Source organism: Diabrotica undecimpunctata, chromosome 6 (assembly GCF_040954645.1).
Source record: "Diabrotica undecimpunctata isolate CICGRU chromosome 6, icDiaUnde3, whole genome shotgun sequence".
In the NCBI taxonomy this organism is placed as follows: Eukaryota; Metazoa; Arthropoda; class Insecta; order Coleoptera; family Chrysomelidae; genus Diabrotica; species Diabrotica undecimpunctata.
In genome coordinates, this window is record NC_092808.1 from 134839269 (window position 1) to 135051648 (window position 212380).

Genomic DNA, 212380 nt, shown 5'->3' on the forward strand with positions numbered 1-212380 from the left:
TACGGATGTGGGATATTTATCTTCCTGTGTATTATGGTATGGCGCAGTATCTAACACTATTACACTATTCGGAGGCAAGTTACACAAAATATGTTTTTCCAACCATTTTTTAAAATTTGCATAGTTCATGTCATCATGATAGTCTCCAGATTTTGACGTCGACTTCCACCTCAAAAAAGAACCAGGAATAAAACCTTGTTCATTTCTTGCCCCAACAATAATTAAACGTTGCCCTTTTAACACTATTCTTTTAAGTTCATTATTACTGGTATCACAACAATTATTTTTGCAATATGGCTCGTTAGTAAATAAGTTTCGTCAGTAAATACCTACTATAAATTTATTTGCATCTCTTACTTCCTTGATTTTCCTCAGATATTTCAGACTTAAATGTCTAATTTCGTGTTTCTCTATTTCTTTATATAATATAAATATACAATCAATTTACCTGTCAAAGCAGCCATTCGTTCTTGCACTTTCGATAACTCAATAAGAAGAACATTTCCTTCTGCTTCCTGTTGCGTAAATTTTAAAACCGAGTATATAATTTCACGAGCTTGTGCACTGAGAATCCGATTTTTTACGGCACTTACGTGAATCATTTTAATAAAAAATTATTTCAGCTCTTAGTTTTTAATAAGAAAATTCAACAAAAAGTAACTATTTCACGAATTACGAAGTTATCTGACAACGTAGTAAACGCACTAAAATGTATCTTCAATGCTAAGTATACTATTGACTATTGGCTCCTCCCTTTATCGATGAAGTGACCTTGAGCGTTGCAGTTATATCTGTTGAGTTATCTTCTTCTTCATGTACCCTGTCCTTTCAGAACGTTGGTTACCATCATAACTAACACCACACCAATCTCGCAAGTTCTTCAACCATGAGGTTCTTCTTCGTCCTGGACTGCGTTTGCCTGCTATTTTTCCTTGCATGATATTTTGTAGCAACCTATATTTGGGACCTCTCATTACATGTCCGAAATACTCCAGCTTTCTCTGCTTGATGCTTTTTATGATCTCAGTAGTCTTGAGACGTTCTAGTATTGTGAAGTTTCGAATCTCCTCCACCAAGGAAACTTTTAAAATTCTTCTATAGCACCACATTTCGAAAGCCTCAAGACGATTTAGATCGATTTTATTCAGTCTAGGACTCCACACCATAAAGTAAGACCGAGAACACGTAGCAGCGAAGTAGGCGGATCCTCAGTGCCAATTTTAGGTCTCTGTTACATAACACCTTGGACATCCTTCTAAAAGCCGCTCTAGCCTGCTCTATTCTAGATCTAATTTCGCCGTGACTTTCTGCGTTACAATTTAATTCAAGGTAAACGATTTTATCAACTTGCTGAAGTTTGGTACTATTTACATATATAGACGGTTTTATATGCTGTTGTTTACTTATTACGAGTATTTTGGTTTTCCGTATGTTCAGATCGAGACCTGCCTCCCTACAACTCTCAACGACTCTATCAAGTAGTGTTTGCAGATCTTCTTGACTAGAAGCTAGGAGTACTGTATCGTCCGCATATAGCAAATTATTGATGACTTCACCGTTCACAAGTATTCCTTCTTGTTTTTGAGAAAGTGCTTTTCTGAAAATTCTTTCGGAGTAAACGTTGAAAAGCAGGGGTGATAAGAGGCATCCCTGCCGTACTCCTCTTTTAATATTAAGAGCCTGTGATTCTACACCATCTACTAAGACTGATGTTGTTTGATTCCAATATAAATTTGCAATTATTCGAACATCTCTGCCATCCAAGCCAATGTCTTTGTTGAGTTATAACTACACAAAACTTCACAAGATGGTCACCCCTCACATTGCTCTACCCCAGTGCATTTTTTTTCCTAATACCCCTTCAATATTTTAGTTAGTTGATCCTACTTTGGCTTTTAAAATATTCTAGGATTCTAGTTCACGATTAGGAATAGCGCTTATAGTTTCTTCTATACAACTATAGAACCTGGCAATGTCTTCATCTTGTGCAGCTGTTGTAGGAGCATATATCTTATATAAGGTGTTGAGTATTGGTAGATATTCGCATTTTAATAGATATTATTCTAATTTTTCTATTATAAGGGGTGGTTATTTTAATTTTTTATGGCAATGAGTGGGTGAATGTGTTTTGTAAAGAAGTGGGTAGTTTATGTTATTAGTGTTGGAAGACAATCCGGCAGCATAATTTAAAGAAATGTGTTGTCTTGGTATTGATAGGGGGTTCATCTAGGATAACCTGAAAATTTAAGAAGAGGACTAGTTCGGTAAGCACCCAGAACAAGTCTTAAACATATGCTTTGTATAACGTTTAGTTTTTTAAGAATATGATTACGCGCAGTTACGTAGCATATTGTACCAGAATCCAGTTTACTTCGGATTAATGATTGGTATATATGCAGCAATTTTATTATAGCGTCTGCTATCAGTTAGATAACTTCTTGCACAAGATTCTTGATTGCTTCTGAAAAGGTAATACAAACGATGATACCGTCTTCCAATGCCCGACGCTGAAATTCATGTCACTTAAACATGAGCCGATGTAATCTATTAAGGATGGAACTCAGATCTTGCCATCAAATTGAAAGTACTCGAGCTCCCACTGCTTTTCAAACGTCTATCATTTTCTTGAGTCTTTCTAATTTTGTCCATAAATGTATATTAAAATTTACTTTAGTCTTCCAGTTTTTGTAAATAAAAGAAAACATCGAATAAAAAGACTTTATTTATCGGTTTATAAAACATATTAATAATAAAATTTAAATATAAAAAATTACAAGATGAGTTCAAAAAAAATTAACGACTAGATTAATAATTACAAATATATGTATAAACAGTATACTATAAAAACAAACGGCTCAATGGATGGAATAAAATTCTATATACACATACAATAAATTTCAAATTAATTTTTGGCAAGAATTCAATAACAACTATTCACAACAAACGTAAACGTATATATTTTTATTTTCAACCTCATTTAAAAACAAACACCAGTGTATTGAGTGATTTACAAAACGAATGAGAGGGCTGCATATTATTTTTTGTAAGTTTCAAATCCATTCAGAATAAAAAAAACCAAAGTAATCGTTTATTTTTCATTAAATTATTTGTGTCCGTTAATTTATATCACACATATTTGCTTGCTTGCTTGATTTGTATAAAATGTCCACTGGAATGTTGGGAATAATTTTTGAGCATCCTTTGTTTCCTCCAACTGGCGTACTAGTTTAACGGGACGAGCAGGGCGAGTTAGCAGTAGTGCTAACGATCCTATTCTGTAAAAAAGACACCTAAATTGATTTAGGAATATACACTTAGTTTTAAGTTAAGTATTATCAAAATAAAAAGCACACCTGATCATCCTACAGGAAGTGAGATGATCTGGACAAAGGATAAAAAGAGAAAATTTTGCATCTATACAAAACAAATTCAATCTTAACAAAAAAGTAAAACATATCCTAAAACCAATAAGCCCACGAATCAGCTACTTACATAAGAATAAAGGGCAAGTTTTCTATTGGCCTCACACATGTAAACGTTTTAACAGAAGACAAAGATGATGACAAGGATCAATTGTATGTCGAACTGAAAATCGTATAGGACGGATTCTCCAGAAACAACATTAGGATCATGATTTAAGATCTTACGGCAAAATAGAGATGGAAAATGCAACTTTAAAAAATATGATAGTGTAGATTACTTTTTATGATGACTTCTCCAGATGGGACAACAAAAAAACTACTTATTTTGTTGCTAGCTGCCAATGGCATATAATGTCCTCGGAACAGAAGATCACATATCTCTCTTAAAGGACAAGAAATTAACACACCATAAAACTCCTTCAGATCTGGAGGTAAGAAATGCAATCAGATATGTCTGTATCCAGGAATCAGGATACAGAAACTTTTCATAAGAAAATAATTATGGTATAATCCAGGAATTCCATTAATAAATAAAAACTAATTAATTATTCCCATGTAATAGTTAGTATTTTGTAAAAAAAATTTGACGAGGTCATTTAATTTTTTTTTCAAAAAATAATCTCATTATTCCCTATGTAAGTATTTTTTATAAAAATCTAGGAAAGAAAGTTTGTAGATCTGTAATAAACATAACTAAAAACGGCTGTACAATTTAATCTTTCTTGATGTTAAATGCCACATTACTTGTATTATTCCTTTAGCTCTCTTGTTGTAAATCACACAATATAAATAGAAAAACTTTATAAAACTGTGAAATAATCTTTAAAATGTTAATGTAATATCACAAGGTGTCCGCTGTTTGCCTGAGAAAACTCCAAAGACACACTGTGCATTGAATTTCGATCATTTATTATTGCACAAGCGTTCAAATACAATCGTTTTGCATTTTTAACCCTTTCAGTCATCATGTTTGTACACAGCTCTGCATATTTGACAGTTAATGAAGTATTAAAAAAGGAAATAGTCATTTAGACAACTTCAATCTTTCGTGGCGGTATTGCAGGATTCTCTAAATGACAATAATCATCGGTATTACCATATGTGTCCTTCAATATTTGAACCACTCAGTCATAGTGGCATAAGTTAAAAATTTAAATTTTGATTAATACCACTTTTTCACTTTATTAGGTTGCTATCATTTGACAAAGTGATTTAAGTCTATCTTGTGTTATGACCGCTAGAGAGATCGTATGTTTTTAATAGAGACCGAATCTATGTATTTACAACTGGAATAGTGATACAAGTCTGCCCGGTCTTTATTCAGACGGTGTCGAAATTTAAAAAAGCAAGGTTTGTAGCCCGGTCGATAGAGGCGCTAATAATCATTTATTTATGTCATGTACAAGCTTGTGGCGTGGTTTCTAGATTGATCTAGCCCCCTCAGCGGAGCTAGGCTCAGCGCAATTTTAGCCCGCCGCAGCGCGAATCGATCTTAAATCAATAAAGTTCCAAAAAGGAAAAAACACAAAAGGAAATCCTTTGAACCTTTCATATAATATTAACACATTTTTTACCTTTGTACTGTATCACATACTTTACATCAATAAATAAACTATTCCAAAACAGTCCAGTTTTTAACTCTGCTTAGAAGCATCGTTTTCACAAATGTAATGCCAAAAAGGATTCACTGTCCCCTCTCACGAACGTCGGCACTAGTGAAAGCATGTACGATCCTTTGCATCAGGTCACAGACCATGACGACAGCCACTTTTTCTGTCCTCATCTCCCGCATTACCGAGTCTACATAGTCCTTGTATGCCCAAATGCCCAAAACGGGACGTTTGGTAAAATGTAGCAATTGTAAACCACGGTCCCGTTCCTCACGACTTGCCCAGTGATGCCTGCATTCTGGTTCACCACATATATTGCCACATTAGTGCTTTTGTCTCTTATAATTCCTTGTCGAAAAACTATGTTTACATTAGATTCCTGATGTCTTGTCCCTAGCAGCTTTAGAAAGTTTCACCCTCTCCAAAGGTCCCGGATTTCGTTATCATGGCTATGTCTCCTTCCTATTGGAAACCTTTCAGTGTCCGTGTGTTCTTATATTGTTGATTCTGCCACTCCATGTAAATAATTCCTTTCAACTGTTCGTACTCCTTGATGTTTGTGCTTCTAGGGCTTTCGAGACAATCTCCATCCTCCTTCTAGTTCAAGAACAAGTATATACTGTTTGTTTGGTCTACCAGACAACAGCTGCACAAAAAAATAATGTTTATACGTTTCTACATAGTAAAGGTCGTGGCGTAGGTGTAATTAAATTTAAATTTAAAACATATTCAAACTGAATCCTATTCATTCTAAAATATCGATAATATTTTCGTCATCAATAAATTCTTTGTAATAAAGTCCAGTATTCACCTTTCTTCTTCCTTTCTCTTAGCATTGGATGTACTTCAAACCTTCTTTTTATTACAGTTTTTCTTTCTTCATCGTTAAGTAGAAGAGCAATTGTACATAATTTTTGTCGAGAAAAGAGAGATCATATCTGCACCGAACCAAACTGAAACGTTCTATGTAGAAAAATGTGAACGCGCAGTCCGATTGCTGGACTGGAAACGCTACGTGCCGGAAACTATACGTGCATGATAATATGCCGCGACCTTAACAAATTGAGAAAATACATTTCAGTGCTGCTAACAACGTGATAACCGAAAGGGTATTTCGTAGATTACATAATGATGGCGTTTTTATACATTAGCGCCTAAAATGTAGATAAATATGAATAGTAGTAAAAATGTATTTATTGTAATCGTTATAAAAAGAGTTTGAGCAGCTGCCTGTTGAAAAAATTTAACAATGCGTTTAAGATATCACCATTCCCCAAAGACATTGGAGAAATAATTTAAAATTACGCTTTAGAAAATATTTGACATTCACTAGCTACTTTTGTTTTCCTAAGGATTACTATGTCGTGAACTACTTGGAGACTTAAATAATCGTCTTAGGGTTTGTAATGGTCAACACTAAGACAACTACCACGTATTGTAACCAACATAGTAATACGTTTCTCGTTCCTTTAAAGTTTAAAACTAATTTTATATATATTATAAATAATAAGTAATTTAGCAGCCAACGAAAGCAAGTGAGATAAATCGATTTCATTCTAAACTAACTTTACCAGTTAGTCAACATATTCCTTATTAAACAACTTTAGAAACAGATTAAATCAACTTATATTGATGTGTCGTTTCTACTTATATTCAAAACTATCTTTGGTCTACCTCTAATGAAAGAAATAATTCTGTATCGTCGGTTTTCCTACTTTATCTTTGCAATGACACATTTACGTCAATGACACAAATTATTTAAGCCCTCTCGTGCTTAGTTAGTTGTACTACTTTGATTTTGTAAGCTGGCATTTGACCAGCATCTTTTGTCTCCTTTTGGTGAACTGAAATATTTATATAGAAAAGCCTAAACTCAAACAGAGATCTCAGACCAAATTAATGGTTGGATTATAGCCACAATTTTCAATCTTTATAGCTGGCATGATTGCTCAATGGGTTAACGGATCCGTTTCGACTTGAGAAGGTCTTTTTCAAATGCCGCAATATATCCAAAGTGGATATGCGGTTTTGAATTGGCCAATCAATACAACTGGTCAATATAATAAAGAAACGCAAGCTGGAATACTTCGTTCACATTATGAGACCTCTTTCAACGAAATATCCAAGGTAAACGTGGTCGTGTAGTACGTGATCGCACGTACTACACGAGGACTTAAAGAGATGACTTCCACCTTCTTGACAGCCGCACAAAATATGGGCCTTAAAATAAACGAGGAAAAAACCAAAATGTTAGCATCTATTCCAAATAACAGAGATAGAGCTAGAAACGCCGAAGAAAACTTCAGTATAGACCAATATAATTTTGAGGTAGTAAATAAGTTTACATATTTGGGTTCTCTCATAACAAACGATAATGACACATCTGAAGAAGTAAAACGGAGGGTACTGCTAGCAAACAAATGTTATTTTGGACTAAGCAAGCAGCTAAAAAACAAAAATTTAAGCCAGAAAACCAAACTAATAATATATAGAACACTCATCCTACCAGTGCTGACATATGGGTCAGAAACATGGACTATCTCCAAAACAGACGCAAATCTTCTGCTCGTCTTCGAAAGGAAGATACTAAGAAGAATAATGGGCGCATTCTGTGAGAATGGTATTTGGAGAAGGCGATATAATTTCGAATTGTACGAGAAGTATAAAAAAATAGTAAATGGTAGAGATGTAATATCCTTCATAAAAATAGGTAGGCTTAGATGGGCTGGACATGTGTCAAGAGCAAATGAAAATTACCCACCCAGACGAACTCTATTATCGGTCCCAGTGGGAAATAGGAGTAGAGGCAGACCACGACTGAGATAGAGGGACGGTGTGGACGAGGACGCAAGGAAAATCGGCGCGGCAAATTGGCAACGGTTGGCGATGAACAGAAACGACTGGCGAAATAGACTGGGGAAGGTCAAGGCTCAACTAGAGCTGTAGCACCACTGATGATGATGAAACGTGGTCCTGGTAGGAGAAGAATATCATGGCTAGTGAAAAATCAAAGAGAATAGTATGGAAAATCGACTCAATCATTATTTAGAGCTGCTCTCAATAAAGTTACGATAGCGAATATGATAGCCATCATGATATTTAACGATCGATAACGGTCATGGAATTAGAACAAAAAGATCGATCGTTTCTCAGCGAGCTTCACCTGCTCGCTTAAAGTATTAGAAGCATCCTAGCGCCTTCTTAATTGTTTTGTCCACTTATATTGCTTCTTAGTGTCATATGAATATGATACTCTATTAGAGCAAATATAGCAGCTTGGACTTCTTGGACGCCATGTTCATATAGCATAGAATAGTTGATCTAGCGAACGTGTTAGTGATCTTGCTATTGATCATTTGCCACCCAAGTATGCTTCTATTATATCTTTTGATTATTTGTATGTAATTACGTGGCTAAAGGTTCTAAACCAAGGCTAGAATACAAAAAAATATCTTTTGATGCTTGATCTTGATTTATAATTTTGACACCATTACGAAAGGTTGGCGATAATTATAGCAAATATCTGGAGCTGTTCCTAATAATTAATGGTCCATGCCTGTCTAGTCTCTTGCATTCTTCAGCTACGAGCATTTTCTTTTTCCTGTAACTATGTTTCCTTCCACTTTCACTTCCATTATGAGTCGTAGGAAGCTATATTTTTCTTCTCTGTACATATGTCTCTTATTTATAAATTATTTTTTCTCGTCAGACTCTAGCTATGCCCCAATAAATTCGTCAATGACTGACTGATACTAATAAATTTTTTCATAGTTATAAAATCGACCACTTTTACCCGTCGGACAGGAAAATCGGAAAACAAGTTCCGTCAGACAATATGGAAAAGTTGTTTTTGCTGCTGTTAACGAAAGGATCATGAAAAATTAGCTGGTTATCTATAAATTTCGCCACAGTCGTTTTTTCGATATGTTCGAGTTGTAAGACGCATTGAATGGTCCATATTTATCATCAGACAATTTTATTTTCGGTTTTCTTATAACTTTTAAGCTATTTAATCAAAAAGAATAGCAGTATTTATAAATTTTCGATGTCGTAAAAGCGATATATTTCGGGAAAATTCGAGAAATAACGTCCCAGAACCAACAAAAGTCGTAGAGGGAAACCGTGTCAGACTCGGCCCAATGAAACGATACTCAAAGTTTGGAGAGAGTATCTCTTATAAACTTTTTTGCCAACGGGCACTTTAACTAATACGAAAAGTCCGCTTTAATGTCTTTACAAAAGAGTCGCTTCTTAAATCGAAACAAATATTGCATTTTGAACTAGTACCAATCTCACGGACATGAAAATGTATGCTTTTATTTAACAGAAAAATTCCCGTACCTGGCCGAATTCTAACTTGCGATCCACCGAGCCAAAGACGTTAAAGAAGACAAGAAAGAATAGCAAATTGCTACTACGCCTCTGGTCCTGCAATTCTGAAGAGTGCTTCCACTTAAACATTAACAACAATGAATATGACATGAGTTCGTAATATGTTTGATTGAAAATATTCCTGATATATGGGAGAAAACCTCGGCATAATCAACAGTCGACGAAACCACCGAACTGGTAGAAAATCTTATGTGTATACAAGAATACCCGCTTACTGAGTTAGCTATCTCAATAAGATAAGCTATCTCGATTGAGACAAGATATCTTAGCAAACTTACTTACTGTGCAAATTTTCTTCTTCTTCTTCTTTTTATCTAGACACGACTCTGTCTGTTTTTCAATGTACCTCCAGTAAATTGTCGTTCCATAGTATAAGTGGTCTTCCTACTGATCGTCTTCCTATTGGAGAACCGTCTCTTGCCCTCTTTACTACTCTATTTGTTGTCATTCAACTTAAATGATCGTTCAATGCTACTCTTCTATTTCTTATCCAGCCTTTGATGTTCTCCATCTTACATCTAAGTCGTATCTGCACTTCTAGCTCTGTCCCGTAGTGTTCTACTATCAATTTTTCATCTCTGCTGTTTCTAACATCCTTTTTGTCCTCTCTGTGTCAGGTCGTGTTTCTGTAGCATATGTGACTGTTCTGTAAATTCTGCCTTTCATTTGTTTTCCGGTATTTTTATTTCTCCATATTGTTTCATTCATGCAACATGCGCTTTGTTTGCAATATTCACGTGGTCGTCAATTACATAAAATTAATAAATAAATAGTCGGTCCCATAGCTCAGCGGATTGGCAACACTCACTTTGTTGTAAGTTGGTAGTTGGCTCGTGCACCATACCAGCCAGAATTTTTTGAAACGTTTTAGCTTGCAATTCAAATTGAGTCTGTAGTTGTGTGCGCGAAATCGTGGGTGAATCAAGTTGGTTAATGCATAAATATTAAGATGATGGATTTTCATGGCTCGGCTGTGCTAATTTATTGTCCCCTTGAAGCCAAGAGACTCAATGACCTGTAGTGGCGCTACCTTATAATAAATAATCGGTAATATAATAATATATCAAGGCAGTCAGTCTGTTACGCTACTAATTTTATAACTATATTTTGTGAATTATTACAAACTCTATTAATATCGTGTTCGACAAAGTAAATTCAATACCTATTCTAAAGTTTTTGATGTTCAAGCAGCTTTCAAACGCTATAATCCTCTTCACTGAAAACTCATAATTTCCTAATTTGTCTGTAAAATTGTTATTTATTCTGGATCGAAGAAATGCATATACAGTGTGACCCATTTAGATTGGAAACACCTCTATAAAATTTGAAGTTGTTAACCGATTTTAACCAAATTTTTTTTTAATGTCATGTAATAAAAGGTCTATTGCGGGACAAAATATGAAATATTTAATTAAATTTTCAGGGCAGTCTACGATACTTCTTCTTCGTCGAAAATGGAGAATTTGTATTAGCGATTTTTTTATTAAAAAAATTTCTACGCCACTGGATTTACAGTGGCTTCAAATAGCTATGACAAAAATTTTATTAAAATATATTTATTAATAACGAAGTTATGACAACTTAAAATTTTAAAACTCACTAAGCTACGAGTCAAAAAAGAACACCCTGTATCAATAGATAACCATAAAACTAATTATTTTTCAAATAATTTTAATAATAAACCACTACTAGACAAAAAAATGTTTAAAATAGCATAAAAATTTAATGCAAGTAATGCACTTACATTATTATTAACTTTACATGCTACAACTTAAATCTCAGTTGCCATGACAACGATATTACTGTTGACATTATTTGTGTCATACAAATTTCAGTGCTAGCATAAATTTATGCATAATATCTGCAACAATATTTACTTCAAATTCTTTTAATAATATTTTGTGTCATGGCTGCAAGATTAAGTTTGAGAGAAAAAATTGAAATTATTCTTTTGGGAGATAACTATAGAAGTGCCAGGGAAGTTTGTACAATATTTAATGACAGACATGTGGATCGTCCTAATATTAGCTGCGGTACGGTAAACAAAATAAATAGAATATTTAATGAATATGGTGCAGTATCAAAACTAATTTTAAAAAATAACCCATTACAAAGAAGAAGAGGAAATTATCAAATCATTTTAGATCATTTCAGAAATAACAATAATGCCAGTTTATATTTGAATGTGCCTCGAGAGAGTATTCGACGATGTCTTAAGGTAAATAATATTAAACCTTTCAAACCAAAATTCTTACACACATTACAAGAAGGCGACGAAGCAAAACGTTTAGAATATTGTTTATGGGCCCAAGGGGAATATTTAAACAATATAAATTTTCTAAAAACGTGTTGTTTACCGACGAAGCCACTTTCACTACAAATGGAGTAGTATCATCACAGAATTGTCGCTATTGGACAGCAGATAATCCCCATTGGGTAATAAACTGTAAAAGCCAGTATTCTCAAAAAATCAATGTCTGGTGTGGTATACTGAACGAGCGAGTTATTGGGCCTTTCTTTTTTGAAGAAAACTTGAACTCACAGAACTTTTTAGAATTTTTATACACCGACTTGTGAGATGCTATTCATGAGCTCCCAATTAATGAACGATTAAATTTGTATATTCAGTTGGATGGGTGTTCTATTCGTTACGCCAGAACCGTGAAGCAATGGATAAATGAAAATTTTCCGAACCGTTGGATAGGCCGGGGTAGTCCGTTGATAGATTGGCCACCCAGATCTCCAGATCTCACAATTTTAGACTTCTTTCTCTGAGGAGTTATCAAACAAAAAGTTTACCAAACCCGTGCAAGAGACGTAAACGAACCCGTGCAAGAATTCGACAGGCATGTGCAGAAATTACTCCCCAACAACTAAGAAATGTAATAAGAAATATTCATAAACGCTACGCTCCACCATCTAAATGTATCCAATTAGATGGTGGATTGGTAGAGGCAACTAGGATTAAACTAAAATTATGTTTCCATGTTTCTGTTAATACAGAGTGTTTTTTTTTAACGTTAATACAGAGTGTTTTTTTCTTAGTGAGTTTAAAAATTTTAAGTTGTCATAAGTTTGTAATTAATAAATATATCTTAATGAAATTTTTGTCATAGCTATTTGAAGCCACTCTAAATCCAGTGGCGTAGAAATTTTTTTAATAAAAAAATCGCTAATACAAATTTTCCATTTTCGACGAAGAAAAAGTATCGTAGAATGCCCTGAAAATTTAACTAAATATTTCATATTTTGTCCCGCAATAGACGTTTTATTACATGACATTAAAAAAAAATTTGGTTAAAATCGGTTAACAACTTCAAATTTTATAGAGGTGTTTCCAATCTAAATGGGTCACACTGTATATACTTTGACAAAGTTTAAGTTTCTTATGCGTTTCAAATATTTACACAAAAAGATCTATTTAATAAAAATGTCTATAAATTAATAAAAATCTTACATATTCATTATACCTGTATTAAATTGATTTAGTGCGATTTAAGTACCTGGGTTATTATTTTTTTAGAGAAAGCTACCCAGAGCATTTTATGAAACTTAAGCATGTTTGTCGGTTATATCAAATCTAAATTTATACATTTGGAACCAAAAATAATTAAACAATAGAAAAAAAGCAAAGTATCATGATTGATAACATATTTTTAACAATTAAAATTCCAAATTGATTTGTCATTCACCATTCAGCTCTGATTTGGCATCAAATGACTTCTTTTTATTCACGTCTATCAGAAATAAACTGCATGGATGTTCCTCCAATCACACTGAAGTACATCTCACTTGAAGAAGAACAAATATTTACAAACTTTGATAATATTCGTTGTAGTATCAGACGAAACGTCGGGACAAAGCAATTCCAAATGATTGTTTATAAGTCACAAAAACATTGTGCTGTTAAATAGTTATTGTTTTCTATTATGTATTGTCGATAAGGCTCAAATTTCATAAAGTACTTTTAACTTTCTTTATCATTACAGATATATTTACATTTTCACACCTTCGAAGCATGTCCATAACAATAATTCATCTTATATATTCGAGAGTATCGAAACCCTTAGTTATAAAATTTTATAAATATATAAGTACATACGAGTTTATATAACCAATGTGAATAATACAAAATCGTTACATGTCTTTATTATTTCCCTACACGTGCTATGAAAATGATGAAATGAAATATAAGAAAAAGAAAAGAAAGGTATGTATCAGAAATTGTCAGTTTTATTAATTAAGTCTTTAGTATTAATGGGTTACTATTAAATTTTTATTATAACATTTGCGTCTTATTCAATTATACTCTTTCATTAATAATTAAGTCTAACACTTTTTTAACGTTTCACTTCTTTGCATTTCGCCCTTATTTTGTTTATTGCAATAATTCAATTGTCGAATAAAAAAAAGTCTGAGTGCCGTCTACAGCTAGCGCCGATTATGATGAGATCTTATTAACTTTGCGATCAAGTATCGATTCTCAACTAAAAAATTAACAGTCTGACCGACAAACATCTTTCTCAGTGCATATTATTTACGGGACTGCACTTAGAACAGATATATTTACTTTCTGTTAAAATTTATAGAATATGTGATTGAATTTCGTTATATGTATGTATACCAGAAACTTTAATGAGATAATATAAAGAAATAATTGAAGATACAAAAGATATCATACAGTAGAACCTCGATAAATCGAAAGTCTCCAAAACCTTAACCTCCATTACTCTAAATATCAACCCTCTATGAGTCGAAATAATATAAGCCCCCGCCAAGTCATTTTGGTACATATTTTTCCTCTGTATATCCTCGAAAAATTAAATTGAACCCTTGTATCTCGAACATTGCAATGTTTCATTTTACAATCTTTACAACTCGGTTATTATTTGAAAGTTATGACCTCTATAGCTCGAAGAAAAATAAGTTATTGACTTTAAAATTTGACTACAATGTAAGTTCACCGTTTTATAACCTTTACAACTCGATTATTTGAAACTTATTGCCTCTATAGTTCGAAGAAAAATATGTTACCGACTTTAAGAATTTGTCGACAATGTTGCTGAACAATTTGGCCTACAAATGAGTACTCTGGCAACAATATTAAAAATTTAATAAACGTGACTGTTTTTTACATGTCCTTCCGATAAGACTTTTAAAAATGATAAATGCCATGGTATGAAGCACAGTAAGAAACGTTAGACTATTCTGCTAACATGTCAGGAACATAAAGATTCTCACCATTAGTCATTGGCAAATTTAAAAAATCTCGTTTTTTTTTTTTAGATATAAATTACTACCTTTAAAATGTAAAGTACATTCAAAAACAGGGATGATTTCTGCAATTTTGATAACAAAATGGCCAAAGAAACAAGTAAAATCCTGTTATTTATTGATAATTGTACAGCCCATAATAATATGAATGAAAATTAAGGCAGTTAAAATCTAATGGATGTTAATTAAGGAGTTAAAATCATACAGCCTATGGATCAACATATTATTAAACACTTCTGTCTAAAAGAAGCTGTCAGGAACATAATGGATAATATAGAAGAAAAAAAATAATTCTACTATAGATATATTGCATGCCATGAGGACGGCTGATAAAGCTTGGCGAAATGTAACTATGACTATTATAAAAAAACTGTCTTTACACTGTACTTTTCCATCGTCGTCAATAGAAGAAGCTGAAACCGAAATTATTTCTAGTTCACCTCCTACAAAATGGAACACCCTGATGTCTGAATCAGGAATATCTTTGAGGACTTTGTTACAATCGATGATGGATTTATGACTGCTGAGACATTATCTGACGACAAAATTACCGATTCAGTAGCTCAAAAAACTGATACTAATAATTTAGATGACATAGAAGACTTGAATAATATTATAAGCGCTCCATGGGTTTCCATCAAAGACTCAAGAACAGCATTGAATACTTTACGGAACGATAGAGAACAACCGAATTATTTAAAGCAAAAAAAATTACTGATATTTTTGTTTACTCGAATTTGTTGACGTCTCTCATGGTATTTAACTAATAGAGGTCTTAAACAGGTTCTATTGTATATCACGAACAATATGTCATCATTCAAAAATTCAGGGCCTGACATATAGATGGCATCATTATAAAAAATCCATCCCGCTTTAAACGGCACGTATCAAAAGGATCTACAAAACTTTTTCGACGACCGTACCAATAAAGTTACTTGAGATAGCAAAGGAAATTAATATATCAGAAAGCTCTGTAATCAGCATTATGGTGTTTGTCACACTAAATGAAATATTTAACAATCGGCTGCTGAGTAAAACATCCAAAATTAAATTTTATAACGAAAGTGGTAAGTCCTATAGAATTGCATGGGCAGAAACACTGTAAGAAAGGTTTACAAAACTTTTGTTCTGTCGTGTGGTAAAATAAGAAACAAGCATATGGTCATGACTCATGGAGAAACTGACCTGTTAGCGGAGATTAAAGCAGATAAGTGAAGATGAGCCGATCGTATGGAAAGTTCGATCGGCTAAGCAACTCTAACAAATAATCACAGAAGACAGAAAACTTTGAAGAGGTCTTCGTCTACACCGGATCAACGGTGTGGAAGATTTGAGGCAGCTGAGAGTCAGAAGATTGCAGAGTAGTTCAATATCAGATACTTGGTCAAGCCCACGGAGTGGATTCACCACTTTGCATGACCATTTGTCATAAGATCATTGTCAAAAGCTGTGTTTGACGCGTTTGCACAGTTCAAAATAATAACGCATCTTCCAAACCGACCAAAGACTAAAATATTATCCAAGAAGGTTTTGGTAACTGCATTTTGGGATGCACAAGTACATCGACTATCTTAAAAAAAGGAAGAACCACCAATAGCGAATATTATATGGAGTAATTGGTGCAGTTGGTGGAAGAAACTATGAAAAAACGGCTACGCTTACGAAAGTGCATTAATTGCTACTAGGTGCACCGCATTCTACAGATCCAGCTCCCAGAAATCATAGAGATTTAGAACAAGATAAATTGGTTACTGCAGAAACTCGGGCATCTAAGAACTAATCATTCTTAAATGGACATCGAATTGTTAAGGAGTGTCGGAATCAGGATATCACCCTAAAAGGAGACAATTTTAACGAATTAGTGAAAATTTTAAGCCTAAAAGTTTTTTTTATTCAGTATTTTTTAGTTTTATTCACATATTCAAGATCCTGTTCAAAACCATAAAAGGCAGCGCCAAAAACTTGAAAATTGATTTAAATAAGCTTATCCAAACCATAATAAGAGAAAAGAATGAAATCCTAAAAGTTACTCAAACATTTTAGCGTGATTTATATTCCTCAAACAAGAACCCAGATAACACTGAAAAGGAAGATCAACGAATGTCAACTCAGAAATACTCCCTAACATAGAATCCTTCGAAATAAAACAAGCTATGACACAACTAAAGAATAAGGCTCCGGGCCAAGATGGAATACTTGTAGAAATGTTGAAGGAGGGGAGTGAAATTATTCTCGAAGAATTGAAAGTCCCAGATGATTGGAATGAAAGTTTGACAATACTTCTCTTCAAAAAAGGAGACAGGGAAGATCTGAAGAACTATAGGCCAATCTCCCTGCTGTCCCAAATGTACAAACTATTTATGAGAGTAATAACTAACAGGTTAACGTCGAAGCTCGATAGCTATCAACCTGTAGAGCACGCAGGATTCCGAAAAGGTTACAGTATAGCGGATCAGTTTCTTACAATCAAAACGCTAATAGAGAAAACCAATGAATATCACTTAAACTTATACATTGGCTTCGTTGATTATGAAAAGGCATTCGACTCCATAGAACTTTGGGCAATAGCACAAGTGCAGGATAGACTACCGATACAGAATGCTCATATATAATATTTACAAGAAAGCTACAATGAAAATAAAAATAGATGCGAAAACCAAAGCTATACCAATCAACAGAGGAGTTCGCCAGAGAGATGCTATCTCACCAAAGCTATTCACTCTTAGACTGGAAGACGTGTTCAAAGACATTAACTGGGCAGATAAAGGAATAAATGTTAATGAAAGAAGTCATTTGAGATACGCTGATGACATTGTAATATTCGCTACAAGTTTCGAAGAACTACAGACCATGATGACGCAACGATTTGGAAAAAGTAGGTCTTGAGATGAACTTAGAAAAAACAAAAATAATGACAAATACACCGAACATTAGAGACATAACGTTGAACGATATAAATTTAGAAACAGTAAGCGAATACATCTACCTGGGACAGATAATGAAAGTTAACAAAGAAAATCAAACTGTCGAAATTACCAGAAGAATAAGGTTAGCATGGGCAGGATTTGGAAAACTGAGTTGGATCTTGAAAAGCACTAAAATAGAACAATATTTGAAAACCAGAATTTTTGATCAGTGTATCCTCCCTAAAATCACGTATGGCTCACAGACATAGACACTCATCAGGTCTAATCAAGTCATTTTTTTTAATGTTGTAAAATGAGTGAAAACAATAATTAAATTACACAAAAATCAAGGTTTTATATCATTTTTCTTTCTTTGTGTTCAAAGTATTATGTTTCAATTGCTGACCGAAGATAAAAAAACCTTAACTTTCTATAATCAACTAGAAAACGCAGAAAGAAATTAGGATGTCAATACAAAGATAAAGTTTAAGATACAAAAGAGAGTGAAATGCTAAAAATTTAAAAGGATCCGGCTAAAATAAAACGGAAATCAATCAAATTCAACCCATTAATTACCTTCAAATTTATCTAATACTATGTACTTATATTAATAAATGTATAAACAATAAAAGTATGAAAATCTCAGACCCTTATATTAAAGCTGTTCGTTAATGTGTTGTGCGATGTTATCCTCCGGTGATTTCTTGTGTCATTCCGCCATTTCGTCCATTCTACATCTCACTGCCATTTCTACCACTTCTAAACTGGGATAATCCAATTCTTTAACCAGGCATAACACTGCCGAAAGAATATTTGAGTTCTAAAAATAAAAAAATGTGTCATTTAGAAAAAATAGTATAATTAGTGCAAAATTAATTGATGTTTAATAAAATTACGTTAAAGAAAAATAAATTTTAAGTATTCTGGGGCGTAAAGAATACGAACCAAACAACTGTATATAGGAACAAATCAAAATATTTAACAAATTCAGTTGTTTAACTGTTAATTTCTTATAATTTTAATAACTATGATAATAATGCTAAATTAACAATATTTTAAATAATAAGTAGTAATTAATATTTTTTTACAATCCATATAACGTATTAATGACTTAAAGATCATCAAAATATGTAAAAACTATGACAACTAAATAATGGGACAGTATGAAGTAACTGCTAAAAACCAAACAAGGCTGTGAAAACAATGCTTGGTACTCCCATAAATATCACTAGATTATACAGCTAATTTGTTGTCAAATTGAGTGAATGGCTGTATTATTTCAATAAAATGATTGAGCGGTATCTCCACAAATTCAAAAATTCGTGAGTTGTTAAGTAAAAATTATTACGTTAATAAACCAATCTGTGAAGTGGATGAACATGGGGAAACAGGAAATATCTTAAATAAAACAAGTAAAATCCCGGGTCGACCAAAACTATATTTCTATAGGACTAGAAGAATATTAGTAAAAGTTTGCAAGAAAGGTCGAAGAAATACTCTATGGCAAGTTAAGGTTGGAATAAGAGTTGGGCAAGCGTGCAAGGTAATAAAGTCTCTCCGGAGGGAAGGAAAGGAAAAATCTACATAAAGTAAAACATCATTATGAGGTCTTACTGACAGATGATAGATGTAAATTCCAAGAGATCGAAATGAAAGAAATATCCGAACATACACAAATAATTGAGATAACAACTGGAGAGGTAAGCGATGCCCCCAAAAGATCGAAAAACAGTAAAGCAGCAGGACCTGGAGACATCCCAATTGAGTTGGACCAAATAGAATCAGAATACGAAGACATAGAAGAACAAAATGGATTTCGTGCAGGAAGATCGTGCACTGATGGTATATTCGTTCTGCAGCAGGTAATCGAAAAACGGAAGGCAAGGTATCTATCTACCCACCTATTGTTTGTAGATTTAGAGAAGGCATACGATACGGTACCTTCACCGTATCCGGAATCCGAATAGACATAGGAAGTGGTAAATGTCTAACAACTTTATTTTTGGCAGATGATCAGGTAGTCGTAGCAAATGATGAGGAAGACATGGATTACATGTTTAGAAAAATAAAGAAAAAATATGAAAAATGGGGCCCCAATACGAATATGTCAAAGACAGAGTGTCTTAAAATAGGAGATGATGAAGAAGATCCAGAGTTAGAAATTAGAAACACAAAAACATGCAATGAATATAAATATCTCGGATCTATAATATCTAAAGAAGGCACTACAAAAAGAGACATCGAAAACAGAACGCAGCAGGGAAAAAAAAGCGGTAAACATTCTAAACTCTCTACTATGGTCTAAAAATATTAGACAAGAAAAGAAGTTGACATCTATCGAACCTTGGTAGAGCCTATTATGGCTTATGGGGCAGAAGTTTGGCAAATCACGAAAAAAGATAGAAAAAGAATAGAAGTAGTAGAAATGGATTTTCTAAGGAGAGCGTGTGATGTATCCAAAAATGATCATATCAGGAATGAAGATATTAGAAGGAGGACAAATACTGTATATTCCAGTGTAGACAGAATTGAAACGAGACAACTAGTGTGGTATGGTCACGTGAAGCGAATGAATGAAGATATATGGCCAAAGAAAGCTTTAAATTACATACCACAACAAAGAAGAAGAAGGGGAAGGCCTTCAGTTGCCTGGGAAGAAAATGTACGGCACATAATGAAAGATAGAGCCATCAAAGAAGACGAATGGATGGACAGAAAACGATGGCGGTCGAAATGCGAGAAGCGGCAACAAAAATATAAACATGAAGCTTTCAAATGGATTGTCTAATAGTAAAATTTCCTAAAGGAGTGATGGTTTGGGGTTGTATGGCAGTTTCAGGGTTAGGATGTTTTGAACTTGTTAAGGGCACCGTAAAATCCTGCGAAATATCAACAAATACTTCAAAGCAGAATACTACCAAGCATTGTGAAATTAAATGTTGACGAGAATTATATTTTTCAGCAGAACGGAGTGGCCTGTCATTCGGCCAGAACCATAAAAATATGGTTTGGAAATTACAATATACACGTACATTCTTGATCTTCTTTCTAATAGTATTGACTAAATGGCAACGGTATGCATAAAAATGATACATAAAATGAAACAGACACTAAGAAACAACTCACAGCGGACATTCTTCTTCTTCTTCTTTTGGCATCATAACCCTGGCTGGGTCTTTGCCTGTCTGGCTATGCTAGATCGTCTTCCACGTCATCCAACCATCTCGTTCTGGGCCTTCCTTTTTTTCGCCTTCCTATGGGCTTCCATTGTAACATTTTCTTTGTTGTTTTTGCATCGTTTTGTCTCTGCACATGTCCCAGCCATGACAGTCTTTGACTTTTCACAAATCTTACAATGTCATAACCTTCATTTAACTCATTAACCTCGTCGTTTCTCCTGATTCTCCATGTGCCATCTTCTTCTTGTACCGGGCCATATACTTTCCTCAGTATTTTTCTCTCGAATGTCCTGAGTTGGGCTTCATCTTTTTTCGTCATTACCCAAGTTTCACATCCATAGGTTACTACGGGTCTAATCAGTGTTCTGTAGATAGTCATTTTGGTTCTTTTGTCTAATAATTTCGATGTCATCAATCTTTTATTAGCATAGTATGTACGATTCCCGCTGGAAATACGTGCATTAATTTCGATACTTACGGAGTTCTTCTGATTGATTTCTGTGCCGAGATATGTAAAGGCATCCACTCGTTCGATAGTATAGTTGTCTATTGTGATATTATTTTCATTGTCAGTTATTCTTTTGACTGTCATATACCTCGTTTTTGCTTCGTTTATTTTGAGACCTCTTTTTCTTGCTTCAGGATCAATTTGTTTGAACACTTCCATTAGTCGTGGCTTATTCCTACTAATGATGGCTACATCGTCTGCATATGCAGTAATTTGTACTGATTTGGTGTTTATATGGCCGGTTATATTGGTTTTTCTGATGACTGCCTCAAAAACTAGGTTGAATAGCATGGTTGATAGGGCATCTCCCTGTCTTACTCCCATGTTGATGTCCACAGCGGACATTACATGAACTTAAAATGAAGCCAAAATAGAGCAAATTTGGAAAAAATTTACTCATGAAAAGATTCTTAGTCGAGTCAATGCCCAACCGTATTCGAGGGGGCGATGCTACTCCGTTTTAAAAATAAATATTCGTTCGAAATGTCCTAATATTTAGTCGCCAACAAAATAAACATTTTTTATTATTAATTAGTTCCGTTAGAGTAAGTATATTTTGTTTTGTGTTGCTGATTGAACCTATATTATGAGTAATTAACTAATTACATATTACTACATCAAAAATCATTATTAGCAAAAAATTAACTGTAAACTATTTTATCTGAATTGTGCATGTATTTTAGTTTATCCCAATAGAAAATATAGTTGTTAGGGCTCGTACTTATTTTTTCCTTTTATGTGTCACGTTTAATCTGTAACTATTTTCTTGTATTACGTTAAGTCAAATATTGTTTTATATTGGATTAAAATACAATTGATTGTAATGAGAATTACATTTTAAATATATTTTGTCGTTTCGATTTCCAATGCTGAAATGGCTTTTAACAAATTTTAAATTAAGAAATTATCAGATTTAACCTGTAAACCAATTTGACAGTTTACTTACTTGGCCTAGATCTTGTAGGCTAATAGTCATATGCATGAAATTATAAAGCTACCGATTTTATTTTTTTTTTATTTTTTTTTTTTCGCATAACATACGATCAGCATCTTGTGTAGTATTATATATCTTACCCTTGTAACAGGTCTCCTCGTAAAATGTGATCGATGTGCAGCTGGACAAGTATACCTCTCTCTTCCCCCTGCCCTGTCTCTATCTGCAGGGACTTGGGTTACGCAATATTCACTTCCTGAATGATAACTGTATCTTTCTCCATTTCCATTGGTATATTCCTGGAAAATATTTAGACAAATAATAATAAACTCACTACGCGTACAAATGAATAGATCGTAGTGATCATAAAGATGAAAAAGATGTAGTATAAAAATACAAATAATGTGATTAATGTTATACTTCTCACGCAGTTTAATGTAATTAACTTAATTAGTTAATACAGTTAGTAATTAATACTGTAGTTTAATACAGTTAATTTTAATACTATTAATCATATTGTAGTATGCTCAAAAAATCAAGTATAAACTATTAAGCTTTATATTTTTTTAATTCTTCTTTTTTAGGTGCCAATCGCTAATCATCATCATCATCAGTGGTGCTACAGCTCTAGTTGAGCATTGACCTTCCCCAGTCTATTTCGCCAGTCGTTTCTGTCCATCGCCAACCGTTGCCAATTTGTTGCGCCGATTTTCCTTGCGTCCTCGTCCACACCGTCCCTCCATCTCAGTCATGGTCTACTCCTATTTCCCACTGGGACCGATAATAGAGTTCGTCTGGGTGGGTAATTTTCATTTGCTCTTGACACATGTCCAGCCCATCTAAGCCTACCTATTTTTATGAAGGATATTACATCTCTACCATTTACTATTTTTTTATACTTCTCGTACAATTCGAAATTATATCGCCTTCTCCAAATACCATTCTCACAGAATGCGCCAATCGCTAATATAATATAAAAATACAACTACTTTCATCTTATTTCAATGGCATATTAGGTCCTCTTAATGTTGGTTATTACATAGGCGAGTTTTCCACGGTCTTCAGCTTATCGAAATAGTTGTCCGGCACCGTGTATTCCGGTCCGATCGTGAATGTTATTGAGTTATGACATTTGCTTGTTCCCAATTCCACTGCAGCCCTCGATTTTACTTTTTATGACCCGCGGAAGAATTATTACAATTACCTTACATGAGGTAATTTATGACGCGAATCCATCCTTCTATAATTTTTGTATGTCAAAAAATATGTACTCGACATTGTAAGTCATATTGTTGCAGTTTCGCAACTGTATATAAACATAGTTAAAATATTAACATACTTTTTGTTAGTTTTGATTCTCCCCGTATAGTTAGCCAAGATTCCGTTTAGAACAACACACACACACTATTGAACAATTAGATGGTTGTTAATACATTGTTGTAAACAAAAGACTGCTCTTTTATACATTGTATGTTAACAACGAATCATAGCAAAATTAGAGGATTTCGTTAAAATCCCCGATCGCTTTGGTAATTATCGCCCACACGTAGCGTCAACTGGTAAAAAACAAAACAAGTACGAAGACAGTCGTTCCATCGGCCAAACAAGACAGTCGTGTTTTAGTTCGGGTGGAAACCCGCTCCGCCATCATCAATACTTTTGTGGTTGCTGTATGTAAGAAGACATCGTTTTCGATAGCGGGTGCTATCATTCTATTGGGGTAAAGTACAACCTACACAATTTTTTACCAAAACTATTTGCTGCTATATCGAGTACCGTTTACTCCTATATGCATTTTGTTGATGTTATATTTAAATAAGTTTATTTGCTACACACTCATCATTTTCTGTGCTGAACTTTATTATTGAATTTTTTAACAGCTTTACTAAAATACCGGCGATAAATACATTGTAATAATTTACATTTTTGCGAAGTAAGGAAATTTACAGTGCACTGTTCATTTGTAATTAAATATGAAAGCCTTGGAATACTTTTAACCTTAACAGCCGTCGATATTATTTTGATAATTGTATCAGCTGTTTTTAATATCTTTATTATAGTCTAATAAACCGAACGGTTTGAGCTTTTCAAGAAGCGATTCAGCTTTTATAAATTTATAAATAAGGTGTCAAAAGCCAAATTAAATTGAATTCAATATTCGTAGCAAGTGACACTTCTAGGTTTATCTGTTAGGTTTTTAAATTATCGTTAGTTATCGCCAGTTACAAATAAAGGTTTACATCTATCTGTGTTCTTCTCATCATTCCGATGTCACCGAAGAACAACTTTAATCTCATCCTTTTACATTGGTCCTTTGAGCCGAATTTGAACCAGCGACCTACGGATGATGAAAATGGACAAAAGATCGAATATTGTAGAAGTAATTTAATTTAGCCTTTGGCACTCTATTTGTAAATTTGAAAAAGCTGAAAAACAACTTTAATCTCATTCTTTTACCTTGGTCCTTTCAGCCGAATTTGAACCAGCGACCTATGGATGATGAAAATGGACAAAAGATCGAATATTGTAGAAGTAATTTAATTTAGCCTTTGGCACCCTATTTATAAATTTGAAAAAGCTGAATCGCTTCTATGAATGAAATATAAATTTTTCATTTCGCAAAAATACAAAATCTTACAATTTATTAATCGCCGGAATTTTAGAAAATTGTTAAAATGTTTCAAGACATTTTGAAAGTCATAGCTTTTATTATTTCTTCTATATATTTCACTTGGTTACGTGAAGATTGTAATTGACATTGCGTTGTGAAATTTTTGTGTAACTTCTGTCATCTTCATATCGCAATTTTATTTAATGAGTTATATACACTAGTGGCCAAAATTCTGGAAACTTTTCAAAAATTTTAGTTTTGTTATCAGCATTCCTCTTTTTCACAAGACTTATGTTATTTATAAGTTTATCTATAATTTTATTACATCGTTTTGTGCTTCTACTTAATATTTAACATCTATTTTAAGGGGGAAAATCCTCTAATATAAATAAAACAACAGCCGTTAGCTATTAGTAGATATATTTTAAAAAAAATGGTACAATGATTATTATCAACAAAATTAGTATTTGGTAGGATAACCTTTGTTTTTTAGGACAGACTCAATTCTGCGAGGCATGGAGTTGACGAGACGAGCTAAATCTTCTGGTGTAATAACTCTAAACCAGTTTTGGATGATGGCTTCTATCAGTTCTCTCTTGTTGCTTGGGTTTCGGCGTGATACTAAGACTTTCAGCCTTGACCATAAATTTTCTATTGGATTTAGATCGGGACTATTTCCAGGCCAAGGCAGAACAGTAACATCATGGTTTCCCAACCATTCCATGGAAGTCTTAGCCATACGACAAAGCGCTCCATCCTGCTGGAAGAAGCAATGTTGGGCATCCCCTTCGAACAAATCTCTGCTGATAGTCGGAAGCAGTTTGGCTTGCAGTATCTCTTCCTGATATTTTTTTGCATTAATATTGCCCTCTATTACTGCTAAACGTCCAACTCCATTAGTGGTCATTCAAGCCCATACCATGACACTCACAGGATGCTTCATAGTGACCGTAGTACACTGGGGCAAAAGGTCTTCTCCCGGTCGGCGGCGAACAAACTTCACTCCGTCACTCCCAAAGATCGAGATTTTGGTTTCATCACTCCAAATTACTTTACTCCATTGTTCTTCTGTCCACCTTCTGTGTGCCAAAGCCCAATCAATGCGTTTTTGCCTCTATTTTTTGTTCAGGAACGGCTTCTTTCTAGTCATTCGTGCTCGCAATCCATTTTCACACAACTTTCTTCTGATAGTGCGGTCCGATATTTGTAATCCAGTTGATTTGACAATACCGTTAATATCTTTTGCGGATCTGCGACGATCTTCTAAAGAAAGTCGGCATATTCTACGCACATCGTAGTGACTAACTTTGGGTTTTCTGCCAGATCTTTTTGCTGATTTTGTCGTTCCACGTTTGCAAACTTTCATTACACCTGATTTTGTGGCGCCACCACTCAATTTGTTTGCTATTTCTTGATAAGTGTAACCTTCTTCTCGAAGGATAATTGCCTTGGCTCTCTTTCCTGGCGACCAATCAACACGTTTTGGTTTCTGGTTGCCATTTTCGTTGAATCGACGCTGATGAATTCCTCTCCGACAATTAAACAATATCACCTTAGTTACAACTACCTGATGTCACTAATAAACACTGGAAGCCGCACGAAACTGTACTAAAGGCCACCTAACTGCTTATAGTTGGATTGTTGACTGACTAGCAAAACCCTGACGCAATACAGTATTGCCAATGTTGCCATTCACAAACCTCGGATTTTCGGCGTTTCGCTTGAATCTGGTTCCATATTTTATTAAATAATAATGTTAATAAAAAAAAAAGAGTGAGAAATACATAAAATATTATGCAGGAATATAAAACAATAAAATAAAAATGTAATTGTAATGGTAAACTATATAAATCATGATCATGAGACAAATCTTGCTAAAAAAACGATAATTTTTGTAAAGTTTCCAGAATTTTGGCCACTAGTGTAGACTTGTTGACGTTTATCCTCTATTAATTTCTTCCGCATTACTTTTATTATTTACTTCACAGACTCCGTCTCTAACGGTTCCGGTGTTTAACTTGAAGATTCTGGTAAGAACCTAATTCTGGTATAGAAAAGTATAAAGTACATTTATAAATATTGACTATAATCAGTATTTTTTTTAAATACGGTTAAACATTATAGTTCAAACAATGCTACAACCTTCGAACGGTTAAATGTGTAAGTAGTGCGGTGCTAAGAGTTTACGATAAAGCGGACAATTCGTGATTATTTACCAAAGATATTCATAGGTGTAAAGGTCATACAGTGATATCAAAAATAAGTAGTTTCGAATGCAATATACTTACTAAAAAGACAGGAGATTTATTATACTTGCTCACATTAGAATAATAAGTTACCGGCATGGCCATGAGGAAAATATTAATAAAATATGAAAGTGAAGCATCCTGCAGTGAGGACGCTAAGAGGAAGAGAAAGATGATGAGGAAAATAATGATAATCCTTTCATTAAAAGTAAAAAAGCGTCCAGATATCCAGATAAAGATTAGTCGTCTGCGGTGGGCCGGAATTCTAACCAGAGCAAGCTCAAACACTCCTCCACGATGCTTTCTAGTGGCGAAACCCGAGGGACCTAGATGGCTGAAATGGAGGGATGGTGTAGATGAGAATTCCAAGAAGATCAATATTGCCAACTCGCATCAAGCTGCAAAGAGTAAGACCGAATGGATGAATACGTTTAGGAAGGAGTATACTCAACTTAACTTAGGTTGTAGCACAAATACTAATGACGGAGTACAATGCAGCTTCTAAGTATATATAAGCGTTTTAAGTAGTTCCTCGTCTTTCCCAATGATTATCTGAACCTGAACTGGCTATGGAAGTACAATATTATACTCCAAACCAATGGTTTTGAATCATGTTCAATAAAGAGATGGAACTCTTAAAATAAATTCTTCAGTAATGTTTAGACTTCCTAATCGAACTCCATTGTTAAATACAATAAAATAGATCAATTTAATTACTGACTTCCAAATCCAACGATTTGGAAAAAATAGTTGATGTGAAATAATATTTTTTCCAGAAATATATTGCTGGAATATCCTGGTATACAAAAGAAGATAAAAAGAAGAAGAGAAACAGTAAGAGTTAGCTCTAAACTTGACGATGTAGAATAGATTTATTGTTCACTAGTTACCATATCAACATTTTGACATTTACCATTTAATGAGAAATGCTAACGTGAGATATTTTAGTATGGTCGTAGAAAAAATATAGTTTACATATTTGTATACCCACCTTGATGCAGCTGGCCGACTGACTATTAACTAACTTCGTTTCGCGGTAAGTAGTTGTGACGTCGTTGGATTCCCCTTCGAATGATGTATTAGTAGGTGATGATTTCTGTTAAACAATTAGTAGAAACAATGAATCATTACGACAATGAAAATAATTATTTAGCCAATTAGTAATCATGTATATATGAGATAAAATGACTAATTTTAAAATTGGTGATAATATGAAATATAAAATAATGGTTCTTACATAGTAGTTCCTTTTGATATTTGGAATGTTCGGAAGTTTTTAATCATCAGTTTCCATAAAAAGATTAAATATATCAAACAAACTGGATTTTTTATTATCTTTATAATGTAAATTGTGATTATTATAATTTCTATAGATCTTAAAAATCATAATATGTATTACCATTTAAAAACAAATATTTGTTGGGTTTAGAAGATAGTACATCAATCAACATGCAAAATTGTAAATTCATTCATTATTTTTGCTTTATCTTTGCTGAGTCTACTACCAATGAAAATTTTAGTTATTTCTTATTTACAAACTTTGCTTTCAAAAAGTTAGAGATATTAGTCATTTCTTCTTCTTCTGTGCCCTGGTGGTTAATATGACTTCATTGACTACTGCCCTAAAAGTCCGGTAGTGGTCAAGTTAAACTATTTTTGTAGGTTATGTAATCAGAATATTCTTCTTCCTGGACCCCTTTTTCCATGCACCTTACCTTGAAGTATGGTCCGAAGTAGGTCGTATACTTGTTCATTACACATTATGTATATGGTCCAAATATTCCAGTATGCTACGTTTTATGGTTATGACCAGCTCGTATTGTTTACCCATTACAAAACTTCTTTGGTAACTTTGTCTATCCAGGAAATCCTCAACATGCGTTACAGTACCACATTTCGAATGCTGCGAGTCTCTTCAGGTAGGGTCCATGACTCCACTCTATATAGAAGAACCAATAATACGTAGCATTTTAGCAAACGAAGATTTATTTTCAATTTTATATCGTGACTGTTAAAGATTTTTTCATTTTGAAGAGAGCTGATCTTGTCTTCTCGATCCTTATTTTAATTTCGTTGAGTGCTTCTACTGTTCGTTTAAATCCGCACCCAAATAGCAATAGTTGGTGATTTGTGATAAAAATAAATTTAACACATGAACGATATGTGTGACTCAAGTGTTTACATGCAACATATACAAATATGTGTAAAAAACTGAGTTTAAACAAACTAGCTAAACTTACATCATAATATTGTTGTTGCCTCGGAGACTCCCTATCGTATGCAACTGACCTCCTCTCAACGTATTCTTGTTCCGGTGAGTAGGTTCGTCTCTGGACCTCTTGCTTTTTCGGCGAAGACTGTACAAAATAAAAATAAAATCAAATCTTATATTAAAATATAAATTTTGAATAGCTTCTTCAAATCTACAAAGCTTACTTGAAATGAAATCCTGATTATTATCCACTAAATATTTTAGTTTTAGTAGTACTAAATAGTTTGTATAAATGCATTCCAAAAAGCATATACGAGCCCCTTCCCATATTAGTAGGCCCACCTATGGAATTTGCAGTTTAAGTCATTACCATAAACAAATTATACTCTGCATGTTTTTTATAAGTTCCCATATTAATTAATATGGCATTTTTATTAATATTTATTAAAAAAATTACCCTTATGGTTTTTTATTTATTTTCTACAATAAAAAAAAAATTCACTAAACCCTGGCTATGCATTCGCTTATGTCAAGATACGTTGATTTTTTCATAATTACGTTAAATCCAGAGGTAGCTATGAAAAAATGACATCAAAACAATAATCATCTTCGCTTATCCACTGCTAGACATAGATCTCCCTCATAATTTTCCATCAAAACAATAATATTGTCAGTTAATGTCAAATTTATTTTGTAGAATTGTAAAACTTTTTGCCGTTTGTGGATTGTACAATGGGTCGAGGTAAAGTTATCGATGAGAAAATTTGTTCAATCATTATTAGATTTTTTAATTCTGGAAAATCCAATTCGGAAATATAGTTAGAAGATACAAAACTACAGATTCGGTCGTCACAAAACCTAGAAATGTACGAAAAAGTACAATAATCGAAGCAGATCGAAGAGCATTAAGACGCGTTAATTAAGACTGCGCGGTCGAACAGGACCGCGCAGGTTGTCATACCTCAAAAAAGAGTTTAAAATTGATTGAAGACCATGGTATACCACTTCTGCAATGGGTTTCTAACAGTCTCGAATTGTCCCCGATAGAGACTTTGTGGCGCGAAATGAAAAAAGCTTTGAGAAAACATCCTGCCAGGTCCGTCAGCGAATTAAAGGAAGAATTGCAAGAAATATGGGATTCGTTTACATTAGAATTTTGTCAGAACTTGGTAAAAACTATGCCTCGAAGAAGTGTGGATGTCATTAAAAATAAAGGGGATATAACTCAGTGGAAACTTTCACATTTTTTTTTTGTTAATATTACATATTCTATGGGTTTTTTTTAATGCAGGTATTATTATTCTGTTTGATCAATAGTTTCCATTATGTTATAAAATATTTTCTATAATTGGGAAATTCAAAAACAAAGCTGCGCTTTTATTTTTGTTCTCTAAAATTTAATTTTCTTATTAATCTAACGTTGGGCCAACTGATATGTAAGGGGCTCGTACGTATCTTTATGAACACTAGCGAAAAGAACTTTATACTACACTCGCGATCATAAAATCCGGGTCACCTCGAAAATTTCAAGTTTATTGAATATTTTTGCATCTAGTGCAGTAATAACCTTTTTTTAGGCTAATGTACTTTTTATTTGTTATAAATGTTTGTTTTGAAAGAAAAAAAAACGGTTTTTTTATTGTTTTTATTGAAAAAGCAGAAAACAAACCAAATTGTTGATAAAACAGACATACGAAAAAAAGAATGAAAAATACAGAACTTGGTAAAACAGTGGAATTTCGATGACTAATATCGTGTATTGCCTCCCCTTGCTCTAATAACCTCTTGAGGACGACGGGGCACACTCTCAATTTTTCTCCGGATAACTTGTTGTGGTATGTTATTCCACTCTCTCACTAACAGATCCTTAACCTCCTGTGCGTTGTTAGGAGGTGGTGTATGGGTTTCAATACATTTTTTCAAATCGTCCCAGAGATGTTCGATGGGATTCAGGTCCGGAGACCTAGCTGGCCAGGGTAACCTCGTAATTCCAAACTCGTCTAAGTATTGCATACTGATCCTGGCAACGTGCGGTCGCGCGTTGTCCTGCATAAAAACGGCGTCTTCTCCAAGCCCTGTCATGGTGGGCATAACATGTTCTTCCAGAATCTCCGTAATGTACCTTCGTGCAGTTAAGGACCCATTTTCGATGCAGGGTAATTCTGTGCGGAAGTCGGAAGATACACCTCCCCAAACCATAACCGAGCCTCCACCAAATGGCATTCTTGGAGCAATGCAAGCTTGTAAAAATCGTTCACCGGTTCTCCTCCAAACTCTTATACGTCCATCGGATCCAGTTAGGCAGAAACGGGATTCATCTGAGAATAACACTTTGCTCCAATCATTAATTCCCCAATGCGCGTATTGTCGAGCAAAAGCTAGTCGTGCAACTCGATGCGCCCGGCGAAGTGGCGGTCCTGTAGCCATTACCCGAGAAGATAGTCCAGAAGAACGAAGTCTTCTCCTGACTGTTGTAACGCTAACATTGCAATTTCGTACTTCCTGTAGACAATTTCGATGCATAACCGCAGTTGAGGTCCAGTTTCGTAATGCCTGAAACGTAAGGAAACGGTCATCTCGTGCCGTGGTCGTTCTTCTTCGTCCAGATCCAGGTCGTCTGGTTAGCAAACCCATCTCCTGAAAGCGTTGAAGCACTCGTTGCACCGTTGAAAGGCTTACGCCAACAGTTCTTGCGATTTGCCGTTGAGTATAACCGTCTTCCACAAGCGCAACAATGCGTGCCATTTAAACAACATTCAAAGGCATTTTTGGCAAAAAATAAACAATAATAAACACTAATAATGGCACTAATACACACTAATGGTGGCAATAATAAACGTTTGTTTGTTGCGTTTGAACAGAAAGTCGAATCACAAATGAGACATTTAAAACAAGCGGCAGATACAGGTACCGTTCATTTTGGCAAGTGTATAGTTTTCCGCGAAATCGGCATTATTGGAATTCTTTATTACAAAGGAAACCAATAAGGCGACAACAATTCTTAGAAACATGCATTAGTTTGTATTTGTGTTATTATCATTTACGATAAAGCTCGTTAAAAATGAAATAACGGTGATTTTCAAGGTGACCCGGATTTTATGATCGCGAGTGTATATACAGAAAGTATACTGAGTAGACCACTGTAAACATTTTATCCTGATACATGTCGAGTTTTATGATACATTTTAAAGATGCAGGTATCTTTTATTTGTCAACGAATTAGACACGTATTTAATTTTCTTCTTCTTATGGTGCCTATCCGTTACGGATGTTGGACACTAACATGGCTATTCTTACTTTGTTGACTGCTGCCCTGAAAAGTCCGGTAGTGGTTAAGTTAAACCATTTTCGTAGGTTATGCAGCCAGGATATTCCTCTTCGTCCTGGACCTCTTTTCCCATGCACTTTACCTTGAAGTATGGTTCGAAGTGGGTCATATATATTTAATTCACATTATATATTTCATTTATTCATCATATATTTAATTTTATATAATCAATATACCGGGTATGATACATCAATAGAGAGCAACTTCTATGGATTATTCAGGAATTCATGATTTTTCTGTCTATATTAACACCATTTTTGTGAAGCTATATTAATTTATTAAAAGTTTTATCTCAATAATTAAAAATAAAGTCTATGTTTTGTTAATGAGTCAAATTTTTCCATCAAATGAAAAAATAAACATACTTAATTCAATTTTGGCAAACAGTTTGTAAGTATTAGAAATTTGTATTCAGAAAATTAAAAAACCTTACAGTACACGATTATGTATTATAAGTGTTCTAAATTTTTATAAATTTCGTTCGCCATTTAGGATCTACAGTTTAGAATATTCAGATTTTTATATCATAATTCGTATTTATGTCCAGTACCGATTTATGACCAATCAATTAAAATTTTTTGAAATTTAGTCCGCCATATTGGATTCGCCATTTCGAATTTTTCAACTTTGACATCAAATTCATAATCAGCAAGGTTGAAAACCTTATAGTAGGTACACATTCATATCCAAATTATTACACATTAAGACTTTTGACCACGTTTTCAGCAATTCGTCCCACTGTGCGACAGTGTTGTTAGGTGACCTATGATAATTCGCAGATTATTTCCATCCATATCTAGTAAATCTTTAGATCTCGTCTTCCAAGGTTCATGTATAAAAGCCGTTCATCAAAAAAGTTCGTAGAAGCCATGCTTCATGTATTTTATTTAGACCCGTAAACTTTTGTTCAGTACTGAGAATTTATTCTGAATTGATTGACTTTCTTTACCTATTTTGTTCCCAATTAAAAAATATATTTTCATGCCGCCTTATTTTAAGTGTCGAGAAGAAATATCTTAATATTTAAATTAATTATTCTTTTTATGTTTTGTCTTTTTCTATATTTTTTGTTTTTGAAATACTTCTTTTAAGATATATAAATTAATACTAAACTAAAACAGAAACTAAACACATCAATTACAAAAAGCAGAAAAAGCTCAGTATTAGAAGTGAGAGGCTGTTAAGATGATTCTTACCGTCCGAGGCGGTGTGAAATCCCGACTTCCTTCAGATGCATCTTCACCTGCATACAATTCTTCACTACCTTCAACGTCTTCATAATCTGAAGGTTGAACTCTTGTCTAAATGGATTGTTAATTTTAAGGTTAATTAATGATATAAGCATTGTTTTAATATTTGAATGATAAAAATGTTGCAAACTTATGATAGTCTATTAGTATATATAAATTTAAAAAATCGAAAAACATACAGGATATCCCAATTTTGTTCTACAATTTTTGTTTAACAAACAGAATAATAGAACAAAACCGAATACCACAAGAATGGAGATTAAGCATCCTAATACTTCTCTTCAAAAAGGAATATAAATTAGACCCGAGAAACTACCGATGTATTAAATTATCAAACACAACACAACAAAAGTAATAACAAATAAACTGAATGAAATTATAACACTAGCAGAAGAACAAGGTTTTAGGTCTGGAAAAAATTAAAGGACGTTATCCATTTATTGTATGCAAGAGAGTATAATAATCAAAACGATTGAACATATCTACCAGAACAACACAATAAAAGTAAAAGTAGAAGAATAACTAACTGACCTAATTGAAGCTGGCAGTGGTATAAGATAGGGGATTTCCTGACTCCTCTTTTGTTCAACCTGATCATGGATGAAATAATAAAAAAAGTAAGAACGAAAAAATGATACCAAATAGGGGTAAATAACTTAAAATCGTGTGCTATGCTAACTATACAGAGGACGCAACAACAATTTTGCAAGCTAAAGATGATTTACACAACGCATGCTGCACCAATTTAATATAACCGCCATAAAATTTAAGATGTTAATTTTCCCAAAAAAAAAAGACAAAATGCATGGTTACAACAGGAAACCTACTAAGATGTAAATAGGTGCTGGAGGATCAGATAAAAGAAGAAGTGATGGAGTTTAAATATCTAAGCATCACAGTATCGAGCTTTGGAAAGCTCGAAAGAAAAGTGGAAGATCAAGTGAATAGAGCAAACAGAGCCCTAGGATTTATTGAGAAATAAAAATATCGCGATGAAATGAAAGGCAGAATTTACAAAACATTCATCAGACCAATAATGACGTACGCGGCAGAAACAAGACCTGACACAGAGAGAACAAAAAGAAAGCAAGAAACAGCCAGAACAGAGATGAAAGCCCTTAGAAAAATCGATGATAAGACACTATGGGACAAACCTAGAAGTACAGTTCTATCGCTGTATAAATATTCTTATAAAATAATTCAAAAACGTATGTAATGCAAAAAATATGTAAAATATTTCATCATAATATTTTTAAGTTTCCATGTACATGTTGGTTATTATGTACTGATGTGTTATTTGCAACAAATACGGCACAATATTGGATGTTTGCATAAGAAAAATACTACAAAATAATTAAATAATAAATATATAATATGTATAAAACTCTTATTTAGAAGTAAAGTTGTCTGCTTTGTTGGATTCAAATATGCATTTTTACTTATGTAAGTAGTTGAGGAATGTTAAAATAGCCTTGGACTGAATATGTGACAATAGAAGGAGTGATGAAAATTGGTGTCGAGATATATTTCCCAGTTAGGCGATCTTTCTCATCTTGATTAACGTTAACAGTTCTTTGTTTTTCTCCATTTGTCTAAAATCTTCGTCATTTATGATGTGATCCATCCAAGATATTCTAAGCACACTTGGGAATATCTACATTTCGAAGGCCTCAAGGCGATTTATTGTATAGACTTTTAAGGTGAAATCCTTTACTCCATACAATAAGACAGAGTACACGTAACTTTTGACAAATCCGAGCCTGATGGTTGTTCTATGGTCTCTCAGCAAGGTATTCATCTTAAGAAAACTTGCTCTAGCCATTCCTTCATTGCTTTAATTTCCAGGTCTGGGTCTAGGTTATCAGTTAGCCAGCAGCCGAACTATTTGAATTTTGTCACTTGTTCTATTGGCTTGTCGGAAATGACAATGACAATCTATGATCATGATCTTAGTTTCATTCGCGCTAATTTTCAAATCGAACTGGTCACCTCTGGCTAGTTTGTTTAGTAGGAAGTCTACTGAGCTGCAATATGGCCTAAATATTCTAATTTCTTCACTGGCAAAGTGCAATTAGTGAATATTTTTATCATTTTCAAAAATGGTTGTCCCTAAATTTCAATGTCCATATTTCTCTACTTTGGTCATTGTTCTCATTTATCCAGGTTTCTAGATATGTCTAGTTGTTAATCCTTTCGATTTGTTTTCCTTCAATGGCTAGACTCTTTGGTATATCTCACTTTTTAATGACCTTGTTATTTAAAAAGTGTAATGCAAGACTGTCAGCTAAAATATCGGTGTCATTTGTAAATTTTGTTCAAAATACCGTATTCTTCGCTCATGAAAAAACTGAAGCATTCAAAATGTGGGTGTACCGACGCATTCTTCATAGGATAATACACAGAATTGGAACAGAAAAATAAATCGTAGGCATAATTAAACAAAGAAAACATAAACATCCAGGCCACATATTGTGACACCATAAGTACCACCTACATCACACCATCCAGCGTCAAAAGTCAACTGCTGAACATTCACCCCTTCCTCGCGTTTCCAACCCCGTCTACTTTGTGTCGCTCTCATCCAGTTTTTGTTTAGTGTTTATAAATATTCAGCCCATCTTGTAGGCGGTCGACCCAACTTTCTCTTGTCTTCTCTTGGTCTCCATTCCAATAACCTCTTTGTCCATCGCCCATCTGTCATTCTAGCTATGTGTCCTGCCATCTCCATTTTAGTCTGGCTATCCTTTCGATGGCGTTAGTCACCTTGGTTCTTCTCCTGATCACTCTTCGTTTTTTATTTTGTCTCGCATAGTTATTCAACACATGGATCGCTCCATTCTTCTCTGGGTAACTCTCAGTTTGGTAGCCGAGGCTTTTGTTGGAGTAAGTGTTTCTACTCCGTACGTCAACACTGGGAGGACGGGCGGCTGACTTTTAAAAGTTTCTCTGTGATCCATATGCTGCCCACCCAAGACCGATTCTTCTCTTGAGTTCATGGGTCTTATTATCCCTATCAATCATAATTACATGTCCTAGGTATTTATATTTATCTACTATTGCTTGCCCACCAATACTGATGTCCTGGATGGGTACCAAATTTGTCATTATTTTTGTTTTCGAGATGTTTATATTTAAACCTACATTTTCTGCCGCCACAAAGAGTTAATGTACCATCTCTCTTGCCATTCTTAGATCCTCAGCTATTATGACTATATCATGATGATTTTCCTTGATTTAGGATATATGTTGCAATTAATTTGATGCTTAAGTAGATCACCGTTTTTGAGATTTGGTTTGTTGGCAATTCTTTTGTTAATAAAGAAACTGACACCTCCGATTTTTGATTCTTCTTCTCCTATGTAGTACCATAAATGGCCTGATGGATGTGTGATAAGACTCTCACCCTTTTTTCCTAACTTCACTGATACCCACAATATCCCTATTCACTTTTGATAGTTCTTCCTCCATTTCTTGGAGCGACCATGCATATGTGACGATGTTGACCTTTTTGGCATTTAAACACCGTGCTTGCCTTGGATGTTGGTGAGTATTCATACTTATTCCCACGAGTAGCTGGGAACCGTTGGTCGATTCCTGTAGAGTCCCGCGTACAGGAAAAAGGCTGATATTCAATGGGATTACGCCCACTGTCCGCGAGAGCATCGTAAGCGGCTGCGTGACGTGCGACCCTTCAGTTTTTCGCACAATAGATTCCACCTTAAGTTAAGGATTTTTTGCATCTGGTTTTCTGGTTTTGCATTCTTGTTGGGTAGGCTGTGGAGGGAAAGAAGGTGTAGGTGGGAATTTTATGGGTCGTGACGTAGCTTCCACGGGAGTAAGGTATTTAAGGGCAACACCATGAGCTCGCGAGGACAGGTTTGCTATTCCTGAAGTAGATTTGTCCTTTGAAAGTAGAGCGCAAAGGAGTATATACCCGCTACCCATACAAGTAATTATCCAGAGAAAAATAGACAGCAGGCGAGAGCAAGATAGAGGAAGACACTCGACACAAACTATTCAGAAGTGCCATAAGCAATATTAGAATTGCCTTGTTAATCGCCAACGTTCGCAGCGGAAAAGGTACCTCAAGAAGAATATATCTCTACTGTCCACGTTCTCTTTTGTTACTAGTTCAACAAATTTCTGATGTCAAACTCTATCGAACACATTAATAGATTAATTGAGAAACACAAAAAAGAAGAAATCATTCTTAAAATAAATTTTCTAATTTTGTGTATTCATTTTTCTTTTATGCAAACAAACATTAGTGAAATATGATATTATTGTGTTAAAAACTTACTTAATATAAAAATTAGCAAAAACATTTTACCTCCTCTCTTCTTCGTGGACTAATATGCGGTGGACTATTTTCGTTTTCTGAGTAATGATCCCTGGACGCCGATCGCTGAATAGGCATTGTGTGCTGTACATATTCCTCCTCGCTTTCGTCTTGACTATCTTCGGGATGAACTAGAATTTTACCATTACGCTGAGCCTCTCTAATTTCTTCCGGGGTCACTTGAACGTTATCTAGTTTTTGTAATTGAGGTAGAGCTCTAATTACTGCTAGCCGATATCTAAAAATTAATTACAAATGTATAATACTTAAATAAATCTGACGAGCATTTTATTATGATTTTGCATGGGTTCGAATAAGTGAAGATATACCTTGAGTAATACAGAGTTTTATACGATATCATCTTATGAAACGCAAAGCACAACTTCATTTCCTCCACATCCTCAATTTTTTAAATATAAATACAGGTGAGTTGTTTGCAATACTTAAAGCAATGTACTCTATTTTCCATACTAACAAATAACGAGAAAATAAGGAGAAAAGAAGGCATCATATTTTTTTGGCAATAGTAATTCCTATACACGGTTCACAATTTGTTGATAGCTCACTACAAGTTTAACCCTAATTAGAAAACGGAAATACAGAGAGGATAGGTAATACGATATAATAGTAAAAACCAACCTAAAACTGACGGTTTAAGACGTTTTCGACTAACCCACCTTATATCTGAAGGAATACAATACCTTATAATCCTATTACGGGGGTATTTTGAATGGTTAGAAATGAACGACCAGTGTCGTAGAGTATATGATTGAAACATTTATTTAAACTAAATAAATATATTTTTTAAATTGTACTTATGTAAATTGTATTTTTTAATAAAACTTATTTATTTTATTCAAAAATAAAAAGTTTCTTGCCATTTGTAAAAGATACATTTATTTAATTAAGGAAAAAGGCGCCAAATGTCGCCTGGCAAAATTTCCAATGTGTTTTAAATGTATCCATTATTTTCGAATCCGGAGAAAACTAATAAATATTTTTGAAAAATTTAAACGCAGAATGAAAGATTACATTATTACTCAGGGCAGAAAGTCCCTGAAAACTTCTACAATATTTATGTTAATATGTTATGTAACAGGGGTGAAAATAAAAGAGAAAATATAGTATAATTTTTAATTGAAAATATTGCATGCAAACGAAACTTTTTATTTATTCTAAAAAATATTTCATTCTGCCTTTAAATTTTTCAAAAATGCTTTTTAGTTTTCTCAGGATTTGAAAAAAAAATGGATACATTTAAAACACATTGAAGATTTTGACAGGCGACATTTTGCGCCTTTCCCCGTTAATACCTTACGATTACAACTACTATTACTTACCTTATATAATTACGATTAGAAAACTATTCAAATTCAAAATAAATATGACCAACTTCGGAATCCGAGTCGTCTTGAGGGTTAATAATTAGGTTAATAATCTCTACGGTCGCATCAATTATGTTATCAAGATCCCACATTTTTTGTTCTTTTTCTATTACCTGTCTTACTGCATCTTTCCAGTTTTGTTTTGTAATATGTTATAAAGACTTGTATAACAATTCACGTACAGCTTGTATTTTATATGACGTATTTTTTCTAGCCAGATAACTTTTCATTTGTACCCAAATGAGTTCAATTGGATTTATTTCGCAGTGGTAGGGTGGAAGTCTAAAGAGTGTGATGTTTCGCCTTTCCGCCATTTTGTCAACTACGTATTTCTTGAACTTAGATTTGTGTTGCCGAGAAATTTTTAAAAGTTCTGCTTTTACCATTCCATCTTCGTAAGGCAGATACTTATTCCGCAAACAGTCAAGAATATCCTGTTTCTTCCACGCATTCGTTAGAAGTCTTTCTACTAGTCGTGAATGATAAGGTGCATTATCTAATGCTATAATTGAATTTGGTGGTATGTGTTCAATCATTTGCTCAAAATACTCTTCGAAAACATCAGCTGTCATCTCCTCGTGATAGTCTTTTGTGCTTTTGGAATGAAATTCCAACAAACCATGCTTAACAAATCCTTTTTCACTGCCAATGTGAGAAATTATTAATCTACTGCCTTTACCAGAAGATGGGGAGATACCAGTAGACCAACCTTCCATAAAGGCTTGCCTGGAGCTTAATATATTTTTATCTGACCAAATTTTTTTTAGAGTATGACCTGAGTTTACCCACGTTTCATCCTGGTAGAAGATGGGCCTTTCTTCAGCCCGGAATTTTCGTATGAATCTTAGATAATTTCTTCTCCAACATCATCTTCCTTTCCCGATCAATCAAAAATGATTTTCGGTCTGATTTCTCCCACCGGAAATTTAATTCTTTTAAAACTTGCCACAATTTAGTTCGTCCGATATGAGGCAAATCCGGGTCGTCTCTAACTTCTTGTAAAATTTTGTTTAGGTTTGGTATTTCTTTTTTGAAAAAAAAATCCATGAATTTTCCTTCGAATACCATTTTTGGCAAATTCATCAATTTCAATAGGCTTTTTCCCTCTCATTAAGTTTTCGTTTGTGTTTGGCTTAGCTATACCGTGTTTTTTTCTTTCTGATAGGAACCTATGTAAAGTTGACTCTCCTACGCCAGTCATATTGGCATAACTTTCGACTATGTTGCGAACAGTGTTTGTGTGATTCTGAGAAACCAGAGCATCGTGAACATTCAGGACAATAGTCTTCTCTCTTGGTGAATAGACAGACTTACTGACTGTACGCAACGGTACCGGTGTAAAACTTGATGATGAAGCCATCACAAACAATCCAACAAAACGAGCACGAGCGAAAGGTACGTATATGTTCGTAGGTATATGGAATAAAAAATCAGTCACGCACTGCATATAATTCGCAAAAGAAATATTCGAGACGCTAATTACTGCCGTAGACGCGGAAACACCGACGAGCCGTAAATTACATGCGATCAAAAACGTACTAAACAAAAAAATTGTTTTCGTTCGTAATAACTTCACCCTTTCAAGTTAAGTTTCGAATATAATTATATTATTAAAAATCTGGGGAATTCCATCTTAATTATCTTGCAACGAATAGTACATTCGGATATGAATTCCAGGTTTTCTAGTAAAGTGATTAAACGCGAAGATTAGTATTGAAATATCCAAAGATCTAAGGTATTCTTATTTACAAAATTGTTAAAGGTTAAATTCATATTTTTATTAATATAATATAATAACCAACATTAGTCGTGAAAGTTTTAACTGTTTTTTTGCTAAAATATTACTATTACAATATTATCAATATTATATATAACAGTATTAAAACATTACATTATTATTTAATGAATAAACACCTTAGGAACGCCTATGATTTACAACCGTTTTATGAGTTTGAGGCATATTTCGTGCTCTCAACAATTTGTGAACAGAGAATAGTTAGTTTTTCTTAGTCTAATTAGTACTTACCCTTCACTATTGGCACATGGGTTTTCCCCTAACCATAAATTTTTCAGGTTGGGCAGGCACTGCAGGTACATAACTTGGCAAACGTCTCGTATATCATTTTGTCGTATATAAAGTTCTTCTAACCGCTGGCAAAACTGAAAGTCCACTAACGTATTGATTTTATTTATACTGAAACGAAAAATATAATATAAAATATTTGAATATAAAATTAAAACATGTGTGTATTTGCTTTACTCATTAAGCGAAAGGAATGTTCTTATTTATTATTTTGTTATTGAACGATATGTAGCTTGGTTTAATATAAAAACAGAGTCATGAGGATAATAAAGAGATTTTAAGAGTTTCGTTTATAAACTAAGATATGTAACAAAACTATAAAATAAGTCTTGATGCTAGTTATTTCATTCCCTATAATAAAAGCTGTGCAAATGACCATGAATTCACAGACCATCAAACAAAAGATAAAATATTGGATGAAAGTTAAAACATAAAGACTTTTTCAACGATTTATTACAAAATTAAATTAAAATTAAGAGACAGCAACAGGAAAGCCGAAAAAAAACTAATCCCTATCTTAAAAGGAATATTTTGTTGCGACAAACAAGGATAGCCCTTTAAGAGGTAAAACTGATTCGGGACTACACCAGTGTCTGAACAACCACTTCAGAATGATCAAAATTTTCGAATGCTGTTGCGGTACGCAACCTAATCTAGGAATAAAGATCTTTCTGAGCATTTGGCCACTTCTCAGAAGACAGCCCTGAAATCATAAATCCAAAATCAAATAATTTATATTTGTGGTGAAATTATTCAACAGATCATCGGTGAAGTAAAGCATGCTAATTTTTTTGCTGAATTTTCGCTGACGATACGACTCAACATAAAGTTAATCATCCAATCAATAAACTCAACATTCAAATATTGATGTGACAGGATCCAGTCTTGCAAATCTCATAGTTACAGTTCTGAAAAAATATGAACTTGAATGTCCACGAGTATGGACTCGTGGTTGCTCAAGGTTACGATGGGACTGCAGTACGAAATATTTTTAAAGGAATCAAGTACCATTACTACAAATTGCAAAAAACTAAGGAAATTTTCCCGGCTGATTATGAGCAACGAATTCTGTTTTGTGAGAACATGATGAAAGATTTCATGAAAAAAATCTTGTTTACAGATGAGTCTTCTTTTTCTTTAACTGGTCATCACAATCAATCTGTTACCGTAGAGTACTCTACAGAAAATAGGCACATAAGTGTTCCTTACAAAACACAATAGCATCAAAAAGTCAACGCCCTGGCTGATATTTTAGGTAACAACGTAATTGGCCCTTTTTCATGGTTGGCACTTAGTGTCGTCTTAAATACCTAGATCTCCTGAGAAATAACATATTTTCAGCAGTCGAGCATAACCTATTAATATGGATCAAATTTGGTTGTAGCAAGACAGCTGTATAGCTCACAATCCGTGGGAGGTGTTAAATTTTTTTAAACACGCCATTTCCCGATAGAGTTATTAGTACAAAAGGTACCATAAAATGACCACCTTGCTCTTTTGATCTTGCACCTTTTGACTTTTTCATATGGGATTACGTAAAGCAACAAAGTTACCGACATGAGCATGAACGTGCCGGAAATATAGATGGATTACGTCAAAGAATCATTCAGGCCTTTCAAAGCTTAACATCCGAAATGTTGAACATCCAAAGGCAATTATACAATAGGTTGGGCTATTGCTTAGCTGAAAGTGGTGGAATTTTTGTAAATTTAATTAAAAATAATTTTTTTTTTTTAGAATAAATTGTTTTAATTTATGCCGTTAAAATTTATTATGTTATTTTTTTATGAACTTAGATTAAAGAAACTGTTGATTTATTTTAAGATATGAACCTGCTTTTACAGGTCTGTGATAGACCCGTAAGCACTATGGGCAGTCTTGTTTTTTTTTTTTTTTAGATGGTCTGGGGAAATATTTTAACGATGTGATTTCAAGAATATGTTATTTATTGTAACAGTTTTACATTTGTAACCGTTTTCGTCTAAGTGGCCTTTGTCGCCGAGCACGTTAATTTTCAATAAAAAAAAAATCTTGAAATCACATAGTTAAAATATTTCCCCAGACCATCTAAAAAAAAACAAGACTGCCCATAGTGCTTACGGGTCTATCACAGACCTGTAGTTACATGTTATTCCCTCGGACATACAAGTCTATATATTTTTTCTCTATACTGTCCCACTGCTCGAAAAGGGGTTCCCCAATTTCCTCCAGAAGCTTTTTTCGGTATCCATTTTTTTAAATCTTTAATATTTTTTGTCTTATGAATATAAGTATTATTTTATGTACTTTTAGTGGTTTTATGTTTTTAAGCCCCCCTTCCCCCGCCCAAATCAAAAACCCGTGAAAAATTTTACACACAAAAAATTATTAAGAATTGAAAAAATCAATTAAAAAAGTTAATGTTTTTCGGATTTTTTTTGGGCATGCGTATTTCCAAGGTTCATGAAGTTTTGAAATATTCCTAACATCCAATATTATTCCGGGTTCTTCTTCTTCAGTGCCTTATCCGGTCTGGATGTTGGCGATCATCAAGGCTATCATGTTTTTGTTGACTGCTCTGCGAAACAGCTCCGCGGAGGTCATCCCAAACCGTTGTCGGGGGTTTTCAACCATGAGATACGACGGCGTCCCGGTCCTCTCTTTGCCAAATACTTTACCCTGCATAACGAGTTGAAGAATTCCGTTGTTTCACTCAAATTAAGCACTTCTTTTCCTTTTCTCATGCGCTGTACAGGACCTCTAGGACCTAAACGTTAGTCCTGTTATTCAGGGTATCTGGTCATAATTCATTAACATAAACCAAGTTGTGGTTTATGTTAAATAATTTATTAATCCCGTTTTTTATTCAGCAGTGTATTTATCATTTTTACTAAATTATTAATTACATCTCAGAAAATTGAAAATTCAACCTAGAGTTATGAAAACTCTCGTTAAATCTAGTGGAAGAATCAACTTCGTTTCTCTACACTATTTTAGTACAAGTTATATTTGTAAACTTTTACTTTTACCTTGAAATACTCAACTGATCCACATAATATACAGGCAAGAGTTTTATTTACATTCTTCGATCTAGTGGCCCGGATTTGTCGTGACATAATCGAAATTCAGTAGCTACCTATCAAGTAAAGGTTGCCTAATATAGGAAGTGCAGGTAAACTAATAAATAGGCCAGTATAGGTGTTAGTAGACATTTTTTGTATATAAAATGTATGAAACATGAAACATTATTACTTTTAAAATAATATATGGTTGAAGGCTCGAATATATGGATTTAAGGATATAAGGTCCAAAAAATATTTGTTCCAAAATGTTTGGTTATTTTTGTAACTTTTATATTTTCCATTTCATGATTAAAAGTAATAAAAATAAAGTTGTACGTAACTTTTCGTTTTCAAAAATATTGGCTATAATCTGATGTGACAAACTGTACTTCTTGCCTACAAACTATTTGTCTCATAAATGCCTTATAAAGGTGTTATAACCACTGACGCCGGCCTGTCTACACTTTTAGATAAAAATTGGTTCAAGCCAAAAGGCAGAGAAACCTACTTCCCATTTCTTCGTCTCAAAAATGCAGTGAAAAGTGCATTAGTTTTCGCTATATTCGCGCGCCCCAAATACCGGTAGAATAATGAACAATGTGATGAAGCAGCTCTTTAATTAGTAACAGTGGTTTTGTAAATATTCTCTAGTTATTAGATGTGTAGTATTTATTGATTACGCTTTATTTTTCTAAGTACAACTCGATAAAAACAAACACATAAGGAATCATCGCCGTGAAGTCTGCTTACGTATATCGAAGGAATCTCTTAAACAGTCCATGGTCCTAAAATATTTGGTACTGTTCACGCTGGGGAAATGAATTTAATAAGCTTTCTCCCAACAATTGGTGGAGATCAGACAAAGTTCCATCACTAACCACACCCACACATCAAAAAAATAAAATTGCGCCCTCTCGAAAATGTAACTCTCAATGTAACTTTTCACTGGACTAATATTTTTAATGGACGTAAAAATAAAATGAAATATTGCAGTACCTGAATACGATTTTATGTTTATTGTATAAAAAGAAATCTTCCTAATATTTATGGTTTCCCACGACCATTGGGCTGGCCTATGCAAAGACAATGTATTTATGAAAATTGTGGGTATTTATTAAAAAAGTGACTCATATAGGTGGGCGGGTGTGTACACCCTATATGGTTTGCGTGCAAGTCAAATCGTCAAGGTCGGATATTTATTTATCTCGGAGTAGTCCTACGCTATTTTTCTTTAAGGTATTCTTGCGATATTTGTTGTTTTTGGATAGTAATATTAATTAGCAGACGATCAACATAGACTGCTATGATTTCATTTTTTTTTTTTTTTATTTATTTACGCTGTAACCACCAGGGTTATTAGCGACCTAAATATATAATACAGATAAAGTTTGAAAAAATTACAATAATTGATACAGTCCTGAGTCTTTAAGATAACTTATTGTGTTTTTAATGTTCATGTTTTTTCCTAGAGCTTCCTTTATATTATTTGGTATAGTGTTCTTCTTTCTTGCTGCTTCATATGTTTTGCACTGAGTTAGTATATGCTTCACGGAGAGTGTTACTTGACAATTTTCACACATTGGCTGCACAGTTCGCGTAAAGAGGTGTTTATGTGTAAAGTTACTGTGTCCTAGTCGCAAACGTGTTATTCTCACTTGGTCCTGTCTATTCGCTGTTGGTTGGAGCCACGGTTTCACTAATTGTTTGATTTCCTTGAGTTTATTTTGTGATGCACTCCACTTATTTTGCGACGCACTTAACACTTTATGTTTTATTTCTGACTTAAAGTCATCTGAAGAAACCTCATTAATAAGAATGGAGTCCTGGCTGAAGGATGCTAAGCGTGCTAGTTCATCTGCTTCTTCATTTCCTTGTATACCTGAATGTGATGGAACAAACATGAAGTCAACAGTGATCTTATTATTATTTAGAATCTCTATTTCTGATTTGATATAATTGGCCAAGTACATTAATAACTAAGAAGTAATTTTATCTTGCGTAAATATATATATATATATATATATATATATATATATATATATATATATATATATATTAAAACCACCATCATCATCATTATCATCCCTTACATAGTCGTTCTTCATTTCTGCCCACGATTGTCTAATATTCGCTTTTCTGTACCATGCTGTACCGGCTTGTTTCTTTATGTCATAGTCCCATCTTATATTTGGACGTCTTCTTGGTCTCTTGATGCCTCTTGAATACCACAGTTTAATTCTAGTGGACCATCTATTGTCAATTCTCGCTAAATGTCCTGCCCACTGCCATTTTAAATATTTAATTCTATGGATTACATCAGTGACCTTGATTTTTTGTCTGATTCGTTCTATTCTTTTTCGATATATCTTTGTTATACCTAGCATGATTTCTGAGAGTAAGGAGCCAGATTTATGTATTAATTGTCCCAGGTATACATACTCGTCTACTGTCTCAAGTGCAGTGTTGTTTATTATTATATATTGGACATCCACTAGCTCTTACATGGTTTTTGTTTTACAAGTTTAGTTTTAGATCAACTTCATACAAGTTCTTGTAGTTCTGCAGGATTATTAGCAATCAGAACAATGTCATCTGCATATCCTAGATGGCTAAGGTATTCTCCATCAGTGGATATGCCCTTTTTCTGCCAGTTTATTTTGCTGAGTATTTTGTAGTAAAGAACTTTGGCGATATTGCATCTCCTTGTCGGATGCTTCTGGTAGTGGGAAATTCTGGAGTGTTTTCATAAATTTTACCTTAGCTTTTGCTTGTCTGTATATATTTGCTAAAGTCTCTATGTACGGTTTGTCAATGCCTTGATTGGTCAAAGCTTCTATTACTGCCTTGGAATATATAGAATCGAAATAATCTCGAAATCTATTAAGGTTAATGCTGGCGATATTTCATGTTCGTTAGCTCTACTCATTAGTTGTCGAAACTGAATGAATATTTCTGAAGCCAGGTTGCTCTCTTGGCCGTGCATCATCTAATGCATTTGTTAATCTGTTGTTAATGTTCTTTGTGAATATTTTGTATATGATTGGTAGTAGACTTATCGGTCTGTAGTTTTTAATACTCTCTTTGCTACCTTTCTTATGAATGAGAATTATGTTTGCTGTATCCCAGTGGTTTGTCAGGAAGTTCGTAAATATGTCTGCTAAAATTGTCCAGGTTTTTTTGCCAGTGTATTTAAGCAGTTCCCCTGTTATACCATCTATTCCACCTGCTTTACCGCTTTTAATATTTGTAATTGTCGATTCTACTTCTTCCTGAAGGACTTCTGGTACATCTTCTGGGTTACTAATTGCTTCTTTAAGTGTTTCAGAGGTATTGTATAGTTCGCTGTAGAATTTAGTCCCAAGTTGTATTTTATTTCTGTCTGTAATTCTGGTGCTTTCGTTTATTCGAGTAACGATTTGCTTCTTTCCAATTATTTTTTTAATCTTCTTTCTCCTCTTTAATTAATTAATCTCCTCCCTCACGGTCGATCCCCAAGACATTCTCGTCAGTTTCGATGTATCCTCCCTATTTACTAATATCCCCATACATGACTCTCTAGTTGTTCTGCGAGATCACTTGACCAATGATAACCAGTCTTTGGTTTTGGCAGATCTTGCGGAAAAATGCCTCCTTTCAACATATTTTTCCTTTAGAGGCAATTTCTACAAACAAATATCTGGAACACCAATGGGTTCTCCCCTTTCCCCTGTCATTGCTGACATTTTCATGGAAGCCTTTGAGTCTTTAGCCCTAGAATCTTACCCCTTAAAACCAAAAGTCTGGTTCCGCTACGTTGATGATACATTTATCATCTGGCCCCATGGTCAACATACCCTTTCTCCCTTCCTAGATCATCTTAACTCACAACATCCGAGTATAAAATTCACAATGGAAGTAGAAAATAATCGGTCCCTTCCCTTTCTCGATGTGTTAGTCACCTCCAAGCCCAATGGCCGATTGGGCCACTCTGTTTATAGAAAAAAGACTCACACGAATCGTTACCTACATGCTTCATCACACCACCATCCTGCCCAAAAGAATTCTGTGATCAACTCTCTCATCCATCGGGCCATTTCGATTTCTGAACCTGACAACCTTAGAGAAGAACTTGGCCATCTGCAAAAAACCCTTGTCGCCAACGGTTACTCCAAGTCCACAATTCAAAATATTACACACCGACATCTACATCCCCCTTTACACCCTAGGACGACAAATTCAGAATCTTCGGGTAATACTCCCGTGGCTTTTCTTCCGTATATTCGAAGTGTCACTGATAGGATTGGCAAAATTCTTCGCAAAGAAGGTATCAGGACTACTTTTCGACCACCCAAGAAAATCTCACAATATCTACCCTCTCCTAAGGACCCATTACCGCCCCTATCTTCCTGTGGTGTCTATTCTATTCCTTGTTCATGTGGACAAGTGTATATTGGCGAAACTGGTCGTTCCGTCAAAACTCGGATTCAAGAGCATCAAAGATGCATTCGATCAGGTCTTTTCTCCCATTCTGCAGTTGCAGAACACTGCCAAGAAACCGGTCATTCCATATTGTTCGAAAAAACTCATATTATTTCTAAGAGCCCCTTCTTTTATTCCAGGAAAATCCGCGAATCTCTAGAGATCCGAAAAAATCCACATAATATCAATCGAGAGGAAGGATACTACTTGTCTCCCATCTGGAATCCCAGTCTAGAGCCGCCGTCCGGTCCCGCTACCACGATGCTGCCACATGATTGGCCAGCGCGCGCTTCTTGACGTTCGCGCCACGGAGTGTGCCGATACGTCCCGACACGACAGGTCACCGCGACTATAAATAGAGCGGTAGCGGAGTAATCGTCGGATTCACTCCCTGCCTCTCGACGCGTTAGTGTTCTGAGCTGTTGGACGTGAATCCCTGTCCTGGCATTTGGTTTTCACCTCTGGCTGCGTTGAGTAGTTGAGTTACTGTGACCAAATGCCCATCTTGGTAGTTAGTATTCGCCTCTGGTTGCGTTGAGTAACTGAGTTACCGTTGCTAACTACCCATCTTCCTGTCTTTTGTCTCTTTTTCTTTTTTGTTCTCCTGAAGAAGCTACATACAATTGTAGCGAAACGTCGAGATGAACCCACTTTTGGGTCACTCACAAATGACACGGTCCAAACCCGGAAGACGAATAAACTATAAGTGTAAAAAGTTTTATTTTAATAATTATAATATTGTAAATATATTTAAGTGAGCCATGTGATTAGGCAACCGATTATGCCTACTTGGAATAAGTGTCAGTTACAGAAATTAATAATTGCGAATGTGAAATAAGGTTATATGTTAGTTTAAAATGTTTAGTTTACATATAGTTACTGATTTAGAAGCTGATAATTGGAAAAAGTAATTTCACAAAAACAAGGATAACCGAATCTGAGAACGAAGACATTGAGTGGTGATTAAAATCTATATAGTGGAAAACAGTTCATTTAGGCATTCAGTGACAGAAAGGTACAAAATTTTGTTAATATAATTTAGTTAGTGTCATAAGAATTTCAATTTTAAAGATAGTTTGTTTAAAATTTACATTGTCTATATAATTTAATTAGTTTCATAAGAATTTTAATTTAAAGATAGTTTATTTTAAATTTTACATTGGTTATGTTAGATATATATGTGTGTTTCATAATAGATATAATGTACTTACAAACTAATTTTTTGAGAACCGCGATAAAAACCCTAGATATATATATATATATATATATATATATATATATATATATATATATATATATATATATATATATATATATATATATTATTATTATTATTATTATTAAAAAACACTCATTGCTCATCATTCACAAATAATACATCATCACAATATATATATATATATATATATATATATATATATATATATATATATATATATATATATATATATATATATATATATCGCAAACGAAATAAAGAAATCGCTAGTGTTTATCAACAAATCCATTTTCATCAAACTCAAAGAATAAAAGTAAGATATGATCGCCCCTGTAAGGTTCGTCCTATATACCAGCATGCTATATTGGAATTTGAGTAAGAATTAACATTTATCCGTGACAATATATTACCCTAAAATTCTTAAACGTATATAATATTTGACAGAGTTAATTACCCAGTATTTTCGATATACTCCTATAATATATAGTTGGCTTAGATCCAACTTATAAATAAATTATCGAGTCTCCAACTCATAACTATGGTAAATCAAGGTGATCAAAGATGTAGGTCTTTGTCTAGTTGTTTTATAATATATTATTTGATACAATATATTTCATACAAATCAAGATGTACCCGTAACAAAAATTAATTTTTAATAGAAATTGATTTAACAATCAAAAGAATAAAATCTATCGTTCTCAAGGCTTCAAATGCTTAATTAAATTAAAACTCCAGAGCGGTTTTTTAAGAAAACAAAAAGAAGCAATCGGTAATCGATACAAAAATGACCCGTTTACACGGGTAGAGTAATGATGCAAGTACTTGGTAGAGTAGAGTAACTCTACCCGTAAAAGCGCTCAGCGCAGTAGAGTAGCAAGTAGAGTGCATAGTACGTGGTAGAGTAGAGTGACTAGCAACATGTGACTAAGTAACTCTACTCTACTACCACCACCACCGCCAAAATATCCACTCGCCTGCGCACTCTACCCATGGAACGCGGTCAATTCTGGTAGAGTAGAGTAGGTAGGAGAGTGCATAGGGACGCTGTCATTCCGTCTGGAGTTGTGTTTTGTGTAAATAGTGAAAATGAAGTTCACCGAAGATGAACTTCATTTCACTTTCACTTTAAAACTTGTAGAGATGTATGGCGAATACCAGTGTTTATGGAATTTAGGTAGTGTACACTACAGAAATAAAAGTATGAGGCAAGCTGCGGAGGATGAAATCGTCGAAAGAACGGCAAAAGAGGGCTTTGGAGAAAACGAGCTCAAGCAAAAAATTAAGAATATAAGGTGCACTTATAATCAAGAGTGTTTAAAAATACAAAAATCAAAAAAATGGGGTTCAGGTTCAGCCGATGTATAAGTTCCGAACGTGAAATGGTTCACTCCTATGGAAGCAATCATGAAAGGTGCAAAAAGAAACAAAAAAACTGAAGGCTCACGGGCAAGTTACAGGTTTTTATTACTTGTTAATAAAAAACACAATAAGAAATAAAAAATGTATTCTTATCAAGATAAAAGAGCTGAGGCCCCGTGTGTATTCCTTCTTTTAAGCCACTCTCTCATCCACTCTTTTCTTTGTTACAAAGCGACCTCGGTTACAAATGCATTTGCAACAGTAGCTAAACAATTTTGAATTAACAAGGAAAAGACAGTTAAGATTTTATTTCACGTATAGGGAGCTTGCGCATCCGTTTATACGTATTTCAGCCCAATAGGCATCATCAGAAGGGCTTTCGCAAGCGCTCTGAACGTGAAATAAATCCTTTCTGTCTTAGGAAGCAACTATAACATGGCTTCGTATAGACGCAATGTAGCGACATCTGATAATAAAATCGTAGACTAATTTTCGAAACCAAATTCAAGAATTCCGCTTTAATCTGTGCCTTCTAAGAATTGCAAGGCAAAAACAGACGTTGATAAAGGTGTTAAGAGAGACATGGGGAATCTAAAAATTGCATTCCACAACATATCTCCTCAACTAAGCAAAATTCTTAGCGAATTGGTTTCTAGTACTCGTACAGAGTATATCGAAATAACAAGGAAAAGACAGTTAAGATTTTATTTCACGTATAGGGAGCTTGCGCATCCGTTTATACGTATTTCCGCCCAATAGGCATCATCAGAACGGCTTTCGCAAGCGCTCTGAACGTGAAATAAATCCTTTCTGTCTTAGGAAGCAACTATAACATGGCTTCGTATAGACGCAATGTAGCGACATCTGATAATAAAATCGTAGACTAATTTTCGAAACCAAATTCAAGAATTCCGCTTTAATCTGTGCCTTCTAAGAATTGCAAGGCAAAAACAGACGTTGATAAAGGTGTTAAGAGAGACATGGGGAATCTAAAAATTGCATTCCACAACATATCTCCTCCACAAATTCTTAGCGAATTGGTTTCTAGTACTCGTACAGAGTATATCGAAATAACAAGGAAAAGACAGTTAAGATTTTATTTCACATATAGGGAGCTTGCGCATCCGTTTATACGTATTTCAGCTCAATAGGCATCATCAGAACGGCTTTCGCAAGCGCTCTGAACGTGAAATAAATCCTTTCTGTCTTAGGAATTTTGAATTAATTTTCTTTTTCTTGAATTTATTTTGTACTAAACAAACACCTACTCGACAGTATACTAGCATAAGTACTATACTTGAAACTCTCCTCGTGTGAACGGTATCAAGCCATTTTTGGTAGAGTAGCGAGTAGAGTCGACTCTACTCGCTACTCTACTCTTCTCACAACTTTACTCGTGTAAACAAGTCTTAAGTTATCATCATCACCTCAGTACCTCACATTATACCTCAGCTTTGGTCTGTCTCCTCTTCTTATTCCCACCGGGCTGTGCCGTTGAAATCTTTTTTATCATGTTCGTTCCGGGGCCCGGGCTACATGTCCTGTCCACTGCAGACGGTTTCGCTTGATTATAGTAATATCTATTCCACCAAACGTATGCTTGTAGACATTCTGCAGTTCAAAGTTATATCTACACTAAGTTAATAAATGAAAATACTAACTCTATAATCCAGGAAGACACCCAGAGGAATCTAAGCGAAAAAGCAAAAAAACAGCAGAATCCCAGACGACAAATAGAAGAGCAGCAAAATCATACTGCAATATGTTAAGAATAATACCTCAAACAAAATTAATAATTTACCATGGAAAATCAACCGTGGAGGACTGGGAAAATATTAGATATTATAGAAAAAAGGCGAAAATATAAAGGAAAAAAGAAGTAGTGTATAGCTTGTCTCAAAATGTATCTATCGTCTTGGCTTTCCCGTAGTTAAAGGATTAGAGTTCAATATCATTTTAAAGTCGTCTACTTTAAAATGTATAAGGTATGTCTGAATCGTCAATATAGATGAGTCAGATAAAATTAAATTATTAGAAGAATTTTTCACTTAGAAGTGAATTTTCACAAATTATTAGAAGAATTTCAAGTAACAACAAACAAAATGTGTTTATATTTTGTATTTTGGGAACAATTTCTGAAGTGGAAATCGAAACGTCAAAAATAAACTTTTTTAATATTAAATTGTGGCTTATTCCCAATAAAAATAGTAATTAATAATTTTCTCTCTAAAGAAACATATTGCAACGATGCATATTCATGTATATCTGCAATATGTTTCTACTAGAACTAGCAAAAAAACAGAAATGAAACTTATGTTTGTTGAATTGTCTACAATTTGAGTGATTATCTCCTCACGAAGCGTACGGTTGCGAACAACGGAACTACCGTTCGTTGTGCGTTCTCGTTTCCCTGATCTAGCTTTGATCTGAAATGCCTACACTCTTTACTTTAACTTCACTACTTAGTTGATACATGTTGGGAAACCGGTGTTTTACTGTTATAAAAATCACACGTAATGACAAAAGAAACGAATAGGTACATAAACTAGTTGAAAATGATGTACAGTTTTATCACGTAAATGATGGAATCGGCAGATGAAAGTTGAGAAAAAGACTTTTGAAAATTTACCTACCTAAATTAATATCATGTGTTTATTTTCTAAAAAAAAATTATATATTTTCTAAATAGCGTTTCATTTAAAAAAAAATATCCTGTATTATAATACAGAACCCTAAAAAATTGTTTAATATTTTATACAGAGCTAGTAGAATAGATACTGCGGATGTGGATAATTATAACCAGATTATATATTTAAAGGTTTAAATAATATATTTAAAATTAAATAAAGTAATTTTGATATTTATTTATTTTTTATATTTTAAACAAAGTCAATAAATCTTTATGATTGCTCCTAACGCCACCTGTTAACGTATTAGCAAAGCATACGTTGTTTACTTCAAACAAACGAACCCGTCAAATTCAGACCAAATATTAATCAAAAACATAAATATCATTTGATAGTAAATATAAGTATTATATAAACTAAATGATATATTTAAAAATAATAATGGTATTTAAGTATATGAAATTATTTTACAGATGATCCAATGTTGTTATTAATCGGATGACATTTATGACTTTTGTTAAATTTTGACATTCGTTATGCGGGCTTTACACCAACAATAAATTCACGAAGAAATTTATGAATTTATTCACCAATTTCTGTGTCAATAAATTTGTGAATATCGTGGATGTAAAAGTTTCTTTGACTTCAAATAAATGTTTACATCAAGTGTCATTATTTCATTAGTACCAATGGTTTTATTATTGGATGTTATTTATTGTTGTTTGCTTGAATAAAGATATATTTGGAAATATAATCTGAAAACAATAATATTGTTTTAAAAATAAAATAGTAGTTAAGAAGTAATGATTGTACAAAAAATTATGCTGAATGTAGTAAAGAGTAAGAGCTTGAACAAGAGGTGGAAACTGTTAATTTTTAGACACAGAAGATAATTTCAAATAACTTAAATAAGGACAACATAGCTAAAGAAACAGAAAAAGTGGTAATTTTATTGAAGTTATACTTCTATACGCGCACTCCACGTTGGAAATTTGTACGGGAGTGAATAGGTGAAATCATTACATATGTAAGATAATGAGTAAGAGAGAGACAGAAGATATATTTTCTCTCTCTTCCTCTCTCGAGAATAAAAATGTTCCTTTTGTATATATATTTAATATTATATATTATATATATATATATATATAATATATATATATATATATATATATATATATATATATATATATATATATTATAATATATAATACTATAATATTATATATATTATATATATAATATAATATTTATTAATATTATTATTTATGTGATATGTTTTGTATTATTTATTAAATGTTCATAATTATTTTAGTCTTTTGTATTTCAAAATAATAATCTCAATAAATCACTGTATGACCGAGAACTGTCAATTTTGAAATACGTTTGTGTCATGTCTAATTGGCAAATATTTTACGTGTTTGGTTCATACGCTGGTGTATGTGAGTTCGAATCCCAATATGAATTTCCTTTTTTATTTTTGAAATATTTAAAAACCAAACGTTAATTTTATTAAATATATGTAATATACGCAAAAATGCTAAATTTTAAAATAAAACGAAAATTTACAACATAATCCGGGTTGTTGGTTTTTGAAGTTATACTTCTATACGGAAATCTGCACGGGAGTAACAAGCCTCGTTAGGCATGTTAAATTATAAATTAAAACTTGTAAATATCTCAAGAAGGTTCAAATGTGTACTTATATACAGAACAAACAACAATTAAATATTGTATTTCTCAATATCAGATAAATTGACAGTTGTATCACCAAACAATATTTTTTGATTAATATTGTTATCATGGTAAATTATTTTAAATACTTATGAATATTGCATTTTAATTTGTATTGTATTATTTAATTGAATTATGTTGCAGTGTATTGCATTGTATTTTTATATTAATAAAAAATCAACAATGAATTTTACTGCAGAGTATGTGTAAAAAAAATTTTTTGCATTCAACTCCTTTTATACATATATGAAAATAAAAATATATAGTTTCATTAAAATATTGATTCCATCCTTCATTTACTTACTATACTCCTATTACAGGTCAAATGTTTATATACAGCAAAGATGCACCATATACCTGTATACCTAATTCTTTTTCTCTTTCTGCTCTCTCTTACCTATAGCATTACATATTTAATGATTGTGCAGATTGACTCCCATATAAATTTGTAACGACGAACGCGTGTATAGAAGTATAACTTCTACCGGCAGTCCCACTGGACTGCCACACCCGTTTTATTTTTTCTATATGATAGAACAAGAAAATCTAGCATTCATTACATACTAAAAATTAACTGTAGTTAGTAGAAATGTGAATCAATTCATTGTGACTTTTAGAATAATAAAAGCATTTATTTAAATACAATACCTGCCTGCACCAAGTCGAAATAAAGAAGAAAGAAAGGAACAATACTTTTTAAATCTTTTAACCACTATTCATAATATATTCTCAAGAGATACCTAATATAAATAAATATTTTTATTGTTAGAATATTGAAATGTGTAGAATTCTAATCAAAAAGTAAAAAGTTTTAAAGAAATAAATACTTAAAAATAAATAAAAAACGGAAATAACCAGTAATACTTTACCACTAGTTTGTGAGCTGATTCTTTACAATTTTAATGATTTGTCTTCAACATATTACAATTTGCTATATTGAATAGTAGGGTAGGATAGTTTTATTTAAATATTATATAATTTAAATGGTCATGGACATGTGTCAAGAGCAAATGAAAATTACCCACCCAGACGAACTCTATTATCGGTCCCAGTGGGAAATAGGATTAGAGGCAGACCACGACTGAGATGGAGGGACGGTGTGGACGAGGACGCAAGGAAAATCGGCGCGGCAAATTGGCAACGGTTGGCGATGAACAGAAACGACTGGCGAAATAGACTGGGGAAGGTCAAGGCTCAACTAGAGCTGTAGCACCACTGATGATGATGATGATAATTTAAATGGAAATGAAGAATCATAATAACAGGAATAAAAGCTAATTTTAATATTTGTCATACAAACAACTATGACTTTATTCTAAATAAAAAAAATCATATTTACAGATTTTATCCTTAAGATAATTATGGAATCCTGTAGTTAATTGAGTTAATTAGTAAAAGAGGAGAAAAAAGCACAACGGAAACATGTCAGAGAAATGGAACTGACAGAAGACATGCACGAAAAAGAAATAGATTTATTAGATTTAAAAATTAAATTATGTGAAGAAAATTTTAAGAAAAAGTAAAAAAAAATTATATGTATATTAATGATCCTTCTGAGGTTTTCCCATAACACAAAAATATTCTATAGGGCTTTCAAACATCTTCTACTTAAGGATGTTCAATAATTTCTTTATTTAGCAATTCATCTTCAAAATTGTCTCCACCTTGATTTTTTAATTGAATCATTTCAACTGTACAGCCACTTCAATTGGTTAAATTGGGAAACTTTCTCTTCCATACACATTCTGTTACATATCTGGAATTCATTATACAAATTTTCAGGATGTCTTGGTGAATTGTTTTAGTGGACTTGATCTGAATGTGAATTTAAAATCTTATCAAAAATAAAGAATTATCCATAACTGGTTCAAAAAACTAGACGAGTGGACTCGATCTATATCTATAATCTGAATTTTAAAAATACTATATTCGCGCCAAATCTACACAGGTTGGTGTACACATTGAATTCACGTCTAATAAATGAAAAAATTTGTCCTTGGAAGCGACTTCATGAATTTCCTCGTGAATTTATTGTTGGTGTAAAGCGGCTGTTACGAATCGAATCGTTTAGTGGCAGATATTCTTGTAATTTTTTACTTCTCATTTAATGTCTATATTCATTTAGTTAGTTTTCATGCAGTTTTTAATTTAAACCTGCTTACAGTAAATATATGATGACTAGAAATTAATTTATCGAGAGTAGTGAATCGATGTCAAGAACCGCTAATCTATGACGCTACTCGTGATGGCGCCACATTGTGGCGCTGTTTCGTGACGTTGGCTTCAATATTTTACTGTAGAGAAAAATTAATACAACACCAGTATAGAAGCTTCGCTTCAAAAACTGTTTAGGAAATAGTAAACACGATAAATCTATTCTATTTCGATAATTTTTGATATGAACCAAAATGTATACACTAGTGATGTAACGAATATTCGCATATTTTTGCATATTCGCATTCAAATTTGTGCGAATGTTTTGCGAATATGAATATAAGAAAAAAAAATTTGAAGATTCGGTTAATAAAATAAAAATCCATTCACTTCTCAGTTTTTTTATTAAGAAAACTCACTTTATTTTACAAGCTTAGAAAACCATAAAATTAGAAAACAAAAAAATAAATGATGCAATGTAAACAAATAAAAACAAATTATTCTCTGAAACTGTTATTATCCTGAAGTTTTTAATTTCAGACAATCATCTTGAAAAAGCTAAGAATTATTCAACTACAAACTAAAAATAGTCTGTGTTTTGATGTAAAGAGTTTAAACAAACAAACATAAACAGTTCGACTTCAGTTAGATAAGTTCAGATAAATTTAGTAATTGTAATTCAGCAATTTTCGGAACAAAATACATATATATAGTGTACACTACACTGTAATGTAATACAGTACATGATTTGTATAATTGTTCTGAAAATTGCTGAATTACTAAATTTATCTGAACTTATCTAACTACACACCTCGCCCAAATGAAACTGCCGGCAGTGCCGGAGACAATTAAAATTGCCAAATTAAAAAAAAAACGGAATATTCCCATTCGCATTCGCGAATGTCGGTGGCATATATTCGCATTCGCATTCGCGAATGTTCAAAAAATGACATTCGTTACATCACTAGTATACACATGCCTTATTGATTTCGAAAAATCAAATTTACTGACAAAATTAAAAGCAGAATAAGAAGAAAAGTTCACGAATTTTGCAGCGAAGCTTCTATACTGGTGTGGTATTACGTTTTTCTCTATAGTAAAATGCTGAGGCGAGCGTCACGTAACTAGCGTCACGAGTAGAAGTCACGGGTAACGTCACATCGATCTACTACTATTTATTCTAAGTAGGTTTAAATTAAAAACTGCATGAAAAACAATTAACAAAATACAGACATTAAATGAGAAGTAAAAAATTAAAAGAATATTATTATGCCAATAAAAGGTTCGATTCGTAACGGTTGTCAAAATTGAAAAGGCATAAATGTCATCCAATTAATAACAATATTAAATCGTCTGTTTAAATTTGTATAACACTTCTCGTTTTAAAATAATTTCATATAAATACAATTATTATTTTTAACATCTTTAGTTTATATAATAATTAAATTTATTATCAAATGATATTTACTTATATTTTATTATTAATTTGATATTTGAATTGATATGATATGATATATATGATTGATATCTGAATTTGACAGGTCTATCAGAAGTAAACAACGTAGTCTTTGTTAATACGTTAACAGGTGGCGTTAGGAGCAAACGAGAATTTATTGAATGATTTTAATATAATTTATTTAAAACATTAATAATAAATAAATAATAAAAGTACTTTATTAAATTTTAAAAATATTTAAATTTTAAAAATACAGAGTTTGGGATGCAATTAATAAAGATCCGTATCTTCTTAAAATGGGACAGATAAAATTATGGGAAGCTCTAACAGAATTGACGTTCAAGTAGCAAACATGATAGAGAAGTAATTCTTATTGATACTAAAAAATTATTTGTTGGTGACGGAGAACCATATTTAAATTACGTGCAAAAGGTAAACCAATATTTTATTTAGAGGAATTTAAATTAAAATTCACACAGAATATTGATTTACTTTACATGCATTAAGATTTCAAAAAAGTTTGATTTAAAAAGCTTAAGAGAGAGGACCTGGCACATTCCGCTTAGGAGGCTGTTCAAGTATTAATTAAGCACTATAAGGGACTTTGCTTTGCTTATTTTTGATGAGATAAGGGCGGGGGGTTTAAATGGTGATTACGTCAGCAGTAGTTATTTACTTTTTTACAAATATTGCCACCCATACATGATATTTATCTTTGAATTAGACAAATATATATATTGGAACGTGGCGTCAGGCGTTACAATTAATAAACATGTAGAAATATCCAATTTTGAGTTTGCAGGACATGTGTTAGCTGACGTATAAAGTTCAATGGAAATTACTGGCTATAATGTTACTGCAAAATATGTTTGGCCAGGCGAACAAGATCTTCCTGATTTCTCAAACATTAAATGGTATTCAGAACATGAGGGTGAAAGATAATTTTTGTTTCAAATTGTAAAATGTAGAAATAGAATGCTGTCGTCCAAGAAGTGGTCTATTTAGTTTACTAGACAATAGGTTTCATCCACCACCAGTAAAAGTTAAAACAAACAGTTGATAACTTGGTTTTGGATTATAGAGGGTAATTTGTCAATCTTCCAGTCAATTTGGCTCTACGTTTAAATGCTTCATTCAAAGATTTCCTGTAAATACTCTACAATTATTTTTGTTAAACTATAAAATTGAAGCTATTAAGTCTAACATATATAACGTGTGGTCTTTATGATAATTCTGTCAAATCACTAAATCGCCACATCGAGAACATCCATAAAAAAGTTAACACGCGCACTGATATGGAATTTAGGCCTATCAGACTCGCTGCTCGTCGTGCTAATGAACTGCTGTGCATTCGGATCACCACGATGTTGAATGACTCGAGGAGAACGACGTATACATTCCAAAAACTAATGAAAGTGAGCAGAGACACAATATTGAGCAGCAAACATCTAATACCATCGAAAACTTATGGATTCGGATGTCACGGACTGAAGACTGCTGTTAATTGGAATTAAAATTTGTACCACAAATTTAAAAGAAATTTGTTGTGTTCGTAATACTACTTAAGATTATAATATTTGTACTTTACTCTATGTTGAATACCATGTCAATAAAGTTTGTTTAATTTAATAGCATGCGCGTTAAAATCCTCTATCCTGTCTATTTTCTTATTTCAAGAATTATAACTGCTGCTCATGAATCACTACACAAACAAAATACAATAAAAGAAAATTGCATATAACAATGTTTACGTAACATGGGAGGAGGGTAAAAGCTTTGTTTACGTTTAATGACAAGGGAGATGGGGGAGGGTATATAATTGTAATAAATCTGCTTACGTAATATTTGAACGCCCCCTTAGAGTTACGTTTGGCGCCTTTTTTGAGCCAATCCGGCCCTGATAACGTCCTCTACTCTTTTTCCGCTGAAGTTTTTTCTTTATCATTCTTTTCCATTGTGTAGAGAATACTATTAATATTTTATATAAAAGTGAAATGTGTTAAACCCACTTGTAAGAAATAGATTTTCACACGAACTCGATAATAAATCATTAAGTGTATTATACCAACCAGCTGGTATCTAGACCGACGTGATTAGTTCTTATTAGAAATTATAAATGCGTACAAGATAACGTTGCGAATCCACGCTTTCAACGAAATAAAAGAAGTTTTTATTTGTGGAAACAAATTGAAATTCTTTGAACTCTCTATTAGAAGGCAATATTATTAATGAAGGCTGATTTCAGTCCATGATACCAATCGGAATATATTATGGGTGAAACGATTGCTATCGGTGTTTTCGTTGCTATGGAAAGATATTGCATTTGTTTTTTGCTTATTAAGTTTAATAGCAAGTAACGTTTCACGTTAGCGAATTAGTTTAGTTTTGATTGATATATTATATACCACTTTAATGGTTCTGTGTACAAATAAAAACTTTCAGCGTCTAATTAGTCCGACATCTGGGTACCTTTCTGTGTGCATGGAATGGTGAATAGTTGTAACTATTCTATCATGTAAAATTTTTCGTTGAATACGAATATGTACAGCTAGTTCCTAAAAAAAACTGATACGACTCTTAAAGCGTATTTTGTAGAAAATTGCGCAGTGTATTTTGAAGGATAAACACTTTGTCACTTGTCACTGTCACTGCCAAATCTTAAAATTTGTCAGATAACTTATTCTGTTCAACCTCAAAAAATGGCTCCACATGCTAGCAAAGAATTAAAAGCAAGAATTAAAACGAAATTAGAAGATGGTTAGTCACTATCTGTCGTAGCGAACCATTTTAACGTGAGCAGAACAACAATTTTTAACATTAATAAAAGATGGAGAAAACAAGAAACTCTCGAAAGAAAGTAAGATTCTGGAAGACCAAAAATATCTACCGCTCATGAAGATCGTACGCTTTTGGAGAGATTAGAAGATAATCCTTTTAAAGATGCAAAAACTGCAAGAATTGTCACAGTTTCCGGGAAGAAACACAACAACTTGGCGCAGAATTAAAGCTTCGCTATATGTTGATGGATATCGAGCAGCTGGTCATTTTAGCGCCAATGTATGGAAATGGATTTTATCAAGGAATTCAACAAATAGGAATGGTATGGCGTATTGATAGATGGTTTGTTGGGCAGACTTATCTGAATATTCTAGGAAACATGTTTCCCAGTGTAGAACAGTTGTATCCAGAAAATAATTTTATCCTCCAACAAGATAATTTCATTGCTGTTCACACTGCGAATATAATAAACCAGTGCCTCCAGAATAACAACGTCGAAACCTTACCATGGCCCAGCTACAGTCCAGATTTAAACCCAATCGAGAATGTGGGGGGGGGTTATTATAAAACGGTTGTATCGAGGTAATTTTATACCTCAAGATGCTGAATATATGTGGCACGGTATACAAAAGGTTTGGGAAGTTGGGAAGAGCTCTCTGAAGGGGACAATTTCATAGTTCCTTTCACGCAGATGGACCGAAGACTACAAGTTGTATACTGATGGAGATATTAAAAAATATTAATTTTATTTTTGCTTTTGCTTCTTTTGCAAAAGCAAAAATAAAAGCAATAAAAGCAAAAGCAGCATTCGTTAGAATGAGAACCACTTTCAACAGTCGAGACATATCATTAAAAACAAAATACCGTCTATTGAACTGCTACATATTCACAGTTCTGCTCTACGGAATGGAAGCATGGACACTGACTGTTGCATCTATGAATCGGCTCGAAGCTTTCGAAATGTGGTGTTATAGGCGCATCTTACGTATATCCTGGGTTGACAGAGTTACTAATGTGGAGGTCCTGCGTAGAATGGGGAAAGAATGTGAAATTCTCATGACCGTCAAAACTAAAAAGTTGGAATATCTAGGACATGTAATGAGAAATCAAGAACGTTACGGCCTTCTCCAGCTGATTCTCCAAGGAAAAGTAAATGGTAAGAGAGGACCGGGAAGAAGACGCATTTCCTGGCTTCAAAATTTACGAAAGTGGTATAACACGACTACCACTGAACTGTTCCGCGCTGCAATAAATAAAGTAAAGATAGCCGTGATGATCGCCAACATCCGGAAAGGATAGGCACTTTAAGAAGAAGAAGAATTTTATTTTTACATACCTAAATTTAGTATAGTTTTGGTCTTCCAGACCCTCGCTTTCTTTCGAGAGTTTATTGTTCCCTCCATTTTTTATTAATAGAAAAACTGTGGTTCTGCTTATGTTAAAATGTTTGCTGCCTCTGGTAATGCCCAGTTATCTTTTAATTTGGTTACAATTCTTGCTTTAATATATTGTTAAGTTAAGTCGTTTGTTCTATTCCTTAATAATAATAAAAATAATAACAACAACCCTATTTTATGTAATAACTATCTTTTGTATACTCTTTATAAAATGCAGGAATTGTTTGTTTATTTTATTATTTGTCTGTCATAATAAATATAATATAATGTCAAACCAATCAAATACACTGCTCAAAATACTCAAATTTTACTAAGAGTCGTATCAGTTTTTTTAGGAACCAGCTGTCGATCCCCCACCTAAAAAAGTCGTACCAATTTTTAATAAACATTTTTTTATAAACAAATATTCGATAATTTATTTAAAAGATGTGTATTTTTTATAATTTTGTATTTTATATGTGTCATTTTTATTTGCAAATGATTGTATATTATTTAATAAAAATTTTGACATTCCACTACAAGAAGAATTCATAATACTACAAATAGGTCTAAGTGGTGTTTTAGTTTTATGAACCTTCCGTACTCCATAAAAATGAGGTGTCTTGCTGTAATAAGGTGTAATTAATTTTCTTACGTACGAGGATAATTTGTTTAATAATCTTTAAACTTGAATAAAGTTCTATATATTCTATTTTCCAAAGGCTTCGTTGGACCCTCTGTTAATTTTATATAAAATCCGTTTGTTATTAGGTTTTTAATTTTGTTTTCATATTGAATTTTATCCATTATCACAGTTGCATTCCTCTGCTGGTAGGACAGTTATGGAGTCCTCATTTTTTAAAGTTCTTATTGCCTTTAGTTCCTCAATTGTTTTTGTTTTGTTTAATTTTATTAAACTTTTCCAATTCAATTTTACATAATACTTTACAGTCCATTTAATTTACTTACGTTGCACGTCATTATCATTGACAGAGATCGAAGTTGACATAATTGCCAAAGTATAAAAAAAAACATAATTATTGCAAAAGCGGATTATACAACAAAACAAATTAATATTTAATGTAAATAAATAGAAATAAAACAAGAGTTAAAAAATAATCTTGTTAAAAACACTTTGAGCCGCTTGTATGTGTCGTATAAAGATGTAAAATGGAATACTAAAACAAAAACAACACTTTTTTCATTACTTATTAACATTAGTCAACACCGCAACTGTCAAATAAGTGTTACCAATTTATGCCAAAATATCACCTTTGTTGGATTACAGTTACAGTGTGTTCCGAACCAATGTTCTTCATAAAAACGCTTTATAATGCATTTATACAAATTAAATGAAACATATTACTGTGTATTTCTCTAAGTTAACATTAATAGAAATCTTTAAATATTAACTCGGTTCGCTATTCCCAGTCCGAACTGTCTAGTGAATTTAGTAATTATTTTTTTGCGAAGTTAGTTACTTTTTGACGGACTAAAAGTGGCTGGAAATTACTATACAACCAAGCACACGTACTCATAGCCAATATTAATAGTAAACAAACTAAATAGTAAATAAAATAGAACTTTGCTAATTACCGACAATCAATATTATCTGCACCATATAATAAATAGTTATGTTAAATTATAACAACTAAAATATATTTTTTAAATATATACTACCCAAAATTTGATGGGTTTAGTATACACTTCCACTATTTAGAATAATTCTTCTTTTTTTTTAAGAAAGAAGTCTGCAATAGTAGCATACTTGAGCTATTGGAGTTTACAATATTGCCAAAAATATAATCTAATATCATTGTTTAATAAATTGTGTGTACCTATCTTTAACAATTTGATTTAAATCATAAGTATTTTTTGGAACGCCACTGCTTTGTATGGCGAGGCTTTACTGTTCCTAGAAATTTCCGCCAATATAGTTGAAACATACTTTTTTCTAGTAGTTATTTTAAAATGTTAATAACACCGCTCGAAGCAGGCACAATGCCGATAACGTACTATCCCGCTGTGTGCCTTTTATATTGTAAGGGCGGAAAGCTATTTGCTAATTGCTTGTTAACGCAATGAAAAAGAAAGCTCCTTCCATTTTTTTCATAGTACATTGCCAAAAAAGTTTTAAACGTTATATTTATGTGCAGCTTTTACAGAAATATGAACCATGTAAAAAGTTATGAGGACTAAAAGTTAGACTAAATCTTCGATTTCTTGTCTTAACTCTTAAACTATAAACTTTTTATATCATTTTTAATGTATTTTTAACCGTAAATTTATTTAATGTTACATACGCAACGTCAAATTAGCGTTTCTTCATTATTAAACTTTTAGTTTTAATTTACTATAACTTTTTACTCTTTTTTTTACTTCTAGTTTTACCTTTTCCTTGTTTTTTTTATTTTCCGATGTATTTTTGAGCACACGATCTAAGGGCTACTTTCGTTAAACTGCTACAAATGTCGACCGCTTGGCTAACATTTGATGCCGTTTTTCTGCTGGCAATCCCTTCATATCGTATCACTACTCTTCTGACGTTAACATTTTCCGTCTCTTTTGCGGCTTTTCATTTTTGGAATCAACATCAGAATTTTGCTGCTTTCTCTTGGAACAACTTGGTTGTTCGTCCATTGTATTTCAATAATCACTGAATGTAACTAAAAATTCGCTATAAAACGACAAACTCCAGTAACACTCGGTTTATCACCACAAGCTTCAAACGCACAAAATATATTCACAAAATACAACACAAGCACTCCCACCAGCACCACCTATGTAAAATAATGTTTCTTGCTTCAGCACGGGCGGTAGTGATACCGTTGCGATGCTTTACAAATACCCAAGTTTCCAAGTCTTTGAAACAGAATGGGAATAAAATCTAAAATATCGATCTTTATTTTATACACTTAGGTATGTAAAACCATGTAAATAAAATTATTTCATTACAATGTTTGCTCAATTTTTTAGTACTAAAAAACTATTTTTTTTGGTATTTTTATGACGGTAATAATCGCTGTGTCGAAGAATTCAGGTTTGTATGACCATAACTGCTACTTGTGAACAAGAATCTGCTACAATGTGGTCAAGTCTGCTATAGAGAAGCACAAATAAATGTAATAATTATACATTCTGTGATTTCTTATGAGAAAACGCAAATTAAACGGGTAGTTTTCGACGGCCGCTGTGTACATTTAAATTTGAGGATACTCTGCGTTTAAACGATGAAATCACTCTTCCAAATAGTGGAGTTTTACTATATAGTATTATTTTTAGAAATTTCTCAACGATTTTATGCGGAGTTGTATCCAGGACGTAGGGTACCCCGTTACAAAATTAGCTCGTCTTCGACGTTTGCGTCGAAGACGAGCTTAAGAGACGTCGTTTGCTTAAGCTTCTGAGGTATCTATAGAGCGTTTCACGTTAAGAAAATAACATTGCGGAGATAGGGCGATGTATTTCTTATGGACGATAGAAGCGCAGCGATGCCACGATGAACGAAGACAAGCACGATTCAGGGTTGTATATAATTTGTATTTTCGTTTTCACAGACATGAATTAAATTAATGTTTTTTAACGTAATTTACCAAAAGTGCCCATTCGAAACAAGAGATGAAAAGTAGGGAAAATGATTTTAATTAAATAAATAGTATTTACAAAAGATAATTTTATTTTATCTTATTTTAATTATAGTAACGACAGTTTATTTGTTTTTCGGTAAGAATATCATATACTGTTCTGAAGCTATTTTCTTGTGGCATTTTTATAATATTATTCTCAAAATACAATGTTTGTATTTTGAGAACGATTTCCGAAGTGGAAATTGAAACGTCAATAAACGTATTTTAACCTTTAATTGTGGCTTATTCCCAGTTAAATAGTAATTAAATATCATATACCATGAATCATAGAAATCAGTAGAAAATATTGCTTAGTTAAATCATCCACTTTGCCGGCTATTAAAGATTTAAAAGCAAATAAACGGACCGCTTGGTATGCATATATCTAATTACTAATTGCAACTTAAAATAATACGGTGTACGTATGTCAGCGATTTTATGTCGTTCTCTGAGACTACATAATGATAATAAGGCTTTGTAGTTCTTCAGTTGTTATTCTGACTTTACAGTTAAATGTTAATTGAAAATGGAAATTCGAAAAATATATCGACAATCTAGTAAACCGCATGCCTGAGAGTTTTGGCAACACTGATCTCCATAAGCCTAATGTTATTTTCTTAACGTGGAACGCTGTATAGTTTTTTATAATCTTTACATGTTTATTAACCTTTCTTGGTTGCATCAAGGTTTTATATATTTCTGTACAGTATTTATTTTGAGCATAATTATGTAAATAGATACATCATCATTAGATCGCCAACAAATTATAATACGTTGTTTTTATAAATAAAAAAGGCGTACTACACCCCGTATATTAAAATTACCATTATGCGGAACTTAACAGTTTCACAAATGGACATACACATACATACAATCTAGAATCGACCCACCTTACCTGCACACAATACAAGTCGATTAGGTTTCGATGACCACAAATCGCTCCTAATATGCATAAACATGCTATACAGAAGCATGATATGATAATTCATAATAATAGCTCTGATATTGATTTACAATTTGTCCTTGCTTAAAATACTTGGAAAATAGCTAGCTCTCTTATTGACATTTTTATTATTATTATTTACAATGACGTCTTCATCATTTCTTTAAATATTTATAGAGAAATGTCGCAGGCGCGCAAAAAATATGACCTTGATCTCTAAAGAATTACTTTGCTCGAGTTAGTCGAAAGTTAGATTTTTATTAAATCTATTTTTAATAAAATATCTTAATTAATATTACATAGAATATTAAAAAATTAAAAATGCGGTTGGTCCGTATTTAATCTAAGCTTTAAAATAGTATCCTTTATTCTATACGATATTGATAATAATAATTATAACAAAACAAAGACAAACTACTCGATTCTGTCAAATAGGGGCAATAATTGCATCATAATAATCTGCAACAATGAGATTGGAAAACTAGAGAGAGAGCGAGGGGGGAGAGAGATAGAAAGAGAAAGTGGGAGAGAGTGAGAGACAGAGAGAGAATAGAGAGCGAGAGAAAAGACGGCAGAAAAATAATGGAAACAGGAAGTAACGGAAAAATAATCGCTATTAGCGAAGAACAACAAGGGTTTTGAAAGAACAGATGTCATCTTCATAATTCGTCGGGAGAAAACCCATTAGTCCAGTCGGCATAGCATTTGACCTTGCATGGCACATAAACACGGCGCTTTTTAGTACAGTCAGGTTAGACGAAAAAAAAGGCCTAACCTTGCATGACGAGCTGCCCCAAATTGTATTATTTGAACCTTGGTGGGGGGGTTCAACAGTAGCGTAAATTTACGCGACTGAATTCCGCCGTTGCTTTAGCCGACATCTTGATTTTGAACCAACACCGTTTTTGCTCAATATCTCCGGCATTAATAACTTTTAGACAAAAATGGTAAGGACTGAAATTGTTGCAAATGCGATTTCCTTACAATTTTTTCCGTGGGGTCGATATTTTCCGAGTTAAGAGGGAAAATGGTCCCTCTTATCCCTCATAAGTACATTTATGTCGTAAGTTAGTAATACACGAGATAATCCAATAATTATACTCGGTCACTATTTTCCCCTTAACTCGGAAAATACTGACCACACGAGTCCATACGATTTTGTCGATCACTACAAGGTCCGAAGCTAGCACCTCTACCGCATACGTACGACGCCAAATATTTATTTCAGCAAAAAAATGAAAGAGATCAAAATTGTATAAAATATAATTCTCTTCATTTTTTCTTATATACATTCATGTCGTAAAGTTAATAATAAACGTGATAATTCGATAATTATGTTCCCCTCCCCCCACCCCTTCCACTATTGTCCAACTTAACTCGGAAAATATCGACCACACGAAAAAATGTATAAGAAAGAATATGTAGAAAATTGCAATGCAAGATGGCGTTTAATGTAACGGTTGGATTCAGTCGCGATTTTTAATTTACACTACTATTGACCCCCCTAATATGGGGGTCAGAATAATAAAATTTGGGGCAGCTCGCCATGCAAGTTAGGTTTTCGTTTAACCCGACTGTACTAAAAAGCGCCGTGTTTATGTGCTTCGTGAATCTAATTAAAGCATCTATGACAAAGCGACGTAGAAAACACACTTAAAGTCCAAATATATCTCCCAAAATGATAACGATTATAGAACTTAATTCTGACTGCTTAGTGCGTAACTAAACCAAAAGCCGATGCTACCGTAACTGAAGAAATATCAATAAATACAAATATGATACAAGGGGGCATAAGGATTACTGAGACGAGCAAACAATTTCTTACATAATTTATCCCCTTCCTTGTCCCCAGTTTTTCAGTTTTCTCAATTACCACCGCATGTTATTTGCTTTCTACAGAATCGTGTTTATTTTTATTCGAAACTTACCAACCAGTCGATTATGGCCAGACGAGATAGGATCCCACTAATTAATTCTGATTAAAGTTTATGGTTTGGTTTGAAAACCATAAAAATATTCACGAGCAAATCATAAAATAATATATAATAAAACCAAAACACAAAAGAGAAAGTGGACGGTGCATATCGCCGGCGATAAAATTAAAGCAAACTTCTGTGTTATGTGTAATTACCTGTTAATTATAAGATCTCACTTTTGTTGAACACCGCTTTAAATAGGCTTTAATAATGTACGTGGACGTCTTAGTTAAACTAATTAGCTAGGCATTTAAACAAATTAATTCTACAGTCTACTGTGCTTGAAAAATCATTTAGCGCAAACGAAAGTATTTTACGATTTTAAGAAGCTTTAAATATTACAGTTTATATTAAAGTTATCCTGTCACTCAGTTATTTGGATAACCAACTATTGAGTCGTCGAAAAAAATCGTAATTAGAGTAGACTATGCAATAAATCTTCCTCCGCTTGGTTGTATTTACTTATAAAGGAATAGTCAAATTAGCACGTATACCATCTCTCAAATAACTACATACTATGACGACGGAATCTTATATACTAAAACGCTAAGCCCTTTTCTTGTCCACCACTTTACTCAAAAACCATATTAGATAATTAAAATATTTTTTCGGAATATTATTAGTATTACGTATGAGATTGTCAAGATATACTTTTGGTACAAAAATTAACTTCCGGTTTTGAGATGACCGGAAGTTAAAATTTACTTTAAGTTTTAGACCCCACAATGTATATATGGATCGAAAGGTCTCGTCGAGACGAATCTAAATATGTACTTCCGGTTGCGATCCGACACCGGAAGTGACCCGAAACGCGCATAAAACGTCAATATAGAGCAAATCTGACACCGGATTCGTGATCAGCATACAAAATTAACTGCTAAATGATATCCATGTCGACATTTGATGAACTAAAAATTGCATTCCGGTTTTGAGGTCGACTTCCGGTTTCGTTTTTATTAGTCAAATCAATAGAGAATTCAACGTAGAGTTCAAAAATGTAAGTTCACGAAATTATCATTTATAGTTTTTGAGTTATTGATACAAATATTTTTACTTCCGGTCATTGTATATATTGTATATTTTTCTCGCAAAATAAAAATTTCATTTAAAAAACTCGATGTCGAGTTGGTCCGCTAGTTCTCACTAATTACATCACATTTTCAGTAGAAATTTGAAGAAGTTTCCAGGCACTGGCCCCGATCATGTCAAGAAAGTACGTAAATAAAACCCACCATGAATTTTTACCTTTTAAACTTAAATTGAAACTCCAAAGAAATCTTTAATTGATACAGGCAAGGTTTTAATATTTCATTGATATTCAAATTCTACTTTTCAATGTCTTCAATAAAGTATTATTATTAGGCATCAGTGAATAAATTGTTTTTATGATTAGAATTATATTCTATTTATGTAATTAATTTATAAGTTGCCTAATAAACATATTTGAAAACAGTATTTGTTTGTGTTTATAAAAAATGGCGGCAAATATTTAATTGTATTCGCTTCGTGCGTGACTGACGCGACACCTACCGCCTTCATCTGACAATTTTGGACCTACCAATTTTCAGGTTAAACATATGACATATGTTTGACATTGTTAGATACATGCGAAATTGACAATTATTAATAATTAACTTTTTAATTATATTTTTTTAGTTTATGTACAAAATAAATGTAGTATTAAAAACTGGGTTTCTCAAAATTCATCATAATATATATTTTCAACCACAAACGGAAAAGAAAGGGAAAAATCTAGTACTGGCAAATCAAGTTTTTCACGTGAAAGAGCATATATTTAAAAACAGTAATAGTAAAAGTTATAATATAAAAGCTAAAGTCATCAGGCACTCTGCAGTTAGCTTGAAGCCTTATAAAATATCATTTAAGGTAAATTATTTAAATTTTTCCTATTTCAACTGCATAAAAATGAAGTTATGTGATATTTACTTTTTCATATTAATAGCACGGATCCATCTTTGGGAACCTATAAAAACTACACCTACTATTTTTGCTATTATTAGCACAATTAAATACACAATATGTATTTGCACACATTTTTGATAAAATTTATGCGTAAAAAGGTAGGGTCAATTTTGTCATATTTCGCCGCTACGCACGCTGGCATCGTTTCAAAGTACCCCTACCATGGTCACGCACGAAGCGAATAACTACGAACTAACTATGCTTGTATTATATACTATTATAAAATAAACAATAAATGGATCGTTCTGTTGTCGTTTTTAAATGTTTCATTATTTATAAATTTAATAAACAATGTTGTTTACTATTTTTAATCCACCTTGCAATAAAAGTAAGTACGGTTCTGGCAGCTGTCAGAATTCTCAATAATTACATGAAATAATTCTCGACACATCCAATACAGTATATGACGTCACAATTAATGACGCACCGAAAAAAGGGTCTGATGTCTACTTTTAAAATTTGAATGTGGATACAAAGTTCTTCTTCTTCTTTTTATGTAAGGCACAAATGTATGATTTAGAATTAAAAATATATTACATAAGGATCCTATTAAAAACACAAGAACAAGAAATGAAAAAGAGTATGGTAAGCTCGAGCAGAAAAACTAAACGCTTACAAAATCATAAGGATAAACAAAAAGAAAACCAATTTTTAGAATTTAGTGAAGTACCTTTTATTGACGTACACCACACTATAAATGTTAACATAAATGTTAAGCAACTATATTTCCCATTTTACTTAATAAACACCAAGCACTTTTCATTATTTTTAATTTGTCTAGTCAAATAATGTGGGTATCTAAATTGATTAATAATGTTAATGTTCATTGCCCACAAAATTAACCCTAATTGCTCCTTAATCAAATTAAAATTATCATTATATTTCATGGTAATAGAAATTTATTGTTTTTTTCTTAGCATATTTTGGTACCAATACATATACAATTATGGGATTCAAAAAATTTCAAACATATCTTACGTTTTTTATCACAACAGATTCTGGTACATGTAAGTTGAATGGCTTTGCAAAAATTCACAATATTCCCGAACTAATTACATCATTGAAAAAAGTCAACTCTTTTCTGTCCTCCTTGAATCTGAGATAGCACTCCTCCAATTACCACATGACTTGCATCTGTATCTAAGATCACTGCCTTCTGGCAGTGGATAAAATGACATTGGTGCTGTGATTAAATGCTTCTTTCTTCAAGGTTTCAAAGGCAGTTTGACAGTCTCCATCCCAGCAGTAATCTCTTGCTTCCTCTGTAAGTCGCGTTAATAGTTTAGCGATTTCTGTAAACTTCTTAATAAACCTCCGATAATAAGTACATAGCCCAAGAAAACTTCTCACTTGATGTTTGTCAGTCGGTTCTGACTTGTTGGGGTATAACATCAATTGAGCAGCTTTAAGTCGATTAAAAACGCTTTCTAAATTCTTTACATGGTTTTCAAAGGTCTCCCCCAAGACGATTATGTCGTCTAAATAAACCAGGCACGTTTTCCAAGATAATCCTCATTAATACATTATCCATAAGCCTCTCAAATGTCGCAGCAGCGTTACAGAGTCCAAATAACATATCGTTGAATTGCCGCAATCCAGATCCTGTGGTGAAGGTTGTCTTCTCTTTATCTAATGTGTCCACTTCTACCTACCAATGTCCAGACTTTAAATCCAAAGTAGAAAACAATTTACTTCCAGCCAATGTATCCAACATGTCGTCGATACCAGGCAGATGATAATTATCTTTCTTGGTAACATTGTTCAACAAACGGTAGTCCACACATAACCTCGTCGTTCCGTTTTTTTTCTTGACCAGGACCACCGGAGAGACCCATGGGCTGGACTATCACGATACTGCCGAAGAAATTCCCTTAATTTCCTTTCCTTCACCTGATTTAGACTCTGGCCAGCAACTGCAACCATGTGGTTGAATTTGTCGTTGTAATTATCGGATGTTGTTTTCTGACGGATTATGGACGTTCCTACTTTTGTCTCTGTCTTGTTGGTCACTGGGTAGTCATTGACATTGATAAGTCTTACAGGAATTTCTTTAGCAGAAGTCACCAATTCCTTTCCAATTATGACTCCACGGCCAATCTCCTCGTCATGGTTCCAAGGCTCCATCATAACAACTGTGTCTTCTTTAACAACTGCTTGCACAGTGCTGTCATCATGTGGCTGAAGGAATGCCTGCTCCTTGCCAACTTTGATTACCGTATTCTTAAAATCCATGCAAATTCATTACGTCAATTCCTAATATAACATCTTCTTCGATGTCAGCAACTATGACAGTATGGACGAACTTTTCTGCTCCAATTCCTAATTCTATCTGGATTTCTCCATGGATGTTGGTATTTTCACCTGTGGCGGTCCGCAGTAGCAACATCGTTGGTAAAAGTTTCTTACGGCTGTTTATAACTGTCGGGCGTATAATGGTCCTGGTCGCTCCGGTATCCACCAACAATGTAAAGGTTTTTACTATTTATTTCTCCATCCACATATGCACTATCTTCACGACATTTCAAAGAAGCTATTAGTTTGAGAGGATCTTTGGTAAAAGTTCCGGGTTGAAACTGCCTATAAGGCCTAAGGCCAATATAAAGTAATTATTATAATCGACACAAGGACTGTTCTCGGACGTCATAAAACAGTTCTAAAATAGCCTGATCAATCGCAGTAAATATATGTGAACACACCTTTTACTACGAACTTTATATGAAACGTAAAATGCTCAATAAACATCAAACTATAAGTACCTAATACAGAAATAACACGAAAATCAAAGATAACAGATGGAATCCAAAAAATTAACATGTTAAAATGGAACTGGGCAGCAGATATAGGAACAATGAAAGACATTCGATGGACAAAATAAATTATGGAATGGCTACCAAATGGACCGATGACATCTAATCAATTGCTGGTCATGAATGACAACGATGGATGGAATGGATGTTAACGTTGATGATGTAGGTACTCAGTGAATATAAACATATCAATAGAGTCCAATACTCTCAGAAGTATCTTCCCTGTCGTCCATGGAAATTTCCACCATACACAAAAAAATACACTTCTTTTGACATACTATATTTCTGCCAATTTGTTTTAATCTTATACTAATATAATATACAGTGTTAATAATTCCTTGAAGTTATTTTTATGTTTTTTAAAATAAAACTGTTTTTATATTTTTAATTATGCCGCTGCTTTAGATTTCAACTTTTGACGACAAACATGAAGATAAACTATTAATAAAGGTCATTAACATTCATCGTATCCGTTGCAAACCCTACGGAAAAAGATCGACGATCGTAATTCATAAAGTATTAATGCAAAAAGATTGTGCCAATTTTAATCATATTATCACTATGTAAGTAAATATTTATTTTGTTGTCTAATCTGAATAAAATGAAGATTAAAATAATTACTATTTTATAATGAAAACTACCATCTAAGCATAATTTTTACTTACTGTTTTATTGCATCAGGCCTTGTGAAATGGATTGAATAAGAATAAGAATAAATATTTTGGACAGTTTTATAAAATATAAACTGAAAGAATGGATTATTAAAGAACACAATGAATTGATTAAGAGGGTGGTTACCTCTGAGAAAAAAACAAATGATCAAGTCAGTAGATATATTGGGGATTACGTAAATGAAATACAGAGTTTGTTGATAGAGGATGTCGCAGCACTGAGAAGATATTTGACGAAACTATCAGCTCGTACGATTTTCCGAATGATTCAAAATAAAAAAAAACTTGAATAACCAATTCACAAAGCGCGTACAAAAATTTAATTGGACAATATTACAAAAAATATAATCGGAGGAAAAATTCACGGATTTTATATTAGGGATGCAGATGATGCTTTAAATAAAATATCCATAAGCGTATTACCTTGTAGGTAATACCTACAAAGAACACTACATAAACCGACGGCTATACAGGGCGTTTCACGACGAGCATACACTATCTATATATCGAAACTACTTTATTGGAATTAGATTTATGGGAATTACAACTTATGACGTTCTTAAAGAAAATATTTTGACAGACGTGCCACTTCCGGTTATACCAGAAGTAAACAGCAACTTTGTTACTTTAAATGGTACACCCTGTATATTATTACAATTTTAGATTCTCCGTAAGATTCTAGATAAAATTTGTATAAGGTAGCAAACACTTTTGACAGATAGAGACAAACTTTTCAAAGTTATTATCTCATCCATCAAAACTTAATTGAACAAATTAATTTATCGTCTCTTAAAATGTCTCAAAAAAATTAATAAATGAAAATAAATGAAATATGAGCTATAACCTCGTAAAAATCGTAAAGCTTTTCGTTTCTGCCTAAAATATTGTACACAAAAGAATGACACGTAACTTTCTTTTCATCACAGACATTTTTTTCGATTCTCATGAGATAAATAAAATTGATCACTTTCATTGGTCAGTTGTAGTAAAATTTCCATTTTTAGAGATCAATTTTTAAAACCTATGACATGAAATTTTAATTTTATTTTGTGGCAACAAATATGAGACATTTGAAATATAAATAAAAAAACGCAGAATTTAATGTTTTACATTATAAACGATCACACGTCATGATAAATGCATTTAAGAAGGCGGTTTAGGGTGTAGTTTATTGCAGAAGATTTGTTCCTCTGAAAAACGTACTATTGTAATTGAAAAAAAAAGTTTTAAATGTTTTATATCGTTTGTTGTGTGAAAGTTTAAATCCAGCGATTTTAAAGCATATTTCAAATGCCTCACATTTGTTGCCAAAACTCAAATTTCATGGTATAGGTTTTAAAGGTTAGGCTCTAGTAATTGAAACTTCATAGTGGACAGTCAATGAAAGGCATAGATTGTATTGATCTCGTGAGAATCATAAAAAATGGCAAAAATCGTGCCACGTTTATTTATTTATAACCTGTATAAAATCTGAGTTTAGGTGCAGCAAAATACAAAAACTGCATACGAAAGCTGAACTCTTTACCTTTAAAAAGAATATTGATTTTTGTCAATAGGTCACTTGAATCAAAAGATATCGAATTTTTACCGTCGAGCTGATAGAAATTTTATTGAACATTGATTTCGCGTGCGTAACTGGCATGCAAAATCGACGGTCGTTTCAAGGGTTATTTCTAAGAGAACGGTTCATTCTACACAAAAAATGCTTTTAAACATTTTTGTTTAAAATTATCTCAGCTACATTTTATATTTGAAACATTTTTTTCGACGGTGTACAGATTCTTGGTAAATCGATTTTTTTGATTTTTACCCCCTGCGTGGGGGTTTTAGAGGGAAGCCCGGGGGTAAAAGTGGTAAACTTTTTTTCATCTGTTTTGGGGTCCCAAAATTAATATGCTCGGCAAAATTCAGCTTGTTCGTATGATGTTTAGAGATTCAGTGGCATTTTCTTCTCTGACGACTGGAGTAGTGGGAGAATGATCAACTTACCACATGTGTGAGTAAACAAATCTGTTAAAAAACGTAAATATCAACGTCAGAATGCATATTGCTCGGAGATTAAAAACGGACTGAACCAAGAAAAGTTGTATTATTTCTTTTTATAAGTTAGCCCTAATCTAATTGATTTTTGAGGAGGGGAAGTGTAGTTTTGATCAAAATATATGTTCCCTTGAGAAAATATTTACACTTTAGCTAAATTATAGCCCAAAACCAATAAAACTCTAAGAGGGGTTATGTAAAATCGCTCTCAAGTGGACTAAATTAAGAGAGAACCGTGCAATTGTGCATTGGAAATTGAATACTCTAACCCCAAACATTATTTATTACGAAATAAAGCCTTCGAAGCGATAAAAATAATAATTTCTAGACAGAGTCAACTGAAAATACAGTCTCGTCAAAAGTTTTAGATTCAAGAAATTCAAGAAAAATTAACATGCGATAGCAGTAATTTATAAATGTTATGACACTTGAAATTATGACATTTAATGAGTTGTTAAAGTGTGCTAAATTTCAGCTAGTTCTACCAAATAGGTGGTAAAGTTATTCAATTTGTTTATCACGGAGAGCGATTATTTAAACCAAACGATGACTCTAGAGGTCTTAGTAGATTGCAATCGTTTCTTTGAGGATTCAATTTTAAGATATATTAAAAAAATTTAAATATTTTATCAAAATTGTTATTAAAAAAACAGTTTGAAAAAGGGCATTTTACCTTATAAACAGTTATATTAACTCTATGATATGTTAACAGTTATATATAAAAAAACCGTCTATGACCAATAGGAACCAAGATGGCAATTTTGTTTCTTAAATTCATATTTCCATTGTTTATTAACATTAAGAGATGAAAATTGAATAGATGTTAAACGAAATCTCTAAATTTTATTATCCATTTTATAGATGGCATATACCGAGAAGGAGTAAAAAATTATAACCTGTAAGAAGTGATGGTACTCGTAACTCGTAAAATACCGCCTACAATGGCACGCAGAAGTTTGATTTATTTTAAATTGCTGTAGTTCGATAAAAATAATAAGAATTGTGCTATTTTCGCCTCCCGGAACAATCAGAAAATTCCGGAAAAATCAATTGGTTATATTTTGCCATACAAAAGTTAAATTTTATTAGTATTTCGTAAGAAATATTTAAATTTTATTGATTAATGTGTATTATTTATATAAAAATATAATAATTATTATTAATTCTTCTTGTAAAGTACAAAAAGATTCGTTTCAAAATTTATTTTAAAACCTTTTATTCAGGGAGTGGTAAAACTTCTTAAAAAATAAGTCGTATCATATTTCAATTTAAATAAAGCCATTTGGAGTACCTATTAATTTATAATTAATATATATTTATATTAATATATACATTAATTATTAAAATTTAAATATTTCTTACGAAATAATAGTAAAATTCAATAACTTTTTTATGGATAAATAAATTTATTTATTTTTCCGGGATTTTCCCATTTTTCCAGGAAGTGAAAGTAGCATAGTTATTTTTATTTTCGCGACCTACCCCAGTTTAAAAAAATAAATGATCTGTGTGCCATAGAAAGCGAGATATTTCAATTTTTATAGGTGCGCTTTAATTTACAGTTCCATTCTAAAGAAACGGAGCTCAGAAAGTTCTCTGTAAGGTTACTTTAATGGTTTATAACTTTTTACACCTTCTCTGTATATGCCATCTATAAACTGGATCATAAAATATAGATCTTCACTTATTATCTGTACAATTTTCAGCTCTTAACGTTAATAAACAGTGGAAATATAATTTTAAGAACAAAAATGCTATCTTGGTTCCTATTGGTCACAGAACGTTCGTTTTTAAGATTGTGTTCTTCTTTACTATTTTTTCAATAAGCCTACCTACAAGCGCGTGACATAAAATATATCAAAGTTATTATAAATGTTTATAAGCTAAAAAGTCAGCCCTTTTTCAAGAAGTTCTTAAATAACGATTTTAATGAAAAGTTAAAAATTTTTTAATATATCTTCAACTTGAAGCCTCAAGAACCGATTACGATCGGTTTGAGCAGGTACAGAATTTTTAAAGATTTAGCTCACTTCAGCAACTCATTAATTGTCAAATTTCAATTATTTATATTACACACAAGTATTCAACAACGTAATGAACATTTATAAATTACTGTAAAAATAAGGGTTTTTTGCAATTATCTCGGTAAATTGTTTGTGTATTTTAATTTAGAATCTTTCATTTTAAAGAACTTTTTAAGATCTAAAACTTTTATTTGAACCATTTTTCTCTAAAATGTATATAAGAAACGTTTTATGGTCAAAAGATGTTTTTTATTCTCTTTTTATGATTGTTTTATGATAGCTCCCTCATATACCGTTTATAACCCTCACAAACCTTACAGGTTTTAGGTGAAATCATGATTTTTTCACAAATAGCCTGGGGTAATAGGTGGCCACTGAAGCAGCCTCATCTAAATTAAATATTGAAAAATTTCTAGTGTGTTTGCAGAGGATCTAGATTATTCCTGTGCAAGATTCTCTTTTGCGTTCTTTCTGATACATGAATTTTGTAAATAATTCTGATATATTTTCAATTTTAAAAATTCGATAAACACATAGACACACGATCTAGGAAACGACATAAATATGCATTGCAAATAAAAAGAACAAACAATGAAACCGAACTATGTGAAATAATCTTCTTTTTAAAATCGTCTTATAGCCATAGCAAAGGATTGTGTAAGTAATATTAATTTATAGCGTTAACAGAACTATTCCAATAAATTAATCAAATATTTTGCTTAAGTGTATAACTTGTTCAACATTAAATTACGCAAGATGTAATGATCAACCACGAGAAAAAAGTAAAAGTTGTTTGAGATTTTATATAATAACTGTAATTAGATATGCGCTAAAAACAAACCTTACCTTAAAGACAGCACTTCAACTGAGGGCATTCTTCTTAATAAAGTCACATCTTCAAGTTCACTGCCCCTGGAAGCAATAAATTATTTTATTAATACTGTTAATGTTCTAAATGATAACACGCTAGTTAATTTCAAAATTAATGTTTATACCTATTATATTACTCACCAACAATTTAACCTTTTAATTTTTGAAAGATCTGATATTTTCGTTCGAGCAATAACCATTTCTTCAGTTAATTTCTTTCCCATTTTGAATGGGTTATTTATAACAAGTCAACAAACCGAATATTACTGAACCATAAATTTACACATTTTTATTGAGCACTGCCTTAGACTAACATACCACACGAATGTTGCAAACAAACTGATTGATGTTGATGTGATTTGACATTGTCCTATTTGACAGCACAAAAACAACAAACAAATCGGTTTTTGACATCGATTATTATTATATCGATAGTTTTTGACGATTCAAAACTTCACACTACAGTATCCTTGTATCTTCTATGCTCTCACGGAACACTAAGTTAAATGACGTCATAGTATGAAAAAGAAAGGAGAATATTAAAATTTATAGTATAAAGACCTAAAAAGTATACACAGGTTACTACAACTAGTCTTCTTAGTTATTTTGAATGCCGCTAGAATAATTTTTTAAACTCATAAAAAATATTTTTTTCTGTAGGTTAATGAAAAAATAGGCTATGCAGCTAACTTTAATTGTGTTCTGATTTAATATATGGTTAATTTATTCCACAAATTGTCAAGTGGCATTAGTCATTAGTTTACAATTTATTGCTAATGTAAAAACATAGTCGTGTTCTCCATTTGAAAAATTTGTTACATATATTTTTTTTATGTAAAATTTGATGGTGCTGCTTGTAAAGTCAACATTGGTTTCTAAAAATTAATTTATGTACAGTATATTTACGGTTTATTTTCGTTTGAAAGTGTAGTTGCTCCTAACGCAAGCGCATTCTTCATCAAATCCGAAGTCACTCGATTTTCTGGGGTCGGCCTGCAAGGTGGCAAGGTTAGTAAATTTTTTAATTTAATTTTTCATTATCCTAAGATATTTAGATAGAATTAACTGCTTATACTATTCCGCCTGAATTTAGTGGCTCTAGAATATAGCAAGTTGACGAAATCTAAAGTAATTGCAGTATATAATCATTTTCTATATCTTACATAATAGCTAATCTAAAGGTTATTTTTTAGGCTAAGAGATGTTGGTAAGATTCGGCAATTTTGGTAATGTGGTCCCTTTGTTGGTCCAAAATGGACAGCAACAACAGCAAAGGGGTATGGCCACCCTAAAGGCAATTTCAATTCGATTGAAATCAGTTAAGAACATCCAGAAAATCACACAATCCATGAAGATGGTGTCAGCAGCCAAATACGCCAGGGCAGAAAGAGAACTGAAAGCTGTACGCCCCATCGGTGACGGAGCTAGCCAATTTTATGAAAAAGCTGAAATTCAACCCTTGGCTGATGTGCCTCAGAAGTTAGTAATTGCTATAACTTCAGATAGAGGTTAGTGACAAATTGTATAATATTTAGTTGTAATCTTTAAAAAGTAATTCATTTAACTACTTTAAATAGAAGCAATTCTGGTAATGTATATTGTAGATGGCAATGTCAAACTTTGACTCAAGTAACAAACATTCACTATACTATGATTGATGATGAACAAAATATAGTAGGTATATCTTCTTACCTTACCAACATTTTTAGTGTGCCATTTTACTTAAATATATGTATGGCATAAATTTTTAGCTTCTAATAGCCTATCCTTTTGTTGACTATGAAATGTGTTGACATAAAAAAAATTAGCATTAATGGAAATAAGAGATGAGAGAATAAAAGTTTACAGTAAAAAAAGCCTATGCACAACATAAGGGATTCAATTAAACTTTCTAAAGTTGACTTTTTAACTGTGGATTATTATGTATGGACCAGATTATTTAGGTGGCAGCTAAAATCTTAAGCTTTTTGGAAAACCTTGATTTGAAAAAAGATGTATTAGTACAAGTAAAAAGATGTATCATAAAAAAGTGAAAGCAATATTTGTGTGACTGCAGAAACTGTTTTTGTTATAAGAATTAATTGTACTTGACCTGGTATCTTTGTCTTGACAGGAATTATTTCTTCTAAGATGTAGTTTTACATAATTGTGAGAAAAGCGTACGTGTAATACATATCAGTTCAGGCAGACAAGGAAAATCTGACCTTCATAGTTTCAGTTATTATTGAATTCAACATATGTTAAAGTTGGGACTTCAAAGTAAGAACCCATTGGAAACAATCTATTTGTCACTAGTTACAGGCTGATAAAGATAACACCTCAGGTCCCATTTTCTGAGTGCAATTTTTTTTAAATTGCTCTATTATTGGAACAATTAATATTTTGTCATTTTTTTATTCAAACAATAACAATTGTTAGGATAAAATGATATTCTTAGTTTGGGAATATGTGCCCCAAGATATTTTCATTCCACTGTCTGATGTTTTTTTAATCCAAAGAAATTATTTCCAAAAATGCCAATCCCAAAAATTTTGATACTGTTAACCAGTATATGCAGTACTACATTTCCTAAAAAGGTGAACATCTACTGCTCAGATTAGTGGGTTTTATTACAAATTGAAATTTTGCCATACTTACATTAGTATTTACTGTTACAACATTAAATTTATACACATGTTCCATAACATTATTTGCATGGCATTTTAATTCTTTTTAAATAACATTTAGGCTAAATTATTTAATAATAGTAATTATTTATATGTTTTCCCTATATTAATACCTGACACAGGGAAGGTAATAATAATAATAATATCGTATTGCATTTTTGCCAGGGAGATCCTTTTGTATAGATTCCGGCGCCATCTTTAACCCTGTTTCAACTAACAAGTGATGCACACACTATCCCAGGGGGACTAATATTTTCTTCCTGTGATTTCAAAGGTTGAATTCCATTGTAAATAATGTGGAAACCCTTGGAAAAATCCATTATCTATCATGGTAAATAATTGGACATACATTTAGTTTATTCACAATATTACTAATATTAGTGAAGACAAACTTGTGTATTATATTATAGTTTGACCATATATGTTTTTTATTCAGATGGCTGCTTTCTCGATATAATAAATATAGTTATTCATGGCTATTTAGTTAACTTATTAGGAATTAAAAGGAAACTTAACCAAATTACCCAAAAATCTACCTAAACGAACCAATAATGGAACTAACAGTACCTACGATGAGTTGCTTGAGATATCTTTAGTTTTATATATAACCAGTCAACTTTCTTCTTTGTTTGGCAAAATCACTGTCAGAATCTGTGTCACTACAATTGATTCAATATTATTTGTGAATTGGCAGTTATGTATTGCCAAATACACTACTGTAGCTTTCTTTCTCAGATTATACTTCATTTAACAATGTATTAAAGTATATTTGGTCTCATATATCGCATTATAAAAGTTGACAGTGTGTTGACAACTGTATGGTACCTCCTGCACATTACTTAATAATACACAACACTCAGAGATGCTGCAAGAGAATCTTGACTTAACAAGTAAAACATTATGTGACATCAAAAGGTACATTGATTTAAGAAATCACGCGAGATATAACCAACACCTCAGAAAAAAAAAAGGAAAAACAATCAGCTGTACATCCAGAAAGAAGCAAATTTGATAATAATACTGGGGGTACCATATTCTCATATTCTACAGTAGTGCTTAATGTGTTAAAATTGAACATTATCTATTATTATGTTAACTTAAACTTGACTAATCATAATTAATAAAAATGCTTTTGCCTTGACGATATTAGTATATATGATTTTTTTCTTTTAGGTCTATGTGGTGCCGTTCACACCAGTGTCTCCCGTTACATTCGTGGAGAATTAGGCAAAGACGATCAAAACATCAAAGTGGTTTGTGTCGGAGATAAATCCCGTTCAATCTTACAACGTCTCTATGGCAAAAACATTATGCTCGCCTGTAATGAAGTTGGACGTTTGCCTCCCACTTTCATCGATGCTTCTAAATTGGCTGATGCCGTTTTGAAGTCTGACTACAAGTTTAGCACAGGAGAGATTGTGTATAACAAATTTAAATCTGTTGTATCTTACAACACACAGACGTTGCCTATGTTCAGCTTGGCTGCTGTTACGGTAAGCTTTAAAATCTTTGAATTGAGGTTTGATTATTGAAAATATTTATTTTTACGTGGTTGGCCTGTGTAATTGTAAGGACTTCATCATATTGTCATTGAATGTGATTGATTCAGCGACAAATGGTCCAAGCAAAAAAATTACTAACAAACATTAATACATTTATCAATCTCAAGTTTTAACATATTTATGATATTTAGTTCATAAATCCCAGTCTGGGATTTATAGTCGCCATAAGTCTGGCGAATGGCCCACTTTGAGAAAAAAAGGCATTTTTTTTTTGTTAATATGTTTTTAGAATTAACTTGTTAAAAGTCTTATACATATTTTTCTTCTGGATGGTATTTTAAAGATATAATTAAAATTTATAGTAAATAGAATGAAAATTTTTTTACTTATATGTGGCATAGTATTTTGAAAAATTGTGTTTTGAGAAAAAAGTCTTGTAAGTTTTGAGGTGGGCTATGAATGCAAAACTAGACAACATACTTTCGTTTCAGAAAGCTTCAACTCAACACAAACTCCTTCTAAAAATATATTTAGTGTATTAGAGAAACTAGACATCAATAATAAAGTCCTTGTACCCTGCACTCTTCAAATAAGCATTTAAGTCTCATATTTAGCCAGTTCTGAATATTTGTATGTGCCCTGGAAAGAAAATAACTGTGACTGCTTCTTGGTGGCCTAAGGTGACGGATCAACTTTACAGCTTTGTCATATTAGCAGTATATATTATTTTTGTCATATGTTATGGGTTATAAGTTTCAATTACAAAATTTCTCATTTTGTAATTGACTTTGATTTTTGCCTTTTTTTATTAATAAAATGTGAAATTTGACAAATAAATCATTAAAACATGTGATGTTCATATATGTATAGTTAAAATTATTCCACATGTTTTAAAAGTATTGTTTGGAGACGTTGAAATGCAGGAATAATTTGATTTTGCAGTAATTTGAGAAATTTGACTGCATTTAAATTACCTTCAATGAAAAAAGGACCAATAATATGGTCTCCCAAAATTCCAGTCCAAACATTCAACTTTTGTAGATACTGCGTACCCACAAACACACTCAAATGCGTATTATCCTGAGGCCAATAACGTACAACGGATGGATTATGTTTCTTATGAATTGTGATGGAGGACTCATCTGTAAACAAAATATTTTTTAAAAAATCATTATTTGCATGGCATCTCTCCATCATAATTTCACAAAATTGCATCAGTTTAAATTGATATAGAAGGAAATATTTCTTGAGTTGTCTGCACTTTATAACAATGGTAGTTGTTTCTTTTCAAAATATTACTTACAATTTTTGCATTCAAATCAAATTCATCGGCAATTTGTTTACTTGAACACGGCGTCGCTTCAGCCAATGCACAAACTTGAATTTCTTTAATTTCTCGTTCTTGAGAAATTTTCTTTTCGCGAGGTCGATCTGATGGGCAACATTTTTTACATCTGCCATTAGTACAGTTAAACTTGTCAAATTGATGAATAATGGTCAATACAGTTTTTTCTATAGGTATTGGCCTATTTTCAAAAGCCATAATAAATAAATTAATAGTTTCTCGTACTGAATTGCCCCCAAAGTACCATTTTATTATTTGTACCGTTCTTCTGTTGTATAAACAGTCAGCATATCAAATTTTTATGTTCACACCTACGCGGTTACCTCCAAAAAGAAATACATAGCATAGCGTTCGGATTGCCTCGTATGCAATTTACCATTGAAGAGAACGGACGAATGGCGATGTTGCCAAAATTATTTATTTATTTTATTTATTTATTAACGGGATACCACCCAATTCAATATATACACAAAGTATTACAAGTATTATCTAGTGATACAATAATTACAAAGATATAGCAAATATGTATGAAAAGAATTGGCGATGCAGCCATATAGAAAAAACAAAACAAATATTAAAACTATATAAAGCACATAGCAAATACAAATCACATAAAATTACAAAAATTTTTTTAAACACATTCTACAGACATTTTCCGAAGCGCACAGCAACAAATCAAAGTCTATTCTATTTCCATTTAGAATGATTCTACTCAGTGGAGAATGCCTACCAAAATTAGAGCGATGAAATTTAATTGCAAAATTATGAGATGTTCTAGTAACTCTAGAGGGAACATTAAAGTCGATTAGAGACAGTAGATCATTGCAATTAATTTTTGAATTCAGTAGTTTATGAAGAAACAAAACATCAGCATACATCCGTCTGGAAGATAGCCTAGGAAGGTTTAATGTATTTCTAATTTCTGAGTAGGAATGGTCGCTTAAAGGTTTGTGTAATTTTAAACTTAAGTACCTAATGAATTTATTTTGGACATTTTCAAGCTTGGCTATATGGACTTCATAAGTGGGTGACCAAACGACTGAGCAATACTCAAGAACAGATCTCACTAGGGAAATGTAAATCAGTCTGATGGAATTAATGTTATGCAAACATCTAGAGGTTCTAATAATGAAGCCTAACATTTTAAATGCCTGGTTATTCACATAATCAAAATGAGCGCAAAAATTTAGTTTGGAATCTAATTGAACACCTAGATCTCTTACAGTTGAGACAGCCTTCAGTGGTTCTTCAGCTAATTTGTAATTATAAGAGAGGTTGTTAATTCTTCTACAGAAACTAATAAAGTGACATTTTCCAACATTAATGCTCATTTGGTTCCAATTGCACCATGCCATAATTTTGTTAATATCAATTTGGAGTTTTTCACAATCTGAGATGTCTTCGACAATTCTATAGATTTTTAAATCATCAGCAAATAGCAAAAATTTAGAGTTAATTTGAGATTTAATGTCATTAACAAATATATTAAAAAGGAAAGGCCCTAAGTGGCTTCCTTGTGGAACACCAGATGTTACGGAGATCTCATTAGATTGAAAGTGTTTAATTTTAACAAGTTGTATTCTGCTAGTTAGGTAACTACATAACCAGTTATACAGATTGCCTGTAAATCCAATAGTTTGAAGCTTGTTACACAACAATTTATGATTCACAGTGTCAAATGCTTTGGAGAAATCTGTATAAATAGCATCCACCTGTAGTCTCCTTTCCAAAGCATCAGATATGTATTGCGTGAAAAGTAAAAGATTTGTCGAAGTTGATCTACCTGAAAGAAAACCATGTTGCTCTTCAATTAGTACATTGCATAAAGGTGTTTTAATAGAGTCACATATTATACTCTCTAGTATTTTAGGAATAGAAGAAAGAATGCTTATTGGTCTGTAGTTAGCTATGTTACTCCTGTCACCTGATTTATGAATAGGAACAATAAAACTAGATTTCCACAAACTTGGACAAATACCTGAATCAAGTGAATGAGAAAACAGAAAATACAAGGGATGGGTTAAAGTACATCTACATTTTTTTAATAGTATGGGTGGAATTCCATCTGGCCCTGAGCCCTTATAAATGTCCAAATTGGCTAATTTTTCAAATATGATTTCAATAGATACATTACAAGAATTTAGACTCACTGTTTTCTCATACTCTAAGATGGGCTGTATTAAATCATCATCATTTGCTCTGTAAATATTTTGAAAGCATTGCGCAAAGCTATTAACGATATCCGCACCATTATTAAGCATTGTGTTTCCAAAAAACATTGTGTTTGGTATACCATTATTTTTGCGTTTGCTGTTAACAAAATTCCAAAAGTGCTTTACGTTTGAGCTAATTCTAGATTCAGTTTGACTTATATAAATTTCATGACATGACCTGCTTAGTTCTTTGCATTTGGTTCTCAAGGAAGAGAAAAGTAGATAATCGTCCCAAGAATTTGTTTGTTTATATATCTTGTGAGCAATTTTTTTCCTAAATATTAATGATTTTAGGTCATTAGTCATCCAACGAGGAAATTTGGGATTTTTTAATCTTATACGTGGTATTGAACAATTGACACCAAACTGCAATATGGAGTAGAACAGTTCCGTGGCTTCGTTAATATCTCTGCAAATACCTAAAACGTTCTCCCAGGAGATACTAGCAAGATACATATTAAGAGCAACATAGTCTCCTCTCCTAAAATTGAAGGCAAAACTATCATATTGAAGCTCGGGCATATTATCTTTTATAGCTAAAGAAATTGATAACGCAGGGTGATAACGATCACAAGGCAATAAGTAATCGTTAGCAATTTCAACTGTTACATTTTCATTATCATTTGCAAAAACTAGGTCAAGTAAAACTCCGTTGCAATTTGTGATTTGATTGAGCTGAAATAGGTTATGAAATGCAAAAGTATCAACTAAAGTATCAGTAGCAGTGTTACTATTATTACTAAAGACACCTCTTTCATCATGGTACCATTCGCTGTTTGGCAGATTGTAGTCTCCTGTTAGAATGAACTTGTGTTCAGGAAAATTGTTACAGACAGATTCTACACTAATACAATGATTCTCATAGCATATTAAGGCTGAATTAGGCGGAAGATAAACTGTACCAAGTATATAGCATTGATTCAGAGTGCAAACTTCGACAAACAGTTCCTCCAAGTGAGCATGTGGTAATAGAATAGACCTCGATGAGTAACATTTTTTAACTGCAATAAGGACACCCCCTCCAATTACTTTAACACTAGTTAATGGAGAGCGGTCCTTTCGATATATATTAAAATCTAAAAGTCCCAATTCGTCACTACTGATACCATCACACAACCACGACTCAGTAAATATAAGCACATCATAGTCAGTTGTAGCAGCACTTTCTTCAAGAGCACCAAGCTTAGTTCTAATTCCTCTAACATTCTGATAATATACTGTTAGTTCATTAGACACAATGTGGGAGGTACCCCTGGAATTCAGTTTTTTTTCTGGATTACTATTTTTGGTACGCCACGAATGTACCTAATGGTAAGATTTTCTTCACCTTTTGAAACCCTATCTGCCAAATTAGTACGAAGTTCACTAAGGTATTTTCTCTGTAGATAGGTGGAATCGGAGCTAATCTTAATATTGGATGCAGCAAGTTTATTTTTATTTTTTAAAATTGATTATCTTGTTTTATCGGAAATTAGGTTACAATTTTGTCAAATAAAAATGCGAATCTGTAAATTTCTCATGGATTTAAGAAATTTTGTACTAGTATTTGTGTCAATTAGTGTTTCATTTGTAATATCATCATCCAGTTTGAATGGAAATATAACCGCACCACTGATTGCCAATTTTTTACATCAATTCAATGTTTTAATTCAAATATGTAATAAGACAACCCTGCCGCTGTTTCTTACGTATAAGCTGGATCGGAAATAATCGTCTGGCGTTCACTAATGGGCGTGCATGAGGAATGTGGAGGGGAGACTAAGGGAAAATATGATTGTTATCTTTGTCTATTTGCTGAAAATATGATTTTGTATGTGTGTTGGATATCCTGTTAAATTCTACTATACCGACCATAAACTTTTACCTACACCGTATATATCTTCTTCAGTAAGGTCTTTTTTTCCATTGCTGTTTTTATTTTTCCATTCCACTGTAATCTAGGATGTCCTCTTTTTCTTCCTCTGTTTGGTTTCTATTTCCAAGGTTTCAGCTGTATTCTTGTGTCATTTATCTTTCACATATGGTCATACCATAGTAATTTTCGTTTTTCTATTTCGTCATTTAGCGTCTTCTTCACTTTAATTAATTTTCTAATTCGTTCATTTGGCACTTTGTCCATTAGTGTTAATCTGCAACTTCTTCTCCAAAACATCATTTCCATTGCATTTATTTGGTTTTCCATTCCTTTATTTGTCACCCATGTCTCTGAGCCATAAAGTGCGCAGCTTTCCATTATTGTTTTAACGATTTGCTGTTTAGTTTTGCTTGTAATATCGTCGCTACATATAAACAAGTGTAATACTGTCGTGTTATTGTCTTTCCTTTCTTTATTTTATTTTTTATATTTGTTTAATGCTAATGTTATATGTGCATTTTATCATAATTTTAATTTCTCTGATCATCAGTAAACAAAAGACTATGGATATAGTTATCGTCAATCTTTATTTCCATCTCTCCACATTTTTTGTTGAAAGTTTTTTAGTGTTTCATTTAAATACGGTTTAAATAAGGTTGGTGACAGGCAGCATCCTTGTGGAAGTCCTTTATTGACTTAAAACGGTTCTGAGTAGTTTTTTATTTATTTCTGTTCACTATATATAAATATATGGATGATCGACATTGATTTGTTTGCTTTCCTGCATTTACCAACATGAGTTACATACAACAATTATTACCGGAAGTTTAATTTTATTATAATTCATACAAATTGCATTATTAATTGAAATCATAATATCAAAAATGATTATTCCTATAATATTGAAATTAAACATAAACTTTTTTGTTTTAGGCCGCGCCAAAATTATCAGTCTATGATTCGTTAGATGATGAAGTAGTCCAGAGCTACCTTGAATTCTCCTTAGCCTCTCTTCTGTTCTATTCCATGAAAGAAGGTGCTTGCAGTGAACAATCATCCCGTATGACTGCCATGGACAACGCCAGCAAGAACGCCGGAGAGATGATTGACAAGCTCACATTGACATTCAATCGTACTAGACAGGCTGTCATCACTAGAGAACTTATCGAAATTATTTCCGGAGCTTCGGCTCTTTAAAATTAAATCTGGAAGGGTTATTAATGGAAGTGGTGATATCTATATATTTATCTTTAAATTTTAATGGGTTGGAGAGTAAATTAAAACAAGATAAAGACCATAAAGTAGATCAGAAATGCTCTAGTTGCTTTTACTTTTTTTAATTGGTTAACCAAACATGGATGACAAACGAGTAACACTGGCTGTTACTGTAAGTTGTTGAACAACGTTAAACTATTAAAGAAAATACTGGCTAATTAAACAGAAGCTTGTTTTTGAAACTAATTAATTTTTTCTAAATTCTAAAATGGCACTGAAATAATTTTTCAAGCCAGATATAAGATAAGAACTTGGAATTAAGCCCAAATTCTCTCGAAACAATTTTTGTCTCACATCCTGTAATAATTGTTGAAAAGTAATGGTGGAAATTCGATATTTTTAGATATTTTTATTAAATAATAATTCTTAGGTGAATGCAAGTTATTATTCAGAAAATTTGAAGGTAACGATATAGTTTCATTGGAATCTTTCAGTAACTCTTTTCGCAATTTTTGTCTTAGAAATAATTGAGAAAAGCTGTAGGGTTAAAAATTTAAGTTACAAGAAATTAGATTTTAGGTGTAGGCTTAATGTTTTGTTTTAAATACTGCTCTGGATGTCACAGTGAAGATGAACGTAAAAAGAAAGTAAGCCCAAATTCTCAATTGATAAATTTTTACTTTCGTATTCGCTGTGGCATTGAGTTGATGTGAAGAAATGGTGGAAATAAAATTTATAATTGTATATACTCCAAAATGTTTTCTTTATTTTTATCCTTCTTATTCTATTTTGTAATAAATACATACTAAATATTTAAGTTATACGCAGCAACAAAAAAGTGTTTGACAACAGTAAAAGATTATTAATACTTTGAGCAGGTTCACATGACAAATGCGTAATCATAATCACTCTGGCTTTACAACCCTACGTGGGTCCTAGCCTCCCCAAGAATTTCTCTCCAGTCGTCCCTAACCATCGCCTTTCTCCGCCAGTCACGTATTCCCATATTTCTTATGTCTTCATCGATGTTATCAAGGAACCTTGTTCTAGGTCTTCCTCTTCTCTGATCAATGGGTCTATCAAGGAGCGTTTTTCTAGCTGGGTCATTTTGTTCCATCCGCATTACATGTCCTATCCACCTCAGACGTCCTATCTTAATATTTTTTACGATATCAGGTATATTCTATAATGTTCGAAGTTGTATAGTCTTTTCCACACTCCATTGTCATTCACTGCTCCATAAATTCGTCTTAGTACTTTTCTTTCGAAACATCCTTACATGTTTTCATTATTTTTTGTTCAAGTCCAGGTCTCTGAACCATATGTTAGGACTGGGCGTATTATTGTTTTGTCGAGTTTTTTTTCTGTATTTCTCGATATAATTGTGGATTTAAGGAGGAGATTGAGCCTAAAGTAGCATCTGTTGGCAGTGCAAATTCTGCGGTAGTATTATTTTCAGTGTTAAGGAGCGGTCCCAGGTATACAAATTCATTCGCTGCTTCGATGACGTCATTTTCTATAACAAGTGGTCGTAGTATTTTTATATACTTCGTTTTGTTGGTGTTTATTATTAAACCCATTTTTGTAGCTAATTCCTTTAATGCTACATACGCCTCTCTTTTTTCGTGTGTGTGTGTATATATATATATTATATATATATATATATATATATATATATATATATATATATATATATATATACAGGATCCAACTTGTAAATACAGTACATTTTGGAGACGGCTATCGCCGTATTCCCATTCTCCTCCGCCAATCCTCCCGGTCCAAGGCATGCTCCTCCTCCAATCCTCTCTATTACATCACCGTCGAGGTCTACCTTTTTCTTCTTCCAAAGGGCTTTCATCTGTGAAGTTTTTGGGGCCAACGTTCGTCAGGCATTCTCAATAGGTGTCCGAACCATTTTAAACCTCTTCTTTCTATTCTGTCAATGACCGTTTCTGTAGCATCCATGTTATTTCTTATATATTCGTTGGTCTTCCTTTCCAGCCTTGATGTTCTAGCACTTCTTCTCAAATAATCCATTTCAACTGCCAACAATCTTCTCTTCAAGTCTGCATTAATTGTCCATACTTCAGAGCCATAACAGAGAACTGATTCAACCATGGTTTGCCCTATTCTTTTTTTTGTCCCTTTTGGAAATGTTGCGATCCCACCATAAGGAGTTCAGACAACCTACAATTTTAGTCCCTGATAAATTCGGTGTTTAATTTCGGTTTCTCCCAAGCCGTTCTTATCAATGAGTACACCTAAAGATTTAAATTGTTCCACTTGTTTGATTTCCACGTCCTCGTCTATCAACACTTCAAACCTTGCATCTGCATTGGTAACTAAATATTCTGTTTTCTTCATGCTGACTTGTAACCCCCATTTTACATATTCTTTGTATAGACGCTTTATCATAAATTCTAGATCATAAAAATCTTGAGTTAGGACGACTTGGTCATCCGCAAAGTTCAGGGAGAACAGTATACTATTAATACATATACAGAGCTGCCTCAATATATAAATTAAACAGTAAGGTTGACATACTACATCCTTGTCTTAGTCCTTTAGTTACTTTTATTGGCTCTGATAGTCTATTTCCGATTTTTAGGTAAGTAGTATTATCCCTGTGTACTTCTGTGATTATTCCTAAAAGGTATGGACTAATCTCGAGTTTTTATATAGCTTGCCACAATTTAAGTCTTGGAACTGTATCATACGCCTTTTCTAGGTCGATAAAGGCTAGATGTACTTCGGTACCAACCGCTATTCTTTTTTCTATTAATTGTTGGGCCATAAACAAGTTATCAGAGCAAGACCAGGCGTAAATCCACTTTGCTCTTCCCTAATTAGATGCCCTACATCATCTTGTATTTTTCCTTTTATTATCTTCCGTTCTCCCAACAATATTAATATCATCAGCGTAGGCCAGAATTTGCTCTGCTTTATTATATATTGAACCAGTGGTTGTGATTTGTGTTAAAAGGTTCAGACAGTTCCCCCTGAATTCGTACTCTACATTCAACTGTTTCAAGAGTTAGTTTTGTTAAATTTACCAACTGATTTGGTATTTATATTTATAGCTCTTTCATTGCCTTGAACATTTCTCTTCTATTCACAGAATCGTAGGCGGCTTTGTAATCTATAAATATGTGTTGAGTATGTTGAGATTCCAATCATTGGAGAGGGATTTCTGTGTCCATATTTCTTTTATAAGCTACTGTAATGCTATTATGGTACCATGGTCACCTTCTTTATATAGTTCAGCTGGGAGATTATCTATTCCGGATGATTTGTTTCTGGCTAGTTTTTTAACTGCATCTTTAACTTCAAGAATCGTTGGTGGATCCTCTTCCCTCTCGTCTGTTCCCCTTACATCATCTTTTTCGTCTTCCAGATTTGCTTCTTCCTCTATATTAAGTGCCTGGTTAAAGTATTTCACCCATCTATTCAATACACCTTTCCTTGTTAATAGGTCGCCATTATCACTTCTGCATTGTCTTGTGGTTGCCTTAAATTCTTTTCTGTTGATGTTAACTTTCTTATAGCATGCTTTGAATTCTTTCTCTCTTGTTCTTGTTGTAACCATTATCGCTGCTACTGATGTTGTGTAGGCTATGCTTTTCTATCGTGGGCATGAAAACTCGCTCTCGTCCTATTCTTGCATTCATATCACCTAATAAAATCTTAATGTCATTTCTGGGATATCTCCTGTAGGCTTGCTCTAGGTCTTCGAAGAACTATTCTTTTATTTCCTCTAGTTTGTCATCAGCTGGGGCATGTGTATTGATCAAACTGTAATTAAAGAATTTTCCTTTTAAGCGCAAATAGCACATTCTTTGACTGTAGGCTTTAAAGTCAATAATAAGTCCTTTTGTTCTTCGGTTTACAATAAATCCCACCCCATCTATGTGTTGGTTTTCATTGCAGCTGTGATGTATGAAATGGGTTCTCTTGTCAAGAGTGCCAGTTCCCGTCCACCGCATTTCTTGTAGTGCTAAAACATCTACTTTGTACGTGGTCACTATGGCTACTAAGGATGTGAGTGCTCCAGTTCGGTAAGGGTTCGGGTATTCCATGTTCCTAATCTTAATTCCATTTTTCGTTTGCAGAGTCGTCGTCGTGAATTCCGTCCAGCTAATAGTTCCTGAGGTTCCGTAACATATGTTTTTTACAGGAAGAGGTTGTCAACCTCTAGCCCAACCCCCAACCTGGAGGGCCAGAGACTCTTTTGTTAGGGTCGCCATACCTTAGTCTGTCTTGGTTCGCGGTTGGTATTTTTATTTCCCAACTACCCACCGGTCCTATGACCTTTTAGGGCGTTCCCCTATCCACCACCTGGGGACGCGTCCGATGGGAGACAGACAACTCCCCACGGAGACAAGTACTTAATGCATGCTAAATTTTTGTGTAGTGTTTACACGGTGCGTGCTTGTCAGACGTTGAATGTGCGTTTACGCGACCGCCCTGGTTCAGTTTGAGTTCTATATTTGTCGAAGACGAAAGTGTAGAAACAGTTTTAACAGTGATTTTATACCGACAGCAGAGAAGACGGAGATATTGGGTACACCCAGTTTTTTCGTGCAGGTTGACTGAAAGCCAGTATATTATTTTTTGTATCTTAAGCTGAGGCAATACGGTCCCAATTTTTTTAACTTCTTCAGATTGTCCAGGTATTTGATGTTTTACTGGCTGGTCATGACACTACCTGGAGTAAATTATGCGAACGACATTGCCGTCGGGGATTCCGCGTTATCCCGACGGCAAGCTGTGTTAGTAGCGTGCAGTTCACGCGTTGCACATACTGCGCATCAAGTTATACGCAGCACTAATAACGACGCGGATAACGGAAAATATTCTTAAATTATAATAGAAATATTTCACTATTAATATAAAAAGAAATATGTTTAATGATTGATCGCGTTGAGATCACTTTGTCAGCGCTACCAACACAACTGGTTGCGCTAGCAACGCTTGACGTCGGTCGGGATAACGCGGACTCACCGATTTCGTATATTCGTATAGTTCGTATAATTTATTCCATGGTAGTCCCATTGATTGTCCGAGTGGGCCGATGCTAACGCGAATACATTAGCGCTCGTATTTGCTATAAGCAAGTTCGGAAAAGTGACACCTAGTGTCATAGGTCAACGAAATTTTTAGCGCTTTTAATATATTATAATCTGGCAAAAATATTAAATAAAACTACTAAATCGATTGTATAATTTTAACTTCGCTCGAAAAGATATGCACAAAGGCACCTAGAAATCCCCAGATGGACTTACAGTAAATATGATAGATCATTATAGACTCGAGACACCAATCGAATATAATAAACGTCCGCACCAGAAGAGAATCAAATGCGGATTCTGATCACTACTGGGTCGAAAGTAGGGTAAGGACCAGAATTTGAAAGTTTAAAAAAGGAAATAGGTTCTAAACATGAACGATACAATGTAGAAGGACTCAAAAATATAAACAAAAATAGAAAATATAAACATCAAACTAGAAAACAGACTAAAACATAAATAAAAAGTGCAGAAACATCATGAAAGAAGCAGCTGAAAAATTACTATGCATGAAAAGTAAACAAAGAAGAACAAGATTGATTGACTGTTTTGAAGAAGAATACCTATCAGATTATAACAGAAAGAAAATCAGAGCATACTTGTTTATGCAACAGGGGCACAGAACCCGACAAGCAGAGAAGGAATATAAATAACTACGCAATAAAGAAAAGAAAATCCACCGCAGAAAGAGGAGAGAAAATATGAACAAAGAATTAAGAGAACAGCCGTTTCGACTTTGTTTTAACACGACCAGGTAAGAAAACCAAGGCACAGTATATTGCTAATCAAGGCCAGGCTTGTATTCACATAAAATTTGACATTAGAATAAAACAATTAACAATTATTTAAATGCTGATAAGTTGTCATAACATTAAGAACATTAAATTATACTGCACTTTGTATTGTTATTTCTTGTATCATTTTTATAAATTAAGATTTTATTCTTTTAATTTTTTTAACCACTGGCATTTTACTCCATTCCATTACACTTTTAACGTAACGGAAAATAAAAATATAACCTCCACATAATAAGAAAACCCAAATAGTATACGAAAAATATATGCATATTATCGTATAGAGGTTTTTTTTGTTATTTTAGGATTATGTTAATTTTCCATTACTTCCAGGTGAGTACAGTCCTAACAGGTAATTTTACGTGCCCTTTGAATTTACCGTCATATATAATATAGTTACGCACCCTGGCACTAGGCGATGCGCCAATCGTTGTTTTACTCTTTAACAACAGTAACAACACAGACCACGTGTTTAACACGAGACGTCGACGTGACGACTGACGAGACTGGCCACATAGATAAGAGCCATGGTAGATAAGAGCATGATAAGAGGGTTAGGGACTGGCACTGCTAGGAGGTGAGAGTGTGTTGGGCTGCTGTGGTTTCAATGAATTTTTAAGTTTGTGCACATATTTGCGATATTGTTTTGGATAATTCCTATTTTATTAGCTATGACAGAAAAAGTTAAAATTAAGGACGAGTTTGTTCTAATTGACTCATATATAAAAAGTCAGCCATCCACATCCCTTGACTATCTGGGATACTTCAGGAATGAACCAGAAGGTAATTCAGGTAAGACAAGTAATAGAATAGTAGTCAATAATGTGGTGTCATTCCTATTTTTTATTAGTTATGGTTGTAAAAGCTGAAATTAAGGAAGAATTTGTTGAAGGTGCCCCAATATATATAAAAAGTGAGTTATCTACATCTCTCGATCTGGAAGACTTGAAGAATGAACCAGATGATTATAACTCAGGTGAGATAAATAATAAAGAATGTAAGGTGAACTTTTTATTCTATGTGATTTTAAATACATTCAATAGATTTCATCTAAGCCTGATTTTTTCTGTATTGTTTCTATTTATTCTATATATTGCTATACATGTCACTACAGTTTTATTGTACATGCTAGGTCATTTCTGTTGATGGTATTTATTTAATACACGGGATAAACCCATTAACAGTTTAAATTACAATATACAATATCACAGTTAGAGTTCAAATCTTGAAGTTACTGATAATATAAAATGAATATCAAAAATGAGATTAAAAATCTTACATGCTAGAAAAAAACAAACAAAATATAACAAGAACAAAATTCAACAATAACAATATACAAATCACAAAGCAAGAGATCTTTTTAACTGAGTTAAAATTATATGTTATATGTAACATATCAAAAACGAGAACATCTATCCAATGGGTTGAATACCATCATAGCTTGTTCTGTGGAAAGGAATATTGAAAATGTTGTGATAAAGTAGAGATTGATGGGAAACACTAAAGTTAATCTGGCTTAACAAGTTTGGACAATCAATAAATCTATGTATGATCTTAGATATAAATATAGCTGCTGATATATCACAAAGGTTCTTAAGTGAGGTTAAAGATAATAACACATAATTGTTGTTAAGGTTAATTTGCTCAGCTCAGGCATATTTTGACAGATTCATAGCTGGAAACCTACAACACAAAAGTTCCTAGTCCTATTAACAGCTTAAATAAACTTTTATTACAGCCTTACAGCCTTTTTTCATTGAAAAAAGAAGAATTATTATAGATAGTGGAAGTGTATACTAAACCCATAGAATTTTGGGTAGTATATATTTAAAAAATATTTTTCAGTTATAATTTAACATAACTATTTATTATATGGCGCAAATAAATAAATATTGATTTTGGTAATTCGTAAAGTTCAATTTTATTTACTATTTAGTTTGTTTACTATTAATAGTGGCTATGAGTATGTGTGCTCATATAATAATATTTGTATAATAATTTCCAGCCACTTCTAGTCTGTCAAATCGTAACTAACTTGGCAAAAAAATAATTACTAAATTCACTAGACAGTTCAGACTGGTGAACCGACTATAGAGAGGGGAATAATCATGATTTTCAAAAGTGGTGTGGACTTAGTAATTACAATATCTCAAAAAAATGCTGGACTCTTTCTATGGTATCAATATTGTTCTGAAAATAGGATGACCAAAATAGTATTCCAAAATAGTTCTATCTAAGCAAAAATGCACTAATATTGTTGAATCAATGGAGAAATGCCTGCAATTCCTAGTAACGAAACCAGGAAGTTTAGATGCCTTTATTGAAATAGTGTATGTGGTCATAGAAAGTAAGCTTCTTATAACACCCAAAATATACTATATAATCAAAATAACACCCAAATCCCGAATAGAAGAAACATAATTCAGTGGCTGATTATTAATAGTATAGCTTGTTTCAATTCTATTGACTTTATAAGAAAAACATTTAAGTGGAGTTTGCTCTAATTGCACCAATTTTGTAGCAGGTCTAAGTCATCTTGCAAAAAGGCTTGATCTTTTAGGCTATCTATAAATTTATAAAATTTCAAGTCATCTGCGAACATTAGACATTGGCTATGTAGAAAACAGGAAGAGATGTACTATTTCAGTTTTCCATGTATTTACGTAAGGCTATATAGGCTCGCAGTACTGGCATATGACTTTCAATTAAAGCTCTTCAATGATCACCTTTTTTAAATTTAAAACCCAAATCTTTTAATATTTTACTGAAGGATGTTTTACTTTTAGAAACAATTACATGTTTCTCTAAAAAGTTATTTATTTTAATATATATTACTGTAACATGTTAAGTCATACTCGTAATTCTTAACAGAAAGTTGGTTTACATACAATCCTGGTACATATTATATATTGTATTTCGAATTGCCAATTTATTGCCCTTGGGTAAATCGGTAGTTTTCTCCTTTTTCTGGAGAAGATAAAACAGGATTTTTTTCTTTTTTTTGTATATTGTAGTATACTGTTTTTCTCGCCAATTTAAGTGCAGCTGCTATCCTCTAAAACAAAATTAAAATATCAATATTTTTAATTGAAATTGAAAAAAACCAAGAATAAAAAGTTTCAAATTATAAATTTTGTTATGTAATAAAGTTGTTAAATAAATAATAATAATATATGCTTCTCATTATTGAAGTCATTTCTTTCACTTTTAAAATAAAATACACTAAACATAAAATTTCAAATATACAATTAGTGTGAAAAACAACTAACTGTTTGTGTAATATCAAAACTTGTAAATTCAATATTGTTCTGAAGCTATTTTCTTGTGGCATTTTAAAGTAATTACTATTTAAATGGGAATAAGCCACAATTAAAGGTTAAATTACGTTTATTGACGTTTAAATTTCCACTTCGGAAACCGTTCTCAAAATACAAACAGTAAATTGTTAATTTAATAGTCAATTAACTAATGTTTGTATTTTGAGAACGATTTCCGAAGTGGAAATTGTAATAATCAATAAACGTAATTTAACCTTTAATTGTGGCTTATTCCCATTTAAATAGTAATTATTGTAAATTCAAAAACAGGACAAAACTGACAGCCACAAGTAAACAAACCAGAAACGTCACAAATTGTACTTAAAATCTGATAATGTCCCCAAGCGTCTTTTTTGTACCTATCTTTTTTCTATGTACTGAGTCTAGAGCGATAATAAAAATAACATGTGTCTTTACTTAATAAAAACAGGCTTTTGATAAAAATTATGTGTTTTACCTCGACAGCTATTAATGACACACGAGTAAAGACGTAAAGAACCATGGACTCAACTGTATATTTTATTACAGTTTAGTTAAATCATTTTATACTATTATACCATCATTAATTTCATTTCATTTGATATTGTTGTTATTGTCATTCATTTCGTTTCATTGCTTAATGTCAATTTTCCCTTAAAAAATATATATTCTAGTTTTTTTTTTAGGCATTATTAAAGATGAGAGCATATCGGAAACTATGAAAACTATACCTGTACATTCGTCAATTTTAGAACAACTTATGAGCCCAGTTGTTAAAGAGAAAATATTAAGATGTGAAATTTGTTTTAAGCAACTTGCCAATAGGAGTTTATTAAATGTACATATGAGGATTCACACTGGAGAAAAGCCTTACAAGTGCGAAACTTGTTTTACCAAGTTTACTAGACCATCTCATTTGAAACGACATATGAAATTGCACACTGGAGAAAGGCCTTACAAGTGCGAAATTTGTTTTAAGCAGTTTATTACAGCAGGTAACTTGAAAAGTCATTTGAGATTTCACAGTGACGAAAAACCTTGCAAGTGTGAAATTTGTTTTAAACAGTTCACACAAAGATGTGATTTGAAATGTCATATCAGATCGCACACTGGGGAAAAACCTTACAAGTGCGAATTTTGTTTGAAGCAGTTTCGTGATTCGAGAAATTTAATTAGGCATTCGAGATTGCACACTGGAGAAAAACCTTACAAGTGCGAAATTTGTTGTAAAGAGTTCGCACAAGCAAATCAGTTGAGGCGTCACATGAGATCGCACACTGGGGAAAGACCTTACAAGTGCGAACTTTGTTTTAAGCAGTTTAGTACAGGAAGTAACTTAACAAATCATTCGAGAATACACACTGGCGAAAAACCTTACAAGTGTGAAATTTGTTTTAAGCAGTTTTCTCAGATAAGTCATTTGAAGAGTCATAGGAGAGTGCACACTGGAGAAAGGCCTTACAAGTGCGAAATTTGTTTTAAACAGTTTATTACAACAGGCAACTTGACAAATCATTTGAGAGTACACAATGGCAAATAACCTATAAGTGTGAATTTTGTTTTTAAGGTATACTCTCACACAGTTAATCTAAACCACATTTGAGATCGCATACTGAAGAAAATCTTAAAAGGTGAACAATGTGAACTCTTGGTCAAGCAAATCACTTTCTGAATAAGCACCTGAGGTCGATTTTTTTTCTAAAGATTTAAATTTGTTCTTGAAGAAAGAATATGAAAGATGAATAAACGCTGCTAAAAAAAGTTAAAACTTTTGTATTAGAAAAACAATAAATTTGTTTAAATAATAAATGTATTTATTTTCTCAAAACTTACATACCTAAACCAGTAAATTATTTTTGTTGATCTATTGAAATGTGTCATAATAATAGTAATGCAATTTTTAGGGATAACTGATAATAGTACGTCATCCCGAATAAAGTATATCCCAATACTGCTCAATTTATTGAAGCGATACTCACCGCTAGATATTTTAAGGCAGATGAGTCGGGATTATTTTTATTTCGACGAAAGCATTATCTAACATAACTTATAACCTAAGAGAAGAAATGATCACTGCAAGTAAGGCTTCCAAAGATGGACTCACAATAATTCTGTTTTGCACCTACTATAAAAATAAAAAACACAGAAAAGCCACCAGTAATCAAAAAAGAAAATCTGTTCTCCAAGTACAAAAACTAATTCCTAAATTATTTAAACTAACCTTATTCTATTTTTTGTTATTAGACTTTTTTATTTTGGATAATTATATTAATGCAAATAATTCAAATTATTAAATTATAATACTGATCAATTATATAGTATACCTACTATTAAATAATAATTCATCTTCTTCTTCTTAGAGTGCCATATCCCTACGGAACGTCGGCGACTACTATGCTTATAATATTGTTATACTGATCTCGGTCTTGCGCTACGTGTAGCAATTGGTCCACTGCCAATTCCTCAACCAAGAGAGTTTCTTCCGTCCTATCCATTTCTTTCCTTTGATTTTACCGCTGAGAATTAGCCGAAGGAACTCATATCTTGGTCCTCTGATTATATGTCCAAGATATTCTAGTTTACGCCTCTTAATAATATTTAATAGAATTCGTTGATGTACCATTCTTCGAAGAACTTCTTCGTTTCTGGTTCTGCTAGTTCATGGAATTTTTAGTATCCTTCGATACAACCGCATCTCAAACGCCTTGATTTTATTCATGATATCGGCGTTTAAAGTCCAAGTTTCACATCCATACAAAAGTACAGACCACACGTAACATCTTGTAAACTTTTCACGGATTTCCAAATTTAATGAGTTAATTGGATAATAGAGGCTTGAATTTTTGAAATGAGTTTCTTGCCTGTTCAATTCTACATCGAATTTCGAAGGATGGATCCAGATTTTGGGTAATCCAACATCCAAGGTATTTGAATCTCTGAACTCTCTGCAGCGGTTGTTGGTTTAATATCAGTTGGGTTGCGCCGATATCCACTTTACTGGTCACCATGTATTCAGTTTTATCGATATTTATCGACAGTCCCCAATTTGTGCATTCCATGTCAACTCTATTAATTAGCTCCTGCAGATCGTCGATGTTTTCAGCTAGAATCACAGTATCGTCGGCGTACCGTATATTGTTAATTATTTCTCCTCCTATGATAATTCCTTTTTGATCTTTTAAAGCTTCCCCAAATAGATTCTCAGATAAATAATTCATCTTGTGAAGATGAATTCAGTGAATCCAATAATAGTGTAGGTAGATCTGTCAGATGAAGATACAGGTATGTTTATAATAAAGTACAGATATGATTCCAATACGAGATTTAAGAAATGAATTCAAAATTATATCAACTTCATTTATATACATGTTTTGAAATGTTTATTTTAATGTCAACCTTTCAGAATATTATCAACAGAATTATTTTACAGCATTCGATTTTCTTGTAAAATTGCCTTATTTGCTTTTTTTTAGATATTGAAGAATAAAATGACAATTCTGAATTGGTTGAAGCCTTACATGGAAATGCAGATAGGAATGAAAATATACAGGAGGGGCCAAATTTAAGTGAGGATTCGTGGAAAGACGATCCTATTGTAATGCAAAATTTTAATTTTACCTAATCTTCTGGGTTATTAGTAGATGTTCCAGGGACTGGTCTTCCATATGATTTTTTTTGACTTCTTGTAGAAGATATGTTTTTGTTGAGATGATAGTGCAGGAAACAAATGTTTATGCCGAATCGTTATTTTTATCCGGTGTTGCAGAACATTCACGTATAAATCAATGCAACCCTGTGTCTGTCAACGAACTTAAAACATTTTTTGGACTTACATTACATATGGGAACATGGAAAACCAATAGACTACTGGAATACCGATCCTCTTTCTCAATTAAAATGTTTCCATAATAATATGAGCCGAGATCGTTACTTGCTTATTTTGAGATGTCTACATTTTGCCAGAAATCCAGAAGGGGGTATAATAGAAGATAAACTCTATAAAATTAAACCACTTTTAAATTACTTTAATAATATAATGGCTGAAGTATATCAACTAGGAAATAACCTATCCCTTGATTAAAGTATGGTATTATGGCGTGGTAGATTATCTTTTCGAATATATATGAAAAGCAATTAAATTGTTTGTGTTGGCAGAACCCAACGGCGTAGCGCTTTGTATGAATTATATACAAGACGTTATGACTCTGCACGTGGAAAAGGCCACTCTGAAAAAGTAGTCTTAGAACTAATGCGAGATACACCTAACATTGGGCATTCTCTTTTTATAGATATTTTTTATGGAAGTGTTGATTTAGCAAAAACGCTTTTACAAAACAATACCTTCTGCATAATCTGCATAGGAACTTTAATTTCCAAGAGAAAAGGTAACCCTAAAAAAGTTTTAGAAGCTAAACTAACACAAGGACAGACAGTAGAGCAATAAAAAAGATGATATTTTAGTAGGAAAGTGGAGAGAAAAAGAGAAGTTATGTAGAGGAAAGGCACCGAATTCGAGACAGGCGCCTAATTTGAGACACCGTCGTATATTTGTGTACGATAGGGTGACATCTAGTGAAAATATTGAAAACTGATCATTCTGTGCAGTAGTGGTAGATCTGCTGTTAGTTGACGCTTAGAAGTGACCTTTGTTGTTTTGTCGACGTTAATTTGATTTACACATTACACAATTTTTTTTCGGAATTTATAAAAACTTACAATACATCAAGGTAAGATGATAACATTTACTCAAATTATTTTTTTTTGTTAGTTTAATATTCGTTAATACATTTTATGCAAATTAAACGGTAATTGTGTGGCACACATAACCAACAAAAATGCGTTTTATTTTTAACGGAACAATCCTAATTTGAGATACCTGTAAAATTTTTATTTTTATGTGTTTTTTGTTTGTAGATGTCGCCAAAAAATAAAAAATGGAACGCAAATGATATGATACGGGCTGTAAATACAGTAAGAAATAGAGAGATGGGCTATTTGAAAGCCTCAAAAGTTTTTGGGGTACCAAACGGTACCTTAGAACGATATGTAAAATCAGACAAGACTCCAGAAGAACTCGTCGGGATATCAATTGGCCGTCGACCTATTCTTCCTTTGGAATTAGAAAATGAGTTGGTTGAGTATGCCCTAACTATGGAGCAACGTTATTTCGGGCTAAGAGCGCGTGATATAAATCGACTGGGATTTCAACTTGCAATACGAAACTCAATACCACATCCATTTAGAGGAGTCAAAAAATCAGCCGGAAAGAAATGGTTGAGGCTCTTTCTGAAAATGCATCCTACGCTTTCAATGCGTACTCCTCAGGGAATGTCATGTGCTCGAGTAAAATCTTTTACTCCTGAAAATGTATCCAAGTTCTTTGACCTGTATGAACCAGAATATCTTAAGCTTACTAACCCTGCACAACGTATATTCAGTGTAGACGAAACGGGCCTTACAATTGTTCAACATAAACATAGCAAAGTAATTTCCATGAAAGGGAAGAAGCAGGTTTCGTCCCTTACTTCAGCAGAAAGGGGCAAGCTGATTACTGCTATTACATGTATGAATGCTGCAGGAGTTTTCGTACCACCATTATTAATCTTCCCTAGAAAAAATATGAAAACAGAGTTGATGCTAGGAGCTCCCACGGGAGCAGTCGCAGAATGCCATGTGTCAGGTTGGGTACAGGCTGATATTTTCACTAGATGGCTTCAACACTTCATAAAATTCACTAAACCTTCAGCTGCAGACCCTGTTCTTCTCGTCCTTGATGGTCACTATGCTCATACGAGAAACGTTGCTCTAATAGATTTGGCCAAACAAAATCATGTGACGATTATTTGCCTCCCACCACATTCTACACATAAAATGCAACCGTTGGATGTTGCTTTCATGGCACCGCTGAAAACTTACTACGCACAAGAAATAGAAAACTGGCTTAGAGAAAACAGTTAAGTGTTGTGTCGTCTTATGCCGTTGCCAGTATTTTTTGTAGAGCGTATAACAAAGCTGCGACGATGGAAATATCTTGCAATGGTTTCCGAAAAACTGGACTGGTCCCTATTTGTCGCCATATTTTTTAGGGACTTTGAATTTGGAATTCAAGAGCACTTAGAAACACAAAACGAAAGGGACGAACAAATAATAGAACCAAACCATGAACAACCAAATCATCCAATGCGAGAACATAGAACTCTTAGTCCACCACTACCTCATCAACAACTTGTTTCTCCGAAAGACATCTGTCCAATCCCTACATATAAGAGAGATACCACTAAAAAACCACATGCCAGATCAGGAAAGGCTTCAGTAATTACTCTAACACCCTACAAAGAAGAATTAGAGCAAAGTTTGCAGAAGAAAAAAGCAAAAAAAACTAGTACCTCAGCTAAACTTGGATTGTGCATTTGCTCCAGAAAAAAACATTTCAACAAAAGGTGTTAGATAAAAAAAAACAGCAACGCCCGAAGAAGAAAGAGCAGATGAAGACGTAGGTCAACCTTCTACATCAAAAGGCAAAACATCAAGAAGGAAGCGGAAAGTTTCTTCGAGTTCAAGCTCAGATAGCAGTGAAGACTTTCCATTAGCTGATTCATCGTCCAACGAAAGTGGAGAAGACGACCCGGAATGTTTATTTTGCACCGGCAAATTTTCCGACGATAGATATGGCGAACGATGGGCAAAGTGTTACCAATGTGGCAGGTGGGCACATGAAGACTGTGGAAAAATAAAGTCCAGCACATTTATTTGCCTTTTCTGCGAAGGAAAGGGCTTTTTTGAATAGTATCTCAAATTAAGGTATCTGTCTCAAGTTTAGATACGTGGCTATTCCAAATTAGGGCACCTTTTATTTTTAATGTTAAATGTCGCAAAAAAAATTAAATGTATTGTTTTGCAAAAATATATGTTTTATTCGCTTAATTTTTTTTTGTTGTTTTCTAGAAACATTAAAGTTTTTGAAATAAATGTTTTCAAAACTTTTGAATATTCTGTATTATATTTGTTTTTCAAAAAAAGTGTCTCAAATTTGGTGCCTTTCCCCTACCTACATATCCAAGGAAATTAAAAAATGAACTTATCGAAACTGAAAACAAAAGAAACCAAATAAAAAATAACCCCTAAATATATCCAAATATAATGAATTTATGAGTGTCGTTGATCGCAAAGATAAAATGCTCACTTACTATCCATGTGAGCGAAAGACGCTCAGATGGTATAAAAAAAAAATAGTTATTCACATATTTCAAGTTTTGTTATTAAATTTCTATTATTTTTACAAAAGTTTATATGAATATCGTTTAGAAATTATGATCAGACATCTTTTAAAAAGTTCTGAAATAGTATTGGTTACTCCAGCATACAAACAACACAAAAGCACAACATTTCAAAAATTTTAAATGTTGGTAGTAAAAGTCGGATAAAGAGAAAAAGATGTAAAGTATGTTCAAAGAATAATTTAAGAAAAGACACGATATTTGAGTCACGATATTCTGTCCTGAAAAACCTGGCCTTTGTGTTGGAAATTGTTTTGTAGAGTTTCATAATTCGTAATTATTAATATTATTATTGTAATATGTTTTCTATTAAAATTTCCAGTAAATGTTTCTTTTGACAATAATAACTTTCTACAATTTAAAAATCAAAGACAGACATGTCAGTCTCTTAGCATATGGATGAAAGATTAATGATCTAGTACTGACGACACCCATGAGCGTTACGCGTTAAAAAAGACAAAATTTAGCAAAAACTTTATAAATGTATTCTGCCAACATGAAACCAACATAATCACAGTTATAACGATTTACAAAAAAAAATACTCTCAGCACCTATCAATAGCATTTCGTTAGGCTTTAAACATGCGATGTGTTAATAATAATTCCCCAATTTTAACTGCTGTGGACGAACTAAACGCATGCCCAACATCATCCAAATTATTGCGGTATTTAAGGACGCTCCAATTGACAAATAACATTCGAGTGTTTTTACAAGATCAAAGTGCAATTGTGTTTTCGAAGCAGTTGTTAGATGTTGGAAATGCTAAAGTTGTTTTTGATACCTCGAGCACATTCCTTTCATTACCCAGAGATTTATGTTACTTAATAAACTCGAAATAGGAGCTTATTGAACTTTGGTTCATTATTGGATTTTAAGGCGATACGAAGTTCGGCGATATTAGTGAATAATAGGAAAAGGAAATAAAATGTTCTCAACAATTTATCAAGTTTTATTAAAAAAAGTTATAAAATGTTTTTTTACCTGAATAAGCAAACAGCACATGTCTTATTACAAATAACAAGGCTAAAATTTATATTTTATAAATCACTATCACACAATTTCAAGTTTTTAACAAAATCATTTGAGAATGTATAAATAATGTAAAGTTCTATTCCTTTTCTATCAATTTGTTACAAATAAATCTGACTTCCAAAACCTTAAGTTAACAAGTCATTTAACAATTTGTTCAAGAAAAAAAATGAAATAGTGGAGTAGGTATAGAAATTCATGATGAAGAAAAATGGCTGGAAAAACATTATTACAGAGGCTGTAGATACTGTAGACTGTGTGAAGTTTTATACTGTGTTTTCTGTATTTTTAAAATTGAATAAAATACTTTTATTATTTAATATCTTCCAAAGTATAGATATGAAAATTTAACTTAAAATATTGTACTAATAACTCTTTTTATCACACTTTAACACAATAGTTGAACTGATAATTGTAAAAATCTTATGTTGTATTTACAATAAATTGTTTTAAAACGAGAAGTCTCTAGAATAAAAATTTAAACAGATGATTCAATATTGTTATTAAATGGATGACTTTTAAATTTTGACACCAGCATAGAAGTTTCTCTTCAAAAATCAATATTTGACATATGTTAAAACATTTAGTATTTCTTTCAGATTGTATAAATATATTATTTTATTTTTTTGAAATTAAAAGATAACATGGAAAGTTGCAACTGTAAAAGGTAGAGTACACAACTCATTTAATATAAATAAAAATTTTGAATGACACATAAAACTAAGAAAGTTTCAACACTTGGAAGAGGAAATTACGCAGAATATTTGGTGAAATTATAGATAAATGTCAGAGGAGACCTTGAACTCTACTGCAAAACATCAATAAGGAGCCTTATTAAAAAGAGATGACTACAAAGGATGGAGCACTAATAAATAATGGACCAAGAGACAGAGGTCACAAAACTAACAGAGTGATCACTGAAGTATACTAGAACTAAAAAAAAAACAGAAAGATAGGGGGTCAAAAAAGAAGTGTCCATAGAACAAGATGCACGATATTTTCAATTTTTAAGAAAAATAATAGTTTTCTGTCTGGGGAAATTTTGGAATATAATTGATACCAAAATAAAAGCATTAGTTAGATGGTTAGGTCATATTCAAGATCAACATGATAATGGTGCAGTATGAAGCATTGCTGAGTTGCATTTTCCTGAAAGTAGTAGGAACAGAAGAGCAAAGATGACATTTAAGCAGGATATATCTGTAAAAGGCGGAGAATAATGAAGAATGTATATTTTACTGGATGCATAATAGTTAATTGGATTTCAGCAATCACGTTAATTTTGGCTCTATTCGTATGTCTTACTAGTTTTATGTTTTCAAAAATCCCAACAAAAATAGGTAAGAATCAAAATTGCACATTGCATCATCAACAAATTGTATATTAAATGCCAAAAATTTTTCTAAAATCTCATCTCTTGAAAGATTAAAATAAAAATGTATATATGGGAAGATAATGATGTAAAAAATTTTCTATATTTCTATGAAGAAGACCCTTAAAACATTCTCCAGAAGAGCCAAAATTGGAAAAATGACAACACTACTATTAAGCAAAATATTTGGCCATAGTTTTTTAAAGATCACTACAGGGATAGTGTTCTATTAAATTGATTACAGTTGTGATTGGATTTTTTAGTTACTTTACAAAACAATTGGTAAAAAGTGTTCAGTTAAGTTATTTTTTTATTTATAAAACTATATCACAATTCTTGGATTGGGTTTTTGTACAGTTAAGTATTTAATATATGTAAATCAGCTACTGTCTCTTCATCATCCGATTCACTTTCAGCTTTATCAACCCCACTCTCACTGTCCTCATCCTCTTCCTCTTGTGCATTCTCCTCCTCTAATTGCCTTTCTAGAAGTCTATGTTTAAACTTAATTTGTTCTTCTTTAATTTTTTCATCTTGTTGTTTCAGGATTTCCATTGATTCTGCTAAGGGTATTAATTTTGTTGGTTTATTACATTTACTCCAATCTTCCATAGTCTTAAAAACCTTCCTATCAGTATGAATTTCTTTGGTTGTGTTTAATGTTGAAAATGGTTTGTACCTTTCTTTTCCAGGGCTTTTTTCTAACTCACACAGTTTCTGAACATGTTTATCAGATTCGGAGATTTGTAACGTCGAAATGGAAATTTCTAGATCTGCCATTTCTTCCCTATATTTTATTTCATATTTGACTTGTTCATGAAATTTTTTAATTGATTCTCCTTTATCTGAAAGTTTGGATATTATAGATTTATTTTTTAGGAGAGATTCTTCCCGACTTAATATTTCTTTTAATTGAATTAAGCTCATTTTTTTTAGTTCTTCTGGCTTTCTTGAACTAGATTTTTTACTTGCCATTTTATTAAAATTTTCCTTTTTCTTGTATTTTTTAGTTGATATTTATATTTTTAGGTTATGTTAGATCTCATAAGAGCACGAAGTTAGCAAAAGAAAGTAAATGTCAAAATACAAAAACCAAGATTATTGGCAACAACACTTGTATTTTATTAAAAATGCCGCTTATAATTTTATTATCTAAGGTATTCTTTTCAATGTTGCGTCAATTAATAATTATCTTATTTCCTCCTAATATTTTATTAATACTATCTTGGTAGCTAGAATATCAAAACGATATAAACATGCATAATTGCTAAAAAGAAGCAGAGTTAAAAAAGTCATGTTATTAGGTTATATATGCAATTTATTTTAAGGTTGTTGTATGTTGACGTATACAAATTGATCTCATATCTTATCACTGCAAAAATTTAAATTTCTGATAACAATGCTCAACTTACTATATAAGTCTAGTTACGTATTCGTCCTATTCTATTATGCAGTCATACCGCTAGGTTATTTAACGAAGTAAGTAATTTTGAGGTAAGTTTAATTAAAATTTAAAAATAGATGTTTGCGTTTATTTGTTTATTGCATCTATTGCTCTAGTTGTCACGTATTGCTTATTTAAAATATTTAAATTTTAGTAACATTATTATTTAGAATTGTGTTTGCCAGCGAATCTGTTGCACGCTATTTATTTTTTAAGAAGACTTATGTTTTTCTTGTGTGTAAAGTCAAATTCTGAATTAAGAGTAAGTGATTTATAAGAAATACATGATTTTTAAATATATTTATTTAATTTAATAAGACAAAAAATAAATTGTAACCTGCTTCATGTTTTATTTCAGGTGGTGGGTTACAATTGAAAAAATGAAGGGTAACAGCACAATTTTGGTGACTGGTGGTGCTGGATACGTAGGATCTCACACAGTTGTTGAACTACTAAAAAATAATTATACCGTGATAGCATTAGATAATTTAGTTAATTGCTATGCTATTGGATCAGAGAAGCCAGAAGCTTTGAAAAGGGTTGAAAAAATAACTGGGGAGACTGTTACATTTTATAATGTAGATATCAAAGACAGAGAAGCTTTGGATAAAATTTTTAAAGCTGTACGTTTCTATAACATGCACTAAACATATTAAGCACATACATACTGAATTAAGTCAATATCAATAAATTTTTATACAAAAAATATACTAAATATCCAGTGAATTTTGTTATCACTGGTGTTATAAAATATAAAAGAACTTACTCTGTTATAATCCGTAATTTTATAAATAATATTGGAAATGGCATGTATACCAGTTGTAATTTTTGATACAAAAAGTATAGGTATGTACAGAGGAACTATAAAATTACACTCTGGTAATCCCATTAACAGTGCAATTTCGTCCCTAAGGATTTTTGTAACTAAAAGTGCTTTATTAGAAACTTTTTTGTGAACAACTTAATTTTTTTACTGTCTTTTGGATCCATATTTTCTTATCACTGGCATATTTTGGTGGCTATTATCATCATGAAACCTTTCAAATTGTTATTTGAATTTAAGGTATGTTGAGGTATGTAAAACATAATTAACTTTATACTATAGTGAAATTGTTTAATATTTTATCTTGAATGCTGTAGAATTTGTTCAAATTAAGAGATTTAACAATTTTATGATTATGAAAAGTATAAGAGAGTGTAGTTTTTATGTGAGAATAAATAACATATATTGTTATCTCTGATCTAGAGATATTTTGTGTTATTCAATCATACAGGATATTCACAACACATCAAAACAAATAGAAAAAAAAAAAAGATTCAAAATTATATATATTATGTTTAGACTTAGCAAAACAAGTTTTGAATATTTTTTTTTGACTAATAATTGGTAAGAATTATACAACATATTAACATCCAAATTGATTTTTTTTCAAATTTCAAAATTTTTGCTTGTACATAATTATCAGTAATATTGTTCTTAATATGGAAGTATTCATGAAATTATTTTATATATTTGCATTTTTGACCTGTTCTATAAATAGATCACTGGTCGTTATACCATAACATAGAGTAAAACAATTTTTACACTATGTTACAGGTACCACAATATGTTATTTTTTTATCTTGACAATGTTTTCCACTCTACATTGTCTCTATTCTATCCATGAAGTGTTTCTTTCTCATCAAATTTTATGTCTGTAAATACTTTGTAGATGTTGATGTTCTAGACATTCCTACTATGCTTCTTGTATTAAGAGTCAAATTTAGGTAAGGAATTGCTACAGATCAACCAAAATCGAATAAAGTAATATTTGACTTTTAGACTCAATTTTAGAGAAGCTATGAATTGACTAATGCGATATTATTCAGTTTTCTGAATATTGGCTGATATCACTTCTTAGCTATGATGTTAGTGGTATTTTTGGCTATGATATTTTGAGCTTGTGATTTCATCTTGTGATAGGTTCTATATTATCAAAATTAAATACTGTAGTAACACACTTATTACCATTCCATTCTACAAAAAGTATTTTTTGATGTACATCAAATCGAAAATCATATCATTCAGGAGCTTCTTTACTAAGAGCTTTTTTATCTTGTATCAGACACCTCACTAATCTATTTTTCTGCAAGGTTCTTGTTGCTCGGTATTCACTTTTCGGTAAGTTAAATATTAATCTTTGCTGGTAAATAAATTGTTAAAAAATACCTAGTGGCTTACAGATTTAGAAAAGCAATCTAATATATCAAGGTCAAATATTTGAGATCATTTTTAGCGATTGTTTTGCTAGTATAAAAATCAAACATATAACAGTACCTGCTATTTCCACAAAGATGCCAAAATTTGTAGCTAAATCGAATAAGCTTTTCATGTATAAATTGCTTCAATGAGTTTCTATATGAGATATTATTTCACAATAATTTTGATTTACTTTTTTATATTTATTCTCCAAAATAATATTTATTAAAATATTTACTGCAGAATAGTTTCTCCTAAATATTATAAAATATCAATTTTTTTAAGCAAATCGTAATTCAGTAAAATAAACCTTATGATGACTCAAAAATTTATATTTTGGGCATTTATTCGGAATATTATATATAATTAAGAATATAGTCTATAATAAAGATAATTGAATATTAAGTCAGCAAATTTGTGTTATGTTTATAATTTTTTTTATTGAAGGTATATTGGAAATACACTCAGATGCAACAAAAACGCAATGGAGGAAATGTTGGTCAAATTCAAAGTATTTAATTTTTTTTATTTTTACCCTTATTTTGATGATTTTTTTAGCACACTGTGTATAAATTTATAAATTTTAATTTGGTACAGTCAGTTTTTTGATAAAATTTTATATTTGACTTATTGTACGGGGTTAATTAAAACATAGTTTTATTATCCTAACTTTGGAACATCCTGTGGAATAATTCCGTTTGCGAATTTTCGTTAAACCCTATTTTTCGGTTGCAACCATGTCTCCTTAGCATTGTGTTTTTTGTTTCATGTCAAAATATGCCTTTATTCATTTTTTAGAGCCAAATGAATTTGCCACCCACAATTTAGGACTTTTTTTAACGATGATTTATAGTTTGTCGAAGATTACATGAAACTGGTTTGCAAAGTTGCACACCAGCAACTGGGCCCAAATTACATCCACGGCACAGAGTGGCTAGACTACGATTTTCCAGGAAACATTTACATTGGAATTTAGGACAATGGAGTAATGTTCTTTTTACGGATGAGTCGAGATACTGTCTTCACTCATTAGATGGGAGAGAACGAGTATGGCGTCTAACTGGAGAGAGATTTGCGGAGTGCGCTTTCAGTCCCCGCGTTAGCCTTGGAAGGGGTTTGGTGATGATATGGGCAGGAATATCCCGAGAGACCCACACTGAATTGGTATTTATTGAGGGTTCGTTGACTGCGTACCGGTATATTGAGCAAATTTTAGCTAATCACGTAGTACCCTTTTCTCAATATATCTGCGATGATTTTCTATTAATGCAAGATAATGCGCGACCCCACTCTGCAATATGTGTCACGCAATATTTATAGGAAGTTGGTATTAATAAAATGAACTGGCCAGTGTGTTCGATAGATCTGAACCCAATAGACTACGTTTGGGACATGCTTGGTAGAAATATTAGAGGTCAAATACAAAATTTTATTAAAAAACTCACTATACTAAATTAAAATTTATAAATTTTTACACACTGTGCTGAAAAAATCATCAAAATATGGCTAAAAATAAAAAAACTGAAATTATAATACAACAAAAATTATAATTTAGTTTACTACATCCTTAAAAATATTGATGGAAAATTTTTCTTTAAGTTTAAACAAATTTTAAGAATTGAAAAAAGTATATAATTTTCAGTGAGCTGTCAGCTTTGCATGGCATGTAAAGTTATCTATTTTTATGATCTTAACTGTTCATTCAATTACTTCTGTAAAAATTTTCAACTTGAAATTGAAATTGCTCATGTTGTTAATCCCCATTAAAGATATTAAATAATTCTATGTTATTTATTGATCTTCATATATAATTGACACACTTTTTGAAGTATTTATCTTAATTTGAACCTTTGGATACCCCCCTTTCTCCTCCCGTTAATTAGCTCTTTTTAAATTGTTATAATCCTTGATGGTAAATATATACCATTGGAGTTGACCTTAATTGTACTAAATTTTAAAGAATAATCTCATTATAAGAGCTGGAATATATGGTTTCAAAGGGCACAATTTAAAAAAGTGTCCCATCTGAAAAACAGACCCTTCATAGAGTATCACATACCCATTAAATCAATGTACATCTAGCATTTGCTGTATCATATATATTTTTAAAAAACACGCTTTTAAAACCAGGATTGATAATCCAGTGAAATGCGATAATAATAATGTATGTATTAAAATTTAATGATATTGGCTTATTTAATTGTTTAACCACTTCAATATAAAAAGTACCCATTGAAAACTTGATAATAAATTATTGATAGGTTATAAACCATTTATTATTTTTTGATAGTCATAGAAAATTATTTATGCTGGTATATTTTTATTTTTAAGGCTATTTGTACATACTGTTGATTTATTTTTGTTTTTTTTTTGTTAACAACTTAAAACTTTTGTAGATTTTACCATCCTCAGGGAGTTGTAATCACTACTTAATAATTCATATCTAAAACTAACTAGTAATCTCCTAACTAATGATTAAATGAAGTAGTTCCTTAATAAGTACTTTTCTTAGGTTATGATACATTATAAATGGTTTTGTTTAGATATGCCTACTTTTCTTTGCTTTTTTGTTCTTCTTTCAGTTCTTCTTCATGAATACTTGTTTATATTTTCTTTTTAAGTTAACGAGATCGTTGATAGATTATTTTTAAACTCGTCACAAGTTAGATCATATTGTGCCCAATATAATACCCGTAAAAAATGGTAATTTGGGTAAACATAGTATTTGTATATAAAGAAATATATCATTCTCATTTATTCTCAATTTTTCAATGGAATAAGTGTATTCTAATACATTGTTTTACTAAGAGGCGATTTATGATTACAATGACTTGTTTATATACATATATTTGAGTTTTTTGAAAGAAATTCGTTTTTGAGAAAGTTCTGAAGCGCTCATTTTAATTTTACAAAGCATTTAAGGAATATTCCGAGTAGTTTGTTGATATTCACAAATTTTAACCCACAAGTTGGTTGGTTACCCAGTAATTGTCAGATTGTGTAGTTCATACAGTTATGCCACCTAGACTTTATGCATGATATGCCTATATTATATACTTTATAGACGTTATACAACATGCAGAACTTTTTATAAAAAATATCTTTTCCTTTTGTAGTGTAGTGTGATGTACATTTATATGTTTATGACATTTTGTTCTTGTCGGATAGGCCGCAATTGACGAAGTAAGTCTATAAACGTTAATCACAAAAAAACTCTTTATCAACCATAAACTTCGAGTTTTTATCGAAGTTAATCAATTTCTTTGGTTATAAAAAAACGTTTCTTGGCTTATTTCAGATGCCCCTGAAGATGATCTATGGATCGAAAGTACTTGGGCAAGATTAAATTAAACTGTGCTCGATATATGCCTTTTATCTGATCAAAGTTCAAATATCTTTTCTTCATAAAACTAAATTGGACACTCTGTTTAAGTAGCTCTCTCTCTCCAATGGCGCTACAGCCCAAATCGGGCCTTGGCCTCCTCCAAACTATGCCTCTAACCTTGTCGGTCCCGCGCCGATCTTCTCCAGGTTCTCACGTCTAGCAAATTTTGCGCGTCCGCTGTCACTTCATCCTCCCATCTTTTCCGTGGCCTTCCTTTTGGTCTTGCGCCCTGCATTTTCTATCTAGGGCTCTTTTCAGCAATCTTTCTGTCTCCATTCTTACTACATGGCCAGTCCAGCGAAGTCTCTGAAGTTTAACGAATTCTGAGATCGGTGTCTCTTTGAACAGTTGGTACAGTTCATGGTTATACCTGGATCTCCATATTCCGGTTTCGTTAATAGGTCCAAATATCTTTCTTAGGACTTTTCTTTCGAAGACTTCCAGTTTTCTTTTTGTCTCTTCTGTCATCACCCGTCTCGCATCCATAACATACTATTAATCTGATAATAGTTTTGTAGACCCTGATTTTCGATCTTCAGTATGTGTTTTTGGAGCGAAACACATGATCGAGTGAAAAATAAGCTTTGTTTCCCCTTACTATTCTTCTTTGGATTTCTGGTGCTTCTGTTCTATCCGTGTTTAATGCAACTCCTAAATATGTGAAACTTTCTACCGTTTTAATATCGTCCTCTAATTCAACTGTGCGTCTGTTTCCCCTAGCTCTTGCCTGTGTTAACTTTTTTGTCTTTTGAATATTTATTTCTAGTCCGGTCTCTTTTGCCTTTGATTTTAATTGTATAAGTTGCTGTATAAGTAGCACCGGTTGTATAATTGAAGCACATAATTAACTTGTATTATCCCTTACGTGTGGCATACAACAAACCCTAAGTAGTAAGTACATGAAGTATTGAAAGTAGTAATACGATATTTCATCTTGTATGGCTGGTTTAAGTACCAATTGACCTTAATATTATTAAATGCCTAATAGATTACATTCAAGCTAATATATCTCGTTAAATTTACCGATTTAGTAATTACATAAAAAGTCATTCCATGTTACAAAATATTGTGATCATAGTATATTTATAGATAACCCTCTTATATGTAGGCACTATTAAAAACTTTACATGTATAAGAATATACCGATACAATGCTCTAAGAAATTAAAGCACCAACAGGAGATTCATGAAAAAGTAAACTAATTAAGTGGTTAAGTTAAATTAGTATTATGTCCTTATAAAATTCACAAGATTTCTCCAGGTGACGTTGGCGAAATGTGTTGTTAATATTTCGTGTACCAAGATTGAGAATACAAATCTCAACGCGCAGAAAAGGATATACCAGTGAAAAGTGTGCCCTAACCAAAGTTTTCTAGATTATGTATTTCTGCAGTTTTGTAATGGTCGAGATAACTACATCTAGTCAGGGTCGTAATTCTTTTATGCTGCAGTCACAACGTCCTTCTGCAAATACTATTATAATATGTAATAAGCTAGTCATTTCTTAATTCCTAATTCCTAACTTGAAAATCATTTCACAAACATCAAAGTTATTGGCCACTACGTTGTTTAAGAAAAGAAACTCCAAATGTTATATAAAAGTATCTAATCTTCCTCTTGCAGTGCCTATTCGTTTCGGATATTGGCGATCATCGTGGCAATTTTGACTTTGTCTACAGCTGCTCGAAACAGACCTGCGATCGACATATTGATCCAAGTTCTTAGGTTATGGAGCCAGGCAATACGTCGTCTTCCCGCACCTCATAACAAATACTTTTCCTTCAATGACTAATTGAAGTAAACCATGCCTATCATTATTGCTCATAATATGACCAAAGTACTCCAATTTCCGTTTTTTCTCTGCCGTGATCAGCACTTCACATCCTTTACCCATTCTGCGGAGAACTTCATAATTCGTCAGTCGATCAACCCATGAGATCCACAGTATCTGGAAAGCCCCCAGCATCTTCATAGATGCCCCTAACCTAGTGCAAACTTGTACTTCGTAAGGCAAAACCGGAATTATACAGGGTTGGGATAAAGTATGGAATCAACTAAATATCTTTAACACAAAAAATACGCCATTCATAAAACTTTGCATGCAAGGATAATGACATTTAACGCATCGCACCCAATTTTTTGTTACTGTACTTCCGGTTTCACCGGTACCCTCAACTTATCCTAACCAACTAACCTCAAAATATCGTATTGGAATATTAATAATGATCGGTTATAGTGGTCGTGATGATTGGAAGTATGTTGCTCAGGATAGAGATCGATGGAAGGAGTTGGGAGAGGCCTATGTCCAAAAATGGATGAGAAAAGGCTAAGAAGAAGATGGTGATGGAAGATGTTTGGATGGAAATTGTCTAAAATAGGCTTATAGACCCATTTTTCATAGGCGGAAACTTAGATTTAGATATTTAGATTTACTAAATAACCAAATTATTCCTGCACTTCAACAGAATGGCCAGTTACCACAAAATTTTTGGTTTCAAGAAGATGGAACGGTTCTTCACTATTATCGAGGGGTTAAATTTTTTTAATGCGAATTTTTCAAATCGATGGATTGGAAGTAGAGGATTCATAGAGTGGCCTGCTCTTTCTCCGGATCTTACTCCGTTAGATTTTTTTCTTTGGGGTGATATAAAATCACATTTACATTAGGCGATCAACATGTTTGCAGAATGTAAAACAAATAATTATTGATGTAAAAAAACTAGTACGTGGAGAAGTCTTGGAAATCGCCATTTCGATAAAAGTGTGGGTTACGAGCTTTTGCATCTTAAGCGACGATATATAAGATCTCGACTTTTAAAAATCGAAATAATTTTAATAAATGCTGACCTGGCCTTTGCTAGGCGTTGTTTTATCTCTACAGAATCAAAACACGGATCGAATGATAATTTTTAAAATCCTTGTGTGCTTTAATTTCTTGGATGCCTTTAACTGGACTAATCTGGGAAATGAATTTAAATCTAATTTTAGAAATTTTTTGTTGTTTATATTTTGTCACTTCTATTTTTTTGTCTAATCTTTACTAATTAGTTTGTTGTTATCTATCGAGAGCATCGTAAATGCGGCATATGAATACCACATCAGAGTTGATGTTACTCATCCATGTTTTGTTGGAGTCTTTTTTCGAAACAAATTAAATGACGAGTTCTATTTACATAGCAGTCCATTTTGAGTTTTCTTTGTAAATTTATTTAAAATAGATTTATTCAATAAATTATTAACATCTCTCTAATTATCTATCTCAAGGGAAAAACAAGTCATTAAAAGAAAAGTAATTGATTTGCGAGAAAAACGTTGCTTGGTTTATACCAGCTCTACCAGTTTTTCTCAACAACGTATCTTAAATATTTCTTTGCTGTTTAAAGTGAACTGCTGTGGGCGTAGCTTAAGAAATTTGGTTTATTTAGAATCAAGACCGGTCTAACTTCAACAAAATGACAATATGATGTGAACTAATGTGGCGATTTTGACAAAGAATATTTTTGATAAATTATTGGGTCTAGTAATTTTATATTTAGTTACGTAACAAATGAATAAAATGTGACGGGGTCCAGAAAACCTTTTGTAAATAAAATAGTTCGGATAGGGAATGAAAGTTTAAAGAAGGTATACAGTAAAAATTCTTTATTTACAAGGGATGTTTCATAACTATGCCGCGAATATGTGTAAGTACAAAATAAATGAAACAAACTATAAAAAATACATTTTAATACGATATTGTTTACCAATATTAATCGTTATTACGTATACGCTGCGCCGCCTCATTACGCCAACGTTCTTGTAGAACCTATATGCTTCCACTTTATCCATGAAACGCCTACTCCAGCCTCAGACACCAAGTTGTACCTTACATAACTATGGACGAAATTGAACGAGAATTAAGATTAGCAAAGATACGAAAAGCAACGGGGCCGGATGAAATACCGAGTGAAATAAAGTTCTTCAAAAGTTCAGGTAAAAGATCTCTTCTTCAACTTTTAAATAAAATTCATGAAACTGGCTATGTACCAACGGATTGGCTGTTGTCGACTTTTGTGAGGATACCTAAAAAAGCAAATGCGAAAAGATGTAGTGACTAACGAACCATCACCTTGATGAGCTATGTTTTAAAAATATTTCTTCGAATTTTGTATTCAAGGATGTACATACCTCAAGGAATTTTGTTTAGTGACACGCAGTTTGGATTTAGCAATACCATTGGAACCAGAGAAGTACTATTTAGTATTCAGGTTATGGTACAGAGATGCAGATATGTCGGCCATCCAGTTTATGTATTTTATGACTTTGAGAAGGCCTTTGATCGAGTAAAACATACTGAAATGATAGCCATTCTTCAGAAGGTAGGTATTAATGGTAAAAACCTACGTATCGTTAAAAATCCAGTAGGCATTAACTTGCAAACATCAGGATTGGCCAGGATAATTCCCAAGAGCTTTAAATAAGAACAGAAGTAAGACAACTCAGCATTTTATCCCCACTAATATTTAACATTTATTCGTAGTTCGTCTTCAATAACGCATTGGAAAGTGAAATTAATGGCATTTATATTGATAATTTGAAAACTCATTGAACTTAATTAAAGACCGTCGTTTTTTTAAAGTGTGTTTACTGCAGTTTAGGGTTTTCATAGATTGTAACACATATGGTTTTGCATTAAATTATAAGAAGTCTTTTCACGTACTCTTAACTAATGGAGGTTAGCGATGACAACACACAACAGAAGATTAATGTCTCCGGATTTGTCCTATTTTGAGTGATTTCGCTTCAGGATTCATTTGTTGGAGTGCATTATTTTGCTATATTTTCATAATTATTCGATATACGAGTATCTACTTCTCAACCACTCTCTGTTTAGAGTTGCTATTTTCAGAATTCACGTTTCTATTTCCTAGAAGAAGGTCGACCAAATGTAAAGTTTTGTCAACTTTAATCTGAGCTGTAAGTCGAGATGTGGATCACAGAAAAAAATTTGGTCTTGTCCTTTTTTCAGATCCAGTTTACAGTTAATCCGGGATCCTATAGTTATATTCGTAAACTTGTTCCAATAGTTGCTGTTTATAGTCATACGTAAGGAATCGTTCTATTTTCTGTCTTGATTCCTCTGTAAGTATAGTATCAACACCATAATACGAGGATAGATTGATATTAAACTAGCCTTTGATAGATGGCGCTACTTGATACCGAATTGGTTTCGGTGTTGACATTTGACATTCATGACATGACGTCTGTCAAAATTTTAAGTTTTAAAAACAATTACTTTGGTTTTTACAGCCGTGAAAAGCCAGCACATTTTGTGTTTTCGGAGAAATGGAAAAAGTTGAGTATCGTTCGGTGATTAAGTTACTCCACAACAAGGGTAAAACGAATGTGCAAATCAAAGCCGACCTGGACGAAGTTTATGGTGAGGTTGCACCTTCGTTAGCAACAGTAAAATTTGGGAAAGCTGAATTTGTTCGTGGTCGTACGAGTGTTTTTAATGATGAGCGTCCCGGAAGGCCAAATGAAGTCACCACGCCGGAAATGATCAACAAAGTCCATGACATGATTATGGTAGATCCTCGAATTAAGCTCCGCGAGTTAATAGAGGTCCTAAACATTTCCTACGAACGCGTACACAACATCATTCACCATCATTTGAACATGAAAAAGCTATTCGTGCGATGGGTGCCGCGTTTGCTGGCAATCGATTAAATGCAAAAATGTGTGACCACTTCGGAGACACTTTTGGCGATGATACGGCGCGATACGAAGGATTTTTTTCGCCGATTTCTCACCGTTGATGAAACCAGGGTGCACTATTACACACCGGAAACCAAAGAACAGTCGAAACAGTGGCGCAAACGCAGCGAAGGGCCGCCGAAGAAGGCAAAGAGTGCACATTTGGCCGGCAAAGTGATGGCGACTGTTTTCTGGGATGCGAAGGGCATCATCCACATCGACTACTTGGAAAAAGGAAAAACAATCAATGGTGAGTACTACGCAGCATTATTTGATCGATTCGATGCCGAATTGCGTCGAAAACGCCCCGGTTTGGAACGCAAAAAAGTGCTCTTTCACCAAGACATTGCACCGGCTCACCGATCGGCCGCCGCCATGGCAAAATTACACGAATTGGGATATGAATTTGTTGAACACCCACCATATTCCCCATATCTTGTCGCCAGCGAATTTTTCCTGTTTCAAAACCTAAAAAAATGGCTCGGAGGACGCCGTTTCGCAACAAATGATGAAGTCGTCGCTGAAACTTCGGCCTATTTTGAAGAGCTCGAGCAAAAGTACTATTCGGGTGGGATAAAAAAATTGGAACATCGTTTTACTAAGTGTATCAAGCTAAAAGGGGACTATGTTGAGAAATAAATCGATTTAATTCCAAAAACTTGTTTTTTCTATCAAAGGCTAGTTTTATATCAATCCACCCTCGTAGTGAATGACTGGATACCATTTAGTTTTCTGTCATCACTATTTTCATCCATGGATTTTTTTAAGTTCAATCAATCAATGTGAACGTTAGTGCCTTGCTTAAGCTTACGCTTCTTCAAGGAGGGGCTGCTCCTTTTTTTGCGGAAGCCTTTGAGGGGAGCGAGCAACGTTAGTTGCGAGTGAGTAGTTTTTTTAGAGTGGTATGCTGCTATAGAGCGGGGGCTTTAAGAGTGGGAGAATATAGACTGGCCAACTAAGCCATGAGCAGAAGATTTATGCGGTGGTACCAGCCATACTAGGAACGGCTCTGAATCAGCGTTTTTTTTTTGTGTAGGTATTTTATCTGCGATATTTGAGGGGGTTGTTTCGAGGATGTCCTAATACTTATCAGGAAGTTCGTTACGAGCAAAGTGTGGCTGGGGGGAATGGAACTTTTGTTTGGGAGAGCTTGGTGAGTATATGCTCTCGGCGGTGACAAGGAGTCCTTAGAGTTCGCTTAACTCTGTTGGAGGACGTATCTTTTGCTGAGGGAGCGGACTCTGTCCTTTATTGATGGTAGATTCGCAATTTGGTGTATAAACGCTGACCGAAAATCTGCATGTTTCCTCATGCACTTTTTGAGGATTTTCCTTTCTGATGCCACAATGGCGTTGGTTTGGCGATTGTTTAGTGACGCGTAGACACACGCCTTGTATTCGATGATAGGCCTGAGGAGTTTAGCTCTTTTTCTTACCATGTATAGGGTCTTTTTGACGTGAATGTTTCAGTTAAGAGTCCTGCTAAAATGAACTCCCAAGTAAAACACGGAGTTTCTGAAATCGAGATTTTCTCCTAGGAGGGATATCTGATTTTTAAATGCAAGAAAGAGGACAAAGTAAGTAAGTAACAACACGCAGTTCTGTCTGACTTCTTGATGCATATATAATTATATTGCTAGATTCCTTATCTCTGATTTTCGCTGTTTGGTGCTACCCTAAGTTTTTTTTATTAAATATTTTCCTTCCAGACCGACATCGCGTAAGGATTCCAAGAAATCCAGTTCTATAAAACCAGATACGTTGTTCTAATTAATGAATTTTCTTGCATTATTATGTAGTCTATTATGGATTTTTGTTTTGTTGGTAGTTTAGATGTCATTGAGCTTTTATAGAATTATTTTATCGCTATTTCGCCGACGGGTATCGGTCATTAAAGTCTCCCAGTAATATTTTTCTTTCTTTAAATCGCGAATAACAGCCCAGTGAATAAATAATTTTTACTGTTTTACATATTTACTTCTCATTTTGCAATTTCATATTGCATGCAATTGCAGAATACAATTATATTTTGTGTAAAGTTGTTTTTTGGTCATTTTAATTAGAAAACTCATAATTGTTGTGTTGTCCATTTACGTTCTTGTACTAAAAACCATTTACGAGTGCTATAAACTTTTAGATAATTTTAATCTATTATTTCCAGATTTTTCTTTGAACGCATTTAATTAACAATTACTAACTCATAACACTCCGAATTAAACGTTTCTTTCAGCACAACGTAGTTTTCAGGTTTTTTAATTTTGTATCTTCGATTTCTTGAAATTTTAGCATAGAATCGATGCGGTAATACATTTTGCTGCCTTGAAGGCAGTTGGGGAATCCGTTAGTATACCTTTAAAATATTATCACAACAATGTTGGTGGATCCGCTACACTCTTTGAGGTAAGTATGTTTACTGGTTAACATGTTACAATTTTCATAGGTTTTAAAAGGCATACCATTCTATAAACCGAAGATAGTGCATCTTTTAACTGATTTGTATAATCGAAAATTAAATTTGTAGACAGTTTGATAAAAGTACATCATGTGACACCTCGTTTAAAAGCTTTAAAAAAATGTATAATACTTTAATTCGAAAATAGAATTTAAATTATGCGGGAAAGAATTTTAATACGTATCTTGCAACAATTTAATAAATTTTTGTTCGTTTGTGTTAATGTGTTATAGATGGTAGAAGAGATTTTGTTATAAATAGAAGTAAACGATATTTATTACAGTCTAAATTATTACAACTAAATTAATTATTCAAGATACGTAACGAACTACGAGTGACAATTAATACTGAATAAACAAATTGCAGAGTAATTAATAGCTAAAACTTATTTTAATGTAAAACGTGTGCAAAATATTTCCCATTTGCTTCTTGGCAGTAATACAATTTATTTCTTGTTTCTTCTCTACCTTTTTGCAACATTGTTTGAACAATAATACGGCATTCTAAGATAATTCTTTGGCGTAGTTGATCAATTGTATCTGGTTGTGTCTGATACACTTTGGATTTTAAGTAATCCCATAGAAAAAATCTAGTGGAGTTAAGTCAGGAGATCTTGGTGACCACTCTATATGTCCCCGTCAGCCAATCCATCTTGCCGGAAAAACATTATCTAGATAATTTCGCACCCTGACGGCATAGTGAGGCGTAGCTCCGTCTTGGTGAAATATGATGTTTTGAGGGAACTCTTGCGGATGATTTGTAATTATATCATTGATTGCCAGCCCATTAAAAAATGTTGCTTCGTCACTAACAAATGTGTTGAAGATAATTAAGATTCTGTGCAATATTATTTGTTATGGTTTCGCAATATTCCATCCGTCTGTCTCGGTCATCATCTGTTAATTCTTAAAAAAAATTTTATTTTGTAAGGATGAAATTTATTTCCCTTCAGAATCTTTAAAATTGTTTTCTGATCTACTTCATAAACGTGAGCAACAGTTGTAGTAGAAGTAGACGGATTAACGACAAACTCACTTAACACAGAAATCTGTTTATCTTCAGATAGACGTTTTCTTCCTGTCCGTTTCGAACACTACCAGTTTCCAAAAATTTGCTTACAACTGACTTAAAATAGTGCCTGTCTATTAGACGGTCAGGATAGCGATCATTAAAAATTCTTACCGACTCACAGTAATTCCTTTGAGCTTCACCATAAATTGTGATCATTTTGCATCTTGTAAATTACGAGGTTGTACCATTTTTAAATTTTTTTTAAAATAGCTACAAAACCAAAGTTATTAATAATATTTATTTATGATAGCTGTCAAAAAAAAAATTTAGTTGCTTGCAACGAAAGAAGATTATAAGGTAAGTTTTTTGACCAGATCTAGAGGTACGTAGGTACATTGAACTTCTTTCTCATAATTTAGATTCTATAAATTTTCGAACCAAAGTATTACACATTTTTGAAATCAGTATTTCAAAAGCTTTTAAATGAGGTGTCACACTTTTCTATTTAAAAAAATTAAAGTTATGATTGTCACCTTCAGAGGGATCGCGTAAAGTTCGAAACATTGATGCTATGCTATACTACGATTATTTTAAAAATCGATCCGTTTTGCTTAGGTGCTTAGGTGCTAATACAAATTAGTTAATAAGTGGGGGGGGGGTAAGACTTATTCCAGTAGGTACATAGTATAAGGTTTCTATACATGTTTTCTCAATATTCGTTTGTTTAAATCCATATTTCTGGATTTAATAGGACTCGTTAATGGTATCACGTATCCAATGTATTTTTATTCTTCATAAATCCCATAATTGTTTCCCATTAATTTTGTAAGTTTTTCCTCCTCCTCAGCCCTAATCCCTTTTGGGATGTGGTGACACCATCAGGCCTTTACAGTTTTTTCACGATTTCCCTCCATCCTTCCCTGTCCTGGGCTAGTTGTTCGGCTTCATGTAACCCTTGGTTAATCAATATTTTTGTTTGATCTACCCAACGGCTTGGAGATCTTCCCCTAGGTTTCTTTCCTTCAACTCTAAAAATGAGTGCCCTTACCAGCCTTAGTTTTGTGTGTATTGTTATGCTAGAATTTTTCCAAATTGTTACCAGTTTCATCATAACTGTTCTAGCAATAGTCAACCTTCTACGTATCTCTCTGTCCCACCCTCCGTCATTTGTTATTAGGGACCCCAGGTATATGAAACTATTTACTAACTTCAAAGCCCCCAATTTCTTTAATGTGTTGAAGATTATTTCGAGCTCTGTCTACTATCATGATCTTTGTCTTACACCTATTTAGCTTTAGTCCATATGTTTTGCTTTTCTCCTCCAGGCATCTCATTATCTCTTCCATTTCTTCTTGATTTGCCGCGATTATTAAAGTGTCATCAGCATATCTGAAGTTACTGATTTTTTGACCTTCTACTGATATTCCACCCTTCCATCCGTCTAGTACCTTTCGCATAATGTGTTCGCTGTAGATATTAAACAGAGTTGGCGAGATTATGCATCACTGCCTGACACCTGCCTCTGTTCTGAAATGATCGGAATGGGTGTTGTTTATTTTTACTGTGCACTTATTATTTTCATATAGACTTCTAATTAGTTGAATTAAGTGGTGGGGTGTTCCCATTTCCGCTAGTATGGACCATAGCTGCTGCCATTTGACTTTATCGAAGGTCTTTGTGTAATCCACAAAGCAAATATGTAAGCATAGGAGTATTAAATTCACGAGTTTTTTTTATTAGCGTCTGACATTAAGGATGTGTTCTCTTGTGCCTTTTCCTGGGACAAATCCCGCTTGTTCTTCTGATATCTAAGGCAATAGAAAAGCTTTTAGTCTTTCATGTATTACATGAAGTAGAACCTTGCTTGTATGGGATATTAGGTTTACCGTTCTGTTGCTGCTGCCATCTAGCGGAGTTCCTTTTTTGAATATAGGGATGAAAGTGGATGTTGTCGAGTCGTTGGGCTACTCTCCGGTTTCCCAAATCTTTTTGCAGATCATATGCATAACATTTACTACAACATCTCTAGTCTCTTTTAAAACTTCTGCGGTGATCTGGTCTGCGCCAGGAGATTTTCTATTTTTTAACTTTTGATTGCTATTTCTACCTCTGACTTTAGAATGTTTGGTTCTCTCTCTGCAGTGAACTCGTCGTGATTTGCATTCTGGGGATCATCTGCATATATTCTTTGACAATATTTTCTCCATACCTCCGCAATCCCTTTCTCGTCATTTATAATATGTTGGTTTTGATCCATTATTGTTTGTGTGATTGGTTTAAATTCCCTGGATAGATATCGGACTTTGTTGTATAACTCATGGGATTCATACCGGTTTGCATGTCTCTCTAGTTCTTCGCATTTTTCATTTATATGTTTATTTTTATCATCCCTACATGCTCTTTTAATTTCTCTATTTAACCTTGCTAATTCGTTTTTGTTGCTGTCGTTTTGATATATAAGAAATTTGATTCTCCTTCGCTCTTCGAGAAGTTGCAGCGTTCTGTCTGTCATTCAGTGTTTTCTCTTGATGATCTTTTTTTCGGTTCTGGTTCTTTTTACAGAGGTTTCTATGGCATTTCTGAAACCTTTCCACATTTCTTCTGGGATGTCTTGTGTGTTCAACATACTAGTTTCCTTTAATGCATCTCTAAATGTTTTCGGATTTGAAATCTCCAGCCTGTTTTGATTTTGGTGCGGCATTGTTCTTTTTAGCTTCATCTTGAAGCAAGCCCATAACACTTTATGATCGGATCCACATTCAGCATTTGGTTTAATTTTTACGTTTGTAAAACATGTCTTCCATCTGTTTCTAATCAATATGTAGTCGATTTGGTTCTTGTATTCTCCATTTGGGCTGGTCCACGTCGATAAACGACGAGCATGATGTTTGAACATTGTGTTTACAATGGCCAAACTGTTTTCGGTTGCAAAATCTATTAAACGTTTGCCTCGGCTGTTTCTAATACTTAACCCATAGTTTCCTACATTTTGGATGTAAGTTTTTACCACCTATATTATTGCAGGTTATGGCTGCTAATGGTGTCAAAAAAGTCGTTTTTTCATCGTCAGCTACTGTTTATGGTGACCCACAATTCTTGCCTATTACTGAAAACCATCCAACTGGACAAGGGTGTACCAACCCTTACGGAAAATCAAAATATTTCGTTGAAGAGGTCCTGAAGGACGTATGCACGTCAGATCCGGTAAGTTTCTGTTAATACTTTGTATATAATACGAATATACTTTGTTTATATAATAATATTGTAATAATATAATAAGTGTTTGATTTGATAAATAAATTATATGACATTTTAATACGTTAACCTAAATGTATTAATTTTTTACCAAGAAATGAAAGAAAAATAAAATGACAAATACGGTCTCATACATTTCTATTGATTAATTTTCAGTTTATTGCAATTTTTTTACCTAAATTAGTTTGCGGTAAGATTAGTCTATCGGGATTTCCAATTGTTGATTACATTTTGCAGCATGTGTGACCGTATATTGGGAGTAACGTGGCGAGTGTCAAAATCGCCATTCGCGTCTTCCATCAGCATAGACTAGCGATTTCACATACCTTCATAAAAAAATGAGGCGTTCTTTTCAAAAACCCCATTTGTCATTATTTACAACATTGAAGATATTTAAAAAAAAAAGTTATTTAATTTAACCGTATTAAGTTTACGGAAATTCTCAAATTAGTGATTTATTATTTTGATGATTACACACAGTTTACAATATAAATAACATTATTTTTTCTTTTGGTTTTTTTATGAAGGACATTTATTCATTTGACATATTTATGGGGTTTTTGCAGGAAATTTTCATTAATTTATAACTTTATATTTAAAACTTTTATCTGAAATGTGAAAAAATTGAAATATGAAATTGTTGAAATTTGAAACAAAATATTTAGTCTTCATCACTTACACCACTGCTGTTATCGTCTAAATCGGTAATCTTTACAGACTGATGACCAGTCGTTATAAAAGTTTTGAGCCTCTATTTTTTTCAAATATTGGGTTAAATCTCTAAGGTTTTCTTTTTTTCCCTGAGGAATATCCAAACGCGTACTATATAACGGTTTAAATTCAAACAATTTCGATATACCACGTTTGTTTCTTATAAGTGATTTTTCCCAGCTACCTGTCTAAGTCTGTCTTACTAAAACAACCCCAGGTTCATCAACTGAATATCTCAACATTCGCGCAGTTTTGATTTCCACTGGAAGTCGATCTGATCTAATAAAAAATGGAGTTACTGCTTCTGAAATGTTAAATATCATAGAGTGATTAACATGTTACGGTAAACGGTGATGGTTTGCTCTTAGCATTCTTGATTACGTTTTCCCATTCTTTAGGCATTTCGACGGTTTCAGATTTTTTATGCTTTTCAATCAACGAAAAATCTTGGTCGCAATTTAAAAATGAATGGCATCGAATAGGAAATACATGTGTGATAGTTTCAAACATGTGTAAACCATGGACAAGCAAGTACTAAATTTTGCGTAAAATCACTTGAGAATAATGCGTTCTTGGTGAAAAAGTTGTCGTAAAATTGTAAATTAGTCAGTCGAATTCACCAACTTCATAAAAGTTTAAATTAAATCCCAATACGATAACCTTTCTATTGCTAAAAACGTATAAAACAAATAACATTGGTAGTATTTTTAGAAGTAGATAAAGTAATTTGGTAAAGGTCATTGAAATATGCGAATGATTTAATCTGATCAGAAAAAGAAACAAATTGCCGATTAAGGTCGTCAATGTAAATGTTTGTAAATACCTCGAATGCAGTCAAGGATTTGTCTAATTCAATAAAAGTTTATGTTACAATATTATATTTGTTCTGGCAGGTCTTTTCTATAATTTCACTAAACGCATTTACTTCTCATTTATTCAACTATTATAATTAGAGTTCAGTTTTTGAAAGCATAAAGAAACTCGAATAAGCGCTTAAAAATCATAACGATTTTTTGAAAAAAAAAACTCATTTTATTATACTTACAAAAAAAGTATGAAAATAAGCATATCAATTTTGAAACACAATTTTGTACGAAGATTAGCCTAAAACATATTATATAATAATTTCTAAGCTTCGCTTAAGAACTAGTAAGTACCTATTATAAATTTATAAATAGAATAGAATAAACAGAAAAAAATAGATAACTGAATCAAATATGCTTTAACCTAATTTTTATCGACACCTTAGATAAAGGGAAATATACCTATCATTTTTGTTTAAAACCCTTTTCCGTCGACCGTCCATTTATGATCAATTTTAACACCCTCAAAATCATTGATTAATGACCTCTATTAAAGTTTATTCGTTTACCAAATTCCCATCAGTAAACATGAGCACGTGTTGATATTCGCCGTCTCATTCGTCAAGAGGCTATTAAATATAATTTATTAGACAGATTCTCATGTTACAGATCCCAACTTGCCATCATTTTAAATTCAGATTGTATCGTGTTGATTTTTAAGTTAATATATTGTGTTATATTTATGTTATAGTTATTGGTAAGTTATTTACTGGTCGTGTTATTTTTTAGAGTTTAGTTTAATTGTGATATAATGATTAATTTTCAAGAAATTCTTACACTAACAGTTTCAAAAGTAAATATTTTAAAAAATCATATGATACATAGGTCGTACATCAGTACGACCCTGTTTGGCTTACACGTGGTTCTATTGACGATTGGAAATTTGTAGAATGAATAGGGTTTAATGAATGATTTTCTATTAAAGAACGATTTTATTATAGGCAACACAGCATACATTGCTTGCATAAATTAATTAAAGGCTCTGTGATTGGCAGTGACCTGTGGTGTATGCAACCAAACATATACCTATTTATATTCCCACTAAAAAATTAATTTAAAATGAAGTATCCGCTGTTAGCTGTCATTGTATGTCATTATTTACTTTATTGTTTAAAATTCTCTGTATTTGAAAAATCAAAGGATGGATATTGACGAAGAGTTTAATTTAACTCCACCAGAATTTAACTTCTTCTATCACAGAATTTACAGAGGTCCAAGAACACTTAAATATAAATTTGTCAAAATGCTATACAGCAGATAATCATTTATTAATATCTTCCTTTAATTTCAGTAATTGCATCATTTCGAATATTAATGTTTACTTTAATAAAACTACCACTAAGGAAACTTTGAATAAAGTCAATGAAAGCTGAAAAAATTGTTGTTTATCGTTAAGTAAATAAATATTTAAACTAAGATATCTTTATTTCTGAAAAGTACGGTCAACGGAAAAGTTTTGTAACGAACTCGTGAATTAAAATGGCGATTAACAATTTCGAACATTAACGCGCTCGCTTCGCTCACGCGTTAAAATATTTCAATTGTTAATCGCCCTTATTAATACACTTGTTGGTTAAATAACTATTAACGCTTTATGGCTAAATATGTAGCCACCAGAAAAGTACCTGAATGGTCCAATTTATCTTAAGGAAATTAACGGACCTAACTATGGAAATCACTTTGTATTCAAATAATTACGTTTGAATTAACTGTATATGTGGCTTATAGTGTTGTAAGTAGGTTACTTCTGGTGGTTAAATATGTGCTCACTAACAGTTTAAGGTCATTTGAATGCAATTGATTAGAATCCAATTGTTTGGTGGTCAAATATATGTACACAATTTTTTGGTTGTTAAAAAACACAATTTTTGATACTTTTTAAGAAATTTATTGATAAAAACAAACAAACAACATAAAGAAAGAATTAAATTAACTAAAACACTGTTAAACACAGACAAAATTCTGTTAAAAAACGAAAATTTTTAATATTCTTAGAAAATTTATTATTAAAAATAAGATTATTTTGGTAAATGGAAAGGACTAAAACACTCCAAACAAAGAGAAACTTTGCTGCTCAAAATTTTTAATATTATTTGGTCACAATAATCATTCCCAAAAATCTGGAAAAAGCCATCGTTATCCCGATTATCAAAGCAAATAAAGATAAATTACACCCAGATTCATATCGCCCTATCTCATTAACATGTTCCTCATGTAAACGTATGGAAAAAATAGTTAACAAAAGATTAATGTGGACCTTGGAACACAATGATCAACTTATCATCGAACAAGCTGGATTTAGACCAGGCAGATCTACAAACGACAACATTATCGATCTTCTGGAAAACGCTATTCGCGAAGCTTTTAAAAATAACCAAAAATGTATGGCAATTTACTTTGACATAACTAAAGCGTTTGACACAGTATGGAAACACCGTATATTGAACATTCTAAAAAAGCTGGGATATCAAGGAAATATTTTGGCCTACATAAGTAATTTTTTAACTCAAAGAACATTTCAAGTCCGAGCAAACGGTGCTATATTTTATATTAGAGAACAACAAAATGGAATCCCACAAGGATCGATTTTATCAGTCCTACTCTATTTTTAATAGCAATAAACGATATAATAAAAATCATTGCGAAACCTGTTCAGGCAAGACTATTATATATGCTGATGACCTGATTCTTTACATCAAAGGCAAGAACGTTAATAATATGGCGTCAATATTACAAGAACACTTAAATAAACTAGTAAATTGGTCCCTAAGGTCTGGTTTTAGTTTTTGTTCCAATAAAACAAAATGTATACTACACTCGCGATCATAAAATTCGGGCCACCTTGAAAATCACCGTTATTTCATTTTTAACGAGCTTTATCGTAAATAATACTAACACAAATACAAACTAATGCATGTTTTTGAGAATTGTTATCGGCTTAGCGGTTTCCGTTGTAACAAATAATTCCAATAATGCCGATTTCGCGGAAAACTATACACTTTCCAAAATGAACACTACTTGTAACTGCCGCTTGTTTTAAATGTCCCATTTGTACTTCGACTTTCTGTTCAAACGCAACAAACAAACGTTTATTATTGCCACCATTAGTGTTCATTAGTGCCATTATTAGTGTTTATTTTTTGCCAAAAATGCCTTTGACAGTTGTTGAAACGGCACGCATTGTTGCGCTTGTGGAAGACACAAGCGCAACAGTCGCAAGAACTGTTGGAGTAAGCCTTTCTACGGTTCAACGAGTGCTTCAATGCTTTCAGGAGACGGGTTTGCTAACCAGACGACCTGGCTCTGGACGAAGAAGAACGACAACGGCACGAGATGACCGTTTCCTGGTGTTTCAGGCTTTACGAAACCGGACCTCAACTGCGGCTATGCGTCGAAATCGTCTACAGGAAGTACGAAATTACAATGTTAGCGTTGCAACAGTCAGGAGAAGACTTTGTTCTTCTGGACTATCTTCTCGGGTCATGGCTACAGGACCGCCACTTCGCCGGGCGCATCGAGTTGCACGACTAGCTTTTGCTCGACAATACGCGCATTGGGGAATTAATGATTGGAGCAAAGTGTTATTCTCAGATGAATCCCGTTTCTGCCTAACTGGATCCGATGAACGTGTAAGAGTTTGGAGGAGAACCGATGAACGATTTTCACAAGCTTGCATTGCTCCAAGAATGTCATTTGGTGGAGGCTCGGTCATGGCTTGGGGAGGTGTATCTTCCGACTTCCTCACAGAATTACCCTTCATCGAAAATGGGTCCTTAACTAACGAAGGTACATTACGAAGATTCTGACAGAACATGTTATGCCCACTATGGCAGGGCTTGGAGAAGACACCGTTTTTATGCAGGACAACGCGCGACCGCACGTTGCCAGGATCAGTATGCAATACTTGGACGAGGTTGGAATTACGAGGTTACCCTGGCCAGCTAGGTCACCGGACCTGAATCCCATCAAACATCTCTGAGACGATTTGAAAAAACGTATTCAAACCCATACACCTCTTCCTAACAACGCACAGGAGCTTAAGGATCTGTTAGTGAGAGAGTGGAATAACATACCACAACATGTGATCCGAAGAAAAATTGAAAGTATGCCCCGTCGTCTGCAAGATGTTATTAGAGCAAAGGAAGGCAATACACGATATTAGTCATTTAAATTCCACTGATGTTTTACCACGTTCTGTATTTTTCCGTTTCTATGTCTGTTTCAACAATTTGGTTTGTTTTCTGCTTTTTCAATAAAAAAACCGTTTTTTTTTCTTTCAAAACAAACATTGATGACAAATAAAAAAATACATTAGCCTAAAAAAAAGGTTATTACTGCACCAGATGCAAAAATATTCAAGAAACTTGAAATTTTCAAGGTGACCCGAATTTTATGATCGTGAGTGTATTTTCAAAGAAACATGTCGAGGATAAACCAAACCTCACTCTTGAGAATCAAAATCTTTCCTATACAAACGAAATAAAATTCCTAGGAATAATATTTTATCAACAGTTAAATTGGAAAAGTCATATTCATTAGTTCTTTCATGTCGAAATGGCCTTAATTTGTTAAAGTACCTAGCTCATAGAACTTGGGGTGCTGATGGTAAAACACTGCTTATGTTATATAGATCCTTAATTCGTTCCAAGATCTATTACGGATGTGTAGCATATGCATCTGCCAGCAAAACTACGTTAAAACCTTTGGATACGTTACATAACACCTCCGTAAGGATTATAATTGGGGCATACAGAACAACTCCGATAAATAGCATACAAACCGAAATAGGTGAACCCACGCTAAAGCTTCGTAGACTTTTAACATACATGTAAATAAAAGAATTCCAATAAATAACATTTTAAACATATCTATGAAGAATGACTCGTCAAATTTTAATCTTCCATATTCCCGCAGAATCCATCATGCAATGAAACTACTTAACTGGAAGCAATTTCCACCCTTACATCAATACAAAAATATATCTTCATGTCCACCTTGGATTGTAAAAATTCCAATACTCAAATGTAGTCTATTACAATTCCAAAAAAAATAGCACTAACCCCAATCTTATCATACAACACTTCAGAGATCTAATCAACTCTCATTCCGATTACACAGTATACTACACAGACGCTTCTAAAACTGAAAATGGAGTCGGGGTGGCAATAATTAACAACACAGAGATTCTCAAACATAGAATTCCTGATACTGCAACCGTATTCACAGGAGAACTTTATGCAATCTACCAAGCATTACTACATCTTCTTCTTCTTAGAGTGCCATATCCCTACGGAACGTCGGCGACTACCATGCTTATAATATTGTTATACTGATCTCGGTCTTGCGCTACGTGTAGCAATTGGTCCGCTGTCAAACCTGTATACTGCCGCAAATTCCTCAACCAAGAGAGTTTCTTCCGTCCTATCCATTTCTTTCCTTCGATTTTACCGTTGAGAATTAGCCGAAGGAACTCATATCTTGGTCCTCTGATTATATGTCCAAGATATTCTAGTTTACGCCTCTTAATAATATTTAATAGAGTTCGTTGATGTCCCATTCTTCGAAGAACTTATTCGTTTCTGGTTCTGCTAGTCCATGGAATTTTTAGTATCCTTCGATACAACCACATCTCAAACGCCTTGATTTTATTCATGATATCGGCGTTTAAAGTCCAAGTTTCACATCCATACAAAAGTACAGACCACACGTAACATCTTGGTAAACTTTTCACGGATTTCCAAATTTAATGAGTTATTGGATAATAGAGGCTTGAATTTTTGAAATGAGTTTCTTGCCTGTTCAATTCTACATCGAATTTCGAAGGATGGATCCAGATTTTGGGTAATCCAACATCCAAGGTATTTGAATCTCTGAACTCTCTGCAGCGGTTGTTGGTTTAATATCAGTTGGGTTGCGCCGATATCCATTTTACTGGTCACCATGTATTTAGTTTTATCGATATTTATCGACAGTCCCCAATTTGTGCATTCCATGTCAACTCTATTGATTAGCTCCTGCAGATCGTCGATGTTTTCAGCTAGAATCACAGTATCGTCGGCGTACCTTATATTGTTAATTATTTCTCCTCCTATGATAATTCCTTTTTGATCTTTTAAAGCTTCCCTAAATAAATTCTCAGAATACACGTTAAAGAGGGTGGGAGACAGTACACAGCCCTGTCTTACGCCTCGTTTAATACTGATTGGCTTTGATTCTGTGTTGTTGGTATTAATAATGGCTGTTTGGTTCCAGTAAAGTTTGGCAATAAGTTTGATGTCTTTCTCATCTAGTTGGATGCTCTGCAAGGCAGTAATTAGTCTGGTATGCTGAACGCGATCAAATGCCTTTTCAAAATCAATGAAGCACATATATACGGGTTTTCTTACCTCCCAACATCGTTGAAGGAGTGTTTGCATAGAAAATAGTGCTTCTCTAGTTCCAAGGCATCTCCGGAACCCGAACTGCTCTTGACTAATTATTTCTTCGCACTTGTTGTTAATTCTGTTTAGAAGAATATGCAACAGTATTTTAACGGCATGGCTCATTAAACTAATGAGTCTACAATCGCTACATTTCTTAACGTTTGGTTTCTTAGGTAGAGGAATAAAGATCGATTTTAACCAGTACATTACTACATGCAAATGCGAATAAGGTGAACAAAATGTTAATCGTGACAGATTCTATGTCATCACTACACCTAATCAAGAAAATATACACCCAGCATCCATTAGATTTACTAATAAAGGAAGAACTAAATAAATTACATACTAAAGATATAAGTATCAAGTTTCTCTGGGTCCCATCACACGTCGGAATAGCAAGAAATGAAGCAGCCGACCGAAATGCCAAAGAAACCATAAATTATAACAGTACCCAAATGTCTCTCCAATCTGTTAGTATGGATCTAAAAAGTTATTTCATAAAGCACCTGTTCGAGAACTGGAACAATAAATGGAAATCCACACCATCAAAACTTCAGAAAATAAAAATAAAATTGGACCATGGTAACCACCCGATGTATCTAGACGAAAGCAAATGATCATTTCCCGTTTACGACTTTAGAAATACGATTTGTATTTGGTTTTAGAGGTATGCTTAGTAGAATTTTAAAAGGATTCAAATTCACACTTTATACGTCGAATAATTATTTTAAAAATACTTCATTTGATTCTGATCCTTATGCTGTGTACAAAACTTTTACATGATATACTAAATGCGTAATTTTATATCAATTATATAAATGGACGATATTGTATCCCGAAAGTTCGCCAAGGTTCAATTTTTCTTTAAAACATATATACATAAAACATATTTAATCCCTTGCTAAACGTAATGTTTTTTGATGTTTTGAAAACAAATAATACTTCTACTTTAAAATTGCAACCAAGCTATGCTCCACTTTTGTAGCACTTTTTTATGTTTAAATATTTTATCAGTTCAAGCAAATATTTGTACACGTAAATAAAAACAGCAATTTTATGCAATAATATACATAACTATTATAAACGTAATACCTACTATAAATATTTTATAGCGGAACATTAATGTTTGTATTTTATAAATGTTTTAAAAATTCTACCGTTCGTAAACAAGTACAATATGTATACAAGACAGCCTATCGGATATTTCGTTGTAAATCTTTGGTATTATTTATGTATGTCTTGAATGACATTGAAACAATAAAATTTGTTTATAAAACTCTCTATAAAAAGCAAATCGCAGAAAAAACGTAAATCGCCAATACATACAAAGTTAATCAATCATAATAAGACAGTCCTAGACACATAAGAAATACAAGAACTATGGAATGGTCAATATATTTCAAAGATTCTCTTTTCGTAACAAAAATCAAACAGAAATGGTAATGTTATGTATAATGACGTCAGAAATAGAGGAGGTTCTGAGGAGGAGACAAAATAGTAAAGCGGTTGGATCAGACGACATTTATCCAGAGTTCTTGAAACTCATAGACGAAGAAAACTTAAAAATCTTAGACAAACTATTTAACATTATTTACAACAGTGGATATATACCTGAGGATTGACTAAAATCTACATTTGTCCCTATTAAAAAAAAAACAGGTGCAAAAAGATGTGATGAATTTCGACTAATCAGTTTAATTATTCAAGTATTAAAGTTATTTCTAAAAGTTGTACATAATCGAATACGTAGAAAATGCGAACAAGATCTAAGCGAAGTACAAATGTGCTTTCGAGAAGAGTTGGGAACCAAAAAGGCTTTGTTTGTGCTGTCAGTCCTGTTGCAAAAGTGCCGAGATCACAGCGGAAAGAAGTATATTATGCTTCATAGATTAGACTAAGGCATATGACTGTGTCAAACATAGTGCGCTATTAAATATTCTAAAAAGAGAAGGGTTAGACTCCCAAGACCTAAAAAATCATTTAGTACCCATATTATAGCCGAGTGCGCACATGTCAGTAAATTGGGAAAGTAGCTGGCATGCCAGTTGCTGGCATAGACTAGTAACTGTCAAGCACAAAACACATTTGCTAGTAATTGGCATGCCAGTAGCTCGCTTGCCTATACTGGCAAGGCGAAAAAGCAGGGTAGATTGTTACACATGCTAGTGCTAATAGATTATCGAGTGGTTTTCATCTGAAACTAAAGTACTTGTTAAAAGTTTTTGAATTTCCAACAAAAAAAGGGGATGCATGGAAGGTATTCGGAATGAATTCAACAAGCAAATATTGCTGATGACCACAGATATTGTTAGAAATTTAATAATGAATCCGAAGCGGAACTCAAAAAAGAGAAAAATTTGGGTAAGAAATTGGATTGGTAGGCGAGCAATTTTTTAATTTGGCCTTTTATCTCCTTTATAGTAATACCTTTATCGATTTCCTCTTGAATTTTTGTGTAAGCGTTGTCACGGGCTATTTTATTTTTATATAGAGATGATTTAAAATTCAAACGACACTCCAATTCTCTATATATAGCAATAAATTTGATGGTTTTTTAATCACCCCAACGAAACATTTATTAAATTAACAAGTTTAAAAATAAAACGATTAATTTTTATCACGAACACAATAAATCTGACAGTTCTCTGCTGGCTACTGGCATGCCCGTAGCGATAGCGCGCGTTCTAACATGCTAGTGACACTCCCCACGCATGCGCCTTGCATCTCACAGCATGCTACTAGCAAGAAAAATCAAATTCTTTGCAATTAGCTAGCATGCCAGTTAACGTACACACTTGCCATTTTGGGCATAGTAGCTGGTGCTTGCTAGGTACTGGTATGCAATTGTGCTAGTAACAGGCATGTGTATCTCCAGCTTAACACCAGGTAGCAACAGTATAGTTTGCAAACATACTAACAAAGGCTATTCCAATTAAATGTGGAGTAACACAGGGATGCGTACTAAGCCGTATGCTATTTAACATGTACTCTGAGAGTTTATTCTAAAGCGCACTTAAAGGCTTAGATGACGACATTAAGGTGAATGGTAAATTAACAAATAACATATAACAGTAACAATATATAGTTTCAGAGAAGGCGCCTGAAGGCCTACAGCGCCTGCTTAGCAAGATATCAGTTAAAGGAGATGTATTGGGCCTAAAAATCAACATCTCAAAAACTAAATCCAAATCAGTCAGTGCACATAAATGTATACGATACAGAGATAATCAAAGTTCCTAAGTTTAAATACTTGAGTGGCTGGATCAGTGAAGATCTGAATCCGGACGTAGAAATCCGAGCCCGAATTGAAATGGTCAGGGCAAGCTTTTTGAAAATACGAAGCCTCTTTTGAGATTGTTCACTCGATCTGCAATTAAGATACAATTTTGTGAAGTGCTGCATATATTACTATAGCCCTAGTAAAAGTGTAATTGAGAAATTTCGTAAAACTGGTTACATCAGCGCAATAGCTCTTCCGGTTGTCTAAAAACAGCTCTTACCAACAATAATCAAGGACGCGTTCTCGGTCAGATCTTACAGTCTTCAAAACGAAGTCTTCGACATACTGCACTGAAACATCCACACGTCGACTGTTCAAATCTCGTGGTGGTTATTCTTACCGCTTTCAAATTGGAAAACGACTAAACGTTGCAAACAAACATGCAAGAGAAGTTTACTGTGGATGAGTGTTGAATCTAGTGTACGAAGATCCCGATTTCTTGAGTAATGTATGGTTTTCAGATTAACCTTAACGGTTATATCAATAGACAAACAACTCAATTTCCAGATTTCATTGTAGGGAAACCACTTCACAGTGAACGAGTTACCATTTGGCGTACTGTATCTGGGCATGGGATGATTGGTCCTTAGTTTGAGGAAGACGATAACAAGCATCCAGTTATTGTTAACCAAGAGCGTTACAGATAGAAGATTATTACATCTTTTTTAGAGATTTACGAAATTTTTGCCGCGAACGAAATCTGCACTTGCATAGACAATGGTTTTAAGAGGATGGTGCAACCATCCGTACATCTATAAGCTCCCTAGCCTTGCGTCACGAACATTTTAAAAACAGTAATTTCTCGTGGAACATACGTTAAGTACCCAGCTCACTCACCGTATTTGACAACACCTGATGCATACGTTTAGGACATCTACTCTTTATAAATGTGTTGGATAATCTGGTAAATCGTTATGAATCTTGTTTGCGCCGTAATGTTGCATATTTTGGATACATAAATTATGTGAATTAAAAAATAAATACAATGTTCACTTTCAATACTATTTATTTTGGCGAATACAGTTATTTATGATTCTAAATCTAATATTAAAATGTTGTATTTTAGGAATGGAAAGTAATTTTGTTAAGATATTTTAATCCTGTTGGTGCTCACGAATCTGGACTTATTGGAGAAGATCCATCTGGAATTCCTAACAATCTTATGCCTTACATTGCCCAGGTTCGTAATATGTTTTGATGTAATTCTTTTGTTTTAATTCATGTTCATAATCACTTTTAAATCACATTGTATATCAGAGGTGAGACCCTAAATTGTAAGAAGTTTGACTGCAAAGCTTCCGGATTCCGGATATTGAGCATAGAAACGTACATAGAAATTCTCGATTTTAAAGTAATTAGTTTCTTTATATTTATTTTGATTTCTTTAGGTCTATAGGATGTCTAATTCTATAGACCAAACAATTTGCTTTCAATATTATCCAAAGTGTGTGAAAAGATACATGTAAAAAGGTTGAAAATAATTATAGAATACAAAATTCTGCCAGACCATCAATTTGGGTTGCGAAATAAACATGGAACGATAGAACAAGTCCATAGATTGGTTAACTAGATAAACAGTGACTTGGAGGGAAAAAGGTGTTGCTCTGTTGCTTTTTTAGATGTGTCACAAACTTTCGATAAAGTTTGGTACGCCGGACTATTTTACAAATGGAAAAAGTACCTGCCATATCCTCATTAGCAATTACTTATGTAACCTCGGAAACCTTTTTTCAATGGTGCTAGAAAGGTCACCAATGAAGACGCTGCGGACGGCAGCCAGATGGTTGGTGAAAAGCGAGTCGTGGGTTCGAAACTAGCTTTTGGAACTGGGAATGGATCCAACGGACGAAATAAGTTAAGATAGGACAGGATAAGATATATTAGAAAAGATACAGAAATAAACAAAAAGATAGATGGGTAAAATTACCAAAGATAAGATAGAAAAAGGGCGCCACTTAATTTAAACTAAATCAGCCTGATCCTTCTCCTGGTCGAAGGTATAATACTAATTTAATGTAATAAGCAAATATTCAGAGGTATTATTTTATAAGGAAACTTATTAGGAGTCGAGAAATAAAATTCATTGATAAAACAAAACAATATATTCAACAACACAATTATATAAAGTACATTCGTTTACCAAATTCCCATCAGTAAACATGAGCACGAGTTGATATTCGCCGTCTCATTCGTCAAGAGGCTATTAAATATAATTTATTACCTTAAGTCAGACAGATTCTCATGTTACAGATCCAAACTTGCCAGCATTTTAAATTCAAATTGTATCGTGTTGATTTTTAAGTTAATATATTGTGTTATATTTATATTATAGTTATTGTTAAGTTATTTACTGATCGTGTTATTTTTTAGAGTTTAGTTTAATTGTGATTTAATAATTAAATTTCAAGAAATTCTTACACTAACAGTTTCAAAAGTAAATATTTTTAAAAATCATATGATACATACGTCGTAGATCAGTACGACCCTGTTTGGCTTACACGTGGTTCTATTGACGATTGGGAATTTGTAAAATGAATACGGTATAGGCGGCTGTATGTAAACAAGTAAAAAAATGCACCAACAATTAATTAATGGTTGTATACATATAGAAATAAACAATATTATGATTAAGAAATACTTTTAAAAATACAGTATAATAAAATCATGCACAAATTAAATTATCAGCGAAGAGAGCCTGATAATATTTAAAAAAAAATTCAAATAAATCTGATTAAAGAAATCTCTCTTCGATGTTTATGGGCTTATATCGAGATAACGGGTACAATAAATTAAAAAAATGAATAGCAAATAAAACAAAGTTAATTAAAGTTAAATTCAAAAGAATACAAAAAGATTACAAGAATTATATATTATAAAAATTAAACCAACCCTCACTTGGTTTTAAGTTAATTAACTGTCTCGCACTGTTGTTTAATGATTAACTGTTCTTACTGAGAATTAAATGTTCGTAATAATTGTTGTTGAGAAACAATAAAAGTACGCAAGAATGCGTACCTTGGACACATACTGAGGAATGATAAATATAGTCTTCTGCAGGTCATCATGAAGGGTAGAGTCGATGGCAAAAAGGGAATAAGTAGAAAGAGGAAGTCATGGCTGCGAAATATTCGAGACTGGACAAACATGACTGTAGACGAATTATTCCACGTTGCAAAAGAGAGAAACTTTTAGAAATGTGGTCGCCAACCTCCGTTAATGGGGACGGCATAGGAAGAAGAAGAAGAATAATTATTAGTGAGGAGTTCTTAATAGCTGATTGAAAGTTCGAATGAAAATATTAAATGTTCTTTTAATTAAATTGCTGAATCGGTAGTTAACCTTAACTACCGGTGATGAAATGGTTTGACGCTGATTCGTCCAGGATTGGGTAATGATTACCATATTATTCGCCCAAATAATTGAAGTTAATATGATTATGATAACTTACAATAAATCTCGCTAAATGACTGCTACACTACGTCACTGACTCTATTATACTTTACTAGTATCAAGCACTGAAGTTAATTAAAATAAAGGTACTTTATAACCACATTTAATCTAATATGTTATTAGATTAAGAAACTCAAATATTTAATTGTATACACACTTAAAGAAAAAATTCACAGAGAACGGTAAGAGAAGCAAGCGTCTTCACTCAAAGACTGCCCTGCCAGAAGTGACGTTCTTCCTCTCAAAATTTCACAAGCTTCCCAAAAAAAAGGTGGGATATTCCCCACTTAAAAATCACAACTTGCCCCGAACATAGAAAGGTTCGAGATAAATAACGGGACTAGTAGTTGGAAACGTGAGAAAGGATAGAACCTTTTCAATAAGGTTCTTACAGAAAACACTATAAAGTACTTTTACGACTATGTTTACCAAAGTATCAAACAGAACCCGCCTGGACCCGAAAAGGATTAACCAAGCCCTACCATAAAGTATTCTACTTCGGCGTCTTTTGATAAGTATGACCTATCCGTACGTGGAGAACTCCGTGATAGCTCGGTAGGTTCCAATAAAAATTTGCTAATGGTAAACAAGACCACCCGCGTATATATTTGCAGATACGGCCATTGGTGTATCAGCAACAGGGGTAAAAGGGATTACAAATTGTGTGCTATTTTAATTATAAAAAAAATGTTACACTTAGATCTTATCTCGCTCACAGGAACTTTCATTCAAACAAAATAATGATCTCTCTGATATTCATCTCATCAAATCTGGTGTTCCGTAACACGAAGATCCAACTCGTGCTTCCAGAAAATTACAAAATAATCTGGATAAAATTCAAGTATCAAGAAATGGTGCATAAATGTAAATGAAACTAATTCCAAATAAGTGACATTTATTTTTTATAGTCAAATCTGTCCTCTTATACAAATTTAAAATCTAATTCCTCAGGCCAATGACGCCAAAGTACCTGGGGATGGCCCTTGAACCTTGATCGACGGCTTATATGGAAAAAGCATATCTTCAGTAAGAGAAAACAACTAGGGATTAAGTTTAATCGGATGTATTGAACGGCTTATTGGACGATCTCAACTGTCTTTGGATAATAAAATCCTACAATATAAAGCTGTTCTGCAACCAATATGGAGCTATGGTATCCAACTCTGGGGCACAGTAATATCGACATTTTGCAACGTTTCCAGAATAGGGTAATCGGCACCATAGTCAACGCACACAATTATGTATCAAATAAAGTTATCTAGTCTGATACTCCAATTGCCCTCATTAAGTTAGTGGTTTCGGAAGTTTGTGAGAGTTTAAGGTACTATTCCACAACAAGCGACAGATAGGCGAGACCGATTGTGGTCTCTTCATGTCTGCTCTTAATTTTATTATATTAAGGTCGTTTTGCAGCCCGAGACAGAGATATTGATAGCCCTAGATGAAGATAGTCTGCAAAGACTGGTCCACAGATTTAACATAAGAGCAAAATAATTTAATATGACAATCTCATCTCAGAAAACTAAAACAACCAGATGTAAAATAGAAATTGATGACATCAGTATTGAACAAGTAATGGAAATAAAATAACTGAGAATTACAATGTCTAGCTATGGAGACATGGACAAAAAAGTTAGAGATCAAGTACAATAGCAAATAGACTGGCAGGATGCCTTAATAACATTATATTACGAAACAGAGTAACACTGAGATGAAGTCAAGAATTTATAAAGCCATTGTAAGATCAATAATGACATATGCCTCAGAAACAAGACCCGACACAGCCACAACGCAAAGGCTGCTGGAAACTGTAGAGATGAGAGTACTGAGAAGAATTACAAGAAAATACGCTGAGAGATCGAAAGAGAAGTGAACACATTAGAAGAAAATGTTAAGTACAGTGTATAAATGAGTGGACACAAAATAGAAAAAAGAATGGAATAACCACATAAGTTGAATGGAGGAGACCCGTGTCGTCAAAATAGCAAGAGATAAGTCACCAATCGGCAAAAGAAGTATCGGACGACCGCGCAAAAGATGGAGTGACCACCTTCCATAGAGGTATTAATCCGCCAATGAACAAGCAGAATTGCTTATAAAGAGGAAGAAGAACATTTAATGACGAAGAAGAGTCCTGCAAAGATTTAACGTCCCAGAAAATACAAAATCCTTCTTCGCGTTTTAAATATATAATTTATAAACCTCCGTTTTTTAATTTGAAACATGTAATACGAGAAATATATCATTTTCTTCTTTCATTAGCCTTTTAAAGAACAGTTTCGAAGCCGTTTTTCTGCCGTTACATCTGATATACTGAAGTATAGATGCACGTTTTGCGTATGTCGCTTGTCTCGATCGCGTACACATTTTAAGGTGCGACAGTTCACTTGATGGCTTTTTCGATGATTCTGTCTATTCCGTGGCCTAAATAAAATGTTTAGAACATTTGTTCAAGCGACAGTAAAACTGTCCCGTCTTAAATATTATTATTGCTTATTTCAACCTAGGTTATTGCTTATCATTATGTGTATTTTTTTATCTTTTTAGGTAGCCGTAGGTCGCCGTGAAAAACTTCAAGTATTTGGCAACGACTATCCAACTCCAGACGGTACAGGAGTCAGAGACTATATCCACATAACCGATCTCGCCATTGGCCATCTAAAAGCGCTAAATCACATATATTCTGCTAGCTTTAATTCGTGGAAAGCCTACAATCTCGGAACAGGTCGAGGTTACTCTGTCTTAGAAATGATCGAGGCATTCGCCAAAGCATCAGGAAAGCAAATCAAATATGATATCGTAGAAAGAAGAGGCGGGGATATAGCAGAGTGCTACGCAGATGCCACACTAGCCAAAATCGAACTCGGCTGGCAGGCCACCAGGGACGTTATGGCAATGTGCAGGGATACGTGGAATTGGCAAAAGAAAAATCCCAAAGGGTTTCAAACTTCTTGAAAGTTGCTGTTTTTCGTTGTGAAGCGTAGAAAAGATACTGCAAACTTATAGTCGTTAGGAAATACATAACTGAAAGTAGGAAAATTACCACGAGAATAAAATATGTTCCAACTGCAGTGTACTAAAGGTTCGTTCGTATGGATGTTAAATTAACACTTGTGCAGTAGGTCAAAACTACTTATTTTTTGAGAAATGTCTGAGAGTGAATAAATACAGCCAATGAGTGATATATTTCTATCGCATTTTGTAGTATAACTAAATGGAAAATGGAGTACATACTTCAAGCATAATTTATCTTTGCCTCTATCTTAATTCTCAACTGTTAAAATAATACGTTGATAGAACAGAAAAAGTTCCTCAATCTAACTTTTCCAATCTGTAAAATTGTACCCTTAACTATTAACAAATTACCTTCAGATAGAAAAATTCATTGATGTATTTTTCATGTGGATAACTCTTTCAGGCCTAATTTATTGTTACCAGCAGAAAAAAAGTGTATTCAAGTCCAGTGAATTCAAGAAATAACATTTTTTTGCTAAATGTTTTTACTTTCAATGAGTGTCCATTCTAATAGACAATGGATCTAAATAGATCAAAAGTTTCCAAAAAAATTTTGCTAACTTAAAATTATTTGTGGTGGAATTGGGTATACCAATTGCGCCCTTTGACAAAACGTAAATGACATTTAGTGTAAAACACGTGAGTTTTTTCTTTATAGCCAGTGTTTTTACAGCGTGTAGATTCTTTGGGAATTGATCTTTGTAAATTGCTGTGCAGTTGGAAAACCCTCCTTCTTGACACGGTTTCCAAAACTATATTATGTGTGTGCGTGGTTGGGATATTGATTGCGAAACCAATGGTTGCATTCGTCTAATCATATTTGACTTTGATTCTTAAAACAAAAATTAAAATAAGGTCTATTATTATTTGAAATTCATATTATTAATATTTTGAAAACAATTTAACTAGCTACGTTAAAAAATTCTACAGTATACAATTGGTAAACTTTCAAATCATATATTCCTTTTCGTATACAATTTTCTAATAGTATCCAGTGTCGTATCCATGCACCCAAAAAACTATATTAATTTTATATTGCCTCTAAATTGTAAAACTAAACAACCCATCAAAATATGTAAACCTATAAACTTATACATTTCATTCATGTTTGTTTTGCAATCTGTGTTCGGTAAATCATTGCGTGAAGGTCAAGAAACGTACAGAAATAATCTATAGGCAACCACCACTACTTAACTAAAAAATAAAAGGTTCATAAGCTTATGTCCATTTTAGTGGACAAGGGCCCTGGAAGGGATATACCGATTCTTTGTTTTATATTTTTTTGTGGGTATCTTACCAAGATAAGAAATTCTTGGTAAAATAAAGGAGGTTTGGTAAAAAATGTCTTACCAAACCTCCTTTTTGACATGAATTCCAAAACTATATTAATTTTATATTACCTCTCAGAGCAGATTCTTAGTCTAGGTAAACCTAAACAACCTATCAAAATGTGTAAATCTATAATCTTACACATTTCATTCCTGTTTGTTATTCAAATGTAGCAAGTGTCACATCTGTGTTCGATAAATCATTGAGTGAAGATCGAGCAACGTCCAGAAATAATCTCTAGGCAACCACCATTACTTACTGAGAAAGAAAATGTTCAAAGTTTACGTCCATTATAATGGACAAGGGGTCTAAAAGGGATACACCGATTCTTTGTTTTATTTGGGCATCTGTTATTTGCAAATAATATAGACGATGCGCGATGGTTGGTGGATATCTTACCGAAAAGAGTCTAGTTTAACATCTGTATGTATCGAGTTTTATGCGTAATTAAATTGATATCAAAGGTTATTGAAAACGGAATCTATAGCACAAGTATAATGCAGCGCAGAATAATTATTTGGGCAGCAATTTTCATTTCAAATAACTTTAAACAATTATGATTCTTTTATTATTAGAAAAATGATACAAAATGTTTCTTTAATATACAGCAAACACCGATTATGGAGAGGTTTTGCCGCTAAGGTTTTAAGAGCACCTATTTTAACGGCATTGGTTAAGTAAATCGAGGCAATAAAACAGTGCCAGGCGCAAGTTTATCTGAATATCATTCTGAGCTTCACTGACGGCAAATAGAAAGGTTATTTAACCAAAGAAGGCGACAGTATTCTCTACTTTACTGTTAGGAAAACTTTTACATACATTTTTCTTACTGATGTGAATACAAAGAGAAGCTCAGTTCATCTGTTGCTGGAGAAGTTTGCCGTCTTTAACTTTTGCTTATATGTTGTTTTACTTCATTTAGGCAAAAACACTTCTAGACTAGTTTTTTAATATTTACCAATACTACTTCCAGTCGTATGGCCCGTGGGAGAAGTCTGGTGACTAGACGAAAATACGTCATTTGCGCAACCTCCTCATAGTTGGCGTTAGCACTACTTTCTGTGATATATTTTCAGTTCTGTATTTCTAGAAGACATTATACGTTTCAGTTCTACGTCGTAACATTTGAAAAATTACTACTTAAGCATTATCTACTTTATACAAATAAAAATGATATATTATACAAAATAGGAATGTGATTTGTTATACGTTTTTTAAGATATATTTAAATTTACTATTTAGTTTTGCAGGGTATTAGACCATATCTCGTAAGTAATTGTTTGATGTGTTCGAAACGCTTATTGTAAGATTATTTCAAAATAGTGGCCTCTTGGGGGATATTAGAATCATTTAAATGATTCAAAAATACATGGATGATCGTGAAGGTCATCCAATATACGGTGTTTCAGTAACACATTCTAAATGTAATCCTTTGAAACCCCACATTTTTGTTTTTGTTTTTCCCATAACTAAATGATTTTCCGTCTCACGGATCATGTTAGAGCAAAAAACATGCACCGCTGTCGATTTCCAGCATATTTATCAGTCTTGGAGGCGACAGATTTTTGGCATTGCAAAATGGCAAGGTTTGCTTTCCTCGACATTAAAAACATCTTTGGCTTAATAATCCTTAGATAATTTATGCCAATTTTACTTTTCAATCTATAACACAATTGCCAATTTGAAATTTTTTTACTATATCATCTTCAAACAGTATTTTCTTCGTAGAAAACTAACGTAATTTGTGTTTGTTTAAGCCGCTTTGGGCAAGTTTCCTAATCTGAGTGGTACAAAGCATTGTCCAAAACAATTACGGAATCTGTTGTAATTAGCTCTATCATTCGCTCAAAGTATTCCTCAGAAAATCAGCATTCACATCTTTACGAATTTCAATTAAGTCTTTACTTGGATTACTTGATATAAAAAATAAGACAAATAATTATTTGCCACATAATTAGAAATAAACTCCACATTTAGACAGGGTTAAATGATCCTGAACACAAGCTAACCTGCATATCAAAGTAAAGGAATATTCCAAATCAAAAAATGTTTTTTTGTAGTAATTAAATTAGTCGTTTTCAAATTTTGGATTAATTTTAAATAAAAGTGATTTTTCGATCAATCACAATGTATATAATTTTCGCCAATTATATACATTTAATGTTAAATAATACAGTATCACTATTGCGTTTGTTCCTCACATTCCGAACTGTGTGTTTTACTTATTGTTTTAAGTATACCTACATTTGCAACGGACACAGCTTTTCAAATTATGAAAGAAATATTTTACTTCTATCTAATTTTAATCAAAATGTATTTTTATGTTCCTTGTTATGTCTCACTGGACTACATTTATGAATAGTTCATTTAATTCTACTTAAAAATAGTTTTCCCAAAAATGTTCTGATTTGTATAAATGATAAGTTTGAATTGTTTTATAATGTAAATTTGTAAAGTATTTAATTTCTTTAAAATACAAATTTTGTTAAAAATTTATTTCTTGGTAAGGTCTTATCAGCTATATATTGTTGGCAATCATCGTCCAAAGAGAATTGCGGTTTTTTCAAACTTTCCTCTAGTTATGTTCTACTCTGTTTTATAGGGATATTAATGTTTATAGGCCTAAATATATATGGTTGACACAACAGATACACCTTGACACGCGGCACAGTTTAGTCTACTCCTAATGATATATTTTTGACAGACGTTTATTTTTAGGCTAGTATTGAAATAGGTAAAATAAAACATTACATTGCTTTAATTTGCCAAATATATCCATTGCCAATTGCCATTAAGAAATTAATAAATAATTCATATTAATATACAGAAAATGTCTCGACTTTATAATGAAAATTATTATTATTAATGTTCATAGGCCTAAATATACATTGTTGACACAACAGATACATCTTGATGCGCGGCACAGTTTAGTCTACTCCTAGAAATAGATAAAATAAAACATTACATTGCTTTAATTTGCCAAATATTTCCATTGTTTCCTTCTTTTTTTTCCTACTTTATAAATAGGCAAAATGCCTGTTTTACTTCGATTTTTAGCCTCAATTGACGTTGTATGACCATCTTTTTCTCGGTCGTCCCAATGATCTTCTTCCATTTGACGATTTGTCTCTTGCTATTCGTGTCAATTTCCATTGTCCATTGTCAATTGCCATTAAGAAATTAATAAATAATTCATATTAATATACAGAAAATGTCTAACTATAATGAAAATTATTATTAATTTAGAAGATATTTCATCGGGTGGTTCCTTTAACTACCCAACTTAATCTTTCAATTTGTACATCTTATGAGATTGGTAGTGATTATAAATGTAGCGATTCTTCCTGGGATCGTATTACTTATTAGGAGGAATAGCAACCAGGGATGGATTCTTCTCTTCCCTGCGCGAGGAGTGTGCTATAATTTCTATTTCTTTTTGTATTAACTCCTAATCGCTATTTTGGCCAAAGTAAAAGGCATTAAGAGGTTAGGAGATAATTCATCTAAAAAATTCAGAGAATGTCTAACTTTAAAATGAAAATTATTATTAATTTAGAAGATATTTTATCGGATAGTTCCTTTAACGATCCAACTTAACTTCTTTCAATTTGTACATCTTATCACATGCATGGTGATTATGAATGTTGAGATTCTTCCTGGGATCGTAGCACTATTATGAGGGATGGCAACCAGTGATGGATTCTTCTCCAAGAGAGAGAGAAATTTCTTTGCCTCTACAAATAAGTATTACCTCAATAGTTTGTTTATTTTTTCTCTTCTGAGATCTTTGTTGTTTAATGATCTTGGTTATATTAATGTAATATTTATGTTTAATGATTCAAGGGCGTTTGTATATTGTTGGGTTTCTAGATATTTTTTTCGATATTGTTTTTCAAAGCTACTGTTTTCTTTATTTGTGGTAGTTTTTTAATGATTATTCTCTTTACTCTCATAAGTTTAGATTTGTATTCCATCCTCAGCAATCTTTGGTCAATATTGCATAGTGCCGGTTTCGTGTTCTTGTGCTGTGAACGTAGGAGGATACACTTATGTAAGATTTAAGTTAAACTAATTATATGTAAGATTTACAGATACCAACTTAATCTTATTCCTCTTAGCGTGTCTCTTATTTGAATGGCATTACCCGTAAGGCCTATTTTACGATCATAAAACGACATCTCATGTTTACAGTATGACAGATGTTATCGATCACAAAATTTAGGTAGTCTCCAGTCGTAGTTCAGACTTTGAGAGAGTCAGTTTTAAAATGAAAAAAATACTCAATTAATAATACTTGATTACTAGTAAAAAACCGGAATAACTTTTGGTGATAAATCTCTTTTCTTAAAGCATAAGTATCTTTACTTGAGAATGTTCTTTTAACTGCACAGCGGAATTCATAAATCATATGATCTGGAGGTACCTGTTGCCGATGTAAGACAATTCTCTATCTGTCTAAATGTATCTAAATGTAATAAATTAAAAGTATAATATTAACAATATCATTTTTTTTTTTAATTTAAACTTATCTTTAATTACAAATATTTTACAAATACAACTATTTCATAAAAATTGTCCAGAGAGGAACCAGTGTTAAAAATACTATTATCTAGCTATTTATACTATTTATTGTTGTAACATATCTTGTGTGTATATACAATCGACATTTTTAACTTATTGCCTATCATGAAATTGATTTATAAAACTTGGAGTTTTTTCACTGAGTATATTCAAAATGATTTAAGCTGCAATTAAATGTGTGCCTTTTTATGATGATTAATATACTTACTCTAGTAAAATCTACTTTAATATGGTGCTTATGATTATATACTTATGATGTACTTCTTATATTACCTGACTTGTTGGAAACTTTCTTCAAAAATACCCATTAATTTTTTTTGTTTTTCATAGTTTATTCGTATAAAGCTTAAATGTGGCAACAAAACTCACGTAATGTTCGGCTAAAATAGTGCGTAGTTGCCAAGGAACATACATTTATTGTGCATTGTTACATATTTATATTTACAAAAAGTTGTGGAGCCAAGGTAAGGAGGAGAAATGAAGGGATAGTTTCTTAAACTAAAACACAAGCAAATCTAACTAAAAAATTCTTATATATATTATAAACATCTTATTTATAAACTTTACCACCGTAAAATGGTTGTATAACTCTCGCAAGCAGTTGTAGAGTAATTGCTATATATATTTTTTTTCAACTGGATTCTTCCTGTCACTGTGCACTTTTGAGTTTACCTCAGAGCAATTGATGAAATAGTTACAGATCTGCCATTTGCGTCTCTCTTGCAAAATCCTGTCATTATTTCCATGTTTTGTTTTCCTGTTCATGCGTTTTGGTCTGCCTATTCTACCCCATTAATCTGATCACCGATTAATATCACTTTCGAATCGTTGTGCCTTAACCAATTCGTTGGTTTTTGACTCCATTTGATAAGTGATACTATAATAAAAAAGTTGGGATGGGTGGGATTCTGGGAGGCATTGTACACCTTGTCAATTCTTTATATTACCCATTTTTTATATTTGCTTACTTTAGTTTGGACGCCGAAAAATGTTTGTCTAAACCAGTCTAGTTGTTATTTAAGTAACAATCTATCATATTTTACCGACTCACAATATAAATAAATTTCATAATTTTACGATGGGAGTCATCATTAAGATCTAAAACACGCTTATTGCTTCAAATTAAAAGTAGATTTCAGTATATAAATCTAATAATTATGTATTACTCAAGTTTAAATCATTTTGAAACGAAAATTCTTCGACTTGGATCTAATAAATGTTAACTTTGTAAATGATATTTAAAAAATAATGTAGACACATTTCAAAAAATGTCTGGCGTACAAAGTATACAAATATATTATTTTTGTATCAGCAACACGCATTTTTATTTGTGAAATACCATAATCCTTAAAATTACACCAAGTCGAAGTTACTTGGGGGTACCGCGGAAGTTATATATTCCGAACACTATAAAATACGAATGCAGAGTGAATGGACGAAAATAAGAAAATTATAGACAGAAAAAAATGTATAGGTAGAAATTCTTTCACACCAATACCGGAAGAATGGAGAACAAGCGAACTAATTCTACTTCAAAAAAGGAGATAAAAAACAGCCAGAAAACTACAGAGGTATAAAGTTGTTAAATACTACTCTAAAACTTACAACTAAAATTTTACAAGTACTAATAAATCATAGGATCAGTCTAGCAGATGAACAACAGGGTTTTCGTAGTGGAAGATCGTGTACAGATGCAATTTTTGTTACAAAGCAAATTACTGAGAAATCACTAGAGTATAATAGACCAACATTTCTGTCTGATTGACCTAACGAAAGCGTTTGACAAAGTAAGACCCAAAGATATAATCCATCTTCTATATAATAGAGAAGTTCCTCTAAATATTATGAAAACTATCGAAAACATTTACCAAAACAACAAAATGGAAGTCAGAATAGATGGGCAACTTACATAACCTATAGAAATAGGCAGCGGAATAAGACAAGGGGACTCACTGAGCCCTATGCTCTTTAATTTAATCATGGATGAAATCATCAAAAAGGTTAACAAAGGAAGAGGATACAGAATGGGAAACAAGGAAATAAAAATACTCTGTTACGCAGACGACGCAATATTGATAGCCCAAGATGAAGATAGTCTGCAAAGACTGTTTCACAGATTTAACATAAGAGCAAAGGAATTTAATATGACAATCTCATCTCAGAAAACTAAAACAATAGTAATCAGCAAATAATCAACGAGATGTAAAATAGAAATTGATGGCATCAGTATTGAACAAGTAATGGAAATAAAATACTTTGAAATTACACTGTCCAGCTATGGAGACCTGGACAAAGAAGTGAGAGATCAAGTACAAAAAGCAAATAGACTGACAGGATGCCTTAATAATACTACACTCATGGACAAAAATATCGAATATTTTTTCAATTTTTTTTTTGTAGTCACTATTATTTCAAAATAATTTTAGATTACTGATAATACTCATAAAGTAGGCTGACGTACTTAACTGGTTTGCAATTTTTTGATGTTTATTTTGACGTTTATTCAGTTGTGAGTGTCATTCGTACATTTACAATCATACATATAGTACAAATCATACTAATTCGGTTATTTTTAGTTTAATTTATTAAGTTTAATTAAATATTGTTTTGATTTAACTAAGTTTAAAACAAGTATCCCACCAATTCGGCACTGCGATGAATTCCAAGTAGCACATATTGTAATTTTGTACGAGGAAGGATATGCACAAAAATGTATCGCACGACGGCTCAGCAGAACTGTATCTATAGTTTCAAATACTATAAAAAGGTACCGCGAAACAGGAAATTTTGTACGAAGGCCTGGTCAAGGACGCCCAAGGTGCACCACCGCAATTGATGGCCGTTTTTTGGTTCTTAATTCTACACGAAATCGTTCATTGACATCGATGCACCTCAGAAATATGCTATTTAATGTTAGACAAGTTAATGTGAGTTCACAAACAGTTAGACGAAGATCAAAAGGAGCAAACTTAAAGCCCAGACGCCTCGCCAAAGTTCCACGTCTTCTCCAAAACAATAAAGCTCGTCGTTTGGAATTTGCAAAAACACATATTTAGTGGAATATCGACAACTGGAAAAACGTTCTTTTCACTGATGGTCAAAACTAAGTCTACAGAAGAGTTGGAGAACGATTCGCCAGCTGCAGTCTCGTCCAGACCGTTAGTTTTGGAGTTGATTGCATAATTCTTTGGGAAGGTATTAGTTGGGAGGTACGTACCGCACTTGTGGAAGTGATTGGACGGATGACTGGTGATTCTTACGTTTTAAACATTCTGCAAGATCATGTTTTGTCATATGTTGGATACATTGGATATGAAAGATTCACGTTAATGCACGATAATGCTCGACCACATGCCGCTGCCGTAGTGAGTAATTATCTTGATGAGGTTCAAATTCGAAGATTGAATTGGCCACCGTCTAGCCCGGATTTAAATCCAATAGAGCACGTGTGGGATCACCTCAAACGCAGCATATGACAAAGAAATCCCGTTCCAAATACGATAGAGCAGCTTCGGCTTGCTGCACAGGATGAATGGAATGCAATTTCCCAAGGATATGTCCAAAATTTACTTGCAAGCATGCTGAGAAAGATGCAATCAGTAATATGAGCTAGAGGGGGGAATACTCGTTACTGATCATGCACTTCTTTCAGTTTAAACCAGTTGTTTAGGCAATTTAAATTATCGTTTAAGTTTAGAGTAAAATAACCTTATTTACCTAATATTAAACATTAATTTTTTTCACAATTTTCTCCGCATAAAAACTTAAAATTGTTCATTAAACATTGTTAAAATAAACTCTATTTTATAATAAACGACTTGCTTGACCAGAATTTATTTTGAAAAAACAAAAATTTGAAAATTCCAAAATATTCGATATTTTTGTCCATGAGTGCATATGTCGAAACAGAAACATTAACACTGAGATGAAGTCAAGAATTTATAAAGCCAGTGTAAGACCAATAATGACATATGACTCAGAAACAAGACCCGATACCCCACAACACAAAGGCTACTGTAAACGGCAGAGATGAGAGTACTGAGAAGAATTACAGGAAATACGCAGAGAGATCGAAAGAGAAGTGAAGACATTAGAAGAAAATGTAACGTACAGTGTATAAATGAATAGACACAAAATAGAAAAAATAATGGAATACGAGATGTCACCAATCGGCAGAAGTATCGGACGACCGCGCAAAAGTTGGAGTGACAACCTTCCTTAGAGGTATTAATCCGCCAATGAACAAGAATTGCTTATAAAGAGAAAGAAGAAGAAGAATTCTTTCACTAAGACAATCGGATGTATTTAAAGTGTATTTGCTACAAGGAGACATAGGAGATCGTTATCAAAGACGCTTTAATCAATATCTGCAACAATCTATTAAACTAGATATAAATGATGAATGGAATAATTTGAAAAATCAGCTTATAAGCAGTGGTGAAACACATCGCTATACAGACTCAGAACTTAGCCGATATGATTATACAGAATTTTTTTGTGTTAAAGTTTTAAGAAATGGCGAGAGTACGTGAATTAATAAAGCTAAACTTTAGTTTTTGGTTGGAAAATACATGAGCGATTTTGGGGTTTTTCAAATCTGAAAAGTCAAGATACTGTTGAGATATCGACCTGTATTTTGGAACAAAATAATCCTATTTTAAAAAATTCGCCGGAGAAAATAACTGCCCAAACTTACGACGGTTCTGCTGTAATGCGTGGACAGTTACAGAAATTTAATGTTAAAATCCGAGAAATGAACAAAAATACACATTGTATATTATATTGTTACGAGCATTAATAATTTAAAAACGGTGGAATTTTCAGTCTATAGCGATAAAAACTGTATATGAAAATTAAGCAAGCATTCTGGAATGTTCTGAAAATATTGACTACGGTAATCCTAAAATCCACAGTTCGATCCATCGGGTTTGTCAAATGGTTTAATGATCATGTATTCCAGTACGGGTTTGATTCCTGTTACAAAATAATGCTACATGTTGACGCATTATTTAACCAACTACACAAAATTTAAACGAACTTTGTGAAATTTCAATATGGTATTGAGAGTTTTGTCATGATGTAACAAGTCCCAATGGAGAAACATTGTATCAACCAGCACAAGCTCAAAGTTTGATAATTAGCAGTACTTAATTTCCTCATAAACAGATCCATAAGGGAACTTATGGCAAAATTCCAGGCAGAATGAATTGCCATCAAATTTATATTGATTTCAAAGAGATGAGCCTCCTCTATCCAATACAGGCGTTCCTAGAGAGGAATAAATTGTGACTTTTCAATCATCACTTTTTAGTCATTGCCACTGTGAAGCAAAAATTAGCAATGTAAGTAAACTGGGCAGCGAAGCAAATCTAATAGCGAATAAAAATAGAATAGAGCAGGAATCAAATAAAGATGATAATCTACTATATGTGGAACAATATACTCAAAACGGCAGAGCAGATAATAGGAAAACAGAAAATTAGGAAAATAGCAGAGTTCTCGTACTATGTTCCCTAGTAGTCCAAAGTAATGATGTAAGTGCCGAAATAATGAACAGATTAAGCAAAGGAAACGGCACATTCCTCCTCCTAAGTGCCTTCTATGTTGAGGTTGGCGATCAATATGGCAAATTTCTCTCTATTCTGGGCTTGATGAATTAATTCATTTCCTCTTGTGTGGGTCCAATCTCTGATGTTTCGTAGCCAGGATTTTTTCTTTCGTCCTATGCCCCTTTTACCTTCAATCTTGCCTTCTAATATTACCTAAAGCTGCTCAAATTCCCTATGGCGCATTATGTGTTCTAGATATGACGTCTTTCTAATTTTGATAGTATTGACCAGATGAGGGCATGTGTTCTCTCAGTACTTCTTAATTCGTAGTTCTGCTGGTCCAGCTTATTCTTAGCACTCGGCGGTACATCCACATTTCAAATGAATTTAATTTGTTGACGTCATACTGTTTTAATGTGCAGGTCTCACAGCCATATAGTAATAGAGACCACACATAACACTTTAGTGTTCTCAATCTTATTGAGACTGATAGCTTGGGGTTACAGAGCATTTTACGCATATTCATGCGGCATATTAAGCAAATAAAAACTGCTAATTTCTAAAATACTAGGGCCGAATTCGAAGATGCAATTATACAAAACACTAACAAGCTGAAGAAAGAGGAAGATATCCTGAGAAGTGTTAAAAGAAAAGTGTTCAGAAAGATTTCTGGGCCCGGGAGCAGAATGGGGGTTCCAGAATTTGTATGAACTTTGAGCTTGAGTTAATTAAACACGCCGATGTAGTAAAGTGTGTTAACTCTCATAGAATTCGTTGGTTTCGCCTCTTACTCCAAATGAGCAATGGAAGAAATAAAAAAATCACCGAATGGAGGTCGGCCGAAAAGAGACCTTCAGGAAACCTATACTGTTTTATCAGTGGCATATGGGGGAGTTTTTCTGCGGTTCTCATCCAATTTGTGAACCAAGTCAGGTAAGCCCACGTATTGGTAAGCACTTCCTCATCAGTCTACTTACCAATCCGATATATACAGCGGGATATCAATCTCAATTTCACTTCTCCCTCTGTTATGGCCGCCCACAGCTTCTACTCGGTCGTGCTAATCCCACAGAATTAGAGACCACGACTAAGTACGGCGAACCTCTACCAAGGTACAAGTTATGGATAGATAATAGCACTTTAGCGTGCGCGTCATGTCAACCTTACTCGATTTATTTTTACCTTTTCTTAAAATCCCTTTTCCTCAAATTCAATACAAATTTTTTTTACGCTAAGAGGAACCTTTGTACCATGTTTCAAGACTGATGGATTTTATTTTTCAAAAAGCATAAGCAGATGACACGATATCCTGACCCCACACTCAATTGAATTCTTTCTTACACAAACAAGTGAGTTTCAAGCCTCTAGAATGTTTCTTTCAAGAAAACGGAACAGCACAAGAATATATGAGAAGAAGATGGATCAGTTTGGACATCATTGATGTCTGTGGCTATCAGCTTTTTTAATCTTAAAAAGCATAAACTTTTAAATGCTCTAATTGCGACCCTGGCGTAAAAGTAATTAGACAATCATTTTTGTGAGTGTTTATCATTGTCGGCAATAAATATTACTATGTGTGTGTGTGTGTGTGTTTTATTGGCACTGGTTTTGACAACCAACTGGCCAGTCAATTTGTTTTGAGTTCTCTCTTTACACAAGATATTGTTAGTATTTAAATTTAAAACTATTGTATTGACAGTTACGACATGGAATGTTAGAAACTTACTTACTAGTTTACTCTGTTTTTGCTGTTTTATTTTATATTATATTATATATATATATATATATATATATATATATATATATATATATATATATATTATATTACTGAATTTATAATTATTAATGAGATATTTGTTATTTAGTGAATTTATTTAGTAGGTGAGTGAATTAAATAAAATTTGTTTAACTACATATGTGTACTTCACATAATTCCTGAACCCACAGAAAAACGTGAAAATATGTTGATTTAATCATATTAAATTATCAAAGCATAAGGTAAACTATTAAAAAAACCTTAATGATTCCTAAAAGTAAGCAATTGGGTAAAAAAAAACAAAATTAATAGATCAAATATTTTATGAAAATTATTGAAAACAATTTCAAATGTGTGTAAAAGAAAAACAATTATTTTTAAGAAAAATAAATACAGTATGCAAGATAATAATTGTTTACTTCACAAAAAAATAATAATAAACATCTAAATAAATTTTAAACAATTTAATATTTAACATTAACTTATATTAAAGGATCCTAATATAATAGGACAAATCCTAAAAAAGATTACTAATATAATAAATCAGTTGTTACTAGCAGATCGTTAGAAAACAGCTAGTGATTTATATCAATAAAAATATTTTTGGTAAAATTACTTCGAATTTCCATCCCCAATTTCAGTCTAAACCTTCTGAATTTTCTGATTATTATTTCTAAAAATACTTTTATCATCACAAGACCTTAAATTTATATTTAATTTTCTATGTATATTTTAGTTAAATCTGTGTCTTTCAGTAAATAGTAATTATGTATTTGAAATGAAAATATTTCCCTTTTAACGAAAAACTTCAAATTATCATAGAAAGTGAAAAATATGGTAATAGCGCACGAAAGTTACAGAGGAGTTGGAAAAACACAAGTTAATGATATTCTCTAGAATAAACATAAAAAAATTTTGAACAAGGAGATGTTAATGCAGATCAAAAACGAAAATTTCCATATTGGGACCACTAATATAGAATAAACTTTGATAATTATTTGAAAAATGAATGATTTTAAGGCTTCAAATGGTTGAATTGATAGCTTCAGTATGGAAAAGTCTCACCTGTGACATAAAAAAATGTTTTCAAAAGGCTCGATTTATGGAAACAACCCAAGAAAATGAGGATTCAAGATTATGATATTCTACTCATTCAGTTATCCCCTCTCTTAAGAATATGCCAGAAAATCCATGTTCGGAAAAATATATATCAATTGATTCAGAAGTCTTAACAGACAACCCAAGGCTTGATTTGAAGAAAATAAAGTCCAAGATAAAGAAATGCTGTGTTCATCATTGGATAAGAGTAAAGTTTGTTAAAAACCAAGATATTCATAATTTTTTACGGATCCAGAGCAATGATTTGGCCACCGACATTTCCCACATTTTAATGAAACATGAGACCAAAATAAAAAAGTTGAAGCAAATTTCTATTGAACAATATTTTAACAAAGTATAATCTTTAGTTACAATCATATTACTATAAGGAGGACTACCATATTGAGGAGTTTTATTGTATATACCTATTATGTAATAGCAAAGCATAAAACATGTGAAAATGCATTAAAAGCACACAAATATATTATATATCCGAAAAACTTGATTGCTATTAGTCTTTCTCTAATACTGGCAAAGTAGTGTCGTTCAAATAACTTTAATACACTATATAATTTATAAAATAGTTAAATTAATAGATAGTTTAGTTAAAAATTATAATTTCAAAATGAAAAATTTTTAATGACACAAACTATCTTGTTTTTATTAAGTTGAGTAATATAACAAGACAGTTTTGTGAGTAGTAGTTCAAAAGTAAACTATTATTAGAGGTCATAGAATGCAGTGTTTGCACTCTGGCTGCCTATTATTTTCTTCAATATTATTCAAGGACTCAACATACCTAAATGCCTTGTGTGACTTATTATTTTACATAATTATTTTACAGCATCTTTTATTAGTAGTTTATATAATTTAAAACAAATGACCAACTTAGTATATTTTAAATGTAATTTTGAAAAACTACCATTACCAAAAGTTTTAGAGTTCACTCAAACTATGCGTTTATTAGATTGTAGCCTTGTTACAATAAGTCTTTTAAATTCAAAATACATTTTTACTAAGAACTGCTGTTAAAAGTATATAGTAAATTGTTCCTCAATTTAATAACCCTTTTTAAATCATCAATCAACACTCTAGGTAATTCTAAAACTTCAGCTTCTTTACAACTTTTCAGTGTATTCCTAACAGCTAATAGTGCAGAATATTTTAAACTATACATGGGAACTGTAATGTATGCTGGAATTCTAGCTTTATCTATTGGAAATACTCTATCAGGATGCACTTTAAAATATTCTCTTAAAGTCTTTGGAAAAAATACAAATTCTTTTTCTATATGAAGTCTATCCTTTGTATGGTAATCAAATGCCACCCAAGGATGAGAGTTATAGGTATTTACATCAAGAAAATTGTCTTTATTCAACTTTCTATACCTAATATATTTTCCACTATAATTTATCCAGACTATGTCCACATCCCTATCTGTAGTATTTATGAATCTTACAAAGGCACTAGTTCCTGTATTTCCCGATCTGTGATTTTCTTCAGCTATATAAAATCTCTCATCTTCATAATTGTTTTCTTCTTCAAACTGTCCCGCCTCTACAGGCACTTCCACACTCATCCTGCTGCGCCGTGTCAGTTCTGAGTGTTGGATAACGTGTAGGTAGACCTTTAGTTTTGCACTGTTTACTAAGTAGAAATGGCTGTGTGTGCAGCAATAATTGGAAAAGATGTAAGTTTTTAGATTATGTTTTTTAAATTTACAACTCGATTAATAAACAATGGCTATTTGAATTAATTATAAAAAAAATGTTTACTGCACAAATTTTGTTATTCTACTTGTCTTTCTTATTTACACTTTTTTAATGTTTACTTGACAATTGCACTAATGGCATGACATGAGATAGTTCTTCTTTTTACTAACTGGTTTTGTGGTTTTACATCATGCAGCATGCTAGATATTCAGTTAGCTGGTTAATAAGTGAGAAGGGTGACGACAAATGTATAGTTATATATTTTTTGCAGAATTCACCGAAATTTTTTGCCACCATAAATCCAGATGAAGAATTACACTTTCAGTACAAAGTTCTCTCATCTCTAGACGTTGTCGAAGAAAAATTAAACTCTGGATTAAAGAGCGGAGCGGATATGAGAGAACTATATTTAGGTATGCTGCTCTCACTGGAAACACATAAAATGTGTGTATATCTTATAGTAAATTATGGATTTTCTTTAATTAATTAATCTTTTAGCTATGGGTATGTAACAAACACAAAAATTAAGTTTATTATTGTTATAGACTCGACCAATATGGCTATAAGAGATAATGAAATAAGATCAGTAAGTACATTGGATTTAAAGGAAAATTCAAATTTACTTAATGTTCTACATTTTTAGATGTTCAGAAAAATACATTCAGAATACGCTGACATCGTCAGCAATCCGTTTTATATACCAGGAGAACCAATTTCTTCTAAGTAAGTAAAACATTGTTCAAATAACACTAATTAAAATTTATTTTTACTCATGTTCGGTAAATTGCTAGCCACTACATTTTCTACTATTCACATTTAATAAATCTGTAGTCTTATACAACTGGAAATAAATCTGTTGAACAATTTTTGGACAACAAGACTTGCTAGAATATCTGTTCGCTCCAAAATTTCATAGGCACAGCTCAGGAACGATATGGGTCTGAAGTTCTTTGGTTTGCAATTGAAATTTTTAAATTCCTTGGATAGATTACCACAATGGATAATTTTTTAAAACAATTTACTTGTTTTTTATCTTTGATTGCCGATTTTTGCAAATGCCGAATGGTACAAATTTAAAACTGGTGAATGAAGTAAGGTACTTTGGGTAATATTAGCGTCGAGGCTTACTTGGAACCCGCAGAACGAATAATTAAGAGAGCAGTAACTAGGTTAATGGTAGCCATTCACACGCTTAGAAAAATGTGGAGTTTTAAACCAGACGTGTTATATTGGATTTGTACTATTCCGTGAAGTATATTTCGTGCGAAAAGGTAAAAACCGCCGAGGAAAATGGAAGGGGTCAAGTCGGGACAAGTATTGAGTATAAACTCAGTAAAGAAACATAACGTAATGGTGAATTAGAAGATAGGAAAATTTTAAGAGATATTTTTAGAGTTAATTGCCTGATAGGAAAACTGGCCAACTCTGTGAATTGTGTATTTGTAGAATTTTCAAAGACAAAACAGCTTGTCAGACAGAGGGTGTGATGTCTTCACCAACGTTTAGAGACACAAATCGAAGAATTGAGTTATATTTCAAAAAAAGTAGGGTAGATATCACGATAATAGCAATTTTGAACAATATTAAAGAATCCGGTGAACAGTTCATGCTTCGTATTAATATTACCAAGACAAAATTAATGGTGATTACTAGAAAACAGGACAAAACGCTCTCAGAGTCAATGAGAGTATAATTGATCGCGTCACGAGGTTTACTTATCTCGGACATATATTAAATGAGGAATGGGATTGTGATAAAGAAGTAAAAGAGCGGATCGGCCGTGCCAAAACATTTTTTAAAATTAAGAATCGAAGCCTTCGAGCTGTGGATCCCCAGTGGGTTGCTGCGTATTCCATGGACTACTTACCTTACAAACGACGGAGAAAGTTTTGAGAAGGAATGGCGTAGAAAGACAATTTTTAAATTATTAAAACATCGTAAAATATCTTACCTGGGATTGTTGAAGGGACCCCGATATTCGATACCAAAACCAATATTAGAAGAAAAAATTGAGGGAAAACTCGGGCCTGGTAGGAGACAACATTCCTAATAAGGCATGTAATGGACTTGTGGGGAATACCAGAGGCCGCTACTATATTTAAACAGGCCAAACAGGTATATACATGGCATATACAGTTATAATGACTATTTATTATTTTATATCAGATATTATTACATCCCTTATTGTTTTTCTTACGCTACGCCTCTGGATTAAAGAAAGCTATTGAATGTTGTACCATGTGTATGTATTCTATGAATAGGTTAATTATTCTTTTTTATTTTTCAGGGCGTTTACTTCAAATATTAAGAGTATAATGACTGGTACCGTTTAAGTTATTTATATGTTAAGTGAATTATAATAATTTTTATTAAATCATTTCCAATGTGATGTATAACTAAAGTTGAATATAAATATATATGTTTAAAAAATACGGTCTTTTTTAAAAAGTAACACTGTGTTGTTATATCTTGGAAGAGGGGTAAGGGTGGACTTGGAAGGGTAAAAGATAATGACATGAATAAAGATAAAAACAAAAATCATAAACAAAACAGGTTTGACTGGTTCCAAATTATTAGGACAAAAATATCTTTATAAAATAATTTTTTAAGCATATACGATTGTGTTGAATTTGAACAAGACCAAAACAATTCTATTTTAAAATATGAAGTTCTTTACTCTTTTTCTTATAAAAAAATCTCTGAAGCGAATATTATTTTCCGTACATGATCGCTGCGCATATAAACATCATCAAATAAAATTATACAGAAATTACTGTATTCTGTTTATAGCTCCAGCATAGACGTCAAAAATAACTGATAAAATTAATTCCCACGAACGGATATGGCGCAAGTGCCACCCAAAATCAATTTTCACCTCACAATTGCAAACAACTGCAAACTCACATATCCTGTGGGTGAAAGTTTGAGGGTCCAAAAACAGTGAATAGTAAAACCACATACGATAATGCTGAAAATTTTGGGGGTTCAAAACCAGTGATTTGTAAAAAAACAGCACCAAAAAAGTGTAATTAACTCTAAAAAAAAACTTTTTATTGTTCGGACGTTAGATAATGGAAGAAAAACGGTACATGGATATAAAGAAAAAAAAGAAAAGCAACGAAAGATGATAATTTCTAGAGATTGTAAACCTAATAAAAAATATGACCCGGAATTTCAAGCATACCTATGCCTAAAAATTGTTCATACCTGAGTAACCTTATATTGTACAACGGCATTCTAAAAGCTTTAAAAAATGATAATTTACGATTAATACGTTATGAAATTAAAGGCCAATCTATTTCTGGTATTTCCGATGAAACTTACGTAGGACGTAGGGCATCACAAACAAATTGCAATCGTGTTTCAATACATCCCTTCTAAGTAGGCAGTATAGCCAGGAAAGAGATTAATTTCGTTAAAACGGTTGATGATCACTGAGGTCAAAATAATTTTTAATGCTACTACAATATATACTATAAATAATTGTCTTGAAACACAGGGTGTTTTGTGGAAGGACATTGAAAGTATTTGTTTAGACCATGTCAGATAATTTTACTGGAGTGCAGTAAACAAGAAAAAAGTCAATTTATCTTATAATTCCATTGACATCATGGTAGAACAGTGGGTCGAGTAAATCTGGGGTAGGCATTCTGCCCTATCAACCATTCTCTTGATATCTCAGGATCTCATCTTTGGGGTACGGAGAGTCAGAATTACATCTAACTCATTTCTTACATCTTTATTGATGACACACTATTTACAACTTATAGTTAATGATTTACATCGTACATAGTTGAAGATATAACACGATTTACTTGGATATTCATGGTGATATCATTGACTACGCATCTCTCGTCAAAGTACCGACCGACTAAACTACATTACGATTATTAAGCGACGCGATATTTTTCTGTTTACCTTTTTCTAACATCAGGATTCTATTGCACATCAACTCGTTACTAGGCCAAGTATTTTGATAAAACTGCTGAATCTACAAGGTTAACTTAAAGGATAGCGAAAGTGTTTTCAAACAAGACATGCATGTTATCCAATACGTGTGCCCTAGATTTCTATTGAAAAACAATTATTTATTGCAATAGAATATTTTTGTTACTTCTAATATTTTTGGATTACTGTATTTATCTCAGTATTTTTAAGATATGTCTTTTATACTACTTTAATACTACAACATGGTCACTGTCTGTACCTTACTCTTGGGAGTCTAGAGTATTATATATCTAAAGTATAATATGTCTATGCTGACAAATAATGATGCCTAGCCTCTCAATTGTTAATTAAAACTGTACGATAAACATGGCAGCTGCGCATGTGCTCGTCACATGATGAAAATGCCTATATTGCGAAACAAACATCTAAACTTAGAAACGAATGTGCGCATATGTAAATCTGTATATTTATCATGATATACACCAGCTGAAACGAAACTAGAAACTAGTACAACCACAGAATAATAAAACAATCAGAATGCCCACTCTGCTTGTCAAGATAAGTACGGGCATTTCGTTCGCGCAGACGGAATCAGCCATGTTTTAAACGGAACCAGTGCTGTTCAGTGAAATTTTATCTGGTGTGTATAGAAAAATTAACCCGGCTTAATTTATTTACGGCAACCATAGTCAAATTTCCCTCAACCAGTTCGGGTTCACAAATGCTGTTGGTACTAGACAGGCTTTGTTCTCAGTACAAGTCTTATTCCAGAGATGCAGAGACGTCAACTACGACGTATACGCTGGTTGATTACGAGAAAGCGTTTGATCGAGTACAGCACGCCAAGATGATGCAAATACTAAAAGAAACAGGAATTAACAACCAAGATCTGAAAATAATTAGAAATCTTTACTGGAATCAGACAGCAAATCTCAGAGTTGAAGGTGAACACACTGACTATGTGATAATCATACGTGGAGTGAGGCAAGATCCTCAATCTGTACTCTGAAAGAATATTTATCGAAGCTTTGCACGAAACTGAAAAAGGTATTCTACTAAATGGTTACCAGCTAAACAACATCAGATATACAGATAACACCATAGTATTTGCGGACAACAATATGGACTCGATATAAACGTTAAGAAGACAAATCTTATGATAATTGGCAAGAAAGGGATATCAGAAGGTCAACTCTACGTCAACCAATCCCCTGTAGAAAGAGTGACGCACTATAACTATCTCGGCACCATAATAAATGAAGAATGGACCAACAACAGGAGCTTAGAGCACGCATCGGAAAAGCTAGACCTACCTTCAATCGGATGGGGGCCTTCTTCAAGAGTCACAACCTCTCTCTTGATACAAAAGTAAGAATGCTGCGATGCTACGTCTTCTCTGTCATTGACATTGAACGAAGATATGTTCAGAAAACTGGAAGCATTTGAGACGTGGCTATATCGGAGAATGGTTAAGATCCCGTGGACTGACCGAGTCAAAAATGAGGAGGTCCTCAGAAGAATGAATAAGAACCGAGAGGTACTGACCACCATCAAATCTCGAAAGTTACAGTTCTTAGGACATATTATGCAAAATCTTATTTAAAATATGGCGATCGCATGCTGACACACTTCAAAGGCGTATCTGATTGTTATTTATTCTGTGGTACAACAAGGAGATACCTGAAATAAGTGAAATGAGAATGCTAAGAAGAATTACATGAAAGACAATGACTGACAGATCAAAAAGAACATCGTATAGAAGTACATTGCAAATGAGTGAAATGGTTTCGGTTAGTATATTTCAAAATACTCCTGTAGATGGCAACTGCATACAATGTATTATATTATTTGTAGATTTCTACACATTTAAATTAAAAATTTGAATCACAATATGGTTTTTAGTTCTAAAATTAGTTTAAGTAAATTTAGTTCTAGATTTAGTTATTAAAAATTATTAAAAGTTGAAATAATGTTTTATTTTCTTTGGTGCATGAGCGATTAGGAATTGATCTCTAATTTTATAAAATGCAAAAGTTTAAGGCTAAGCATTCCCAGCCCTACCCTTTCATATTTCAGAAGCAGTAGTAGTTTGTGGTTGGGGGACGGTGCGAAGGTGAATGAGTGCTCTCTGGTGTTGAAGGAACAGAAGTAAAATGTTCCATCACAGCATATACCAAAAAAATTACGTTGAAGTGTGCTTCTTTAATTTTTTCACGTAATTTTTGTCCTTCGTCACGACCAAACGTCAAATATACGTCAAAATTTATTATTAAATTTTACATTTTATGACTAAAAATAAAAATGTCAAAAATATTTCCAATATTTTCGGTTTTAAGGAGAAATATGGGGTTTATGAACTGCCGTTCACAATATTGGTTAGATCGGGTAGGTAATAGAGAAATGGTAGGTTTTGGCATGAACGGCTTGCCAATGTATGTCGATCATCCTCATTTCCCGTTTCCCGCTCTTAGATATAAAGAAATTACTCCAGAATTACAAGCATTGTTCCTCAAGCAAAAAGGAGATTGGAAACGACTAAGTAGAGAACAGAAAAAAGAATTGTACAGAGCTAATTTCTGCCAAACATTTGAAGGTAAGTAAAAAATTATTAATATTTTATATAGTGATCTTTAGAGTTAAATCAGTATAATAAAAAGATACAAATGTATTCGACTGTATTGTTGTAAATACCGAAAATGAAAAATAAACAACAAAATCACCAGTGCAATAAAAAATTTTGAAAACCTAATCGACAAGAAGAATAAAACGTTCACACAGTGTGTTGTATTTAAGATCCATACATTTTTGCTATTTGTAAAAATAAACATTTCTATTTAACTAAAATCGCACCTTCAAACTCAGCCTATTACGATTTCATTAACAGGGCTAATTCCCAGAATTCAAAAACAAGTTGTTCAAAGGAGGAAAAAGCTATTCAAAATATTTTTGTAGTCGAACGCTTTCAGTTACTGACCAAAATCGGCGTACCAACAGCATCTCTCGAACCGCTAAAACTGCCGGATTAGCTGCCTGGTTTGGAAAACCAAAAACACTTTACGCAGTTTCTGATTATCTCTGAAAACAATAAACTCTCAGGGATAAAAATAAGCATTTTTCAGTCAGAAGCCAGTTTGAGTTCAGCCTCACCATTTACCAAGAAATAACGTATGGCATTTTTGCCGGGTAGATCTTTTCGGACAGGTTCGACGCCAATTTCATCTTTAACAATTTCAAGTAGCTAATATCGATGCACACTAGCCCAGGGGGCCGACGGCTTTATGGGCACTCCGAAGAACAGTGAACACCTGGTATATTTAGAAATGAAAATCTTGCCACTGAGCTACGACCGTCCGACTTATGTAGATTTAATGACAGTATCTCCTCATTATATTTTCACGTGCTTTGTGTTTTTCAGTTTATTTAAGGCATTCTGGGTTTCTTCTTTGGCCGACATATCCACTGTCGTGTAACTTTCTCTTTTCTGCTTTCTTCTTTATGTGGGTATTATATTTATAAGGTTCTTGTAATATTCTGTCCATTCTTCTATGAGTGTTTCATCTTTGAGTATCAAATAACCTTTGTTATTTCTTATTGTTGGAATAGACTTGGTCCTGTAACTTTCTTTGAGGATATTGCTCTATAGAATTCTCTAAAATCGGATTAGGGTCAATCTTCCTATATTGTTTCAAATTTTAGCAATTTTTCTGCAGCCCGGTTTCTTGGGCTTGATATCTATATCGACATTTTTGTTGTTTTTGGGCCTAAGGGTCTTTGGTATAATCTAATCCTATCATCCGACACCTTAGGGTAATATATAACCTAATCCTGATTGGCGTATAGGGAACCTTTTGTTTTATAACCGCTGTATTATCGACATAGTCTTAGTTGACTTCAGTGTCTTCACATTGTCGCATATTTGGTTGTTACTAACTTTGTATTTCCTGGCCGGAATAAAATGAAAAGTTTTTATTTTAATTTCTCCAGGCACTGCTGGTAGACTGTGAGATTTTCTGTATACTTTTTCACTTCTGATTCTTCGAATATATTCCGTAATTTGACCAATCTATCTACGCAATAATTAAATTTTGCTTAGCAGTGTTTTTCCCAGGGTATCTACAATTCTATTATCAATCCTTCCAATGCCATGTTAGTACCCCGTCGTGTTCTGATCATAATGCATCTGTAATGTCAAAATGTTCCAATGTATGACACAAGCCCCTAGCTTCTTAGAAGAGTTTATTTTTGTTAGCACTGGTCTTCAAAACGGGTTTGTTACATTGAACTCTAAGGCACGTGTCATTTCGCTTACCAGGCTATCGTGCAACTCGTTGTTGTCCTGCTGTGTATTATTTTCATTTTCTTGCATGGCAAGCTCAGAAATCTGCTCATGTACTTTAACAGGTTCTTGATCTAATTGGTTGGTACGAGAACACACCTTTGACCAAAGCTCAGGTAGATATTAGTCGATGTGACGCAAGATATTGATAAGATCAATGATTACACCTAAAAACTTTAACTTCAGAATAGAACAATACGGCATAGAAAACTTGAGAAACTGTAGGGCCTTTAATCACAGCGAAACCTTATTATGAGAATGATTGTTTTTACTTAACACTGATATGCCTTTGTCGTATAATAAAGCATTATCTAATTTGTGAATTTTAAAACGAATCCACTAAACATCAAAAATCAACTAAACACTTATTGTATATCTTTCAGAATTTACTGCACCTAGAGGCGGTGAATGGATGGGTGTCATTGGTTCAGGTCTAATTCTGATTTCAGCTGCAATGTGGATATACATTTTTTATCTGCTCTTACTTGATGATCCTTTACCGGTAACTTTTATGCCTAGCCGAAACAGAGCTCAGTTGAGAAGGAGAATCGACATGAGGGAAGATCCTATATTTGGACTGGCATCCAACTGGGATTATCGGAAAATGGATTGGAAGGTTAAAACATGGCTGACCCCTGATAATCCTTTCATTAAATGTCCTGAAGATAAAGATTGAACAGATACGTACTATTTAACATATTATAAACAGTAGGTAAAATAAAATACCTTTAATTGTATTTAAAAATAAAAACTAGATTTTCTGTTTAAAATAATTTATTTCGTTATTTAAAATATATGGACTTCTTTTTATTAATTTATATTAACAATATAAAGAAACTATACAGAACAAGGTTTCTTAATAACATTGATGAAGACATGGGAATACGTGCTTGGCGGAGTAAAGGCGATGGGTAGGGACGACTGGGAAAAAAATCCCTAGAGGAGGCTAGAACCCACGCAGGATTGTTCTAAAGCCAGAATGATAATGGCGATTATATAGAACAAGATTGGAAACAGTATGGAAGAAGTATGAATTATGTCGTTAAATCGTACTATGTACTTACAAAATATGCACCTGCAGAAAATCTGATAAAATAAAAGCTGAAAATCTACTGATTGCTTTTAATGAACTTCATTTATACATTTATTGATACGAGAATTTGCCATATTAAAATTACTATACCGATTACTGAATTAACATGAGGGAGTCGTAACCATCTTTTCCCATATACCTTGTAATCTTTTTGTAAAAAAAGAAGAAAAAAACCTAACCTTTGTGTACGTATCGCGGTCGTTTTCAAATAAAAAATAAACAATAGTTAATATATTTGAAATCCTTAAAAATGGCAATGAATAAATATATGCATCCAAGAAATATATATAAATCTCCTCCAAATTTTAAACAACTTGCTCTGGATTTTCCGGAATTTAGAGAATTTGTAACGCAAGATATTACTGGTAAAGTATCTCTTGACTTCAAAAATACAAAAGCATTGAGAGCTTTGTCCTGTATTTTACTGAAAAAAGATTTTGGTCTTAACGTGGAAATGCCATTAGATAAATTAATACCAACTATTCCCTTGAGATTAAATTATATTTTATGGTTAGAAGATCTTTTGTCCTTAACTGGAAAATCTGAAAATATTAAAGGTGTTGATATAGGTAAAGAGTTTATTTTTTATTATTTTTATACTACAACTAACTTACGCAATATTTGAATGGACTGATGTTATTCTCCAACAACAGTATAGAATATGAGTAACTATTGTTACTATACTAATACATTGTTTTTTTTGTAACTATTAAGTATTGCCTTCCAATTTTTTTTTGACAAAATTTATTTATGCGCAAGTAGAATTTAATTATATTCTTTTTAATGATCATCTCCCTTCATTTATCTATTTATTTTTTACTATTTGCTTCTCTCTCATCTCCTTTCTTCAGATGACTTCTTGTTACGCACTCTTTAGTTTTCTTTCCCTTTTTAAAGTCTTTTTGTGGGTTAACACATTTCTATTTTGCTAAAACATTTTATATTACACACTGCATAATATTGCATTTTAGGTACAGGTGCTTCTTGTGTATATCCTCTTCTAGCTGCAAAGAAAAATAAATGGCATATGGTAGCATCTGAAATAGATTCTAACAGCGTAACATTTGCGAACACTAATATAGAGAAAAACAAATTAGAAGAATTTATACAAATAGTAAAAGTTAATGAAAATACAGTTTTAAAAGATGTTGTAAATCGAGATGAATATGATTTTTGCATGTGTAATCCACCATTCTTTGGCAGTACCCAAGAATTGCATTCAAATCTAAATTCAAGAAGTTTAAATAGACCAAAACCCAAAAATTCATTTTGTGCCACACCTACCGAAGTTGTAGTAAAAGGAGGTGAAGTAGACTTCCTTAGTAAACTTATCCAAGAAAGCAAAATATTAGGAACCCAAATTAAAATTTACACTACAATGGTTGGACATAAGAAGAATTTACCTCAGTTAAAGACTTTGCTTAGGGAAGTTGATGTATGCAGCTTTAAAGAAACAGAATTTTGTCAAGGCAATACTACTAGGTAATATTTTTTTATTCAATTATTTGAAATTTATTTGAAAAAATACATACAAAGTGTTGATACTTCTTGTCTTATTGTTGTATTACAGTTGTGAGAACTATGAGAAATCAATTGTGTTGACCTCAGATTGATAAAAACACTGCAGTGATAAACTTTATTATATATTGTAACAAATAACAAATTGCGAACTCTCATTATACTACAAGTATCTTAAATCCAACTATCAAATTGTGAATTTTTGATACATTCAGATAATTGCAGTAAAGTGGTAAGATTAGTAGACAAGCACCACTTCTTGCTGTTGACAAATAGTTGAATATTCTATACATGAAAATATATCACAATTCCTATAATTTCAATAAGTGTGGTTTATTCTGATTGTCATATTGGGCTTACTCATTCCAACATTGGAAAGAAGAAAAAAAAAAGATTAAAATTTAATTTCAACTGCAAAAATTGAACACTTCATTCAGTTCTTGGGAATTATTTACACTTAATAAAAGGCAAAATGTTCCACTTATATAGTACTCTAGAAAAGTACTGGAATACTTTATATATTCATAAAAACTGTATCTTTATGAATTGTATGAATCAGTAACAGCTTGTGCCATGGTACAAGTGAAACCACTCTTAATCTAAAATTTGTCAGAACAAAATTTTTCTTTATAATTTTATTTTTAGTGCATCCTTTTTAAGGTACCTTATTCTACTTTCTACTTACGTATAACCTAAAAGCTTCTATTAATTAAAAATCATGGCATGGCAGCTGTCCACCATAGGGTGCACAATGCCAAAATCGGAAGCAAGAACAACCAAGTGAAGCGAATTCGGCCAGCTGTCACAGTGCTTCACCAAAACATCACATCTGTTAGCTTGGTTGCTATGGTAACAGCACATCTGTGTACTTTTGGAATGTCACAAGTGAAGCAGAATCTCAGGTTGCATAATTTCTTGTTTTTTCCCGGCTACCGCATGTAACAATTGATTCTGTTGGGATGGAAAAGTGAGCTATGTTTTCCATATACAGTCTGGTTTGTGTTTTGGGGTTTTGTACAGTCTGGGTTTTGTTGGTACACAAATTGTGGTAGGTGGAAGGAAAACGATAAGAGGTATTTTTTAAACAACAAGAGACCTACTCCCATTTTAAATGTTACTAAAGTGGATAAACGCAACAACAAATGGTTCAATCGCAATTTTAAGAAATATCAAACTGAAAAAATATCAAAGTGGGGTATGAATTAACTAAATAAATACATAAACTGTAAGAAATATAACATTTTAAACTAATAGGCATTTAGCTATTGATTTCCATGTTTTCAGTAAATAAATTATGGTATCAATATTTAAAATTGAGTTTTGCATCATTTTATTATTTACTGACAAAACTATATTTTGTAGATGGGGACTTGCCTGGACTTTTTGCTCAACATTTGATTTAAAAAAATGTTTGGATCCAATAAAACTAGCAATAAAGAAAAGTAAACCCAAAGAACCATTGACATGTGGAATACCAGTAGATGAAACCAATGAATTATCATTAAATTTAATTAGGGATAATATATTAAAGTTGTTTGATCAATTAGAAATGACTACTGAAGAAGTTTCTCGAAAGAAAAGTGTGCTAAGATATTTTGTGAATGCTTTTTCAAACACTTGGTCGAATCAGAGACGAAAAAGGCGAGAACAAATGAAAAACGGTGATGCCAATTCTTCTTTAATGGGTGAAAATAACAATGACGAGAAATCGTTGGACATGGAAGGTGCAAAATCTCCCGGTAAAAGAATTCACGAAGATCACATTGAGGGAGCATTTGTTAAGAAACTAAAAATATCAAACTCTGATGGAAGAGATGTATTTTTCAAATTTCTTGTTACATTAAAGCTAGATGAATCAAGTGTATTTTTAGAACTAGACTGTTTACCTGAATATAATAGGGAATATTTACATCAGATTTTACAGTATATAAAAAATAATTTGAAAACATAATTTTTTATACTTAAAAAGATGCATGTACCACAATGGTGTTTAAAGTAGAATGCTATTACTAATTTGTGAAAGTAATTTTATTCTTGAGAATGAAAATATTGTTTTTTTGAAATATTTTAGGCAGGAAGCCACTTTATTTTTTTAAATAAACCTTTTGTACTAGAATTTGTGTTTTTTTATCTTTGGGCTTTTTAGTGCGACTAATATTTAATTGCATTGTTAATTCCAGTAAGATCATTGTCACTGGTGATGATCAACATGGTTGTAGCACTCACACTACTGTACAACAGTAGTGTGAGACACCTCACACATCACCATCGGAGCAACAGGATCGAAGATACGTGACTAATTTTCTAACATGACGCCATGTTTTTTTTCACTTATTCCCGCCGCTAACCCACTCTAACAATGTCGAACAGGTCGCAATAACGCTTGTCACTCATACACAACCAGTACTCCCACATTTCCTTACCTCTAGAGTCATTTTACATACATTGGAACATCCTACTTTCCAATCCCAAGTGGATATATGCACACGAGAGGGATAAGGTATAGAGAACACATAACCCTGACTGAAGGGTTATACCTGGTACACAGAAGGGTGTATTGTAGAATATTCTAGTGAAATAGAATAATGGTGAAAATATTTCTATTTCACTAGAATATACTTCTGTATTACAGGAAGAGATTTATGCAATATTGTATCGTGCAAAAAAATTAATATGAAAACTTTCGAAATGAAGCCGATAAAGGCGACTTTTTTTAAATGTTAATTTTTTTATTTTCGTTCCTGAGTTTATTTTTATTTATTTAATACACGGGATAACACAATTAACAGTTTAAATTACAATATTACAGTTAGGATTCAAAACTTGAAATTACTTAATATAAAATCAATATCAAAAAGTTTAAAAAATGAGACTAAAATCTTACATACTAAAAATATAACAAGAACAAAATTTAACAATACCAATATACATATCACAAAGCAAGAGATCTTTTTAACTGAGTTAAAGTTATATTGAAAATATAAAAATCGAGAACATTTAAAAGCCCCATGTATCTATCCAATGGGTTGTTCTGTGGAAAGGAATATTAAAAACATTGTAGTAAGATGCCTCAACAAGTCCTCGTAGACACTTTGTCTCAGGACCAGCAACCTCATGTAGAGTCTTACGTTACCATGTCATCAATTCCACTGGTAACTTTACCATCTTAACATTAAAGATCGAATAATGTAATCTAAATTTAAACTAATAGCATTTAACAGGTTTTTACCCAAAGATTTAGTGGCTCAAAATGTGTACACCTGAAACACTGATGGTGGAATGCAGATTCCGAAAACGTTTTGTGATATAGCCCGATTGGGTATTTTAATTATATACCTTTTATAAAGGATTTTAAATAAAAAAAATTTTTTTGTGATACATGGTTAGAGCCAGCTACAGGGACTTAGTTTTCTTGTGGATTTTAAGCAACAATACATTAATCTTGTTGAATCAAAGGAAAAATACTTGCAATTTCTAGTAACGAAACCAAGAAGTTTAGATGCCTTTATTGAAATAGAGTTTATGTGGACACAAAAAGTAAGCTTCTCATAAAAAATTACACCCAAATCCCGAATAGAAGAAACATAAATTCAGTGGCTGATTATAGCTTGTTTCAGTTCTATTGACTTTACGAGAAAAACTTTTTTACATTTAAGTGGAGTTTGTTCTGATTGCACCAATTTTGTAGTCTGTCTAAGTCATCTTGCAACAAGGCTTGATCTTTTAAGCTATCTGTACATTTCCAAGATATTACTGAGATTCTGTCAGACATATGACAACCTATCTTGACTTCTACCAGATGTAGTTTTTAATCCATTCAGCAAACCTGACACAAAGTCTACATTAATTAATTTGCCCAACAGTATTTGGTGATCTACACGATCAAATGCTTTGGAAAAATCTGTGTATATTACATCTACCTGTTTACGGCCTTCCATATTAGATAATATATCAGATTGATAACAAACCAAGTTTGTTGCAGTGAATTTTTTGCTATGAAATCACTAGCATGTTTTAATTGAGATATTAAGCCTTTACATAACCAAGAAAGTTGCTTAGGGATTAAATGCTACGATCATTTTCAATGTTGTCTTTCTGACCATTTTTAAATATAGGAACAACATAACTTTCTTTCCATGAAGAAGGAAAAATAGAGGTTTCCAGAGATCTATTAAACAATATAACAAACGGCATTACAAGGGTACAGACACACTTTTTTAAAAAAGATTTTTTTTAAATAAAAATTTAGGTTAGAAATAAAAACTAAACCATTATTTCACATTTTAATCATACAAACATACTTACAAAAAAGATTTTTATAAAAATAATACATTAATATCTATTTTGTACATATATATTTTTAACATATTTTAAAAGATCAGAATTTTAGTCGAACACTGTACAGTTTTATTTTTATATACAATAAAAACTTTTGAGCTTTAGAACCTACAAGTAATTTTCGATGAAAATAAAAATACTTTATAATAAATTACCGGAAAAGGGTACAGCCCTTTATAATATTATAAATAAAATAATGTATTTATTAACAGTGACATCAAAGCTAGACTACATTGGTTAAAAAAACACGAATTTATATAAGGATTTAATAAGGACTAGTTGGTATTGAATGTGGCTGTTTATATCATTGTCATATAAATATGTTTGACTTGTATTAAAGGATTTTGTGTATTTATTTAGGTTAAAAATGGTTACTTCCTTAATATTTCAGAAATAGAAAAATATTAACATTAATAATTAATTTATTATAACCACAATAACCGAAAATCAAATATTAAAGATTGTAACTATTAGATATGTTCTAGATATCTACATCAAAGTGGAATACAGTTTTATTATGTTTATATTTCCTACAAACCAGTTGGAATAAATTATTTTTATTTTGTAAATATTATCTGCAACAAATAAGCTTTTAAATAAGTTAAGTTATGTCTTAAATAAGTTTCAACCAATCAAATTCTAAAACTCAATAGGTCTTAATATTTTACGCAACATTTAAAATATGTCTTAAGCATTCATACCTATCACTCTTTTTGTATAATTTTTTTAATTCATAGTAGAGTCGTTAACCTGTATATATATATATATATATATATATATATATATATATATATATATATATATATATATATATATACTTATCTCAAGAACAACAGTTTACAAGGTCTCTACGGCATTCCTGTACAGTTCTTTAAGCATGGGGCATATCCATATAGATGCTGCCACTGTATATAAAATAAGATCTACTGGTTTAAAAATTACTGAGGTGTCACTCTCTTGAACAGAATATAGAAGTATAGAAGAACTCATTTGTGAATAAAAAAGTGGTTTATAGATCAGGGGTTCTATAATAGGGCAGATATTTGTGCTACTTCGATTATTAGAAATACCAATGGAGTCAATATTGATGCTTTCTACCTTTTTGTATATTTTAAATCAGCATACGATAGCGTTTTGAAATATAGACTATACAGCCAGCCACAAAGAAACCTAATTCCCAGACAAAATAATAAGATTTGTAAATACAATGACTAAGTCATAAGAAATGTGCAAATACCAGACAATTTTTCCTATTAGGGAGGTGCTCTGACATGACATTATTATGAGATCCTGAATTATGCAATAGTGGGACTATATTTAATAAATCAACTCAAATTATGGCTTACACTGATCTAGACCTAATCACTGTCAAGGAATCAAGGAATTTTAAATTCATGTTCTAAAAAGACTGTATGTTGCAGAGAAAAAAGGCTGATTTTTAATGAGCTACAACTGGTTTCTTTATCACGATAATGCACCAGCACATTTATCGAATCAATCTCCTTACAGCATTGTCATAGCACCTCACAACTTTTTTTCCAAAAATTGAAAATGCCAGTTCAAGGGTAACATTTGATGACAATTCAAACACATGTGACAATAACAATTCAAACACATGTGACGAGCTGGATGACGAAAAATAAAGCATCATGAAGTTATAAACCAAGGTCTGATACTTTGGAGTAGACTTCCTAAATGCAATGAAAATCATTACAATTTCCTGGTAATAACAATTCAGTGATTGTTAAGTTTTTGTTAAATATCAAATTTTTTAATCTTAATGAAAAGTTTAGGCAACATGCAAACCATTGAGAGTAATTGGCGTAGGAGCAGCCTATGACAAAAATAGTCATAGAGCCACTGGAAGAAATTTACAAAATTTTGGGAAAAGATTTCAAAACTATAACAAAAATAATTATTGGTAAATAAAAAGTAATAGTATCTGATTAACTAAATTATAAATAAACTAAGAATTAATTATTTACATAACTAAAAAAAATATATCAAAAGTAAAGACAATCACAGATTGAACAAATTTTAAATTGTAACATATAAGAATAACAAACTTAAATTAATTAAATACTACTAAATATTGATAACATGTTTTATTTACAGGATTGCAATATAACTTGATTGATTCTTTATTATAATTGAGAGCATTAAAGCAACGCTATATTGCATTATATAGTATTTCAACTTAATAACAAGATTATTCCATAGACATAAATATAAAACAAATAGACTGAGCACTAAAATAAAGTCGTGTTCCCCCAGTGTGACAGAGAAAACTGACACAAAGCAATTCCTGCATCTATTTCTAATTTGCCAGGTTTATTGGCACGTGACCTAAATGACCAATGAGAAGGTCAGAAAGAGATGCAGGAACTGCTTTGTGTCAGTTTTCTCTGTCACACTGGGGAATGCGACTATATTGCAGCAGTTAGTCTATTTGTATTATATGTGTATGGATTATTCTTGCTCCCAAAACAATTATGCTACTGTTAAGTTTACAATCAATACAAACACCACAAATATCTCCAAATTCTGCCAGTTTTACACCTCTTAAGGAATGTCAAAAATGTCAATTTTGGAAACAAAAATTATAACAAATTTTTCATTCCTATTTTTACATACATTTTTGGAAGTAATTTTCCATTTAATAAAATAAATATACATATACAATCCGTATATATTATTAACATGAGTTATTTATGTACATGCAAGGAAAATGTGAGACAATGTGGCAACCAATTTGAATCTTTTATTTAGCTAGTTGACAGGTTAACCTATGTTTTGACAAACAGGATTTGATGAATAAAAATTAAGTTAAAAGACTACACTATCTAAAAATTATTAAGACTACATATAACAGCCATAAAAAGTTCAAATTATATCAATATAATTTTTTGTGAGTTATTACGTATGAGCTATATTGATTTCTGTGTTGGTTACACTAGTGTTACTAATACATTTTTGCTAATCTCTATAACTATTATAATATATAAAAAGTACTATTTGTTTGACAAATAGTTTTAAAAACACCTAAATAATTTCTTAATTCACAGTTTTAAATTCCTTTTTATACAATTCATCTGAAACTAGGAGGAAATAAAACAAAAAGTAATTTAATAAAATTTATCAACAGCGTTTTCGAGTAAATATATTAATTTATCATATGTACATAATTCAGTAAAGTTCTAGATATGAGAAAAGAAAAAATAGAAGATAAATATACAAAATTGCTATTGATAACTATTATCTCAAAAGCTAAGATGTTTGACTAAAGTCACTGCCATGTAACCTATTAACTTACTTTAAAGAAAAGTAACCTACAATGATATAATCCTTTCACCTAGTTTTTTATGCTTTTATTGGCAAAAGCAAAAGACTGTGAATTAAGAAGTAGTGTTTATTTAAATTCTTCAAACATAATTGTAAGAAAGACAGTTTAAACTTGGCTATATACAAAGCTTAATGAGTATACAGAAATACAGCTATATCTTACATTTTTTTACATATAAAGTATCACCCAACTAAGTATTATTTCCCGAAGATGTAGATTCATCTGCTGGTTCCTGCAAGAGTTTGTTTAAATCTACACCTTCAAATTTATTTTTATCAGCACTGTTTGATGCATGTGCAAGGAACAATTCTTTGAGAAAGCCTAGTTCCTTAGTCAGAGTCTTTACTTTTTCTTCTAGTACAGTGTTCTCATTTCTGAGTTCTGTTACCCTATTTAATGTCTCTTGCGTTTTTTGCTTCGATTTTACCCTACTGCGTTTTACAGCCTTCAAAAACAAACATTCTAAGTTAATTTATTCAATACAAATAAGTTTTGTTGTGAACATACCAGATTATTTCGATCTCTTCGTTTTCTGTACTCGTCGGAATCCTCTCCTGATTCGGGACCATCTTTCTTTGGTTGTGCTCGCCTAGGCATTTTAGTTTTTGGCATACAACTTTATTTCTTTTAAACTTTAGGAAATACAATTTTTTAATAATTCCAGCTTCTTACAAAATTTCTTTCAATAATGTGCAATAAGTATACGTCAATGTCAAGTTCGTATTTCTGTTTATTGCGTAAACAGTTTCATGAAGGTCTCTTACTCTTTATGTAACGAGTTATGATTATTTATATTATTAATTTGTGTCTTTCTTTCACTTTTAATTTAATTAATTTGGTTTATATGTTCCAATCATGAATCTGGTGGTTAATCAGACAGGATTCTTCCCAGACGTGACAAAGATCCGGGTTCGAATCTTACCTTGTGAAATATTTATAATTTAAATAATTAAATACAATATTTAGCGCAAAATAACTTTATTTAGTGACCATATTTATTAGGTCGTATTATTATCCATAACTTCGTTGTTGACGTAGTTTATATATATTTAGTTATTTTAAAGTTTTGAATAGGTAGCATAATAATATAAGGCAGGTGAAGGTAATATTTCCAAGTTAAAGTTGAGAATTTTTTAGATTGATAATGGGACATATTGAATGATATGACACAACATGGAATATTCAATAAACTAAGTAAGTAAGAGTAGTTAAAAATTATAAAAATAATAACTACTCATTATTAACAACCTCCTGTTGGTAATATCAAGCCTTTGGTAATCTCGCCAACGTATTTATGCAATATGAACTTTCAAATAAACATCGATATTCAAAAAATAGATTTATTTTGCCAAAAACAATATTCATCCACAATATGGACAAATGTAAGGTTGGATTTTGTCTTCATTTGTTAGACCAACAAACTCTTCATGTAAGTAACAACGACAAATGCTGGACAAAGGCTCTATACAGGCCTTACAGAACCAGTTCTCCTTCTTATTTGAAGAACCTTGTTGGCATGCTTTGGGTTAATTGGTTTCTTATGGGAGCTATTGGTCTTATCGGTGGCAAATGAGTCCCTCGTCACAACTTGCGCTCTACTATCGAGGGCTGCTTTCCTTTTTGGTCGTCCAGATTTGTTTGCCATATCTGGAGTAGTCAGCATATCAGAAAATGAAGTACCTATCACTCAGTATCACTGCTGCTTATCGACTCACAAGCACGGCACTGTTTAGATGCACCGTTCTTAGCTTGACCAGCTTTCGACGTACCCGAACAAGGTGATTCTTAGAAGAATAGCTTCAATCAGATTAGCTCTCTCTAGATGGCTGAGGTAGATCAGGGGAGTTTTCGGAAACGGCTCATTTTGCTGTTAAGTTACACTAGAGGAAAGGCACCTAATTTCGGACAGTTGTCCAATTTCTGATACTGCCCTATCTGCCGTGCTATCTATATAACGCAGTCACAATTATTCTACTGTTCTAATTTGCTCAAGGCAAAATAATGAAAGTTTCCATATTTATCTCCGAATTAAAGTATATTTAGTCGTCGGCAGTCGCAACTATCTTGAAACGGTCGAGTAAACTTTTCTAAACCATTGCATTTTAGTTGTGTTTACAACGTTATTTTTCATCTTATCTTGTTTCAATTATAGGGGTATATTAAGGTTAGTCAAATAGTCTACTTTTTGTTGGCATTAATAGAAGTTACCTTAATTTAAAAAATATATACCTATTGAGTTGCCTAATTTCGAATATATGGTATGCTCCCAAAATCGGATAGCTGAAATTAGGAAGCTTGGTAGAATAAGATATTTACGATAATTTTTATTTTAGAAATGTCTGGAAGTGGTAGAAAATATAAATGTTGGTCAGCTGCAGCTATGCTAGAAGCTGTAGAGGCAGTAAAAAGAAATGAAATTAGTTATTTAAAAGCATGTTAAAAGTTCCGAAATCAACATGGGAGGACTATGTAAAAAAAGGCAGTCCACAAGCTTCTTCTGGCCGGAGACCTGTGTTTCCATTAAACTTATAAACTCATTTGATTTCCTATTGTTTGGAGATGGATAAGCCGTAATATGGTTTGACAACATCGGACATCAGACGGTTAGCTTATCAGCTTTCATTGCAGAATGGTATTTCCCATCCATTTTCAAACGAAAATGCGACAGCGGGTAAAAAATGGCTTAAGGTATTCTTAAAACGTCAGTCGAACTTAAGTCTACACAAGCCTCAGGGCCTTTCCAAAGCAAGAATAAAGGGATTCACTGAAGAAGCTTCACGTAACACGTTTCTTTAGCTTGCTTGAACCCGCTCTGGAAACAATCAAATTTAATCCAGAGAGACTCTACAACTTTGATGAAACGGAATAACAACAGTGCAGATGAAACACGCTCGCATTATTTCCCTAAAAGGTAAGAAGCAAGTTTGCGCCGTGACTGCTGCTGAGAGAGGTTCACTAGTCACTGTGGTATTTTGTATGAGTGCAATTGGTGGATTTTCCCACCTTTGTTCATGTTTCCCCGGAAAAACATGAAAACTGAGTTGTTATATGGTCGTCCTCCCTGATCCATAGCAGCATGTTATCCATCAGGCTGGATTCAACAACTTATATTTACACAGTGGATTAAACATTTTAGTTAGCATGTGAAACCAACCGAAGATGATCCTGTAGTGCTTGTTTTGGATGGACACTACAGCCATACAAGAAATCTTGAACTGATTGAAACAGCTAGTTCTAATTATTTGACGATTGTCTCCTTTCAAAACATATTACTCTTAGGAAATACAACCATGACGACATAATAAAAATCGTAATATAACATCTTTGCAAATATGTCGTCTTATGTGTGGAGCGTATCTAAAATGCGCAAATGCTAAGATAGCAGTAAACGGGTTCCGTAAGTAGGGTATTGATCCTCTAAATATACACACGTGAATTAAACCCTTATATTTAAAACCCGAATCACACTGCGTACTTCACATTTGGCGGGTTTTTAATGGGCCATTTCAAAATTTTTGGGCCGTTTTCGCAAAACCAAGACCGCCTGATTTTAGCAAGACCAAGACTGACCTTGCGTCTTGCAGTTAGGACTGAGTGTCGTTTTAGGAAGTATAGTTGTTCGGGTATATGCTTAGAGACTCTATAAGATGCCAAAAAAATATGTAACAAAAATTTGGAAAATTGGACTTTTGCGCATTACGAATAATACCATAAACATACATAGCGAATCAAAATATTCATTAAAAGAACACTTGACACATTTGACATGCATTCAGAGGTCATAAATGTAAAAATAAAATATTTTGTACATCCTTTTGTGAATACGAGTCCTCTAATCATAAAATAATCTTGCGTTGCGACGCCGACAGTAATATTGTATCGAAACTTTTAAAAAATATGTCACCTTAGCTGATAATTCACTTAATAACACCCACTTAATAATTCAATTTTTTTCCTTATTATTAATTTAGTTAGGAGGAATCTATATCTATACTACAAATCTTATCGGCCAAGACTAAACATCGTTTCCGCTGAGTCTGCGATGAGATCATTCGGTTAAACAAAATTTGCTGAAAGAGTGCAGCTAATATTAAAAAAAAATCGGTTGCCTGTAAAGTCGGTTTTACGGGCGAAGATTTTACGTGACAACGTCTTTTTCTCGGTAGAATATTTATTGATATGAATATTATTAAATTGCACAATAGTTGTTTGAAGTTGAAACGCGCTGTTTCTTCTCAATCGACTGAATTACGATTGATTGCAGAGTGATTTAAACTAATAATTTACTTAACACTATCAACATTTGTCAATAGTATGACATAACCTATAAACTCAGTTTCTCAACTTTTGTGTCAATCTAACAATTAATCAATCAATCATAGTTTACGATAATGAAATATTAGTGTACAATTATTTACCTTTATTGTTGTAGTTGTTGTAAATGACGAATCTAAGCACTCCACATTTTCACTACAGACACAGCTGACGATACTTTAACCACACGTGTGAACTTGTATTATGACGCTTTCTCGGTTTTCCAATGCCAAGAACGCTCGAGAAAGACAGAGACACAAGCACGCACCGATTCAACGCGCCTAATTCTCTAGTGCTGCGCGCGCAGCGGACCGATCATGTTTGAGTGGGAGAGAGACGCAAGGCATTCGCCGGTCCGGCGGGCCTCTCTCTCGTTCGGTGACTCATCGTAACAGACGTGAGCGGGACTTTTTCATAAGTGACTCCGAGCCACAACCTAATTTAAGACGTTGTCACGTCAAAAAAACGAGACAAATTAAAATTAATAACAGATAATGTCGGCTACCGTGTAAACAAAATACCGAATTTTTTAATGAAGTAACGATATATAATTCTCGGTTTGGTATTCGGTACTTAGGGTATTGGATAATAACAAATATAAAATAACGAGTAGTTACTTTTTCGACATCACTAAACTTCACTTTCCTTTTAATGTAATAATTCTTTTTTTATCTAATCTTAAAATACAGTCAAGATTGTCATTAATTTGTTTTTTTTTTGTGTTTTAACAATGTTTTAGCACATGTAAGCTTATTAAATGCAAACGTTTATTAAGAAACAGATTGACTCCCTTGGGACATGGTAGATAGCTCAGTTAGTTAGAGCATAGGCACGGATCGCTTAGATTGTGGGTTCAAACCCCACCCGGTGTCTGTTGTTTAGACATTTATTAATTTGGTTGGTCTTTATTATGGCTATGTTAATTGACGCTTAAAATGTATCTACTCTTGTTACGTTGTTCTAAGATCTAAAGTAAAGTTTACTAAATACAGTAGACTCCCTCTATAACGAGAACTGAAATGACAAACTAATTACCTCGTTATAAGCCGATCTCGTTATATCAGACAATCATAATACTGTGCATACATATGAATCTGTAGTTTTCTAAACCATTAACTTCCTATAGTGAAGCCATTCGGAGCAATAGAAAGATGCTAATAAATATTGTTTGAATGGCGTTTTTGAAAAAAAGTTATTTACTTTTATTGTCAATGAAATATATTAAAACATAAAAGAGTTGTTTACTTTTATTATCAATGATATACGTTAAAACAAAAAAGCTGTACTCATATTTTTTTCCAACTACATAATGTATAAATCGTATTTTCAAGGATAACATAAACTATTGCTTCTGCAATTTTAAGAACTCTGTTATTTTTAACTGCTTTCAATGGTCCAGTATCATTCTATCATATATTTTCTAAAGATGTGAAACAGTTGTATTTATTCATTGTAAAGAAGTTTATTGCGGGCTGCAGTTAAGTTTATTGAGGGGCTGTTTGAAAAGGTATTTATTTATAGCCACGACCGGACTAAAAATGTAAAAAACACGTTTTTGGATCTTATTTTCTCTCGTTATAACCAAATTTGCGTCGCTATAGACGGTTATAGTTCAATAGAAATTTCACGGGACATCTAATGTATCTCGTTATAAGCGAAACCTCGTAATAACCGTGTTCGTTATAGAGGGAGTATACTGTAGTAATAGGCTAATGAAGGCTTTCACACGTATCAAAAATGCCGCAGAAAACATCGGACTTCTGATTAACATCCAGAAAACTAAATATATGCCGGCCATATCAAGAATTCAACAAAATAACTTACGAGGTTCAACACGAAACGATGGAAATGGTAGAAGAATTCTGATACTTAGGATCACTGGTAGACTACAAAAATAACACATCCAACGAGATAAAAAAAGAATATGCGTGGCTAACCGCTGTTATTTTGGCCTGGGCCCTCAACTAAGAGCGAGAAGTATGTCAATAGCAACAAAGTGCAAACTTATACGTATATGGCGGAGTAAACGAACAGGGTCTGTGGAGAAGGCGATATAACTTTGAACTGTATAGACTTTTTGGTGATGCAGATATTGTGAATACCATCAAAATAAACCGCCTAAGGTGGGTGGGCCACGTTATGCGGATGGATGAGAGTGATCCCACTAAAATAACTATGCTAAATAGGCCGGTCGGAAGAAGAAGAATGGGGCGACCTAAACTCAGATATCTGGACGATGTACAGGAAGATCTGAGGGAGATTGGAGTGAGGGGCTGGAGAAGACAGACACTCGATAGGGAAGGATGGAAGAATGTTTTGAAGCAGGCCAAGGCTCACGAAGGGCTGTAGCGCCAACTGATGATGAATAGGCTAATGGGTAACTGCGAGACTTGCAAGACTCTTGCTACAAGACCAAGACCGGGAGCGCAATAGCAAGACCAAGACCAGGTATATTGGCGCAAGACCAAGACCGTCTTGTTCTTGCATTTGGGCAACACTAACTAGACATAACGTGTAGGTGATGTTCCAAGAAATAAATAACAAATAATAATAATAAATTAGCTTTTTATTTATGCTTACTTAGCTAACAATTTTTACCTTTGGTATGACATTGTGTCTTTAACATTAAAATATCAACATACAGAGCGCAAAATATACAAAATACAAGGTCCTTACAACGTACTTAATTCTTTAAAATATAATATGGTCATTCACTGGAACAACTCTTCTAGAAAAAGAAAGATCACAAAGTATATAGGGCAAATATAAGACGTTCTAGGTTCATGATTTACCAGGTAAACTTTTGTTTAATTTTGTGACGTTTTTGAACTTCATGAATACTAAAACACGAGATCAGATTATCAGAATTCCAGTAAAGCGAGGAAAAGAGGTGCTTTTATGAAAAGCAAAATAAATACATTATATACATAAGATGCAAATCATTTTTTATCGTTGTGAGAAACTTCTATAGTTTATTTAATTGCTGGTTTCGAGACACTTGTTGGGCACGGTCAGTCAGTACATATTTAATGTGTTAAAACTAATGTATGGCACATTTTCGATAGTTTTGTTTGTTATGTCCATTCAAAACTAGCTAAATTTAAGTTAAAATGGTTAAAAAGCGTCTAAGACCATCGAAAAAACGTTGTTGAAAGACGTTAAGTGCAGAAAAACCGTCAAAAATGATCGAACAAGCTTCAAATGAGACGAAAACGCGTTAAAAGTATCACTATAAAAAAATTTGTTCTACTTGGAGTAAAGAGTATAAACACTTTTTTACCATTTGACAAAAATTTTTAATATTTACCCTTCAGACGGTTAAAAAGCCTCAAAAGCCATCGAAAAACGTTGTTGAAAGACGTTAAGTTTAGAAAAACCGTCAAAAAATTATCGAACACGCTTAAAATGAGGCGAAAACGCGTTAAAACTATCACTATAAAAATTTGTTCTACTTGGAGTAGGGAGTAAAAACATTTTGTTACCGTTTGACAACAATTTGTGATATTTACTCTTTCAAAGGGTTAAAAAGCGGCAAAGACACGAAAATAAAGTATGGCACGAAGAATATAAATATAAACTAAGCAAGATTTGGCCAAGAAATTATACAAAGTTATTGAAATCATACATGTTGGATTGAGTTTTTAGAGTCAAGCAAGAAGCCTACTAGGAACTAAAAGATATAAATGCTGATGTACCACAAGGTAGTGTGTTAGGACCAGTCTTGTACGGATGATAGATACACCAGTAATATTCCTCAATTAGATCATAGCACAATAGCTACCTTTGCTGATGATACTGCAGTGTCGGTTGTCGGTGAAGATCATAAGAAAACAGCAAATATTTGTTAACAAGCTGACTGAGCACATTGATTTTATAAACAATACAGTTCCGTTAGTATAAACAATACTCAGGGACTACGTATATGGCGATGCTGCAAACTTTTTGGGTATTACAGTAGAGGTTAGGCTACGCTGGAGGACACATGTTTAAATGAAAAAATGTCAAAATTAAGTATAAAACAATGTATTGGCTATTGGGACCAAAATCCACATGTCCACTTACAACAAAATGCTTTTATATAAACAGATACTAAAACCCATGTGGACCTATAGCATCCAGCTGTGGCGTTGTGCCACTAAGAGTAATTTGTAAACAGTAAATATAAAGCGGATTACAGGAGTCCTCGATATTACATAACCAGTAACTTCCATAGGAAATTAGAAATGGATACTGTTAACAAGAACATTGAAAAATTTGATAAGTCTGGTACCGGTTGAGAAGAATGTACGATGTTATGTTTACGTTTTTCCCTTCACCGCCTTTAATAATCTCGACAGGAGTTGCAGTTAAGTACACGACATATAAATCCCGATAACAATTTATGTTTGCTATATTGTTTGTTTGATTTTAGTACGTTTTTATTTATTTGGTCCCAATTTGAAGACATTTATACAATAAGTTGGTTTGGAAAATATATACTTGAAATGAAACATAATATATAATAGTCTCCCGTTTTATACCGCTTCGCGGCTTTGGGAGTATAGCAGGGTAGTCTGCTATATCTAGGGCCTACGGTATACAAGGAAGGTAACATGGCCAGTGCTACGCTTCAACCGCCTATTATTACCCCTGGTTTTACCCAAGGTACTCATTTTATTCAGGCTGAGTCGACCTGGGGCCTATAGACATTTTTTAAAAATGTCTAGTTGTTCTTGCCGGCGGTAGGATTCGAACTCCGAACCACCAGCGTGCGAGGCAAGCATCCTACCGCTTGCGCTACGCAGGCCTTGGATGGAACATTATTGTGTATAAAAATATGTAAAAACAACGAGTAAAACTTTGAACATCTTAAGACTTGTTCTGTCAGTTGTCAGCTGTCAGTTTTAAGCGCTGTAAAGTACAAAGAAAATAGTCTTTTCTGATTTCCCCCTCTTCAGATACAGATGTTTACTGAAGTTTTCGTATTTGCGTGTAAAGTGTTGGTGTTCGATCGTAGTATCGTCAAATCCTCGGCACATTTTAACCTCATTATGACTTGATTTCAATGACATCGAGAGTAATATTCGTTTAAATTTAGCTAGCTTTTACAATTATGCCCGTCTTTAAGCAAGTTAATAAATATTCTGATAATATTTAAATTAGAAATAATTGCTTAGGCAGTTTATGTTTACAAAAAAAGTTTCCATTTTTGGCACTTTTGTTCTCATAAAGAATTGATCTGTTTTTTATGTATCGCTGAGACTGACATTACAGGCGTTATTTTATTACAAATTATTATTTAAAACATAATCATACTTAATAGAAAACTTAAATTCATTCTAGGTATCTCAGACTGAGGAATCTAAACCCCTATAAGACTCAATACAGGCCACATGAAGTTACCTAAATTAAAAACAAACCCAATTCTAGTCGATTCACTGAGCTTAGCAATATTTTCACAAAGAACTGATGCAGTTTTATTTTTTGATAACTGCATGGGAAATTTTTTTTCTTTTAAATCACAATGAATATTGGTTATGAGCCCTTGTACTTGGTTGTATAGTAATTTCCAGCCACTTCCAGTTAGGGACAAAATTTTACCAACATAGCAGAAATAATTACTGAATTTACGAGTAATTTGAGATCAAGTTCAGTGAATGGGGTATACCTATAATATTTCCGCAGTTATCTTAGTCCGTTAAAGGTACGCGCGCATTTGATTGAACCGGCCGGCAGTTAACGTACCACGATAAGCACTATTACACCCGAACAAATCGGAAAATAAAAAGAACGAAAAACTATTATTATTACTCATTAGTGAGTATAAGTGATTGTACGATTTTGGTGACAAAAACTATTGGAAGGCAATATCAGAGCACATGAGGCAATTATTGAAATGGGAACATGTAAAATACTTATATAAGAGTTACTGCTAAACGATCTTCTGGCGGAATAGTTTCTAAATGTTGTATTTTGTTTGGTGAGATCAATTTTTACAATTGATTTCAAAATTTCAATTGGATTCAATTGAAATCCATTATAGGCTATGTGATTGCCCGACAAAATATGCAACACAATATACAAGACGTAAGAGTTTAGAGGAAACACATATGGAAGCGACCACTACCTAGTAAAGGCTAAAATATTGCCCATACGACTAGCCAAGAAAAAAGAACACAACGAGGAACAAGAACAAAAAACAATAGAAACCAAATACAACCAAAGCGACTCGATGAAAAGCTCTTACAAGAAAACTTTGTCAGTGTTGAGCACCATTATATAAAACAATGTCTCAAAAGTGCAGCAGAAGAAGCCCTGGGTAAATACAAAAAAAAACCGAACGAAAAAAGCCATATTGGTGGTGGAAGAAAGGGTAGAATATTTGCAAACACCTCAAACACATCACACTCAAGCAACAGAAATGGACATCTATAGAAGAGCGGCTGGAAAATCAAGATTAGACTGAGTTAGAAACGAAAGAATACGAGTAATTATGGATGTTAAGCAGAATATAAGAGAGGATATTACAATAAATCAACTAAGATGGCATGGACACGTCCAAAGAATGGATGAACACAGAATACCAAAGAAAGTATTGAACTGGACACCGCATGGAAGAAGAAAGCAAGGAAGACCGAGATTAAGTTGGAGAGAAGGAATCGATAAAAACTGATTGATTGAATTTTTACAATCGATAAGAATTCTTGACATTTTCGTAACTCATTCTGAAGTATTGATAAAATTTGTCTTCGTGATCGATTAAATCAGGAGATAAAGCAGTAAATTCACTTTCCGTGTTTTCGCTAATTACAAATTTCATGCACCCATTTATTACGCCTCTTTTTTGGAAATTAACTTTATTGTTCCTTTTCCTCGAACAAAAAATTAACAATAATAATTTTTGGTTTCATCTGCCATGAAATATGTAAATCCGCTCACTAAGCTGACGTGATGTTGCCGGTAAATGCATTTAATTCGGGGCTGTAGCGGTGCGTTCCGTTGACGGCCGGTTCGGTTAAGTGCACGCGTATCTTAAAGAGACATCTTGAAAAAGTCATTTGACCACAATAACCACAAATAATTTCACAAGAATTTCAACTGAACTGTTATGAAAATATTATAGGCAATTTGATTTATTTAAAATCACGATCTAAACTAAACATGATAAAATAACATCACGACTGGGATATTCTTGTTTTTATTACGGTAATGAAATAATCTGAACTTAATTTACGTCTATCCATATCTGATATAATAAGAACCTAGAAACAGCTTATAACATGAAAATGTGTGTTGTACTGTGCATCATAACAAAAAATATAACATTTGAACTTTCGTGAATGTTAAAAGCTCTGTAAGGGAACTTAACTGAGTGGTTCATCGTCATCATCTTGTCCTATCATAAACTCATCATACGTTTCATTTCTTCTATGTAACCTACTCCGTAACCACGAAACAAGATGATATTTTCTCGTCAAATATACACCACACATAACAAATACTATTAAAAATAGTGGAATTAAAATGCCAGCCACTATCGCTCCGCTACCTTGATTATCTACGAGATTGGAATAGTTTGATGATTTGGGATCATCGCTAGTCTCAAGTATACAAGTATTATCTTTTCTTTTGTACGGAGGTATACATTCACATTTGTTCGTTATTACACACCATTCGTTTGGGCCACACTTCTCGTTGTCTGTTAGGTTAGAAAAGTCACACTTTTGTTCTCCTGAAAAAAAAAACAGTAATAGTAAATTAATAAATCAAAGTTTATGGGTACACATTTTGCATATTTGCATACAAAAAAATACATGTTTGTAATCAAACCGTGGTGGGCAAGATATTTTTTTATTAAAAAGAAATTCTCGCATCAGGTACTTGCTCGAGACAATGCAATCTGCTTCTTATAAACGTAGGGAAGCTTCGTGAAAACCATGACCAATAAATAGTTCCTCTGACTTGATCTACTCATCTTGCGGAAAACCTACCACGCGACCGTTTACCATTATTTTCCTTTAACGATCAGCTTTTCCAGGCCTTCTATTCTTCTCGCTATGTGTCCGAAGGTGTGTTTGGACTGCATTGTAGAGGCAATACCTTTTGTTTGAGACGAGAGCACCAAGAGAGTTGTAGGCTGGATGTGGTTTCAAACAACTTGTCTTCACAAGGCAGTCAAGTCTTACTTATGGCCCCACCTGTCACACCCTGGTAACTGCATTGTCCTGCAGGCTACACTGAGTGTAGCCAGATATGGCAAGAAAATTGGGCAGCGCCAGCTGGCTGCACATAACTGATCACGAGCGAAAAGTAAAAACTTTCATGGTCATATATGTAAATACAAGGCGCAATGATAATCGCCGCGGTTCAACCCGGAAGACTGTTAAGGGTACAGATAATTATGACAAAAGTAATAAAAGAAAAGACCCCTAGTGCGTGGAAAACCTTAATGGTTAAAACCAACCAAAATTGGCAAATTTATGTTTAATCTACACAATAGAAACCAAGAAATTTGCAAGTTGAAAATAAATATCTTGGGTGTAATTGATACCAGATGACCAAACAACGGAAAAATCCAATTAAACAATTATACTTTTTACCATACTTTAAACAATGATCCCAGCCATTATAATGGTGTTATTATTATGGTAGATCCTAGAACAGTTCGCTCGGTCCTTAACTTCGTACCACTTTCTTGCAGAGCAATGACAAATCAAGGCTGCACCGAAGAATCTAAAAATATCATTAGTAGATGCAATAGCAAGTCTATGTCTAACAGCTGATAAACCAGAATCAGATACTAAATCTTTTTACGTGGAAATAAAACAATTTCTATCCAAACCAAGAAAGATGGAATCAGACAAGGTTGTGTACCTACTGAATCCCACGCTTCGTAATTACTGTGAGATGGTATTCCAAAATGCATTCGAAGACGCAGAAGATGGCATAACAGTGAATGGAATATTGATAAATAATTTAAGATAAGCCGAAGACAGTTCAGAAACAGAAGAGAAACTTCAGAAGAGACCCACGTTGGATAACAATATCTTGTTGCTTATAGCAAAAACCGCATACTATCGGATAACAGGTAATTTCACCAGCCGTTGAAGAGGTTTTAAAAATTGTTCTATACAAACTTTTGCATCTGCTATTATTAAAAAAAAAATCTTTAAGCAACAACACAGATCAAAGATATTATATTGATGAAATAAGTTACGATGTTAAAAGCTTCTCTATACAACTGGGCGAGTCAAATTTACCTAATAATGAAGCATTATTATTTGCATATGTTCGTTTTATTATGGATCAAAATATCCACGAAGAATTGCTATTTGCGAGAACTTTGACAACCGAGACTAAAGGCAAATCAATATTTTATGTTTTGAAGGCTTACTTCTTGGAAAAAGCAATTCGTATATCAACATATCGTATATATGGTAGCTACAGATGGAGCACCTGCACCTGATGGAGCGTTATCGTGGTTTTATAAGTTTTTTACAAGAAAATGTAACAGAAGTATTAGCAATACACTGTGTTATCTATAGACAACATTTAGTTGAATTTGAATGTAAGATTGCATGAATCTCTCCAATTTGTCATTGATGCAGTAAACCGAATCCTTTGCAATGCGTTGAATACGCGGTTATTTGCGCCTTTATGTGAACAAAATGTCGAGAACTTCCACCAATTACTTCTTTACACTAATGTACGCTGGTTGTCGAAAGGCTTAGGCTTGACAAGCTTTTTTACACTATTTGAAACTGCTTTAGAGTTTGAGTGATAAAGATAAAAATTTGAAAGAAAATTTATTGAAGAGAAAAACAGACATTGGTTATTTGACAGATTTGTTTGCTAATGCTAATGAAGCAAAACATTGGGCGGTACGAATTTTCCCAGTTCTCCAGTTTGTCCTAGGTAATCTGCCAGGAAGACGATATCTCTAGATTTGTCCAACATTAGAATGGCGTCTATTTAGATTTTGAAACTAGATTTAAAGATATTTTGACACTGGTAATACCGCAATGGATTATCAATCCATTTGGTAACATTGAAGAAACGGATGTTACATTACAAGAGGAATTGATTGGAATGAGCACTAACGAAGAACTTACAGTTTATAAACGTTTATCAACAATTCCGGCTTCAAATATACATACCTGTTACTTATTTCGTATTATGGAATACCACGAGAAAGTTTTTAATTGCTTTTTCATATTCAGATCTAGTAAAAAGGGGTTTCAGCGCAGTTATAAATCTCATAACGAAAAAAATAAACAAACTGGACATCATTAACCGAAGAAATTTGAGATTAAACCTAACTAAATTAATGCCAAATCTAGTTCATCCCTCCCATTAAATGAATTTATTTTTTGCTTTTCAAATTTAAATATTTCAAAGTGAATAGCAGGCGATCTAAAATTGAAAAACATGACAAGGGGTCTACAAGAGAAACAGTTTGGGAACCTCTGATGTAAAAAAATAAAAATGAAACTTTAACAATCCTTTGTATCTTGAAAAAATCGTAAATTAAAAGGCCCTTAAGGTATGTATTGTTGTTAAAGATCTTTCTGCACACTGTAATACGGGCTTAATTATATTAAACACTTTTAAGTACATTAGATCACATCCTTATTAGAAATAAATCGAAAATACTTTCGAAAACGTAGATCACTAGAGAAACGTGTTGTCCACAATTTAAAATGGTGAAGAATCAACGCAATAATATACAAGGGGGCTATGATGTATCATTTACGTAAATAATTACATACTAGTGTAAAATTCAGAAAACGTACATCAGATTACAGTTCTCAAAACATAATGTGTAAAAACGGTATGATGTATCATGCCCTGCGTTGCTATGCGTAAAATGACCAAGCCACAGCAAAAAATTACATAAAACGTTATTTTCGGTTCTGTCATATCCTGAAGATCTGTCAGATAATTCAAATTAACCTAACTTTTGGCTTCTTGTTTGTTTTTGAAAAAATGGATTTTGTAAATTTGTTATTACTCAATGAATTGAATGATGTGGCAGAAAGAAATTATGTAAATGTAGAGCAACTTCAGTTACGGGACACCAGTAACCCATTTGAAATAGATAACCAGCTCTAACTAAATTGCAATAGAATTAAAGGTTCTCTCCCTACTTAATTTTGTAGGAAATGAAAGTTACCAAAAATGTACTGGTAACAACCTGTTATTTTCAATGGAACAAAGTACATTTAGTAAAATATTAACAGAAAAGCTGCAGGGATAGTGGAACACTTTGTGCCAAAATGGTGAAAAAGATGAAGTACAGCCTGTAGTTCTCATAGAAATGATTCTAACGGAGGCAAATCAAAACAATGGTTGGGTGTTGGAAGCACAGAGAATAAGAAGTGTTATTGCTGCAAACTTTGTGTAGTGAAACAAAAACTTATTAATATTTTCATAATTTATTTATTTCACAATGATAAATAGTGATATAGTTTTATAATCAAATATAGTTTAGTAATATAATTTTACAATTTAGTGATATTTCATCATTTTATAATATATATGATAGAGTTTTATAATCTAGTATAGTTTAGTGATATAAATGTTAATATTTCAATTAATTACAAAAAGCTCAAAACAAACAATCTAAAACATATTACTAAGTGGCTCAAATTTTTTTTAAACTGTTTAGATAATACGAAGATATTATATTGCTGCACACTGTATTATAACATAATAAATTAAAAATGTTTATATATTGTTAAAAACAAAAACATAAATCATGTATGTTACAATTAATTATAAAAATGACACAACACTAACAAAATAAAAATATATTACAACCTGGCTCGAAAAGTTTTGAAAGTCCTTAGAGAATCTAAAGAAGTGTTATCGCTGCAAATGTTATGTTATAAAATATTTAAATAAAAATGTTTATCCTCAGTTTATTTTATAATTATATGATTTATATTTATAAAAACTTTGTGTTATAAAATTGTTAAATAAAAATGTTTAAAAACATAAAACCCGTATGTTACAATTAATTGCAAAAAGTTCAAAATAAACAAATTTAAAATATATTAAAAAGTAGTCCAAAATTTGTTAAAACCCTTGGAAAATTAAAACATACAAGTAAAGAATATAATTTCAAAAATTAACGCAAACCTATGATATACCACAAAGTAAACCTAAAATATACTACTACAAAGAACAAGGTTTGTAACACAAGCATTACAACTTTGGGTTGTATAGAACCTGACATAAAATTCATTACGGTAGCATACCTTACATGGATAGAGCAGAGCATTTCATCAGGCAAGAGGTAGGTGCAACAGTTGGAAAGGTTTTTAACAGAAGAGGGCTGATGGGACAATAAACCAGAAGAAAACCAAGACTTAGGTATCAAGACAATTTAGACGATGATTTAAAATCTATTAGAGTTAGAATGTACAGAAGAGTTGGTAGACACAGGGGTGAATGGAGGATTGTCCTAAAGAATTATTTGCACAAGCACAGAGTTTTACATTATAGCCTTGTTAAAGCTGGAAACATATATTCCTGTGTTTCATTGATGTTGACTAATGATAATGGTAAAACAAACTAAAATATATTACAAAATGGTCCAAATGTGCTCATAACCCTTAGAGAATATGAAGAAGTATTATTGCTGCAAACTTCGGTGTTGTAAAATAAAAAAAAAACAAGTTGTTAAATTAAAGTGTTTATAATTAGTATATTTCATAATGATATGTAGGTACATATTTATGTTACAATTAGTTACAAAATCAAAAAGAATAACACAAAGATCAAGACAAAACAAAAAATCTGAAACATATTACAAACTGGCTAAAAAATTTTGAGTTATAAAATTGTTAAATAAAAATGTTTATATTCAGTTTATTCCATAATTGAGATATAATTTTATAAAGGATATGTTTATAGAATTTTAAATAAAACTATTGCATTTTTAATTTTTACAGGTTGACTTCCTTTTCCTTCTGAAAAATATTATACACCATAATAAACATAAGACATCAATAATTAATCTTTACTTTTAAACTCCAATGTATTTACAATCTGAGGCTCCCCAAGATGAATCTTTGAAATGAGTTGCAAAATCTTCCACTCATTGAACACCTAAAAATTTAGCATTTATTAAATTTGATAGTAACATAAATTAATCTTCTTACATGTCTTCATTGTTTTCCTGTTTTTTAGGGCCACCATCTACTGTATTTACCATGATAGCAAATTCCTCTCACAATTGGGCTACTTTCTTAGCCTTCCTTGACTATTTTGCCAGAAAGCACTATTTATTTTTATGAAGTCTAACATCACTTACAATTGTTTCCTGGTTGTTTTCTTTTTAATTGAAGCCATTAGTTTATTTTATTATAATTATAAAAAAATAGTAACTTGTTTCCACAAATTACATACAATAACATAACCTAACTAAGAGCGAAAACGGCACCTAATTTTAGACAGCTTAAAAATTACATTTACACATGATACTATGATTAAGAAGATAAGATATTGCGCATAAGTCGTGACGTAATTGGAGACCTGTACGTTCGTAATGTCAGTTTTTTGTATGTGTCAATAAATAATCTTTAATAAATAGTTTGGAAATATCCTTTTGTGTACGATTATTGTAATTATTAAACCTTTTTTTAATATTATTATTTTGCTAATCGAATAATTTCATCACAGAATGCATAAAAATCCCATTTAACTTTAACAAGAATTCAAATTCTGGTCTCCAATGACGGCATGCGCGAACACGACCGATTTTGTGCTACATGAAGATCCTATCTTGTTATTCATAGTATCATGCATTTACATATAGATAAATTACATATCAAGGTAGGCAACCCGTTATACGTAGTTCTTACATCATACCGATTTGAAAATTTTTACATAAATGTGTTAAAATCGGAGTTTACAGCATGTAATTATTTCACATAAACGATACATCATAGCCCTCAATATTAATCGCTAAAAAAATACCCAAACGCCTTTCTAGATTAAGCAATATAAATGACAATAACACTAATAGAATCGAAAATGTCATACATGGACGTTTGCCATTCAGCTAAAGCAAAACACAAAGCTCATTGAAACTATTAATAGTGGTAGGATGCCCTCGTTGTGGTTTTCCCTGTATGTCAATTTCTTCTTCTACATGTTCTTTTTCCAATGAAGTCGTCATAAAAATACTGTAAAGCTTAGTATTTTTTTACCTCATGATTAGAATTTTGAGCCAGTTCGCTGGTTTTTTTTAAACATATTTTTTACGGCTGGTTATGCTGTTTTCCTTCTGCGATGTTCCTGAAAAGTCACAAGGGTTCTTCCGATGGATAATCAGTGGATTTTTTCTCACATATTTCCATAACAATAATGTTTTATAGAGTGTATAGCCGTTGTTGCAATTTAAGGGTATGCTCTATATCCCACAGTGTATGCCCCTTGGTAAGAAGCCGTGACCTGCAAAGAGATACTTTAATGGCATTTTTTCTAGTGTTGTCCATTTTTCATGTATCCTTTTTATGCTTTAAATTGAATTTACTCAACAAATATTTTTGTAAAAGGCAAGAGTTACTGGATTGTCTATCTCTGTCTAGATTCTCGCTCTATAGTCCTTCTGCTGCAGTGTGATTTATACTTCGGGAATTTTATTATTCAATGACAAGCTGAACACGATTTTTATCACTTTTATTATGAACTAAGGCAATGTCTCGCATTTCTAGTATCCCTTCAGGTTGTTTGATTGTCTTTTTTGTGTTTATTTTACAGCTTGAAAAACTAAAAGACTGTGATCGATAAATTGTTATCAAAATGAGGACAGAGACATGGATTTAAACAGGAAATGTTATTTTATTTATAATTTTTTTATCTTCTTACAGGAGGCATCACCTGGATTATTCCTGATGATAAAATGGTGTTTGTTAAATTTTTAAATGATTTTGATTTGAAAATATGACGCAAACATTATTTTTAAGTAATATTGGTAAACTTTTTTAACGCGATAATTTCAACCGTTTTCGAGAACAACGCATTTAAACAATTTAAGAGTCTCAGAAGTGGATTTCAAATATTACTTAATTTATGAAAAGTATACTTTCGGTTGTTATGTTAGATAATTATTTTTGCTGTAGTAGTCTAGTGGATTGCTGCGTTTTTTTTTAAAGCTCGCAATACTTTTTCGATTGAAATTCAAAATAAGAAAATAATAAATGAGTGATATGATTTGTGTATATGCCAGAAAAAAGAAAGTTTTTGCGATCGGTTGGCAGATAAATGCTATGGATTGCTATATGTAGACAGAAGACAAAAAACTCACAAAAATTGCAAATTTATTTGTCATGTTCCAGTTTTTCCGATCTGCATTCATTGTCCTGTATAGCAAATGGGGCGGGTAGTCCATGACTGTGACCTGGTTTTTGGCCAAATAGTTCTGTTTCCACATTTTGGGCCTATAGCTGCAAATATTTTCTATGAGTCTTCAGAAAATCTCTAAATACTAGTATTGATTAACTGCCTGATCTTGTGGTACCCATTTCTATCGAAGAAAACAATAAACATTGCCTGAATTTGGACTTGTTCAATCTCGGTTTTTTGACTCTCAGAGAGATTGGACTCTTTCACTGCATGACTTGCCGTTTGGTTTCAGGGTTATATTGAAAAATACATGTTTACTCACAAGTTATGACCCTTGAAAAGAAGTGTTAAGTCCTTTTCAATGCAATTTAGGATGTCAGAACAAATTACGAGGCATCTTCTGTTCAGCCAGTAGGAGTCTTGGTACAAACTTTCCTCGTGTTTAGTTACTCATGTAAAATGTGTGTCGACAGTCTCTTTATTAATAGTCACAGGCCGCCGTCCGGGGCGCTTTTCTTCTTTAATTTCCTTCCTAACCTCCTTAAAACGTTTGTATCGCTCAAAAACACTGGTAAGGGATAGACAATCATCCTCGTAAACCTTCCGTAAAGTTTCATAACTTTCCGACTCGAACCTTTTGAGTTTTAACAAAAAAAAGTGAAACAGTAGGCGGTACTGTAGACTAGCGCGGAACTTCATACTACGTTTTCTGTATTTTTAAATTTTAAATATTTTTAAAATTAAATAGAGTAATTTTATTATTTGTCAGATTTGTAAAGTCACAAAGACTAAACTGGCTTGGTCACCTAGAAAGAATGCCAGATAATCGAGCTGTAAAAGTAGTCCAGAGATGGAAGCCCCAAGGAAACAGAACAAGAGGAAGGCCCCGTAAAAGATGGATAGACGACGTAGAGAGGGATCTTAAAACCATGAACATCAGGCAGTGGCGAAGGAAAGTATCCGACAGGGCAGAATGGAAGAACATTGTTAAGCAGGCCAAGACTCACAAAGGGTTGTAGCGCCATTAGAAGAAGAAGAAGAAGAATTTTATTATTTATTTATTTTTATATTTTAAACAAATTGAATAATTATGTTTGCTCCTAATGCCACCTGTTAACGTATTAACAAAGCGTACGTTATTTACTTATGACAAAGCTGTCAAATTCAGACTAAATATTAATAATAAAATATAAATAAATATCATTTGATAGTAAATTTAATTATTATATAAACTAAATAATATGTTTAAAAATAATAAATGTATTTATATGAAATTATTTTAAAACGAGATTTATTATAAAAATTTAAACAGATGATTCAATGTTTTTATTTGGAAATAAAAATGAAAAAAAAGATTGAAAATGCTACAAGACCCCACAGATGAGAACAAGGGGTATCAAGTAAGGAAATTCTTTAGTGAAGTGAAGTCAGTCAGAAAAGGTGCAAGTGTTGGAGTAACACAGCCTATGAGAAATGAAGCAGGTGAACTTATAATGATAGAAACAGAAATCGTCGAACGATGGAAGGAATACTTTCGGAATTTACTAAATATTGACAGTGAGACGGAGGAAGCAGATATTACGTTTCATTCTGCAGATATCGAAACACTTGAGGAAGTAAAGAATGCGATCGCGTCTCTAAAAGACCATAAAGCACCAGGAAATGATGGCATAAATGGAGAGTTGTTAAAAAAAGCAGGAAACCTTTTACACCAAAAATTGTATGACATCATTCTGAGAGTATGGCAACAACAGAAAATGCCTAAAGAATGGAATGAAAGCGTTGTAATTCCCATATATAAGAAAGGAAACAAAGAACAATTCCGAAACTATAGAGGCATATCGCTTATTAGCGCATCATATAAAGTGCTATCAATTATCTTGCTAAAGAGACTCACACCATATTAAGAAGATATTCTAGGCGACTACCAATGCGGTTTTCGTGCTGGAAGGTCAACTATAGATCAGATATTTAGCATCCGACAAACATTAGAGAAAAACTGGGAATTCAACCGCGATGTGTACCAAATTTTCATAGATTTCCAGCAGGCATATATGATTCCATAAAAAGAAGCAAATTGTGGATAGCAATGTTAGAAATGGGAATACCAAGAAAATTAGTTGAATTAACGCAAATGTGTGTGACAGACTCATATGGGCAAGTAAAGATAGGAAGCAGAACATCGATGCCATTTGGTATAAATTCAGGACTTAGGCAGGGGGACCCCTTGTCACCGTTACTGTTCAATTTTGCTTTAGAATATGCAATAAGTAAAATATCGTCTGAGCTGACAGGAGGATTTGCTAATTAAGGATCAAAACTGTTGCTGGCCTTTGCTGATGATATAGATACAGTCACGCATTATACAAGAGACGCGAGGGAGGTGTTTTCACAGCTCAAGGAGGAAACAGGTAGTCTGGGTCTCCGAATAAATGAAGAAAAGACGAAATACATGGTAGTAACCAAAAATCCAAGACCAAGAGTTAGGCAGAACATCAGTATTAATGATCACAACTTTGAAGTAGTAAAGGAGTTTACATACCTGGGGGTGATAATCACAGCGGACAACCACATAGAAAGAGGTCTCAGCAAGGATAGCTGCGGGAAATAGAGCATTATACCCCCTTTTAACATTATTAAGATCGAAACTGCTAAAAGGAAAATCTAAATTAACACTGTACAAGTCGATTATTCGCCCAATTATTACATATGGCAGTGAAACATGGACTCTCAACCAGCGGGAAATCAATAAACTTCTAGTATTTGAAAGAAAGGTTCTCAGAATAATATTTGGCCCTCAAAGAGATGAATTCACAGGGGATTGGAGAAGACGCCGCAATGCTGAATTGGTGACTCTGTATGGAAGACAAACCGAATAAGATGGGCAGGTCACGTGGTACGATCAGAGGATGACAGAGTGTTAAAGACTCACCCCGAGTTGTAAAGCCAGTGAAGAAGAAGAAGATTCAATGTTGTTATTAATCGCATGATATTTATGGCTTTTGTTAAATTTTGACGAATTTAATTTAATTTAATTCCGAATCACATCTTTTAGTGACAGATATTCTTTTTATTTTTTACTTCCTATTTAATGTCTATATTTTGTTAGTTATTTTTCATGCCTTTTTTAATTTAAACCTGCTTAGATTAACTATATGATAACTAGAACAGAATTGATCGACAGTAGTGAATCGATGTCAAGAACCGCTATTTTATGACGCTACCCGTGACAACTCCATCTTGTGGCGCTAGTTCTGTGACGCTCTCCTTAGATTTTATAGCAAAATTAAAGTAATACAACGTCCAGCTTCGCTTCAAACATTTAAATTCATTCTGCTCAACTAATATATCTAAAGCACACCCCTTTCATTGTTCCCGCTACACAGGTATTCGTTAAAAAAAAATCCGTAAATGTGAATCTTAAGTCTAATGTCTAAAAATCACAATCATCCATTTTAAAGACAAAAATAAATTTGTATAGTATGAATCATAGATTAAAGAAAACACCGTCAATAATTTAATCGCACCACGTCACAGTCACATTATCACCACTGGTTTATTTCAAATCCTTTCTTATATCTTTGAGGTTACAGGGGTTTGATAGATAATTTAGTTACGGAATTAGTTATTTATTACGAAATATTATCTAATGTTATATTTATGACTGTATAAATCGATGTTCAACATAAGCATGCTATATTAAAATTTGATTTGATGATTTGAAAACGTGATTTTTATATATCAAGTTGGTCCAGTGCAAAATTAATGATAGTAGAAACATATTTGAATTGATACTGTTACGATAATTATGGCGTTTAAAACTGTAAATATATTATGACTAATTCTGTTTTTGTTGTAGTCATAATCATTTCGGCGTTTGTTTACCAGAAACCTCTAGACCTGAATTATGATGAGTCATCCACGACTCGAGGTTTCCAAGTAGGCCGAATAAAACCAGTCTGAGCTTCTGGCTTCTTCGATGGGGGATCGCCGCTTCACCGTTATTCTCGAATAACAGGATTTTATATTTATAGAGGAATTTTGTTATGAAGAGAACAGTTAGTTTCTGAAGATTCGCGCCGCGTAAATTAAAATGTAACGCCCGTAGTACAATAAATTGTATCATTGTTGTGTAAATAAATTAAGTAATAAAGACTTTAATAAATTTATAAGTTTTATAAATAGAACCTTTTAATAAATAAATAATAAATAAATTAGAATTAATTAAAACATTACAATACATACTGAGTAAGCAGGGTTCAGACCTAACCGCAGCAGCACAGATCAGATCCTATCCCTAACAATACATATTGAAGCAGGTTTTCAAAGAAAGCAAAAAACACCCGTTGCTTTCATTGACCTATCAGCTGTATACGCTACTGTCTGGAGACAAGGACTAATCTGCAAACTAATCCGTGCCATCCCGTGTCAAAAGGTAACTAAACTCATTGATAGCATTCTCACTGACAGACCTTTTCAAGTTACAATGGTCAATTTTAAAAGTGTCCAAATGAAGCTCAGCAAAGGACTGCCACAGGGATCTGTTTTGGCACCCTTACTGTTTAATTTATACATCGCGGACCTACCTGCGACAACTTCGCAGAAATTTGGCTACGCTGACGACTGCGCCATTGCAGCAATACATAATAACATGGATATTACAGGAACAATACTAACGGATGACCTTGCTGTTATTAGAGAATACTTTCGCAAATGGAGGCTACGGCCCAATTCAACGAAAACCGAAGTGTGCTGTTTCCATCTGAATAATGCCCAAGCCAACAAAAACCTCTCCGTTTACTTTGAAAACAGACTGCTCACTCATAACTCAACACCAAAATATCTTGGAGTGACTCTGGATAGAACATAACGTTTTAAAGAACACCTACAAAGAACGGCAGCAAAACTGAAAACGCGAAATAATATAGTCCAAAAGCTATGTGGCACTACATAGGGGTCCTCAGCCTCCGTACTCAGGTCATCTGCTCTCGGACTTGTATACTCGGCGGCTGAATATGCTTCCCCGGTATGGTTCAATAGCAAACACACGAAGATTATTGACACCCAATTAAACCAGACAATGCGAATGATCTCAGGTACAATTTCCCATTCTCAGTCACATTCCACCGCCGAAACTGCGAAGAAGTCATTCTCTTCTCAGAGAATATCGAAAAATCGAGGCTAACCATCAACTACCCATCCACCATGATAAGCTTGATATCGAAATAAACAGATTGCGCTCCAGATATCCTCCATTGCTAAGAGCCAACTCCTTACATCAGGAACATTTCAACCTCACCAAAGTTTGGAGAAGACAATGGGTGAGCGACTCACCACAGGAAGCACACCAAATGGCCTGTATCGATCAGAAACCGCCAGGCTTTGAACTGACCCGCAATACATGGACAACGCTAAACAGAAACAACTACCAACAAGAAGCGGTAGATGTGCTGACAGCTTATATAGATGGGGAAAACCCCTTACTCCTGAGTGTGCACGACAGACCGTCCGTCACATTATTGAAGAATGACGATTCCCTGGAGTTTTCGATGACTTCCTTACATTATATTAATAATACTAGATGTTCGTTTGTTATACTTCATGTAACGTTTTATATTGATTTTTAATTATGTGTTCTTATTGTATGCCATACGATAAATAGTTTAGTTCAGAGGCTCCTCAATGATCATTGCTTGTCCCAATCTTCAATCTATCTATATATTTAACATCCCTCCAACAATGGCAAAGAAATATGCATATGCTGGTTATTTAGCATTAGCCTTACTTCATGGCTCCCTGTTTTGAGTTATATTACACCTGCAGACAACCGTAGACAAGAGAGTCCCCTAAGGGAATATAGAAAAATAGTTGCAAACCCCCAGCTACCGATACATATAGATGTCCCAGATATCGCATTGAATTAACTTAAATTTAGATCGCCCCCACTCCTGACCGCAAGGCAACTACATGCGGAAGATTTCAGTGCCCACGCAAAATGAAGGGAATGCTGGGAAACGGTAGCCTCACCACAGATACCAATAAACCCCTACCAGGTAAGGAATTAACCCATTTTGGGTTGCAGTTACAGGACATTCAATTTTAAATATGCCAAAAAATTGACACGTAATTAGGAGAAAATACAGATATTCATAACGGAATAGAATTAAAATTGATAAATATATACGAGGAAAAACTCTGTTTTGCTGAGAGATTTTTGATCCTCGTAGATTATGATTTGGTTTATTTAGAATCAGGACATGAAACAAAACATGGCAGTGTGAGATCACCACTATTGTGTTCGAATGTTGTAATTTACACTATTCTATTTAGTGACTTTTCTTTATAGTTTCGATTGCATTGTAAAACATTTAATCACCTTAACAAATCAATATTTGCTTTGTTCAAACAAAGTAATATATAAAAAATATATTTAAAATTTTTACTGTATGATAGTATCAGTACAAAGATCAAAACTTTATGTTTGTTTTATAACCAATAAAATATATCCACATAAAAATAGTTAAATGATAACCTACTGAATATTTTAGACGGAATTTAGAAAAATAAAAAAAAATTCATTCTAGGAGATCTAAATACGTATGTAGGGAAAAACAAAATAGTATTGGACAATATGAAAAGACGGTTATAAAAAGGATACGCGACTAATCGACCTATGTAAAAGTTTATCGTTAAAAGTGATTAATGGATTCTATTCTCATAGGAAATTCACAAATATACAGTCGACAATCATTAATGACTATGTTATTATAACAATGTCTGATACAATAAATCCATTTGTTCTATAACTTTATGTTGACACTTTAATACTTGTTACAGAAGTTCCTAATCGATTTTGATATCTGATCTAGTGACAATGAGATCTTTTGGTTTTGATTGATAAAAAATGTCAAACTGATAAAATAAATTTTAAAGTGTCGTACAAACTTAAAAGTCACAAAATTTTTTATCGCTCTGTTGGACTCTATTGTTTAATGATGACTGATCAGTAAATGTTGTCTAGAAATGGTATAAAAAAGAACTAAAAAGCAGAAAATGGCCAAGACACAGCGTTAAAGAATTATGAATGTATGATGAGAAGTATTTTATACAAAGTAAAAGGGAAAAATCCCGACGGTTTGCTGTGTAGCATAGTTTAAAAAATCTTACAGACTTCTGGTGTATTTAATTTTTAAAAAATATTTAAAATTGGAAGAACTCGCGTGGATTCACCGCGATTGTCTTCTCCATCTTCATCACTTTCGTCACTGACAATAACGCGCTGCGCCGTCGGAAGATCACAAACAATGACGTCATCACCAGTGGCAATGAATTCAGCAAACTCGTCATCATTGTAGAGTTGGGTTAGTTCTTGACCTTGCTGTTGTAACCTCAACCACTCTGCTACAGGATATTCATCTTCTTCATTTTCTACCTCAGTCTCTGTCCACCCCGCATGACCGAAACATTTTCTGATGGTTTTTTTATCTACAAGTGTCCATGCTTTGTGGATGAAATTTATGGCATCTAATAAAATAACAGGGGATTCACTACGGTTTTCCTTATTATTCAGGATGCACTTAACTAAAAGTTTTCTGTAGTGAACTTTAAGGGACCTTATGATGCCCTGATACATCGGTTGAAGAACAGATGTGCAATTTGGGGTAAAAAAAGAAGTTGAATGTACTTTAAATCGTTAACTTTCGGATGGGCTGTACAATTGTCAACAATTAAAAGAATCTTTCGATGTCCCAACTCTCTGTCCCACTTCAAAAGTTCTCCAATATAAATCTCTGCTGTCATCCACGATTTTTTATTAAATTTATATGTAACAGGAAGCTGATTCACACTTCTGAAACATTATCGTCACTTTAATTTTGTCTTATTGTAGGCCATGACTTCAACCAGTTGTTGGTGACTTCTTTGGGAGCACTCTTCGCTTCACCACCAATTTTTCTACAGTTAATTTGGGTCCTGGCCTTAAAGCGGCTCATCCACCCACTCAATGCTTTAAAATTCTCATCACCACCTAGCGCCTGCGAAAACTGTGTTGCTTTTTCTTAAAGCAGTGGTCCACTTTCGATTTTATACTAGTTTTTTTCGATTTACCGGAAAAAGACGAACCTGCTTCGAAAATCTTGTGTTTATTTTTGAGCATGGTAGATAGAGTGGAACTTCCTCTTTCACGACAAACTTCTGCTTTCTTCTTACCGTTCTCAACATCTTTAAGGATGTTAATTTTTTCTTCTAAAGTAAATGCTTTTCTTTTAGGAGTCATAGTGTATAATCTATATGACTATGTAATCTACAACATAACTTTCATGATGCAAAAGCATAATCTGGAAACAAACGATAAACATCTACGACAAAAACAACTGTGAAATGAAATTCTGGTGACATTTGTTTTATTTGTCATGTTTTAAGCCTCTATATATATTTATATAGATCATCAGTGAGGATCAAAAGTTTTTAGTGCCCCAAGACTCAGAAATCAATTGTTTCTGAGTTATAGAGCTTCAAAATATCAGTGTTTAGTCCATTTTTCAAAATGTACTGCCACACACATTCTATATACAGTATCTGAATCTCAATAAACACAAATATGGTATTATTATGGTAATAATGTTTTATTATGTATTAATAAACACAATTATGGTATTAATGTTTCTTAATACTTTTACATAAATAAATAAGAAAACACCAGGAATATTTGCACAAATATGACAATCAATGAGGCTAGGAGTTGGAACTTGTGTCATGTATCAGTATGTATTGTTACTGTATTAAATAGTTCTTAAGAATGTATTAAAGGAATGGAAAATATGCATTAAGATGTTTTATTTTTTTTCTGCATAAAAACGGCACCTCATATATATCATATACGATATATAAAGAAGAAAAATTTTTTGACAAAAATTAAACAATGAATTAAAAATGATTTTTAATTTGAAAAATTTCAGAGGCATGCCATTTTTTTCTTAAAAAAATTGAGACCATTACCTGTATGCCTGCTAATGATGAATATAAAATTCTTAATTGTATGTCAAAAAATTTGCAATAACCAACTCTTAAAACCCACCAAATTTCATTTGCATATCTCAACCAGTTTTAGGGCAATAAATAATATGTTAGTTTGTAAGAAAAAATTTAACAGGTATTGTTAACAGAAGTCTAAGATTTTAGATTGATATTAGATATTTCGTGGTCTATTTTTAACAAAGCACCACATAAAGTTTTAAAAATATATTTAAAACTAATGCATGAGGTAATTCAGAGACATCACAGCATGTGTGAAAGTTATTAAATGGGCTATTCTGACAACTAGTATGTCCATATATTGAAAGGAAATCAAAATTAATATTGACTAACAGACCTAAACTATATTTAAAGAAGATTTGAGTTATTAATAAAAAAAAAATAACATTGTGAAATAATCAAAACTTCAATTTTTATTTAGAAATTGTGTTCTTTGAACAATAGTCTACCATTTAAATATTCTACTTCAAAAATTATTACTTAATTCACATAAATATAGAAAGATACAAAACAAATTGGTTAGTAGATCTAAACTATGGTGAAAAATAAGAAGTGTAGTACTAGATATCTAGAATAACATATATATTTGTGGTCATAAACAAAATAAAATAACCAATGTCTACCATTTTTTATATACTAATTAAATGGAACAGAAGTTTGACTAATAAACAATACATAAATAAGTTAAAAACAAAAACAAATATTACAAGACTCAAAATATGATGGACACCTCAATCAGATATTTTTTGTTTATGTTCTGTAATATATTTTACTACAGTCCAAAGTTATGTATTTTTCTCAAACATAAAAGACATTCAATTATGTGATGAACAATTTAACTAAACTATAATTTGAGAAATCAGAAAATTACATTCCTGGTAAACTATCATTTCCACAAATTGATTATATTGTTTAACCTGGTGACATTATCATATTAAGGGTACAAAAATCCACAATACCTTACACAGGAGAACACCTCAGCTACTTGAGGTAATTCAAAATCTTTATCTTAATATTAAATAAACAAACAGTTAACAAAGACGCAAAATATAAAAATAATAAATTGTGTAACAGATTAATGAACTGATGAATTATTTTTTTTATGTAAATATGGTATAGTGAGATTAAATCAGGTGTTTTATTTATTTAATTTAATAGTACTTCGAAAGATAGGTATGTTATTAAAAATATTTCTTTCTTACCATAAACAGCTGTAGTAAACAAGAAAACAAAGAAAGGAACTGCCTTTGAAATCTTCATTTTCTTTGGTGTTCACATGAATACATGACTTCTTAATTCATAGGTTATTTACATTACGGTCTTTTCCATTCTAATAATTTTATAGTGATAAGATAACACTATTTAAAAATATATTACTATTTGAAA

The 212380-nt window shown here is 32.8% G+C and overlaps 10 protein-coding genes and 1 long non-coding RNA gene across 20 annotated transcripts; 8 read left to right on the plus strand and 3 right to left on the minus strand.

Moving 5' to 3' along the window:
- Positions 1–2704: 2704 nt before the first annotated feature.
- On the minus strand, positions 2705–81179 carry LOC140443935 (uncharacterized). 5 transcript variants are annotated; one of them, XR_011951281.1, is made up of 10 exons: positions 80960–81179; positions 80795–80860; positions 41623–41790; positions 38203–38449; positions 33819–33923; positions 29323–29439; positions 28074–28178; positions 22366–22524; positions 18253–18424; positions 2705–3275 (listed from the first exon to the last, which is right to left on the minus strand). XR_011951281.1 is itself a non-coding variant. In XM_072535455.1 (9 exons), the coding sequence occupies exons 1-9, from the start codon at positions 81040–81042 to the stop codon at positions 18314–18316; spliced, it is 1161 nt and encodes a 386-aa protein (XP_072391556.1). In that variant the 5' UTR covers positions 81043–81179; the 3' UTR covers positions 12885–18313. The 5 variants fall into 5 exon arrangements, 1 of the variants encoding a protein (XP_072391556.1); XR_011951283.1 differs by lacking the exon at positions 28074–28178; XR_011951282.1 differs by lacking the exon at positions 33819–33923 and having other exon boundaries at positions 80960–81178.
- Positions 81180–81675: 496 nt separating this feature from the next.
- Positions 81676–92362, plus strand: ATPsyngamma (ATP synthase, gamma subunit). The gene is made up of 4 exons (XM_072535456.1): positions 81676–81826; positions 82012–82326; positions 84658–84977; positions 91333–92362. The coding sequence occupies exons 2-4, from the start codon at positions 82020–82022 to the stop codon at positions 91594–91596; spliced, it is 891 nt and encodes a 296-aa protein (XP_072391557.1). The 5' UTR covers positions 81676–81826; positions 82012–82019; the 3' UTR covers positions 91597–92362.
- A 5603-nt stretch (positions 92363–97965) lies between these two features.
- On the plus strand, positions 97966–102575 carry LOC140443937 (uncharacterized). 2 transcript variants are annotated; one of them, XM_072535458.1, is made up of 3 exons: positions 97966–98260; positions 98328–98453; positions 101460–102575. In XM_072535458.1, the coding sequence occupies exons 1-3, from the start codon at positions 98149–98151 to the stop codon at positions 102311–102313; spliced, it is 1092 nt and encodes a 363-aa protein (XP_072391559.1). In that variant the 5' UTR covers positions 97966–98148; the 3' UTR covers positions 102314–102575. The 2 variants fall into 2 exon arrangements, with proteins under 2 accessions (XP_072391559.1, XP_072391558.1); XM_072535457.1 differs by having other exon boundaries at positions 97968–98269.
- Positions 102576–105759: 3184 nt separating this feature from the next.
- On the plus strand, positions 105760–106731 carry LOC140444626 (uncharacterized). The gene has a single exon (XM_072536389.1). It carries the CDS (start codon positions 105760–105762, stop codon positions 106729–106731), a length of 972 nt encoding a protein of 323 aa, XP_072392490.1.
- A 2288-nt stretch (positions 106732–109019) lies between these two features.
- Positions 109020–154938, plus strand: Gale (UDP-galactose 4'-epimerase). 4 transcript variants are annotated; one of them, XM_072535460.1, is made up of 6 exons: positions 109020–109747; positions 112255–112519; positions 125541–125654; positions 129742–129921; positions 142315–142428; positions 147246–154938. In XM_072535460.1, exons 1-6 carry the CDS (start codon positions 109725–109727, stop codon positions 147651–147653), a joined length of 1104 nt encoding a protein of 367 aa, XP_072391561.1. In that variant the 5' UTR covers positions 109020–109724; the 3' UTR covers positions 147654–154938. The 4 variants fall into 4 exon arrangements, with proteins under 4 accessions (XP_072391561.1, XP_072391560.1, XP_072391562.1 ...); XM_072535459.1 differs by lacking the exon at positions 109020–109747 and adding an exon at positions 111776–111931; XM_072535461.1 differs by lacking the exon at positions 109020–109747 and adding an exon at positions 111790–111946.
- LOC140443940 (uncharacterized) lies at positions 110745–111514 on the minus strand. Its single transcript, XM_072535463.1, has one exon. It carries the CDS (start codon positions 111425–111427, stop codon positions 110810–110812), a length of 618 nt encoding a protein of 205 aa, XP_072391564.1. The 5' UTR covers positions 111428–111514; the 3' UTR covers positions 110745–110809.
- Positions 112528–116322, plus strand: LOC140443941 (uncharacterized). Its single transcript, XR_011951285.1, has 2 exons — positions 112528–112959; positions 114583–116322. It is a non-coding gene; the product is annotated as an uncharacterized lncRNA (long non-coding RNA).
- Positions 154939–163041: 8103 nt separating the features above from the next.
- Positions 163042–163605, minus strand: Vhl (von Hippel-Lindau protein). The gene has a single exon (XM_072536390.1). The coding sequence runs from the start codon at positions 163603–163605 to the stop codon at positions 163042–163044; it is 564 nt and encodes a 187-aa protein (XP_072392491.1).
- Positions 163533–166168, plus strand: LOC140443942 (trafficking protein particle complex subunit 2-like protein). 2 transcript variants are annotated; one of them, XM_072535464.1, is made up of 5 exons: positions 163533–163716; positions 164010–164182; positions 164237–164324; positions 164382–164461; positions 166026–166168. In XM_072535464.1, the coding sequence occupies exons 1-5, from the start codon at positions 163684–163686 to the stop codon at positions 166069–166071; spliced, it is 420 nt and encodes a 139-aa protein (XP_072391565.1). In that variant the 5' UTR covers positions 163533–163683; the 3' UTR covers positions 166072–166168. The 2 variants fall into 2 exon arrangements, with proteins under 2 accessions (XP_072391565.1, XP_072391567.1); XM_072535466.1 differs by having other exon boundaries at positions 164010–164151; positions 164284–164324.
- A 3704-nt stretch (positions 166169–169872) lies between these two features.
- LOC140442845 (cytochrome c oxidase subunit 4 isoform 1, mitochondrial-like) lies at positions 169873–172800 on the plus strand. The gene is made up of 2 exons (XM_072533810.1): positions 169873–170279; positions 172406–172800. The coding sequence occupies exons 1-2, from the start codon at positions 169988–169990 to the stop codon at positions 172696–172698; spliced, it is 585 nt and encodes a 194-aa protein (XP_072389911.1). The 5' UTR covers positions 169873–169987; the 3' UTR covers positions 172699–172800.
- A 477-nt stretch (positions 172801–173277) lies between these two features.
- LOC140442846 (U6 small nuclear RNA (adenine-(43)-N(6))-methyltransferase) lies at positions 173278–176757 on the plus strand. Its single transcript, XM_072533811.1, has 3 exons — positions 173278–173684; positions 174087–174597; positions 175996–176757. The coding sequence occupies exons 1-3, from the start codon at positions 173366–173368 to the stop codon at positions 176582–176584; spliced, it is 1419 nt and encodes a 472-aa protein (XP_072389912.1). The 5' UTR covers positions 173278–173365; the 3' UTR covers positions 176585–176757.
- The last annotated feature ends 35623 nt before the right edge of the window (positions 176758–212380 follow it).

Coding starts and splice junctions, on each gene's coding strand:
- LOC140443935 (XM_072535455.1), bottom strand. CDS start 81,042: ATGGGAAAGAAATTAACTGAAGAAATGGTTATTGCTCGAACGAAAATA. Junction 33,924..38,202: donor GTCCACGAAGAAGAGAGGAG/GTAAAATGTTTT, acceptor CAATCCATTTAG/ACAAGAGTTCAACCTTCAGA. Junction 28,179..29,322: donor GGCAACAACAATATTATGAT/GTAAGTTTAGCT, acceptor ATTGTTTAACAG/AAATCATCACCTACTAATAC.
- ATPsyngamma (XM_072535456.1), top strand. CDS start 82,020: ATGTTGGTAAGATTCGGCAATTTTGGTAATGTGGTCCCTTTGTTGGTC. Junction 82,327..84,657: donor TGCTATAACTTCAGATAGAG/GTTAGTGACAAA, acceptor TTTTTCTTTTAG/GTCTATGTGGTGCCGTTCAC. Junction 84,978..91,332: donor TCAGCTTGGCTGCTGTTACG/GTAAGCTTTAAA, acceptor TTTTTGTTTTAG/GCCGCGCCAAAATTATCAGT.
- LOC140443937 (XM_072535457.1), top strand. CDS start 98,149: ATGACAGAAAAAGTTAAAATTAAGGACGAGTTTGTTCTAATTGACTCA. Junction 98,270..98,327: donor TGAACCAGAAGGTAATTCAG/GTAAGACAAGTA, acceptor ATTTTTTATTAG/TTATGGTTGTAAAAGCTGAA. Junction 98,454..101,459: donor ACCAGATGATTATAACTCAG/GTGAGATAAATA, acceptor TTTTTTTTTTAG/GCATTATTAAAGATGAGAGC.
- LOC140444626 (XM_072536389.1), top strand. CDS start 105,760: ATGGGCTATTTGAAAGCCTCAAAAGTTTTTGGGGTACCAAACGGTACC.
- LOC140443940 (XM_072535463.1), bottom strand. CDS start 111,427: ATGGCAAGTAAAAAATCTAGTTCAAGAAAGCCAGAAGAACTAAAAAAA.
- Gale (XM_072535459.1), top strand. CDS start 111,852: ATGCTCAACTTACTATATAAGTCTAGTTACGTATTCGTCCTATTCTAT. Junction 129,922..142,314: donor ACGTATGCACGTCAGATCCG/GTAAGTTTCTGT, acceptor GTTGTATTTTAG/GAATGGAAAGTAATTTTGTT. Junction 142,429..147,245: donor TTATGCCTTACATTGCCCAG/GTTCGTAATATG, acceptor TTATCTTTTTAG/GTAGCCGTAGGTCGCCGTGA.
- Vhl (XM_072536390.1), bottom strand. CDS start 163,605: ATGAGTGTGGAAGTGCCTGTAGAGGCGGGACAGTTTGAAGAAGAAAAC.
- LOC140443942 (XM_072535464.1), top strand. CDS start 163,684: ATGGCTGTGTGTGCAGCAATAATTGGAAAAGAT. Junction 164,183..164,236: donor TCACTGGAAACACATAAAAT/GTGTGTATATCT, acceptor TTAATCTTTTAG/CTATGGGTATGTAACAAACA. Junction 164,462..166,025: donor GGAGAACCAATTTCTTCTAA/GTAAGTAAAACA, acceptor TTTATTTTTCAG/GGCGTTTACTTCAAATATTA.
- LOC140442845 (XM_072533810.1), top strand. CDS start 169,988: ATGTCAAAAATATTTCCAATATTTTCGGTTTTAAGGAGAAATATGGGG. Junction 170,280..172,405: donor TTTCTGCCAAACATTTGAAG/GTAAGTAAAAAA, acceptor TATATCTTTCAG/AATTTACTGCACCTAGAGGC.
- LOC140442846 (XM_072533811.1), top strand. CDS start 173,366: ATGGCAATGAATAAATATATGCATCCAAGAAATATATATAAATCTCCT. Junction 173,685..174,086: donor TATTAAAGGTGTTGATATAG/GTAAAGAGTTTA, acceptor ATTGCATTTTAG/GTACAGGTGCTTCTTGTGTA. Junction 174,598..175,995: donor TGTCAAGGCAATACTACTAG/GTAATATTTTTT, acceptor TATATTTTGTAG/ATGGGGACTTGCCTGGACTT.